The sequence below is a fragment of the Natrix helvetica genome (assembly GCF_964273705.1).
Source record: "Natrix helvetica genome assembly, chromosome: 13".
In the NCBI taxonomy this organism is placed as follows: Eukaryota; Metazoa; Chordata; class Lepidosauria; order Squamata; family Natricidae; genus Natrix; species Natrix helvetica.
In genome coordinates this window covers 18,120,133-18,382,942 of record NC_138557.1, presented here as the reverse complement: position 1 = coordinate 18,382,942, position 262,810 = coordinate 18,120,133, and the positions used below count along the sequence as shown (strand labels likewise).

Genomic DNA, 262,810 nt, shown 5'->3' with positions numbered 1-262,810 from the left:
GGAGGTGTTTCCTCATCACCATTTCTCTTCCTCCTGCTTAAATTTCTTGCAGTTATTAAATGTTTAGACCAACATTCTCCCATTTAGTTTCCAGGAATGTGAGTGTAACTGGCATGGCCACTGTTGCGAATTCTGGGAGCTGAAATTTCCCAGGGAGAGAATCACTAATGTAGACAATGTACATTCAGAACCGGAAGAAAAATTTAAATGGACAATGTAATTTGCTTCAGTAGGAAATTGTTTCTTCAGAGCTTTGAGGAGCTCCCAAAGCAAAGAAAACACTGCTGATTGCAATGTCACAGGTGAACCAGATTATATTCTAGTTGTGAAAGCAGATAATTTTGAATCAGACATCAAATTTAAATGAGATAGGCCTAGCCTATCGTTTCCTTCCAGGACTTTCACTAGCAGTGATGACTGGAAGGCTGTTTTTGTTTTTCCTGGGTAACAGTAATGTCTTGTGCATGTGCATAAGTGTAGACTTCCGGGCTGTTCCTCTGTCATGTGTATCTCTGTCTTGAGAAGCACACTGCAGGCAGCATACATGTCCTAGTTGGTATCTTCCTTTTACCTCATGGGCTAAAATCTTTCTGATCTGTTTTTGGAGAACTGTCCTGCTGGCAGAAAGATGGACAAGTCACATGTATTTTTTTCAATATTCCTTTGAGTGTAGAAAGAGTAAAAAGGTTCCAGGCCACTTGCAGCCACCAAAACAAGGTCTGTCACATTCACCTGTTTGAATAATTTGGTCCGAGTTGTGATGTAATTTGTGTATCATCCACTTCACCTTCATCACCTTTGACTTCAGTACACAAATCGGTGCCTCCTGAAGTGGCTGAAGCTGTGGGATGTGCTGGTGTTTGGGAAGGAGAAACCCTGCAGGAAGGGCCCACTGCACTCCGGGACCCACCCTCCTTTCAAGCCTTCCAGGGACCAGGGAACCAGGTGGAAGACCAAAGCACAGGTGACAGAGGAGGTCTTGGAGTCTGAACTGGATCAGCACAATCGACCAAAATGCAAGGTGAGGAAGCTAGTCACTGGCAAAGACGCAGCTGAAAGCATCACCTTTGCACTTCAGGTTAGTCAGATCGTTTTAAGCTTATCTGTTCTTGACAAGAATTCCTGTCTTGCAAGCTGAAAGTTGCCAAGAAGCGGTAAACTCACAGCAAAAGTTAGATCTGAATTCCAGATCCAGTGGGGGTTTTTCAGATACACAACAAACGGAAGCTTGCACATCTAGTTTTGTCTTATTGGCACATTTTACTGCTGCTCCTCCACTTTCATTTTGCATCTGTCTTAGCCTCCAAGCCAGGCAGAAAATCTTTGGGAACGGCTTCATCCCCTTCCTGGATAAGAAAAGAAGGGACTGCAGGGCCCTTAATATTTGGGTGCCAATGAGATTTGGTACTGCTGGTGGATGCTGCTTTCTTTTTTTCTACCTTGACATAAGATTAAAGATTCTTCTCCATTGTCATCTCATCACTTTTTGCTTTTTTTGCCTTCTGCCAACCCATTTGTTCTTTAGGAAATTTTAAATTGTCCCACAAACTTTTCCCCCTAAAAATTAATAGCTGATAGTTTAGGGTACATGGTATCAACATTCACACCTGTTGCAGATGTATTTCTGCGTCTTGCGCCTTCTGCCTATATGAATAATGCCCCTGGGCATCGAGGGCTATAAAGGCTTCTTTATTCAATCCTTTCCCCTCCGTACTATTGATTTTTTTTACACCACGCTAAGCAGCATTGAGTTTCTGAGACCCTTTGAAATGGCTAAATCACTTTTGTTCTGCTTGTAGATTGCTCTCCTTTGTGGACCACCTGGCCTGGGGAAGACTACTCTGGCTCACATCATTGCAAAGCATGCTGGATATAACGTGGTGGAAATGAATGCCAGGTAAGTCGTTCCTTTTTTTCAGCCTTAATGAAGTCAGACAGAACCGCTGGGCAGTGGTGAGTGCTGGAACACGCTTAATATATAAAGCAACCTAAACACCTGAGCTCCAGTCAAACTCAGGCTTCTGTTTCTTTCTGTGATGTATTGATCTCTGATTTAACTGTGCACAGGCATTGCCAGGTGTCCATGCGAGCACCTGCTCTCCTCTTTTGAGGTTGATAAATAGACCCTGTCAGGTCTGCCTCCATTCAAATCCTAAGAAAGAAAAACCCCGACTTCATGGATTAAGAGAAGAGGTACTTTTACTAACAATGAACTGAGAGCAGCAAAAGCAAGGCAAGATCTGGGGAAAATTGGCTTGAAAGTTACACATTGAAAGTCACCCCAAACCCCTCCCCCCCAGGGTCCAGCCGAGAAAGACCAATCAGCATCCAATATGATCTTATGGGAAAACCTCTTCAGCAGATGCTGTGTGCCTCCAGAGGCCCAGGATGGCTAGCCTTGGAAAAGCCCAAACAACTCCACTCAGTTGATGGGTGCAAACCTCCCTATTTCTATGACAGCTGAGGGCAAGCAAGCTGTAAACCAGACTCTGGAGATTCGGCTGACATAGACCCGAAGAGTAGGGAACACAGCATTGCTTCCCTTAGGAGGATTTTCACATAACGGGGAAAACTACCCCACCCAAGCACTGTGGTCGAAGCCACAGCTGCGCTGCCCCAGGACCAGGCGCAAAACTGCAGCCATCCCATCTGCAGCTGTGCTTGCTGCCCTGAACTCCTTGCACCCTGTGCTCAAATGTTTTCTTACTCCTGCTGCTTACAAGGCGCCTCCGGTCCGGCTCTTTGTGAAGCAACCGCTATACGAAGCCCTTCCTGAGGTTGCGGCAGCTTCCTTCACTATCTTTAACCCAGAATGTTTATTTCAGTGATGACCGTAGCCCAGATATCTTCCAAACGCAAATTGAGGCTGCCACTCAGATGAAATCGGTGCTGGGGGCCAATGAGAAGCCCAACTGCTTGGTCATTGATGAGATAGACGGTGCTCCAATGGTAAGGGAATCTTGGCTGATTTATCATACAGTTCTTCTGTATTCTGCAATTAATAGCACTTATATACCGCTTCACAGAGCTTTACAGCCCTCTCTAGGAGGTTCACAGAGTCAGCCTCTTTCTTGCCTGCAACAGTTGGGCCCTCATTTTACCGACCTTGGAAGGACGGAAGGCTGAGTCAACCCTAATGATGTGAGAGAGCTTGACCTTCTCTGTGAGTCCCTTTGAATAATTTTGGTCCTTCCACGTTCTCCTCTCAAGGATGAACACATCTAGCTCTTCTCAGTCGCTTCCTCCATCTTAGGATTTCTGTGAATCTTTTTTAAAAGAATCCTTTTTAAAGGAGGGGCTTTATTCTCCATATGGATGCATTTGTTCTCCTGCTTAGGATGTGGCCCACCTGGGGTTTTCCATTTTCCTTCCCTTGTTTGCTAGGATGAAATGGTTTTGAGTATTCTACACACGGAACAAGAGACATTGTGTTCCAGTGTTCAAACGGCGTATACTCTGTCCTTGTTTGGCAACTGCAATTGGTTCCAATGGTCGCTAAGCAAACCCCACGACTGAGAGACACTGAAGATTGCTGGTTGCTGCTGTCTCGTTTACATAAAGTTCTTATGTAGCAATGCTCCCACCCAGGCATGTGTTGTTGTTCGGCACAGAAATGTGGCCATAAGTATATCAGAAATCCTTTTTACTACCGAGTTTCCCCGAAAGTAAAAGCCAACTGGAAAATAAGCTCTAGTATGATTTTTCGGGATGCTCGTAATATAAGCCCTATCCCAAAAATAAGACCTACCCAGAAAATAAACAAGGGTATGTTTATTACTGTCATGCTTGCAAATAGTTGCAAACAGAAGTAGTCACTAAATGAGGACTGGCTATAGAGCATTTGCAGGGTTAAGCAAACCTATTCATTTGAATTGGCATTTTCTGCTGGAACAGGCCAAAAACATGGTGAATTTTGGTGACAATGGAATGCGGAGACCAACCTGCTGTCATGGGACTGAGTGGAAGACACAGCCATTGATGGTTGCCTTCTGGAGTTGTGGGTGCTCCATCACTGGAGGTCTTAAAGAAAAGACCCCCAAGGTCCTTTTGTCCTATGATTTTATGGGTAGAAACTATGGCAGATGAAACAGTCTCCCTGTCCAGGGGCGTAGGATATCCTCTCGGGAGCTTTAGCTCTACCTTCTTCTTGCTTGTGCTATGATTGGTTAGTGATGTAGAGTTCAACTAGATTGATTCAGGATGACTCTTCCCAGAGTTTTCTGGCCCCCTGTGCTATCCCTGCAATTATTTTGGCCCTTTTTCTCTTTTCAGGCATCTATCAATGTGCTGTTAAGCATAATCAACCAGAAAGCTGGGATGGCAGAATCTGAAGACCGATCAAGTGGGGCAAAGAGCAAAAGACAACGGGGGCTTCTTCTACGGCCAATCATCTGCATTTGCAATGACCAGTAAGAGAGATTGTGTTTGGGAGAGTCTATGTGAGAGCACGCACACCTTTACAACAGATAAATTTATCATCTGTTCTTCCTCTTTAACATTACATCATAATTTCCTTCTTCCCATATTTTATCCTTTCTAATCATCAAATCTTAAATAACCAGTTCATTTTTTCAGTTTTCAGCAGAAAGGCCATAAGGGGTTTTCTAGTCCCAAATGTCCTTTCCTTAATCAAAAAGTCATTTTTACCATTTGTCAAATACTGTTATTGTCACCAGCCATTCCTCCGTTCTGGATGTTTTCATATCTTTCCATCTTTGTGCATATTTTTTCCTTCTGTTTTTCAGATACGTTCCTGCTTTGCGGCTTCTGAAGCAGCAAGCTTTTCTTCTCCACTTTCCTTCCACTCTGCAGTCTAGGCTGGTCCAGAGGCTGCATGAGGCAAGCACACCCAACCCCCCCATGGTTTTTTATTTCCTTTTTTGTGATGGTTTTCTCTGCAGTAAGAATATTGTATGAGTTAGCATCAAAAGATAGACCTGCTTGGTCTTTGCCCCAGACAGAACCGGTAGTCTTTGACCACCATTGAGCTCAACATTTCTGTTGCTATATGAGATTGTTCTTAAGTCAGTTTTGCTCCATTTTTTTAACCTTTCTTGCCACAGTTAAGTGAATTATTGCAAATGTTAGATTAGTAACATCGTTTAGTGAATCTGGCTTCCCCACTGACCTTGTTTGTCATGTCATAAAAAGCCATCACATGACTCTGGGACGCTGCAGCCATCATAAACATGAACCAGTTGTCAAGCATCTGTGACCATGGGGATGCTGCAACAGCCATAAGTGCGAAAAATGGCCATAAGTCACTTTTTCAGTGCGATTGTAACTTTGAAGAATCACTGAATGAATGGCTGTAAGTCTGGGACTACCAGTACAGAAAAGTGTGGAAATAATGGATTCAATTATTTTCCCTTTTAGCCTGCAAGCCGCCTAGTCTCTGCAAGTTGCAGAATATACCTGGTTCCTACTTGCTTGTTTAATCCTGTGGAAGGAAGTTCCTCTGATCCTTCTGTGGCCAGTAATATCAGAAGGGTCATCTCATTGATGGCTCTCCCATTTTAGAAGATTGACTTATCTGTTACTCTTAACGTTCAAAAGCTAGATAGAAACAATACTGGCCTAAAAGTTTTTTGCTCCAAGCAATAGTCAGGATTTTGCTAATTACTTATTCGTATGCTAATTATGGTAATAAAAAAATGTTGCTAATGCATTTTGTGTATGCAAGGCCATCTGTGCAGCAGCCTAATGCTGCCCATCCTTATGCCTTTCAGATTGCCATCCTACAGGGCATGAAAGCTGATATTGGGGCACTCACAACATTGTGTGAGAAGACCGACAATGACATTCGCTCTTGTATTAACACTTTGCAGGTTAGTTACATTATTGGCAGATTCCGTTTTTCCCCATCTTGTAAGTTGAAAGCAGAGATTTAATGCCATACAAATGCTCTATTATTATTTCATCACCATGCTCATATCTTCTTATTTAAAAGGTTATGCATAAACACTTCACTGCCGTGATACTGTTGGGCCACTATAAAAATGTGCTGCTTGAGAACCAGATATGCAGCTCTAAAAGACGGGTGCCGAACTCAAACATTGCTGCATCTCCATAAGGAGTAGAAGTTTGCCTGTTTGGTGAAAGATTCTCAGACAGATGAACCTGGTGTCTTTTGCTCGCTCAGATTCTTTCTGAGCTAAGCTGGTCATGATCAGAATCTTGACACTTCCCTTCCCTTCTCCATTTCACCCCATGTGACCCAGTCTCCTCTTATTCAAGTTCCTGTATAGCCGAGGGAAGAAAGAGCTGAATGTGAGGACAGTTCAGGCTGCAACAGTTGGCTTAAAGGACCGGAACAAAGGGCTGTTTTCCATCTGGCAGGAGATCTTCCAGCTGCCCAAAGTGCGGAGGTGAGAAAGAATTGCTCTTGTGTCTCACTCAACTGAGACAGGAGGAGACCAATTGCAACCATTGTGTGCTACTTAAGAAGTTTGACCTGGAGACCAAAAAGACCCTCTTCACCCCTACAACCTCAATGAAGTGGCCCTGAGCCAGTTGTGCTCTTGCAGCTCAACCTATCTTGCCAGGATGGTAATTGGAGTAAGTGTAGGAAGATGCATAATATAAATCATCCTTTACTGCTGGGGAACAAATAAGAACCTCCATTATTCATATGGATCAAAGCAAACCCAGTCATGCGTCCAGTTTTTAGTAAGCTGTATTGCAAAACTGGCTTTTTTAATCTTGATTCTCTGAAAAATCCTTTAATTTTTAATACTTGGAAATTCTTTCTTAATCATTGTTTCTGAGGTCCGTGGAACAGGTTTTGCTGAAATTTTTCAACTTTGTATCCAGAGCTGTCCAAGACAGATCTCAAGATGTTTTAAAACAAAAGTGGCTAAATCAGCATGGCACAGGGTAACTGCTTGTGTGAAGTTTCCAAAAGCTGACCTGATTAATTTATGAGCCTTGAGACAACGTTCAAAAGAAATCCATTCATTTATTAGGATCAACATTTTGGCATGTTCTTCTGCGGAGCCAAAACTGATTTTTGCTTTATGGCATCTGAACTTTACCCCTCCCTTCTGTCTGTGTCATAAATTACATCCACCAACAAGGTGCTGCAGTAGGCTATGAACGTGCCCATTTCACACGCTAGCTGTAGAAATATGAGACCTGGCTCTGGCCAAAGGTATGCATGGCATTCTCCTCCCTTTTCTCTCTTTTTTATGTCAACTTGATAATAGTCATGGAAAGGCTTTACAAGTTGACAGCTTGCCTGCTGCAATAAATTAAATTGCACAGGAATTCATCTGGTATCCTCATTTGTGCAGAGGGACTTTAGGCCCTTGAAACACTTTGTTTTGGCAGGGAAAATAGCAAAATATACATCATGACATTGAATGCACTTTATTGCGGTATTTGAAGAAAACTAGATACAACTTGGCTTTAAATGAGACATAAATGATTAAGGAGGTTGTTTGTTCTGTCACTGGATAATTGGATCTGCGTCCTTCAAGCCAAGACTCTTGCCCTGCTCTTTCTTCTGTGTGCAGTGAGAGCATTTTTCTATTGAGGTGCCAGACATTAACATGCCACAGCTACCAGGCTTGGGGAGCAGATAATTCTGTATTTAAACATTTATTACCCAGAGGACAGACTTTGGGGTTTCTCCTCCAGCTTCTCCACTTTACTAAGATTCGTTATTTAAGATATTGACTGCCCTTTATCTGTTCCTTAACTTAAATAACCTAGAAATGTCATTTACTGTCTTTTCTTTGCTCCTCCCACAGAAACCAATCTTTGTTCTTATTGCTTTCTCTTTCTTGCCAAGGAAGAACTTAGGAACAGACCCTTCCCTTCCAGCCAGCCTTCTTCTTAGTGGAGCTGATGATGACTTTGGCAGAGGCGCAGGTCAGACGGCCATCAGTTCCTCCACGCAGCAGTTCCATCGCATTTTGCACCTTAGTGTTTCTTCAGGGGAATATGAAAAGCTTAGCCAGGTACCTACCAGTATTTAGTTTAAGTTCATTTCCTCAGTTCAAACCTGTCTCCCCATCTCACCAATTGTGTTTGGTTGCTGAAAGAGTTCTGTTGACTCGGAGGGAGGGAGGGAGGGAGAGAGAGAAAAAAGATTTTTACAAAAATAAAAAAGCATGAAATAACACGACCCGTTCTCTTTACACCACCCCAAAATTATACTTTTCAGTGGCTGGTATCCTAGAGCGAGATTTCCAACCCTACTAAATGTGGTGATCTTGGAAAAGTTGGGCCCTTTTATTTTTCAGGGCTCTGTGGCTAAAGGCAAAGTCAACCAATAAATGCAGTTCTTCTGTGGTTTCCCCAGATCTTGAAAGGTCTGTTGAATTCAGTCCATGCAAAACCCTTCTCCTGTTAGTTGACCAGCTGCTCTTCCAGTTCAGCCAGGGGTGAGGGTGTCTCCTGCTCCATTTTCTATCAGAGGTGATACTCCCTTGAATTGGCAACAGATGCTTCATGGGTGAAGCTCAAGTAAGTTGCTTTTATGAGAAGACGCAAAAAAAGCTCTTACAGTACCAAATTCAACTCTTGCAGATACTGGAATCCGTTAGAAACATCATCCTAATAAGATCAAAGAAAACGTATTGACTAGGAGAATAATGGCACGACAGGTTAGGATTAGGTGCTTATTACAAGAAAACATATTTCTTTTAAAGAGGGTTTTTGGGATTGCAACATATTTATTTTCACTGCAATTACAGAGAATGTGCTTGGCTGGGGAAGCTGTTGGGTTGAGAGTCCCTTTTCCGAGCGGGGCCCTTCACGTTTATCATGTCTCTTCCTTGAGAGCAAACCGAGGATGCACCGTGACTTGTCCTGTGCTATGGCCTGGCCGGGGACAAGGATCCCTAGGCAAATCACCCAGGAGGTGGTTGCGTTGGAGTGCCGGCAGGCCATTGGCGGGAAAGGGGCTCTGGCAGGGGGCAGCCGAGAATAAATGCGATGGGTTGGCTGTGGGGGGACCCTGCGGTGGAGTGGGTGCAGCCATGTTCCCCTGTTTAATTGTCCTAGATCCCATCTACACAACGGTCTGGTCTAGTCTCGGACTTTGTGTTGTGGCTGGCTTCACCCTGGCCCCATTTCTTGCAGGGCTTGTACGACAATTTCCTCAATATGAAGGTGAAGGATTCCAGCTTGGACTCGGTCTGCTTGGCCTTGGAGTGGCTTGGCTTCTCTGATCTGCTGGGCAAGGCAATCCTGTGCAGCCAGAGCTTTCAGCTGATGAGATACTTGCCCTTCCTCCCAGTTTCTTTCCACGTGCTCTTTGCTGCTTCCAGTATTCCCAGACTGACATATCCACACAGCCAACATGAGGTATGAATGGAGAGAAAACCGTCAGGGACTGGCTAGGAAAAAACAAAAAAGTGAGTTTTGCATCATGATTCACAAAATCCCCCGATGATCATGAAGTGGAGAACTGCCCTTCCCTCTCTTTGGCTTCTGAAGTACGTGTTTCAAAGTTCATATGCCTCTTATGGAGATGAAGAATCATAGTTTAGGGATAAAAATCGCACTTTTGCATGCAAATTCAGACAGTCTCAAGTTCAGTTTAGGTCTGAGAGAAAAAACTGCAGAAAACTCCTAAATGCAAGATCTACTGTCAACTGTCTTCGAGATAGAATGGGAAAGAAACAAATATCACAAGAGAGATTAGAACCTCATTTTATTATAATAATCGTGAAAGCCTTCCAACAGTTTTCCTTCTTTCTCTTTTATACCAAAGACAGTCAGGGTGGGGTAATCTTGACTTTCTTTCTCACACCTATCTGTTTTTCTGAACTAAGTTCACATTTTCCAAACAGATGTTGCATTTTTCCTCAAGGCTATCTGTAGAAGGCAGCTCCTTAGGGAGGCTTTGACAGCCAACCAACCCTTCGCGGCCTTTTGGGAGAAATGGCACTGTTTGCCAATATTCTGCATGATGGTGATGAAATCTCTTTGGAACTTTGCCTGCCTGCCAATGTTTCCTGTTCTTTTTCTCATTCAGGCTCTATCAAAACTGACCCAGATGCATCACCTGGTAGATTCCATGATTTCTGGAATTGCGCCCAACTCACGCAGTCGTGTCAGACCTCAATCTTTCACCATCGAAGCCCTTTGTCTCCTCTTGGAGATTATTTCACCAAAACTGAGACCGGTAAGAAAAACTTTTTCCTGGGGATGGGAAGGTTTTCATAGGACAGGACTGGCTGAACAAGCCACACAGTGGCTAGAGAGAGACAATAAGATCCAAATCCTTAGGTCAAAAGACATAGTCCCTGCTTTGATCTCTTTTGTAAGGCATGAACAAGAGCCAGTTTGTGGAGGTGTAATCCTGCCCTAGGCACAGAGCCAGCTGGGAGATCCTGGGCCAGCTTCTCTCAGCAGACAATGGCAAAACACTTCTGAGATCTTGCCAGGATAACTGCAGGGGCCTGTCCAGGCAGTTACCAGGAGTCAATGACTCAAAGGCGCAAGCGCACGCACACACACACGAATGCATTCACAATGCATTCTGGCAAGTGATGATAAACGATGCCAGCTGAAGCAAGAATGAAGAGCGGCTCACCAAGAAAGGCAGTTTTGTGCCAGCCTGCCTTGCCAATTATTCTCTAGCTTAAGACCTGTCCAAAGATCGACATTGCTATAGCCCCCAAATATGTTAGCAACATCTTCTTTTCTAGCCATGCTAATCTCAAGAAAAATTGGTAATGTATTCCCTGAAGTCTTCCAACTGTTGAACAGTTACATATATCTATCAGTGCTGGAAGATGCTGTGATTCTGAGTGAGCTCTGCCTGGCAACCTGGCGTGGTGTGGCCTATTTTTGGCAAGCTTCAGAGGCTGGTCTAAGCCACGAGTTAACTGTTTTTGAAGTCTGCATGTAAGAAACCAAAACCAAACAATTTCTTTCCCCCATTTGGTGGTGTTTGAAAATATAAGCCAGTCACTGACTTTTGATCCAGCGTTCTTTGTTGAGGTGGATTATTTTGGAGAAACAAGAATTGATGACACCATGCTGTCCTACTTACACACAAATGTAATGGTGGTTTAGTGGGTTTCTTAGTCTTGGTATTGCTCAGCAATTCCCTTCACAAAAACCCAATGAAGTCCAGCCAAAAGCAGACCAATGCTAGTCCACAGAGCAAAAGTTTCCCAAGCAAGGCAAATCCACCAGGCAAAATTAAATCCACAACACAAGAGGATTCACAGGCAAGAAAAGTCCAGAGTTCACAAGGCACAATCCAAAATCAAATTGATACCAAAACGGAATGAATTCATAGCAAGGCAGGAATCATGACAACCAGGAAACACAACTAGGAAATGAACACATTGTTCCAAGTCTTGTCTCCATCTGTCTGCTGTGCTAAATAGCCAGCTTCTGGTGCAGCCCATCAAGAGGGACAAGGCTGCCTCCTCATGAGCAATCTGGCTAACCTCCTCTGCTATTGCCTTTGCCCTATGGCACAGGTGGCACGCAGAGCCCTCTCTCAGCTTCACCACGCATGCATGTGTGTCCCCCTCTGACCAGCTGGTTTCCAGGTCTCTGCCGTGAATACACGGGGGGAGGGTGCATGCGGGAAGGACGCACGCATGCGTGGGGATCACACACACACACACGCAGGGGGTGAGGCGCGCATATTGGATTATGGGTGCCCACACGCTTTCGGCACGTGACGACAAAAAGGTTAGCCATCACTATCGTATGTGTTCTCGGATCAGATACAGAAGGCAGTTCATCATTAACCAGATGCTTTCTGTTCATCATTAACCTGTATGCTTTCCCAAGTGAAGCCTCAGGGCTGTCCTGCAGAAGCTGTGCTTCAGCCAGATCACTCTCAGCCGCTGCTGCTGGGAGCCATTGACTCCCTCCTTCCAATCATACACTGGAAGCTTTGCCAGAAAGTTGGGGTTGAATGCAGCAAAAATTACTGGGAACACCAAGTTGACAAAGTTCTTGAAAATGAACAGGTCAAGATCCTGTGGAACTTTCAGATCCAAACAGACAGACATCTGGCCCACAGCAAATCTGACATCATTATTATGGAAATGAAGTGTGTTTCATTGATATTGCAATACCAGGTGATGCACGAATTGAAGAAAAAAAGCTTGAAAAAATAATGAAATGGCATGATTTGCAAATTGAAGTTGAGTGATTGTGGAGGAAGATTGTTCACGCCTTTTTGAGTTATTGGCAGGCGCCATTTTAGACGATCTCTTACAGCATCTGCTATTTTGAAAGTCAGGAGGAGCGCCCACCATTTTGAATGCTGGAAGGAGCAACGGCAGTTAATTTCGGTGCCAGGAAGTGGCTGTGCTGTTGTTCACATTGTGCTGATCGACTGAACAGTGGGGTAATTTTTTTCCAGAGCTCTTCACAGTAGTTTCCAACTAATATCTGTGATAACAATTTGGGCTGGAATTTGTGAAGAGATTGGAGTGGGCCCTGCAGTATACTCCGTGTTTCCAGAACAGCACCGTTGACTCAGAGCCAGGCTCCCTGTTGCTCAGGGTTCCTCCCGCTCGCTTCCACGCCATCTCAATTGGGCCTGGTCCTAGATTCTTGGTAGTAGCTAGTATTCCCTAGGATGGCTGATCATTCTATCTCGGGCAGCAGCACTCGGGCGGAGGCTTCCCTTAGACCTCGGCCCACATCGGGGGATACCAATGCCAGGTTAGGTAGGCCTTACCACCAGGGGCACTACTACCAGATCCCGAACAAGCGGATCGGTGGCTTGGGCAGCTGCTACTATTGGCTATAGAGAGGCCAAGGGATGGCAGAAGGCCTCTAGGAGGGCACAGGCCAGTCGCTCCCCTCCGGTTTTAGTTTTAAAGACTCTATCCTCTCATTCTCGGCCCAGTTCACCCCCAGCTCTGGACATACAGGGATGGTCACCTGATATCGTCATTCTCCAAGGGCTGTTAGTGGAGGAGGTTGGGTTGGGGCCTGCTTCCCCACCCCACCTCTCAGAGGTGGTTCCGGCCTCCAAGACTGTTACCAGGCGTATGACACCGGAGACCACCTTCACCCCCACTGCGGCAGGACTCTGCCTTGAAGGGGGTCAACTCCTTAGGAGATTCATGACCTCATCTCAGCAGCAATTTCCCAGGGGGTTGATAGTGCATTACAGCACAGGGGACAAGCCTCCAGGTCGCTTATCTCAACCAGGGCCTTGTCAGCACCGCTGGATCCTCCTTCACCCGCTCATTTTCCTGTGCACTGCTTGGAGTGTCCAAGCATGGGTTAAATTCTGTCACACTGCCCAAGGACTGGATTAAAATTCTTGGCCAAGCCTCTTGGCTTCCTGTATCCTCAGTTTTTCAGTCCAGCCCATCAGGACAATTTTACTATAGCTATTTAATTTGGGAGGTTTTTTTCCCTCTTTTCCTATAGTGTTACTATCTTAAAGTGTTTTAATTTTATTCCTTTTGTACCTAGTGTTTTAGTTGATTGGTAGGTTGTTTTTATGTCTGTGGTTCGAGCTGCTAGTTTTCAGCCCCCAAAGGCCTTATGCCTTGTCTGGAGCTGGGCCTCACGCCTGGGCTGTTTCTCTTCACCGGCGGACTCGTCCGAGGCTTCGGCGACCCATCCGGCTTCAGCGCGACCTGTGGCAAGGTTCCAGACTGCACAGTGAGTTTTCTGCCGGGCGCTGGGAAGCCCTGCGGCCATAACGCATGTCTCCCTGGGCATTTTGGAGGTCCTTGGCAGTGCCGCGTGTTCTACTGGGCACTGCCATTTTGCCACACTTCCAGCAGCCATTTTGTTTGACTAATTCCCGGGCCTTTTAGCAGCCGAACATCTCTGAGAGTGGCGTCTGATTGCCTCGATCCGGATCGCCGGCAGAGGCCTCGGATCAAGAGCGGCTTTCGGAGACCTTGGCTGCTGCCACCCTCCATGTGCTATGTGCCTGCCTGTGACACACCAGACTTGTTCCAGCCCTCTTCAGGCAGCGTTGTGACCGAATGGCACAACTGTCCTTTGATGTGGTGGTGAGTGCGGCTGCCATCTCCCTCCTTCCCCCCAACATCTTGGGCCACCTTTCACCTTTGAGGGTTTCGGCTGCCACTTTGGGCAGCAATGGAAGAGGAGGCCATCATGGAAGCTCCAGAACCTGCAGGCCCCACTTCAGTGCAGGATAGGCCCTGCACCAGGAAGGAAGGCTGTGCTGCGAGGGAAGCTCTTAAGACAGCATCCTTATACCAGGCAGGTGGCTGCAGGCCTGGATAGGAAGACCTCCAGGCACCAGAGGGCCCCAAATCATCAACCTAGCAGGGCCCAAAGGCAGACTATGGCTGTAGCTCAGGTTCATCGAGCTGATCCACCTGAGTCCCCAGGGAGCCAGGGACCTGATCCATCTGAACCCCCTTTGTCTTCCTGCAGGGGAGATCTTCAAGGCTTGTCTCCCTGGGTATTTCGGATAGATCCTTTGGGGACCATTCTCCTTACCTTGCGGAGGGGGCTGACCTTTTTGGCTGAGATGTCAGAGAGGATAGGGATTCTCTTTCCCCTTCTCCTCCAGTGCTCCATAGGACCCTATCTTCTTCCACTGCCACCAGGGCGGGGACCTGCCCAGCGGAAGACCAGGGCCCATTCTTATCAGCAGAGATGCGGGAGGTAATTGCCACAGCGATCTCCCAGGGCATCGCCCAGGAGATGCAGGAACGTGACAACAGATCTTCCAAGGGACACAAAAGCAAGTCCAGAGCATGTGGACATGCTTTGTCTCCTTCCTCAGTGGCTAGCGCTAGCTCTGTCTGGGAGGAGGAGGATCTGATGGAACCTGACCTGTCGGAAGACGAAGGGCTGGTTCCAGACAAACCTGCCTTTGCGGGGTTGTTTAAACCCTCATTGTTCAAATCTATTTTGCATAAGGCTAAGGTGATCAGGTGAGAATCCAACCCCACCATTGTGGCTCTTCGGTGCAGGGTCTGGGGCTACTTACCTTCACTTCAATGTTCCAGGACTTACCTTATTTCCATCTCTCAGATCAGCTGCATCTTCGTAAAAAACTGCACTCTTCCGGCCAGAGGAGTTTTTTTAAAGATATCATACAATGGTTCTGAAATGACATCTGCCAGCTCCTTCAGAACTCTGGGGTGTAACCCATCAGGTTCCGGTGATTCTCCAGTGCGCTGCTTAGAGAATCCAAAGAAATGGGTTAATTTTGGTCTGCTTGCCTAGAGACTGAATTGAAGAAGCTTGGCCACGCCTTTTTCACTCGGCTGGTCAGTTTTTCAATTCAGTCTGCCTAACGAGACGCAATCGCATTCATTCCTGCTATTTACTCTATTCCTTTGGATTTTCTATTGCAGGTATTCTCTTGTTTGTTTGTTAGTTCGTTTGTTTCCTTCCACAGGTTTTTTATTTCAGGAAGCGTGCTGGTTTCCCCAGAACGCCAGTTAGAACCGCTGCTGTCTTTTCCCCCTGAGGAGGTGAACTTATGGTGGGCACAGCGGTCCGTTTTGGGCCAGCCCTTACTATGTGTACTGGTGGTACGGCAGTGAGATCAGTGCTCCGTTCTTGTGTTCCGCGGTGGCATGCTCGGAGGCGTGGTCCGCCATCCTCTTGCTGCTTGTTTGAATTCCGTGGGCGCAGACTTTTCAGAGAACCGTCTAGTGCCGCCATTGGCAGATTTACGTTCTGGCCGTTGTATGCTGGCACCAAGAGTCTGTTCTTCTGCGCATGTCCTTGGCTATTTACTTTGGCGCCAAACGAGCTGCTCTATTGCGTTGGCCATTTTGGTTGCCTTTTACTCATTGCGAGCGAGTCGGAGAGCTGATCAGAAGCGCGATTGCGATTTTGCTCAGTGCTAGCGGCTCCGATCTTCTGTGAAGTCACTTGTGGTATTCCACGTCTGCCTCTTGAGTGCTAGATTTGCTGGGGACTCAGTCAGGTTTGCCTGTTCCATTCTCCCCAGCCGTGCCACTTGGGATTATTATTATGACAGAACAATCCACCGGCCCAACCTCCCGGGATGGCATCTCCCCCGGGAGTCCCCCATTAGAGGCTTCCACATTGCCCAGGACAGGGAGGGCTTGCACCAGAGCTGCGACTAGTAAATCCCGGGCTAAATCAAGATTGGCGGCTGCCGATAAGATCAAGCTCCGGACGCCCAGTAAACAGGTCACCCAGACGCAAAAACCTCGGGGGGCATCTTCTCCCCTGCTGCCATCATTGTTGTTGGAGGGATTACCCCGCTTGCCCCTCCAAGGGTCTTCCTCCTGCACGGCCAGGGATTGGTCTCCAGACTGTATCCATGTGCAGGGTCTTTCGGCCTACATCCGAGATCCTCTCAAGCACCTCTGATCTGAGTGTGGCCCCAAATCCCCAAGCTAGGCAATCCTCCCCAGAGGCAAGGCGTGCCCCTCCTGAGGCAACCTTTACCCTCACTGCTGCAGGTCTCCGCGGGGAGGATGGGCAAATCAAGAGCCTTCCCAGGGAATTCAGAGACCTCATTTCTGCAGCCATTCCCAAGGGGTGGATTCTGAGCTCCGCAGACGATCTAAGGGCACTAGACCTCCCTCTAGGTCTACCTCTGGGCCCGTTAGGGATCCCCCTTCTTCTCCTTTACCATCCACCCATAGCGAGGATTCACTTTTGGGCAATGAAGAACAGGGGGATCAAGAGTTATCTGATGATGAAGGTGGCCCCCAGGACACTCCTCTTCCCAGCGGCTTATTCAGGCCTGCTCTATTTAAGTCTTACTTTTTAAGGCCAGAGTCACAGCTAATATGGGCAACAGGGGAACCCCAGTAGAACCCTCCTTGGGCCTTGATTCCACGGAATGCCTGTTCACGGAACCGGTGCAAGAATAAGAGGTCATACCCTCACCTAAATTGTTTTTAGATGTCATCCAGAGGCCAGCGGCGATTCCCCCACCTAGTAACAATGACAAAGGTCTATTTCGTCCGGGACCGGACCTGGAGGGGCTCCTCCAGTTACCATCTTGGATCCGCCCGTAGCAGCCTTGACTTCCCCCGCCATTGTCCCCTCAGACACTTCTGAGGGCCTGAAATCTGAGGACCGCAAGGCGGAACAGACGTTCCGCAAAACACAAAAGGTGGTCTCATGGGCAATTAGGACAGCCACAGCTGCGTCCTTTTTCAATAGGACATTGCTAGTATGGCTCAGACAATTGCAGGCTAGATTGGCCCCTGAGGAAGTCCGCCTCCACCAGGATGTAAACAAACTGGTGGCGGCCTTAGAATTCTCAGCTGATGCCACATTGGCCGCAGCCAAGTTTGCCTCCAGGGCTATGGCCACTACTGTCACTTCCCTCCGGTTGCTTTGGCTTTGCCATTAGCAAGCTGATCTGCATTCAAAATGGCATTTAGCTTCTTCTCCCTTTATAGGGGGGAAGCTCTTTGGTAAGGCCCTGGATCCCATTCTCATTGAGAACCAGGGTAAGAAAAAGGTTCTTCCTTCAGTCCAATGTTGAGCAGATCGTAGGGCTCAACCTTACTTCCATAGGCAGCCCTTTCAGGGGGACTCGGGGTCAGCTGGACCCCAGATCCTACTATAAGGGCCCTGATAGAACCCAAGACAGATCTGGGTTTAGAGACAGATCTAGATAACAACAACAGCCCCAGCAGCAACAGCCCCAATCCTGTCAGGGAAACCAAGGAACTGGTTATCGTCCTTTCTGCCAGTACTGCTGACTCCCTGGTTGGTATTCCCATTAGTGGACGCCTCAAACACTTCATTCACCAATGGGAACAGTCAACCTCGGACGCTTAGGTTCTTCAAACCGTGCGGATCAGTCTCACTCTAGAGTTTCTTTCCACTCTCCCAAGAAGATTCGTCAGGTGCACAATTGCAAGGTGCAGGCTCATGAGGGCTCTCATGGATGCCGAGATTCAGCACCTGTTGGACATTTCCGCCATCAAACCGGTCCCAGCCAGCCAGGAACAGAGGGGGTTCTACTCCATCCTGTTTTTAGAGCCCAACAACTCGGGGAGGGTGGAGGGTGATACTAGATCTCAAGAGGCTGAACGTGTACCTGGCGTACAAACGTTTCAAAATGCAGTCGTTGCAAACCATCTTGGGCTGCATTCACCAGGGAGACTACCTAACATCAGTAGACATCAAGGGGGCATACCTTCACATGCCCATTCGTCATTCACACCAGAAGTTCCTTTGATTCTCATACGCAGGGCGCCATTTCCAATATCGCGCCCTGCCATTTGGGCTTTCGTCGGCCCCAAAGACATTTACCAAGCTGTTGGCTGCGGTGATGGCCCACCTCAAATCCCGCCCCATCAGACTTCAAGCTTATCTCGACAATCTCCTGATACAGTCCGCATCTCCAGAGCAGGCACATTGGGATCTTTGAGCGACAATTCAGTCACTGCAGCTCCACGGCTTCATGGTAAATATGGACAAAAGTCAATTATTCCAGCCACGTCCTTGATACATCTCAGGGCGCTAATAGACACTGTTCAATGTCAGGTGTTCCTGTCACCCGACTGTTGCTCCAGCATTCAAACCTGGTGGCCCGGGTACGGAGGTCAGTATATCTATCATTGCTATACACCTTCCTCGGGAAGTTGATCTTGTGCATAGGGATCGTTCCATGGGCCCGACTCCATGCACGCCATCTCCAATGGTTTCTCCTCCCACATCAGAGGAGGCAGGGGGCGTCCCAGACATCACAGTGAGTCTGTCCTCCAAGGTGGTCCGGTCGCTCTATTGGTGGAACTCCTCTGCCTTGCTGAAGGATTGTCTGTTCAGAGAGCCGGATTGGATCACAATCACGACCGATGCCAGCTTATACGGTTGAGGTACTCACACTCAAGCGCGGGTAGCCCAGGGACGTTGGAGCCACATCAACATCACGAACAACATCAACTGGCTGGAGCTTCAGGCCATTCACCTGACCCTCCAAGAGTTCAGAGACATAGTGGCGGGGCGGCACTTGTTAATCCTTATGGACACCGTGGCCGCCAAAGCACACATCAACTGCCAGGGGGGCACGCATTCCAAGAGCCTGCTTGTGCCTCTGGGCGGAGTCGCATTTGTTATCCATCATGGTGGATCACATTTCTGGCTCAGCAAACATACAGGTGGATTGGCTGAGTCACGAGACTGTGGATCAGGCGGAATGGAGGCTTCACCCGGATTTGTTCCAGGAAATGGCTCACAGGTTCGGCATGCCGATACTGGACCTCTTTGCGTCCTCTACCAACACCCACCTGTCTCGTTTCTTCAGCCGATTCCGTTCTCCTGTGGCAGAAGGAATCGACGCCCTCTGGTGCCCATGACCACAGGACCTGCTATATGCGTTTCCGCCCCTGCCGCTCATCCCGAGGGTAATTTGCAAGATCTTGACGGAACAGGCGGAGATGGTGGTGGTGGCACCACCTGGCCCCACAAAACCTGGTTCGCCGATCTGACCAGTCTGTCCATCGCCCTGGAGGATCCCGGACAACAGGATAGTTCTCACCCAAAGAGGCCCTCCTACACCCGGACCCTCAGTGGCTCCAATTGGCCGTTTGACCATTGAGAGGACATACTGAGATGAGACAACTTTTCTGAGTGTACCATCCAGGCAGCCAGACGACCATCCACTACGCGGGTGTACAACGCGACGTGGTCAGCCTTCTGTAGGTGGTGCCGTCTCTTAGGGATTGCCCCGAGATTGGCTTCACTCCCTCCCTAGAATACCTCCAGGACGGCCTGAACAAGGGGCTGGCCCCTAATACCCTATGAAGACAGACGACTGTGCTTGCCACAGTGTTCCACGTAGGCGCGGGTCATTCACTAACACACCATCCCAGAATTCAGACTTTCTGAGAGGAGCTGCCAACCTCAGATCTCCAACGGTTCATCGCTACCTGTCGTGGGAGCTTTCAGTTGTACTTGAAGCCCTAACATCTGCACCATTTGAACCAATCTGTTCCATTAGTCTACGCCTGCTGTCTCTGAAAGTAGCCTTTCTTGTGGCGATAACCTCAGCTCGGAGGATCTCAGAGCTGGCAGCCCTGTCAGTACGCAGCAACCTCTGTATTTTCCACCCAAACAGGGTGATCCTGCGTCTTGATCCTTCCTTCCTCATAAAAATCAACTCCTGGTTCCATCGGGCCCAGGAGTTGGTATTACCTGACTTTTGCCCCCGTCTGTCACATCCCCGTGAGCGGAAATGGCATCACCTCGACGTGCGACGAGCTCTTCAATGCTACATCAAGCGGCTTTCCAGCTATCAGAGGTGCTCTTTGTAGCCTTCCTTCCAGGCTCCATGGGCCAGAAAGTGTCATCCACCACGATTGGAAGATGGCTGAAGGCCTGCATCGCCAAGGTCTATGAGGTACAGGGCCGCCCACCGTCCCAATACATCATTGCCCACTCAACGCACAGCGCAGCCACGACTACGGCCTGGGCCACTCAAGCCTCTGTCGAGGAAATTTGTAGGGCGGCGACGTGGTCATCTCCATCACCCTTCATCAGGCACTAATAATAATAATATAATAATAATAATTTTATTTGTTAGCCGCAACCCTCTCCCGAAGGACTCGCACTACAAGTTAGACAGCTATGCTTCAAACGAAGCGGCCTTCAGATGCCGGGTTTTGCAGTCGGTTCACTCGGACACCGGATCCCTGGACCAGTCTTCTACCCATCCTTATCTCAGCATGCTTAGGCATATCCCATTCCTTTGGATTCTCTAAGCAGCGTACTGGAGAATGACCGTTGTACTTACCTGAACGGTCGTTCTCGATGCGCTGTGTAAGAATCCAACCCCACCCATACACAAGTCAGCCCAGGGTCAAGGGCAGCTAGCGGGTTTCAAGTTGGGAGGGCATTCCATGTGCTTTCATATCTCAAAACGGCCATGCCTTCCATTGAAAAACTGACCAGCCGAGTGAAAAAGGAGGCGTGGCCAAACTTCTTCAATTCAGTCTCTAGGCAAACAGACCGAAATTAACCATTCCTTTGGATTCTCACGCAGCGCACCGAGAACAACCGTTCAAGTAAGTACAACGGTCATTTATATCCATCAAGGCCAGACAGGTGTTCCCTTACCATTTTCTTTCTTATTTTAATTTTTATTTCTAGTCCGTCTTTTACAGTTATGTTTTTGGTAGGTTGGGCTATGGTTTCTTTTTGTGTGAAGACCGATGCAAATAACAAGTTACGTAGCTCTGCTTTCTATCTGCTGCCTGTTACTTCCTTGCCATCTTCTCTCTTTAGTGGACTGACTGTTTCCTTGACTTTTTTCTTGTTATTTATAAATAATTAGTAATTGCTATCTGTTGAATTCCAGAACACTCCTATTTTTTAAAATCAAATTTTAATATGGTATGAAAAATAATTATAAATCAGTAACCTAATAATCATAACCTCATGATTATTCGTTCTGTATAAGTTGTAGTATTGACCATTAATTTGATGCCTTTAGTGAAGGAAAGATCTGGTAAAACCTGTTGGTACTGAAGACTCCGTGATATCTCCACATCCCTCCAAATGCCCGTTTTGGAGAATAGCCATGGATGAGGCCTGGCCTCCTCTGTCTCCTGCTTGCAAGCATCCCAGCAGCATGGTTTCCTTGCTGTGAAAATCAAAACACTGGGCTAATTTGAGCTTTGGCCTGATCGAGCAAATCCCTTTTGATGTCCTTAAGACATGGTAATTAACTAGAGCGGCTTTCAAACAGGATTGGATGAAGGCATGTAGGAACCTCTACATTATCTCCAGATCGAGGACAACTCTCCCCAAATGTTACTCGAGAGAGATGGAGGAAAAGGGATGTAGTTCTCTGTCTCCTGTTTGCAAGTCCCTCGGAAGCTGGATGGTGGGAGAAGAAAAATGCCAAATAAAGACGGAGTTTGGAATGATTCATTCTTCTAACCTCCTTAGGTGAACACACAGCTGTACAGTCAGAAGGAAAAGGAGCAGCTGTCACAGCTGATCAATATTATGCTGACATACAATCTTACCTACCATCAAGAGCGGACTCCAGAAGGCCAGTACATCTATAAGCTTGACCCGTAAGTACTACCTTTTCAGGTAAGCAGGTAATTTTTGCATGGTTTCACAATTGTTCTCGCTGGAAATGCAACATCTGATGCAAGAGTAGCCTGCAGTGCTGGGTCCCTTATAAAAATCAGACATGCCAGCGGTGTTGCTGCTGGGCAGAAGAACCGGCTGATCAAAGGCTTCATGTTCAGAGATACCAATGGTATTTCAAGCTAGCGAATGGGACGGTTGAGTCCTACTTCCCTAGGCTTCCTGAGGATGTTTCAGGGTGAATGGAAAACCAACCCTGCGGAGAAATCCCTCTAGTTTTCTAAAGTTTTATAAAGGCTCTGTTCAAACGTGACATAGTTGGAGGGTCTGTTCTATCAGTTCAGCTGCACGGTTGCCCCACCCTGGAATATTTCACATACATGGGGATTAACCCAAAGATTCCTGGATATGGGCAGGAAGGGCTCTGATGACCTTATTGTGTAGGTTTGGGTGTATTTCCAGCTCTTGCAATTCCTATTTCAGTAGGGTTTACAAAACCTTGTTGTGACCCAAATGCCAAATTGTATTCAAGTAAAAGTGTGGGTGTGAAAGGGGTGGTTTGCTTGTTAATACTTTGGGTCTTGTTTCCTTTTACAATAATACTGCTGCCTCGGTTGCAAACCCCAGGAATGTGGAAGAGGTTTGTAGGTTTCCTGATCTCCCGTTTCGGAAACCGTTGACTTACCAGGCCAAGCAGCTCATTGCGCGAGAGATCCAAGTGGAGAAGATGAGGCAGATGGAGGCCCCTCGCCAGGTATTGCCTCCGCTTGGGAAGCCCCCGGGCACCGCTGGCTGGCTGGCTTGGTGGCCTGTTCTGAGGAGTTAGCAGGTCGCCATGCTCGCCTTACAAACGCACCTTTAGACCGGATCTCAAAGTGTGAGATGCCTGTGCTAGGTGGCCAGCCTTTGGTGGCAATTCAGAAGAGCCAAGCTCTCGTTTTATTGCCTCATTTGCAAACAGCGAGTCCAAAGCAGTTGGCTGCCCCTGCCCGTCACCACCCCACTTTCCCCACCATGGAATTATTATTCATTATGATACAAATATCCTGAGGGCTTCTGAGAAGAAACATCCCCGTGTTTCTTGGGGATGGGGGGGGGGGGGGGAAGCACGGGGATCTTTTTTTTTGCCCATCCCATTTCTTAAACCTGCCACTAACTCCCAAGTGTAGCTCCAAAGTGATCTGTGATGCATTAAAAGAGACAAATACTTTTAATCTGCTCTTTTTAAAAAATAAACAATTTGGAGAAAATACACAATGGGGGCATTTTGGAATTGATCATAAACATTTAAATTTTAAGCAAATTTTAAGTCTAACAGTTCAAGAATGCATACAGCTCTGGTAAAACCGATGTAATTTCCCCCTTGTTTCATTCTTCTCCCTCCTAAACACCCCAATGTTTCTCTGCTCTCCCTCAGGCATTAGAGGCCAGGTCACCCCCCACAGAAACCAACCGTGAAACGGGGACAGGTGGAGAGTGGCGTAAATCTAGGATCAGGAACCACGAGCAAAGTCTTGACCAAATTGTGAAGAGAGCGACAGTTGAGGAAAAGGTGATAACCATGTATAAGAGCTAGAGGGGCAGGATGGTGCAGTATTGCAGAGTTTGGGGGAAAGCATGTATGGCCTCGTGAGGCAAATTGTGCCTAAAAGAAAGCCAACGCTGAGAATCCATATGAGCTGCAGGGTTAAAGATTCTGGAATACAATTGCTAGGCAGCTGGAGTTGCTGAGCTGTCAGAACATCCACGAAGTAAGGAAACTGGTTCATGAAAAATTACAAATTGCAAATGAGAAACATGACTTCAGCCCCCCTAAAAACTAGTATAGTTTTTTTTTTATTGGTGATTTTTCATCCACTCAGACTAGCAAAGTTGCTGATATAGATTGTTCTCAGAACTGACATAGTTCTCAGAAAACCTGGCCATGCCAAGGATGTATCCACAGGCTTAGGACAAGTTCGGAAGTGTTGACATGGTAGCCCTGAGGAGAATGGAGAGATCCAAGTTTGCAAAGGTGTTACTTGTAGAGATCAGTGGCCATTTTGCCAGTTGGTCAACCAGTTCTGACAAAATGAAGGCCATAAAGTAAGGAACCAGTCATAACCCCTGATTCACCCAAGAAGGAGGAAGGGTTTGTTCCAGCCCTTGAGGGGCCCCTGAGGGGCTTTTGGGTTTCTGGGCAGCATGGCACATTTCCCAACAAGGCATCAGCTTAAAGCCACCCATTTTGCCTAGAAACAACAGTGGGGCCTAGACGGAGTCTCGGGGGTATTTGGGAATGGAGATCATGAAGCTAAAGTTGAATTTAGCCTTGTACCCTGTTAATTTCCCATTTCGTTTTATTGTTGAAAAATATAGAGAGAAATTCAGTAAAGAAGGTGCCAAATCAGGCTCCTTTATGCCCCGGGGGGGGGGGGGGGGCTGGTGGGCTGGTGGACATCCAGGTTCTGGCAGAGATTGTGAAATAGCTGCAGCCTGTTGTTGTTGTGCTGCTCTTTGAGAAGAGTAAACCTTTTGAGGGGGAGGGAAGAGTAGTTGCTGACGATCTCTGTTTCCCTCTCCTTCCAGCCAGAAAGAGACTTCTTTGGCCAGGTCATCCTCAAGAAAAAGGCAGCCCCTTCACCAGGTAAGATTGGGGCCTAAGGGAAACATCCTGTCTGGGGAAAGGGTGGGCTAAAGTAGTTCAGCTCCCCCGTCAGACTGGATTTAAATGTCTCTTCAAGGAGATAGCCCTCATGGGGAAGAGGAGTTGTTGTCCTCTGCAGGGAAAACAGGGTGTGATACTCTCTCGCTCTCTGTTATGAAAGCCTACGGAGAATGATGGGAGAGAGCCAGTCCTCCCTAGCTTCCTTGGTTGGCCATAGTAGCATTCACTCAGCACAGCAATTGTGGTTGTTTTGAGCTTTGGCCTCAAGTGAAAGGATTGCTCAGCCCCAGGAAAACAGAAAGCCCACCTGGTCCCCGAGGTCTCCAAAAGGGGGGACAGCAAATGTTGTGGATGAGATTTCAGCAGTCAATAATATCCCCTGCAACCATAAAGTAGCATTTCCTGAATCCCCTCCATGATGTTTTCTTTAATCTTTTAAAATTCTTAATAAAGTGCTGACCAAAACAATGAAAAGCTGGCAAGCCCCTTCAGCTCATTAAGTTAGGGGTTCTTAAACTTACAGTGACTATAAATATATTGTGGTTATATGGGCTTGAATGTTTTTCTGCAGTTTTTACTTGTGATTTTTTTATTGTGACGAATGCACCCCAGTGAGGGACATGATATAAAAATATCTTTGATTTTCTGCCTTGATCAGGTCTGCCTTGAACTGCGAACCAGAGAATGGCTCAGGCTGGTTAAAGAAGGCAGCTCTAACTACGATTGGTGATCAAGGCTTGCAGCTTGATGATTCCTTGTCCTTGGGTTCTTCAACTTGTCTTATCAAACTAGTAAATTAGGGCTATTTTTGCTATTGTTCCCCTCCAGAGCTGAAAAAATGACCTTAATCTCCTCTTCAGGTAGAACAAGTTGAAGAATCCAAGGACAAGGAAATCATCAGGCTGCAAACCTTGATCCCTGATCATGGTTAGAGCTGCCTTCTTTAACCAGCCTGGGCCATTCTCTGGTTCTCAATTTAAGGCAGGCCTAATCAACCACCTCTTGTTTATAAGAAAGTCATGTAAAGAAGGGAGAAAAATTTAGTTGTGTGGTTCTAGTATCCATTTTGACTTTATGATCACCAAAGCCCTTACAATACAATTTTTTTTCTTTTCTTTTTTCTTCCTAGAAGCTGATCAAGTACCTGAGAAAAATACAGTAGAAAAGCAAATTGGAAAAGCTGTTGGGCAAAGTGATGTTTGGTTCCGGTTTAATGAAGGTGTTTCCAATGCAGTTCGGAGAAGCATTTATATTAAAGATTTGCTCTAGCAATTAAAAAAATTAAAAATAAAATAAGGGCATGAAAAATCAGGCAAAAGGAGGACTTTTTAATGTATTTTTTGGTATAAAATCCTATTTTGGAGTAAATAAAGGCATGCTTAGTATTGCTTTATTTCATTTATAAACTTATTACACTCATGCAGTTTTTTACTGCAAAACTATTTCCTGAAATACAAAAAAAAATGAAAATGCTTATAAAATGTATGTTTATATCTAAAAAAGAAAGAAAGAAGACAGCAAACAAAATTAGAGTTACAAGAAAGAGCAATTGGTGGGGTTTCTAAGAAGGACTTTGATTCTGCTTCACTCTTTCTGGTTACAATTAATTTCCATTCTTTTAGTTAAGTGATTCAAAATAGGAAGTCTCCTCCATACAAATTTATCCCTTCCAGTGGTTTCCAAATCATGAACTGACAGGTTTAAAATAAACATACTGCAATGTGGCATTGGAGGCTCCCATCATTCTGTGCCAATAAGGATAAGCCATGTTCATCCTGGTTCTCTCCCACCACACAACAGATGGCCAGGCCACGCTTTCCCCGTGAGGATAATCCGGCTTTCTGCAGGACAACCCCTTGGAAGCAAACCCACAGCCAGGATCTGGGAGACATTGCAAACTCAGTGCCGTCAGACTTTCAGAGGGAACTGCTGCGGGAAAGCCCACCTCCAGAGCCCCTTGTGCACAAAGCTGGGTCTCCACTTAAGCCACACCCACCCCAAGACTGCCCCAGAGACCCATAAGTGGGAAGCCTTTAGCACAGTCCTTACATAAGGCCCCAGCACTAACAAAGGACTAGGAATGAGAATTTAGCAAGAGTGGCAAGCAAATAATTTTGGAGCCTTCTGTTTATGCAATTTTGGAGCATGTCCAAAGGAAAGCATTTGTCAATCAGGGATGGTGCTGGGCTAAAAATATGGACTAGAGGATTGTACATTTTCCTCTCTCCACCCAGGGGTTGTTTTTCATGCGTTCTGGGTTCAGAAATGGATCTTCTGGGATCCCATCCTCAATCCATTTAAGGAATCTACAAAGGAACAGAAAGAAAGATCTCTCACTGCTAACATCCAGTGTTATACTTTGAACTCTTGTTATACAGATTGATGAAGTTATTGTCTCCAGGAGTAAAATTCTCATCTTTAAAAAGTGTTGTTAAATTACTTCTAAATACAATTGCAAGCAGGAATTTACAGGAAAGTCATGAGAAGTTATGAGGAAGAGCGACAGAATTTTGTTTCAGAGCCTTAATTTTTTGCACAACCACATCACTCATACAAATCTCTAGATGGCTGCATTTGGTATAATGGTATTTGAAAATCTCCAAAACTCAGGAAATCTCTTGGGATACTTTTCTGTAATAATCTCTTCTGCCATCACAATAAGGTTTTTTTTTTAAAGGTAATAATCTGCATGTAATTATTTTAAAACAGTTACTGAATAAAAGCATGTATCATGATATCATAAAAGGCAGGAGATTTCTGGATGTAGAATGTGAACAATGAACTCTCCGTGCTGCCTTCCATCTCTTCTTCCCCTGAGCCTTTGAGGCCAACCTGGTTCATACAGGTGGATACAGGTCCAAGCAGTTTGCCTTCTGACACACTAACAAACCCAGCTGGCTTTGTGTATAAAGGGATACTGGAAGAGAATGACCAGTTTTCTCTCTGCTAGTCTAGTGTGTGTGTGAGCACTACATTAAATCATCTTTACTTTTGTATCAAAGGAGGAAGGAGATTATACTCTGAAATGCACAGCAGAGGTGATTTCTTTCCAGAGATGCAAAATAATGCCAGCAGTGGAATTCCCAGCCTGATTTCTCTGCACGGAGGCTTATCAATAGGTTATTATTCTGATCAAAAGTCATCATCCGACTTGGTTTGGTTTACTTCAACAACCAGAATATTGGAGAAACTCAAAATATGGCCTGGGTTTGACTACAGTTTGCCAGATTTCAGGCTGGATCTTTCCAGTTCGAACTGGAAATTAAATCTGGAAATGTAAATGTGCAGATCCAGCCTCCGTGTTAACTTGTCTCTACTCATTTCCCAAGTTTGCATGGAATCGCACTCACCAAGTGGGTGGAGTTCACAAAGTATAATAATTGCAAATCACCAAAAACCCCAACTGCGTTTGGATGCAACTGTTCATTATTTAAGTGGTCAAGTTGTACTGAACCCAAACAAAAAGACTGACACAAAATTACTGGAACAAAAACTGAATAATCACAATTCCTGCTAGCCCCCCCCCCCCCCCTCTCTCTCGTTGCACATTCCCCACTCATTTTCAAGCCTTTTCTTTGCAACTTTAGGGGCTGGAAACTCAAGGGTTGTAACATTCTAGTTCTCTATTTACACAAAATAGTATCTGGAGAACTCACTCAGGAATTGTTTTTGATGACACCTCCCGCTTGTAAGCCAACTGATACTTAAGGCTTTCAATTTCCTTTTTCCACTGGGGGGAATCCCACTCATCCATGGAGCCTGGTCTCTGTCGGTTTTTTGATCAAGGAAGGAGGAGAGACGCCTCTCTAAGGAGAAAAACAAAGGGAAAAAGGCTTCAGTCAACTGGAGGGATTCCTGTTGCAAAGAGCTTCGGATGAAAAGTTCTGCCACCCTCATCAGGCTTTTTGCCCGCAATACAGGAAGCCAGCACACAATTGACTGCAAAATTTATGTTTGCTAAGTGAAACATTTCTTAAATAAACTTTGCCCCCTTTTACGACCATTCTTGCCATGGTTGTTAAGTGAATCACCGCAGTTATTAAGTGAGCCACACAGTTAAGTGAATCTGGCTTCCCCGATTACTATCAGGATGTCACAAAAGATTATCACGTGACCCAGGGAGACACTGCAAGCGCCACTTTGATGCATTTTTGACTTGTTTTTATGACGGTTGTCGTTGCCAAGGTTGCCAAGCATCCAAATTTTGATCACATGACTAGGGATGCTGCAATGGTTGCAAGTGTGAAAACTATCATAAATCCCTTTTTTCAGTGCTGTTGCAACTTTGAATAGTCATTAAATGAACTGTTGTAAGTCGAGGACTGCCTGTGTAGGCTAGAGATGAAGTTAAGATTTAACGCCAAAGGGCACCTTGGATTCACTATTAATTTCCATCATGGGTGGATTTAACAGTACAGATAAATCCTTGACGTATGACCACAATTGAGCCCAAAATTTCTGTTGCTAAGTGAGAGTTGTTAAGTTGTTACATCAATTTTGCCCCAATTTACATTCCTTTTTGCCACAATTGTTAAGTGAATCACTGCAGTTATTAAGTTAAGGACCTGGTTGTTAAGTGAATCTGACTTCCCCATTGCCTTTGATTGTCAGAAGGTCGCAAAAAGGGATCACATGTCCCCTGGACACTGTAACCATCATAAATATGAGTCAGTTGCCAAGTGTCTGAATTTTGATCATATGACATGGGGATGCTGTAAGGTTGTAAGTGTGAAAACGGTTAAAAATCATTTTTCCAGTGCTGTTGTAACTCTGAACGGTCACTAAATGAATTGTTGTGAGTCAAGTACTATCTGTAGTTATAATCAATTGGATAACTCAAAAATGTAATAGGGAAATCAACCATGTCAAAACCAAAAGTAATCACAAAACCCCCCAAAATAATTGCAAATAAAACCCAAGACTGGCATTTGCCATCAAGCTAGACCAAAAGGTATGTTGAAAGAAAACTCTTTCCATCACTCCACCAAAGTAGAGGCTGCCTCAAGTGTCCCATAAGATGAGTATTAGGCTTCTATGTGCAATAGGTATTTCAGTATTGAAGGGATGAGAATGACAGAGGAGTGGCATTAAGTCAGAGTCACCTGGAAAGAAGAACAAGTGAGCTCAAGTTGCTAAGAATTGTTGGTGAACATGCTGGACTGGCCCCAAGGAACCCCAACTAAGGCAATTCATGAAATATTATTGAATTGTTTATCAGTCCTGCTGTCACTCATGCTGCCTATCAAATGCACTTGCTTGCTTGGTGTTATGTGTTATGTCTGTGAAGTTCTTCCAAGCCTGGTGATTAAATGTGTTTTTTCTCCCCCTTTTTCAAGGGCTGGCCGAGAGTTGGCCCTCTGAAGCCGCTCCTGCCTTCTGGGCAGCAAGCATTCAACCCTAACGCAAAAGTGGCAGCAAAAGGCGAATCAGGCTGAACGGTTGGTGACTATCGCCAGCAGGGCAGGGGTTTCACCACCACAATGGGCAGAGAAGAAGCAGGCCAATGGCAAAAGTTTGCTGCGGCTCAGAAGCAAAGTGGTTCCAGAGACCCTCCATTTGGCATCTAAAGGGGCAGTTTCTTTTCAAGCCTGTCCTGTGAAGCCACAGCCTCAGTGGACACCAAGATCGTTCATGCAAAGATCTCCTTGACTTTCCCTCTCCTGTAGAGAAGGTTCCCAGTTGCAGGGTGCAGCCCTCAGTGAGGTCGGATGACCAATGCCTTGCCTGAGAACTGAGGTGGCTGGGGACTATGGGCATTAGGATGAAAAAGCAGAATTGTGCAAGTGGTAAAGTGGTAAAGAGTTCAAGTTTTGAACTCCTTTGCCAATGAATGCCGAAGGAAACCTTGGCTACCAAGTCTTGTTTTTCTCACAGGATTTGTGCCTCTGGAGACATATAATCCACCTGTCCCCTAACTCCACTTCCCTTCTCTGGGGTTTCCAGGCTTCCCAGAGTTCTGCTGGAGATTGAAGGTCACCCTCCTTCCATAAGGTCTGCATGTTGGACCCCTAAACACCATCATTCAGAGAAGAGATGCGTGTCAGGAACGCTGACAATGCGGGGGAGATCCTGTGCGAAGATATGCCAGCCACTAATGAAGCTTTCCAACTTAGAGATGATCTGTGTGAAATATCAGATCTTCCAAATAAACAAGCAGTTTTTCTGCAAAACTGGTGTTGTTTTTTTAAAACTTTAAGCTTACATCTATTGCAAGTAAATAATTTTTCTTTCACAAATTGGATAAATTATGAAATAAATTTGGAGTCAGAATCCCTAGTGCCGTGATGGCAAACCTATGGCACACGTGGCATGCGGAACCATTTGTTAAGGCACACAAGGTGTTGCCCAGTCAGCTCCAGCACTCATACGTTCACTGATCAGTTGACTTTGGCCTTTCGTTTTTCCTTGAAGCCTCCGGAGGGCGAAAAACAACCCAACACACAAACCGGAAGTTCAGGAATGGACTTCCGGTTTGCCCATAGGGCTGTTTTTTCGCTTCTAGAAAGCCTCTGGAGCCTGGGGAGGGCAAAACGTGGGTCCATCGCGTGCCAAAAGCGGGGGGGGAGGGTGGGGGTCACGCACGCATGCATAGAATTATGGGTGTGGGCACACCCACACACGACCCCCCTGCGCTCCTCCTGCTTTTGGCATGCGATGGCAAAAAGGTTAGCCATCACTGCCCTAAAGTGACTCAACGTTCATTTCTTCCATTTAAAGGTTATTGAGGTTGCAAAGTGACTCCGGCACACACACATCCAATATTTCAAAGACTTGTCCCCAAGATTCCCTGGGCTAACTGGGAAATAAAGCTCTCCCACCTCACGATTTGCATCATTTCTCTGGTGGTATTAGCATTTAACTAACAAATCCTTCTAAATGCTGGGGGGAGGGGCAAGCAGCTGCTGTTAGCTAGATGAAAATGCAAAATTTAATCGGATGCAAAGAGCTGCTTTGGTGAGTAACAAAAGGGCAGGGGGCCGTCTGCTTCCAGAGCAATCGTTCTGTCTCTTGGCCTCAGGGTCCTCCCTAGCAGAGCTGGCCCTCTATCACTTAACAAAGGGGACACAATCGTTTCAGATTCTTGGGCAGTCAAGTATGATTTTGCACGTGGGTATTTTCCACTGGAGATTATAGAACAGAATAAAAACTTTGTTGTCACTTTAAAAGTACACTGATCAGCTTACATTAAAATGAAATTTCGTTGCATTCAGCTCACAAAGATAACCATTATGCACATAACTCACATACACAATCATCTATGAAACATCGAAACATCACAGTCTAGTCTAATTTTGGTTGAGGGGGAAAGTGCAAATGCCAGCTCAATCTCATGTCATCCAAAGACATTTGTGGTAGCAAAAATGAGGATTTTATACTTTCAGAAATATCTGGAAGACACCGGTTGTCTACAGAAACCTCCATCTGTGCACTCAGCAGGGTCCAGAATACAAGGAGTTACCATTATTCTAGTCTTCCACCTTCCAAAGGTCTTCTTAGGCAGCCATCTGTGAGCCGTGACGCTAGAGACGCCACTGGTGGTTTTGAAGAATCTCTGGCCTCCATTTATGATGTTGCAACTCTCTGATCCAAAGAATTGATTTTTTGAACAGCTCTCCATATCATTGCACTGTTTACAATGTCCAATACAAAGCTCCAAAGGTCTTCCTTCCCTGCTTCTTAAAATGCCAATAATGTTGTCACTTTCCCCCAAGGCATCTCTCCTTGGAGCATCAACCATTTCCTCTCTCTTAGTCAGAATTAGGTTCAGAATTGCTGGCTCCTTTGTTTCTTCTTCCAACTTCTGAAAAATGAAACTTTCGTGATCTGTTGTTGGGAGTTTGTCTTACAGTAAGCCCTGGAAATCTCCCATTAGCCTGTCCTTTGGAGAACTTGGCAAGTTGACTTAGAAAGGTATTGTTCCCATTATCTGCTTTAGAAAGATGGCATATATGAAACTTTACAGTTGTATCCATTTATTTCTTGCTCCTTCCAATCTTAACCAGATGCTTTTAACAAGCTCTTGCATTCAAGGACATGAATTTGGGCAGAGGCTTATAGGCTTCTTTACAAATATCCTTCAGGCACTACATTCACAAGTTACATCCTGCCTTCCCATATCGTATTTCTAATTCTTCCTGTTTGATACCCATTTAGGTATTGTTTGTACAAACAGTGGGTTTAGATTGGAGGAGTCATCACATATGGGTCTCCGTGCATTAAGAATCTGGAAGTAGTCTTTCCTGCTTTACGGGCAACCATGTTTTATGTAAAGCAGTTCTCTGACTGAATCTGTGATTTCTTCAGAGGAAACATTTGGCTTTGATGATCCTTGCAGAGTTGAAAATCTTTTCTATTATTCTGGAGAGGCCAGGATGATAATAATACCTCAGAGGGATTGAAGCTCACTTCCATTGTGAGCTTCCAGTTGGTTGAGCAGCCTCAGTTCCATGGACTCCTCCTGTTCATCCACTGTTAGGGTTCTAAATACCATGCAGAAATAAATCATTGTCCAAGGCAAAACATCCTTAAAGGTGCAATTTATTCCGCAGGCATGTTAGCACGGCTATGGAAATTCCAACTCTGGAAGTACATCCTCTAAATCCACCCAGTTGAAAGTTCATGATCTCTCCCCACACCCACAAATCCATCACATGTTCCAATCATCATCTTCCACGCTGGCATGTACACCCATCTTCTTCCGGCCAGGTGTCGAGATGCGAAGACAAAAGATGACCTTGGCTTCTACAAAAGAATGTCAACAATCCATTCTACAATCCTACTCCTTTCTATTCCCCCCTCCCAACTACTACACTATTGAAACAGCATAGAAAATTATAAGAAAGTGTGGCAGGCCAAAGATCCTAAAAAGAATATAATTACAGGCCTGACCAGCGGCCTCTCCTCAAAAGAAAAACGTTTCCTGCAAAGAGAATAACATAAAAGTTAATATAACAAAATTAACCACCTCTTCTCCACCCAGGGGAACCCCTTGACTTCTCGGGAAACTTCCCATTGAATTGCTTTACTAACTTCTCCACTTTTAGGTTCCCACTGTTCACCCAATTAGCTTCAGACCAAGGGTAACCCTTCCAATGCACTAAGTACTGTAAGCAACCCCTATTCAGCCTGAAATCTACAATTTTTTCCACCTCAGATTGTGTTTCCCCTTCTATCACTACAGGAGGAGATTGAGCTTGGGTGGATTCTCTTCTGTTAGACCCAATTACTGGTTTCAACAAGCTACAATGAAATTCTGGGTCAATTTCCCCTAGACTTCTGGGTAGACTGAGTTGAACTGTGACTGGGTTAACTATCTTCACTATTGGGAATGGACCAAGAAATTTTAGACCCAATTCCTTGCTAAGCATTTCTAATCTTATGTATTTGGTAGATACAAAAACATTGTCCCCCACACGGTAGGGGTTTTGGAGCGAGCGACGTTGATCATCTTGCTTCTGATAGGCTTCTGCCGCAACTGCTAGAGCCTTCTTCGTATTCTCCCATCCTTTCTTTAGCATGTCCATCCATTCACTCAAAGACATGAAAGAAGGAGGTTCTCTAGGCAACTCAGGCATGGCAACAACTTCCATGCCACTGGTAATCTGGAAACCCGCTAATCCTCTGCTGCTGTGGACCGCATCGTTGTACGCCACTTCGGCGAAGGGTAGCAAGTCCGACCAGTTGTCATGCTGATAGTCCACAAAACACCTGATGTATTGTTCCACCACCGCCTTGGCTCCCTCTGCTGCGCCGTTCATGCTGGGATGAACCTCTGAGCTCAGTTCTTGTGTGGACCCAATGGATCTCAGGACCTCTCTCCAGAACTTGGCTGTGAACTGGACTCCGCGGTCTGAAATGATCCTCTTGGGTACTCCGTGCAGGCGATAAATGTGTTTCACAAACATTTCCGCTAATTCGTTTGCGGATGGCAATCCTGAGCAAGCAATGAAGTGTGCCTGCTTAGAAAACAAATCAATCACAGTCCAAATTACTTTATGCCCACTGCTGTCTGGGAGTTCCAGGATGAAGTCCATTGCGACCTCTTCCCATGGCCATTTAGGGCTCTCTGCTGCAGGTGCTGTAGGTTCTGGGCTCTTGGATTCAATCATCCACGGCTGGCCTTGTTCCTCCTCCGAGGCCTCCCCCTTGGTAGGACTCTTTGTCACCTGAAGTTGAGGGTCCTCTTCCAGAGGTCGGTTGGGCATTTCCCCCTCCGAGGCCTCCCCCTTAGTTGGACTCTTTGTCACCTTCAGTTGGGGATCCTCCTCCGGAGATTGTTTGCCCTTTTCCTCTTCCAAGGCCTCCCCTTGGTAGGACACTTTGTCACTTTAAGTTGGAGATCCTCTTCCAGAGGCTGTTGGCCCAGATGACTTTTCTGTGCGGGCATCTGGGGCCCTCTCTTAACCACCGTGGCAATTGGTACACACGTTTGTTCTTCGGCAATTCCCTCCTCCGAGGCCTCCCCCTTGGTAGGACTCTTTGTCACCTTAAGCTGGGGATCCTCTTCCAGAGGTCGTTTGCCCAGATGACTTTTCTGTGCTGGCATCTGGGGCCCTCTCTTTACCACCATGGCGACTGGTACACACATTTATTCTTCGGCAATTCCCTCCTCCGAGGCCTCCCCCTTGGTGGGACTCTTCATCACCATAAGTTGGGGATCCTCTTCCAGAGGTCGTTTAGGCTTTTCCCCCTCCGAGGCCTCCCCCTTAGTTGGACTCTTTGTCACCTTAAGTTGGGGATCCTCCTCCGGAGAATGTCTGCCCTTTTCCTCTTCCGAGGCCTCCCCCTTGGTAGGACACTTCCTCACCTTAAGTTGGGGATCCTCTTCCAGAGGTTGTTGGCCCAGATGACTCTTCTGTGGTGGCATCTGGGACCCTCTCTTTACCGCCGTGGTGGTTGGTGCGCACGTTTGTGGCATTGGGGCTGGAGCCAAGCACTCTGACGCTCTGTGGCCAAGTTGACAACAATGGTGGCATTTAATTGGGCCCCACGAGGAATGGAACCTAGTTACATCTCTAAACTCAGGAACCGTTTCATCACACTGCCTTGCTCTCCAACTTGCAGCTTCCCCCTTGGTAAACCCTTCTTCCATGGTGGAGATTGCTTCTCTGTAGGAAGGTGGAGTAAGAACCTTTTGGGGCATTGCAGATGCACCTTGTCCCGCTTCCCATCTTGCAGGCCTGGCTTTGGTAATCCCTTCTTCCATGTTGGTGATTGCTACTCTGTAGGAAGGTGGGGTAAGAACCACTTGGGGCTTTGCAGGCGCACATTTTCCCGCCATCCACAATGCAGGCCTCTGTTTGGTAATCCCTTCTTCCATGGAGATTTCTTCTCTGTAGGAAGGTCTGGTAAGAACCTTTTTGGGCCTTGCAGGGGAGACTGGAACCGGTGGGGAGGTCAATCCCTCGGTTGGCCACTGCCCAGCTTTCTGCCATGGTGCCATCTGCTGAGGGAGGGCAGGTGCCCACTGGCATCCGTCCCATCCATGACCTGGGGTTAAGACCCATCCCGGGGTTGCCTGCTTCACAGGTTGCAGCTCAACCAATGATGGCTGGCTAGGGGGTTTTACGTGCCAAGGACCCTCCTGCTGGCTTGGAGGAGTTATGGGCCAAGTAGGTGCCCTTTGCTGGCTTGGATGAGTTATGGGCCAAGTAGGTGCCCTCTGCTGGCTTGGAGCATTTCCCCATGCTGATGGCAAAGGAGGTGGTAAGTAGCATCTCTTCCATCCAAGTCCTGGGAGGAAAGCCCAATTTACTGCCCAATTTGCTTCATTTACTGGTTGCAGCCCCATTTGTGGTGGCTTGCAAGTGACAGTTGCTGGAAAAATCCCTTCTTCCTGCCTCCTTTGAAATTCCCATTTTGAAAGGGAATCTTTCTCCCAGCTAGTTGCAGGGTGATAAGCCATTTCATTTATTGCCGTCTGGAAGGAGCCCAAACCTCTGTTCTAGGGGTTTTTTTTTCCAAGCCTTGCTTCCAAGCTGGGGGGAAGGAGGGGAAGCGTGCACTCACATTTGAGGTAGAAGAAGTACGTCTGAGATTTTTCTTCGTCTTGTCGCGTCTCCTCCTGCATTCCTCCTGATACAATTAAACTGGAAACAGCATTCCATTGCCTTTGAAGTTCCGCACTCAGCTTCTTATCACCAAAAGCTTCTCATTCATTCTTCGCTGATATTTACGCTGTCCCGGTCAGCATTGGGAATGCCGAGACCCCATCACCAGATCTTCCATCACCAGCCCTTCCCCCTTGAGAGGGGGAGGGTGCTAGTGAATTATTTTGAAGTAGAGAGTTGGAATAATGTTAGGGTTCTAAATACCATGCAGAAATAAATCATTGTCCAAGGCAAAACATCCTTAAAGATGCAATTTATTCCGCAGGCATGTTAGCACGGCTATGGAAAATTCCAACTCTGAATTACATCCTGTAAGTTCACCCAGTTGAAAGTTCATGATCTCTCCCCACACCCACAAATCCATCACATGTTCCAATCATCATCTTCCACGCTGGCATGTACACCCATCTTCTTCCGGCCAGGTGTCGAGATGCGAAGACAAAAGATGACCTTGGCTTCTACAAAAGAATGTCAACAATCCATTCTACAATCCTACTCCTTTCTATTCACCCCTCCCAACTACTACACTAATGAAACAGCATAGAGAATTATAAGAAAGTGTGGCAGGCCAAAGATCCTAAAAAGAATATAATTACAGGCCTGACATCCACTATTTCTTGCCACTCGCTTTCAAACACTAACTTGCTGCTTCCAATGGATTACATCTTTCTCCTTGGGGGTCTTCTTGTGATCATAATTTCTTGTACTCTTTTCCTCTTCCGCTAACTTCCCTGGAGAGCTGTTCCAGAATTCTCAGGAAGAAGTGCTGCAGAAGTACAATGGAGGTACGTATATGCCCCCTATACCTGCTGTAACTCCCATGCATCAAGAGACAGAAAGATGATCAAAGGCATCAAAATGTCCCTGCCATTCATCCATAAATGAAAACTAAAGTAGCCATTTACAAATTCCATGATTCAGTAATCACCTAAATCCCTCTTTAATTACAGTAAAGTGCAATAAGAGTCTGTGAGAATCTAGCTTTCTGGTAGGAAGTGGCTGCTGGAGGCTTTTCACCTTCTCTGAGAGGATTGCCTCTGGTCCTCTGACCTTGCGGTCAGCCCCACATGACAAGTCAGGCCAAGACCCCAACTCCACAGGGCCCCCAAAACTACCTTTGCTGAGATTGCCTATCATGACATCACCTTACAAGTCTAATTGCGTTGTACGTTTTGTACTTTGGTGAATCAGGGAGGCAACTGCCGGGGCCAATTCCAAATGTTACCTTATTGTTCTGGAATTAAAAGGAGCTTCAGCCCCTTTTTCCTAGGCCTCTCCATATCTCTGTCAAGGCCGTCTTCCGTATGTATTTGCTATATTTGCATCAGTACTAAGTGCAGCTTACCTAAGCCTCTCACTAGGGCAGACAAGCACATGCTTTGCAGGTCACCCTGCTCAGTTTCACTTCAGCAGGCTCGATCGGCTTGTTTCTCTCCTCTCCTCCTCCATCAAACCCCCATGCAACATTTCCTTTGCTTCCCACTCTTTGGTCCCAGATTCCCAGCTGCCTGACTTCTTTGTGGAGAGAGCAGGCTGAGGAAGAGTGTCCCAAATCAGGGGTAGGTTTCCTTTCTCTAGGGAGTGCAGAACTGGACAAAAAGCGTAACAATTTCTAAAAGAAACTTCACCTCATTTAAAAACCTGCACGCCTCCAAAGGAAGAAAAAAATATTCTGTTTTTTAGCACTACCTCTTCAGAGTACCATGTTGGCACTGGGTAAACTATTGTAATTCCTCAACCAGCCCAGAGAACTGGATTAACTAACTAAACCAGGTGTATTTTGTATAAACACACAACCTAAGAGTGTAGACCAAATGTTTACTCGCTTGTGCTACACAAGACTTTTACTGCTGTGGTTGCCATGGTCCAGCCGCCTTCTCTCTTCCTTTAGCTTGGCCTCCATCACACGCCTAGAATCAGCCACAGCAGACATAAAACACTTACCTTCCACAGGGAAAGGCAGCCTGAAGCAACCTCTGCATCCTGGAAACAGAATGATTGGTCTCTCTGCGTAGGTGGGAAGGTGAATAGGCTATTGGAATCTGATTTTAGAATGGGATCAGAAGGCTGGAATAAGAGAGATTCTACACCATGTTTGGCCAAGAGAAAATTGGCCTCTTGCAAAGAGCTTGCTCACTTCTGTTCTCCTGGCCTCCGTCTTCCCAGCTCAAGCGGCCTCAAGTCGTCTGCAATTCTGCTTTGTATAATGCTCCTGGTTTAACATCTCTCTAATTGGCTTTTACAGTTGGAGAAAGTAGAAACATAGACAATAGTAGATGTCATTTACTGTTTTGGAAGATTTTGTTTCAAAAAATTAAATGCCAGGAAGAATTTTGCCTTGTAAGGTCAGTTCTGCTTAGGGAAGAAATCTTTGTCCACGTCAAGCTCTATGATTGGTCTAAATCCCAACAAGCTTTCTTTAAACAGGTAAAAGAAGAGTATATTATCTTCTGGTTTCTGCTGAACTGGGGATCGTGGCATATTTCATCCTCAGTCACTGGGGCTTGGCCTGTTTCAGATTTCACAAGTTGTGTGAATTTTTTTCCAAGCCAGAATTTCCGACTCCCAGCTCACGAATATTCAGTTAGTTGTGGCTTATTCAATAAAGCAATATTATTCAATAAAACAAGGCATGGATTAGGACATGTAATCCAGGTCAGTGTTCTACAGCCACCGACCCTGTTTAAACCAGTGTGAGTGGACTGTGGAATGGTCCAATTGGACTAGTTGGATTCCTGGGCTCTCATGTGGCATGAAGCCAACATTTGTTTGAACTATATTTTATATAGTGGCCTATGATTTAAAGTCACAAACTTTAGAGTATATGGAAACAAAACTAACTATATTACAGCTTAGACCAGCTAAATGCAGGCAGGATGAAGAGACGCATCTCCTTGAGTGAACTCCGGCATCTTTGTGGATGGTCCAGGTCATTTTCTAGACAAAATACGGAGAGATGTTCCCTTGGCATCTGGAATGTTTTGACTGCCCATTCTAGATCCAGCCACGGATTTTTTGGTGGTCTCCATCAAAAAAATGGCCTTTATCTCTCATTAAGGAGCCCCTGAGAAACATTCAAGAAATATCCCCCAAAGGAGGTTTTTTTAAAATCTACAGGCTTAACAAAACTGTTTTAACACACTCGGAGAGATTTTTTTCTTACTTAAAATTTATGGAAATATTTATTTATAAACTAGGAAAATTCATTTTGCATGGCAAATTCTAGTGAACAGAAAAACGTGGGTCCAATCTAGGTTGGTTACCAGGACCAGAGGTTTAGTCTTCCGAACTTCAGGACTTGTGCTTGAGCCCATCATCAGGGGCCTTCTCTCTAGAGAGTATGTGATTTGGGCTAATCTGGTATAATTGGTGTTTATATGATACCTGGTTGTGGGTGGCTTTTTAATGGTTGATTGGGGTGTCGCCAAGCAGCATCAACAGGAGTGCTGATTTACCACTAGCTTATCAAGTACTCAGGAGGCAAGGGCTTGGCAACACAAAGAAACAACAGCCAGTGACTTAATAATTGGCCATCAACAGCCCAATCAACAATTAAAAAGCCACCCACAACCAGGCACCATATAAACCCACACACAGAATAGCCCAAAGTACACATTCTGGTGTGAGAGAGGAGTTCCCTGAGGATGGGCTCCAGCATGAGTCTGAAAGCTCGGAAGACTAAGCCTCTGGTCCCAGTGACCGACCCATATTGGATCCTGCAACATTATCACTTTCATTCACGTGAAAAACTACATACAATATTTGAAATTTGCTGACTATAAATAAAAATCTCCAATGGATGTTTTCCAGGCCTACATATGTTCACATTTTAAATCTCTCTCTTTTTTTTCTTTTTTCTTTTTGAGGATAAGGAAACCATAAAGAGTAAAACCAGCATTGGTCACATCTTGCGATCCCCATGACTCCTTCCTCTGATTTTAATCTCACCATCATCCATGTGTCTTGCAGCTATCAGTCCAGTCTGTTTTATGACCTGCCTTGGCTACATTTGTATAATCTTTCTGGACTAGTTTGAAAGCCAGCAGAAAAGCTAATTAAAAAACCCCTGACGATCTCTTCTACACTCTTGTCCATTGGTCCATAGTCCCACATGAAACCAAACCTGCTACACAGTCCCCTGACAGAAAGCAGATGAATTCAAGTGAAATCCCAGGAACCCTTTTACCGTTGCTGGTCTTCAGGACAAGAAAATGGGGCACTTCTGGCCAGATTCTGTTTCCAGAACTGCAGATGAGGAGGACTGAATCGAAGGTTCTTTTCTCCAGAGGAACAGGATCAGGGCATCCTAAGAGCTGGAGGAGGCATTTTGGCCATCAAGGGCAACCCGCCACTTAATGTAAGGAAAACCAAATTATTCCAGTGAAGGGAAGCCTATCAGTTTTTAGATGTTCTGAGCTAGTATCTCATCTCACATCTCATTTAGGCTGTTCTGGAGCCTGAAGCAGGCAAGAGTTTTCACATGCTGCCATCTCAAAATGTCATGGGGTTGTGGTTTTTTTTTTTGAAAGAATACCAAAATTCAGGTGATATGTTTAGCCTTGAACACAGCAAGAGACTTTAGGCATGATGAGATTTTCCTCCCAAGCACCTGCACAGATGGAATTAAAACTAATTTCCAAGGCATTAAGGGATGAACAAACACCATGCAATCAATTTTTCACACAGCCTTTAAAAGAATCAAAAAGCTGAGCACTACAAATAGAGAGAGGCAAAAGTAAATTCAATAACTCCTAATAACTGGTTCCCTTGTCCAGAGTGATGTCAGTTGCACTGTCTCTCGGATGTCTTAAGAAACCAAGAAAAGTCAGCACTCTTTTCAAAATAAATCTTCCAATAAGTAAATTGTCAAGAAATTGGAACCAAATCTCAACCAATTCTTTTAGATATATAGAAAGCAAACATACTTGGTCACCAATGGGAATCAAAGAAAATGCTCAACCAGTCTAACATCTGCACCCAGAGGGAAATGTATCAAGGTTTACCTTGTATTTGTCATCAGCATTTTGACACTCAAAACAAAACTCTTTCTGATCATGGAGATTCCATTCAGTTACATGGAAAATTGATTCCTGCAAGAGGTAAAAGCTTTGAAATCATTACAGTCTAATAAAAGCAAACAAATTGATACTCTACCTTGAAGAAAGAGCAGCTCCTTAAGGCCAAATAGAAGTTGTGATGGTTTCCTCACTGATGTGTATGGCAACAGCACCACACGAAATCCAAGCAGAATCCCTGTGAAGTCCTCCTCCTATTCTAGCTGTTAACGATCTCAAATCTTGAAACTAATCTATTAATGTACAGGCTGCCCAGCTGCCTCCAAAAAGAAAAAAGAGGGGGGCGATAATGAGAAATCTCTCCTCCCCCAGGGCTGTGTGCTCCGATTAACAGTTGGCAATCAAGATAAGCTGGGAGGAAGAGAGAGCGAAAGACAGCAAGGATGCTTTTTGACTACTTCTGGGAACAATGTCTCCAAATGTCTCGAGAAACAAAGCCAAGGAATTTGCAAAGCTACATCAGATGCCTCATTAGGAAACTGTAGATGCAACCCAAGGTGGACTCATGATGGCCTCTGAAGTTCAGGTACCATAGATACCTTTCCTGAGGATGGCAACTTAATTGAATCCCAGCGGGTGAGGTACACAGGGAGCCGCAAAAGAAAACATTGCCAGATCAGCTCCTCCCAGAACTAGCAAATGGATTGAAGCCCATCAACTCTCACTTTGGCTGGAGCGGGGGAGGATCCACCAATAGACCTACGTTAATTCTGCCAGATCACCCCTCCCCCCACTGGTGCATATTAATAGGCAGTTGAGTTCCTGCAGATTTTTATGTTATATAAACAAATCAGTGTTTTCTGTACTGTTACCTAGATCCATAATATCCAAAATAAGCAGTCCAAATCTGATTCAAATCCCCCCTCAGTACAGGAAATCCCTGGGGGACTCTGTAGCAGTCCCTCTCTCTATTCGCCTTAGCAAACTATTTCTGAAAAAAATGCCACAAAAATTAAATGGAAACCCATGTAGTGATCTGGAGTCTGACTTGAAAAAACCTCCAATTCTAGATTTCTGGGATTAGTGACGAATATCTGTAGCTCGGCTATAGAATGAGGGTGGAGGTTGTGGGTAAAGCCCCACATGTCTGGAGAACAAACCTCCACTCTCGTTTCTGGGATTCATGTGAGGGTATTTAGATTCAATTTTCTATCTGTATAGCTCTTATGTACCCTCTATATAACTGGGTCATTTGTGGATCAGTGTACTGTGGGAACCTCAGAACAGGATTAATTGACCCAATTACCACTAGGACATTAGGTTTAGCCCCGAATAGACCCATCATGCATTAAACTAATTGCTACTGCTGGGCCATCCGTATAACCAACGCTTCCCATTTCTGAGACTGAGATGAAGCTCTCCTCTTCAAAGGGGACTCTCAAGATGTTCTTGCCTATGATTTTTGGTCTTTCACTCCCTTCCCACAACGCAAGCAGAAAAGAGTAGAAGTTGATTAAAAAAATAAAGACCCCTTCAAGCTGAGCTCAAGGATATAACTAAGTAGCTTTCTTGAAGCAGTACAGAAGTGGCCGGCTAGCCCCTTCTCCTTGGATGTTTTTCCAACTTTTCCACATCCTTGGGCTTTCCCAGAGGTCCTCAGTCTAAATACTAACTGAGTTTGATCCTTTTTAGCGTTTTCAAAATTAGCAAGGGGACACCAAAGTGTTGCTGCATAGATGGTTAAGGCCCTTCCCTTAAATCTCTTCACAATGTCTTGGTCCCTAATAGTTCTATCATGAAGGATGATTTGAAAAAAGGGGAGGAGTAGAAAGTGACAACCTTTCAGTGTCCTTCCTGATGATTAGAAGGGCTGCAGCAGAGACTCGGTTGCCCTGAAGCTGCCAGCCCAGTGTTGAGATGCCTAACGAGAAGAAAGAAGCTGGGATCCTTCTGACCCTTCCACAAATGACCCGTCCAGGAGAAGATTAGGGCGAGACTCCAAGGCTCCAAGGATGCCTTGCCTGCCATCAAGTCCTGCCATGAAGGAAACCTTGTGAAAAACGCAGCCTTGAAATGAAACTGTCTCTCGGGCATCTGTGCAGCAGGAAAAATGTCCTCAGCCTCCAGATGAAGCCCCTGGCATGAAGACCCCTGCAGCAGAGGAGAGCAACACCTTCTGGCACCCTGCCCTCATGCAGGGAAGCCTCCATGCTGGCATAATTTGGAAAGATCAGGTCCCCCTCCATTTTTAAAGGGATGAAAAGGGAAGGGGAATGGGAGCAAAGTGTTCTCCTATCCTTAAGGCTCCCACCCCCCATCCCCCACCTCCAGTGGCCTCACATTTGGAAGGGTGTCTAGGAGGGATCTGCCCTCACCTCACCTGCCATCCCCATCTTTAAAATGTCAAGTTAAATCAGCTAAGATTGCTTTGGCGGTTAATGGTGGAAAAGAGAGCAGAAAGTTTCTAAAGGTCACACAGATTTGATCATTTGGCCAGGCAATTTAGAAACACAAACAATGGTTGCTGGTTTTTCAACTCGGCCCCAAAGGGAAAAGTCTGAAGCCTGAAGCCAGATAGGTGACTGTAACAGAGTCAGAGAGGCGTCTTCCCATCCAGCCTTGTTCGCACAGCAGCTGGCAAATGCCTTTTCTCTTGAGAACACCATATGACCATGGAATAAGTCAGAGATAATGGATTCGAAATACAAGATTATCAGGCTGTTTGACATCAATTGCACCTTTTCCAAACAATTATCAGGGGGATTGGAGGGTTTTAATGGCAAAGTGACGTCAGAGGACGGTTGTTGGATTTTTCAGAGATCCAGTTGACGAGCGAATGAAGGACTACAGAAAGCACCATATTTTTCGGAGTATTAAATGCACCAGAATATAAGACGCACCTTAATTGGGGGGAGGGGGGGTTCTGCCTACCAGCATCAGGATCAGCGCCGTCCTCACTTCCACTTGGATTTTGATAACAAGCAGCACAGATCTTTTTATCTCTTTAAAACAAACCCTATCATCCTACACACATTAACTGAAGTGAGTGAGGTGGGGGATGATTTTCATGGGGGCAGAAGAGGGACGTAGCACCGAAGGCTCCACTCCCAGACGCCTCCGTCTTCCTACCTATAGCCGTAGGCATTGAAAGCTTGGCTTTCTCACAGCAAGGCTCGATAGGGACGCAGCACTTCAGCCCTCCTGGACGCTGCCATCTCGTAAACACGGTGCCAGGCTTCCCGGCAAGCCCCTGTGCCTTTGCTGCCTCGGTCGGAGCTTTCTTGGCCTCCACACAAATTGGGGTGAAAGCGTTTTCCCCTCCCCAAATCAAAAAACAGGGCATGCTGCCACCTGAAAATGTTTTCCTCCTCGGTTCCCTGTTGCACATTGCAGAGCAGAGTGCCTCCTTCTCCACAGACTCACCTCTTTCTTCCTGGGCCAGGAGCAGAAGCCAACCACCCTCCACCTGGGTCATCTGGGGAAAGGGCAGGCAGAGCTGCTAGCCGCCTTGCCTTACACATCCTGCATAGCGCCTGATTCGCCAACCGAGTCCCGACCTCCATGTTTCCCAGGGCCACTTGTGGGGGGGGGGAACAGCGGGTGGGTGGGCCTACCTTCAGAGTATAAGATATACTCAGATTTTCACCCTCTTTTTTGGGGGTGAAAAGGTTTGTCTTATACTCCAAAAAATATGGTAACTCTAATGGGAGAGGATTTGGACAGCTGCCATCCAGGCAACAAAAGAAAACGGGCTGCATCCAATTGAGAGCCACTAAGTTATTATCCCCCCCCCCTTAATCTGGCCGTTTTTACATGGAAAATATGGTTGTAATAGAAACAGCAGCTTTGAAATGGCAGCCAGGGTTCTCTTGGTGCTGATCCTTCTCCAGTTGCAAAACTCAGGACAAACTCTGCTATCCAACTTCAATTTATTTCAAATTTAATAGATCAGTTAGGACAGAATTTCTCAACCTTGACAACTTGAGGATTTGTGACCTTCAACTCCCAAAATTCCCCAGCCAGTATGGAGGTGAGGTCCACACATCTTCAAGCTGCCAAGGATGAGAGATACTGAATAAGCCCTCCCCTGAAAATAAGCCCTCCCCAAAAATATTGCAACACAGCAGCAGCCATGAGATGACCTCACTGGCTGTCTCCTGCCCTTCAAAAATAATAAGACCTCCCCGAAAATAAGGCCAAGCACTTATTTCAGGGGAAACATGGTAGCGCAAAAATATTCTGAGTGAACCATGCACCCTCTCATTAAAAAAAAAAGTTATCTCCCAAATTAGCTAACCACAATTTAACCTGGTTTGTTGGACAAGCACCAGTCCCCTGTTGCCCTCTCATGCCCTGAACTGAGCATTCCCAGCTCTGACCCCTCAGTTGGAATGTAACAGTCTCTTCCTTGCTGCTTCCTCGTGTCCTGAATCCCAGTTATTAAGGCTGCAAAAGGAAACACGACATTTTTCATCTTCTTTGGAAGGGAATGGGGCCTCATTGGGGTTAATTGCAGTTCCTTCCTTTGGGAATGAACCCTCCATTAGTCATTTTAATCATCAAGAAGCATTAATCCTAGTACTTTTGACAAGACAGCAAATTGTCAGGCCTGTAATTATATTCTTTTTAGGATCTTTGGCCTGCCACACTTTTTAATAATTTTCTATGCTGTTTCAATAGTGTAGTAGTTGGGAGGGGGGAATAGAAAGGAGTAGAATTGTAGAATGGATTGTTGACATTCTTTTGTAGAAGCCAAGGTCATCTTTTGTCTCCGCACATCGACACCTGGCCGGAAGAAGATGGGTGTACATGCCAGCGTGGAAGATGATGATTGGAACATGTGATGGATTTGTGGGTGTGGGGAGAGATCATGAACTTTAAACTGGGTGAACTTACAGGATGTAATTCAGAGTTGAAATTTCCATAGCTGTACTAACATGCCTGTGGAATAAATTGCACCATTAAGGATGTTTTGCCTTGGACAATGATTTATTTCTGCATGGTATTTAGAACCCTAACATTATTTCAACTCTCTACTTTAAAAATATTTCACTAGCTCCCTCCCCCTATCAAGGGGGAAGGGCTGGTGATGGAAGATCTGGTGATGGGGTCCCGGCATTCCCAATGCTGACCGGGACAGCGTAAATATCAGCGAAGAATTAATGAGAAGCTTTTGGTGATAAGAAGCTGAGTGCAGAACTTCAAAGGCAATGGAATGCTGTTTCCAGTTTAATTGCATCTGGAGGAATGCAGGAGGAGACACGACAAGACGAAGGAAATCTCAGAAAACTTCTTCAGCAAACTGTGAGTGCATGCTCCCCCTCCTTCCCCCCAGCTTGGAAACAAGGCTTGGGGAAAAAAAACCCTAGAACAGAGGTTTGGCCACCTTCCAGACGGCAATAAATGAAATGGCTTGTCACCCTGCAATTAGTTGGGAGAAAGATTCCCTTTCAAAATGGGAATTTCAAAGGAGGCAGGAAGAAGGAATTTTTCCAGCATCTATCACTTGCAAGCCACCACAAATGGGGCTGCAACCAGTAAATGAAGCAAATTGGGCAGTAAATTGGGCTTTCCTCCCAGGACTTGGATGGAAGAGATGCTACTTACAAACTCCTTTGCCATCAGCATGGGGAAATGCTCCAAGCCAGCAGAGGGCACCTACTTGGCCCATAACTCATCCAAGCCAGCAAAGGGCACCTACTTGGCCCATAACTCCTCCAAGCCAGCAGGAGGGTCCTTGGCACGTAAAACCCCTTAGCCAGCCATCAATGGTTGAGCTGCAACCTGTGAAGCAGGCAACCCCGGGATGGGTCTTAACCCCAGGTCATGGATGGGACGGATGCCAGTGGGCACCTGCCCTCCCTCAGCAGATGGCACCATGGCAGAAAGCTGGGCAGTGGCCAACCGAGGGATTGACCTCCCCACCGGTTCCAGTCTCCCCTGCAAGGCCCAAAAAGGTTCTTACCAGACCTTGTTACAGAGACGAAATCTCCCTGGAAGAAGGGATTACCAAACAGAGGCCTGCATTGTTGATGGCGGGAAAATGTGCGCCTGCAAGGCCCCAAGTGTTTCTTACCCCACCTTCCTACAGAGTAGCAATCACCAACATGGAAGAAGGGATTACCAAAGCCAGGCCTGCAAGATGGGAAGCGGAACAAGGTGCATCTGCAATGCCCCAAAAGGTTCTTAGTCCCCCTTCCTACAGAGAAGCAATCTCCACCATGGAAGAAGGGTTTACCAAGGGGGCAGCTGCAGGTTGGAGAGCAAGGCAGTGTGATGAAACAGTTCCTGAGTTTAGAGATGTAACTAGGTTCCATTCCTCGTGGGGCCCAATTAAATGCCACCATTGTTGTCAACTTGGCCACAGAGCGTCAGAGTGCTTGGCTCCAGCCCCAATGCCACAAACGTGCGCACCAACCACCACGGCGGTAAAGAGAGGGCCCCAGATGCCAGCACAGAAAAGTCATATGGGCAAACGACCTCTGGAAGAGGATCCCCAGCTTAAGGTGACAAAGAGTCCTACCAAGGGGGAGGCCTCGGAGGAGGGAATTGCCGAAGAACAAACGTGTGTACCAATTGCCACGGTGGTTAAGAGAGGGCCCCAGATGCCTGCACAGAAAAGTCATCTGGGCCAACAGCCTCTGGAAGAGGATCCCCAACTTAAAGTGACGAAGTGTCCTACCAAGGGGGAGGTCTCAGAAGAGGAAAAGGGCAAACAATCTCCGGAGGAGGATCCCCAACTTAAGGTGACAAAGAGTCCAACTAAGGGGGAGGCCTCGGAGGGGGAAATGCCCAATCGACCTTGGGAAGAGGATCCTCAACTTCAGGTGACGAAGAGTCCTACCAAGGGGGAGGCCTCGGAGGAGGAACAAGGCCAACCGTGGATGATTGGATCCAAGAGCCCAGAACCTACAGCACCTGCAGCAGAGAGCCCGAAACGGCCATGGGAAGAGGTCGCAATGGACTTCATCATGGAACTCCCAGACAGCAGTGGGCATAAAGTAATTTGGACTGTTATTGATTTGTTTTCTAAGCAGGCACACTTCATTGCTTGCTCAGGATTGCCATCCGCAAACGAATTAGCGAAAATGTTTGTGAAACACATTTATCGCCTGCATGGAGTACCCAAGAGGATCATTTCAGACCGCGGAGTCCAGTTCACAGCCATGTTCTGGAGAGAGGTCCTGAGATCTATTGGGTCCACACAAGAACTGAGCTCAGAGGTTCATCCCAGCATGAACGGCGCAGCAGAGGGAGCCAATGCGGTGGTGGAACAATACATCAGGTGTTTTGTGGACTATCAGCACGACAACTGGTCGGACTTGCTACCCTTCGCCGAAGTGGCGTACAACGATGCGGTTCACAGCAGCAGAGGATTAGCGGGTTTCCAGATTACCAGTGGCATGGAAGTTGTTGCCATGCCTGAGTTGCCTAGAGAACCTCCTTCTTTCATGTCTTTGAGTGAATGGATGGACATGCTAAAGAAAGGATGGGAGAATACGAAGAAGGCTCTAGCAGTTGTGGCAGAAGCCTACCAGAAGCAAGATGATCAACGTCGCTCACTCCTAAACCCCTACCATGTGGGGGACAATGTTTTTGTATCTACCAAATACATAAGATTAGAAATGCTTAGCAAGGAATTGGGTCCAAAATTTCTAGGTCCATTCCCAATAGTGAAGATAGTTAACTCAGTTACAGTTCAACTCAGTCTACCCAGAAGTCTAGGGGAAATTGACCCAGAATTTCATTGTAGCTTGTTGAAACCAGTAATTGGGTCTAACAGAAGAGCATTCACCCAAGCTCAATCTCCTCCTTTAGTGATGGAAGGGGAAACACAATCTGAGGTGGAAAAAATTGTAGATTTCAGGCTGAATAGGGGTTGCTTACAGTACTTAGTGCATTGGAAGGGTTACCCTTGGTCTGAAGCTAATTGGGTGAACAGTGGGAACCTAAAAGTGGAGAAGTTAGTAAAGCAATTCAATGGGAAGTTTTCCGAGAAGTCAAGGGGTTCCCCTGGGTGGAGAAGAGGTGGTTAATTTTGTTATGTTAACTTTTATGTTATTCTCTTTGCAGGAAACGTTTTTCTTTTGAGGAGAGGCCGCCTGTCAGGCCTGTAATTATATTCTTTTTAGGATCTTTGGCCTGCCACACTTTTTAATAATTTTCTATGCTGTTTCAATAGTGTAGTAGTTGGGAGGGGGGAATAGAAAGGAGTAGAATTGTAGAATGGATTGTTGACATTCTTTTGTAGAAGCCAAGGTCATCTTTTGTCTCCGCACATCGACACCTGGCCGGAAGAAGATGGGTGTACATGCCAGCGTGGAAGATGATGATTGGAACATGTGATGGATTTGTGGGTGTGGGGAGAGATCATGAACTTTAAACTGGGTGAACTTACAGGATGTAATTCAGAGTTGAAATTTCCATAGCTGTACTAACATGCCTGTGGAATAAATTGCACCATTAAGGATGTTTTGCCTTGGACAATGATTTATTTCTGCATGGTATTTAGAACCCTAACACAAAGTTGTCTCAGGCCAGAAAGTTTGTAGAAATCATTTACCGTATTTTTCGCCCTATAAGACGCTCCGGAATATAAGACACATTTTTAAAGGAGGAAAATCTAGAAAAAAAAAGATTCTTACTGTAGTAAAATATTTTATATCAGCTGTATAAAGTTAACAGCAGTTTAAGAACAATTTTATGTCCCCCATTTTTAGATGACCCAGGCAATGTTCCCTCTAATTTTTTTTCAGTGTGAGCAGAAAAGTATAGTATTTGAGCGGCACATTTTTATGTCTGAGCAGCACCTGAATTTTTTTCACAGGTGTCACCTAAGACAACAACAAAATCAGTACTATTTGAAACTCAAAGTTATGTTTATTCAAGGTACCCGCTTAATTAAAAGTGTTATATAGTATCACTTAACAACGCTCCTGCTTAGTAACCAAAATGTTGGGTCAGGAACTCTGGCATTGAAGCATGCAAGTCTTAAAGCTGTCAAGTTACAAGATCCTTGCATACCTAACCCTTTAGGAAAAAAAACCCCAAGGGGTCTTCAAACCTGATAGCTTTAAGACTTGTGGACTTCAACTCCTAGAGTTCCTCCTCCAGTCATGTTGGCTCAGGAACTCTGGCATTGAAACATGCAAGTCTTAAAGCTGTCAAGTTGCAAGACCCTTGCACCCTTAACCCTTAAAAAAAACCAGGGTCTTCAAACCTGACAGCTTGAAGACTTGTGGACTTCAACTCCCAGAATTCCTCCTCCAGTCATGTTGCGGCGACGTCATCTGCGTGGATCTGCTCCATCTTCGGTTTTTTTCACGGGGGGCAGGGCTGCTGCTGAAGATGCCGACGATGAGCCCCTGCCAGAATAACAGCTGCCTCCTCCTCCTCCTCCACCACCACATTTGGAGTGAAGCCGCCAAAGCTCCCGCTGGCACCCCCGCCCATGGCAGCGGTGGCGGCGCGTCCCCCTCCACTCGGAGCATCTGAGCTGGGCACCGCGTTACCCTGCTGCCCCCTCCTCCTCCGCCGTGCTTTTGAGAAGCCATGAGGCTTTTTTTTCCCCTGCTGCCCTCCGCCGCCTTCCTACTGGCTCCCGCGGCTCATGGCACCTCAAAAGCACAGCAGAGGAGGAGGGGGCAGGGGTAACGGGGCTCAGCTCAGATGCTCTGAACAGAGGGGGAGGTGCTGCTGCCGCTGCCACGGGCGGGAAGGCAGTGGAGGGCAGCAGGGGGAAAAAAGCCTCATGGCTCCTCAAAAGCACAGCAGAGGAGGAGGGGGCAGGGGTAACGGGGCTCAGCTCAGATGCTCCGAACAGAGGGGGAGGCGCTGCTGCCGCTGCCACAGGCAGGAAGGCGTTGGAGGGCAGCAGGGGGAAAAAAGCCTTATGGCTCCTCAAAAGCACAGCAGAGGAGGAGGGGGCAGGGGTAACGGGGCTCAGCTCAGATGCTCCGAGTGGAGGGGGACGCACCGCCGCCGCTGCCATGGGCGGGGGCACCAGCGGGAGCTTTGGCGGCTTCACTCCAAATGTGGTGGTGGAGGAGGAGGTGGAGGCAGCTGTTATTCTGGCAGGGGCTCGTCGTCGTCGGGAGCTTTGGCGGGAGCTTTGGCGGCTTCACTTCTCACTGTCAGGAAATCTGCCGCAACGTCGGGCAGCAAATGTGGTGCTGTTAGAGGAGGAGGAGGCGGCAGCAGATATTCCAGTAGCGGCAGGGGCTTTGAGGGTTTATTTTAGCCACAGTGCCGGGCGCAAGCAGCTAGGATTGGCCGCCCACAAAGGACCTCCCCGGGCTTGCTTTGCTGAACTAGAGTCAGTCATCCTGTGCTCACCAAAACAAGTCCGGGGAGGTCCTTTGCGGGCGGCCAGTTCTAGCCGTCTGCAAAGGACCTCCCCAGCCTGTGACAGTACAAAACACCGCGCGGCAGTTGGAAACTGCTGCGCGGTGTTTTGTTGCCGCGAACCTTAGAGGGAACAGTGGACCCAGGTGGCTACATTCGGCTTATAAGACGCACTCAGATTTTCACCCTCTTTTTTGGAGTAAAAAAGTGCTTCTTATAGGGCGAAAAATACGGTATTTCCCTCTTGCAAATTTCTACTAAGAGGTAAAAGCAACAAAATCAATGCAACAAAACAGACAGCATTTCAGTGGCAAGGCTATGCTCCAATCAAAGTGATTTAATTGTAAATTCAAAGCCACCTTTTTCTGTATGATTATTGTTACAAATTTCAGTTTGGCATCCATCCCCCACCCCTTAACCACCTATTTCATTTTGTTACTGACTTGTTTCTGCTTGGCAGGGATGTGTGATCTGAAGAGAAGAAACCAGAGCATTCACATCAATCCGAGCACCCTCTATTGCACCCAAGGGCTGCAGTTGCTACAAGAATGAACCCAGTTTCCAGAAAGGAGCTGACGTCGCGATGATATGACATGCGATGTTGGGGCTCCGAGATCGCAGTTGATACTTTTGCCACTGGACGGTCCATCTGGACCTAAACCATCCTAAAGAGATGGTGACAGGGAAGAGTACGTCTTGCTGATCTCAGGGACATCGCAAAGTCCCTGATTGATCCAAGAGAATCTCTTCTAGGCAGAGACAAAAAGCACAGCCTCAAGCTGCTGAAGTTGGGACAGCTCCACAACAGAAGGAAAAGCGGAAAGAGAAAGTGTGTCCATCTAGTGAGAAAATTTTATTTTTATAAAAGACTGCCCAAAAAAGATTGAAGTTAAATTAAATTGGTAAAGAAAAGGAAATAAGTGGCGAAATTAAGCATTATTGGACAGTGTGTTATCTTTTTTTTTTCTACTGATGGAAGTTTTGTGAATATTTTTTACTTTTTAAAGTGAAAGTTTCGGATTTTCTTCTTCTATTTCTTTTTTTATCTATGGATTAAATTTTTTCCTCTATTTCTACAATATTGGTTGGGATGGATTTTTTTCTTTTTATTTGGTTTCATTTAAGAACTTTATTTCTTCTAAGTCTGAAACATAAAGAAAATTTAAAAGGTATATAGAGAGAGTAGTAACCTTAGAGGGAAAAGAAGTTACACTGCCACTTGGAGGTTGGAGGTTGAGATCTGGAAACATTGCTTTTTCTTTGTTCCCTTTGATCATTTTGACCTTGCACTTCAAAGGCTTCAGCTTGTTTATAAAGAAGGGCATGGATTGTTTACGCAGGTGCTCTCTGGATGCTTGTTGCTAGCTGGAAAGAAGTGAAAATGAAGATTTGTTTTTAAACTAGAGTGGCAGTGTTTATTAATTGGAAGGATGACATGATTACAAAAAGAAACCATAACATTACAACAGATTATGTCTGGAATTCAAAAATTATTAGAAACAACAGAGAGAATTGAGAAGAGATTGGAAAATATTGAAAATATAAATTTAATGTGGCAAAACCTGTTGGAAAAATGGAAGATACTCAGCAAATAGAAGATATTCAGCAAATGGAAAAAATGGAGGCTAGAGTCCTAAAAACCCAGGGGAAAAATGAACAAAGAGGCAAGATAACCGTGGATATTGACAGTATGGTTGGAGATGGAAAGAGTGGAACAAGGAAAGGGAATATTGGTGGAAAGGTGCTTACTACAGATTTCATAGTATAGAAGAAGGAAAAAGAGAAGAATGGATGGACTTAAGGAAAGAAATTTTGACCAAAACACTACTGATAACCAAAGATAAACTGATTAAGGAAGCTGTTGGAGGGTTTCGAGCTTTTACAAGATATGTAATAAGCAACAAGTTGCGAAGAGAAGTCCAAACAAATTTGATTAAGGAAATAACCAGAAAACCAATTCCACAAATGACAAAAGAAATAGGACTACACTATTACTGGAAAGACACAGGTTGGGATATGAAAATTAATGATAAAACACTAGTTAAATTTAGTTAAAATTAGAGTATTATGTTAAAAATGTAGTGATAATGATAAAGTTAGGTAAATAATTGATAATGATAACAATGTATACATATGTATTGGTTTGATAAGAGGAAATTTGGTATAAATTTTTAAATGGTGAAAAAAGGGGGGAAAGTAAGTTAAATTTACTCAAACTATCTGTAAAGTTTCCAAGAGCTGACTTAATTTACAAGCCTCAAGACAAAGTTCAAAAAAAACCCATTCATTTATTAGGACTAATATCTAGACACAGACTTCTGTGGAACCGAAATTAAATCCCACTTAATGGCGTGTGAACTTTAGCCCTGTGTCCCCTCCCATCTGCCTGAAATCATCAATCACATTCTCCAACAGGACGTTACGGCAGGGTTCTGGACATGCACATTCACATCCCAGTTACAGAAATATGAGACTTTTTACTCTGGCCAAATATGCATGGCATTTTCCCCCCTTCTCAAGTTGATAGTAGTCATGGAAATGCTTTAGACGTTGACATCCGGCTCCCCACACTTCCTGAAAGCAACCTGTGTAAAACAAAGCAATTTGAGTACAGGTGTATAACTTAGGGATGTGTCCCTCCCCCAGGCTTGCTTCGATTTTCTGCATGGAATTTTGCTATAAGGCGATTTCACCCAAGATGCCTCTGATAAGGGGTAGCTCTTCCACTTGATTAAGTATTGGAGTTGTCTCCTGTGCCACCTTGAATCAAGGATACGCTGAACTTCATAATGGGTTTGGCCCCCTATGACCATAGGGCCCGGGGGCTTCAGGGTAGTGGTCTCAGAGTGGATCCAATCATGGGTTTTAAGAGGCTGCTATGGAATGCTGGGTGTATCTTCCCCAACAATCGAGGCAGTTTCAATTGCGCTGTGACTGGGTTGATGATCTTTACTATGGGGAATGGTCCTATAAACTTCGGCCCCAGTTTCTTGCTAGGCAGCTTTAATTTCAAATATTTTGTGGAGAGGTAAACCTTCTCTCTTACCCAGAATGGCTGTTGCGGAGCCCGGTGTTTATCTGCCTGTTTCTTATAGGTTTGTGCCGCCTTAGCCAGTGCCTTTTTGACATTTTCCCAGGTTGATTTCAGCATCAACATCCAATCAGTCAAGCTGACTGAGGAGGGGGGATCCCTTGGATACTCAGGCATTGGGACGAAGTCCATACCGCTCACTATTTTGAATGGTGTGAGTCCTATGCTACTGTGAACAGCATTATTGTACACTACCTTAGCAAAAGATAAAAGATCTGCCCAATTGGACTGCTGATAGTTCACGTAGCACCTCAGGTACTGCTCCACCATGGCATTCAGTCTCTCTGCTGCCCCATTAGTGCTCAGATGAAAAGCTGAACTAATATCCTGAGATGATCCAATCGACCACAGGAACTCTCTCCAGAACGTAGCCATGAACTGGACCCCTCTGTCTGAGATAATTCTTCGAGGTACTCCATGCAGTCGGTAGATATGCTTCATGAACAGTTTAGCCAACTTGTGAGCTGAGGGTAATCCGCTACAGGGTAGGAAGTGTGCCTGTTTGGAGAACTGGTCTGTTACAGTCCAAATCACCGTGTTTTCCCCACTTTTTGGCAACTCTACTATAAAGTCCATTGCGATCTCCTCCCATGGCCTTGTTGGCTCTGCTACTGTTTGCAGTAGTCCGGGTTTTTTTTCTTGGTCGTCTCTTCATTGTGGTGCAGATGGTACAACTTTTCAGGTAACTATCTACATCTTTTTTCATGCCAGGCCACCAGAATTGCCTCCAGGCTAAGTGTAAAGTCTTTAGAAACCCAAAAGTGGCCTGCTGGTTTGGCATCATGACTCCTCTGGAGAACTAGGGTGCGTAGGGATTCTGGGATGTAGAGTTTTGTCCCCTTCCATGCAAGGTCATCTCTCTTTGTCAAGATGTGTTGGTTGGTTTTGGAACCAGGGGTCTACTGGTTTTGAGCCTCGTGGTTAGGTCACTTGCAAGTTGGTCTTGCCAGTCACGGCATTGCCGTCTGGTGGTCACTTGGGCAGCGGTTTGGGTAGAGGGAATGATGGCGTCCACTACGTGCTCCCGTTCGCATTTGTAATGAGGCATGAGGGAGAGGGCGTCAGCTAGAAAGTTCCTCCCGCCTGGAATGTGCTTTAAGACAAAATCAAAATGGTTGAAGTATTGAGCCCATCAGACTTGTTTGGGTGATAGTTTCCGTGGGGTCCTAAGCGCCTCCAGATTTTTGTGGTTGGTCCAGACTTCAAACGGTTTCTGGCCCCTTTCCAACAGGTGTCTCCAGGTTAGTAGTGCCCATCTCACTGCGCAAGCCTCCTTTTCCCATGCAGCCCATTGTCTCTCTTGTCTGTGAGCTTGCGGGAGGTGTAGGTTTCCTTGGTTGTTTCCTTCGAGTAGCACCACTCCCACTGCCATGTCCCTGGCATCTGCCTGGATCACAAAAGGTTGCTCGGGGTCAGGATGATTCAGCACCGGCTCCTTTGCAAACATTTCTTTTAGTGTTTTGAACGCTTCTTGGCAGGTTAGGTCCCACTGTAGGGGTTGTCCCGGATGGCGTTTCGTTCCTGGGCTCCCTGTCTTCAGGAGGTCTGTTAGGGGTTTGGCAATTTTTGCAAAGGAGGGGATGAATTGCCTGTAGAAGTTCGCGAAACCTAGGAAACTTTATAGTTATCTGCGGGTACGAGGGGGTTGCCAGCCTAACATGGCTTGCACTTTCACTGGGTCCATCTCTATTACCTCATTTGACACTCGGTAACCCAGGTAGTCTAACCGTGCACAGTGGAATTCACATTTTGATACCTTGAGGTACAGGTTGGCTGCCAGAAGTTTTTCCAGTACTTGGCAGACCAGGGGTACATGGTCATCCATGGTCTCAGTGTGGATAAGGATGTCATCTAGGTAGACAAGGACCCCCTTGTAGAGATGCTCATGCAACACCTCGTTTATTAACTGCAAGAATACCACTGTGGGGCCCTGCAGTCTGAAAGGCATCATTTTGAATTGAAAGCTCCCTAGGGAGCAGTTGAACGCTGTTTTCCACTCATCTCCCTCTCTGATACGTACTCGGTAGTATGCTTCTCTGAGGTCTAGTTTGGTGAAGACTTTTCCCTTGGCCAGATGAGATAGCATGTCCTTCATGAGGAGAAGAGGGTACAGGTTGTGTACACACACCCCATTTATCCCTCGAAAGTTCACACACAACCTCATAGTTCCATCTTTTTCTTCTTTGTAGAGGACTGGCGCTGCGACCCGTGGCTTGGCTGGCTCAATGAACCCCCTTGCTAGGTTTTTGCCTATGTATTTGCGCATCTCTTGCACTTCCCGGGGTGTCATGGCATAGTTTGAGCTTGGGTAGTTTTGCCCCGGGGATGATTTCGATGGCACAGTCTGTCTCCCGGTGGGGAGGCAGAACATTGCACTCAGCCTCGCTGAATACTTCTGCGAGGTCCTGATATTCCATTGGAATCAGTTCAGCCTCTGGGGTTTTGTCAGATGTGGTTGCCAGTTGTTCTTGTGGGCTCTTTGGGGGGATTTCCAGTGTGGGTGGTGTTTCTGATTGCTGGTGTGGGAGGGGGGCCCTTGATATCCTAAGTCTGCAGGTACCCCCTTGCCACCACATGGTCGGTCCCCACTTGTCTAGCCAGGAAAGTCCCAGTATGCCTGCATCTGACATTTTGGGGGCTATTATGAATTGAATTACTTCCCAATGATTCACTAGCTCTATCCTTACTGGTTCAGACAGATGGGTGGCATAGGCTCCTCCCATTAGGGACCCATCGACCTGCTCGAACTGGATCAGGTGGGCCAGTCTATTAGGGCTTGAAAAAACCCCTGGTTTCCTGTTTTTGGGTCTGTGAGGCGTATTGGAAAAAGGAAAGGTTGAATTGGTTCTCTCACCATTGGGTCATTTTCTCCCTCATCCTCGCTGTCATATGATTCAGGTGACTCATTGTCATTGTCTGGGGTTCCATCACTTTTGCCTGAGGGGGAAGGGGCCTTTGCAGCCTTGAGGGTTTTCCTGGACATGTTGGTAGTCCATTTGGGGCGTCGTTCTGGTCGTGCCCTGGGCGGTGGGTCTGGCCTTGGTTTGGGGGCTGGGGTTGGGAATGCAGCTGCCATGTGGCCCAACCCTCTGCATCTATAGCATTTCAGCAGACTGACAGGGCCTGCTGTGGTGTTGTGGTTCCCGGCGGTTGGGTGGTTTCAGATCAGTTGACCTCTCTCTTTTGTGTCCGGTTCTGTAAGTTCACCCAGTTGAAAGTTCATGATCTCTCCCCACACCCACAAATCCATCACATGTTCCAATCATCATCTTCCACGCTGGCATGTACACCCATCTTCTTCCGGCCAGGTGTCGAGATGCGAAGACAAAAGATGACCTTGGCTTCTACAAAAGAATGTCAACAATCCATTCTACAATCCTACTCCTTTCTATTCCCCCCTCCCAACTACTACACTAATGAAACAGCATAGAGAATTATAAGAAAGTGTGGCAGGCCAAAGATCCTAAAAAGAATATAATTACAGGCCTGACAGGTGGCCTCTCCTCAAAAGAAAAACGTTTTCTGCAAAGAGAATAACATAAAAGTTAACATAACAAAATTAACCACCTCTTCTCCACCCAGGGGAACCCCTTGACTTCTCGGGAAACTTCCCATTGAATTGCTTCACTAACTTCTCCACTTTTAGGTTCCCACTGTTCACCCAATTAGCTTCAGATCAAGGGTAACCCTTCCAATGCACTAAGTACTGTAAGCAACCCCTATTCAGCCTGAAATCTACAATTTTTTCCACCTCAGATTGTGTTTCCCCTTCCATCACTAAAGGAGGAGATTGAGCTTGGGTGGATGCTCTTCTGTTAGACCCGATTACTGGTTTCAACAAGCTACAATGAAATTCTGGGTCAATTTCCCCTAGACTTCTGGGTAGACTGAGTTGAACTGTAACTGAGTTAACTATCTTCACTATTGGGAATGGACCTAGAAATTTTGGACCCAATTCCTTGCTAAGCATTTCTAATCTTATGTATTTGGTAGATACAAAAACATTGTCCCCCACATGGTAGGGGTTTAGGAGTGAGCGACGTTGATCATCTTGCTTCTGGTAGGCTTCTGCCACAACTGCTAGAGCCTTCTTCGTATTCTCCCATCCTTTCTTTAGCATGTCCATCCATTCACTCAAAGACATGAAAGAAGGAGGTTCTCTAGGCAACTCAGGCATGGCAACAACTTCCATGCCACTGGTAATCTGGAAACCTGCTAATCCTGTGCTGCTGTGGACCGCATCGTTGTACGCCACTTCGGCGAAGGGTAGCAAGTCCGACCAGTTCTCTCGCTGATAGTCCACAAAACACCGGATGTATTGTTCCACCACCGCATTGGCTCCCTCTGCTGCGCCGTTCATGCTGGGATGAACCTCTGAGCTCAATTCTTGTGTGGACCCAATGGATCTCAGGACCTCTCTCCAGAACTTAGTTGTGAACTGGACTCCGCGGTCTGAAATGATCCTCTTGGGTACTCCATGCAGGCGATAAATGTGTTTCACAAACATTTTCGCTAATTCGTTTGCGGATGGTAATCCTGAGCAAGCAATGAAGTGTGCCTGCTTAGAAAACAAATCAATAACAGTCCAAATTACCGTATTTTTCACCCTATAAGACGCACCCAATTCCGGAATATAAGACGCACCCAATTTTAAAGGAGGAAAATCTAGAAAAAAAAGATTCTGAACCAAATACTGTAGTAAAATATTTTATATCAACTGTATAAAGTTAACAGCAGTTTAAGAACAATTTTATGGGGGTGAGGCATATTATATAACACTTTTACTTAAGGGGGTACCTTGAATAAACATAACTTTGAGTTTCAAATAACACTGATTTCGTTGTTGTCTTAGGTGACATCTGTGAAAAAAAATCAGGTGCTCAGGCATGAAAATGTGCTGCTCAAACACTATACTTTTCTGCTCAAACCGAAAAAAAATTAGAGGGAACATTGGTCCACACAGGGACTCAGCTCAGCATTTCATCCCAGCACAAATGGAGCAGAAGAGAAGGCCAATGCGATGGTGGAACAATACATCCGGTGTTATGTAGACTATCAGCAGGACAATTGGTCGGACTTGCTACCCTTCGCTGAAGTGGCATATAATAATGCGGTCCACAGCAGTACCGGATTAACTCCTTTCCAGATTACCAGTGGCATGGAATTTGTTCCCATGCCTGAGCTGCCTAAAGAACCTCCCTCCTCCATGTCTCTGAATGAATGGATGGACACACTAAAGAAGGGTTGGGAAAATACGAAGAAGGCCCTAGCAGATGCGGCAGAAGCCTACAAGAAACAAGCTGATAAACATCGCTCCTTTCAACCCCCCTTTCGGGTGGGGGACAAAGTTTTTGTGTCTACTAAATACATAAGATTAAGGATGCCTAGTAAGAAATTAGGTCCAAAATTTCTAGGTCCTTTCCCAATAGAAAAGATAATTAACCCAGTTACAGTTTGACTCAGCCTACCCAGACTCCTAGGGAAAATTTACCTGGTATTCCATTGTAGGTTGTTGAAACCAGTAATGGGATCTAGCATAAGACCATCCACCCAAGCTCCCCCTCCTCCTGTAGTAGTAGAAGGGGAAACACATTATAAGGTGAAAAAAATCTTAGATTCCAGGCTGTATAGAGGTCGCTTACAATATTTAGTGCATTGGAAGGGGTACCCTTTGTCTGAAGCTACGTGGATGAAAAGTTGGGATCTAAAAGCAGATAACTTAGTGAAACAATTCCATGAGAAGTTCCCCGTCAAGCCAAAGGGTCCCCCTGGGGGAGGCAGAGGTGGTTAATTGTGTATGGTAACTTCTAATTTAAATTCTCTTTTCCAGAAACAGGTTTTTTTTTGAAGAGAGGCCGCCTGTCAGGCCTGCAGCGGTTCCTTTAAGAATCTTTGACCTGACACACTTTCTTTCATTTCACTATACTGTTTCATTATTGTAGTAATTGGGAGGGGAGGAATAGAAAGGAATAGAATTGTGGAATGTGTTGTTGTTATTCCTTTATAGAAGCCAAGGTCATCTTTTGTCTCCGCACCTCGACACCTGACCGGAACCAGCGGGGTGGAGTTGTCAGGGTCGAAGAAGAAGATTGGACCATGTGATGGATTTATGGGAGTGGGCATAAGATTATGAACTTTCAACTGAGTGGAATTCCAGGAAGTGACTTCAGAGTTGGAATTTCACAGATGTGCCAACATGTCTGTTTTATTAAATTGGAACTTTTAAGGATAACTCTGCCTTGGACTCTGATTTATTTCTGCATGATATTTGGAACGCTGACAGACTGATGATGATAATAATATAATAATTTGTATTGACAGGATTAAATGGAAATGTCAGCCTTTGCTTTGCTATTTGTTTTTGGCTGCCATTGAAACGGGGAGGGGGAGCTGGTATTTGAGAGGGGAAGATTTAGTACAGGAGAGATTGTTAAAAGGGAGGTTTGTTCTCACCATCTACTGCGCATGCTGAAGACTGGTGTTTGGTGTTGGTCAAGGCCAACCGTCCTGCATACCAACCTGATGATGCTCCTTAAAGATGAAACCCACATGACACCTGAGGGATTTGCAGATTGGACAGTGGGATGAGGGTTACCGGGGGGAGGGGGTTGGACAAATATTGATATGTATGATTTCGCACGCTTTTGCCTCAGATCTTGCTTTGCTTAGCTGCTATCTTTTCATAACCAGTAAAAGTACTCTTAATTCTGCAAAATGGAGTTAAGTGGTTTCTTTCTTGGTTGCTGAGGGAGGCCGGCTTGACAGGAAATTGGATATAAATTGTAAACAATGATTAAGAAAAGAGGTCTAAAAATTTTGTTATTAAACATAATTAATTTTTATTTTGAATGTGTTTTAAAGGTATAATGTGGTTGGATGATATTGAAAATAGATAAGGGAATGCCACTGTGGTTTTGTTTTAAATTTTGGAATATTTGTTATAAAGGGACATTAAAACAACTATAGTCATATGAAGGATGAGGTATGATGATAACAATATATATAAATATATGTGATGTAAAATAGATAACTTGATATGAATCAGAGGTGATGACTGTGGAAGGGATGCACGAAAGCTCTTTGTAACCAATTGACACATTTTGTACAATTTGTAATGGAGGATGATTTTGCTTGTTTTTATTCAAAAAATAAAACATTTTGGGGAAAAAAAGAATGAACCCAGTTTTTAATTTGCGTGCCTAACCTATCAATTACAGTTATTTTGGATAAGTTGAGTATTGTTTTCTTTCTGAGTGAAGACAGATGCCAATTATGAATTAAGCAGTTATGTTTTCTCTATACTGCCTGTTACTTCTTTGCCATCTCCTCCCATTAGTGGACCGATGGTCTTTGATTTTTTTTCTTGTTTTTTATATGTTGAAAGAAACTTTGACATTTGCTGCAAATCTTACTTCGTTCAAAGCTTTGGTTTCCTAACTTCAGCTTTGCAACTTTGGTCTATTTGTTGTGTCCCTCTTTCCATTTTTTGTAGTTATCCTTTTTTCTTTTTCAGTTGGTCTTTATGCAACCATGCTGGGATTTTTTTTCTTGGTTTTCTTTTTTAGTGATATTGAACTTGACTGAGCTTTTATAATTGCATTTTTCAGTGTTTCCCAAATCCATTCTTGTCTATTTCAGCTAAAGTTTCACAACTTCTTTTTCGATTCCATCCAGTGATGAGGAGATGTAAGTTGTGGGAGGACAGACAGTCAGAGTTTCGTTCCTCCCGGAGCCCATTCGGCGAAAAGGCGGACAGCCCGAAGCTGTCCCAAACCCCCCCTCCGCTCCCCGGCTCCTAGACGAGGCTGAAAACACCCCCGCTGACTGCTGCCACTTCAGGGGGGTTTCAGCGAGCCCCCCTTCAGCAGGAGACCCCTTCAAGGCCCCCTGTGCTCCTTACGGAGCCAACCGAGGAGACGAGCAGCGGACAGCACATCCGTCACCAGCAGGAACTGGAAGTGATCTCCAGAGACTGAGATTTAATCGAAGCCATACCTCTCTGCTCTCTCTGCTTGGCTCCAGTTTCAACAAGGTCATAGCTCCATTGAGATACCTAGAAGGTAAGGGTAGAAGAAACCTCCCCCTCCCCATTGACTGACTGACCTAGGCCAATAATGACCTACACTGCCTGGCTCAGGTCAACAAGTACTAGAGTTAACCATAACTTACATGTTAGGGTGGAGCCTGGACCTTTCCACAAGACTCCGAGAAAGACAGCTCAGGGAAGACCAACTGTTCTTCTCTGGAGTAGCTTGTGGGAGGGTCCAGGAGCGGGACTTACCAAAGCTGGTGTCCTAGGGTGGGAATCTACTGGTCCTGAGCCCCGGGGGTATCTAACACCCATTGCAACACCCTTCTGCTGAAGGATGCCTCAGCTGACATGTAAGCATCCAGCTGAATGCTTTATGAAGGGCAATGGGGATGCCTATGTAGCCGCCCTACAGATGACCTCAATCAGGGCCTGAGTTGACCAGCTCACCGAGGTGGCAGCACTCCTTGTGGAAAGTGCTGTTATGCCAGCCAGCACTTGGAATTTCTGAGCTTCACAAGGCCTGGCTATGGCTGTCCTTATCCACCTACCAATAGTACAGGGAGTAACCCTTGCCCCCAATGTAGATGGCTGGAGGGAAATGAAGATTGCTTCCATTTTCCCGATAAGCGAGGTGCACTTCAAATAGATGCGCAGAGCCCTCAGAACATCCAGGCATGCCATGAACGCTCTCTCTCCCTAGAGGGAGCCGGGCAAAAATCAGGGACTACCACCTCCTGTGCCCTATGAAAGGGGGAATTAACTTTTGGCAGGAAAGAGGGATTAAGCCTGAGGACTACTCTATTGGCATGGAAATTGCATAGGTCAGCCCTGAAGGATAATGCACTGATCTTCAAAATGCATCTGACGGAAGTAACCGCTATCAGAAAAACTACTTTGAGTGTTAGAAATTGGAGACTCACCGATCTTAACAACTCAAATGGTAAGAGCCTGAAGGACTGTGGGAAGATCCCAAGTGGGGAACCTATGAACTACTGGGGGTCTAATGTTGGCAGCACCCTTAAGGAAGCTTTTGATGACCAGATGTTGAGCTAGGTAACAAGTTCCTTCCCCTCTGAGCACGGTAGCTAGGGCGGCCACCTGCCTGCAGATGGTACTATGTGAAAGACTGTTTTCCAGACCATCCTGGAGAAACTCTAGTACCTAGGGGGGGAGGGGGAAGCTGATGTAGGATCCAGCTGCACTGACTGGCACCAGGTGACAAAGGTAGATCACGTGCCACGTGTCATTATATAGCCGCATGGTGGATTGCCGCCTAGAGGCCTCTATGGTCCGAATCACATGAGCTGATAAGTTAGCAGCCCTCAATTGTTCCTGTTCAAGTGCCAGGCGGTTAACTGGAGCCACTGAGGCTCTGGATGGACCAGGCACAGGGATATTTCTTCCCGGGGAATCCTCCAATGGGGGACACGGACAGTCCTACTAGATCTGCGAACCAATATGGTGCTATCTATTGATGCCAGTTGATTTCCCTCCCTGATCCCCTCTAGAATGGACTTCAAAGATGCCATTTTGGGAGACGACTTCCGGTTCCTAATGGCGACGGACGTGTTGTCTGCCGCTTGTCTCCCTGGTTGGCTCCGTAAGAAGCACAGGGGGCCCTGGAGGGGTCGTCTGCCGAAGGGCGGCTTGCTGAAGCCCCCCGGAATTGGCAGCAGCTGGTGGGGGTGCTTTTCAGCTTCGCCTAGGAGCTGGGGAGCGGAGGGGCTGTCCACCCTTTTGCCGAATGGATTCGGAGGAGAGAGTGTACCTGGAAAAGCGCGGCTGGATCCTGGTGGTGGGGGACCCATCCTGAACTCTTTGATCATTTAAAAGAAAAGCAGCAGACTTCTGTAAGTTCTGTGTTCAACCTATTTGAATGGAGATTAGAGGGGGGTGTTTTTCTTTTCTACCCCCCTTCGGATTAAGCGGCATTTGAACAATCTCTCTTGAAGAGAGAGAACAAAGGCTGACCCGTCACTTGAGCTAGCTAACTGAGAAAGATCGTGATCACAACTGCTAGAAATGACTGCTGAGCCATTTCTCCTTTAAAAGTTTTGACAGAGATTTCTGATTTCTTTCTTCCTGTGGAAAGAGGAGCCAAGATGGCGCCCGCCCTTCTTTGTTTCTCTACTTATAAATGAAGTCTGCCCTTTGAAATTACCTTCAAAAAAAATCCCTTTTGGATCTGCCTTATTACTCTCTCTGAGGGAAACCGAGACCCCTCCCTGCTATGTGGCTCTTCTGAACTTTGAATATTTGACCCCCTCCTTTTGGTTTGCCTCTCCCTTGGAACTGTGAATTGTCGCTTTCGGCTTTGTTTGCCTTTTGGGATCAGCACAGCTGCGAAATCCTCGGACGCCATCTTCCTGGGAAAAGACGCACATCTCTGAATTTTCAACAAATGAGGCCTAAGAAACCACCGATGGGCAAGTCACTTTCGGCCCCCTCATCTGCCTCCTCCAGTCCTAGTATGCAACAAACGAAAATTACCTCACTGTTACAGCAAGAGGGGACTGGAGAGGGACCAAAAGAACTATCTGTTTCTCAAATGTTTCAAGAACTTATGATGGGTCAAAATGAATTGAAAAAAGAAATGACAGAGCTTAAAGAGGAACTCAGAGATGTTAAACATCATATTGCAGAAAATAAACAGAGAATTGTGGTGTTGGAGGTGGGAGCGGCTGGGCTGGTGAAGAAATTAAAACAATCCGGAAGGGAAATGTAGACTTGGAAAACTTTTTGGCAAAAATAGAATTTGAAATAATGTCCTTTTTTCTTAGATTCCAGAACCTACCAGAGACAGAAAATGAAGACCTTAAGGATATCATGAGTACAATTTTAGCAGATTATATTAAGAGAGATAAAAAACAGCTGTGGTGGGATATGGACCTAGTTTATAGGATAAATTCAGCATATGCTAGAAGTCATAATGTTCCAAGGGAGGTACATGTTAAATTTCTCAGGAGAACCACAAGGGATGAGGTGCTTGGGACCCAAAGGGAGAGGCCATTGAAATATAAAGATGAAGAAATCACCATCCTTAAGCAGATTCCAAAAAAGATAAGAGAGAGAAGGAGGAAGTATTCCTCCTTATCAAAGAAACTATACAATAAAGGAATTTGGTTTAGATGGTTGTTGCCAGAGGGAATGTTGATCTTCTGGGAGGGAAACAGGATTAGAATTAATACAGTGCAGGAGGCGGAAGCCTTCATAAAAAAACATTTTTCCCTCCCAGAGGACGAACACAGCGAAGGTAGTGGAAGGGACAGTAAGGTGCAAGACAAGAAGGAGGGGAGGGGGGCTGAGGCTTCCTCTGGGGATAGGGAGAAAGAAGCAATATCGAAAAGGCTCAGATCACAAAAATAAAAGTATTTGAAATAACAGCAATTGGTGATACTCTAGAAAGTGACAAAGGAAAATGAATGAACACATGGTTGACAATATAGAATAAGACCTGGTTTTCTGCTTATCTTTTATATTTTGTTTTTAAGATTGTAAAAATTGTGAGTTTTGGATGGATTTCTATCACTAGTGTGGGAGCTGCCAAAATGTTTTGTATATCCCCTTACTTTTCCCCATATATGTATAAAAACCAATAATTTTTTTAAAAAAGATGCCATTTTGAACCTTCTGTAAACTAGGTGAGATCTAAAAGTTTTAGATCGAGAATAGCCCTCCAGCCCCTGAACTCTTAGGCACCATGAACAGATTAGAGTAGAAACAGGATCCTTTCTGCTCCTCTGGAAAAAGCCCAATCGGCTGGATATCCAGTAGATGCTGGATAGCTTTCCTCATAAACTGTTGCTTGATCTTGTTCTGGGATGGAGAGAATGTCCTGAATCAGTTCAGGGGCTGGGAGAGGAACTCCGATCTTAAGCCAAATCTAACTGTGTGGAGAACCCATGCGTCTGAAGTGATGGAATCCCAACTATCTGCAAATAAGGAGAGGTGGCTGCCTCCAGGGTGATTCAATCCTGAATCACTTACCCCTGCAGAAGGAGCTGCCTCCTGCCCCTAAAAGGGCCCCTTGCTCTGTGTCTGATACCTGGATCTCTCCCTGGATACTGCCTACCCACCTGCCTAACAGATCAGGAGGAAGTTGTACCTGTGCTGCTGAAAATTCTGCTCAGGAGTGCAGAAGGAAGGCCTCCGGAAATAAGGCGCAGGGCATTGGTCTGAACATCTGATTGCTGTGGGAAGAACCTTGCACTTGTTCTCTACCAAGATAGGATCCAGGGAAGCATCAAACAAGGACCCACCTGAGAATGTCGAGGATGCCAGTCGCCACTTGGACTTGGCATCGGCTTGCCAACCACGCACCCACAGGAGTCGTCTGGAGGTGATCAAAGAAGAGAGTACCCTGGAAGCGTATTTAACAGCATTAAGTGTGGCATCTGCAGAGAATTGGGTTGCAGCTATTACTTTATTGACATCCTGTTGCAATCTGACGTCAGCTGCAGGAATGCGCTCCTGCATTTGGCGTAACCAGAGCAGGGTAGTGCGATTGAAAAAGGAGACTGAGGTGGACGCATTAATGGCCCAGGCCGCTGGTTGTAGGGTATTGCACAGCGTCAGCTCAGCCTTCTTGTCCTCCGCCTTCAGATTATCTGTGATGTCCCCCGTGACAACGGAGGTGGATGAAGCCAGAGCTGTCACTCGAGCATCGACAGTAGGCATTTGTAAAGCCTGTGAAAACCCCGATTTGAGATTGTAAAATCTGCGGTCATTACCCCTGGGGGTCGCAAAGGCTCCAGGTCGTGCCCACTGATTCTTGACTACATCGAGAAACAATTTAGGCACTGGGATTTCCTCCTTCTCCACTTGCAGCTAGGAGAAGAGACCTCCACCCACCACTTACTGAGCGCTGGCTCCTTCCATAGGAGTAGGGGTATCCCCGAGGTTGGTGGTGGCTCTGGCTTTGCAGAGAAGAGACTTGAATAAAGATGGAGGAAAAAGACTTGTGAACGCAGGAGGATCAGGCGCTAGAGTATCCTCATCAACCTCCCTCTGCCCCTCTTCCTCTAAGAGGGAACCTTCAATAGCAATTGATGGAGAAGCAGGCCATTCCTGAACAACCAAAGTTTTGGGTTGGTCTGGATGACCTTGTGGGGTACCACAAGATGAATGTTCCTGTGTGGGTGGATTTTTCTGCTGCAGCCAATACCTCGAGATATGGCCTGTGCAATCAATTGCCTGAAACTCTCTGGAAGGTTAGGGATGGATGGTGAGAGGCCTAGAACAAGCTGTCTGAGGAGCCAATCTTGGCCTATGTTGGGCTGGCACTGAGCCTGATGTTAAGCAGTCAAATGGATCCCCCCGATAGGCAACTAGATCCCCAGGTGACAGGGTGGGGGGAGATAGGAAGATGTTGTCCCGAAGGGAACCCCTGTGAGAACCAAGTGATCAATGGGAGGGCCCTGCCACAGGGGAGAGCCCGCATGGCCACCTGGACCTGGATGGGATGGGGCTAATTCTGTTATCCCTGTCCAACCTCTCTTTCCCAGCCCTGGTTTCTCTTTTTTCTGAAGCCTTGTGTCTAGAGGCCACCCTTCTTCGAGGCCTTGGAAGAGCTCTTACTGGCTGAAACTTTGGCTCTTCTTGCCGAGATAGCCGGCCAGGAAAGTCCCTCTCCTGAACTGAGAGTCCAGGGGATGCTGGAGAGCTCATCTTTCTCTCCAACATGGCATCCGCCATCTTGGCCACCCCCTCCAGCCACACATACTCACAAGTTGATGAAATTGCTGATTGCTTCTATCACCTCCAATTCTGTAGGTGCAGGAACAAGCAGCAAGCCAAAGGATCAGGCTGGCTCCCACAATTTTCTCCACATGGCGGTTCGCCCCCACATGGCTCCCAAAATGGCGGCTGCCAACTCAGTGGCCTGAACCGCCAAGGGAACAAGAAAGAGGCCATCCCCAGTACAGCAAATTGTGCCTCCAATTGTGCCCTCACCGGCATTCTCAGTGGGATATGGTCGCCTGCGGAGAGCATGGAGCCTTACTGATCCCTGCAACTCGCCTACGTGCATGTCCTCCAAAGCCGCCACACGCGGAGTCCAAAATGGCAGCTACCAACTCCATGGCCCGAAAAGAAGCAACACTGAGACAGTACAGCAGGCGATCTGCCCCAGTCCGGCCAAGTGCCCTGCAACCCCTGGATGGAATGGGGTTGTTAGTGGCACCTGTTGTTCACTGCGGAGCACCCCTCAGGGAGCCCGAGTGGTCGCCCCAGCAACCCCTCGGTTGCTCCCTCCTCCTGGTGGCAAGGTTCAGCTTCCACCAAGAAAACAATGAAATCCAGAGGAGAGGGGGTAGAAAGGTGCAGGAACGGGAATGAAGAAGCAGCTGATTTAAGCAAAAAATCAGGAGCCAAGAAAAAATGGTGTCTCTAGGGCCGAGACTGAGTTAAAACTGAAGCCAAGCGGAAAGAGCAGAGAGGCGTGGCTTCAATTAAAACTCAGTCTCTGGGCAGATTAGGGCAAGATGATACCCATTCCTGGACCCTCCCACAAGCTAATCTGGAGAATTTGGGAATTATGGAACATCTGGAGGACCATATCCCTCTCCCACTTATGTTCTCATCTTTGCTGAAGACATGCAAGAAGTTAGATGGTCAGCTGTCTGGAAGCTTACAGCTGCACTTTGTTTTGCAAATGTTGAGAAGTTCCCTGCACGTTATACATGGAGATACAGAACAAATAGTGTGGCAGTCTCCTTGCCTATTAACAAAGCCTCAGCCCCACAGAACCTGATGTGTGGTTGCTATAAAAAAATAATGTATCCCATGCTTGGATTCATTAGGAGGGATGCCAAAAATAAAACCAATAGTTACAGACTCATATAATTCTATGGTCATGTCTATTATTCTGCAGTTGATTCCTGAAATCAGTCATGATAGCTGTGTATTTCCTATGGAAGTTTAGCTTGTTAAAGCAGAGAGAACATTTGCCTATGTGAGTTACCTGGATACAACTAATAAACCATTGAATAGAACTGGGGACTAAATTTATTTTTATCCCGATTTTATTATATTTATAAACAACTCAAGGTAGCAAACATTCCTAAGTTTTCCTATTTTCCCCACATCCCGTGAGGTGAGTTGGACTGAGAGTGACTGGCCCTAAATTACCCAGCCGGTTTTCCTGCCAAAGGCAGGACTAGAACTGTCTGCTGGTTCCTAGTCTGATGTCTTAAACATTAAACCAAATTGGCTTTCGATATTTATTGGGATTGCAGAATTATACAATAGCATGTGAATATGAGCCACCATTTTATCCAGCACTGCATATGTCTCTAAACAAGTTTTGTATTTTATGGGTTAAATGAACATAAAGTGTTATCAACCATATGACAGAATAGGACTTTTTACAGTTCAACACTCTGAAGATTATCAGAGACAATCTTCAAACTTCAACCCATGTACTTTTAAAATTCACAGCATCTTTTTTAGTTTTGTTTAGTCAGTTGGAAATAAGAGATTTTCTTCTTATTATAATCTCTTTCTTTGGGGATAAGAGCTACTGAATTAAATGGGATTTACCATCTAGCATACCATAGTACCATGACTGAAATGACACTGAAACAAGATTTTTGTGTTTATTTATTAGCAACAGTCAAATTGAGGACTAATAATGTTCTGAAGAATTTGAAATATTACTGTTTTGCAGGATTTGGGATGGTAAAACAAAAGTACTGCCATGAGATTTTTGGAATCTTAATTCCAACATCCACAATACTTTTTTAGATTGCTGAGGAAATTATAAATGGGGAGCAGATTTTAATCTTGAATATTTCAAGCCTATCAGAACGACAGAATTGGACATCTTTGTCCAAATCATGTATTTGCATCAATACCTGCACCATGTATCGTAGCTAAAATGACAGGTATGTGTGTGTCTGAACAGAAAAGGAAAAGGTAACAAAGAACTGATTTGAATGACATTCAAAGTCACTGCATAGTTAGATCAGTCGTAATGTGTGAACCATAGGTTTACAGAGGAATGCTCAAAGGAGTTTGTTTATATGGCTTATTTATCTCAGCTGGGTCCCAGCATCATTTGAATGCAGACTTGGGTGTGGGGGGCATGGCAGGATATTAAGCTACAGAAAATAAACACAGGAAGAAGCAAGAGCAAATTTGCATTTCAACCACTCTCCGGTGTTTTCACACACACAACAATATCGAAGACTAAATGGGAACAAAGGGATGCCTCTTTGAGCCAACATGGGTTTTGATTTTAAAAATTTTCAGAATTTAAAAAGTAATGTCATTTGACAAGCTGCTTCCGAGATGCTACAAATTCAAGGGCTATTGACAAACTCAGACAACATGTAATTTATTAAGTGGCCTATGTATTGAGTGGGTCCTTTAACCATAGCTATCACTAAGCTAGGTTTAACCCGTCGTGGGAACATGCTCTAAAATGTCCAGTGATTGCAATTATAAGTATGGAAAAGGTTAATATCAGTCACTAATTCAGCCAGGAAACACTAAATAATATATAGTTCATAATTCATTCATATGTAACAAATGGATGCTTTAGATTTATAAAAACTAAATAGAATGCAAGATATGCAAGACAATCACAAAGCTTTGGAAACAGCTGTTCAGTTGGAAAACAAAATACCTTTGAGGTGCAATGCATTGCTTGCACTAACAATCTTTTTCTATGTATTTTACAAAGTCTTACAAAAAGTCCAGGATGCTTTTGAAAATATAAAATGTGAAGGCAGACTCCCAGTGGTAATTGGCAGCAACATCATGGCAAAAGGAAGCAACAACCCAAACCTCCAACAGACAGGAGTCAGTCCAAAGAGTCCTCCGCATTCTCTTCATAGCCAAGCAGGCGCCCTCCTCTTTGTCCAAGAGACAGTCCCACTAAAGGCCAAAAGAAACTGCACTCCCAGTTCTCCATGATCAGTCAGAATCATAGGGTGGGAAGGGACTTTGGAGGTCTTCTAGTCCAACACCCTGTCCAAGGCAGGAGACCCTATAACAGTGGGTCTCAACCTTCCTAATGCCATGACCCTTTAATACAGTTCCTCATGTTGTGGTGATCCCCAACCATAAAATTCTATTTGGTTTTCCGTATTTTTTTGAAAATATGTGTTTTCCGATGGTCTTAGGCGGCCCGTGTAAAAGGGTCGTTCGACCCCCAAAGGGGTCCCGACCCACAGTTTGAGAACCACTGTCCTATACCATTCTGGACAAATTGTTGTCCAAAAGTTTCTTGAAAACCTCTGTTCTGTCAGTAAATTTCTTAGTTCCAGGTGGATCTCTCTTTAATGAGCTTCCACCCATTGCTTCTTGTCCTGCCCACAGGTGCTTTGACCCCATCTTCTCTGTGACTGCTCCTCATCTCCCCCCAATCTTTCTCTTTGATAGGCCAAACTAGCTCTGCTTGGCTGGAGAATTCTGGGAGTTGAAGTCCACAAGTCTTAAAGTGGGCAGGTTTGGGGACCCCTGGTCTAGACATACCTCCCTCCCTCAACCATTCATCAGATGATTTATCCTAATCCTCTTCGTTGCTTTTTTCAGCACTCTTTTCTAGGGTCTCACAATTTTTTTGTATCCTGGTATCCAGAACTGTTTTCAGTATTCCAAGCATGGCCTCACCAGTGCAGTATAAAGTGGTTTCTATCACACTTTTTATATTGTGGTGACCAGAACTGGCTGCCGTATTTCAAGTGTGATCTTACCAAGGCATTATAAAGTTGCATTAACATTTCATGATTCTATCCATTAATGCAAGCTGGTATTGTATTAGCTTTTGGGGCTGCTACAGCACACTGCTGGACCTCACGGTTACTGCCCTTGGGCCAATTTCACCTAATCTGTACCTGTACATTTTGGGGTTTGCCTAAATTCAGGATGTTACTTTTCTGGCGACTAAACTGCACCTTACTGGATAGGGCTGAAGTCTGTCAAGATCCTTCTGAATCCCGACTCTGCCTTCTAAAGGTTAGCAATCCCTCCCAGCCGATCTGATGGGTCCCCCTCCTGTCCTCTCGCCCAGATCGATCGTGACGGCGTCGAAGGGCAGAGCCTTTCAGCCCTGCTGGCTTCCCTCCACTTAGACTGAGCCCCGGTGCCACCCCAGCCTCGTATCCGGAGCCCTCCGCGAGACTTCGGCACGGGAGCAAAGCGGCCCAGACCCCACCCGGCCCCGAGCTCGCCCTTCTGGAATCTCGACGGCACCACTAGAGGCGACCTTGCGGTCTCCAGAAACGGAGCAGGGCCGGCAGCAAGCCCCCAGCTCGCCCGGGAGCCTCCTCGGCCGCCGCCTCTGGCAGTCCGGAAGCACAGCCGAAGGGCCTTCGCGCTTAGAAGAACGTCACTTCCGGTACAGGCAGCCGTCCCCGTCGAGCTGTCACCGACTTTCTTCTCTATGATCTGCCGCCCCAAAGACTAGAGACAAGAAAAATGGAGAGAAGCGCCTCCGTGCTCGCGGGAGCTTCCGTGTTTTTTTTTTTCCATATCAAAATATTTTATTTTTTTGTTACACATACATATTTATGAACCAAGTATATTGCCCTGTGTTTTTTCGTTTTACACCTTCCCATGTACATAATCCTTTAAGTCTTTGAGAATATGTTTTTAAGAAGATGTAAAGAAGATGTCTTTAAGAAGATGTTGGATAGCCATCTGTCTGAAACGGTGTAAGGTTTCCTGCCTAGGCAGGGGGTTGGACTAGAAGACCTCCACGGTCCCTTCCAACTCTGCTGTTGTATTGTATTTCATTGTATTGTATTATAATCCATTTTACATCATAATTCTGTTCCAATTTCAGCTCTATTATTTTCTTTCCATATTTTCCATTTTACACTTACTTCCTTTTTAAAACTTCTACAATATCATTAATTGCCCCTTCAAAGTTAGTCCAAATTATCATTCCCTATTTCATCTATTAGTCTATTTTACTCCAGTAAAGTTCTGTCTGTTTTCCATTTTCAGTTCCTTTTTCCTCCATATTCTTGTTCTTCCATTGAACCCTCCATTACTATCTTCTCTCCTATTCCCTGGTCTGAGTTCTCCATCGAGTTTTTTTATTTTTTCTAGACACTTAAATGTTTTACACACATTTTTTAGCGTAATTCATTTTATATCCAAGATCTCGTGAGCTTCCGGGTTTCTGTGGCTCCACGTCTGGCTGGGGGGCACGTTCTTCAGCTCAGCTGGAGGAAAGCAAGCGCGTTGGAGCGGCTCCGAGTCCCGGTTAAGCCTTGGTTTGTTCAGACAAGGTTTCCTAGGTGGAGCAACGCAGGGAGAGAAAGGGACACCAGCTACCGCAACGCAGGGCAGGAGGAGGCAAAAGGCCGACCGGCGGGGCAATTGGGCCGTCTTTCTGGCTGCTGCCGAGCCGAGCCCCGCCACCTAAGCCCGGCTTCCGCAGGGGTTGCCATAGCCCGTGAGCCCAGCCGTGGTTCCTGGTTTAATAGCATTGCCACTCCGCTGCGTGGCCTCTCCATGAAGCTGCTGCTCTCGCCAAAGTCAGTGTGTTGCGCGTCTCAGAGACTGCGGCATCGGAGGTCTCAGGCAACTCCGGAGTTAGCGAGGGTGTTGCAGGCGGCCCTTTCCGACCGGCCCTCGCAGTTGGTGGCCTGAGGTGAGTGGCTCGCAGCTACAATGATCCACAGCGTCCTGATCCTCCTCGGCCATTTATCTGCTGGCTTCCCCCAGGCCAATGGGCCAGCTGGATGGCGGCCAGCCGCCACTCCCGCCGGTCCTCCCGAGGAGCCTCCCTGAGCACCCCTGGGGCTCCAGGGCCTTTACCACCCCATGCCGCCTTCTTGGGCCCAAAGCCGCAGTCTCTTGGCCTCCAGCATGAGGGACAGATCCGGAAAAAGCTCGGGAGGCTGGAGAGGAATTCGATGGAAAGGCCTGACCTAAGGGTGGACTGAACCCACGCATCGGAAGAAGATAAGTCCCAACGATCGGCGAAATATGCCAGGTGTCCCCTGATGGGGGGAGAGCTGGGCCTATGTCTAGTTTCTGCGGTCAGAGCACCCACTGCCACTTCCTCCGCCCCTCGAAAGGGACGCTTTTGCTGCCTGCCCCTCTGTTGTAGATCTGGCTGGTATTTTTCTCCTGAAACCTGAATACCCGAAATCAGACCCCCCCTAAAGGAAGACCCATAGTCCTGACCCCAGAAGGTAGAACGTCGGGGGAAGGCGCAGGCCCTTTCTTGGAGCAGTGGGAAGCACCTTCCGCTTGTCCTTATTTTCGATCAAGAAGGGGTCAAGAGCAGAACCAAAAAGTGATCCCCCCAAAAAGGCACTGACGCCAGACACCACTTATGGCATACATTGGTTGCCACTGCCGTAGCCAGAGCAACCTGTGAGATGCAACAGTGAGATTACTCACAAATGTGATAAAGAATAAATTTCAAATATTACTGAAGAGAAGCACGATGACACATCCGTCCACATTGAGGGATTGAGTTGGAAGCCCGAGGAAGCGCGAGCGAGCCGGGAGTCCTGACATGCAAGAGAGAGAGCCAACGAAGGGAGCCTGCTTAGCAGTCCCAGTTTCAAGAGAGTAGACCTCAACGAGCTAAGAGAAAAAGCAGGGAGGATGGAAATCCTGAGGAGAAAAACTTATCAGGAAACCTCTCAGAAATAATGGCGGGCCAAACACAAGCTAAATCCTCCCTTATAGGCACCACAGCAACTCAAGGTCACGTAATTCAGGCCCTTGGGAACAGGAAGTTATTCCTGATGGTTGCACCCTCATACCATTTGCAACCTTCTCAGCTGGATTACGACAGTCAATGGGGGAAGCCAGATTTGCTTATTGAACATTTTATTCACTCAACTGCAGTGTTTTGCTTAACAATTGTGGCAAAAAGGTCATAAAATCAAATGCAGTGGAAATTCTCATTCCAATTGTAGTCATACGTCAAGGACCACCTGTATGGTTTTAAATTTTATGCTATATTACCTAGTGAAATAATGCAATTTAATTTTTATATTTTCCTATTGCTCTGATTGTTGATCAAATAAATCTTTGTCTCTGTAAAGGCCAGCACTGGAGAAATAATGGAAAGAATACCAGATCAGGTACCTTTGTTATCAGTGACATATTTTCCAAGCATATTTTCCCTCGTAACTAATTATCAGAAGACAACGTTACAGATTGGAGATGCGATGAATGAAGGCTGCCTTACAACCAGGCACCAAAACAAAACAACAAAACCATCCAACCTATTTTCAGCTGTCTTCAGAACAAAGGAGCAGTGCGAATTTGCCTACTCTCCATATTGGAGTGTCTTTGGATTGTAGGAAAATTAATATAGCAAGACAACCCTTTGACCTACTTATCACTTGCCCAACTGATCTTTTATGTAACAACAGTCCAAAAGGTCAGCTTGTCACAAGGCAGGACTGAAAATAGCTGGTTGGTTGCCTCTGCTTTTCAAAGCAGAAGTTCTCTCAGGGCTAAATAAGGTGATTACCCCAGGCCCTATTCAAGGTGAATCACTATATCAGGTCATCAACTAGCTATGTACCTGAATCTAAAGTTCTTGCAAGAGTGTCCACGCAACACTAAGAAAAAATGGTTGACATCATGCAAGTAGAGGCCCTGTCCTTTTTATATGTTTTATGTGATGTATTTACAAAAGGACAAGGCTTCAATTGCATAGTCACAGCTGCTACCTTGAAGCCAAACTGGAATCATCCACTCTTCCTTGTAGCCATGCAGTTGACACCTGAATTCTTATTAAATTTAAAATAAGAAAGCAAAAAAAGCACATATTAATCCTTGGATAAAATGTCACCAGCACTGGTAGAAGCAAAAGAACTTTCACAAAAATCAATCTTGAAAAGAGGCAATGTCCTTTTATTAAATTGCAATGAGTCTTGAGAACTGAAGATAGCGGGAGATTTTGATGCTCATTATGGTCTCCTTATAATTCAGTTTCTATACTGTTCATGTTTGAGAGTACTTTAAAAGTTTGCAAACTCTGTTGGACTTGCATGTTGCTCTCTGAAAGCTCACACTTTCTATCAAAGTGAAGCTCACGTAATAGCCAGAGGTGGATCTTCACAAGCGGATGATGAAAGCCTAGGCTTCACCAAACTCCTTCAGAAAGCAAGGCAAAGTGAAAGCTGTTGATCCTTGTAATAGTGTGAAATATGAGTAGAGGCCACACTGGCTTCTTGTGTTAGTATGGTATTTAAAGCTCGCACATGTGATGGGATGCAATTTTTGGCTCCAGAGAATGGCCACCAGCCAAATTGTATTTTCTTTGGTGCAGGGCTATTGAAAGGCAGCTAAATTCTAATTCAGATCCAATTTTGTCACCCAGAGTATGCTCTAGGAACTGTAAGTGACCTCAACAGGTTCCAACCTAGACAAGACCAACAACCTCTCATGTATTTCTCATTCATTGGCAGCTCTCAGAAGTGAGGCTCTCATTCGCCTTCCTGTGACCTGTTTTTAATGGAGACGTAAAGGAATCATGACGGCAGATGAAGTGGGGTCAAAAGGATACCAAATTGAGTGTTTCTCAATCAACAGTTTAACTTAGTTCATTTCTGCTGTATGCAAACATTAAATGCCAACTAGGTTGTTCATTTTCTTTTCCTGAGAGTTCTGTAGGTCTAAAGGGGCCGTCTAGGTGATACTTGCTCCATATCATGTGCAAAAGGAATATCCCAGGGGGATTTTCTGGGAGGCTCATATAGACGTTCCTCACCCCTGCTTTCCAGAATGGGTTTACATGGGGCAATTCATACCATGATGCTATACCAGAAAATGCACCCCAGGATACATAGACATGGGGACACCTATGGGGAAAGTTAAGTGACACCATAAGCATCATAGCAACATTATGGAAACAATGTGAATTACATAATATGCGACAGAAGCCACAGTGACACTTGTGCAGCAAGACATCATCGCAATCTATATGGAGATATTACATAATTCACATCTACTGTGTGATGTTATCGTAATACTTGTGGCCTCCACCGGATGCTAATGTTATGCCAGAGAATAGGAAGGGTGCCACTTGTTCATCTTGACAGAAGGATAGTTTCAAATGCCAGAATGTTTTGCTCACATTGAGAGAGGAGTTCAGTCTGTAGGAAAAGACAAGTACATTTCTGAGGACATGTGGAGGGGCCCGAGGAAAGATGCTGGAGGGTTCCACAGTGTCATGGACAAGGGACTCAGGAATGCAGACTGTCTGCTGAAGGGAAGAAGGGGCCTTCTGGAGAACGTAAATACAGCCCATCTATAAATCTTACAACAGCAATGGCAGCTTCTCCTGGTCAGGAACAGACCATTAAAATTATTGCCTTGCTTAACCTCCAAGAACTGCTGGAGCAGAGTCCTGATAGAAGAATGTGCTTAGAAGGAGATGGATGGTGGGATCTGATGCAACACGGGGTCTTAGGCTCCACCAGAAACCCCAACACACATTTTAAACATTTCCAAAAAATTCCTCCAGAGGCACCATTGCTTCCTGCCACATTTTTTGTAATAACCTATAAGGGCACACCCGATCTCTTTGATTCCATATGGACACGAAAGCTAGGAGGCCGTTCACTCAGGCCCCAGTGAAGAAAGAGGGTCAAATATTGGGTTGCATTTGATAGTAACTCTCCTCTCTCTGGCATGACATAAGCAGTGGGAACAAACAGTGGGAAGCCAGAAACGCCACTGAAAAAGCTGCTGAAAAATGCCACTGCCAGATTCCATTAAGATAGGGGTCCCTGGCCCACTAGCTTAAGCAGAATAACCTGAGCAAGTCCAGTTCACATCTGAATCGGGGCAAAATGTTCTGGCATAGGGAACTCCTGGGGGAATTCTGGGGTGCAGCTTTCCAGCACTTGGCGCACACACTGCCAAGCATCTCATGACCAAACCAGGTGCTGGTTACTTGGATCTGAATGGAGGAAGAAGAGGTCCAGCAAGATCACGTTGCAATGGAAGCTTCCCATCCAACACCAAAGGCTCACAAGTGGAGTTAGCCAAAATGGTGTCAGCCTGTTTATTTTTCCATGTTCTTCCCAGATTGAGCTGGAAAATAAAAGAGATAGTAAGTTCAATAGTTCTCATTCCAAGCCGACTTTGGAGCTGCTTTGCTAAAGAAAAAATGTGAAGCATTCTTTGGCAGCAAGTCAAAATAGATTCATTAAACTGTTGAGTGTCAAAATGTGTATTGCCCTTGACTTTAACAGTTGGATTTTCCACTGTGAAAAATTGGGCAATTAACTAACATTCCACCATATTTGAGCAGAGTTCCAAGGTCAGTTGTCCAGATAATTTGCTGGTGAAAATCATATAACAGGGATACACAATTTTTATATGTGAAGGATGATCTTTTTCCCCCCCAGAAAAGGAAATTCACCTGAGAAAGCTGTGGAAGATGGATCTTGACAGACTTGAACATTGGGCCTAACTAACAAAATGAAATTCAATGTAGAGAAAAGTAAAGTCTTACACTTAGGCAAGAAAAACCAAAAGTACACATATAGACTGGGTGAAACCAGACTTAATAACAGTAACTGTGAGGTAGTTTTAGTGGACAACCAATTAAATATGAGCCAACAATGTGCAGCAGCAACCAAAAAAACCAATGCAATCCTAAATTGCATTAACAGAGGGATACAATCAAGATCAAGTGAGGTATTAATACCATTCTATAAAGCCTTAGACCACACCTAGAATACTGCATCCAGTTTTGGTCACCTCACAATATTAAAAAAAAAAGATGTTGAGACTCTAGAAAAAGTGCAGAGAAGAGCAATCAAGATGATTAGGGGACTGGAGATTAAAACATACAAAGAATGCTTGCAGGAACTGGCTAGTGTAGTGAAGAGAAGGACCAGGGGAGACATGATAGCAGTGTTCCAATATTTGAAGGACTGTCGCAGAGAGGAGAGGGTCAAGCTATTTTCCAAAGCACCTGAAGGCCACACAAGGAATAATGGATGGAAACTGACCAGGGAGAGATTTAACCTAGCAATAAGGAGAAATTTTCTGACAATGAGAACTATCAACCAATAGAACAGATTGCCTTTGGAAGTTGTGGAAGCTTCATCACTGGAGGCTTTCAAGAAGAGATTGGACTGCCATTTCTCAGAAATGGTGTAGAGTCTTCTGCTTGGGTGAGGGGTTGGACTAGAAGATCTACAAGGTTCCTTCCAAATCTGTTAAGATGGCCAGGAAGAGTAGACTGGTCCCCGTGTTTCAATTATTTTGAGGGAATGGATGGGGATCATGGGGCTTAAGGATTTTGTGTCTTTTTCTTCCCCAACCTGGGAAAACTCAACCCAATGGCAGATAGATCTGGATAGTTTATGGATTGAATGGAACCTTTAAACACCAGACCTTAAACCCAGCAATGAGCTTACCCCCAATGAATGGATAGAAGAATGGATAGCCTCCAGCAATGAGCTTACCCCCAATGAATGGATAGAAGAATGGATAGCCTCTCATACAGTTCTGGAAAGGGCTTGATGTGTTACTGAAAACTACTGGTACATTTTCTGATCATTTAGAATTCTGAATTTCACTATCTTCACAATGAGGCTGCATGGGGTCCACAGAACATTGCGGCCAAAACTACTATTTTTCCAAATATTACATTATAAGATAGTACTAAGAATAATTTTGCAATCTGGGCAAGGAAGAGCAGGTAGTAGGTTTACAATACCTTTATGAACAAACGTGAGAGAACTGCTGAATATTCAAAAGCGAGACTGGCCCTTTTGGGGCCCATCGTCGAGGAATTCATGGCCCAGGCCGTTCCCACACTTGCCACATGAGACCTGCAAGGAAATTAGAGGGAATTAAAAATAAAAACTCTGCTGCTTCTACACCCTTTTCCTACAATCAGCTGAAAAGCAGAATTATAGCCCGTAACAGAGTAATCCAGGTCCAATCACATCGTTTTTGTACAATGTTTGTTCAGAAGAAAATGCTATTTCCTTTGCAGCCATCTCTTATGACTTTCTTCTTCGAATTGTTTCCTTACTATTAATTCTCTTAAGTTATTTTGCCCCCTTCCTGGAAGGCACTTTGATTATTTATAATATTTAAGTAGTGATCAATACATTCAAGAAGCTTCCAATTGAAAATATGGTATCTACAAAATACCTCAAAAGTACTATAATGTTTTTGAAACATAGTTACAAAATGTTATAAGGCTTTAAAAACCTGTCTATGTGTCTGAGCCTGACCCCCGGATGTGTTAAGGGTCCCATTTCTTGGCTTTACAGACATTTAGTCTGATATTGCAATTTTCTCAGCTGCTGTATATATTATTTATTTTGTACAGTTTTTGTTTTAGAATTAAAACAATTTGAATCACTTGGCTGAGATGGGCATCTATAGAAAATAAGCAAATTCAGATTTTGAGGAAAACCTGTAGACCTGATCTGAAAAAAAGAAAGACAATCAAGAAATGTTTAAACTGTAATCATCTAACATCAATACTGGCTATAACAAGTAAGTAAAAACAGAAGAATAATTCTATTTCATGCCATATTGAAGGAAGATACTCCATCAAAGAAGTTGCTTGCATTCTGAATAAACAGATTCTCTTCAAAGCCAAACCTTGGAACAATCCCTGCAATTTCAAATGCAACTCTGGGCACCGCCAGATTTACAGTGAGCTTCCGCTGCTTTTGGGATACAAACTCTGCCCTTGTCAAGCTTTGAGTCCATTGCAGCACAACCAAAGTCCTCACCTTGAAAGCTCCTGGGCGCTCCAAGTACTTGGAGATGCTGTCACTGTGAACGGGATGGGTAAAGGCTGGCCAAGGGGATGAATGGAGGAATTTGGACTGGCTGGAGAATAATTCATAGCCACATTTGGAACAAACGTATATACCTGTGAGCAAAGATGGAGATGGGGAGAAAGAAGAATATATATGACATGGAGGAATAAAATAGGCATGCATTCACAGGAAGCCTGGATTGCAGAGGGAAGTAGGTCTCATTTTACTCAGCTCAAATATCAGCCAGAAATTACTTGATAACCCTCACGTTTTCTAGAAAGTTGCCATTATTTTTCCTTCTGTACACATTTCTATAGGCTTTAGTTATTGACTTACGACTGGTCACTTAGCAACTGCTTGAAGTTATCCCGGATCCCCGCATTATGTAAGACCTAGTTCTAAATTCCAATGCCCCCTCCACACAGTCACATGAATGCATTTTGGGTGATTGGCAACTGGCCCATATGTCCCTTTGCAGCATCCCACAGTCATGTGACTGCCATTTATGATGATTTACCTGGAAATATAGATATATTAGTTTGATAATATGAAATTTTATATAAACAACACATGGAGAATATGAGTTTAAAAGCTTTATCTAGAATATATTATAAAGATGTATTGTGGTTGGATGATTTTAGGATGATTTCATAGAATGTTATTATATAATCCTATTCTAGATTTTGAATATTATATATAAAGGATGGAAAAACAATTATAGTCAAATTAAGGTTGAGATATAATAATCGTGATATACATGAATATATGTGAATTTAAAATATGTGATTTGATATGAAAAGCAGGTGGTGACTATAGAAGAGATGCATGGAAATACTGTAACCATCTGACACACTTTCTACAATTTGTAACGGAAGATGGTTTTTTTTTAATTTTTATGTTTGTCTTTGTTCAAAAACAAATAAAAATTGTTTTTTTTTTTAAAAAAAGAAGAGTGTTTCATGAATGTTTCACGAGGAACCTGGATTCTCATGTTGGCAAAGACCAATCAAGTGATGATGCAGCTTCATTGTAGTAAGGAGCCCTGTGGTGCAGTGGTTAGACTGCAGGCTAGGAATTCGATCCTGACCGGCTCAAGGTTGACTCAGCCTTCCATCCATCCAGTTGGTAAAATGAGGACCCAGATTGTTGGGGGCAACAGGCTGACTTTACAGCTAAGCCACTTAGAGGGAGAAGTAAAGCTCTATGGAGCGGTATATAAGTCTAAGTGCTGTTGCTATTAAAGATTAACATTAAGCATAACATATCCTGTGTCTGAAAAGACTTAGCTCTTTTGGAAGTGGGAAAACATTTACTCAAAAATATTAATAATAATTAGCTGAGCAGCACCAAGCCAATTGCAATTTGGACACATAATCAGATACCTGAGAGCCGAAACTTGCCAGACTCTGTAATGAGTTAGGCCTGCAGAGCCAGAAGCCTAAAATTAAGTTGGTACTGGATAGTTCTGTTTTTTCTTTTGCCAGGGAAGAAGAGAAAAACCGACAAACGTAGGGAAACCAACAACTGACACAGTTTGACTTTCTTTGTTACAGGGAAGCTCTGAGCAACGGTGGAAGAAACGATTTCATTCTTGAACATGAAGTGGTGGCATAAATCAGGGTCTGTGAATATGCAATCAAGGAAAGAGCTGCTGCCTGTCAGGGCATGAAGGAGCCATCAGAAACAGAAAGTGGGACTGCAGAGAGGTGGGTTGCTACTGGGTCGCACCGGTTCAGGCGAACCGGTAGTGAAAATTGGGACTGGGTCGCCGAACCGGTAGGGACGGCAGGCTGGCCCAGCCCCCAGACCAGTTCCCCAGTCACCCATGCCATTGCCAGCATGATTTTTAGTCATTTTATAATGTTCTGCGCATGCACTGAACAATTTACAGGCAACTGCGCATGTGCAAGCAATGTGCGGTTCGCGGGCAAAGCAAACAGTCAGTAACGCTGACAGCAACCCATCTCTGGACTGCAGGCTGGAGATGGCAACTCTACTGCGACAGTGGAGAACGCAGAGATCAGGGTTGGAGGGTTGGGAGGTCTCTTAGCTTGGAGATCTGAGTCCTCAACAAAGTGTGTGAGAATGAAAGAGGCCCCAAGAGGAAGGCCTGAATCATTAACTGCTGTCGGAAATGAAACTATGATATGAAATGTATTTGGCATACACTTAAGATAAATGATATCTATCTCCAAAGGATGTTTTTGGAATATTCTCATGAATGAAAACAATGCCATTACTGTTTCTGTCGCTATGAAGATTCCACAAGCATCAGACAGAGGGGTTTCCTTGCACAAGAGGATGACAGGGGCTGCCTCTTCCACCCTCCAGTATATTTTCAGGAGAAACCACGTCAACAGTTTTTCCAGATACACTTTGGGACAGCAACAGCCCTGGTGGGCCAGAGGAATGTTACTGCAATGTTACAGCAACAAAGGCAGGCAAGGAAACAGCGCTGCATCCCATAATATCTGAACTGCTGATTTTGCAGGGCACAACTGCATCCAAATTTGGAAATGCCCGGGAAGTGGGAGGAATAGATTTTAACAACTGCATCCAAATTTGGAAATGCCCGGGAAGTGGGAGGAATAGATTTTAACAACTGCATCCAAATTTGGAAATGCCCGGGAAGTGGGAGGAATAGATTTTAACAACTGCATCCAAATTTGGAAATGCCCGGGAAGTATTTATTTATTTATTTATTTCGATTTATCAGTCGCCCCCTCTCCGCAAAGGGACTCGGGGCGACGTACAATTAAATCAAAATACAAGTGTGGCATGGAGGAGGTGACATCAATATTTAACAGTCAAATACAAATGGAAGCCACTAGGTTCAAATAAATAACAATAAATTAAAACAATTAAAACAGTTAAAAACCCCAAAATTTACGTATAAAATATTAAAATATTAAAATTGCCAGGGAGGTTAGAAGGTTCTAGTTAAGCCAGGCCGGCTAGTTGGAACAGGTGGGTCTTGAGTTTCGTGCGGAAGGAGCGGAGATCGGTCGTTATCCTGATATCTGGGGGGAGGTCATTCCAGAGGGCTGGGCCCATCACAGAGAAGGCCCTATTCCTGGGCGCCGCCCTCTGACACTGCCTGGTGGACGGCACCCGGAGGAGTCCCTCTCTGTGAGAGCGAATTGGTCGCAGGGATGTATGGGGCAGAATGCGATCCCGGGAAGTGGGAGGAATAGATTTTAACAACTGCCTCCAAATTTGGAAATGCCCGGGAAGTGGGAGGAATAGATTTTAATGGAAAAACTTACTTGATACCCAAGGAAGCTTCTTAAAAACAATACTGATCATTTTAGATTTTGCTTTCATCTCCTGACTGTCTGCAAACATCAGACTGCATAAGTTGAAGCTGAAGCTTCCCCATTTGCTTCATGCTCCAAGACAGCAGTTTAGGAGAATGGGGCGTTGGTTCTTACCTGATATGCCCCTTCTCGAGGCAGGTGGACACAGCAGTCATGCATGGGTTAACTCAGTCAGTAACCAATAGAACTGAGTCTACCAAAGTGATGTCATCGAATCAGAGGAGTGTCCTCCCGCTTTTGTGACGAAGGAGATAAGTAGACTGCTGTGCGTTAGTCGACTGCTTTCAATCCTCCGAAACCCTAGCCTAGCTCCAGAACTCCCTCCGCGAACTAGGTCAGGAACCAAAAGGTGCGGATGACAGCTGTCTCCACCTGCCTCGAGAAGGGGCATATCAGGTAGGAACCAACGCCCCATTCTCCAACTTGGTGGAGAAAGCAGTCATGCATGGGACGTACCAAAGCCGGGTGGGAATGAGACTGGGCTAGGAGCTTGAAGAGGGAAGAACTTGCTGAAGCACTCTCCGTCCGAATGCTGCATCCGCCGACGCGTATTTGACCATCTTATAATGATGGATAAAGGAATTGGGGGTCGCCCAGGGGGCCGCCTTGCAGATATCTTCCACCGAGGCCTGCCTTGTCGACGCTGCTGACGTAGCCATGCTGCGTGTGGAATGCGCCGTGATGTTGGATGGAGGTGTGAGGTGACTCACCAGGTAAGCTCTAGTTATGGTAGACCGGATCCAGCACTCAACCATAGATGGAGAAGCCTTCAGACCCTTGTTTGTGGGATGGAAAGAAACAAAGAGCGCCTTGGTGCGCCTGAAGATGGCCGTCTTGGCAATATAGATCTTAAGAGCCCTTCTGACGTCTAACCTGTGCCATTTGCGCTCGAGACTGTGAGAGGGATTAGGGCAAAAGTTCGGTAGGGTGAGATCCAGAGACCGATGAATGGCCAAATTGACCTTTGGGACAAAGGTGGGATCAAGTCGAAGGACCACACGGTCTGAGTAAAAAGTACACAAGTCGGAACAGATGGAAAAGGCCGCCAATTCTGAGACGCATCGTGCAGACATGATAGCCCCCAGAAAGGTTGTTTTCAATGTGAGGTGATGCAGGGAGGCCGACCTGAGAGGTTCGAAGGGTGGTCCAGTGAGAGAGTCAAGGACTTCAGTTAGAACCCACGAGGGGAAGCGGTGAATGACAGGAGGGCAGAGATTAGACGCGCCCTTAATGAAGCAGCGTACATGAGGGTGCAAGGAGAGAGGCTCATTTCGGTGAAGAGAGAGAACTGAAGAGAGAGCCGACACCTGCCTCCATAAGGTGTTAGGCACAAGTCCATTATCTAGTTCCTGTTGCAGGAACTCCAAAACCTGGGGAACCGAAGCCTCCAGGGGCGAAATCTCTCTAGAAAGGCACCATGTTCTGAAAGTCTGCCACATTGATTCGTAGATTCTATTAGTGGCCGAGCGTCGAAAAGTCTGAATAGTTAGGATTACAGTCTCAGAAAGGTTTGCCGCCCTCAAGACCTCCCACTCAGCCTCCATGCGGTTAGGCGGAGCCAAGATAGGTCGCGATGGTGGATGGATCCCTGGTGAAGAAGGGACGGTATCAGGGGAAGACGCCACTCTGGGCCCACTGAGAGGTTGACTAGGTCCACAAACCATGGGCGGCGCAGCCAATGGGGGGCGAGCAGGATGAGCTCGGCCTCTTCCTCTATCATTTTCTGAATGACCCTCTGTATCAGGGAGAAGGGAGGGAAGGCGTACAGGAGCCCGGGGGGGGCACTTGCACCTCAAGGCATCTGTCCTTTCCGTGCCTGGTGTTGTGTAGCGAGACAGGTACCTGGGCAGCTGATTGTTGGATGCCATTGCGAAGAGATCTAGGACCGGGCTCCCGTACCTGGTCGACAGCTGTTTGAAGATGTGATGGTTGAGGGTCCACTCCGCAGGGTCGATTGTTGTGCGGCTCAACCAGTCTGCTCTGGTGTTGTTGGAGCGCGAGATGTGTTCGGCATGGACAGAGAGAAGGTTGGCTTCCGCCCAGATCCCTAGGTGAAAGGCAGACTCGATGAGGGAAACTGCTTTCGTCCCCCCCTGGTGGTTGACATGCGCCTTGGCTGTGTTGTCTGTCTAAATTAGCACATGTGTGTTGCAAACTGAAGATTGGAACTGAAGAAGAGGTAGTTGGATGGCCCTCAACTCTAGCCAATTCATACTGTGGGAAAGGATGGAGTTGGACCAGAGACCCTGAGCTATCTGATCCTCCAGGTGAGCGCCCCAACCTATCAAACTCGCGCCCGTTGTAACTACGAGGCGAGGAGATTCCCTGAAGATGGACCCCTGAGAGATGGCCAGGGGGATCCACCAGTCCAGAGAGTGAAGGACCTCTGGAGTTAACCTGACTGTTGCTAGGGAACAGCTGCTGTTGGTCTTCTGGAATGGCAGAAGAAACCACTGGAGGCAGCGGCTGTGAAGCCGAGCCCAAGGGACGATGGAGAAACAAGAGACCATCTTCCCCAGCAGTGGAGACAGCTGGAGAAGAGGTGCCTGCTGTCTCCTCCATACTTCAAAGGCTAAGTCCCTGAGGCTGATCTGTCGTTCCCGAGACAGGAAGACCTTCCCCTGAGCGGAGTTGATAAGGGCCCCCAAGTGCACTAGACGAGAGGTGGGAACAAGGTGGCTCTTCTCCTGATTGATGGAGAATACCACCTCCTGAAGTATCTGCAAGGTGTCTTGAAGATCCCGCAGGGCCTGGGTGCGTGACCTGGACAACAGGAGGATGTCATCCAGGTAGCAAAAGATCCGAATGGGTCTGGCACATAAGTGAGCTGCTACGACTGACAGGAGCTTGGTGAAGACCCTTGGGGCTGATGATAGCCGAAAGGGAAGGGCCTGATACTGAAAGTGACGGCCTGCATAGACAAATCGGAGGAACCGTCTGTGTTGTTTGTGAATGGGTACGTGGAGGTAAGCATCCGTGAGGTCCACTGATGTTAGGAGATCGTGTTTGCGCACACTCTCTAGAATTGACAGGAGAGAGTGCATTTTGAACCTCCTGTACCTGACGAATCGATTTAAGAATTTGAGATCGAGGATCGCTCTCCAGCCCCCCGAAGACTTCGGCATGATAAAGAGACGAGAGTAGAACCCCCGACCCACTTGGCCTGGAGGCACAGGTTGAATGGCCCGAATGAGGAGCAGATGATGGATGGCCTGCTCCACTAGGAGTCTCTTTGAGGATCCCTGGATATAGGACATGGGACAAAGTGGTTTGGAGAGCTGGAGCGCAAATTCAAGAGAAGGCCGAATCTGATTGTGGACCTGACCTGCGCGTCGTTGGTGATGTCGTCCCAACAATCTGCGAAGGTCGACAGACATCGCCCTATGGGGAGATCCTCCAGGCAGTCACTTCTGCCTCTTGTAGGATCAGTTGGTATTGTCCCTGAATGACTTTCTGGGCTGAAATCTCTGGCTGTTTATGCCTGACCTGCTGGAAAAAGAAGGGCCCTGCCTGGAGGGGAGCCTTACGTTGCGGACGGGAGCTGGAGGAACCCCCGTCCTGACCCTAAAAGGGCTGCCTGCGATTCTTAGTGGCCGGCTGCAAGACCTTCCGCTTATCCTTGGACTCTACCAATAGAGGATCCAATGGGGCCCCAAAGAGAAGAGTTGAAGAATAGGGAGAGGAGGCAAGCCTTCACTTGGCACGGGCTTCCGCCTGCCACTGCTTTAGCCAAAGCAGGTGACGGGTGGAGATGGAGGATGCTATGGCTTTGGATGCAAAATGGGCCGCATCCAAGGAAGCATCTGCAGTGTATTCTAGGGCCGCCCTTATCTTGTTAATATCCCTGCGAGCCCTAGAATCCCTGGCCGGAAGCCTCGCCTGGAGTTGCCTGAGCCATAAGAGAACAGAACGACTAAAGAACGAAGCGGAGGTACCTGCCCTAACGGCCCAAGCTGAGGCCTGGTGACTCTTGACCATAGTTTGTTCTATTCTCTTGTCTTCGGGGCAAAGAGCCTCCTCAGGAGCTGCTGAGGCTGCATTAGGAAAAGAAAGGCCAATTATAGGTACATAGATAGAAGGTACCACTAAAGCCTTGGCGAGTTCTGGGCCCACGTTACGCATGGACCAGGGAGCGGAAGGCTCCAGCTTGATGGAGCAGCCACAGCCAAATGACCAGACAGACAGCAGGATGAGCCCAAGCAGAGGGAGCCACAGCTGCAGCAGGTCAGTCTGAAGACTTCTGGCAAAGAACAGGAGCAGCTGCTTGCGGTCAGCGAGGATGAGGAGGTGGTATCCACACCTCCCCCCATCCAAGAACGTGCAGGACAGAGAGGCAATAGGCGCTACGCAGGTCGGCCAGGTTACTTCCAAGGATGCAGTCCTTCCCATTGTGAGGGGCCGTACCGCTGCTGCCTATTTAATCTCACCCAAAGGGGATTAAACATGTGGATTCCTTGCTCCGTGATTCCTGCTTTTCATGTTTTGCCTTCAAACTCATGTTGAACTTTGGACCTCTGGTTTGGGCCTTGACCTGGGGCCTTGCCTCATTTAAACCTCTGGAGCTCTTGCCTTATCAAACAGCTTTGTTCTGGCTTCTGCTTGGCTTTGGAAATTTAGCCTCTCTTGCTGGTTCCTCAGAACTCCCGGTGGAACTTAGAGGGGGGGGGGGTGTTGTGTCCAGGCTCCGAAGACGTGACGCCGCAAGCTGTGGTGATTGGCTGGAGGCGTGTCAGCCGGAGCGGGAAAATAAAGACAGTTCATTGGCTGCCCGTTTGACAGCTGGGGTATAAAAGAGCTGCCAAACGGGAGGCACGTTCGTTGCGGGTTCAGAACTGTTGTTGCTTGTTACTTGTTCTGTTAATAAACAAGTTGCATTAGATCCGTGTTACCTCAGTCCTGTTTCCCTCCGTCACCCTTCAGAACAGGGTGCGTGGGGCTTCTGTTATTCAAGAGCTGCTGGAAATTGTATACTTGGCTCGGGCAGCTCAGTGAAGACCTTCTGCTGTGTGTGCGATATGTGTGAGCGGAGCAGCACACTTTCTCCTCTCAAGCCTGGCAAGCTTCTGAGAGCTTTCTTTTCCTCAAGCCCCATCAGCAAGTGCCAATCAGAGACAGACACCACAAGAGGTGAGGCAGGCAGGCTCCTTCAGGCCCATTGGGCTGGGCATAAGAGGGAGGGGAGGAGAAGGGGCTGGCAAGATTCTGTCCCTTTAGCCAGTCTCCATAAGTACCCCTCGTCTTCCTGGGGACTCAGTTTCCTCCTCTGGTCTACCCTGTAGGGCTGACACACACCCTGAACACCAGGGACGGGGAAGTTACCAGAATCTTTCCCTGTCTACTTCATAGGGGTGCGGTCTGCTTTAAATAGATGGGTGCTATATCTTTAGTTTCTGGTCCCTCTCTGGATCTGGGCTTGGTCCGGGACACAGGGACGCCGTACATTCCGCACCTCCCACCTCTCCAGTAAGGTCTCCTGCCTGGGGGGGGGGGGGGGGGGAGGTTGCACTAGAGACCGCCAAGGTCCCTCCCGGGCCTGGATTCCAATGGCTGGGATCTCCCGGGAGCCCCAAGCGCAAAGCTTTCCCGAACTCCGCCTCCTTTGCTTTCAATCCCCCTCCTCAATCCCAGGAGGAAGGGAAGCGCCCGCACGCCCGCTTGCCTCGGGGAGGGCGCGGCTGCGTCAGCCTGGGACTGGGCAGCCCCCCCTACAGACAAGGGGGGGTGGGTGGGGGGATCGAGCAACTTCCTCTAGCCGGCAGGTGCCCCGCCCCCTCCCGCCCCCCCAAACCGAGGGACTCTTTCTGCCAGCGGGAGCCCTCCGGCGCTGCCGAATTTCGATGCCTGCTTAGGGCCGAAGAGGGCGGCTCAAAGAGCAGCCGCCACCCGCCCGGGACGCCCTCCGCAATCTCAGTCGCCAGAAGATCCGAGCGGCGCCGCGCTCTCGCCTTACCGGACTGGAAGTGGCTCTGGTAGATCTCCCCGCCGGAGAACCTGCAGAAGGCCATGGCTGTCCCGCTCGCCGTCTCCGCCGCTCCCCTTTTAAGAGCGGCCGCCGCTCCTCCTCCTCCTGCGGCCGCCCGCCCCGGGCAGAGAGGAGGGCGGCAGGGGGCGCGGCTGCACAGGGGGCGGCTCAGGGCTGGAGGAGGCGGCTGCCTTGGTACGGCAGCCAAACGGGGAGCTGCCCAAGGGGCCCATTTGAACCGGGGCGCGTTTCCCTAACGGCCGCTTGCAGCCCTCGGGGAAGCCCCGCAAGGCCCTGCAGCGCCGCCCTCCCCGGCCGCTTTCGACAGGCCGTCGCCTCCTTGGAGAAGGCCCGGCGACCACGCGAAGGCGGCCGGACTGGGTTGTGGGCAGCGCCGCTTGGCCCGGCCGTTGCGCTGCTGCCGGACCGAGGCAAACTCTCCCCCGGGTCTCCCCATGGCTGGAGCCGTTCGGGGTCACCTTTAAAGGAGGTCGCGGGCAACAGGGGAGAGGAGGACATCCTGGAACAAAAATTGCAGCCCCAAACTGCACGTGCCCTTCGGCCTCCTCCTTCTTCCTGCATTACAAAAAGAGGTTCTCCAATCACAACGTTTTTTCAACAGAGCTTTATTTTCAAGAACTTTCAAGGGTTGCTGGTAATATGCAATCTTCCTTTGCTCATTTCCCTTCAATCTCCAAGGCTCTCCGACATGTTTGTAGTGAAGGGGGCTGAAAAGAGCTTGCCTCCTTTCATGTTCTTCTTCTATTGTTACCTTTTCTCTGATTTCTACAGCAGGTTTCAATGCCATCCACAAAATGTTAGCAGGGGAAAGTGTGACCTATTATCATTTTGTAATCTTTCAAAATTGTGAAAGATCTCTGTTTTCACAGATTTTGAAATGCAATTTATCTGCACTGCATAAAATAGAAATATTGACGTCTTGCTCAATAATTTGGTGGGAGTTTGTGATTTTAAAAAGCACGCTTGAATGCAGTTCCCAGCTTCGCATTTGGATTTGACAGGTAAAGATGGAGCTGACACATTCAGCTTCCTTTATGATCTAACACCAACCAAGTTCAGGAAATGTACATTGTACAAATAGCTAGGCAATAATTACATGGAAGCTAAATGGATTGAATAACAGATTTTCTTAGAGATATTGACAGATTGATCACTATGTAGTATGGACGCTTCTGATTCACAAATGAGTGAATGATCAAATGAGTTTTATTTATTCCATTTGTTGTTGAGTGTAAAGTAGAAGTAGTCACAAATATAAAACAGATTATAGTAGATAAACATTTCTGGGATGGAAAGGTTAACCTGCAAGATCCTGTTTTTGTTTCCTCAAGGAAGTCTAAGACGAGTCCCTAAAACAGATCAGGGCAGACTAGGGAATCCTGGGAGTCATCTTAAAGTTGCACTGCCCTAAGGAGGTGAGCATATTTCTATTAGCGCATTAAGATTTTGAAGTATGCCATTCTTATTAAGGATTCAGGAATTTTATTTGAATAAGCCTCTATTCAAAAAGCCTCTATATAAACATAGCTGGGCACAATGTAATAACTGGCCCAAAACGTTGGCCTTGTCAAGATTCATTGCTACTGGGACATAGTTGTGCGCATTAGAACTTGCATACTTTAATGATGGCAAGGGATGTTCTTTTTGACTTTGCAGTAAGCCCCCACGTTTGACTGAAGGAATAAACCCTGCTCAAACCATTAATATGCCACCTGGGAGGAATCTTCAAGCATTTTCTTGAAGACACTAGAAACTTCGCTGAACACAAAGTTAAATGTTGCAGATCAAGATATTTCTTCTGTTTCTGAGATGTTATTGAAACATGACAAAATCACTTAAAGAATGGAATGGGTTGGTTTTTTTTTTACAAATTGTGAATGCAAGGCAAAGATCTCAAGACACAGTTTTTTCCCCTTGTGCCATCAGTCTACTGAAGACCTAATTCTCAAGAATGCTGTCTAATGTCTCTGTATTTACCCACGTGGTGGTTGGTGGTAGCATTTCTCCTTCTCTTCTTTACTCCCCCCCTCCTGTTGGTATTATGACAAATAAATCCTTTTTTTTTACATATTGCTTAACCCCTTTTTAGTCATAGTTTTTGAAACGTTATTTATTGGCTGAATTTAGAAAACAAGAAAAGCAAAACAGGCAGTGTGAGGTGTGATCCTGGTCTCTCTGGCTGAAACAGAGGGTGAGAATCTTTACTCCCCTCACCTCCAACGTGTAATCTCTACCCTTAGTTATCAGAAAAAAATATGCTTGCAAAATATGCTTCTACTGTAAAAATGAAGGGTCTTGGTAATCATCGCACTAAATTGGCAAAGATTCTGGGTATAGTATAGTATAGTCTTTATTGTCATTGCACAAAATAAATACAATGAAATTGGTTTTAGCCTCACTGGTGCAAAATTATAGTGGAAACGAAAAAAGAAAGAAAAAGAAAAAACTAGTCATACGTTTCCGCGTGTGCATGGAGTGATTGTGGTTGTATTTAACAGTCTGACAGTCCAAAGATAGAAACTATTTTTAAATCTATTTGTTCGGCTGGCTGTTCTTTGATGTCTTCTTGACCTAATAAAAAAGCCAGAACAATAACAAGGAACAGATAATGTATTTCCTGTCAGTTTTGGAAGCCATTTTTTCCTTTTGCAGCTTCCTGACTGCCACATATGTTAGCCTGGGAATTTGGGAGGAGGTTTGCTTGGAGCAGTAGAATTTTAGCCATAACAACATTCTTTCTTCTGGAACTCAAGGACACTTGCCTGCACCTGGATGGGAGTGGTTAAAGGTTGTCTTCAGTTGTGTTGCAATATTGGATTGGACCATGTGATGAACTTGTGGGTGTGGGGCAAGGGTTCTGAACTTTCAATTGGGTGGGGAAAACCTGGAAGCTTTCAGATTTGGGTTTTCCCAGATGTGCCAACATGACATCTCTAATAAATTGGCACTTTGAGGAACTTCAGGCCTTGGAGTTTTATTTCGTTGGGGGTGTTTTTTGGAACCCTGACATTATCCTGAATCTCTTTTAAAACTATAAACAGCTCCCTGTATTTCAGGGTGCTGTCCAGGGTCCTGAGCCCCAGTGCCTACCTGCGACTTGGGTGGTGCGAAGACTGAGGGAAGATGAAGGAGAAACATACGATCGAAGAAGGAGCGGCCGCAGGTGACCAGGCAATCCATGTAGGGGATGGCTACTGCACTTCAGAAGATCTGGGAGCAGCAAAAGCCACCAAAGCAGAACTCTTGCTAAGAGCCCAGCGCAAAAAGCCAGAGACTCGGCAAGCCGCTCACCTGGATGCTCCCGGGGGGAGCAATTGCAGCCACCTGTCCACACCTGGGGAGGGAACCGCAGTACCGGAGGGGACTGGCCCAGACCCCAGAATGGAGAGAAGTCAGGCTGCTGTGATCCGACTCTTCCCAAGAGTGGATCCTGCCTTCCACTTCTTCGCAAAGCCAGTCGCTGATGGGGCTCCCGGATCATTTTGAGAAGCTCAGAGTAGGCAGCTACGTCCCGCCGCCCCAAACCAGCCAGCAGAGGTGGACCCTGACGCATCCCATATTCACCTTTCTGGATTTGGGGTCAGCGAGTGCCCACCAAGGTGCCACTACGATGTCCTTCCACTCAGCAAGGGAGGAGAGGAGCCCGTACCTCACACAGTTTGCTCAACCCATAGGTGGGCCAGCCATAGCAAGAGTAGGGTTGCAGAAACCAACTTGATCCCCGGGGCCCACAGAGGGCAATCACCCCCTCCTCCTTGTCTGCCGATCTGTATACTACCTCCAGCCGACTGCATTCCCCCCCATCAGCTGGGTGTTCTACCCAGGGCAAGGCTGGGTGCAATGCCAATGGATGCCAGTGCAATATTTGGCCCCAGTGCAGCTCCAGCAACCAGCGCCAACTCTGCCGGCACCTCCCACAACACTACGGCCAGTCATCCTGGGGCCTTGTCCTGTCGCACCGCCACCTGTTCCAGCCACTGCCAGCCCCAGCAGTTCCAGCCGTAGTGTAGCCACCAGCTGCAGCACCGCCAGTCCCAGCTCCAGCAGTCCCCCAGGTTCTGGGTGACCTTTGATAGGACTCTGGGGAGCTTCCTCAACAGGATTTGGATGCACATTGACCCCTATGGGGACAGATATAGAAGGGACCACCAACAGATCTCAGCCCTAGGGGAAGGGATGAATGAGGGAGAAGCAGCGGACTGGATTGCCCAGCTACATGAAGAGGGTGCCATGGAGCTACACGGTGCCAATGACTCCGTCCAATTGCTCCAGGCAGGTTTGAAGACACTGACCAGAAAAATGAGGATGAAGGGAAAATAAAGGAAATGAAGCAAGAGTTACTCTGGGAGTTTCGGAGGGTGGCAGGGAGCCTGAGACACTGGCCAGTCCATTCTCCTACACTATTTTAAGGAAGCCCTGGACCCAGAACTCCGCAAGGGGTGAGGCATTTGAGGAATGCCTGAATGGCTTCAGGACTGGTATACCATGTCTGTGGCAATGGACAAAGAAATAAACCCCCATTGTTAGTCCAAGCCAGATAAACCAGCCCGCAGGACCCTGGGTCGCAGGGCCCCTAAGGCGCCTGCCAAGCTGCTTCCTGCCTTGAAGACCTGCCCTGAAGATTGCCTTCAGTTGGAGTATTGGATTGGACCGTGAGATGAACTTGTGGGTGTGGAGCAAGAGTTCTGAATTTTCAACTGGGTGGGGAGAACCTGGAAGTTTTCGGATTTGGGTTTTCCCAGATGTGCCAACATGGCCTCTCTAATAAATTGGAACTTTGAGGAACTTCAGGCCCTGAAGTCTTCTTTTGTTGGGGGTGTTTCTTGGAACCTTCACACTTCCAGGAAGACCAGACGGAGCAGAATAAAACCATTCCACCTAAAATCTTACCAGGGTTCTCCACACCCTACCCAAGCTCTGGGAGAGAGGCCAGGTTTTCAGTGTCTTGCACAACTTTATGACAACTTGATGGGTCACTGGGAGGGTCCTACTCAGAAGGAAGGTGCTAAGAAGCTAAGCAGCAGGATTCAAAGAGAAGTTGTGAAAGAGTCACAATGGCAGTGAAAATTGCAACTAGGCAGAGGTTCAATTGCACAGTTGCACATCCCCCAAGCCGAGTAAAGATTTAGCTGAGGCGTTTGCACAACAGGCTTTTTTTTACATAACACGCTAAGCTGCTAGGCAGGGCAGGGCTTTTGGGAGCTTAGTGCATTAGTATATTAGGTTACGTACACACACCAGAAAAGGATACAAATCTGTAACAGAAGAGTGTTGTGCAAATGCAAGCAAGATATTCTCTCCTCCAGCCTTGAACAGTTGTCTAAACTCTGGGGATTAACCCCTCTCCCCATTTGGGGATTTTGGCTCTGAAGCAAAGCTGCTCTACTGGCAGGCCAAGCCTTCTCGGGGGGGGGGGGGGGGCTTGCAAACAATGGCTCCCATCAGCCACAAGGCGCCTTAAGACCAGGAGCCCAGAAGGCTCTTTAGCCCAGCTCCTCCTTAAGCTGCTAATGGAAAGGGAGGGAGTTGCATTTATCTGGGGAGAACAGGAGTTGCAGGCAGGGAAGCCATTTCTGAGAACATGAACCCCAACAACAAAAACCTTACAAGGGATCTGGATCACGGCGTGGCCTCTGTCCATGTTGGTTTCCCTTCATTGGCTGAACGGGGAAGAGCTGCCCTGCCAAGACAGGGCAAATGGGGGAGGGGGAGACGACCCTTCTGTCAGGATTGGCTGGCTCAGTTTATGTCTGTACTGATAGGCTGTGGAAGGGGGGTGGGAGGACTGGAGTGCACCATGGGGGGGGGCACTTGGAGTAAGGTCAGGGGTCTAGAAAGATGGCTGTTTTTAGCACCCATCACGGTAGGACACGAAGTGGGGATGGGCAGGTGGGAGCCAGGACAGCCCTGGTGTTAATTTTGATCCCTTTCACCTGTGCGTGAAAGTGCTTTCTGCTGTGTTTCTCCTTCCTCTCCTAGAGGCTGCAAGCAGCATGACTGTGAATTACCTGGACATCAGGGGGACTTGCCAGACTCACCCCAGATTAGTGGGACATGACACTTCTCAGAAGCAGCCCTCTCCTCCTGCGGATGGACCCAGGCAGCAGCAGCAGCAGCAGCAGACTGCACTGAGGCATCCGAAACGCTCCCTGGGGGGGGGGGGAGCTTGAGTGCAGGGCTGCAGCCCTGGAGGGAATGGGTACGGCAGCAGCAGTGGCATATGGATCCCAGAAGCTCCACTTTGATGTGGTCAAGACACAAGCAAACAGCAGCAGGGCAAGCCACAGCGCTCCCGTTCAATCGGGGAGATAATCGGGTGGCCAGCAGCTGCCAAGCCACGTGAAGAAGATCCCCGCAGTGGGGTGTCCCCAAGGAGCGTCGATCCTGTGCCTGGAGGGTCAGAAGAGATTGGTGAGTTTGGCGAAGATGGGGGGCAGGTATATGCAAGCTTTATTTGATTCCATTTCATTCTCATTGCAGGCTGTATGCTTCAAAGATGCCCTTTGCGGAATTCAGAGGCCAAAATTTCTAACTTCTTATTGGATAAACTGCTGCAAAGGAAAAAAGTAGAGAAGGGTTTATAAGCAGGGAGGGAGGGATTGTGTATGAGAGTGTGATAGAGAGAGAGAATACTATAAGTATCCTACACAAGGACAAATGTCTTTGAATGTCATTTACTTTTCATGCTAAACAAAGGAAAGGGAATGTATGAGGCTCACTCTGTGAAACGGCCAGCTGAGAATAATGAAAAAGGCAAAAGGATGCTTTAAACTCCCCTTTTAGAAGCATGAATGGTTTTGCACCAGAGGTGATGCACTCTTCTTGGGGTGGGGGGTGTTTCAAACTTGCTCCGTCCCTTCTTCTCCTCCTCCTCCTTGGGAGAGAATGGCTTTCACTGATTTCCGTCCATCTGCAGATTCCCTGTTGCACCTGGAAGTGCTGATTCCATTCAGAGGCAGGAGCAGAGCCTCCTTTGCACGCACACCCCTGGGGGAGGAAAGTCCTCTGTAGGTGAAAGAGGCACCTGCCCACCCTTTCTTGGTGTAGCCTGGCCAGGGGAGTCTATGGGAAGTATGGAATGTATGGGACCCTTGATCCTGTCTTCCCCGTAATTAGTGTGGGACAGGACATGGAGATTAGAGGAACTCTCCTGCCTTCATTAACCACTTAAACCATGGCTGCCCAACTTTTTCCAGTCCAAGGAGGAACATTTGCCAGCAAGGGGAGGATCATCTAACCAGGATGGCAGGCATGATTGTGAATCAAAGCTCAGACGGCCCTCCTGACTCTTACGACCTCCCTCCATCCCCCAGACCCTTCTGGGTGTGGAGGCCACCCACAGCCTTTGAATGGTGATCTGGAAGCTTCACAAAGCAACACAAAAAGGGTCTTGGATTTACATATAAAGTCTTGTTTTTGTTTATTACAATATTCAAATTTGTTACAAGCTTTCAACTCCTTGTCTTCTTCAAGGCAAAATGACTTCTAATTTTTATTGATTCCAAGCCATGTAGTTTTCTGTGTAATAGGGATTATTAATATTGCTATGGTCATTTAGATTTATGAGGCTTCCAAGCCAGAAATATTCCAGGTATGGCTGGGGGTTTCATTGCTTTCATCTGGTCTTTTTTTTTTTAACTTAGCACTTTTGAAGCCGGGATTCCCTGGTGGTCTCCCATCCTAATATCAATGAGGCCAAACTGACATCAGAGCTCAGAGTAGGTTGGTTAGCTTTGCCATTTTACATATAATTAAAATAAAACACAATTAATATGAATATAGGGACTTGTTGGCTCAGTGGCTAAGGTGCTCAACTTGTCAATCAGAAAGGTCGGCAGTTTGGCAGTTCGAATCCCTAGTGCAGCCTAGCGGAGTGAGCTCCTGTTACTTGTCCCAACTTCTGCCAACCTAGCAGTTTGAAAGCACGTAAAATGCAAGTAGAAAAATAAGGACCACCTTTGGTGGGAAGGGAGCAGCGTTCCGTGCGCCTTCGGCATTGAGTCAAGGCGGCCACATGACTATGAAAACGTCTTCAGACAGCGCTGGCTCTTGGGCTTTGAAATGGAGATCAGCACCGTCCCCTAGAGTCGGGAACGACTAGCACATAATGTGCAAGGGGAACCTTTACCTTTAATATGAATATCTTCAGTCTTTTTTTTAGTAATTCCCCATCCGATGTACAGTTTGATTATACCTTTTGGAGGTTTTTTGAGATCAAAACCCAGAGCTTTAAGGCTACGCCCCGAGTCCCTTTTTGGGAGAGGGGGTGGTTTAGAAATGTGAATAAATAATAAATAATAATAAATAATACATGCAGCTCTGAGTGCTCAGGTGTTGCATCTGATTTAAAGAAAGAGTTGGGAGTCTTCCTTTTGTTCAGCTGGCAATGTATTTAGTGTTGTCAGGCATAATATTGCTGAATTCAGCATGGAAGAGCTGTCCATCTCATTCTTGGCCCTCACCTGTCTATCATTTGCCACTAAAATGCTGCAGTGGGCTGTTGCATCCAAGCGGCAAAGAAGCCAGCAGGATTAAGTGCAAAAACTGGCTCACATTTGCTCAGTAAACCTGCAAAATCTACGTCTTTGCTTGGTAGTGTTTATACAGGCACATCACTGCATCTCCCCCTTTGCCATAGGAAGAAAAAGAGGGGGGGGCAGGAGGGAGAGAGCAATCCCTGCCCCAAAGATCAGACAGTCAGTATTTTGCACATGAGGAAACAATGGAGGAAGAAAGGAGGGGCGGGGAGAGGATGGTGGTCCCCACAGCCACTTAGTGCAGATCATTAAGAGAATTATAGTATATAATAGTGGCTTTATTACATTACTGTCTGGATTGATTGAATTGTGGTTTGAATTTAACCGTGTACCAGCGGGTGTATGCAAATATAAAAACACAGTACAGGTAGTCCTTGACTTATAACTATAATTGAGTCTGGAACAATAGTCACAGGAGTCATTGCGAGGGTCAACCCGTTCTTATTATCTTTTCTGTGGTGGTTACACGGTCATTAAATGAATTCATTATATCCAATGGGCATTTTTTTTTGCCAGAAATACAAGTAAACACCGGAAACCATCAAAATCCACCAAAATCCCACTCGCCTGGCTGCAGGACCCTGCAAACGACTGGAAATGTGAGCTGGTTGCCAGGCACCCAAAATGCCATGGGATGGGCGGGGCGGGGGGGGGGGGTATACAACCATCATAACTTTGGAAACAGGTCATAAATTGCTCTTCAAATAGTTGCTAGGTTACCAGTCATTAAGCAAGGAGTTCCTGCAAGCATAATGAATTAAGAGTGGGGATCTGTCATTGCATTTCCTTTTGAGATATGTTGTTTTGAGTGGATCCTCCTTCTATTCTTCTGTTGGGCCAAGGGGAACTAGTGTGAAGCCTCAGTGCAGAATATTTGCTCTTTACCTTCTTCATCCTCTTTTTTTAAAGCAAAAGCTTCTGCTGTGTCTTTCATTTTAAAAACTGCACCCAAAGGTAGCATCAAATCTAGTGCTTAAGGCACCAATGTAGAAAGTGGGAGACCATGAATTCTAGTTCCACCTTCGCATGGAAGCCAGCTGGGTGACCTTGGCTCTTACTTGCTCTCAGCCCAACCTACCTCACAGGTTTTTTTGTTTTGGGGAAGGTGTATGGGATATATTCGCTGCCTTGAGTTATTTATAAAAATAATAAAGGTAGTAAATAAATAATTAAAGTAAATAGGTAAGTGCCAGATCTTTTGCAAGATCCAAAGATCTTCAATTGCACAGGATTAATTTCCCATTTCACTTTGATTTAATTTGAGAATGACATAATTTTTTCAATCCTTTTAGCTTTGCTGTTTATACTCAGAGGGCTGCAACGTGGTAGAAAAGCTTATGCTACACCTTATATTTTTAGATTTGGTGCACAGGAAACATTTCATCTTCCTAAGCTGTGTCTGGAAATATGCTAACTCTGGCTGTGGTGTCCAAAACTCTTGAGAGACCCTTATGATATACAGCTGTAAGATGACCTTTTAAATGTACATGTCAGTTAAATTCATATTCTGGTAAAAGATTTTCGGAATGAATATTCCTTGGTCTTCTTGCTGCCAATCTCAGAGAGGCCAAGTATTAGTATAATTATCAGGAACATTCAATTTAAAAACTGATCATTCTTAGATTCTAGTTCCTTTCCTTAAGAAATCACCGTGCTTATTGAGATAATGTTTTAAAACAATGCCATGTAACTTACACTTCCATTAGAATCGAATCAAATACATCTTCTGGGCTGCCAGAAGTAAACTGGCTGTAAGTGGAATCTTCTACTTATTCTCAAGCCACAAAACTGGTGCAAATGTATAGAATATTTTGAGGTGGAAAAAATGCATGTTGATGCTGAAATGCATGCAAAGAAATCAGGAAATTTCACCCCTTAGAATTATACTACAACTTTGTTGCAAATGGTCCATTTTTGGCTGTTTGTTTCCCTGTTATTCATGAAAGAAAATCTGGAGTGGCTGTAAGCACAGAAACAAAAAATCTTATTCGCATTCAAACTCTGCAAAACACTCAATCTGCAAAAATTCTTTTCTTCCACTATCACTTTTACAGTTATTCCCTGGGTTTGTGGGTTGGGAAGTGGGGATGGGGAGTGTGGGCGAAGGAGGGGATAGAGAGAGAAAGAGAAAAAGAAAGAAAGAGACATATAGAGAAAGAGAGAGAAGGAAGAAAAAGAAAGAGAGAGGGAAAGACAGAAAGAGAGACAGAGGAAAAGAGACAAAGAGAGAGACAGAGAGAAAGAGAGGGGGAAGAGAGAGAGAGAAAGAGTGAGAGAAAGTGATTCACAGAGAGACAGAGAGAGAAAAGGGGAAAGGGGAGGGGAAGAGAGAGAGATAGGGGGAAGGGAAAGAGAAATAGAGGGCGGAAGAGAGGGAGGGAGGGAAAGAAAGTGAGACAGAAAGGGGAAAGAGAGGGAGGAAAATAGAGAGACAGAAAGAGGGAGGAAAGAGAGGGAGGGAAGGAAAAAACGGAAAGAGAGAGAGAGACAAGAGACAGAGAGAGACAGTCATGTGACTGGGTGGGAATGAGTGACTTCGAGTTGGCCATGCCCACCCAGGTTTTTTGGCTCCTGATGTTTTATTTTTTGTGGGAAACTGGTCCAAATAGCTCTGAGTGTTTAAGGTTGCAGGCGCTGACCTCGTTGCTTCTTCACTCTCAGCTTGACAACAATCGGCAGGGGTGTGGATGGTATGTTGGGGAGGGAATGGAATGCAAGTGAGACCTTGCTGCCAACCCCAAGCGCTGGTGTTTGAAAGATCCAGACTGTTCCCATAACAAAAGAAGCGGATTTAATTGGGCAACGCAATGAACTGAGGGGGATGGCCAAGGGGGAAAATCAAGTCCAACTGTGTAGACTTTCACGTGGGAAACTCAGAGCTGGTTTTGCTTCTTCTGTGCCATGCAGTGTATTCAATAAAGTTTTCCTTTTGTCCAAGGAATTCTCTTTTTGGATTCTCTAACTAGACAGCTGACAGGGTGTTGGTGTTTGAGCAATCTTATTTGTTTTCAAATAACCAAGATTACAAGAGATCATGTAGTATTCTGATGGTTTTTTAGAAAGGCACCTATTTTTCAATTACCTGAATCTAGGCATAGGAAGACAATAGAGCAAAGCACAGACAGGCAACCTTTGGGAAGGAGAGTGTGAGAGAAAGCTACTGTGGGATGTCAGGATTTCCTCCAGCGAAGTCCAGCCCAGCCCTTCCAACTGCAAGCTGGCCCTTTATCCAATGGCTTCCAATAGTCATATTCAAAGGACGCCAAAAATAAATATGAACACAGAGTTTGGAATGATTTCCGTTATCTCCCTTCATACCAGTTGGTGACTCTCTTCATAGAGAGGAAATCATCCCTGCAGAGCCCTGCATCTATTTGAAATGTGCAATTGTGGATATTGCCAGAGACACAAAGTGCCTGAGATAATGTTTGTTTTGAAGGACAGACTTAATAAAACAAATTTAACTGATTTCTAGGCGAGGAAGAAGAAACTCTTAACCCACAAAGGATTTCCTACATCCTATTTATTTTTTAGACATGTGAAAAAGTTGCACAGAACCCTGTAATTTATTATTTGTAATTTATTGATTTAAGAGCCAACAATAAAGAGAAGCATCTTTTTTCCAGATGACACTTGCATTGCAGATTAAATTTTGGCTGAGTTTGTCTGGCAGTCATACTGAAAGTTGAAGTATTGCAATTATCCACTGTCATAAATTGCTTCCACACTGTACAGGTGCTTCTTGACATACAACAGTTGATTTAGTGACAGTTCGAAGTTACAACAGCATTGAAAAAAGTGACTTTTTGCAGCATCGCTATGGTCACATGCTTTATATGCCACTGGAGAAGCCAGATTCACTTAACAACCGTGTTAAGCACAGTTAGGGAAGCTAGAGCTGACAAGATTAGCTCAGACAAACAGCATTTCCTCTTTTGTGTGTAAAGTGCCCCCCCCATAGGAATCTGGCAACAGCCATTAAAATATTACAGGACACATTCTGTCAGGCATGCCTCCCTCAATAACCAAGAAAGAAAACTCCTAACTCCATTGTTCTTGGAATTAAAATACTTTTACTGGTTATAATATTAATAATAATAATAATAATAATAATAATAATAATAATAATAATAATAATAATATTTAATGCTTCTAGACCGCCCCCTCTCCCGCAAGGGACTCGGGGCGGTGTACAGTTCATACAAAATATAACAGAATACAATAAAATTAAATTAAATATGTACAGTTGACAATTGACATGGAGGAGGTTAAAATGTAGTTAAAAGAACTGTACAAAGCAGATATAAAATAAATTCAAACCCCTAAAAACAAATACAGTAAATTAAAAAGCCCCTAAAATAACCAGATATAATACATTTGCCAGGAGGGACAGTTGAATTATGCCAGGCCTGCTAATCGGAACAGGTGGGTCTTCAGTTTTTGCCGGAAGGAGCGGAGGTCAGAAGTGGTTCTAATGTCGGGGGGGAGGTCATTCCAGAGGGTTGGGCCCATCACAGAGAAGGCCCTACTCCTCGGTGTCGCCCGCTGGCATTGCCTAGTGGACGGCACCAGGAGAAGTCCCTCCCTGTGTGAGCGTATTGGCCGCAGGGATGTATGTGGGAGGATGCGATCAAATGATAACCCAGCCCCTCCCTCCAATGACCCCACCCCAGTGTCCAATCTGCAACTCCCTTAGGTGTCATGTGGGGTGCATCTCCAAAAGGCATCATCAGGTTGGTATGCAGGACAGTTGGCCTTGACCAGGTCCAAACACCGGCCACCAGCATGCGCAGAAGATGGTGAGAAGAAAACTCCCTTTTTCATATCACTCCTATACCGTTTATTCCCATCCCAAATACCACGCCCCCGCCCTCCCCGTTTCTGTGGCAGCCGATAGTAAGTAAGTGAAGCAGAGGCTGGCACATTCTTACACAGAGCAGGCATCTCAATCCCAAAGCCCCAAAGAATGTATAAAAACCCACCTATCTCAACCCCATTTTGTCAGCCACCCCAGAAAGCTGCTGCTGTCACTAAAGTTCCTTGCATCCAAATGAACAGAGACCTTCTTTCCTTCAGCCAGCCTCCATTTTATTTCCAGCATCTTTTTCCCAGCTTGAAGCCAGGCTGGATTTTTCTTCCAACAATTTGCATACCTGAGGCTAACCTGACCAACGGACCAGGCTTGGGTAAGCCTCCATGTTGCTATGTCTGGGGATGGATTTCCCAAACCTTTCCCATTTGAACAAAGGTAGTAAAAGGTGTTTTGAGTCTTGAGCTCAACACCTGCTTGGAAAGGAGGTGAGAATCTGTATATTTTAACTTTTGAAGCCCAGGAGAGCGAGGGAAGTGCCTGTGTGTGAGCAAGAGGACCCTTCTCTCAATCATAGCTGGATCCTGCTCCCTCCATGCCTTTTCTAACCACCCCCAGACTGTTTGCTAGTCCCAAAGGACCATTACGTACAGCCTCTGAAAAGCAAAGGGGTTTAGCTGGAGCACAGGATCTTCTGTTAGAGAAAAGAGAGAGAGAGAGAGAGAGAGACTGTGAAAAGGGAAATATGGGGGAGTGAGAAGATCACCCATGGACAGCCAGCAGGCAGAGTCCTAATCAGAAAAGGAGGGGCTCATACTTTGATTAATGTAAGTGGACAGAGTCCTCCCAGGCCATTTGCCTGAAAACCCAGGGTGGCAGACGGCAAGCTGAAAGGTGCCTTCACCCCGTGGTGTAGAGTAAATCTGTGGGTTGCAAGAGACCCAGGAAAGAAACCTTGGAGTCTCGTTGGGGACAGTGGGAAGAGCAGCCCACATATGGGGAGCTCAGTCAAGGTTCCCATTGAGATCTCCACTTGGGAGACGGAAACTTGGAATCGGGAAAAATTGCCCATCCAGAGAGAGATGAAGAAAAGGCGCGGGTGCAGGTTGTGTGGGGAACGGACACTGCTCACTGACGAAACTGGGGGAAAAAACAGTTTGGCTAAATAAAGGTACTTAAAAGAAAAGAAAAAATGTATTGACATTGATCTTTCTACCCTTCTAGATTTTTGCCTTTCCTAATTTAGGTTAACTGAGATTTATGGTGATTGTGACCGGGGTGTGTAAACCGGAGAGTCCCGTTTTCCCTTTCTATATCAAAGGCTTTGTGTGCCCTCAAGGTAAATGTAACTGTTAAATGTCTCTAATCCCTAGAAAACACATTACTAATTTAACAGCTGCAGTAATTCACATAACAAATATGGCAAGAAAAATCATAAAATGGGGCAAAACTCACTTAACAAAGCTTAGCAATATAAATTCTGGGCTTAATTGTGGTTGTAAGTCAAGGGCTACCTGTATCGTAGATTAGCCTACTTTAACCATACTGTGTCAGACCAGAATTATTGGTTAAGCAGCCATTAGTCCTCCAAAAGTGTGGGTGCAGGATTGGTTGTTACCGCATTTTTCGGAGCACAAGATGCACCTTTTCCTCGAAAAAAGAGGGTGAAAATCTGGGTGTGTCTTATACACTGAATACAGCATTTTTGGCCACCAAAACCTCACCCCCTTTGCAAAAATGGACAAGCAGAGGGTTTGGGAGGCTTGCAAAGTGCTCCTGGGGGCTGGGGAGGGCAGAAACAAGCAAGAATCAGGACTTTTTTGCTCATTTTTGCCCCCTGCAGCCCCCAGGAGCACTCTACAAGCCTCCCAAAGCTCTGCATGCCCCTCCCTTTTTTTCCCAAAAAACGAGGCATGCAGAGAGTTTGGGAGGCTTGTAGAGTGCAAAAACTTTTTTTAATTTACCTCTTCAAAATCATGGTGTGTCTTATACTCCGGGGCGTCTTATAGTCTGAAAAATACGGTAAATCATTTTCTCAGATCTAATTTTGAAAGCAAGTAAGACTGACTTATGTGATAAGGAGCCATAAAGTTCTTTTTTTTTTACTCAATGGAGTTGGGGATATGCCTGTGGATGGCTAAACATTATGAATATATCAGGCTATTGCAGTTCAACAAATTGTGGTTAGAAATTCTGGCTTAAAATTATAAGGATGAAGTCAGCTGTTCTTTCTCCCTCTTCATGGAACCTTGGAATCTCTAGATTAAAGCATATCTGTGGGCCGAATGGCATCACAAGTATTACTTTGGGATGTGAGGGGTCAACATGAACAAGATGAATGAATGACTAAATGGCTGCTTTGAAGGAATTTAGGTTGGAATTTAAGGTTTCTCAGAATCAGTATTCTTTCCTACTCCACAGGCTCAGTCCCAGGAGGATGTGAAAGATGACTGACCATCCTCAGATGCCTTCAGATCCTTCTACAGCAAATATTTCTTCCCCTCCCTGGGAAGAGACATGCCATCCTTCCCCAAGGTTAACCCATTGCTCAGCTGCTGAGTCTGGAAAGGACATTGTGTGGGAAGATACATGTGGAAATGAGCTGATCTTTGCCTTAGATGATGAGGAAGCTCCAGCTCCAAACTCAGCCAACAGTTTTTTCTCTGAGGAAGATGACTGCAAAGAGCCTACCTTCTATGGATCATCCTCTCCTCTGTTTCCTCTTGAATCAGATTTCTCACCTGCACTCGCCATTTCTCACTTCCTGTCTCCAACTCACTCAGCATCTCAGAGATCAACTGGCTTGGAAAACTCACCCAGCCCCAAACCCTTAATCAACTTGGTGAAATCCTTCTCAACTGAAATTGAGCCCCAGGAAGGCCCATCTCTCAAACACCAGCCTTTGTTGAGCTTGGTCAAATCCATTTCCACTGAAATTTCTCGCTTGGAGCCCGAGGTGACACTGTCCAAATCAGACTCTAAGCTCAATGTTCATCTCTGGCGACAAATCACCCAGCCCAGGAACAAAAATGGTGATTCCAGGACTGCTCCATCATCTCCCAACCATTCTCCTTCAGAGAACAAGGGCAGCTTCTTCAAGGCTCAGGAAGCCAAGTTTGAGGACACCAAAAGGAGGTTTTCGGAAGCCATGCAGGAGCCACTCAACAGGCTCAGCAAAATCATTGGGGATGAGAATAACGTGTCCCCCAAACTCCTCTTACACCTCTCTGGGCACCAGCAAGGTTCTGATTTCCTTTCTCATCATTTCAAGGGGTCTCCCATCTTGGAGAGCAATTTGGAACACCCCCTCCATGAGACAGATTGGACTGAGACCATCTCATCGGGGAAAGGGGAAGTGGAAGATCGGGACTCCTCTCCACATTGCCCCTATGGGGAGGTCTTCCTTGAGACGGCTGAGAAAAACAGCAAGGCCACAGGCGAAATGCAGACTCTCTCACCGCTTGGGGCAGTCCAGCCCCCCAAGTGCTGCAGCCCAGTGCCATGCAAAGTTCTCACCTGGATTGCCATCTTGGCCTACAATTACCTGGTCCTCCCATTGCCTCCCTATATCTCTGGCCTCTGCCTTGGCTTGGCCTGTGGGTTCCTTCTTGGTCTCCTGGTTATTTTGCTGCTGGTGCCAAAGCGTGCCCTGTCCCCACAGAAAAGGCCCCCTCCTCAGGGCATGCTGTCCTTGCAAGTGATACCTCAGCAGCCATGGGACCTCCGTGTGCTCAAGGTAGGGTGGGCTCACTGGTGGGATCAGTGGGAGGAAGCCCAGAGCTGGCTGGCTTCTAAACCTGCTTCTTTTCTTTAGAAAAAAAGACTATTTAATTATATGGGAATACGATGATGGAAGGCTGAGCTTCTTCAAGAAAGCAAATTCAGGCAGATCATGTTTAACAAATGCTCTGTTTAGTGAACTGCCAAAGTTACAATGGTGCTGAAAATATCATCAGTCCTCACATTTATCACTATTGCACTGTCACATAGTCACATGATCAGTCACCATTTGTGTGCTTTATAGCTGGCTTCCAACAAGCAGAGTCAACGGAGAAATCAGCAATAAAATTGTGAATTGGGGTCATTTGATGTCTCCTTAGCAATTGTGTCCTTTAACGACAGTTGCCAATCCCAACTGTGGTCACAAAGTGAAGGCTGCTTGTATAGTCCATTTGACACTCATTATTGACCCTTTCCCATTGTCCCCTGAAGTCCAGCATGACAATACTTGAGCCATAGCATTCCTCAACACTTGGAAGGCCTTGAAATGAACCATGGAGATAAATTATTTGTAGCTTTAAGTTGGAAAAGGAAAAAGAAAAGAAAAAAGAAAGGTGTTGCTATTTTTAAATTTTAGAACATTTGATTCTAATAATGCTAGAGATTGAAGCAAGACTGGATGCGGGTTCCCTTGGAAAATTCTGACAATAAACCATAATTTTGAATTGATGCATAGAATCCCAATAAATAGCAAATAACACTTTGATAACTCTCTGTAGGACTTTCTTCCTTCAGGAGGCTGAAGCAGGCCCCAGGTTCTCCCCTCCCCTCTGACCCGCACAAACGTTGCTCTGCAGCAACACAAACGTTCATTGCACGCATCCGGCCCAGGGGGCGTAGTTTGAGGACCCCTGATTTAGTGCAATATAAAAAATGCAAATAAAATTTTTGCGGACCGCTGCTCTAAAACACTGGTGTGACTTTGTTCAATCACCTGTGCCTGCATTATGGCAAATTCTAGTATGACATGGTCACTCCTGCAAACTTCCACTCCCTCAATCATTTCATCCCTATTAGTAAGGTTTAAATCCAGTATAGCTCACTGTCTAGTTCTCACCTCCATCTTTTGGGTGACAAAGTTGCCAGCCAGGCACATAAGAAACCTGTTCTGTTTCCCACTCACTGTAACATTTGTTTCCCAGTTGATGTCGGGGTAGTTAAAGCCCCCCCCCCCCCATTATTACAATGGTGTGTTTCCTGCACACATTAGTTAACTGACTATCAAACAGTTCATCTATTTCCTTCTCTTGGCTAGGTGGCCTGTGGTAAACGCCTAGAGCAATGTCGTTTCTCTTTCTTCTAATATTCACTCAAATAGTTTCAAGAAGGCTTTCTTCTCTAGTATTGTGTATTTCTGTAGAGGTATAGTACCGTATTTTTTGCACTATAAGACGCACCCCCACACAAAAAATGTGGGTGGAAATGTCTTTTCATCTTATAAAGCAAATATTGTGGGGGGAGGTAGGTGCGGTGACGGTGTTTGCCGCCACCACCTGTCACTGCTTCCGCTGTTTGCCGCCACCAGGGAATGCTGGAGCCTTTGCTGCCGAGCAGCTGATCGGCAGTTGGATAGGCCTCCCGGAATACCGCCAATCACTGTTCTAGGTGACAGGGATTGCTGACACTGCCGTTCGCCGATGCCAAATGGCAGCGGTGAACAGCAGCAGCAGCAGCAAATGGCAGCGGCAAACAGCTGCGATAGGCGGTGATAAGTTGTGGCAGCAAACGGCAGCAGCAGCAAATGGTGGTGGCAAACAGCAGCAATAGGCAACGAATGGTGATGGCAGCAAGTGGCGGCAACAAACTGGCAATCGGCGGCAGCAATTCCCACCACCTAGAACAGCTGATCGGCAGTATTCCAGGAGGCTGATCCAACCGCCAATCAGCTGCTTTGCAGCGAAGGCTCCAGTGTTTCCTGGCAGTGGCAGCAACTCAGGCTAGTTGACCGGTGGTGAGTGCAACGGAGCGGAGCCCTGACGAGTCACGTGCTGGGTCTACGCTAACATGCTGAAGTTGACCAGGCTATTTGCTGTTTGCTGCAAGGACGCTGGCCAGATGAATACCACGTGGATGCTGGGAGGCAGAGGCAGACTGGTGATGAGAAATTACCCAAGGGATTGCAATAATTTGAGGGTGCCTTCATTAAATCCCAAAGAAGACATCAGATTGGGAGGTGTGAGTAGCTAAAATAGATGCAAGGAGATGGAGAAACAATGTTGGAATGCAAGTCAAGACATTCAGACTGAAACATAGGAAGCATATTCTCTTTCATAATATAATATAGTTAGGAAAAAATGCAGGTAAATTTCTCTAGGACTTTTTTTCACGCAATGCTTCCTTTAATGTGGAGGTGGGTAACCATGTGGTAAGTTCTGTATGTACAGACATACACAATGATGTGTTCCTTTATCAATATGGCAGGAACATCCATACCTGGCTTCTGCAATTGTCAGAAAGAGGACAGGGAATGGAGAAAAGAGCTTTGAGGTGTTTTTCCAGGATCTGGAATTTCAGGTTGCCCGCCCTGGTATTTTTGAAGAAATAAAGTGGACATGAGCGTTACTTCTTTTATTCCAGAAAATGCAGGTCAATAAATAATATCTAGCAGAATAGTGACATATATGTTTGTACTCTTCTTTTGAACATTCCCTGATTAAAATGAATTCTTCTTTTCCAGGGTTGGATGAACGAAATGCATTTTTATGACCCTGAGATTTATCATCCTTCTCTGACTCATTCCGTATTTGTGACCTTAGAAAACTCCAACTTGACGTTATCTTATCCCCAAAGCAGCATCCCTCGGCGAGCCATCTTTGGGGAAGAGAACTTTGAGGTGGCTTTTGTGACCCACCGACGTTATGATATGAGTGGAGCCAAGGTAAGAGTCATCCATAATGTATCTGATGGGGTGGTGGGTACGTGTAGTAAGTACAGATTTGAAATTTGGTGGAGAGGCTAGGAGAGCTTTCATCCTTTCATTCCTCCATCTGCAGATAGGGTTCAGTCTACGAAGTGCCCCTTAGATAAATTGGGGGCATTTGAGACCTCACAGGAAGATTTCCCATTCCTTCTGCAAATGAAGCCTTTCTTCTAGTGTCATCCAGAAGGGATTCAAGACCTCCTCTTCCTACTTTACTGATTCAAACTGGACCCTTGTGTTTTCAGGGTATTCGGTCAAAAGGAAGATCATTTAATTTAAAGTGCTCCACATCAGCATTTCTTTTGCCCTTGCCTTTGGTTTCTTAGCTATCATACTATCTTTTCAAACATGTTTTAGTTTATTACTTATAAAATAGGATGATCAGGCAGCTACTACCCCACAAAACTGTCTCAGAAGGAAGTTAAATTGAAATGGCTCAGAACTCATTGCATGATCGATTCATGTGAGATTTGGGAAAGTTATGGGAGAGGTCTTAGGGTAATCATTCTTACTATGAGGTCACAGGATTTGGGCATTCTAAGGCAAGGTTTCATGGGATTCAAAAACCTAAGTTCATAAGATTGAACACATAGGACTCCTTGAGAGGATTGTCAGGTCACGCAATGGCATTTGGGTTGTTAAAATATTGCTATTGTAATTCAAACTGCTTTTTTATGGAGAAGGTGACTTGATTCTTTTGTGACTTTAAATTGTCTGTTATTTTTCAGGTCTTCCTCTTCCCACCTGGGCTGGCTCGCAAAAGGATGTGGAACAAAAAATATCCCATATGCATTCTTTTCCCAGAAGAAATGGGTCCGAAGAGCAAAGCTCTAGCAACAAAAGACCAGGATGTGGACTCTCCAGGAGAGGAGAACCCAAAGAAGAAAGAAAGATCAGGGCCCTGCCCAGCTGAGGCCCAAGAAAGGACACTTTCTCTCTTTGGCAGAACGGGTAGAGATAAGGAAGAGTGGTATCAACATTTCATAAGGGCCTGCCAAGCTGAACACCATGAGTTACACCACACCAGCCAAGGTGGACTCCTCTCGGGTAAAGCAGGCTGGGAACCATGGGTCCAACTTCCAGGGTTCCTTGAATTGATTGCTTCTTAATTTTCAGAAACAGAATGAGGAAATCCTGGGTTGAAATCATGTTTCCTTTAATTCAATTGACCGGCATCTGTAATCCAATCCAATTCCTTGTGGCCACATCCATCCTGGGCACGGGGGTGGGGTGGGGTGCCATTCTAAGGCCGAGGGTAAGGCTGGCAAAGCTAGAGCATCCACCTGGGTAGGGGTGGGAATAAAAAAAAGTCATCCATAGAAAAGATGTGGGCTTTTGACTGTTTTGACTCCCTCTGCAGATGCTGTCGTCTTCCGCACCCTTAGATAAAGAAACGTTTCATGCACTCTCACTTGAGCCAAGCAGCTGTTTCTTCAGTTAACAAGTGTAAGATTGATTTTTTTAGATAGTAAATAACATTGAGGATCAAGTTGTATTAGAACCTACTGAGGACTTTCTCACTTAAACCCAGTTGGAGTTATTTTCATTGGAAGCAAAACCCTGATCACTAAAAGCTCCTGTTAAAGGACAGCAAATTCTAGGTATCAGCAACTGCCCCTGTTATTTCCGCAAGCAGCCCCTAATTTCATATACATTGATATTGCTGCACTCCCAATCCTGACCAGCCTCGTCATTCTCTGTTATAGCAACCTTTCCTTCTCTTGCTCAGGTATAATCCAGCCCATTCCTGAAGGAAAGGAGACCCACAATCACAGCAGCAGCAGCAGCAGCCCGGAAGATCTGCTCCCTGCTCCTAAGCCCAAGGAACTGAGCATCAGTGACCAAGAAAAACTCTTATTGGATTACAATGTGTACATGTCCCAAATCATTCCAGCAGTTACTGTCTCCGACCCAAAGTCCTGCTCCAATGGAGCAGACAGCCCTGCTTCCAAAAAGGTGAGAAAATCTGGCTGAAATCACAGGAAAAGCAGTTACTTAGTGAAACTGCAACTGAGTGTTTGATCTTACAAAGGATTGGTTGCAAAGTTACTTTTTCATCACTATTGTAATTGTGAATAGTCACTGAACGAGGCAGTTGTTAAAGAAGGACTACCTTTATATGTATTTAAAATTGAACAAGTCAAACATTGTATTTAATACTTAGGAATTGTTTTTCAAAGCTCCCTTTTTTAAAAAATTGAACAAAAAATAGTCTATTGTGATGAGTTTTGATTATTCAAAATTTATCTTGGACATTTTGTAAGATACCTATTATTCTTTGCTATTTAGAAATTGTTTATTCTCTGCTTCAACCAAAATTGCTCCTCCAAAACTCCCCATTTTATGTCCTCAGATCTTCAGTCTTACAAAATAAATTTAAAAATCTCTATTTTTTGATAAGACATGCCGCACTGAGTTTATGGATGCTGATAAGGTGTGTGACATTCCATTTGCTGAAAAATTAAAGCTGATAGTACCATCCCCAAGTATTTAGAGTTTGCTAAAATATTTTGAATGCCAACTTTCAGACCCATAAGGTAAACATACCATCTTACCAACAAAATAAAATACCGCATAAGCTCAAGGCAATCCAAGAGGGGGTCATAGATATTAAGATGATGGTGATAGCTACACAACAGAAACTCCATTCTTGTTTTTATGTACGTTGTGCTTCCCAGCCCTTAAACATCCTCACTTATTTTTGCTAGTTCCTCTGATTTACATTGTGAGAACTTTAAAGGGCGGCATGTGGCCATTATAATGAGTGATTTCTTTCCCTTTTGTTCTTTTCAGTTCCCTGGGGATGAAAATCTGACCTCCAACCCCCCTACAGTTTGGGTCAATGCAATGCTTGGGCGAATGTTTTGGGACTTCCTAAGGGAAAAATATTGGGCAGATCAAGTTTCAGATAAAATTCAGAAAAAACTGGGCAGAATCAAGGTGAGAAAAGCTGTTTTTCCTTGTCTTCTTGAGCAAACTTCCAGGGGGCAAAGAAACCCTGCCCAGTCCTACCCTGCTGCCCAGGAAGAAGGCTGAGATACCCAAAAGGCATTGCTTCCTGACTCCAAAGGCAAATTTGGAAGCAAATGTGCTCATCCACATGTTGTAGGCATGTACCTCACCCTACATTCCCACAGCACACTCACAAATTCACCAATCATGTTTCAGCCTAGAATGTCATGCAATTCAGCACACATGATTAGATTATGGTTTTGTAAATCATGCAAACCTCCCCACCCAAAATCAGTTGAGTAAACCATAGGGTGCAAACCCAATATTTTCTTCTAGACATTTAATTGTTGAGTGCTGCAGGACGTCTCACCACATTTAGACCAAGCAACCAGAGAGGCTGATGTTGCTGGATACAAATGGATTGGCTGATATGGTATCATTCTCAGCTGAAGTTCCTGCCCCCCCCTCCCCCTGAGTTCCTAGTGGACCACAACAAAGACACTAGAGACACAGTGCACTTCTCTGATGCTGGTTCCATCAGAGAATTAGTTGGCTCTTGGAATGGGACTGGACATTTGTGAATACAGGAGAATACAATGAAAATTCCTTTTGTATCTTCTAAATAGTTGGTAACTTTCCCACGTCAAGTCAAGAGCCAGTTAGAAAGAGGATCAAAGGCTTGAAGGGCATCTTAATGTTCTCTCTGATAAGTGAAGGTAAAATATACAAATCTGGTTTCCAAGATTGTGTTACCCAATCCCTTTTTCTTTGCAAGAAATCTAACCCAGGGACACTCTGTGAATCATGTTTTGTATGTGGCCATTAGGGGCCTGATATTGACTAGTAAAGAATGCCAGCCTGACAGCAACTTTCTTCCTCTCTTTGACTTTCCTGATGGTTGGTTTGTTTCCTTCTTCCTTTGCTCTGATGCAGTTGCCCTATTTCATGAATGAGCTCACTCTGATTGATTTGGAGATGGGGACCTCCATCCCACACATACTTGGCACTTCTAGCCCCACAGTGGATAACCGAGGTATGTTTTGGTGACCCGCAGCCTTCCCATTTCTGTCATTTTGTGGCCCATATGAACCTGGAATTGTTAGATAGGCTGAATGGATGAGACAGGACTCAGGCTTCAGTGACAATAACAGCTCTTTATTCAGCAAACTATGTACAAAACCAGCGCTGGCCTGTCTGACAGCTTGCCTTTTTATAGGGAGCTATCAGACAGCTCAGCCAATCAGCTTCAAGCATTTTCCCACCGGAATGGAGGACCTTGGTGGAGCCTATTGTTCCAGTCTCAATATCTAACACCCCTGCCTTCTAAATCTGTTTAGTACGATTCTCAAGCGTTTGAGGAGTTGCTCATTATTTGCGGCGGATACCAGGACATCATCGAAATAAGGAACTACTCCTGGTATCCCCTGCAAAAGTCATTCCATGACACTTTGGAACAGTCTGGGTTCTATGCTGACTCCAAATTCCAATCTATTGCATTTGAATGCACCCTTGTGTGTCACCATGGTTTGGGCCTCCATAGTAGCGCCATCTATTGGCAATTTCTGGTAAACCTGTGCCAGATCTAATTTTGCAAATATTTTTCTCAGCCCAAGGGAATGAAGCAAATACTGAACAATTGGTACCCGGTAAGCACTTTGCTGGAGGGTTTTATTCAGGGTGCACTTATAATCCATGTAGATGCGGATTGACCCATCGGGTTTAACTGGGGTCACCATTGGGGTTTCCCTCCGGGCATGGTCAACAGGCTCCAGGATTCCCTGGACAATCAATTTATCCAATTCTTGGTCAATTTTGGGTTGGAGGGCAAAAGGAACCCTCTGGATCTTCATCCCAATTGGAGCAATATTGGAATCTAGGCTAAATGATATAGGAGTCCCCACATACTTGCCCAGGTCTTTGCTGAAGACGTCCTCAAACTTGCAGATCAATTTGTCAGTGCTGTCATCAATGATGGCACTGATGCCGTTTACCCCCATGCCCAGGGACTCGAACCAATCAAAGCCATGCAGGCTTGGGAGGGAGCCGCTGACCACTGTCAGGCCCATCAAAAGATTTAAACTGCACACGGAATGTGCCACAGCCAAGGGCAGGGGTGCTATTTCCCTGATAATGGCTGAGCCATAGTTGCTGGCGTTTCAGCTGGTTTCTCTGGATGCTAGGGATGGCCTTCTTCAGGTAGCCCAGGATGCGATGGTCAGGGATGACCCATTGTCACTTTCCATACTGCATGGAATCCCTTCGATCCTGATGGTTACACACAGCTTCTTATTTCTTGGCATGCTGGCCTGTCAAATCTTGCTCTGGAAGGACTCTGTTGATTCTGCCCTTTCTTGCTTCTCCTGGAGTTTCCAGGTCTCACGTCTAGGTGGCCTTGGTTGTCCCAGCTGGCTTGTTTCTAGTCTGGGTTGTTGCGTGGCTGGTAGGTTTGAATGGCAGACTTCGGCCAGATGTCCCTTCCGGTCGCACCTCTGGCAGATAGCGTCCCTAAACCGGCAGATTGCCCTTGGATGGTTTCCTCCTCAGCCTGAGCATGAAGGGAGATGTTCTTCAGTCTCGCACAATGTTTTTTTTCCTTTCTGAATAAAGGCGGCTGTCAATGCAGCCTCCATCAGTAACCAAGAAAGAAACCACTCAAGTCCATTTTTCAGAATTAGCAGTACTTTTACTGGTTATGAGTAGATAGCAGCTAGCAAAGCAAGATCTGAGGCAAAAGCATGCGCAATCATAGATATCAATATGTGACCCAGCTCCCTCCCCCTAGTGATCCCAACCCCCAGTCCAATCCCCACACCCCACAGGTGTCATGTGGGTGCACTTTCAAAACCCATCATCAGGATGGTATGCCGGACGGTTGGCCTTGGCGGCAATTCCACTATCTGCAGCATGCGCAGTAGATGGTGAGAAAACGACTCCCTTCTTCATTCACTCCTGTACTCAAGCTTCCCCTCCCAAATACCATTTATCTCCCCCCCCCTCCCCGTTTCAATGGCAGCCGAAAGCGAGCAGCAAAGCAGAGGCTGACAGCGGCAAACTTTGTCCTTGCTGTCAGACAAGAAATTGTGTTTGGTGTTCTTGCGATGCACCGTGATATCTCGGTGCGTGTTTTTCGGGCTGCCATGCTTTTGCAGAGTTTCTATCAACTTGGTTGACAATTCTGTTGCTCTGGCCTCATCCAATGTGATCTGTAGTGTGAGGTTCATTTTTGCCAACAGCTTCCGCTGCAGGTTAATGTCTCTCAGCCCGCAGATTATTCGATCAAGCAGCAACTCGTCCAAGTGTCTGAACTCGCAGTATGCTGTGACTTTGTGAAGCATGGCAACGTACTGGTTGACAATGTTCCCTCTAAGGTGCACGGCTGCGCGGGCGCGCACGTGGAAAGAAAACACCGCGCAGCAGTTTTCTTTTCTTTTTTTTTTTTAATAAAATTTTTTTTATTGGTTTTTCAACATTTATAGGGAAAAGGGTAAATGGACAGGTATACAAATTTTGGCAGTTGCAAAATGTGGCAGGCGTCCCTCCCTCCATACTCATAGTATACATTTATATATAATGCATTGGTATATAATTGATTACAATCAGCATATTAGTTCTATTACTAAATTCAATCAGATTAGACATTACAGTATAAAATCCAGATATAATTCCATTATCACTTTCGGTCAGTTTATAATAATATGATTTTCTTGTTTATTTTTGTGATCTGAGTCTTCTTGCTATTGCCCCATCTCCCTCCACTGGCAGAGCTCTGGCCCCTCCCGTGTCCTGCGTGTCCGCTGTAGTGTCTCGTGTTTTTTCTAGGAGTGTTCTGTTTTTTTCCATAAAGGCCTGTGCCTCTATGGGTGAATTGATTCTAATTCTTGTCTCCTCCCAGAATATCAGCATACCTTCAGGCATCAACCATCTAAACCACACCCCTTTCTGGTATAATTTATTCGCTAATTGCGAATAATTCTTCCTTTTTTCTCTAATCTTCTTAGGGATCTGCTTCAGAATGGTTATCTCCATATCATGGTATGTCAATGCTTGCCCCCTTTGTACACCCAGAATTTCATCTCTTGTGCTTTTTCTAAGAAATTTAATGTGAACCTCCCTAGGTACATTGTGTGTTCTAGCATAAGCTGAGTTCACTCTATAAACCAGGTCTATATCCCACCCCATCTGTTGTTTTTCTTTGTGTGTGTAGTCAGCCAGGATGTTTGTCATGATGTCCTTTATGTTTTCCCCATCTTCTTCTATAACATTTTGAAATCTAAGGTAATAGGACATTCTCTCAAATTCTATTTTCATCTGTTGGATGTCAAGATCTTTGTTCCCTTTCTGCACAGCTTCTACCCCCCCCTCACCTCCTCCACCCCCCCTTCCACAAGATTCAGTCTTTGTGAGTTCTTATATATTTGGGCTTGATTTTCTTTAATTTCATCTTTCATTTCCCTTAGCTGTTTCTTGATTTCCTCTTGGCCCTGTAGAATTTGTTGAAGCATTTGTTGAAAGTCCATCTCTGTAGTCTTAGGTTGCATCAGTTCTGATATCTTTGACTGTGTGGCTGGACTGGATGTTGCGGATGTTGGAGCAGAAGTGGCAAAGCCAGGTTTTCCAGGAGGTGGTCTTTTAGATGCCATCCTTTATAATGTTAGAAGTTCAGTCCATATATAAGATAGACAGTTAGAAAAGAAGGGTAGCCAGGTGAGTCTCGGGAGCAGAAGAGCCAGGCAGAAGAGAGTCTCTCTAATAAGTCTGGCAGTAGATAGAAAGTTTCCCCTAGGAAGTTTAAAAAATACCAATCCACAAGAGATTCCTCTGGGAGACACGGAGACAAAGACCGGAAGCCTGAATTTTAAAGGTGGAGTCAAGTTTCACAGTTCATAAAGACAACGGAAGTGTGCCATCTTGCCCTGCCAGTTTTGGGCACAGAGGCATAACAAAGTTTTAAAAAGTTCCAAAAGTCCTCAAATCACAGTAATATGTAGCGATAAGTTGAAGAGAAAATCATCTCAGCCTGGGTGAGGCTTCATTCGTTGGCTCTCCCCCCTCCTCCTTCCCCGGGGGCTGAGAGCAGAATTGTTCCTCGCCGCTTGTCCAAGGGGGGGGGGGAAACCCCCCTCCCTCCAGCCGCGCCTCCAAAATGCTCCAAAAGTAAAAATCTTTTTAAAAAGCTGAATAGTTCTTCATTTCAACTGCTGTGCAGTGATTTCTATTGCCACAGGCTCCGGAAGCTGGGAAGGTCCTTTGTAGGCAGCTAGAACGGGCTGCCCGCAAAGGACTTCCCCGGACTTGCTTTGATGAGCACAGGGCGACTGAGGGTAGTTGTGAAGCCCCAAAGCCCCCACCGCCACCGGAATATCTGCTGCCAGCCACCACCTCCTCCTCCTCTAACAGCACTGCCGGATTTGGCGCCCGGCGCTGTGGCTGACTTGAAGCCAGCAAAGCTCCAGCCGGCATCCCCGTGCATGGCAGCACCGCCTCCCCTCCACTCGGAGCACCTGAGCTCAGCGCCATGTTACCCCTGCCCCCACCTCCTCCCCCGTGCTTTTGAGGAGCCATGAGGCTGCGGGAGCCAGTAGGAAGGTGGGGGTGGGTGGGAGCAGGGGGGAAAAAAGCCTCATGGCTCCTCAAAAGCACGGAGGAGGAGGAGGGGGCAGGAATAATGCGGTGCTGAGCTCAGGTGCAAATTGGTGGTGCTGTTGGAGGAGGAGGAGGTAGCAGCTCGTCGGCATCTTCAGCAGCAGCCCTGCCCACGATGAAGAAACCAAAGATGAAGCAGATCCACGCAGATGACGTCGCTGCAACATGACTGGTGGAGGAATTCTGGAGTTGAAGTCCACAAGTCTTAAAGCTGTCAGGTTTGAAGACCTCTGCGTTTTTTTTCTAGGGGTGGAAGGGTCTTGTAACTTGACAGCTTTAAGACTTGCATGCTTCAAATGCCAGAGTTCCTGAGCCAACAGGACTGGAGGAGGAATTCTGGGAATTGAAGTCCACACGTCTTAAAAGCTGTCAGGTTTGAAGACCCCTGGGTTTTGTTCCCCTAAAGGATTAGGGGTGCAAGGATCTTGTAACTTGACAGCATTAAGACTTGCATGCTTCAATGCCAGAGTCCCTTCGGGGAGAGGGGGCGGTCTATAAATCAAATAAAGCTCAAACTCAAACATGACTGGAGGAGGAATTCTGGGAGTTGAAGTCCACAAGTCTTAAAGCTGTCAAGTTTGAACAGCCCTGGGTTTTTTTTCCCTAAAGGATTAGGGGTACAAGGGTCTTGTAACTTGACAGCTTTAAGACTTGTGTGCTTCAAATGCCAGAGTTTCTGAGCCAACAGGACTGGAGGAGGAATTCTGGTTTTGGTTGCTAAGCAGGAGCGTTGTTAAGTGATACTGATATTATATAACACTTTGAATTAAGCGGGTACCTTGAAGAAACATAACTTTGAGTTTCAAATAATACTGATTTCGTTGTTCTCTTAGGTGACATCTGTGAAAAAAATTCAGGTGCTCAGGCATGAAAATGTGCCGCTCAAACACTATACTTTTCTGCTCACATTGAAAAAAAATTAGAGGGAACATTGCTGGTTGATGGTCTCCCATTCTTTTTGGTTGCATAAATTGAATTTGTCCCACCACATAAACTTGGACGCCTAGTGCATCTTGAGCATATTCTTTCTTTCGTGGATCAGGTGACCGCCTGGACCAGAGTTGGTTCGGACAGTGCTCGGGTCCTCAGCAGCTCAGGAAGAGAGCCCTCTTCCTGTTGTCTGATAGACTGAGAAGGTCGTTGGCCTCCATGAAACACTCGAACCTGGTCATGTTGGAGTCCCAGTGCTCCGTGGCTGGATTGTGCTCCAGTCTCAATGTCTAACAGGAATGTCTGGAAGCGGAGCAGCCTGGCCTGGGTGCTTCCTACAGACACCTCTGGAAGGGAGCTTTGTTTTTGCAAGTTGTCTGTTCCATATTTGCATGGCTGGAAATAGTGGGACATGGTGTGGATGGGAAACATCGATAACTGAAAGAAGAAATCCAATTGACAAAACAAAGGACCAGCCCGGATATGCCATATTCCTTCAGGAAAAGCAGCCTCTTCAGGATCTGGAGCAACTGGTCCTGTGGGAGGATGGCTTGCCTCCAAACAAATGATGCTTGCCTCTATGCACACAGGCGTCAAAGCCAGAATGATACCATCCGTATAGCATGATGTCAGTCTGAATAATTTCTCCAAGAATATCGTGATGCTCATGATGTCACATGCTCCATGTGAATGCCTCTGTCCATATATTAAGGACTATACCAAAACAAAATATGAAACATGAACCAGGGCAATGTTTCACTTAGCCTACCATTAGGTGGGTTTACACATTATTGTAAGCCGTGGTTTATTTAGCCATAATTTAAGGAATAAAGCTATAGTATACTGAGTCATGGTTACGAATAGCAATGGCAGAGTTAAAGTAGTAGAGCAAGCATAGGGTCTAAAGTGCTATGTGAAATCAGCCACCTGCTTTGGAGGCAGGAAAGGTGTCAGCCCTTCCTGACCTTAGGTGTTCAACCAGTGAAGGGAGGACGGAACTGCAGTAGGGATTGTCTGTGTTCAGAATAGAGCCATAATCCCTGATCTATTCTTGAAGTCGTTCATCAGACAGGAATGGTTCTCCTTCTTCCACCAGCCATTTTTCTAGAACAGTGTTTCTTAAAGTGTGGGCCTCTCAGGTGCCCATAAAGCCAAAACTATTTGTCAGCCCATGTTGAAAAATAATACAATATTAAAATGTCATCAAACAATTGTGAAAAGTGGTAGCAGCAAAGAATGTGCCAATTTTAATTTTTAAGATAGTAAATATTGATAAATATAACCCACACAAACAAAAGGTCTTTTGGGGTTCTCCATAATTTTTAAATGTGGGAAGGGGTCCTGAGAAAGAAAAGGTTTAAGAAACGCTGTTTTATAATAAACCATATGCATTTTGGATATAATCCAGCCCAGCTGGCACCAGATCAAATCCCAGAAGCCAAACCATAACCTGTAACTGGCCTTCTTTTCGGCTCTGCAGGCCTTTGGGTGGATATGGAAGTGACTTATCAAGGAAGCCTGAAGGTGACCCTGGAGACCAAGATGAACTTGTATAAACTAGGCAAAGAAGACCTGGAGGAGGAAAACAGGAAAGCAGATATGGACAGAAAAGGGTGAGATGTCTTGGGCCCTTTTTAAAGCTGCCAGCTGATCTCCCAGAACAGATCCCATCCTCCTTTAAGAAACTCCCTAGAATACAGAAAGAGTTATACTGTCAATTGCCCTGGGACCTTTATGGTACTACCTGTCTTCGCATTCTTTCCTGGAACAACCAGCTATAAGAGAAAATTTGTTTCATTTTTTTTATTTTTAAATATAATTTTTATTGAAGAATTTTTAACAAAATAAAAACAATGCAAATATTAGAAAAAATAAAATAAAATAAGGTGATAATAGTGAATAAGAAAAAATGGAAAAAGAAAAAAGAAGAAAAAATATTAGATTACATTAGAGCAACTTATAAAAAGGCAGCTTTGATCTTTTTGACAGTGGTTATAAATGCACTTATATGTTATCTTCTCTATCTGAAGTTGCAGCATAATTTCCTTCTTTCCATAAGCTCCCCTTTCTAATCTACCCCTGGATCACAAGTCCATTTTTCTCTTTTTTTAGCAAAAAGTCCACAAGGCATTTCCAGTCACAGTAATTGTTGATCTTTTGCCTATCAAATAAGTAAATTTTTCTATCTCTACTATTTCTTTTATCTTCACTGAACTCCGTTGTGGGTATTTTGGAATCTTTCCATTTTTGTACATATTGTCTTGCAGAAGAAATCATATGTAAAAATATTCCTCCGTGACTCTTTTCTAATTGATTGCCTATTAATTCCAGCAAGAACAATTCTGATTTCAGTTGAATTTTGATCTTTAAAATTCTTTGCATCATCATATGTATTTGAACCCAGACATTTCTGGCTTTTTTATAAGTACACCATGTAAAATGACCATTCATGATGCTTTCCACATTTCCAGCATAAATTGAAGTATCTTTGTATGTTCTAAACAATTTTCTGGTCATATACCAATAGTACATCATTTTACAAAGATTCTCTTTTAAGTTAAAATATAATGTAATTTTCAAACTTTGTAATAACATTTATTATTTGTATTTATTTGTTTATTAGAATTTGTAAAACAAAAACGAGAACAAGAATAAAAGAATAAAAATAGTGACAGGGACAATAGGCACGTTAGTGCACTTATGCATATCCCCTCTACTAACCACTTAAGTATGATGTAAGGTCCACGGAAGTCAATTTGTGACTTAAACTGAAAATTTGTAGCTGAAACAAATGAATCAGGTAGACCAGCGATGGCGAACCTTTTTTGGCTCGCGTGCCATAAGTGGGGGGAGCGCAGGGGGGTCGTGTGCAGGCGTACCACACCCATAATGCAATGCATGACACTCCCAGTGTGCATGCGCCAGGGGTGGGTTCCTGCCAGTTCTAACCTCTTCTATAGAAGAGGTTCCACAAATCTACAGTGCCATTTAGAACCGGTTCCAACTCCCTCCCCCCGCCTGTCCGCACATCATCAAGATGAAGAGCGAGAGGAGGAATTCTGGGAGTTGAATCCACAAGTCTTAAAGCTGTCAAGTTTGAACACCCCTGGGGTTTTTATTTCCCAAAGGGTTAGGGGTGCAAGGGTCTTGTAACTTGACAGTTTTAAGACTTGCGTGTTTCAAATGCCAGAGTTTCTGAGCCAACATTTTGGTTGCTAAGCAAGAGCATTGTTAAGTGAGTTTCACCACATTCTACGCCCACCCAGTCACATGGCTGGCAAGCCACTCCCACCCAGTCACATGGCTGGCAAGCCACTCCCACCCAGTCACATGGCTGGCAAGCCACTCCTACAAAGCAGGCCACACCTACAGAAGAGGTTCTAAAAAATTTTGAAACCCATCACTGGCATGCACGCACTACAGGCGTGACCCCCACATTTTTGCATGCTTTTTTCGCCCTCCCCAGGCTCCAGAGGCTTTATAGGAGCATGGTGAGGGCAAAAACAGCCTCCCCTGCCCCCCCGGGAAGCCCTCCGGAGGCTTCAAGGACCTTCAGGAGGCTTCCCTGAAGCCTTCGGAGCGCTCAAAACGACCCTCCGAGCAAACCGGAAGTGCGCCCTCGAACTTCCGGTTTGCCCGTAGGGCCAGTTTTTTGCGCTCCGGAGGCTTCAAGGAAGCTCATAAAGCCTCTGGAGGGCCTCCGGGGAGGGTGGTGGGGGCTCTTTTCGCCCTCCCCAGGCTCCTATAAAGCCTCTGGAGCCTGGGGAGGGTGAAAAATGGCTTTAAAAAAGGGTGAACTAAGGGCAGTGCCTCGCGTGCCCTGACAAATGGTTGGGTTCGCCATCACTGAGGTAGAGCATTCCATATTTTCCCTTTGTTCCATCAGTATGCCAGTACTTAGCCGATTTTATCATATAGTCTTCTACTTCTACGTTATCCCAGGACACTATAACCATCATAAATATGAGTCAGTTGCCAAGCATCTGGATTTTGATCATGTGACCACGTGAAAAATGGTCATGTCACTTTTTTCAGTGCCAATGTAACTTTGAAGAGTCACTAAATGAATTGTTGTAAGTCAAGGACTACCTGTACAATGATTCTTAAAATCTATATTCACCTTAACGTATTGAGCCTGGAATTTCTGTCACTTAAGTGATGTGAGATATCATGTGATCACATCGCTTAGCAATGGCTTCCCGTTGACATTGTTAACCGATAATTGCAGGTCTCCACCCCAATCCAAGCCATTTTGAGCTTGGTCCCTCCCAGCTCCGAATCTGGAGTATCTATAAGGAAAGGGACTGTCTGTTCTTCAATCCCCCCACCATGCCTATCTCCTCCCCGCTTTGGCAGCCCTACACCCTTCCTTCCAGGGCAACAAGCACTCTCAGAACTGGGCGGCTCTGAGGCTGCTTGCCACTCTCAGGGGCTTCTTGGCACAGTGGAGCCCCTGAGCAGCATGCAATTTGGTGCAAAGCCAGCACCCCACCTGCCACAGAAGCCTCAGCACAAAGCTACCACGCAACACTGCAGCGCACATGTGCCCAGCAGTATGGCATGAAGCTGCCATCCAACTGCATGTGCAAAACAGCTGTCACATTGCAAAACCCCAGCTGCCCTGTGCTCCACTGGCTCTCCCATGCCAAGGCCCTTTGCCATTTTCCTCCTCCTGCTGACAAGGCGCCTGGACTCGCCCTTTGTGAACCTTCATCCAGAGGCTGCTGAGGCGTACACCAAATAATTCCTGTTGTTCTCCAAACAGCCTTCTGAAGCATCCCAAGAACAGTGCAAGCGGCCTCGGAAGAAGGCCTGGCACCAGCACCAGTTGCCTCGCGCAGGGCCAGGCCAGCCGCATCTTGTCAGCACTGGGAGGAAAGTGGTGCATGGCACACAGTTTTTTTTCCATTCTCTTTTCAAATACAACTGACTGGCTTTTAACACATTTTACCAAGTCAAGTACCTGCTTTCTCAAACAATCCTTGCAATTTTTCTAGAGTAATTTCATTTTCTGGCAATTGCTCTAATGAATCTCTTCTTCCTTTATTTCTGGAATCACCATTTTTTACTTACAACCCAAAAGTAAAAGTAAATAAGTTAGAAAGCTGATGATAAATGTCAGAATTGTCTTTTTTCCTCTTCATTCTTTCTCTTTATACCCTTAAGGCTTTAGTCCATTCTGTCTTTTTCTAGTTTTGATGAGACCATCTTCTGCTATTTGTTTCATTTACCTCATTGTTTTGAAAATTCCTCCATTATTTTTTCCTCTAAGGTAAGACAACATCAAGAAAAGGAGGAAGTTTCTGACTTAGTGTATTGAGAATAAGTTGATTCTAAATTGGAAGTTATTCAGTTACTTGGAGCACTCTTTCCTCTCAGTAGAGCTTGCAAAAGAAGTTGCAGTGAGACTCTATGTTGGAAGGATTACCATCAGTTGAAGAGAATCACCCTTCTTTGGTGGGAAGGAAACAGCTCTCTGGCGCCTTAAGCATTGAGTCATCCCGGCCACATGACCACAGAGACGTCTTTGGACAGCACTGGCTCTTCGGCTTTGAAACGGAGATGGACACCGACCCCTGGAGTCGGGAACGACTAGCACATATGTGCGAAGGGAACCTTTACGTTACCTTTACTTTATCTATTCTCCAGCCATTTCCTCCCCCTGTTAACAAATCCTTTTTATTCTCATCTATATGTAGGTTACTGTCCTTGGGATTCACTTCTTAATCTCAGGAAAGGGGATTAAAACCGTAGTGCAGACCGTAAGCCTGACCCCCATGGCACTGCCAAGGACAAATCTTGCAAAGGTTGCCAGCTTCTCACCCTGGTCTCCTTCTCCTTGCAGCATGAAACCCCGTGTCGACCTGTTGGCTGAGAGTGATGCGGAGTCCTCCAGTGCCGGTTCTTCTGAGGAGGAAGACATGCCCATTGTGGAGCTCTCGGGGATCCCCGGAGAAAGGAAAATCCCTCCTGGAGTTGAAGGGTAACCCCCTGGGTGATCATGGCTCTGTCCCCACTTTCACATTTAGCTTTCCCCAGTCATGAGCTGGTCCCAAAAGGTGGACATTGTTTCCAGCTGAGGAGGGGAAGAACGAAAGCCCTCCTTCGTTGTACTGAGGTTAGAATAGCATTTTCCTTCTCAAGCCAGTCCTTTCCCACTTAAGCATTGTCTTAGAGACAAATCAATTGGGCTGCTTTGGGTGTGAGCAGAGGGATGTTTGGGGAATATTGAGAGGCATTGAGTAAGTAAATGCTCTGCTATAACCACAGATCATGGAGCCAGTTTGCTGTAGTGTCTAAGACACCAGAGTAGAAACTAGGAGACTGTGAGTTCTAGTCCCATTTTAGGCATGAAAGCGTGCTGGGTGACCATGGGCCAGTCAATCTCTCAACCCAACCTACTTCACAGGATTGTTGTGGGGAAAGAAGGAAGAGGAAGGATTATTAGAAATGGTTGCCACCTTGAGTTATTTATAAAAACAATAAAGGCAGGATGAACAAACAAGCAAATATATAGCATAGTGCCAGAAAATGTAATCAAATAACAATAAAATTATAAACAAAGTGAGAAAAAGAGTATTAGATGCAAAGGGTTGCAATAAAAGAAAACCATGGCTACAACTAAGAATTTAAGTATTTCTTTCTAAATTTCAATGACAACAGAACAAAAATAGCAACTTGGTTGATGACAGTTGGGAATGCATTTGTAAGAAGAGAGTTCAGTTTATTGAGGCCCTTAAGTTCACTTACCATTAATAATTTGGTCCTGAACTCATTGTAAATGGAGTAGTGGGGGACATAATAGATAATGTTCCCCTCTTGACCAACCACCGAGAAATTGTTAGAGCTTACAAAGTCTCCCTTTGAGATATGCGGAGGACCTGCAGGCGAAGGGATGGTGAAATCCTTCTTGGTGAAACACTGGTTTTGCTCATGAAGTGTAGATATATTTTATAGTGATGCTACCAAGATGAAAATTTGGATGAAACCTAATATTTATAAGCCAAAAGGATCACAACAAAGGGTAGTTGATCACTCTCAATTCTGCTGTGGAGTCCACAGAAAGGAATACAGGAGAAATCAGGATGTAGCCGATGACACTGGCTCTGAATGAGCTTAGAAACATATCCTGCCTATTAGAATGGGCAAAGTTAGAACCATGGAGATGAGGCAGCCTAGATTTAACAGCCTGTACTTAAAGGCAGACTCAATAAAGACACACCTCATGTGTTGAGTACTGCATCCATTGAGGACCAAAACCCCATTCATCCTCCTGACAACATTCCGTCTTCCTAAAATAGAATTTTAGAATAGAATTTAGAATATAATAGAGCTGGAAGGGACTTTGGAGGTCTTCTAGTCCAGCCCCCTGCTCAAGCAGGAGAATCTATACCATTTCAGATAAGTGACTGTTTAGTCTCTTCTTTAAAACTTTAAAACTTCCAGTGATGAAGCGCCCACAATTTCTGATTGCACTGGTTAATTGTCCTCACTGTTAGGAAGTTTCTCCTTAATTCCAGGTTGCTTCTCTCTTTGGTTAGTTTCCAACCATTGTTTCTTGTCCTGCCTTCAGGTGCTTTGTAGAATAATTTGACCTCCTCGTCTTTGTGGCAGCCACTCAAATACTGGAAGACTGCTATCAAGTCGCCCCTAATTCTTCTTTTCTTTAGACTAGCCAACCCAAATCCTGCAGCCATTCGTCGTATAGTTCAGTCTCCAGACCTTTGATCATCTTAGTTGCTCTTTTCTTAACTTTTTCCAAGGTCTCAACATCTTTTTTGTAGTATGGTGATCAAAATTGGTTGCAGTATTCCAGGTGTGGTCTTACTAGGGTTTTATAAACTCATACTAATATTTCCCTAGATCTTGATTTTATGCCAGGATTGTATTAACTTTTTTGGCCACTACTGCACACTGCTGGCTCATATTCAAGTGATCATCCAATAGGACTTCAAGTTACTGTTTTTGAGCCAGGTCTCACCTAATCTGTACTTATAACTTTGATTTTTCCTGCCTTAAATGCAAAACTTTGATTTTCTCCACATTGAAATTTATTTTGGTGGATAAGACCCATTGTTCAACTTTGCCAATATCTTTTTGGATCCTGAGCTTGTCTTCTGGAGTGTTGGCTATTCCTGCCAGTTCAGTGCCTGCAAATTTGATGAGTTCCCATTCTATTTCCTCATCTAAGTCATTTATGAAGATATTGAAGAGTACTGGGCCTAAGACAGAGCCTTGTGATACCCCACTACTACTTCTCTCTATGTGGATGTAGCACCATTAAGGACTACTCTTTGAGTGTGGTTTGTCAGCCAGCTACAAATCCATCTGGTGGTGATGTTGTCTATTCCACAATATCTTCATATAGATAAGGTGACCAACCGTCCTCCTTTAGGGAGGACAGTCCTTCTTTTGTAAGTTCTGTCCTCCCTCGAAAAGTGTCCTCCTATATGTCCTCCTTTTCGATATTTGAAGACTAATCTGTTGCGCGTTATGTGACGTATTTTATTAAACAGTTTTTAATGGTGTTTTTTTTTATTTCATCGCAAGTATATTGAACAGATATTGAATCTTGTGTTGAATTTTTATCTAAAGAAATTCTAGACATTAAAATAGACGACAATAGTCTCTTTGAAGAAATTAGAAGACTGAATGTATATTTAAAATCTGAAAAATTAATACAATGGGAAAATCAACATGTTGAAATTGATAAAAGATGGGTGGATATTTTCAGCCATTTCAAAAATGAACATATTCCATGTGAACATTTATTTATACTTGTTCAATTTACGTTGTGCTGCCCTGGAACTAATGCAGCAGTTGAAAGAGTTTTTTTCAATTGCCAATGATTTTTCGACAAGTGAGAAATCGAGATTGAATGTTGATATTCTAGCTGCAGCACTTGCCGTAAAATTCAATATGAAAGATATTTCTTGTTCAGATATTTCCAATATATTGTTAGAAGATGATACATTGACAAAAATATTAATTCAATGGAAAAGTACTCATTTAAATTAAACTTTTCATTGTAAAAAAGTTGGTCACCTTATCAAAAGTCACCAATTTATCAAGAAAATCCTAGGCATAGAGTGAAAGTTAAACCCCAATGGCTTCCAATTCGCTTTCTAACATCCTTAAGCGGTTCTCAAGATCTATCACTTCCTTCCTTCTATCTAATGGCTCCATCCGTTTGCTGCTGACCCGAGGGAGGGAGAGCTTTGTAACGTCCGCTCCCCCGCTTTCTTCTGCCACTTTCTCTTTTAAAAGCTTTAACCAGTTTAAAAGTTAGTTTACAGGAATGTTGCACTTTCAAGCACTCTTATTATCTCACCCATGCACTGTCCACATTGATTCCTGTGCTTTGTCTAGCCTTCTAGCTGTGATAGCTCATGCCACCTTTCTCGCTTTGGGTCCAAGGGCAAAAGCAAGCATTTTAGGGGAAGATATTTCACTTAGAGGAGCATGCAGGGTATAGTGCCGTGATGGTGAACCTATGGCACGTGTGCTGGAAGTGGCATGCAGAGCCAACTCTTCAGGCATGCCAGCTGTTGCCTGTTGCTCTTCTGGGTCCCGGCATGCACATGCATGCTGGCCAGCTGATCTTGCACATGCAAGAGCGCCAGAAACTGGAAGAGCAGCTCCCTGGTACACATGTGCTTCCAGTTTTTGGTGTGTGCATGTGCACTGTCCAGCTGGTCTTTATGCACGTATGCATGCCAGAAAATGGAGGACCAGGTGACCAGCACACATAAGCACATGGAAACCTGAAGCTCAGCTTCCTGGCATGCGTATGCACACTGGGGAACTGCTCTTCTGGTGTCAGTACTCCCACGCGTGCACATCAAGGAGCTGCTCTTCTGGATTTCAGCGTTCCCCCGCATGCACTCCCATTTAGGCACTCAGTGCCAAAAAGGTTCGCCGACACTGGTATAGTGGAATGATTAAAAGACAGGATCCAATCTGGGTGAGTCTCTGGGACCAGAGGTTTTGTCTTCCGAGCATTGGGACTCATGCTGGAGCTAGAGAGAAGCTCCATGAAGATGGGCTCCAGCACAAGTCTGAACGCTCGGAAGACAAAAACTCTGGTCCCACAGGAGCTGACGTCGCAACAACACGACGTGCGATCTCGGAGCTCGGAGATCACAGTCGATACTTTATATAAATTACCAAGTTTTGCCTGTTCCAAAAATTTTCTGTGTTGCTTTCTAATTTGTACTTCCTGTAAGCATATAATGTCCAATTTCAATTTCTCTAATTTATTGAAAGTTCTTCCTTTTGTTTCCAAATTTAATCCATTTATATTAATGGAGATTATTTTTATTTCTTCCTCCATGTCATTGGTTTATAGATTTAGTTGTTCTAATCGTTCTTAACTCCCTCTGAACGCTCGGAAGACAAAAACTCTGGTCCCACAGGAGCTGACATTGCAACGACACAACATGCGATCTCAGAGCTCCGAGATCGCAGCCGATACTTTTGCTGCTGGACGGTCCTTTTGGACCTGAACCGTCCTGAAGAGACGGTGACAGGGAAGAGTATGTCTTGCTGATCTCAGGGACACCGCAAATCCCTGATTGATCCAAGAGAATCTCTTCTTCCTGGCGACAGAAGCGCAGCCAAAAGCTGCTGAAGTTGGGGCAGCTCCGGAACGGGAGGAAAGCGGAAAGAGAAAGTGTGTCCATCTGGTGAGGAAATCTTATTGTTATAAAAGAGACTGCCAAAAAAAAAATTTAAAGTTAAATTAAATTTGAAAACAGAAGAAAATAAGCAGCGAAATTAAGATACATTGTACAGTGTGTTATCTTTTTTAAAATTTTCTTTTATGGAATTTTTGCAAATATTTCCTATTTTTTAAAGTGAACAGATTAGTTTTTCTTCTTCTACTTCTTTTTTTACCTATGGATTAAAATCTTTTTCTTTTTTTTTTATAATACTAGTTTGGATGGGTTTTTTTTTTTCTATTTTGCTTCGCTTAAGAATTTTGTTTCTTTTAAGCCTGGAATATAAAGAAGATATAAAAGGAATACAAAGAGGATTGTAATATCAGAGGGAAAGGAAGTAACACTGCCACTTGGAGGGTGGAGGCTTGAGTCCTGGAAACATTGCCCTTTCTTTTTTCACTTTGATCATTTGATAAGGAGAAGAGAATGGGTTGTTTATACAGGTGCTCTTTGGGAGCTTCATTGGCAGCTGGAGAGAAGTGAAAACAAAGCCTTGTTTTGAAAGATTATAAATGTGTCAAATCTAATAAAAAGTTTTGAATGCTAGAGTAGCAGTGTTTACCAGTGGAAGAATGGCACAACATCAAAAAGAAATCTTAACATTGCAAAAGATTATGTTTGAAATTCAAAAATTATTAGAAGTAACAGATAAAAGTGAGAAGAGATTGGAAAACATAGATTGTAAAACAGTAAAATGTGATGGAAAAATTGAAGATGTTCATCAAATGGAAAAAGTGGATGTTAAAGTCCTAAAAACTGAAGGGAAAAATGAACAAAAATGAACAAAGAGACAAGATAATTGTTGATACCAACATTAACTGAGCGTGGTTGGAAATAGAAAGAGTGGAATATGGAAAGGGGAGATAGATGGACAAGAGCTCTGCCCCAGATTTCAAGGTATAGAAGAAGAAGAAAAGAGAAGAATTGATGGATCTAAGGAGAGAAATTTTGTCAGAAGCATTATTGATAACCAAAGATAAGCTGATTAAAGAAGCAGATGGAGGGTTTCGAGATTATATAAGATATGAAACAAGCAACAAGTTGCGAAGATAAGTCAATACAAATTATATTAAGGAAACAACCAGAAGACTAATCCCACAAATGGCAAAAGACAAAAGACTATTACTGGAAAGACACAGGTTGATATATGAAAGCTTATAATAAAAAAATAGTCAAATTTAGTTAAATTTAGAGCATTATGTAAAAAATGAAATGATAATAGATATGGTTAGATAAATAATTGATCATGATAACAATGTAGACATATGTATTGGTTTGATAAGAGGAAATTTGATATAAATTGCAAATGGTGACTATGAAAGGAAGTTTAGAAATTCTGTTATGTATGAAAGCTTATAATAAAAAATTAAGTCAAATTTAGTTAAAAATAATGTATATATATATGTACTGGTTTGATAAAAGGAAATTGGATATAAATTGTAAACAGTGATTAAGAAAGGAGGTCTAGAAACTTTGTTATTAAATATAATCAATTTTTTATTTCGAACATGTCATAAAGATGTAATGTTACCAGATGATAATGGAAATAGTTAACCGAATGCCATTATGTGGTTTTTCTTTAAATTTTGGAATATTTTATTTAAAAGGACGTAGAAGCAATTATAGTCAAATGAAGATTGAGGTATGATGATAGTAATATATATATAAATATATTTGATTTAAAATATATAACTTCATATGAATTGTAGGTGATGACTGTGGAAGGGATGCACGAAAGTTTTTTGTAACCAATTGACACATTTTCTACAATTTGTAATGGAAGATGGTTTTGTGGTATTTTTTGTGTTTTGTTTGTCTGTGTTTATTCAAAAATTAAAAATTCTTTTATATATATATAAAAATCTGTGGTCCCAGAGACTGACCCAGATTGGTTGTTTTCCGGTTGCGATTCACGGTACTAATTATGACCTTTAAAGCACTCCATGGCTTAGGCCCAGGGTACCTGCGAGACCACCTACTGCCACCAGTAGCCTCTCACCGTCCAGTACGATCCCACAGAGTTGGCCTCCTCAGGGTGCCGTTGGCCAGACAGTGTCGGCTGGTGACCCCCAGGAGGAGAGCCTTCTCTGTGGGAGCGCCTTCCCTCTGGAATGAGCTGCCCCCGGAGCTTCGCATAATCCCCGACCTCCGGTCCTTCCGACGCGCCCTAAAAAGTTGGCTTTTCCAGCAAGCCGGCCTGGCCTGTTAATTTTATCCAATTTTTAAAATGTTATAGTAATTCCGTTTGTTTCTTGGATTGTTTCTAATTTTCTTTTAAGTTTTGTAATATGTGTTTTTTAATGCTGTACGCCGCCCTGAGTCCTTTGGGAGAAGGGAGGCATATAAATCCAATAAGACAAACAAACAATAAAACAAACCTCATCCACCAGTCACAATAATTTATTCTCCACAGGGAACAGTAGTTCTACCTGCAACAGGTTAAAGATCTTGTAATTGGAAATTCTCAGGCATTCGTTCTTGGCAGAATTTTTGCAAGGAAGCCATGAAATGGTTGTGAGTATAGCAGGTGGATCTCCAATGATCTGCCTCAGTTGCCAGATCCTCAATGTGATTGACTCAAGATCCATAGTTCTTTTTTTTGTCAAAATGCCACTTTGTGGGTGCCAAAGCTAATGTGCCTGTTTCTACATGTCCTCCAGCCATACGGTACCAACCTGCATTGGTACTTGCTTTTGGGAACATTCTGATTTGTCTTTACCACCAGTCCAGTTGCCTTTGGCTTAAATTCAGGGAATGTAGTTGCAGCACATTCTTAAACTCAGCAGGGTTTATGCAATTTTATGTCCCTAAACTAGACTGGGACTCAACTCACCTTTGTCATGTCACACAGTGAAGCCTGGAGAGTGGTTCATCATAGAGATTGAACGAAGGAACATATCTCCATTTGGTTGTATTAATTTCTAATCCCTGATCTTTGAGTAGCCAAAGGTGATCTGATTCCACTTTTCTCTTAGCTACATCAGTGGTGGTAGCACCAGTCGGAAGATTTTGCGTTTTGTGGACAAAATTGCCAAGTCCAAATATTTCCAGAAGGCCACTGAAAATGAATACATTAAGAAGAAGATGGAAGAGGTTTCCAACACTCCACTGCTTTTGACTGTGGAGGTCCAAGATCTGACAGGCACATTGGCTGTGAACATCCCTCCACCTCCAACAGATCGAATCTGGTAGGTGCCCAGGGAGCAGAAGGAGGGGAACAGACCTTCTAGTTGGGTCTAACAAAGATGAGGCTGCATGAGATTTGAACATTATCCTAGAGAGGCATCATGGACTTGGAAGCAGAATGGGAGACTTTTTAGTAAACTGCCCCATCACCATATCCCTGGCAGTAGCCAGGACAGCAGCAGGCAGAAGGAAAGTTCATAAATGGTTGAGATGGTCCTGGCAGCCCTTCTTGTAAATTCTCCCGAGTTCTGGAATTCTAGAGCATGACCCTGGTATCTACATATGGATTAAGCAAAGGCGAAGCAACAGTTGCTGTCAACATTCAACTATATTTTTTCCCCATCTACATTTTCTTTTACAAAATAGAATTTGATTCCAGGAGCCTCCAGCCTATGTGAAATGATGGGGCCCTTCATTGTGCTCAGTCTGAACCTCAAGTTATTTTCATTTTTGAGAATTTCAGAGACTAGTTAACTACGTCAAGATTGAAGATTTAGAGATCCTCTGGGTTTACTCAAATATAACCCATTTTATATATTTATATACAGGAAAGGAAAAATATAATCATCTTTAATTCAGTGTTTTCTATAAATATGGTACAACCCCTAGAAACTTAATCAGCAAGGCCAGTGTTGAGAGATGTAGAGAGTTGTAATTCAACTACATGTGGACCATAAGCAAGACAGAAATGTAACAAGAGGCAGAGTGCTAGTTGTAAACAAATAACTTTGGCCTTTTGAACTCCCATTAAGAACTAGAGAACCTTTAATCCAAGTTTGTTGGGATAAGATCCCCAGAAGCAGTCTCATTTTAGGCGAGCAAAGAAGGGTGAATGAAGTTCTTCCTGCCTACTGGAAAACATCCAACTTCCAGCAGAAAAGACAGAGGGAGGGGGGAGAATGCTTCAGAGGGAGAAGTAAAATCACTTTTGCTTCCCTGCCCCAGGTACAGCTTCCGGGTCCCTCCGCAGTTGGATATGAAGGTACGGCCACAGCTAGGAGAACGGGAGGTGACCTTCCCCCACATCACTGAGTGGATTGAGAAGAAGCTCCAGCATGAATTCCAGGTACTTGGTTGATGTAGTCCACAATGAAGGATTGGGAGGGGTCTTAAGATGAACTCAGTTCAGGTCCCTTAGCAAGAAACCTGGGCAGTTCTTGCAGCCTTAAGAGGTCTTGAGAGCCCCCTGCATTTGACAAGGAATCAAGCTGAAAGCAACTGAATGTGTGATGGCCAAACCTTGTTCCCCAGGAAGCTTTTAAAGTGCAAGACTCATCTCCCTCTTCCTGTTCATCTTGGCAAAAGAGGTTTAGATGACACAGAAAGCTCCCTGGGGGGCTTATCCATCTTTTTTTAATTGCTGCAGAAAGGAAAAAGCAAACAAGGGGCGGTTTTGGGTAGTGCATGACTGAATCCCAGTGACTGTATATATGTATATGTGACATACAACATATATAATTGTGGCTCTGAATTAACCCATTTTCTTGAGTCCACCCAATTTGTTAAACTGCACAATGGGTTGATTTGCAACATATTAAACCTGCCCAAAACCAAAAAAACAAGTGAAGATAATTCTAACCAAACGTAGGTGTTGTGGATGTACAGTATCTACATCGTTAATGGAAGTGGCTAAAAAGTTGATAGATGTGACCCCTGGGAACAGTTATTCCTGGGAAAAGCAGAGAGTCATTTCCCTCCTTTTCTTTAATGCATGACCTGATTCTTCAGTTCAGACTTAGTTCATGTTTTGCTCCTCTCTTTTCCCTGATCTTCCTACTTGTAACTTCACTTGCTTTCCAGTCTCAAGTTTCCTTACCACACACACTTCCATTAGCTCTTTAATTAGTATTAGTTAATTATTAACATTGAAAAGCATTAATTGAAGGCATTAATTAACATTGAAAGTTGCAGTGTTTACTTCTGAATTGAGCTAGGGATGCATTCTGCCTGCAAAGTATGCAACCTTTGCTTAATCTGGATCCTTTTAATTATTGTTTGCAGTAGTTAAAGTGAACTCTCTTGTGCACACACAAGAATAGAAAGATGGGAATTAAATAATTTAAATGAATAAACCAAACAGCTGCCACCAATCATTCTACCGTTGAGTGGCCTGGAACCTGCTGCAATAGCAAGGAGCTGTCTGTTAACTGTAGTTGTGCATTCTCTAAAAGGTTCAGTTCCACCACATTGACCATTGGCTTCCCTTCCACCGCCATACCCTTAGTCTCACTGTAAGAGTGTAGGAGGCTACAATGCTTCATCAAGCCTTTGATTTGCAAACCTCCAGGCAGATTTAATTTTAATTTTTCATTTCTTCTTCCCATCAGAAAGTTTTAGTGATGCCAAATATGGATGATATCATCTTACCTCTGATGCATTCTGGTTTGGAATCCCAGCCTCTCATAGAAGGACCAGAGGAAGCACTTCTAGCTGAGGGTGTCAAAAACATGTGAGGTTCTGTCCTCTGGTGGTTGACCTGCTCTAGTCTCTTGAGGGAGCTAACCAGATACCTGGTCATAGGGGAAGCTGTGCTTGAAAATAAAGGTTCTCCTCCACGTCTCCCTGCTGGCCTCTCTTCTCTCTGGAACTGTGTTCAGATGAAGGAGATTTGTCTGGATATGGCTTGTTGAAGAAGAAGATACTCCAGGTAGGTGACAAGCACAAAATGTGTGGCCGAGAAAGAAAAGGCGGCAGAGATGCCAAGACCCCTGGCTGCTTGGAATTCTCTCCACGTTGCATCTCTGCAAGTAACTTTAGTTTTAAGTATCCGTTAAATGGCAGAACCATAAATAACATTGAACAGGGTCTTTGTGAAGGAAGAAATAAGAGTGAAAGACCCCTTTAGCTAGTGCAAAAGAGATAATGACGGTGGGGGGTGAGGGAGATAGAAGCCAATTGGAGTTGGGGACTCCAAGACTCAAAACGGCTCAGCAATTTCCATTTCAGACTTGAAGAAGGAAAGATGCTTGACTGACAGTTTTGGAAAAAAAGGAACAAATAATGTTTCCTACCACACAATCTGGACTATTCACAGCCTCTCCGTTTCTTGGCTATTGACAACCTGAAAGCTGGGTACTGAAGCTTTGGTTCTGAACTTACTCTGACCCCACTATAGGCTGAAGACTAAGAATACGGGGAAGGGGAGCCACCAACATTCCTCAGTCTTGATCCAAAGGTCTCAAAAGAAACACGACCTAGTCTGAGTTTTAAAATGTGCTTCAGTTCAGAAACTCTTGGGACCAGGAAGAAGGTGAACGCTGTCAGGGAACCTCTTATCTGAGCATTAACTCAAAGAACTGACTGCTGCTGCCAGGTGACCAGAAAGCTTTTCTACCTGAGTGCATGGAGAATCCTCTACCTGTCTTTATGCCCATCCTCCCGGGGGCCTTCCAGGATTGTCTTCCTATCTACAGGTGAAACTTGAAAAATTAGAATATCGTGCAAAAGTTCATTTATTTCAGTAATGCAACTTAAAAGGTGAGGTCCTTTTCAGAGGTCCGATATTGTTCTATGTATAATCCTTGTTTTATTGATTGCATGTAATATTCTAATTTTCTGAGATGGTGGATTTGGGGTTTTCATGAGCTGTACACCATAATCATCACAATTATGACAAATCACGGCTTGAACTATCTTGCTTTGCATGTAATGAGTCTTATCTCATATATTAGTTTCACCTTTTAAGTTGCATTACTGAAATAAATGAACTTTTGCACGATATTCTAATTTTTCGAGTTTCACCTGTACACCCACAGCAAACTGCAGGAGACTTGAAGCTGATCAGGAGAGGCACAGGGCCACGGAGCCATGAGATCCTCTTATCCTCTTCACAATGCAATGTTTCAAGAAAGCAATAGAAATGCACAAGCTGACATTAGTGAATGGGACACGTCTATAAGGGTTTTGCCAACCTGGGATAATACGTACCTCTGATGGCTGCAAGAACAGGAGGGAAGGTGAAAGAAAATAAAGGCTCGAAACAATCCTTGAAGTGGGTTTTTTCCCCTTTCCTGCTGCACTTGTTCCTAACTGCCCAGAATCACTGGGAGTTTGGCAGTGTATACATTCAATAAATTATCGTTACTCATGTGACAGAGAAATTAAACATTAAAGCATTCCGGCATGTATGGATTTGAATTTAGTCAACAAATAATGATTAAATAAGCCATAGCTAATTCACCCTAACGGTCATGCTGTTTCCAAAATTTAAAAAAATCCTCATGTTTTATGGGTAAAGACTATTTACTTGAGATCTAGAGATTGGCATACAAATAAAATTTCAAAACATCTTTTGTTGTTCAAAGGCTTTAACTAGTTGACATTAGCAGTGACATAAAGCAGTTGCAGCAGAAAGAGCTATCCTGTTTTTGAGTTCCACACAAGTATGTATCCTGTGACAACTGATCCATTTGGGATGGAAATTTAGGGTTTCTTTTTTAAGCTTTAAGCTTTAAACTCAAGCTAACTTAAGAGACAGTATTTTTAGAGGCAGATTTCAGAAATTGACAGAAAAAAAATCAACCTTACATAATATGACAATCATTTTATTAGCGCCAGCCAAAAGCGCAAAAATATAAGCAAATATCTGGGTTGTCCAGAAATTGTCCATGGGTGGAATGGTCAAGAGAACCAAGATGGCAACCACTTCAACCACTTCAATCACAAGCGCCATTTTGATTTTTTTATCCTCCCTGTATAACCCTTATTATAAATATTGGGTTTTCTCTTTTTTCTTAAGACTGGCACAAACTATTCCTTTTCAAAAACATGACCATGTTTGCACTCATATTTGATATAGCCCCAGACATGAACAATTTAGTATCTCCTTCAGAGAAACACATTTATAATTCCTCTGGAGTTTCTGGCTTCCCTTTCAGCAGGTGTTTCTTCTGAGGGCCCTGAAATCGAAGCAGAAAAAAAGGGGTGGTTAATGTCTCAGACTGCTACAATTAAATGGGCAAACTGTATGTCAAGGGCTCCTGATGGATTTCTGTGGAAAGGCCTGCCTTATCGTGTTTCCCTGAAAATAAGGCAGGGTCTTATTTTCTTTTGACCCCTGAAATAAGCGCTTGGGCTTATTTTCAGGGAGGGCTTATTATTTTTGAGGTGCAGGAGGTGGCGAGCGGGGTCACCTCATGGCTGCTGCTGTGTTGCAATATTTTGGGGGGAGGACTTATTTTAGCGCATGTGCGCAAAAGTCCATTTGGGCTTATTATCCAGGGAGGTCTTATTTTCGGAGCAACAGGGTACTTCTATATATTCCTTCACATGTTTTAGACTTGTCCTCTGGTGAGCTACAAGATTTGAGCTGCAACTTCCCCTCTAAATGGCAGCAAATATGTCATGTTATCCAGAATAATAATAATAATAATAATAATAATAATAATAATAATAATAATAATAATAATAATAATATTTAATGCTTCTAGACCGCCCCCTCTCCCGCAAGGGACTCGGGGCGGTGTACAGTTCATACAAAATATAACAGGATACAATAAGATTAAATTAAATATGTACAGTTGACAATTGACATGGAGGAGGTTAAAATGTAGTTAAAAGAACTGTACAAAGCAGATATAAAATAAATTCAAACCCCTAAAAACAAATACAGTAAATTAAAAAACCCCTAAAATAACCAGATATAATACATTTGCCAGGAGGGACAGTTGAATTATGCCAGGCCTGCCAGTCGGAACAGGTGGGTCTTCAGTTTTTGCCGGAAGGAGCGGAGGTCAGAAGTGGTTCTAATGTCGGGGGGGAGGTCATTCCAGAGGGTTGGGCCCATCACAGAGAAGGCCCTACTCCTCGGTGTCGCCCGCTGGCATTGCCTAGTGGACGGCACCAGGAGAAGTCCCTCCCTGTGTGAGCGTATTGGCCGCAGGGATGTATGTGGGAGGATGCGATCCCGCAAGTAACTAGGTCCCGTGCCATGGAGCGCTTTAAAGATGGTAATCAGCACCTTGAAACGCACCCGGAAAACCACAGGCAGCCAGTGCAGCTCGCGCAGGAGAGGTGTTACGTGGGAGTACCTCGTACTCCCCATCACAGCCCGCGCGGCTGCGTTCTGAACTAACTGCAGTCTCCGGGCGCGTCCCAAGGGCAGCCCCATGTAGAGAGCGTTGCAGTAATCCAGGCGGGACGTCACCAGCGCATGAGTGACCGTGCGTAGGGCATCCCGGTCCAGTAGGGGGCGCAATTGGCGCACCAGGCGAACCTGGTGGAACGCCCCCCTTGCCACGGCTGCCACATGGTCATCCATTGACAGCCGGGCATCAAGGAGGACGCCCAAATTGCGTGCCCGTTCCACAGGGGGCAATTGTTCGCCCCCTATGGCCAGCGATGGGATCAGCTGGCTGAACCGAGGTGCCGGTAGCCACAGCCACTCAGTCTTGGAGGGGTTGAGTTTAAGTCTGTTGTCCCGCATCCAGACCCCGACGGCCTCCAAACACCGGGACATCACTTCGACAGCCTCGTTGGGGTGGTTTGGAGTTGAAATATACAGCTGAGTATCATCAGTGTAGAGGTGATACTCAACCCCAAAACCACGGATGATCTCACCCAGCGGCTTCACATATGTGTTGAACAGGAGAGGCGAGAGGACCAACCCCTGTGGCACTCCACAAGTGAGTGGCCTCGGGGTCGACCTCTGTCCCCCTGTCAACACACATTGCCTCCGGTCGGAGAGGTAGGAGCCAAACCACCGCAAAACGGTACCTCCGACTCCTATCCCCTCCAACCGGCGCAATAGGATACCATGGTCGATGGTATCAAAAGCCGCCGAGAGGTCTAATAGGACCAGGATAGAGGAACAACCTCTATCTCTGGCCCTCCAGAAATCATCAACCAACGCGACCAAGGCTGTCTCTGTGCTGTGCCCGGGTCGGAAGCCGGACTGGCGTGAGTCTAGATACTCGGATTCGTCAAGGTGTCGTGGAAACTGCTGCGCCACCACATTCTCTACAACCTTCGCTAGAAACGGAAGGTTGGAGACTGGACGATAACTAGCTAGCTCCATTGGGTCGAGTGAAGGCCTCTTAAGCAAGGGCCTCACCACCGCCTCTTTCAAGGCGGTTGGTAAGGATCCCTCACCCAATGAGGCATTCACCAGGCCCAGAAGCCAGCCTCGGGTCACCTCCCAAGATGCCAGTACCAACCAGGAGGGACACAGGTCCATTAAACATGTGGTGGGTCGCAGCCGTCCACGCAACCTATCTAAATCCTCGGGGGCAACAGAATCAAACTCCTCCCAGGATGGTCTCACAAGACTCGCTGTTGGCGGCCCGTCTGGTCCACTGAGTGGGGCCCATCCGCTCCGGATCTGAGCGACTTTGTCCTGCAGATATTCCCCAAATTCCTCTGCTCTGCCCTGTAAGGGTGCCCCCTGTGTCCTCTGTGACAAGAGGGAGCGGGTCACCCTAAACAGGGCGGCAGGGCAGTTATCCGCGGACGCAATAAGGGTGGCGCAATATCTACGTTTGGCCACCCTTAATGCCACAAGGTAGGTCCGCAAGTAGGATCTTACCTGTGTTCGATCAGATTCGGAGCGTGAGGACCTCCACCTGCTCTCTAGACGTCTCCTGTGGCGCTTCATCACCCTCAGCTCCTCGGTATACCAAGGAGCCCGGGTGGGTCGCTGCCGCAGGAGAGGTCGCAAAGGCGCAACCCGGTCCAAGGCCCCAGCCGCCGCCCTATTCCAGGCGGCCGCTAGGTCCTCCGACCGAGCGCGGGTCAGGGCTACAGGTAATGGCCCAAGCTCCGTCTGGAACCTATCCGGCTCCATCAGGTGCTTGGGGCGGTACCAGCGTGGACCGTCTGGTCCCGCCTCCTCATGGTGGGGGGTAGCGCCAGGGAAGTCAAGCGGAGACATGAGTGATCTGACCATGACAGGGGTGTAACAGTAAAATCCCCTCTACCCAGATCACTCGTCCACTGCTCAGATACAAAAACAAGGTCCAATGTGTGGCCTCCTTCGTGTGTGGGGCCCTGAATTAACTGGGTCAGGCCCATGGCTGTCATGGAAGCCATGAACTCCCGAGCTACCTCAGATGCTGCTCCCGTCGACGGCAGGTTGAAATCCCTGATTCCCTTGGGGTTGGTCTAACTTTTTGCAGTCCAGATGTTGCAGTTCTATTTCTTGGCCATCTTCATAGCCAGGTTGCAGTGAGGCCCCACTTAAATACTGCAAAACTGCCTTTGAAAGTCTAATTGTCAGGAGAAGTTTTAACTGGAGCAATGTCCTAACACTTAGAACAATGAATGAGTGGAACGACTTGCCTCCAGATGTTGTGGGGGCTCCAGCTCTGAAAGTTTTAAAGAAAGGATTGGACAACCATTTGTCTGATATGGTATCGTTTGAGCAGGGGGTCAGAGTAGAAGACCTCCGTGGTCCCTTCCAACTCTGTTGTTCTGAATATCAGTTAATGTGATGGCTCTGACTGAGCAATGGAGGCATTTTAGTCTTCCAGATAGATATGAGAAGAAAGGTTCAACAATATAGTAATAGCTGATTCATTTTTCTATGATGTCATTCCGCATTTCCAAGAAGAAACAGTAGTTGGGCACATTTTTCTCCATTTTAAAAAAAGGAGATTACATTTCAGTTGGTTTTGTGATCTTTAAAGAACTTCGGCAGTAGCCTGAATCTTCCCCTGCTCAGTTTTTCTTGGGGACCCCAAGCATTAGCCACACATGAAAGGGAAAACATTTCTCCTTGTTTCATATCCCACCAGTTTATAAGGACTGTCTTATATCATCATTTAAGGCTAAACTGCAGGATCTGTAAATGAAAATTAGAATTCTCATCAGAATTCAGAAGCCCTACCCCCTTTTCAGAAAAATTCTGCATGTTGGCCTACATTGGATTGTGACCAAAATGTCCAAGATGGTTGAAGAGGGGGGCCTCCTCCAGAGGGGAAGAAAGCAAAGGCCACGCCTGAAGCCAGAGGGGGACTAGGCTGCCTCCCCATTTCCCCCTCCAATTGCCGGGAGGGAAGAATCCTAGTTTGCAAAATTTAATGTATTTTTATATGCAATTCTCTTCTGTCTTCCATATGGCAAAAAGGAAACCCTCTGGCTCTCTCTCCTCTCCGGCACACCTGCTGCAAGGGGAAAAACTAAGCCACGGAGGTCCTCTTGGGCCTTTGCAGGCTCCCCAAGCCCACAAAGAAAAAGGCAGCCTTGGCTTGGCTGGAGATGTTCTCCCAAGGCTGATCCCCACAGCAGCTAGAAGGGGCCTGGCTCTCCCGGACAGCCAATTGCAGCTCTGCCTATTGCCCCCCGGCTCCTCCTCCCTGGAAACTGGGGCTCGCATGGGGCTATTTTGGTTAGACTTCCTAACCAGAAACCTTTCTTGGCGGGTCACTTTGTTTCAATTCTGCTGGGGTGGGGATGGGGGGGGGGGCTCTCTTTTGACAGCAAAGGGAGGGTATCTCAGACAAGGAGGGTGGAGATGAGGCCTAAGAAAGAGCTTCCAGAGTCCCTTCGGGGAGAGGGGGCGGTTTATAAATTAAATAAATAATAATAATAAATAATTGGAAAAAAGCTGATGAGAACGTTACTTAAACCTTTAGAATCTTGATTAAAAACATAATGTTCTGTTCTCATTGGGAACAGAAAGGAGATTAAGCTGCACTAGAACAATTTGTGAATGGAAATAGGTTTCCCAGGTGTCCTTGGAATAAAAACTGTGAATAATTCAAGCTTTACTACCACATAGAATGATAATAAACAGAGAAATTGCATTGGGTTCCAGAATAATCTCGCTCCGAACCTCACCGCTTCCTTTCTTAACTAAAAGGCGGGTTTCCAGCTGCTAATGGAAATAACCAGTTTGGATCGAGTCCTGAAGTTAATTTGTGAATGCCCGAGCAGAATAGTTCCCACTGAACTCCCCCAATCTTGGATGACCGAAACAACTCATGGCTTCATACAGAGAGCTCCCCTCCCATCGGTTCCTTTGTCCAGCTTGGGAGGGGGATTTCCCAGAACAAACTCACCATGAAGGCCCGCTTCTCTTGGGCTGTCTGGAAGCAGCCGTGGCCAAACTTGGAGGTGGTGTCGATGAATTTCAGCTCCACGGCCTCCAGGGCTTTTCGGCTTGTGTGGACCAGAAGGGACTGGGGAGGCAGGAGGAAAGGGTTACAGCAGGAGCCCAGAGGAGAAGCAGCCCTGAGCCCCAGGCAACAGATCCAAACCCTGGCTGGATTCTTTCCAGGAAACCAGCACAGGGCAGAGGTCAAGATGTTGGTCTTGGACCGGGGAGGCAGCTCCCTCCTCAGCCCTGGAAGCTCAGCAGGCCAGGCAGGTCTCTGGGGCAGGCACATTTTCTCAGCTCAGGGGTGTGTGGTGGCAATGAAATGAAGAGGGACCCCCATTTCTGCTGCCTTGATCAAGAGTCAGGATATAAGTGTAACAAATGCACCTGATCTGAGAGTTCATAGTGGAGGGCAGCTACAAATCTATGGGGCAGATTCCCATGCCCCTCCCTGAAGTTTAGTGCCCAGAATGTATTTTAACTAATGCACAATCATTGCCCATCGCGGAAAAGAGCCAAACAAATTTAATCAATAAAGATTGCAAAAGCTTTCATTGGTGGAATTGAGGCCAAAACTAGGTACAGTCTAGAGGGCCTAGATACTTGACTTAGCTAATGATGAATAAAAATATTTCTTTTTGTTCTAACATCTATTCCCTCCTGTGTGTCTTCTGAGAAATTCAGGCCATTTCTGTAGGGGTTTCAATGTATTTCCCATCCCATTTTGTGGTGATCCCTGCACAAGACTCTAGCGTGCAAGCAATGGAGTTGCTGAGCCTCTCACTGATGGTTTTGCTGCCCTCCTCCCAAAGCAGCTGAAACACTCACTTGCTCAGGCTGAATCCTCCCAGCCTCACCCACCCTCCGGAGAGCAGCAGAAACCCTTGGCATACCACCTTGGATCGGTCAACCCTCCCGCTGAAGAACCACATTGTCCTTCATCCCTGGACTTCACAACGCTTCAGTGAGGCCCTCACCTTCCTCAGGGTCAGCACCCGCTTCCTGGTACCCAACACACAGCCCTTCACCATCACAAAGTCATTGTTGACTTCACCATACTGAGGGAATCCACCCTGGAAGACAGAAAGGCAGAATGGACATCGGGGTGAGGGTGGTATTTATTCATTGATGACCCCATAGATAGCGGTCCTCACCAGAAAATACGTCTGACACTTGGCAAGGCATGTAACGGCATTCAAAAGAAATGGCTGCGAGTGTGACAAAAAAAATTTCACCATACACAAAATGGCTGCCTTTGCAAGGATGGCCAATTGTAAACATGTCAATGCCATGAATACTTTTGCTTATCATTCCCCCTGTCAACTTATTCCCATTTTCTAGTTGCAGTCATTTTATAAACACATTGATGGGCAGAAATGGAATCCTAAAGCATTATGGTACTTAATGTGCAGAAAATTCCAAAAGCAGCAGGCTGCTTCCTAGCAATAGCAATAGCCCTTAGACTTATATACTGCTCCACAGAGCTTTGCAGTCTCAGATTGTTGCCCCCAACAATCTGGGTCCTCATTTTACCAACCTTGGAAGGATGAAAGGCTTGAGCCAGTCAGGATCAAACTCCTGGCTGTGGGCAGATTCAGCCTGCAATACTGCATTTTAACCTCTGCGCCAGCAGGGCTCCTACAGTTATAGCACTCCATGTGGGTTTTTAAACTTAAAATGAAACTTTTTAAAAGTAGAAGATGACAGCAAATGTCTACAGGCATGATGCTCAGATGCCTGGTTGATAACCACAGGCCCGGTGGGGTGTCTGCAGAGTAGATGGTACATGAAGAGGATTCATGAGGAGACATCCAAAAGATTACTCTCCTTCTGACCTCCTTACCAGTGGGGTGATGGCTTTCTCTGTTGGGTCATAATTGGTGGATGCATTGTTTCTGATCACTTTGCCATCTTCTACATGGATCCCACGGCCGATGCGGTAAACCTAAAGGAAAAGAGATTTGGCCAAAATGATTTTTCAAGTTATCCAACAAACAGGAGAATGAAAGCTGGCCAAGTCTACATTGCCCAATGATGCCTAAGCCCTGCCTCCTTTTGAACACTTGATTCCTGGCCCTCAGCCCTGCCCTTACGGGCCACATCAGCACAAAGGAGGCACCAGATGCTGCATTGTCCCAGTGCCCCCTGCCCTGCCAAAATCAGATTTTCTCTGAGCTGCTAAAAGCTGCTGCTGTTTATGGACTCTAGGAGCAAAGGGCTCCTCTGAGTTGATGCCTGGAGACTTCAGGGATCTGACCCTGCAGCTTTCTAGGCAACAGAGCACAAAATCAATCTGCTCTTTTCAAGAAAGTTTCCCTCGTCTCTTAAATCCACCAATAAACTCTGCAAGTGCACTTTCAAAATATGGCACAATATAAAGGCTAGCACTCATTGCATCCGCAGAGAACCGCCCTGCCGCCCTGTTTCGGGTGTCCCGCTCCCTTCTGTTTCAGAGGCCGCGGGAGGCCCCTCTACAGGGTAGGGCAGAGGAGTTTGGGAAATATCTGCAGGATAAAGTCGCTCAAATCCGGAAGGATTGGGTCCCCTTCAGTGGCCCAGTCGAGACGCCAGTGGCAAGTGGCGAGTCTTGAGAAACCTTTTTGGGAGGAGTTTGACTTGGTTGTCATCAAGGATTTGGACAGATTGCGTGGACGACTGCGACCTACCACATGTTTACTGGACCCGTGTCCCTCCTGGCTTGTACTGGCATCCTGGGAGGTTACACGCGACTGGCTCCTGGGCCTAGTGAACGCTTCGTTGGGTGAGGGGTCTCTCCCGGCCGCCTTGAAAGAGGCGGTGGTGAGACCCTTGCTCAAGAGGCCTTCCCTGGACCCTACGGAGCTGGCCAATTATCGTCCTGTCTCCAACCTTCCCTTTTTGGCGAAGGTTGTAGAGAGTGTGGTGGCCTACCAGTTTCCACAACATCTGGAGGAGAATGATTATCTAGACCCGCGCCAGTCCGGCTTTCGCCCTGGGCACAGCACAGAGACGGCCTTGGTCGCGTTGGTAGATGATCTCTGGAGGGCCAGAGATAGGGGCTGTTCCTCTATCCTGGTCCTATTAGACCTCTCGGCGGCTTTTGATACCATCGACCATGGCAGTGACGTGCGGTCAGTAGAGGCAGGGGAGGCAGGGCCTCACCTCTCTTCATGGAATAATAGTATATAATATTATATACTATATATAATATTATATACATCCGTCCGGCCGCGCCCGGGAGACGCGGAGGGAGCAATGTTGTCGGCGCCTCCGGATGACGAACCAGTCGCTTGCTTTCGTCATCGGGAGGCTGACAACATTTCTGCCTCCACGTCTCCCGGGCGCCGAAGCAGTCCGGCGAGCGAGTGAGCGAGGCAGCGAGATCTTTGGTCACTCGTCCACCGGACTGCTTCCACATCTCCCGGGCGCGGATGGACGAAGGTAGCCAGAATGGCGCCGAAGCAGTCCGGCGAGCGAGCGAGCGAGGCAGCGAGATCTTCGGTCACTCGTCCACCGGACTGTCTTGGCGCCATTCTGGCTACCTTCGTCCATCCGCGCCCGGGAGATGCGGAAGCAGTCCGGTGGACGAGTGACCGAAGATCTCGCTGCCTCGCTCGCTCGCTCGCCGGACTGCTTCGGCACCATTCTGGCTACCTTCGTCCATCCGCGCCCGGGAGATGCGGAAGCAGTCCGGTGGACGAGTGACCGAAGATCTCGCTGCCTCACTCGCTCGCTCGCCGGACTGCTTCGGCGCCATTCTGGCTACCTTCGTCCATCTGCGCCCGGGAGATGCGGAAGCAGTCCAGTGGACGAGTGACCGAAGATCTCGCTGCCTCGCTCGCTCGCTCGCCGGACTGCTTCGGCGCCATTCTGGCTACCTTCGTCCATCCGCGCCCGGGAGACATGGAGGCAGAAATGTTATCGGCCTCCCGATGACGAAAGCAAGCGACTGGTTCGTCATCTGGAGGCGCAGACAACATTTCTCCCTCCGCGTCTCCCGGGCGCGGATGGACGAAGGGAGCCAGAATGGCGCCGAAGCAGTCCGGCGAGCGAGCGAGCGAGGCAGCGAGCGAGGCAGCGAGATCTTCGGTCACTCGTCCACCGGACTGCTTCCACATCTCCCGGGTGCGGATGGACGAAGGTAGCCAGAATGGCGCCGAAGCAGTCCGGCGAGCGAGCGAGCGACGCAGCCTGATCTTCGGTTGCTTCCAGAGCCGGAGCGGGATGGAGCAGCCATCGCCTTGGAAGTGAGTCGCGCGGACGGAGCTTTGGGGCTGAGGAGAGAGGCAGGGACGGAGGGAGTGGGGGGAGAGGAGCCGCCCCCCTCACCCCCCAGGCAATGGGGAAAGCTTTCCCGAAATGGGGGGGGGTGTCGCGGGAAATAAAAAGGGCGCGCGCTGGGGGGGGACGAAGGAGGCTTTGGCGTGCCTTAGAGGCGGGCGGGCAAGCAACGAAAGGAGCAGCGAGGGCGGGCGGTGGCTGCAGGCGGCAAGGCTTGAGCGGGGTGAAAGGGACTGGTGCCGGTGGAGGAAGTAATGCTACGCCGCGGTCCCCTTAATGTTCACTCAGGAAGGCGGAGAACGAGACCACGTGGTCTGCACACGTGGTCTGCACACGTGGTCCCATTCCCCGCCTTCCTGATGACGTCACCAGCCTCCCCAGCCATAACCCTCACCGCACGTCACTGGACCATGGTATCCTGTTGCACCGACTGGAGGAGTTGGGGGTCCGGGGCACCGTTTTGCGGTGGTTCGGCTCCTACCTCTCTGGCCGGATGCAACCTGTGTTGGCAGGGGAGCAGAGGTCGACCCTATGCCCCCTTACTTGTGGGGTGCCACAGGGGTCGGTCCTCTTGCCACTCCTGTTCAACACATACATGAAGCCGCTGGGTGAGATCATCCGTGGTTTCGGGGTGGGATATCATCTGTACGCTGATGATACTCAGCTGTACATCTCCACCCCGAACCACCCCAACGAGGCCGTCGAAGTGATGTCCCGGTGTGTGGAAGCCGTACGGATCTGGATGGATGACAACCGACTCAGGCTCAACCCTTCCAAGACGGAGTGGCTGTGGGTTCCGGCTCCCCGGTTCAACCAGATAATTCCATCTCTGGCCATTGGGGGCATTCAACTCGCCCCCGTGGAGCGGGCGCGCAATTTGGGCGTCCTCCTAGATGCCAGGCTGTCCATGGATGAACATGTGACAGCCGTGGCCAGGGGAGCGTTCCACCAGGTTCGCCTGGTGCGCCAATTGCGCCCCCTATTGGACCGGGACGCCCTACGCACAGTCACCCATGCGCTGGTGACGTCTCGCCTGGACTACTGTAACGCTCTCTACATGGGGCTTCCCTTGAAATGCACTCGGAGACTGCAGTTGGTCCAGAATGCGGCCGCGCGGGTGATTATGGGGAGTACCAAGTACTCCCATGTGACACCTCTCCTGCGCGAGCTGCACTGGCTTCCTGTGGTCTATCGAGTGCATTTCAAGGTCTTGATTACGATCTTTAAAGCGCTCCATGGCTCAGGACCTAGTTACCTGCGGGATCGTATTCTGCCCCATACATCCCTACGACCCATCCGCTCGCACAGAGAGGGACTTCTCCAGGTGCCGTCCACCAGACAGTGCCATGGGGCGGCGCCTAGGAGCAGAGCCTTCTCTGTGGCGGGCCCAGCCCTGTGGAATGACCTCCCCCCGGATATTAGGACCACTACTGACCTCCGCTCCTTCCGTGTCAAGCTCAAGACCCACCTTTTCCAAATAGCTGGCCTGGCTCAACCATAACTTCGTATCGCTCCTGATGGGTTTTTTAATTTAGTAATTTTATTTAAGGGGATTTTAAATTGTGTTTTTAATTGTCTTTCACTTATAAGTCAACTCTCCTCCATGCACATATGTATATGTCTCTGTTCTTTTTGTATATATGTTTGTCTTATGTGTATTTTTATTTGTTTTGATTGTACGCCGCCCCGAGTCCTTCGGGAGAGGGTTGCGGCTAATCAAATAAAAATTATTATTATTATTATTATTATTATTATTATTATTATTATTATTATTATTATTATTATTATTATTATTATTATTAATGTTGTGGGAATAATCTATAGGAAGGAAAGCAAGAAGAAAAAAAGGTAGATTATATGGGCCAGATACCTTTGGGTTGCAAATACAATATAGTTTTTATATAATAAATTATGTAATGGATTATATTAAAAAGGGAGGTTCAGTTGTTAACACTTCAAAGGTTACATATCATTGTAATATTAAGTGTTCACCTACAGAAAGCCAAGCAAAAATGACATAAAGAAGCTCTTCTAAAATCTTGGACCTTGTTTGTTTCTTGCTACCAATTTCTTGGTAAAAACAACAAACCCACCCCCCACACAGACACACACTCCCATTTTGCAGAAAATGGGTCTAATCCTGAGTTCTCAGTTCCCAGGTGAGCCTTGCCATGCACTTGCTAAGCCCGATAGCGTCACAACCTACCAGCCATATATATCGAACAGCTGGTGGGTGAGGAGAAAAGATGGATGAGTGGCTTGCGGTTTCTGTTCCTGATTCCACCAGAGGTGGGTGCAATTGCAGGCTGTTTGGGTGTTTGGGCTTCAAATGAGTTGGTTGGAGGGGAATCATACCTTCTTGTTGAGTTCTGTGCGGTGGTGGTAGCCCTTCTGGCCAGCCCGGGCAATCGAGTAGCCCACCCGGGCAGGGTGCCAGGCTCCAATGCAGGCAACCTTCCGCAGGCCTTTGTGAGTCTTCCTTGGGAGCTTCTTGGTATGCCAGCGACTGGTCACCCCTGCAGAAGGGCAGCCCTGAGGTTAGAGACCCAGATGAACCTTTAAGTGTCTGAGGCAGGGATGGGGAAATGGGGGTCCTGCCCTCCTTCACCATTAGCCACACAGTTGGGGCCGCTGGAGTTTTAGTTATAGCTACCATGCCATATTGTAATTGGGATGGGAACTTCCAACACTGTGTGGTTGTTAAGTGAGTTTCCACAATTCTATGAGCTTTTTTTGCTGCTGGCCATTAAGCAAATCACCATAGTTGTTAAGTGAATTACATGATTGTTAAGTGAATCTGGCTCCCCCCCATGGGCTTCCTCCATAGACTCCATCGTTTGTTGGAAGCTACCTGGGAAAGTCGCAACTAACAATCACAGCCTGTCGAGATTCAACCATGTTGCTTCTTTCAAACCTTATCACTATTCAACTTGCCAATGAACTGGGGGGAGGGGAGGGTGGGATGGAGTGCTGAGAATTTGTGCATGGACCACGAGAGCCTGGAAACCATTAAGGTCAAGACTGCTTGAGAAGGAGGTGGACTGTTTCAATAACAAAAAGACATCTCATAACTGGACAATGTGATCACCCGGGGGAGGGGAGAAAAGGAAGCCGTTGTTTAACTAGGCGAGCATTTGCACTGGAAAGCCAGTTCTGATTCTCCAGCACCAAAATGGAATATCCAATAAAATTTCATTTTTATAATAATAATAATAATTTGAATTTATTAGCCGCTCCCTTTCCAGACAGGACTCGGGGTGGCGTACAATGGAGCATATAGAACATAAAACATGAGTACAAACACATAAACATACATATATACAAAGACACACATGCACGGAGGAGGTAACAAATTACAACATTTAGACAGTTAAAAATCACCATTAAAATACCCCAATTGTAAGAAACCCAATGTACAATTAAAATTTAAAATTTAAAAAGACAGTCAGGAGGAGTAAGAAAAATTACGGTTGAGCCAGGCCAGATAATTGAAAGAGGTGGGTCTTCAGCTGTACACGGAAGGAGCGGAGCTCTGCTCCTGGGTGTCGCCCCCCGACACTGTTTGGCGGACGGCACCCGGAGAAGTCCCTCTCTGTGTGAGCGAATTGGTCGTAGGGATGTGTGGGGCAGGATGCGATCCTGCATGTAACTAGGTCCTGTGCCATGAAGCGCTTTAAAGATCATAATCAAAACCTTGAAACGCACTCGGGAATTTTGAATTTTTGAATTTTGGGAATTCAAAGCTCCCGAGAGTGTTTACTTGTTTTGGGTGCACTAGTTGGACAGTTGGCACAGTCATCATCATGCCAGTTGCCAAGTATCTGGATTTTGATCACGTAACAGTGAGGATTCTGCAAGTAGGTGTTAAGTCACTTTCTGCAATGCCATTGTAACTTTCCATCACTAAATGTATGTTTGTAAGCCAACGACTACCTGCAATATCTAGAAGGACAAAGCAATCTAGCATTCGAATGGAGAGGAAATGAATGAAGCATTCAAAGAAGACATCTGAGAAATGAAAATCAGGGGGAATTCAAAATCCTTCCTTTGGTAAAAGGCTTCCAAGATTCCATGATTGCATTCTACCCTACAATAATAAAGAGCATCTCTGTAATATCAGCCATTCCTTTTTCCTGACCTGGCCTTCCTTGATTGAGCACAGTGACGTGCGGTGAGGGTTATGGCTGGGGAGGCTGGTGACGTCATCAGGAAGGCAGGGAATGGGACCACGTGTGCAGCACACGTGGTCCCATTCTCCGCCTTCCTGAGTGAACATTAAGGGGACCGCGGAGTGCACTGATCCGCGTAGCATTGCTTCCTCCACCTGCGCCAGTCCCTTCCCCCCCCAACTCCTTCAAGGTCTCCCACCAACCCAAAGCCCGATCCCCAGCTCCCTCGGGCAAAGCTTGAGCGGGGTGAATGGGAAAGCAATGAAAGGGGCTGCGCTTTCACCCCGCTCAAGCCTTGCCGCCTGCAGGCACCGCCCGCCCTCGCTGCCCCTTTCGTTGCTTTCCCACCCGCCTCTAAGGCGCGCCAAAGCCTCCTTCGTCCCCCCCAGCGCGCGCCCTTTTTATTTCCCGTGACACCCCCCCCCCCCATTTCAGGAAAGCTTTCTCCATTGCCTGCGGGGTGAGGGGGCGGCTCCTCTCCCCCCACTCCCTCCGTCCCTGCCTCTCTCCTCAGCCCCAAAGCTCCGTCCACGTGACTCACTTCCAAGGCGGTGGCTGGAGAGGCGCGCAAGAACGGCGAGCGGTTTCCCACCAAAGGGACGCAAACACACATCTACCCATCTATCTTTTCCAGCTACCTAGCGCTCTTTTCCACCGATCACGCATGTTGTGCATGCAAGAAGGAAAAGTCTGCGGCGAAGCCCTTGTCGCCCCGAGCTCTTGTTTGCACTTCCCCCCCTTTTTCTTCGCTCCATCCCGCTCCGGCTCTGGAAGGGCCAGCGAGGTTGGCTCCATCCGAGATCGAGAGGGAGGAGAGGAGGGGGTAGCTGCGGGCTACCTTCCGGCCAAATGCGTACGAAAAGCGTGCGCGATCGGTGGAAAAGAGCGCTAGGTAGATGCATGTTTGCGTCCCTCTCTCCTCAGCCCCAAAGCTCCGTCCGCGCGACTCACTTCCATGGCGGTGGCTGGAGAGGAGCGCAAGAACGGCGAGCGGTTTCCCACCAAAGCGGCGTTGTGCACGCAAGAAGGCGCTGCCGGAGGACAAAGGCATGCAAACACGCATCTACCCAGCTGTCTTTTCCAGCTACCTAGCGCTCTTTTCCACCGATCACGCATGTTGTGCGCGCAAGAAGGAAAAGTTCGTGGCGAAGTCCTTGTCGCCCCGAGCTCTTGTTTGCACTTCCCCCCCCTTTTTCTTCGCTCCATCCCGCTCTGGCTCTGGAAGGGCCGGCGAGGTTGGCTCCAGCCGAGATCGAGAGGGAGGAGAGGAGGGGGTAGCTGCGGGCTACCTTCCGGCCAAATGCGCACGAAAAGCGTGCGCGATCGGTGGAAAAGAGCGCTAGGTAGCTGGAAAAGACAGCTGGGTAGATGCGTGTTTGCATGCCTTTGTCCTCCGGCAGCGCCTTCTTGTGCGCAGAACGCCGCTTTGGTGGGAAACCGCTCGCCGTTCTTGCGCTCCTCTCCAGCCACCGCCATGGAAGTGAGTTGCGCGGACAGAGCTTTGGGGCTGAGGAGAGAGGCACGCAAACATGCATCTACCCAGCTGTCTTTTCCAGCTACCTAGCGCTCTTTTCCACCGATCGCGCACGCTTTTCGTGCGCATTTGGCCAGAAGGTAGCCCGCAGCTACCCCCTCCTCTCCTCCCTCTCGATCTCGGCTGGAGCCAACCTCGCTGGCCCTTCCAGAGCCGGAGCGGGATGGAGCGAAGAAAAAGGGGCGGAAGTGCAAACAAGAGCTCGGGGCGACAAGGGCTTCGCCACGGACTTTTCCTTCTTGCGCGCGCAACGTGCGCGATCGGTGGAAAAGAGCGCTAGGAGGCTGGTGTAGATGCGTGTTTGCATGCCTTCGTCATCTGGAAGCGCTGACAACATTTCTGCCTCCGCAGCTCCCGGGCGGACAAATGTATATAATATTATAATATTATATATATATATAGTAAATAATATTATATACTATTATTTCATGAAGAGAGGTGAGGCCCTGCCTCCCCTGCCTCCCCTGACTGCACGTCACTGATTGAGCATCAGCCTCCCTTTATTAGAGAACAAAAGAACAAATCATACCCGGAATTGTGGAAGCTTATTGTAGGCACTCTCACAAAATGGCTGCCCTGTTTTTTATTTCCTGTTGATTTTATACCCCAGCCTTCTGTCTATGCCCACAGTCCTGCCAGGTTTCCCCCAAAATGCACTCTACGAACTGGCTTTTAATGGCAAGCTGACCCCAACACAACATTGGGTTCAACCACTCATTAAAGGGGCCATTGCCTCCTTTGGGGCTTAGTAGTTTCCTCTTCTAAAATATTATCCCAGCAGAAAGCATGGGATGCTTCAAGCCAAACTTTAAATCAATGTTTCTCAACTTTGGCAGGTTGAAGATGTGTGATTTCAACTCCCAGAATTCTCCATTGAGTCATTTTAAAAATCTTTAAGGAATTTGAAATGGGGTTGAGGGGGGACCCTATCAGGCCCCAGGGAAAGTGTGGACATTTGTGGTCAGAAATAAAGAAAAAGCTACTTTTCTCCATTATCTTGAATGGCTTCTGAAATCTTTCATCTGGAATGCAATCTGTAGTCATACCACTTCCTATCAGCCTTTGATCCAAGAGGTTTCCGGATTTCATGTCTGCTCCCTCCTACCTTTCATCCCATGCCCTTTGGTGACTCCAATGACATCGATCATCTCATTCTGGCTGAAGACACTGTGCACAGACACCTGCTTCTCCAGCTTCTCCCGAGCCCAGTCAACTTTCTCTGCCACAGAGCCCCCATTGAGCTGGATCTCCATAATATGTGCTTTCTTCTGCCGCATTGGCAGGAGCTTCATCTGCAACCAAAAAGGTCAAAAATTGCACCATGCAGCAGAGATGGCATGGGTTCGTGTTCAACACTTATCTGGCCACAAAGGTAAGGTGCAGGAGTTCTAGCCTCTCTGAACCTTCCACCTGCTTGCAGAATTTGGCTACTGCAAAGGTTGGGATTTTGTGGCTATCGTCTCAGGACACACTTGAGAAGTTTAGTATGTAGGAATAGGTGAACCTAATTGTGTTTGGGATCAGGGAGCAGCACTTCATTTTGGGTTCATGCGCTCTCTCATCTGGCCAACTGCATTGTGGGAGTACCAGTGAAAAGGGGGACCTACTCGGTCTTCTGAGCAGGAGAGTTGAGGCTATAGAAATTGGTTTGTAATGGAAAGTTCCAATACAGAATTCATGTTCCTCCATTGGCTGCAGGGAGCAATTGGGCCACCATTCTGACTTGGCTGCTGGCAGACCCACCACTACAAGCACCTCAAACCAAACCATAAGAGAGAGAGACCCTTCAGCAGATGCTCTCCAGCCTTAAAGAGGGCTGGCATCCTCCCAAATGTCAACAGGCAATGTTCCAAGCACCACCTCTTCAAAGAAAGTCTTGCAGGCCCTACATGGTGGAGAGGGGGCTTCTCAACTTTGCTGCTCTCTGGGGTCTCCCAGCCCGGGCCTTTCCTGGAGTGGGGGCTCTGAGGATCAGATTCATGATCCTCCTTTACCTCCCTCTCCTTTGATGAACTATTCCAGAGAGTGGCTCTTGTCTCCCCTCCCCTCGGTATCAGCCCATCAAGGCTCCCACCCTTCATTGTTGGCTTGGGGATTTCCTCAATGCCCCCAGTGGGCCATTGTGTGACCCAAATGCTGGACTAGTGAGGCTGCCATTATTTGAGTGACTCTTGAAAGCAGCAGCAGTTTTTTTTTTCAAACCAAGGCAGAAGCCCTCCCAACCCCCAACTGAGAGGCTGCCTTAGTGACCTGCAAAGCGGGGCTGTGTTTGTGGGTGGTTTGAAGCGCTTCAACCAGGACCAAGACTTCACAGTGCTGAACCACAAATTCCTGAATTCTCTGTTCTGGCTTCATTTAAACATGTTGTTTTTGTGCTTCTTAATCAAAACCAGAAGTGAGAGATAGACCTTCTGTGCATGCTCAGAGGGACTAGCAACCTCAGCTATCCTTCAGGGAAAAGTATTCACATTCTGAAGATGAAACCCAGGTTGCACAGCAGACAACATCTGGCAAGGAAGACTTTGTCCAATCAGGCAGAAACAACCAGTAACAAATCATGAGTGAGTTGAGCAGCCAGTGGTCCAGACAACCCTCCCAGATGTGTTTGCCTGCATGATTCCAGAGACATGTGGAAAATGTTTACCTGGGTGTGCACAATGACACGGATGATCTTGCAGTACTTCTTCATGGACACGAAGTCCTTCTCCAGCTGCTTCTTCCCAGCCTCATCTTGCCATTTCTTGCAGTACTTAGTGAACGCCTTCTTTTTGCTCTTGTGCCTGGAAAGGGAAAACCAGGGGAAAATCAGATCCAAGGACAAGAGGAATTATTTCCAACCAGGCTCTGGCAAGGGCCTGTCCTGATATCCACCGCCAGCCTCCATGGCTTGAGAGCAGGATAGCAAGAAGCTCCTTGCTCCAGGGGGGTTTACAGTGGGGCTGAGCTTCAGGTTCTTCAGGTAACGGTCGGATCCTCACTTCCCAGAAGGGCCTCTTGGTGAGGGCCTCTTTCCTATCAAAGCCTCCAGGTGTTACATTCAGGTAACAGCCATAATTCTGAGACTGGTTTATGAAAACATTGGACTGATATTCTGATTTAACATGGAGGTTTCCAATTCAGGACTGTCTTCCCAAAGCAGCTAAACAACAAACCATTTTAGTGAAGAATTCTCTTTACGTTGTATGAGAATTCAGCTTTATTTTAATCATGCTGAATAGACTTAAGAAAGTTACTGTTCCTTCCTCCATCACAGTACAAATTGCAATTGGTGGCCACTCTTGGGATGACAAAAAAGGTCACACCAAAGGCTGGAGGAAAATACCTACAATCCTGCAGAACCACCGATTTTACTCTTCCAAAACATTGGGTGTGTATTCATAATTCCACTTTTAGCCCACAAAGCATTTCCAAAGCACAGCTGTGAGTCAAAGTTTTCCTGTTTAAGTAGGGCTGTGCCCTTGCTCACTCATGCCGACCCCCTCCTCACCAGTTCTTGTAGAAGCGTCTTCGGCATTCATCACTCATATGTTCTGCAAAGATGGTTTTGAAATTTCTCAGCCCCCTTGGCGTCTCGATATAGCCCACTAGCCCAACAACCACCAATGGTGGAGTTTCGATGATAGTGACAGCTTCCACTTCCTCTCGCTTAGAGATTTCTGGAGATTAAAGGAGGAAAAAGACTGAGGATGTGATCCAGGAAGGCTTCGTGATGGGGCTCCCGAAACCAACTAAGCCATACGGTGGTTTCTTTCTCACACCATGATTTATAGTTGTTTAGAAGGGGACATATGAAGCCTACCACTGTAAAATATAAAACAAGGGTTATGGCTAAATTGTTGCAAAAACCCAGGAAGTTAAGGTTTGTTCAATTAACAAACCTTTGTTTGGTCTTGAGAAGAGACCTGTGGTGGAAGGCAGTCTGGAGGGGGGGGGGGCTGTATTCCAAAGAGGCAGTGGAACATGGAAAGTCTGATCAGGAGAAAGAGGGTTAAAATGACTTCCCACCCCTCCAATGATTTCCAAAGTATATCCGTAGTGATGCAAATAATTGCTTTATTCTAGCAAGATTCTGTGAAGAGCAATATAAGAAACTGCTCACAAGTAACTCCAGATGTTGTTCCTGGTTCTTGAAATCACACAAGGCGGCTGAAAGTAAGGATGGAACATGATAACACTTTTCAAGTCCCTGGGGATTTCCAGTAAGCCAAGATCCCGCCAGCATGTGGGACATGGAATAACCTAGCCAAAGACAGAGCTGTGAGTCCTGTATTCAACTAGGAAAGCATCAGGAAACATGGGTGGTAACTAGACAAAAAGACTAAAGAGAACAAGAAGCAAACCACTTCCCTAAGAACATGGACGTAACCAGGAGTGGACTTGAGGAGGAGGAGGAACATGATATTAAATTTGAAAACAAACTCTTACAAGAAAGAGTAGTTTGACAAAGAAACCAGTAACTAAGGAAACAGTGGTCTGCCCTTTTCTGGATCAGTTCAAAGAGAAGCCTGATAGTGGGCCACTTGTCAGGCATGCTCTAATTTGCATGGACGGTGGCCACTGTCGCCCCTCCCAGTGGCTGAGGTGCATGAAACTTTCTAAGTGAGGAATAGGATTACAAAAATTGGCACATACTTAGTCCTGATCTATGAAGTTCCCGCAGGATGTGAGTCATGCCAGCTTTATAGCCCAGGAAGGCTGTCAGGTGGACTGGTCTGCTGGGATCATCCTTGGGCCAACTCTTCACTTTTCCTCGGTGTCGGCAGCTCCTCTTATGAGGAAGGAAGCCCAGGTGGCCATGCCTTGGAGCTGAAAACTTTCGATGAGACTGGAAAAGGGGGGGGGGAGTTGGGGGAGAAGAGTTACTATTGTGACCTTGCAAAGATCATGAAAACCTTGAAAATCTCTAACCTTGCTAGAGAAGGCAGGAAATAAAAGTCCCAAAGCATCTGGAGCAGAATGACATAAAAAAACTTGGATTCTCCCTAACTCAGCTCAGCAGACAGGCACGAAATGTAGGCTTGAGGCAACAGTTTAAGAGTGATGATATTCAACTAGAAAAGGCGTCTCTTTCTAAGAATAGATTACCAGTCAATTCCTTTGCCCTCTTTAGAACCGCCAAATATTTAAGCTAAACTATAATCTCCAAATACAAGAAGGCATTCTGTCTGGCTCTATACCACTGATAGCTAACCTTTTTGTTGTTGGGTGCCAAAAATGTGAGCGGCAGACGCAATAGCACACCTGCATGCCGGCACTCATAATGCAAACCATGCCCACACATGCGCATGCATGCACAATCCCCCCCACCTGCGCTGCACTGCTCACCCCCAAGCTAAGCTTGGTATTTCCTCCGGGGGCTGGGGGAGGAAAGCCTCTGGAGCCTGGGGAGGGCAACAAATGGGTCCAATGGGCACGCTGGAGCTGACAGATCACCTGCCGGTAGATATGGCTCCATGTGCCACCTGTGGCAGGAGTGCCATAGGTTCGCCATCATGGATCTCTACAGTAGAGGTCTCAGATTTTTACTTCTGGATTCATGTGATTCTGTTACTTTCAATATAGTAAAGTTATATATGTAAAATGAATAGCAATATGCCCAATTTATTTTATGATATCTTCTTTCATATATGGTATCGTTTTATTATATATTTGTTACTGATTGCAGTAAAGATTCTATTCTATTCCCGGTTGAGGAAAGTCTGCTCCAGATGTGAAATCCTCTATTTTTAGCTTCAGGGGTGGGATTCTACCCGTTCAGCTCGGTTCGCTCCAACTTACAGGTGGTCCCACCCGCCTGCCTGCCCCTGAGCTATACTCACCTAGATGTCCTTGTCTTTTAGCCCAGCTGATGGGCGTGGCAGAGCCGATTGCCACACCTCAGCTGTTTTTGCCTGCCTCCGCTGCAGTAGAAGGTTACGTTTTTTAGCTTTGTTTTAACCCTCTGCACATGTGCAAAGTGTGCTCTCAACAAACCAGTTGTTAGAGCGGGTAAATCACACCATTGGCTTTAGTAGTTCTCAAAACAAAGAAAAGGGTTTCTCCGCCCTATTCGTACAATATGCTAAGTAAGTAAATGTGAGTAAACAAGCAAGCAAGCAAATAAGTTAACAAACAAATAAGCCATATCACCACTGAGTTCATGTAATAAACCTTGGCTTCCCACATGCCCTAAATCCGTCAACAAGGAAATCACACTTTGGCCTTTGGGCTTGGTAAACAGAGTACTATTTCCTAAAAAGACACTAATTCACATGTGCCTTTGACACTTTTTGCAGAGAATATTGTTACTTCAGAATCCAGTGAATTAAAGGCTCACTGAGGGAATAACTACACTCACATTTGCAACTCTTAAGTTGATATATTTTCTGTTAGATCAGGTAATGAGAAGTCAGACACAGGCTTAACGTAACAACAGCTCTTTATTGTAGTGGAACAAGTCTGTACGATCCAGCAACTTCTTGGTCTGACAGCAGCCCTTTTATAGGGAGCTGTCAGACCTCTTAGCCAATAGGATTCAATCTCTGTTCCCACCTGAACAGAGGACCTTGTTGGAAACTATAGCAGTCAGAGTTAATATCTAACATTTTCCTAATATTTCTTAATGAACAATCATTTTCTTCCCAACTCAGATACAATATGAAAAAGTGAAGTTCAACAAAACCTACTGAATTCCCTCCCCAACCTGGCTTAAGTTACAAATGTCTAACTCTGGCATCAATATTACTTTTTAGTTACTACTCTAAGAACTGGGATAGCCCAGAGCTTAAGAGTTTGTGCACTCAATTCTGCCTGTGATTTGCTTGGTCTGAGCATTCGCACCAGGAGCCCTGTTCCTCTCTCCCAATTAGATTGCCACTTGGAGATTATGAACTACTTTAAGCAAAGATGGCCTGACGGCTCCAGAGCATTTCAATGATTTGGTACACAATTTCCAAGATGCTGTGTTCCTCCCCCCTACCCTCCCACTTACAGTGTGATGAGCAGAGTCCTGCAGCAGAATAACAGAGCTGGAAAGGGCCTTGAGGTTATCTAGTCCAATCCCTTGCTCAAGGAGGTTTATGCCACCCTGGATAAATGGTTGTCTAATCTCTGCTTACAAACCTCCAGTAAAGGGAGCACCCATAATTTCTGGAGGGAGGCTAATGTTTAAATTGAATTTAAATGCAAATAATATTGTCCTCTACATATAGTTTGCAATCCATGGATGTATTTCTTAAAATGGCATATGAATAAAAGATGAAAAGAATAAAATCTCAGCTGAAAAGAAAAAAAATGTATTTCAGCTGAGAGTAAAAAATGAAGTATCAGCTTGGATCAGGTGTAAAAGATTATAGAAAAGTAATAGTTTTCAATAATTCTGAAGAGATTCTTTCCTTTAAAAATGTTGTAGTCTTGATAGAAGGTAACCTGATAATTGCAAACGAATAGAATCTGCCCTGTCTTATTGCAGTTTGGGGCAGTTTTATTATCCTTATAAATCAGTTTACAATCCTCATAAATTTGCAATCTTTCTTGTGGTTAATGTAAATAAGCCTTACCTTGAAACAGCCACAGAATCTCCAATCTAAGTAGAGCCTTGCAGTGTAAACTAAGATTTGAATAATCTCAGGATTATTCAATATATATAAAAATGTATATTCAGTTCACTCAGAATCATTGAGTTCATATAAAATATAAAGGTCGGTTCACAGGTTATAATATACCGTATTTTTCGCCCTATAAGACGCTCCGGAATATAGGACTCACCCAATTTTAAAGGAGGAAAATCTAGAAAAAAAAGATTCTGAACCAAATACTGTAGTAAAATATTTTATATCAACTGTATAAAGTTAACAGCAGTTTAAGAACAATTTTATGTCAACCATGTAACATATTAAGAACTATCTTTACTCTCATTAACAGTTAGTAAAGTCAGTAAACAGTGAATCTAGTGGTCTCATACCCCCTCATATCTCATCTGGTGCTCTCTAACCCAATATTTCATCTGGTGGTCTCTAACCCCCTCATATGCATCTGGTTTGAGTGAATGCTGCTGGAAAGGAGATTGTAAAAAGGAGATCGTTCCTCTTCCCTTGCCTTCCTCCCCCACCCACCCCCCACCCCCAATCTCTCCGGATTCTCAGGAAGCAAAGCCTTTGAATCAAGCTTGATCGTGTCCCTTTCTAGGTTTTTAACTTCCCAATCTAGCGTTCTGAGAAAAGCTTTTGTAAAAAGGAGATCGTTCCTCTTCCCTTGCCTTCCTCCACCCCCCCACCCCCAATCTCTCCGGATTCTCAGGAAGCAAAGCCTTTGAATCAAGCTTGATCGTGTCCCTTTCTAGGTTTTTAACTTCCCAATCTAGCGTTCTGAGAAAAGCTTTTGTAAAAAGGAGATCGTTCCTCTTCCCTTGCCTTCCTCCACCCCCCCACCCCCAATCTCTCCGGATTCTCAGGAGCCTTAAAGCAGCGCCTCCTTAAACCAAAGCCTCTGAGTAACTGGGAAAGAAAGGCGTGCTTTTCGGGCGGCAGTTTTCGGCAGGTTCCAAGCGCGGCTTTCTTTCCCAGTTACTCAGAGGCTTTGGTATACTCGGAGCTCACCCTCCTCCTCCTGCAAGCGAAAGGTGCCTCAGAGATTCGGGGGGGGGCAGCTCAGGGGAGACAATGGCCATAACAACTTCACTCCCCAGCAATGTGAGGAGCCGCTGCCCCCGCCCCCGCCTAAGCCCTCCCGGGAGCCCAGCCGAAACCTCTCTCCTTTCCAGCCATCACGATCTCTGCAACGCCCGCTTTGCCTGCCCCATTTTTAGATGACCCAGGTGGCTACATTCGGCGAATAAGACGCACCCAGATTTTCACCCTCTTTTTTGGAGTAAAAAAGTGCGTCTTATAGGGCGAAAAATACGGTAATATGTAATGCTTATGATTGAAAGGAAAAAAAAACACCTTTCCAGACAGATTTGCCCCTAATTCATTTTTCAATTATATCTTTGAAAATGCAATTATATCTTTGAAAATATGTACAGTTAATAATTTAAAAACTATGCAGTTAATATTGAAAAAATTAAAGATGTTGTTGTTAGTCGCAAAGTCGTGTCTGACCCATTGCAACCCACATTCAACATTCCTCCAGGCCATCCTGCCCTCTACCATCCCCCCAGAGTCCACTTAAGCTCAAGCTGACTGCTGCAGTGACTCCCTCCAGCCACCTCTGCCGTCCCCTTCTTCTTCTTCTGCCCTCCATCGTTCCCAGCATGAGGCTCTTCTCCAGGGAGTCCTTCCTTCTCCTTAGGTGGCCAAAGTATTTAAGTTTCATCTTCGGGATCTGGCCTTCTAAAGAGCAGCCAGGGTTGAATCTCCTCTAGGACTGACCAGTTTGATCACCTTGCAGTCCAAGGGACTCAATGCAGGAGTCTTCTTCTCCAGCCATCAGAGTTCCAAGGCCTCCATTTTTTGGCTCAGCCTTCCTCATGGTCCAACTTTCAGTGTTTATATAAAAGATAATAAATGCTGAAAGGCTGTGATTTGTCTTCTCCCTTTCTACTACTCAGTTGAACTCACCACAGTAAAACTTTGCATCCAAATAAAACTTTGTTTTTCACAAACTTCTTGCATCCAAATCCAGGTTTTTTTTTTCTTTCACTCATTTTCCTGTGGGTGCAATTCTATGCCTGTTTTTGATGCTTTTGAAGAAACAATTCCTGCTCATCAGTGAAGAAAGTAGTAGTTACACCTTTGCTTCTCCTGCTTCATTCTATTCCATTTGTTTTCCAAGAGAATCACTTTTTAAAAAATGATAGATTTTGTTTCAAAGAGGTGGCGATGCTCCAAGGCAGGGAAAAGGATCCTGGGAAGAGACCCTTGTTTGAGGGAGCTGTCTTTGCACCCTTCAAAATACTCTCTTGTCCCTTTGAATACTTGGGGGAATGCAGGCCGGTTTGAGAACTGCTGATCTAAAAGACGTAATTGACAAAAGGCTACAAACTCAGAGATGTCCCTCTCAGTCTGCACCCTGGACCAAATCTAGGTGTCATTTTGGATGCCCTGTTTAGGATTGAAACAGGGATTGAATTGGGGCTCCGTAAATTTGGCCCAGCCATGTTCCTTTGGTGTTGTTGAGCGACATTCCATTGAAACCTTTTGATCAAGAACTCCTAGTCAATCTTCATGATTCTGTGGCTGCTGTGCTGGAGGGAGAAGCGATGGACTCAGTTTCTGTACTAATGCAGCCTGTAAATGTGTGATTTATGTGGCTGCCTTCATTACCAGCTGCACTTCTTACTTCCAGGGCTTCTTATTCTACTCTAGCATTTTGTATGGGCATAAAATATACAAAAACCCCTCCAAACCTCCTCAACAAAATAGAATTCCCCCCCCCCCAAAAAAACCCCACAGGTACACGAAACCCTCTAGTGCAGATGTCAAGATTTGGTCTATACCAATTGCAGATATGAAAACCTCTGAGGAACGGAGCTCCAGCAGCTCACCTGCAGGTCCAGAGGTGCACAGGTGGTGGCCTGATGGCTTTGAAGAAAATCTCCTCCAAAGAGCCTTTCTTCCCAGAGGGATCAGCGCCAAGAGGCAGGGGGAAAACTCATCTCAGTTCTTTCTGCAGCACATGTATCCATCATTTGCTATCTGGTGTTAATTCTGGCCAGTCTACATCTATTTTTAACTTGAGCCCTGTCATCATCAGCAGTGGGTGCAAGGCTGCCTATTGAAGGGGGAAAGGGAGTAGCACAAATAGGAAGCACCAAATTGGGGAGGGGAGACAATCTGATGTGGGAGGACACAGAAATCAGAACAGGAGGGAGAAAGCCCTGTCAATGCCTGCTGCCGAGAGGCAGAAGTGGGGAATCCTCACTGGCCTTTCCTTGAAAGCCTCCTGCAAGCTGTTGCTTTCAGACACCGACTGCCCCCCCCCACTTCTCCCCACAGCCCCACAAAGGCCAGGCCCATCGCTTGCCAGTACCATGATCCGACGTCTTCAGCTGAGGCTGCCCCGAGAGAAAGAGGCTACCAGCAAGCGCCTGGCTTGCCTAATGCCAAAGATGTTTCTCTCTCCCCAAGACATAAATTTAGCAACTGGCTTCATTCTGGTGCACTATCCATTTCAGGGGGGGGGGGAGCTGACAGGGGTCCAGCATGTTGGGAGGGAGAGGAAAGGTCACGCTCAACAAATAGATCACCCACCACCAGCTACGGCCTCCCCAGATGCAACTCCACTTCTCGGTGCAGCCAAGCTCCCCTGGGGGGAGGCATGTGGCCCCCAATGGCTTGGTCTAAAAAAGCGTCCTGCACAAAGGCCCCTTCCCCCCCCCCCCCGTTGAAGAAAGAACCTGAGTGGGCCTGGGGCAATTTCTCCCTTTGCCAAGTCTTCCTTCCAACCTGAAAAGCAGGTGGGCTTCTGCCAGGCTGTCAAGAGACAAGGGCCCCGGGGGTTCCCTCCCCTACCTTCAGATTTCTTCACATTAAAAAGATTTGTAGCATCAACAAGGTTTTTCTCTCTTTCTAAAAGTGTCAATGTTTCAATCTTTGCCAAGAATCTGCAGGGAGGCATTTCCTGGGGTTTTATTAGCTCCGGAATAAATGAAAACATTTATTCAACGTTCTTCATCCAAAAACATGTTCAGCAGATACACTCCCGGCCCATCAATCTGTGGCTTCTGGGGCTACACAAGAAAGCCGCCGCCGTCAGAGGGCCTGTGCCCGGCTGGCCTGGAAGCCCAGTTATGACTTAGGCAAAGGGCGGGGGAGTGAAGGGCATGGAAGCCCATCGAGGCGGCTCTTCGGCCTTTCGCCGCTTCGGGCTTCATCAATCGCGGCGCTTCGTTCCTGCAGCAGAATCAGGCTCTCCCCCCCCCGCCCCGTTCCGTTCCCCTTCCTCCGCCTCCAAAGGGGCCCCTGGTGGGGGGAGGCGCTCCTGGCTTCCTCGGAGCCCCCCGAGTTGGGCTGCGGCCAAAGGGCGGCCCCGGCTGGCAGCCCCCAACCGAGCCTCGGACGGCTGCTCTGGCACCCGCAGGGGGGGCTGGGGGGGGCGATGGGGGTCTCCCCGAGGAAACCCCGCCTTCCGCGTCCTCAGCCGTTTCTCACGGGGCTCCGATGGGCTCCTTTCCGAAGCGCCGGTGCAGGAGAGAGAGGGGGGCAGAGGCTCTCGGTAAAGCCTGCCCCTTCCTTCCCCAGCCCCAACACCCACCAGCTGAGGAAGGAAGGCGGGGGAAAAGCTCCGTCGGGCGGGCGGCGCAGCGGAGCTCAGCGGGAGAAAGGCGGCGGGGAGCTCTCTGGCGCCCCCTACTGGGCTCGTCGCGTCGGCCTCAAAATTAAAGGGCGGACCGGAACGCCCACTCGGCAAACGCAGAACCCCCTCACTCGGCCCGCACGCGCAGAAACGCCTCCCCAGCGATTGGCCGGCGGAAAACGAAAGCATTCTCGCTATTACACGCACGCGCGTTTGTCTCCCACCGCCATTTTGTCCGGTCAGGCGTCCCGGAGGCTGAAGAGATGTCGAAGGACTCGGAGCGGGCCGCGTACAACTTGCCCCCAATCGACGTTCCGGAGCCTGAACCCTTGGTGCCCTCTTCCGGCCCGACTCTCTTCTTCGAGAAGCTCTTTTACTACACGGTAGACAGACCGGTCACCGTGTACAGAGGTGAGGAGGAGGGGCAGGATCTCCTGGAAGGTGCTTTCGCGACTACAACTCCCGTCAGCCTCAGCCGTAGCGGTTGGAAGGCGGGGCTTCTTTCAGGCGCCTGCACTTCGGCTCCCACAATTCCGCAGCCTGTATGACTATCGGTGAGGATTCTGGGAGCCGAAGTCCACGTACCCTGCAATTGCCAAGGTTGGGGAAGCGCTGGCCTGACCGGCTGAGGCTCCGCCAGCTGCAGCGCCTTCCCCGCTTGGGGGAGGGAGGGAGGCCGGGCCCGGCCCAGTTCGGAGCCGGCGGGCCCCATCGCGCGTCTTCTGCAGAGACCAGCGGCTGACTCGGATTGCTTGCCTGCTCTTGAGGCTCCGTCGGGCAGAAACGAGACGCAGCGGGTGAAGAGCAACGGTGAGCCGATGTCCTTAAGCCGGGCGGGCCGCTTGTGTCCACTTGGGAGTTTAGATCTGGAGCGGCACTCAGGCCCACCGAGTTGCTTTCTAGCTTGCCTATGAATCGAAGTGCTGCCACTTCTTTCATTCCTATCCCTCTTCCATTTTCTTTTCTTCCACCTCTTTCTCTCTGATTCATTTCTCATTTCTTCCTCACTAAACATTGGCTTCTTAGTTTTAATATAAATTGTGTACAAAAGGCAAGCTGTCTTAAGGTCCCAGTGATCATCTTTAACCTCGCTGATTCAAAGAGCTCTCTAGCTCCTGTGTGGAATGGGCTTATTTTTTCTTTTCACAGAATGGATTGAACGCCAGCGTTCAAACAATAAGTTTTATTACTATCACCGGGAGTTCCGCCGTGTGCCGGACATTACAGAATGCTTGGAGGATGACTACCTGTGCATCTACGAAGCTGAGATGCAGTGGAAAAGAGATTTGTATGTCTGTATCTTTCCCGAGTTCAGCTCGAATAATCTGTTATTCAGGACACCGTTATCTGCAGCCTTAAGTGCTTAACTGACTTGAAGTATTTTGTAGCCTGCTAGGTAACTAGCAGCACAGACAGCAATTAGAAGATGGCAAGCTTGGAAACATAGGTAGAGCCACAGGTACCCCAGGAGAAGGGTCTAAAATGGCTTCGGGTCCGGCTTTTTCCTGGGCTTAAATTACAGTGGTGGAACAAACAAGGAAGGAAAAGAGCAGAAAGCTCATCTTCCAAAGGGGTCCTTTGCAGTCACAAAGGTGTGTACAGGACAGTGAAAAGTGATTCCTTTGGTAAACTATGAAAACATAGTTCTATTCTGTTGGCCCAATCTTCAGTATTTTATCTAATGCAAACATTTTCTTTGAAGGTGGAATTATAGGAAGGCTGGGCCTGCTTTGGTAAAGATTCGTTAGTGGTTCAAACTTCACATGAGCACAGCACTTGTGTGCTGTTCATTAAAAGAGCCACCTGTTCAGTGGGGACATGAGCCTATAAAGATGCTGGGCTAACTGGAAAAACAAATAGGTGTGTTACAGCATCCTCCAAATTGTTTTTCTGCTTTCATAGGCATGTTGACCAGGAAATTGTGAAAATCATACGGGAGAGGTTAGGTGCTTGCAAAGTCCGGGAAGGCGTGAATGCCGCTGAAAATTGTGCAAAGGATCTACAGCTATTTAAAGATGTGACCAAAGCCTACAGGGATCGATGTAAGTCAACTCCTGTGACATTTTTTACATTAAACTTACATAAAACCAGATCCCATATTCTAGGCCAGTGGTTCTCAAAACCTTTGGGTGCGAGGATCCTATTTACATATGTCAATGTTAATTATCTTTGGTTTATGTGGGTTATTTTACTTAGTAAGAGTTACTGTTCCTGACTTCTTTATAGAGAAGACTTAGAACTTTGACTTTTATTTTCCCATGCATGAATGTTTTTAAATTTTAGTTTTTACTTGGATTCAACTTGCTGTGAAAATCAATTAAATGTACTTTATGAAAGATTGTTTTTAATGAAGAAAAATAATCAAAAATGTCTCTGAACATCCTCTTCAGCAGTGAACTTGCTTTCTTTCCAAGTTGCTTTACATTTTGAGAATTAAAAAGCAGCTTCCCAGTGAGTTAGGAGGACTCGGGGAGAACTCTAGCTTTCCTTGCTTGGCAGGGTCTCTGCGCAGTAATCTTTTTGGCAGATTATAGTGTAACCTGTTTCCTTTTTTTATGTTTATCTTAGATGATGACCTGGGTGCTTTTGGGTCTGCTCGCAGGTGTTTAATGAAGCAGAAACATCGGATGATTGCCGAGAGGAAAGCCCAAGCAGAGGCAAAGGCATAGGCGGAAAAGAAATGAGTGGGAAACGGTAGATGAGGCTGAAGTGCAACTCAGCTGGAAAATGAATACTATCTTTATCGAGTCCTTAATGTTCTTTGTATAAAATAAAGACGTTTCATTGTAGCAGAATTCTGTCTTGTTCGTTAATGGCTCACAGAGCCAAATGCATAGAAAACATGGTGGCTCTGGAACTGGGCTAGAAAATTCCCTGGAACTTGAGCCATTCCTGTTTTCAGCCAAGACAGAATCTGGATGCCAAGAGAAAGCCAGTGTCAACTGGCTGAATTTCTGTTCTCCCTTGTTGGAGTCCCCCTTTTTCCTTTCCCCACAGACTGTTGTTTCTTTGTCTTTCACCTGGATCCTTTAATGTATTAACATTGGATCTTGCAGGGGATTGTGCAGGGCAAAAGCCCTCCTGATGGCCTGAGCCTCACACAACCTGGCTCTCCCCGCCTCCAAAACCCCCCTCATTTGGGGTGCTTTCCAAGAGACCTGCTGCCTTTACCCTCAGGATAAGGTGTGTCTATATATAGTTGGCCATTAAAGGGCGTTTCTCTCTCGTAGTGTATCTCATTTCTCTCCTTATGTCCATAGCTGAGTAGTAAGGGATTTATCTACCATGTGTATGTCTGTATGAAGCACTATTAATTGTCTAAAGGCTGTGTGTGCCTTGTACTGTGTTTTGCTCCTGGGTTTATCTCATAATAATAGTCACACTGCCAAAACTGACAATCTCTTGGGACTGGCCTCCATATGACTGTCTTTAAGGCAGGCACCAGGCTCAGCCTCGATTTACCAGTTCCTCCTCTGGGTGGAGGGAAACACTGACTCCTGTCCCAAATCAGGATTTTCACATTTGCCCTCCAGTCCTGCTGCAAAGTCTTCCCTAGCTTCCAGCTCTGCTTGCTGTTCACCGGAGCTAGCCGTGGCTCTAACGGTTGCAAAATTCCCCAGGGTAGGTTAATCCTCCAAGTGAATTAAAAAATGCAGTTCTGGCTGACTGTCAGTCTGCCACAAGCCTCTAGATAAAAAGGATTATTGGCGCCATTTGTTGAGAAAGGTAGTTTGTAAGAGATCAAATGAAAGAGAAGCTGTATTTCAAATGATGGGAGAAACAAATGTTAACCTTCTAACTGAGCATCCACTAAAATGTGGCCAGTAAAGTTCAATCATTTATAATTCCTGTCCCTATGGTAACCCAGAACATTCTGAGACAAGGACGAAGAATGTTCAGAGAAGAATCCGAAGATGGAAAGTGATGACACTGCAAAAGGCAAGGAGTACATCAGTGATGGCTATCAAGAACCAAGCGTGGGAGGACAGAGAGCATCCAAGTCCTTTTCTTCTTGCCCTCTCACCTTGCTGCCAAACCACTGAAACAATACAAGCAACACAATCACAACTCCTGAAGGTCCCCCAAACCTTCCTTACCATATAATCTTTGAATTCAAGAGTATTGCTTACATTCAAGATGCATTTTTTGGGGAACATTGGTTTTTTTCCCAATGAAGGAACCTGCACAAGGAAAAAATACAGCACGTACTCGGTTGGTTTAAAACTTGAGGATTACTTTATTGGCAATGTACAGGATCTTTTAGGTGGTTGCCACAGCAGCTGCCTGAGTTCTCTGCACAGATACTCTGGTGGTGTGGGTCTTTGCCAGATGATCAGTGAACTCCTGTAGAAAAGGGGAAAAGATTCATCATTTTTTCTCCCATAAAAGACAGACCAAGAAGGGGGCAGGTGGGAATTCTGTTCAGTGATTTGACTCCATCTCACAGGGTTAGTAGGATAAAATGAGGAGAACCTCCAAGTCTGCCTCGTTGAGCTCCACCAAGGAAAGTCATAATTTGTGAGGGGGAGGAATATTACCTGATAAGGAGATTTGGTGAAGACAGTTTCTTTCCAGAGATCAGGGGTCAGATAACTGTAGGTCTTGGAGATAGCATCAAAGGTGGCTTTAGCTGAAACAAAAGATGGAAGTCACCTCAGTACTCACAATATTCTTTTATAATGCACACTCAATATATTCAAACCTAGATTCAAACCTGTTGAGTTTGATAAGGAACAGAGAGACCACTGCAGCTGGGCTCACTGCCGTGCAAAATCCAACTCATTTGCTTTCCCTCTCGAAAACGACAGCTACACCACTGGAGGCAGGCGCAACTGAGCAGAGCTGAGAGAGTTCTCGAATTGAGCATTTCCAAAGAACCAAAACACTAGCGCAAAATGATGCTTGGGATTTGGCCAATTTATTTAACAAGTCCACGGAACAGCCTTTTATACTCCGTGGTTCAAGTAACAGGAGCCAGCACTGAATGTCACCTTAGCCACCTATATGTTAGATCCTGGCTTTCCTGGTTTGTCAAGGCAGCCTGACAGATGACCAGGGGTGGATCTGGGCAATGGTACTGTCTCTGTGTGAGGGGGAGCTCCCCTTCTGTAAAATAAACTAACCTATAACATTCAAAATCTACTGACGCCTCCCTCCCTCCTTTAGAGAAGGGCCAGGGCCATGAAGCCTGCAAACATGCAAGAGATGGTCTTTATCACTCTCTGCATTCAGACTGCCTTCCACTCCAGGTTCACCTCATCTCCTCTTGCAGTTTCAAATCAAGGGTCATTATTTTACAGGCTGCAGGTTCCACTTTGCTTCCCAGGGACATGCTACAGGTGGTATTCCAAAAGCCAGAATAAATACTAGATACTTGACTTGTTCGTATACACTTAACATAATTCCTGAATTTAAGAGCTTCTCTACGCATAATGCAAACAATTACTATTTGGAAGCTAACTTCAAGATGTTTTTTTTTGGGGGGGGGGGTTGTGGGTGTTTCCAGAGCAGGGTCTTTCAAACCATGTTCCAGGGAATTTATAGTTCAGAGAGACTAGAAAAATGTAACTTGAGCACAGCCCTCCCCCCCCCCCCCCCGACTTCTTTGTTTCGTGATCAGGGAATTTTACATTTGCTTTGCTTGGTTGTATACAACCAGAGCCACAATTTATTGAGATTGGCAGCTCTATAAATTAAATAAGCTACTGGCAAACTAAGAATTCTGTGGCACAAGGTTTGCCATTTCCCAAATTACAGCCATTTACTTCAGATACTCAAAGACTTACCAAAATTGCCCAAGGTAGCAGTGCAGCCCCTGGCCGAGGTGTAGCAGTCATCGATTCCCGCCATCATCAGTAGCTTCTTGGGAACGGGGGCAGACACAATCCCTGTGCCACGCGGGGCAGGAATGAGGCGAACCAGGACGGACCCACACCGGCCGGTCACCTACAAACGCAAGGCAGAGAGATCCACATGGCCAAGTAGTTCATGAGGACCCAGATGGGGGGGGGGGGGGGGAGAGCAATAGGGCTACACAACACTGTGAAGCGGTATAGAGGTCTAAGTGCTCTTGCTATTCTCACCCAATGCAAAAGCCTCACAAAGCCACAGGCGTTACCTTGCAGGGCACAGTGTGAGGCTTGCCAATCTTGTTTCCCCAATAGCCTCGCCTCACTGGCACGATGGAGAGTTTCGCCAGGATGATGGCCCCACGAATGGCGGTGGCAACTTCTTTAGAGCACTTGACCCCGAGACCAACATGGCCGCTGTAATCCCCAATGGCGACAAAGGCCTAAAAGGAGAGAGCCCATAATTCCACAGCAGAAATGCAAACACCCATTGCCATAAATACACACATAGGCACCAACCACCCTGACAACCAGCCCAACCTGAACTCTGCAAACACCTGGCCAAAACACCCGATACTGAGCGCGGCTTATCACAGACAGTCCTCGAGTTATGACCATTCATTCAGTAACCATTTGAAATTACAGCAGCATGAAAGTGAGGCTTACCCTGGCCCCAGGTTATGCCCACTCAGTGCCCTTGTGGTCAGAATTCAGGTACTTGACAACCCACCCACGTTTACAGCCAAAGGGGTGTTTCAGCTGCCGCCCATCTCCTTCCTCCTCTCTGCTCTTTTGGCTACTCTGCGCACGGCCTCCTCCAGCAGTGGTGCTGGGGCTGACACAGAGGCCGGGCCTTTCAGCCGTCTCAGCTCTCCACTGTTGCTTCCAGGGCCACCCCAATTCTACAGCACAAGGCCACCACCATCCTGCAGGCCCCGCCGTTTCGTTGATAGTTTTGACTGAAAGGGAATTCCGTCTTAATTCTAGGTTGGATCTCTTACTCCTTGTTCTGCCCTCGGTTGCTTTGGAGAACAGGCCAACCCCCCTTCCCCTCTTCTCTGTGCCAGCCCCTCAATGCTGGAGGACTACCATGTTACCTTAGTCCTTCTGTTTGTTGGGACTAGAAATACCCAGTTCCCACAACTATTCATTGTAAGCTTTATCCTCCAGTCCTTTAATCCTCTTTGTCGCTCTTCCCTGCACTCCTTCTAGAGACTCAACATCTTTTTGTACTGTGACTGAATGCAGTATTCCAAGTGTGGTCTTAACCAGTGCAGTATAACACTTCACATGATCTTGATTCTATCCCTCTGTTGACACTATCTAGGATTGCATTGGCTTTTCTGGCAGCTGCAGCCCACTGCTGGCCTATATTTGTTTGGCCACTAAGACTCCTAGTTCTCCCTCTGCAGTTGACCCAGGTGCTATCCATTCTATACTGTACATTTGGTTTTCCTTGCTTAAGTGAACTGCATTTTGTTGGCTAGGACCCACTGTTCAAGTCTGTCACGATCCTTCTGAATCTAAAGGGTTCCCTGCAGGTTGGTGTTATCTGCATTTTTGACACGTTCCCCTTCTATCCTCTCATCTAGATCGTTTATGAAGATGTTGGGCCTAAGAGCCTTGGGATACCCCACTGCATGCTTCTTTCCAGGTCAATACACTTCCATTGAGGACCACATGCTGAATGCGGGTGGTCATAGAGTTATAAATCCCTCTGATGGTAAAGCTGTCTCACATCCTTCTATCTTACCAAGAAGTAGACTGTGATCTACTCTGTCAAATACTTGTTGAAGTATACTATATTCACAGCAAGAATGCAATAAAGTTTGTCTGGCATGATGGCTTCAGAATCCTGGAGCACTTTTTATTTGCTAATTCCAGTCCTCTGGCAGTTCCCCAGTGCTTCAGGATTTTTAAAAAAGATACGATTCAGTGGTTCCAAGATCATGTCTGCTCCTTCAGAATACCCTTCAGGTATCAGGAAAAGTTCATTCTTTACATCAAACAAACTTACTTCCCCAACGTGATGCTCATTATATTAACCAAATGAATCCCAATTGGGAAGTCTGCTTTAACAACAAAGTAAACATACCAAGAAAAAAGGACAACCGTTTAGCTCACATCAGGGATTTCTATTGCCATAGAAGCTACACCTCCCAAGCACAGGAAGAAAAATGCAGCTGAGGTTACCTTGAACCTGGTGCGCTGGCCTGCCCTCGTTTGCTTCTGCACTGGCATGATTTTCAGAACTTCATCCTTCAGCGAAGAACCCAGGAAGAAGTCAATGATTTCAGACTCCTGAAAAATCAACACACGATAAACCACCTCTCTGGACTGCAAGAAATTTCACAATAGCATCATCTCTCTTCATTGCTGACTCGACTGACAAGTCAATCATGGTTTCTGCAGACCCCCAGAACAAGTCGGCACAATTTCCTTTACAATGTTTTTGTAAGTGGACCGACAATAGGTTCTTCCTAGGGCTGAAAATAACTGGCCAAGTCATTCAGATGATTTTCAAAATTAAGGTAGCTTTTAATTGGATACCAAAGGAGCTCTCACTAAAATGGATTTTCTCTAGCTCCTTTTAAAACCCAAAACTAATAATAAATCATAACTTAAACAGAACAATTTCTTTCCAATTTTGTCTGGATTGTCTCACCAATTTCACTGGGTACCTAATGCATGGGGTGCACAAATGTGCTTTTCCTGTCCCCTGCAGCTATCTGTGTTATCCTCTGAGAAATTACTTTCTCCAGGTTTTTAAGAGTAATACCTTGATTGGAAGAGAGAAAAGGTAGATCTCTTCCAGAGATTTGATCTTCATGTCCTTTACCAGTCGGCCTAGTTTGGTCACAGGCATCCACTGCAAAAATAGAAATGAGTCTATTAAAGAACCCAAACTTTCTGCAGCAATAACATTATTGCTTATAAGGCAACCAGTTGGAGCTTAGTTAAAATTTTAACAACATAGCACATGGTACATGACAGTATGTATTTTAACAATCCATCCCCTTGCAAACTATTTGCAAGTTTTCTTTGTTACGCAGGTGACACCCAATTATATGTTGCACTTGACCCCAGAGAGCCAAGTCCAGTTCTGCTCTACAGGAACCGATCAGAACCTTTAATTTCTGTAATTGTGATAATTTGAGAAAAATGTATTAACATAACCAAAGGTTATCTGACTATAGTGGCCTCTGCTGAATTCTGCCTGGCTTGAAACGGACCAGCGCATACATCCAGAGGGCTTGCTTGCTTTATTCAGTTAAGTATTCTGACTTCGATTTATTCAATCCTAATAAAAATGAAAACATAATCAGCATCCCTGAAGTCCTTCATTTCATACCTGGAACTACATCTAGAAAAGCCATTTCCATTTGTTTCAATGAAACCACAGGACACTTTCTCAAACAGGGTCACTACTCACTTCTTTGTCCTCAGCTTTGCCTCGAGCCCCGCGACCACGGCCGCGACCACGGCCACGACCTCTTCCCCGGCCCCGGCCTCCACTGCCGAAGCCTCCTCGGAAGCCTCCCCTGGCGGCGGCGGCGGCGGCAGCTCCTCCTGCTCCGGCCGCTCCCGCGGCACCGGCGTCATCCGCCATTTGCTGGGGGGAGGGGGAAGAGTTACATTTGCAAGCATACGAATCATTTCAGCCCCCCCCCCCCGAGGACGCTGCGGGAGGCAGAGGCGGCCCAGGAGCAAAAGGCGGGCTGAAGCCCAAGCGGCCTCCAGTCCCTCCCCAGAGCCCCTTCACGCTCCCATCTCCCTCCTGCAGCGACCCTAAGGCAAGCGGAGAGCGAAGCCATTCCTCTGCCGCCAGCCAAGCCCGGGACAGACCGGCGGGAAGCGCAGCGGGGGCCAGGCCGCCCCTCCGCCAAGCGCTGCCGAGGCGGCCTGGGGCCCGTCCCGCCCATTCCCTGCCACGCGGGCGGTTTCTGGCCTGGGCGAAAGGGGCTCCCGGGGCCTTTGGGGCCAGAAGCGCTCCGAGAAGGGGGGGGCAGCCGACCCCAAGCAGCGTCTCCCCCGCCCGAGGCCGCCACCCTCGGCCCAAGCGTCTCCCGCCCGCCGATTCACGCGCCCGGCTAATGAAGCCACGTGCGCGGCCGGAGCTCCCGAGCAGCGGAGCCGCGCTACTGCCGCCCGTCCCCATGGAAAGCGGGAGCCCCTAAGGCCTGCTCTTCGGAGGACGGAGAAGCTTCCCAGGCGCCCCGCAGAACCGGACCCAGCGCCTCCCCTCCCCCTCCCCCTCCCCCGAAAGCGATGGCGGCGGATATCGCCGCGGACGGCACCAGCCGCCACTTACGTGCGATAGAATAGAAGGCCGAACGCGCGCAGGGAGGGGTATTTAACGTCAGCTCCTCTCGCGAGATCCGTTATCTTTCAAAGCGCTTGCGCGAAGTCCTATTTCCCTACCCCTAAACCGATTGCGCAGGCGCACAGTCGCTCGGTCCGTGGCGCGCTCTCGGCCGGATCCATCATGGACGAGAAGACCCAGGCTATGAAATGCGGGCTCCGCGGGCGCTTTCCGGGAAGGTAAGGGGCGCCTTCCGCGCTTGGGGGGGTCGCTGGGGTCAGCCTTGACTCGGAGCGGGTGACGTTGCCTTTTCCCTTATGGCTTGTGGGAATGCGGGGTTTCGGCTGCCGTCGTCTTATCCCCGGGAGGCCCGCATAAAGCACGGCGCTCTCGGAGCACTTCGGTCCCGCTGTAAAGGAATTGCTTAAGTCTTTCTTTGCTGACTCTTGAAAGCCCGGATCCCCAGAATTCACGGCCACATTCAGACGCCGCTTGTCTCAATGAAGATTCTTTTGGTCTGTTCCACGTGGCGACTGGTTGCATCGCTGATGTTTCTGCCGAATGTCCCACTCTGCACGTTGCTTCTGTTTTCTTTTAAAAAGCAGCCCTGAAATGCTGTCCTTTTCAAAGTAACTTTTGCACTTTTGCAAATGATTTAGGTGGGAAGTGCGGTCGAAACTACCTTTAGCATTATGGACTACGTTGTCCACCTATAAAAAGAGCAAGCGGCATTTTTGGTACTCTGAAAAAGAAACCCTCCCTTTCAATTTTATGTACAGGTTCCTGAAGTAGAGTGGATGGCAAGCCTACGACATAATCAAGACAATCGGTGGTTGCTGCGGCTTCAGCTGGTGGATGTTGTTGTGTTGGGTATCACGAGGGTTGAATGAAAGGGATGCCTCCAAATTCCAGTTCTGCGTTAGACGCCCCGGTATATTCTTTAGCGTCTGTTCTTTCACCTCCATTGGCGGCAGGAAGTTGAAGTGAGAAAAGATAGTGTTGCTATTGCTTGTGAAATGGAAGCCTTCACTGAATATTCCTCAGTACGCTTTAAGCAACGTGCCGTGATTGAATTTTTGACCGCGGAAGGAGTTCCTCCAATTGAAATTCACCGCCAAATGCTTACTGTTTATGGTGATGATTGTGTGGACGTAAGTACTGTGCGTCGCTGGGCCAAAAAATGTAAAGGTGGTAAACCAGGAAGAACGGATTTATGTGATCAAGAACGCAGTGGAAGACCAGTGACTGCCACCGATCAGTTTCATGTGAAAAGGGTTGATGAACTGATCAAGGACAATCGGCAGATCACCCAAAGAGAAATTGCTGCCAAGCTTGGCATTTCACAGGAACGTGTGGGACACATTATTGATATTCTTCAGTATCGGAAGGTTTGTGCAAGATGGGTTCCTCGCATGCTGACGCCAGAGATGCATGCAGCATATACAGATGGCAAGTGCTATTAAAATTGCCTTTTGCACTTATGGACTATATTATCCTTCATCCCTAATAAAGGGGTTGTAAATTGAAAGGGAACATTCTTTTAAAATGATGTAGCAAACAGATCTCTGAAATAGAATTAAGTGGCAAGCCTACATCCTGTTCAATAGGGGTGGTTGGTACTAACCACATTCCATGCCCCAGTTCCACCTCTTTGCTGGCTATTGGCTATCAGGTGCTGGACCTTGTAGGGTGTTTTCTGCTTATGTGCAACTTGCACATAAAGTACAGTTTTCTCTAGCTTGGTTTGCTCAAGAGATAACCTTCGGCTGGGAGTTCTCTCAAGGCTGAATTTGAAATGTTGGTAGTTTGTGTTAGAAACTTTTCAGCTGCTGAAAGAAGCTGCTTTGCTATGACTTCTTGGGTTTTAGGGCACTGTCTGAAAATAATCCTTGGCTTCCTTTGTGGCCTTGGATGAGGTAACTGTGCCCATAGCAAAAAGGAGCATTAAGCTTATTGCCTTAAGCATAGTCTTTAGGCAATAAAACCCAGGCTCCTATATCTCATGAAAATACAACATGGTTGAAATAAGATTCAAAATTAAGATTCAAAATACTAACACATATTTTTTCCCAACAGATGCTGCAGAGGAAGATATACTTTGAAGACTTAGATGCTGCAAGATCTTAATTTTCTACATATCACTGGGAGAAGGTGTGTTCTCTTCCCCACAGCTATTGGCAGAGACCCAACAGTTAGAGAGCCTCGATGTCGCAGTGGTTAAGAGTGCAGTACTGCAACTTCTGCGTGCCAGCTGCCTGCAGTTTGGCAGTTCAAAATCTCACCAGGCTCAAGGTTGACTCAGCCTTCCAAGGTTGATAAAATGAGGACCCAGATTGTTGGTGGCAATGTGCTGACTGTGTAAAGCGCTTAAAGAGGGCTGGAAAGTACTGTGAAGTGGTATAGAAGTCTAAGTGCTATTGCTATTGAGATGTACCAAGCTATTGTGTATATTGATTAGTTGGCAGAGGAATATATATGATTTTATATACAGGATATATACCTGTTGTAAAATCATTTCCTCCAAAGGAATAAAAATGTATTTGTGAAGAGACTAACATTTGCAAGGTTTTTTGTATTATAAAATAAACATTTTTGTGATGTATGTTTTGTTTGAGAATTATTTATCTAGTTCCTGAGCTTATGTAATACCCCAATGTATGTATACCAAGCAGCTGCCATGTCCCACTTTTCTATGAAAGTTAAGAACTAACATCAATAGCAAAGCCTAACTGATGCAAAACTCCCATTTCCATTGATTTTCAATTATAAGAATGAGTAGGCCAGAACATTTTTGCCTTGAGGTGGGGGGGGGGGGTTGATGTGGCCTCATGGAAGATATCAGCAAAAGATATACAGTTTCCCCCCAATTAAGGTGTGTGTATTTGTGTGCCCACACTTGTGTATACTTACCACTGATTTGAAGGACACCTTGGTGGCTAGCTAGTTGTATCAGAAGCATTCATCTCTATTGGTTTAAGTTTGCAAAGTTTTATCAGGATAACCCTGGTTAGCCTTTGGGTGGGTTAGTGCTAGGGTTAGAAACCCAGTTACCCAGAAACCCTGTGATAGAGGGCCAGTCTGACAAGTCAAGCCACAGAATGTTTCTAGTTCAGAGTTGAACTGGTGGTTTTTCGCAGAGGTTTCATTTCTCAGTGAAGTAGCCTCAGTGCTAGAAGGGATTAACAACCAAGCAGTAAGCAATACCCCAATCCAAGAAACAATCGAAACTCAGACAAGCAGTTCAATGAAAGAGCCACCAAGAACCCTCCCACCAATGCTGACAAAGCCAGTAGTGTGTAAAATGAGAACAAGCTGCGCCTTTGTAGCACTGATGGTGTTACCTAGGTGAGCAATGAGACGTCTGCAAGAAAAGCTCAAGAGATTTCCAGGAACACCACAAGTCAAACCGTGGAAGAAGCAACAGCAACTCGCAAACTATGTGCAAGAAAAAAATGAACGGAAGAGTCGCGAGTGCGCCAGGAATTGGTTCTCCTCGCCCGCCACCAGCCGGCCCTGCTCCTCCCGGCGGTGTTGGGGAAGTGGCGCCTCCGCAAAGGGCGAATTGCGAGAGGGACCAGGAAGCTGCGCTTTCGAGCCTCAGTTCGCTCCTCTCCACGTTTTCATCCGTCTATGCTTGCTTGCGCCACGGCAACGCGCCGGAAGTGAACGCATTTTTCCCGGAAGCACGTGAGGTCGTCCGGGTGTCCAGGCGAGGGGAGTTGAACCGCGGAGCGAGCGAGCCGGGGCTCCAGGATGGCGGTCTCGAGCTCTTCGGCGAACTTGAAAAGCAAGTGAGGAAAGGGAGGCGCCGGGGAAGGGGGCACACGGGGGCCGCGACTGTTGTCGACGGGGGGGGGAGTGCGCCGTCGCCATAGCGACCGCGTTGCAGTGGGGCCGTTGGCTGGCCCTCGGCTTGGGGACCCGCTGTGCTTAGTTGGACCGTGTTTCTGAGCATACGCAGAGGGTTTTTCTCGCCAGAGCCGGCTTGCGAGAGAGCCAGCGAGAAGGGAGCCCAGGCCGACCGGTGGCTGCTCCGGCCCAGCTCGGAAATCCCGGCAGAGTCGGGGTTGCTTAGTGCTTGGATGGGAGGCCTCTGGGCGGTCCCAGGGCTGTAGCGCGTAACAGGAGAAAGCGAGGCCTCCCGGAGGAGCGAGGGGCAGAGCGCTCTGCAGCGGGGACTATAAGAGTCCAATCGTCCTGAGGGAGACCTCCGTTTGTAGCTCAGCCCTCTTCGAAGGCTCCCTCCTTCCTGGCCTGTTAAAGGGGGAACCGGGCTGGCTTCTTGCGACTGCAGATAATCGACCAGCGACCCTCTTTAAGGTGAACCGTCTCCTCCTGTGGAAGGAGGAGACTGAGGTCCACTTGAAGGGGCAGCTGAGGAATGTGAGGATTTTCTGGAAGACAAAATCACTCAACTTCATTTCCAGTTAGATGCCGACGTGGTTGCTGGTGCGGTGGAGGCCCCTGGGGCAGCTTCTTGCCCTGTTACCTGGGAAGGCTTTGACAAGATCCTAGGGAGTATGCGCATGAGCACCTGTGTTTTAGACCCATGTCCCTCCGGACTTGTGAAAGCTTTGGTCTTGCCCCAAACAGATCCAGTGCGTAATCTGGGGAGTCATGACTCCTGCACGAAGAGCAGGTGGCAGTCGTGGCCAAGAGGTTCTTTGTGCAACTGCGGTTTGTGCGCCAGTTACGCCCTTTCCTGGACCAACAATCCCTACTCACCGTCACTCATGCCCTAGTCACCAAGAGTCTTGACTGTGGCAATATACTGCACATGGGGCTGTCCTTGAAAGGCACCCGGAAGCTTTAGTTGGTGCAAAATGCATCGGCCTTCATGGTTTTGTGCAGACCTCGCTATGCACCTGTGTCACCTCTCCTATGGAAGCTGCATTGGTTGCTGATTTTCTTTTGGGTGCAATTCAAGGTGCTGATTGTCACCTCCATGGCTTGAGACCAGGTTATCTGAGGGACTGTCTCTTGCCAGTCACCTCCACCCGACCCACTAGAGCGGGGAGGCAAGTAATGTCATGCCTCCCGTTCCCCTAAGGAGATACATCTGGAGGGTCCTCCCTCTGGAAATCAGACTGGCCCCGCTCTGACGCTCTTTCAGAAGGCCCTGGAGACCTGGTTCTGCCATTGGGCCTGCGGGATAGAGGCCACTAAATGGCTGGTACGAATGTGTGTTGGGGGTGCAGGGGTGGGTTTTTTTATTTTTTGTTATTTTTTATTTCTTTTATATTGTGATTTTATTTCTTGTTTCTTGATGGCTGAGTTGCCATCAGCGAATAGGCAGCTCAAATAAATATATTTGAGGTTACTTCTGACAAAGAAGGCTATTTATTCAATCTCTGTGTCACTTGTGATAAACCACTAAAAGCTCCTGAATCCTAATAGTTTGCCTATTTATTGTTTGTTTTAATTAAAAGATTTGTTTAAGGGGGGGAGGGGAGAGAAATAGATGTGTTGTGCTGTGAGCACAATAGTGTCCATGGCAGTAGGTTGTCTAGCCCAAGGTCAAGTTTGGTCCCATCGGGTAGTTTAGTAAGTGGGTCTTTTTTCCTGGATAAGGATGTCACAGATTTGTTTGGTTAACTCATTTTTCCTCTTTTTCCCCCTTGTTAATTCCTTGGGAATTGCCACTTCTCTTTTTCTCTCATATATACTAGCATATATCACCAAATACCCCCATCCCGTTGCAGCAATTTATCTGTTTTTGTTACCATTGGGAGTAGTAACTTAACACATTTCAGCCATTTTGCTGGTTAAAAAAAAGAGCAGTCATAAACTCACCCTCTTGGCTTTATCACTTCTGCATAAAGCAGCTGAATGCTGGTCCAATCTCATGGTTTTTAGCCATTTTTCAGAAACAGGTGGCAAAGGCAATCCCACACATCCCACTGATGAGGTAAGGTCACACGTGGGGAAGGAAAGTGCAGGGTGGGCTGCATTGATGTGGGTAGTATGATTCTTTGCATTTGAGCTTTATCAGTCAAATTAAAAGAATAAACCTTTCACTGCTACTTGGTTTCTGCTTCAGGGTAACTCTGCTCTGATTGTTAACATGATACAGTAAAATCTCACTTTTTTCATTGTTGGTGTGTCTCTGATAATCTTTCAGTTATGCCGTGTTCAGGAAAATTGAGTCTTTCTACACAGGAGGACCCATTCAGGTAATGAATGGTCAACAGAAATTTACCTTTACTTTGCATTTAATATGTCTGACCATCATTTGCTGAAAAACCTACTCTGCTCTCTGTTTTTGACCTAGGTTACTCAAGCTGGGGATTATATGTTTTGTGCTTGTGGGAGCAAGGTCAATATAGTGGACATTGAAACAGGAGATATCATACACAGTATTGAACAGGTACTAAGACATGCCCACTCCCCCAAAAAGCACCTGTGCAGTGAAGATGTATATGACGTAGATGCTAACAATGCAGTTGAGCCTCCAAACCTTTCTTTTGTCATGAATTCAAAGGGTCGCTTTATGGGAGTATCCTTTTTTTCCAGCTTCACCATTCTGTTTACATTCTGGAAATGATAGCACAGTATTGGAAGTCATAATTGCTGAGAAAATCTTATTATTATGCAGTTAGACAATTGAACAGTCCAGTTAAACAAATGTGACACTGGAATGGGATCATCAAAAGGGGAAAAGGAAAGTGATGTTGAGGTATACTGGCTTAAGTAGATTACTCAATAACTAGAATAATTTATACTACATAGTTATCAAAAGTATTTACATTTATATATTCCGATTGAAGAAATATTCACCTACGCAGCACAAGCATAAATATAAAACAAATCAGTTAAGAATAATTTATGAATTATTAATTGTTATCTATTATCAATTAGCTTAATAGACATAATACTTGAAAACACAGTTACTGTTTAATTAGAAGGATGATGCAAATAAGTCATCTGATAGTTGTTCTTCCACTCTTTGTTTCAGGATGATGAAACCGAGATTACGGTATTCGCCCTCAGCGATGATGATGAGGTAGACGACCGCAGGGCTGCCGGGGATTCTTCTAGCACTGGGGCAGGAAGCAGGTCCCGTAATACTAATGCACGCACCGTGCAAAGCCAGCTTGCTTCCAGGGGATATTGCGACAGCCACACTGGAAGGATTTCACATGCCATACACCCCAAGGGACAACAGGCTGGGCTCTTCCTTCCTGATTTACACATGCTTCTTCCAATGTTTAAAAATATAAAATCACGCTATTATTTAAAAATATGTCTATGTTTAGACAAAAACTTCATACTGAGGAAAAAATGAAGATAAATGAAGCATCTCATCAGTTGATATTTTGTACTGTGTCATTTGAATTGCTTCAGCTGTTATCAAGAATGCGTTTTTTGTAGCATGAAGGGGTTGGTGGTTTTTTTATTATTATTAACAAAGCTGAAACTCCTTTCAAATTTCATTTGAGAAATGAAAATGTACCATATTTTTCTTTCTATTTTTCTTCTGTTCCATTAGATTTTGGTAACAGGAAGCCAAGCGCTACTGCTGAAGCAATGGGACTGGCTAGGAAATAAGTGCACACGGACATGGAAGGCTGTCCATACAGCTCCTGTGGCCAGTATGACCTTTGACCCCTCTTCCACTTTGTTAGCCACAGGTATGGCCTGTGGCTGAGCAGACAGCTGCAATCAGAGCAAGTCCCCTGCCTTTCTGGCAGGGATCATCTCTGGGGGAGGCTCAGCTCCTGAGTGCTTGCTTTCTTTGCAGCTAAATCTCGGAGGCTGCTCAGGACTGGTCTGATTTATTTGCCACTTCTCTTCCTTGCTCCCTCCAGGTGGCTGTGATAGCACCATCAAGATCTGGGACATTCCCCGGCAGTACTGCACGCACAACCTGAAAGGCTCTTCTGGGGTTGTTCAGTAAGGATTCCCTCTTTGCAGTGGGGAAGTTTAGTCTGGAGAATTTGGGAATGCTTCATAAATGGATGGGAAATTCTTTTTTCTTCTTCTCTGTGTCACCTGGCTACTTGCAGTAAATGTAATGCCACTCCCGTTCTGCTGTTTTCATTCTTTTACAAATGCATTTGCAAACGCAGATACTCCTGATGCCTTCTGCTCTCTTTCCTCTTGGGTGAGAATCATTTCAGGAGTGAATGTAAATCAATTCTGCAATGCAGGGTGATGCTGTCATTGCTCTGGGCGTTTCTTCATACAGGAAATCAGGTTTCTTCTGGGAACTTAGTGGGTGTGTTGTGAAGAAAAGGAAGCTGAGAGGAAAGCAAAGACGTACATTTTGGTTACCTCTCAAGTGGAATGAGTGAGGGGAGACAATTCAACTTAGCTTCACATCTTTCTTACTTCGGAAAACCTAGCTCCATTCACAGAGTAGCCCTCCCCCTGCTCCTCCTCCCCAGCCACTTCCATGAGGGCAGCTTAAATACAAGATAGAAGGTCGTTGTATAGCCAAATCTCTGTTTTTCCATTTATTTATTTGTTTGATATTCTGCCTTTAATTTTTACAGCTCAGGTGATGTACTTAATTCTTCTTCGTCTCTCCCTCCTATTTTGCCCACAACATGTGTGATGGGTTGGGCTGAGAAAGTTACCGGCTCAAAGGCATCCATTCCGTTCCCATCCCAAGGGAGGAATAGAACTCACCTTAACCCAGTTTCTAGTCTGGCACCTTGACCACTAAGCCAACTGGCTCTTTTCCACAGGGGAAGCCATTTTAGACCTTGTGCAGGTGACCAGGAGAAAGAGTTGAAGAGAAAGAATTTTTCTGGTTTTTCTCTTTGCCAGCCTTGTCAAGTTCCACCCAGACATCTCTCAGCCTCAGCTGTTCTCCTCCTCTATGGACAACAGCATCCGGCTTTGGGACCTGAAGTCCAGCCAATGTGTCAGCCAGCTGGACAACCACTACAGCTTAGTCACCTCGCTTTCATTCTGCCCAGACAATGAGACCCTCATCAGGTGAGATTCCTGGAAGACTGCCTTGCCCCCTTTCTTGAAAAGGGTCCGTTTGGCTGCCTTTTGGCATTTGTGCAGCCTTGCATAGGAATGTGCTTCTCATTTTTGCAATGGCTTGTAACACTGCCTGTTGGCTGGTTGTTCCCATTTCACCATCAGGGTCTGGGTCATGTGCTGTGATACAAAATCAGTTAAATGGTTTCGCACAGGAAATGCTGTCTTTGAAGGCAGGAGGAGGTGAAATGCAGCCTCTGCTAAAATTGAGCAAAAGCAAATGTACAGCAAATGGAATGAAAACAAAATAAAATTGCATGCTTTTACAGAAATGGAACACATACAGTATTTCAATTTTAAGTTATGCTTAGGCAGCAATATAAGGTGCCTGATCGATCCCTCGATCCCTCTGAGTCTCTTGTCGTGTAGTACAATATGGACATTGTGACAGTTTTACATGCTCAGTGAGACTTTCAAAATGCAGCATAGACACTATTTTGCTCTTAAATGTATTAACTGCATCCAGTTTCCTACTTGCAAATGTAGGGTAATGATCTTGTGGCTGGTTTTGCACAACTCACGGACTAGATTGATAACTTATGGTTCAGCACTTGCGAAAAGCCAGCTCTTATCTGAGAGTAGCCTGTACCAGTTTATTATGGAAACCATAATATAGTTGCTTCCTTAGACAGAAGGTGTTGTGTTCATTCAGTTGTGTCGAGTTTACAGTCTGTGTTTTGATTGCAGTTCTGGCCGTGATAAGATTTGCACCGTATGGGATCTGAAAGCCAAAAAGGTCAAAAGCACCATCCCTGTCTATGAGGTGAAGTACCTTCTAATTTTTGCCTGAGTCAATTATATTGAGCTTCCATAGAAACTGTTTGTCCATCAGTCCCAAAAGAAAGACCCTTGATCTCAATTGTATATTAATCTTAAAAGGCTCAGAATCCAAAGTGTTGTAGCTTTTTTTGTGAATCCGCTAAGCAGGTCCTTTTTTGTCTACATTTCCAACTTCCGCAAGGAGCAGCTGTCTGGAGTACCAGTGGGCATCTCATAGTCTCTCCTGAGGCCAGAATTTGCCCACTGACTGCTAACCTCTGCTGCAATGCCGCCTCAGCTTCTTCAGGGACCCAGAAGCTGATCTGCTACATTTTAAATGAAGAAATCAATACACTTGAGTTTCCTGGCTTCATCCCTTCTGGAAGTCCTCTATCCCACTTTCTGCCCGGAGGAGAGTTCTGGCACCCACTGGCAGCTCTTACTTGTGGGACCATAGATCAGTGGCTGGGCTCTGATGGATAGACTCCTTCCTTCTCCTCAGTCCCACCCAAAGGGCCTTATTCAGTATCTAAATGGATTATTTGTTCCCAGGCAAACTTTGACAATAGTAACGTGTTCAACTTTTGTGAACTTCAGTGCACTGTTAGCAATGTATGTTCTCTGATATCCTTGCTGATCACTCTTCCTCAGACTGGCTTCTCTTTCCATCTTAGACCATTGAATCTGTAGTCTTACTACCACAAGAACTGGATTTATCGAACTTGGGTGTGACTAAATCCAGCACTCACTTTCTCACTGCCGGTAGCAAAGGTGAGTCAAGCTTTTATGATGGGCTCCTCATCCAAGTAGTGGGGGATGAGCCTTCTGTCTCCGCTGCCTGTGAAGACTAAAGCTGAGCGTTTGCATGGAGGGTGGTGGTAGGTATTCCATCGAAGGATGGCTGGGTGGGGGTGGGCAGGCATTGGTCTGAAGTAGACCCCCAACGATCCATTTTCAGCATAGGAGGACGTGGGCTTTCTGGCAATATTTTGTTATTTGGAGGGGGTGCAAGAAATGAAGGGCTTTGGGAGAAGCTTTAACAGACTCAAAGCAGCCATTCCACCTCTCACAAATTTTGAAACCCAAGAAAAAGAAATGATTTTAAGGGACAAAATGGGACTCTTAAACTCAGAATTATAAGACCCTCAATGTCTCCAAATCCAGCCCTCTGCAGGTCTCCTTCACAGCCATTTTGGGTTTATTTAAATGTGCACCATTCTCCGGGAGTAGGGAGGTGTCTGGGTTTCCAATTTTGCCAACTCTAGGAGTTATTGGATGACAGGCGATTTGTGTGCTGTACTTTAGGAGTCCTCCGGGTGTGGGACGCATCCACAGCTACCTGTGTACATAGCCAGTCCCTGCCTCACCTGCCAGCAGAGCCTAAAGTGGACGTGATTGGACAACACAGCCTCATGCATTGCAGTCTAGTGCCAATCAAAAATGAATTAGTGTCTGTGAATGTTGACCGCAATATCTGCTTGTATGATGCACAGACGCTTGAGCTCAAGAAACAGGTACCCAATTTTATCACTTTCCAAGGAAGCAAAGCAGCAGACAACATGGTGGAGGGGAAAGGCATGCAACTACCTATTGGCCTTTAGCAGCATTATTTTTATGTGGGCCACTATGTTATCACCAAATGGGTCTCCGAGGTGGGGTGTGGGAGGAGTCACTGTATGGGTATTGTTACAGCCCAATTGCCTGGAGACTGAGGTAATCTGAGGACACTCCCTGTGAACATAACAATGGGGTGTGGCATCTGCAGATACTAGGATGTTCAAACCCCCATCTCCCAGATTGCACAGATAGGACCCCAAAGCTAAATAGAACCAGGGTGTCACCTTATTAAAGACATGAGTAGCAAATAGATTGAATAAATAAGTAACTAAATAAGAAATAAGAAACAAAGAATCTGTCAACTGCAAACAACCTGAATGTAGGAAGAAAAGAAACCAGAGGAGAAAGTCTTGTCCCCTTTGGAAGAGGGGACGAAAGCTCTGTTCTGGCCTAGGCAGGCTGGCCAAGCTTAGGACTGCTGAAATCAGTGGGAATCCTGTTAATCAGCTTGGTGCCACACTAAAGGTCTGCCAGTCTACAGCATTGCCAGAGTACAACAAGAATCACAGGTATGGATGGATGAAATTCTGTGAACTCAGCAGAACTTGTAAGACATGAGCATAACAGAAATGTTTAGTTAATTTGAAATCTTCAAATTTCATCATTGCTCAAAATCAAATACAATTCCTTGCAAGAATTGATGATTGCGGGAAATGTTTCCTTTTTTTAATTTTTAAAAAACACTGTTTCTTAATTTCTCCCTTAGTTTTCAGGTTATAATGGAGAAGTGTTGGATGTCCGGTTCCTGGGTCCAAAGGACTCACACATAGTTGTGGCGACCAATAGCCCCCAGCTAAAAGTATTTGAGTTGTCATCTTCAAACTGCCAGATTCTGCCAGGCCATTCAGGTGAGTGATGGGAAACACGGGCAGTTTCCATCTTTGACCTTTGCAGTGCGATGAGTGTGCATCCACTCTACTTTTTGGTGGATGGAGAAAGAAATCAGCTCTGTTCTTAACTTTCCTGGGTCCCGCAAGATGTACGTCCTTAAGAGACGGGACCTGCAACATTCCTGCTTCCCCGCTCTGGTGGGTCAGGTAGACATAAGCGGGGAGAGACGGTCCTTTAGATAATCTGGTCTCGTACCAGGTAGGCATGAGGTGACAACCAGAACCTTGAATTGCACCCAGAAACAAATTGGCAGCCAATGCAACTCCCACATTGGGAGCTACATATAATGTGTCCAAATACAATATGGACAGATTCTCAAGTGGGAACTCTGATTTGTTCTAAGATCCATTTATTCATTTCCTTGGCTATCTCTGGTATTCTCGGGAGTCTTCTCCAACACCAAAATTCATCTGTACTTGATCTGAGATTGTTTAAATGCAATCTCAGATTAACAGCAACACATGATCTATCACACTCTGTCATCATTTATTTTACCCATCCACCCCCCAAAAAAAGCCAAAATGGAGAAGCCGTGTGTAAAGAACAAAGTGCACCTTATGATTCAATAGCTTGTAGAACCACCCTTAGCAACGATCCCTTGTTTTTATCAGTCTCTCAGATCATTGTGGAGGCATTTTGGCCCCCTCTTTACTTTGCTTCGGTTCACTGAGGTTTGTAGGCCTTCGTTTATGCACCCGGCGTCTCCCAGGCTTTAGAACACTTCAGTATGCAGAGAGGTTCATGGGCAACTCAATGCCTACAAGGTGCCCCCCGCATCCTGTGGCTGCAAAACAAGCCTAAATTGTGTCTCCTCAACCACCGTGCTTGGCAGTTGGTCTGAGATGTTTGTGTTCCTTGGCTGTGTTTGGTTTTCAACACACATGATCCTGTGCATTGTGGCCAAAGGCCTCGTCTGTCGAAAGGAGAGGGTTCCAGGAGTTGTGATTTGTTCAGATGTAGCTCTGCAAACTGAGGCCATGCTGTCATGCTCTTTTTCAAGAGAGGAAGCTTTCTTTCTGGTGTCCCTTCCAAACAAACCACACTTATTCAGAGTTTTTGTAATTGTACTGTTGTGGACTTTAACATTTAATTTGCTAACAGAGGCCTGTAGAATCCAAGATGTAATTTTTGCAATTTCTCTGAGCTTTGAATGGTCTGACTTTGGGGTTGCTGGGACAGCCACTCCTGGAAGACTGGCACTGCCTTGAATGTTTTCCCCTGGTGAATAATCTTCCTCTCTGGAGAATGGTGGACTTTAAATTATCTGGAAATGGCCTTTATAACCCCTCCCAGATTGATGGTCAGCACCAATTGCTTCTCTGGAAACCTTTTCTGATGTCTTCCCTCTTTGGCATTGTGTGAACAGCAAGCGCCTAAAACTTTGGCTTTTGTAGAGGTTGTCCCAATTGCTGATGCTCAGTTGATCAAGGGCCCCAGATTAGCAGCTCCTGGCTGCTACGTAGCCTCCTCGTACCTATGGAAGAAGTCAGGGTGGACTTAAGTTTTCCACACAGGGCTTCTCCACTTTCTTTTTGTAAAATAAATGATGCCGTGTTGTTCTTCATCTGAGGCTGAATTCACCTATTTTAAAGAACTGCTGAGGACCAGATGATTTGTACCATGTCCTGAGACATAAAACCTTAGAACCGTATACATACATGCATACATACATACACCAATGCTTTATTTAAACATATTTCTGTTTGTATGTATTATGTGTTGTATATCAATGACCTCTGTAAATGCCATATGCTAAATTACACCCTCCCCTTTTTTGGATTTGTTTCCATTTCAGAAACTACTGCCAAATATCTCCAAAGTTAGTGAAGAAGTATTTGCAAGCATTCCATGACTTCTTGAAAACTTAACAAATAACTAGGACCAGGAAGTTGTTAGTCCAATTACAACAATTACCTGAACATTTGCTGGATACCAATATGAAATGATTGCTCAAAAGCTGTGTTTTCTCCTGTGTTTTCTCATGTGATTTCTTGCAGATATTGTCCTTGCCTTGGACGTCTTCCGAAAGGGGAGGTTATTTGCTAGCTGTTCAAAGGTATCAAGCATTTTAATTTTTAATTCATTTCAGAAGTAACAGGAATATTAGAGTTTGAACTAGGAACTTCATGTATGGTAGCTGTTGGGATGTAAGCAAATTTAGCAACTGGAAGACATTTCACATGTCTTGTTAAGCTGAAAGTTTTCAAACTGTTCTTCATGACCTCTTGGGAAATCATGAACAAAATTCTGAGAGTTGCATTCAAAACTCGTTGGAAAATCCATCTTGTGTGTCCTTCCCCTTTTGGAAGGAGAACAAACTCAGCAATAGGAGGGTCCCTGAGGACAGCACTTTTTGGAGGGGGGGGAGGATTGCCCTATAATTGCCATGTAGGTCAGTTCCCCCCCCCCAGCGTCCCTCCCCCCCTCCACAACTATGTCTTGGCAGCTGTTCAGAGTTGTAGCCGACCTGCACGTAGCCGTTTGCGACCTGGTTTCAAAGTTCAAATCCCCTGCCCTCCCCCCCCCCCCGCAGTCACATGATTGCAGTTTGGGCACTTTGCTTTCCTTTATGGCTGTTTACAGCATCCCAGAGTCCCATGACTGGTTTTCAGGGTGTCTGGCTGGAAATCAGCATTTATATTTCCGTTTTTAAAAAAAGCCCCTTGGGTATCCTAGGTTCTTTTTTTAATCACTTCTGCTCTGGCTGAAGAGCTGCAGGGTTTGGCTAATGACCACCACCGAAAAGGTTTCCTCATACAACGGGGGCCAAGCATTTGAGGACCGGCTTCACAACTGCCGGGATCACAATTCAGGGCCCAGTTGTGGTCATAGACTGAGGGCTACCTGCAGGCATCCTTCAGATGGGCCTTCTGCACTGATATTGAATCAATGGCACTTAATTAATTAATGTTAATATATATTGCTAGTTCATATGTGAGATGCCATGCGCTAAATAAGGAAATGGCACTTCATCTTGGCCTCTAGAGTTTAACTCAGGAGTTGTGAAATATATAATGGCATATGTAAATAAATTATTTCCTGTTTTAGATTAAGGGACACGTGCACACAGAGATAACTCTGGCAGTAAAGTTGTTTGGGAAGCATTTGAAGCGCTGCCAAACTCTGCCACCCTCCACCTGAGTAGTTGAAGGTCCTGCTGCCTGGAGAGAGTTCCTGCCCTCGACTGCAGGAAATAAATCCCTTTATGTTTTTCCGAGGGGCTCCCCATGCCTGTGGATTTGTTAGTTTACTTAGGACTTACTGATTTATGGGAAATTATAAGTACAAAAGATTCTCTTGGTGTTGAGCAGTAATATAATAATAAACGGAGATCAGAGAGCAAAGGAAAATGTTGATATGATGAAATAAATGAAAATCAAAAGGCTGATATTAATGATCTGTGAAAAGGGAAGGGAAGCCAAGCCATGTTTAAAAGCCCAACTCTGGTAGAGGCAGGCTGGAGGAGGAGAGGCATTCTGAGGCTTCCCTCTCACCAGCAAGGCCCTGCTGTTCAGGGGAGCAGTTACTACAGTGCTCAGTGCCCCAAAGGAAAAGGGGTTGGGAATTAAAGGAGCAGAGTAGCACCACTGATTTTGATGGTTTGGTGGGGAAAGGAAGAGGTTTCTTTCCAGGATACAGAGCCAAAGAGGCGGATGAGGTAGAGAAGCCAGCTAAAAAGAGCCGTGGATTGGGGCCTAAAGCTTGAGGTCACTGAGATGATGTGGTGGCAACAGTGGCATTTATCATAATAAACGATGATCACAAGAGAGTAACGATAGTGCCAACATCCCAAAAGGGACTCAGCTTAGTACTTCCATTGTAATGGCTCATGAAGGTATATAAGTTATGTGTTTTGCATTGCATTGTTATGACACTCATTTTGCTATTCCTCCCTCCCTTGCAAACGCTACTGAGGGGTTGGTGTGGGCTGTGGAGATCAGAGTACATTGGAGACTTGTTTCTGTGTCACCAAGCTGTAAGCAACTTCTTCCATAACCAGTTAGGATCTCAGTGTGATCTTTTGAAGCCTTTTCTGACACTCAGAACAAAACAAAGGACCTCTTCTGCTTTCAGGATAAGACCTTCCGGATTTGGCAGATGACAGAAGATGGCCAGGTGTCATGTGTGGCTCAAGGACAAGGCCACACCCATCAAGTGGGTGCCCTTGCCTGCTCCAAGTAAGAGAAGTCTTCCCTCCCCCTCCCCTGCTTTTGAGGACAGTCCCTTGTGCACGATGGCTGTGATACCTGGTACCCTTCCTTTCCTCAGGATGGGGTGAGGGCACAGGTCACGTGGCAGGTGGCCATACTGTCTTCATTCAAGGAAGCTGCTTCGCACTGTGATGAGGGTTGGGGTAGTTATTCATCCATGCTAATGATCCCAAACTATCAAGAGTTCAATACCCTGGAAATGCCCGAAGAGTGATGGTACCTTCTCCTTTGACACCTTCTATGTTTCCATCCCCTGATTCTTAAACAGAGTCTCCCCCTAGAATAGACGTGGCTCTTTCGTCCAGGCATTTGGGAGAAGACAAGAAGTCAGCCTGGCTGGTCTGGGGAGAAGGACCAGGGGAGACAGGATAGCAGTCTTCTAATATTTGAGGGGGGGGGGGTTCAAGCTGTTTTCCAAGGCACCTGAAGGCCAGGCAAGGAACAATGGATGGGAGCTGAACAAGGAGAGATTCAGCCTGGAAATAAGGAGAAACCTTCTGACGGTGGGAAAAACCGACCCATGGAACAGAAGTTGCATTTGGACGTTGTGGGAGCTTCATCACTGGAAGCTCTCAAGAGGAGACTGGGCTGCCATTTGTCAGGAATGGTGTAGTGCAGTGATGGCTAACCTTTTTGTCGCCACATGCAATAATGCAATGTGCGTGCAACACCCCTTATGTGCCCCCCGCGCATGCATACAGAACCCCGTGCTCCCCTGTGCATATGTGCATGGCCCCCTCACATGCACCCTGCACATGCATGTTGAACCACCTCCCCATGCCCCACACATGTGGGGCAGAGACCCAAAAACCACCTGGCCGGTGGGAGGTGTGCAGACATGCACGGTGAAGCTGAGCTTGGGTGATGGCTCACATGCCTAGAAAGAGGGCTCTGGGTGACACCTGTGCCACGCATGCCATAGGTTCGCCATACTATAGGGTCTCCTGTTTGGGCAGAGGATTGGACTCCAAGACCTACAAGGTCCCTTCCGACTCTGTTAATCTGTTAATTAAATAAATTCAGGGAGGACATAGTTTTTGTACCAGGCATTATTTCCAGGAGTGACCTAGAGGGCCTTTTAGTACCAGTTGCTTGGGGGGGGGGAGTGTTGTAGGTGATGATCCCCTCCCACTTTTGGGGAGCCCAGAAGAGCCTCTGGCCTCAGTGGGGACAAAATGCTTGGGGGGCCCTTTGCTACAAGCCCTCCTCATTGTGACTCCTTGTCAACTCCTGCGCTGCAAGTGAACTGGCTGCTTCTCTGCGCTGGCTTCAGGCCCAGGAAACCAGCTGTTGAAAGCGATGAGATTCTTGGCAGAAAGCACGGGCACCAGGTGCAGTAAGAGGGGCCTTCAGGTACTCCTCAAGGTGTGTGCTCTGCACCTGAAATCTTCTCGGGCGATACTTCAAGGCAGAAATAGATACATCAAGCTTCTTCATTTTGAGCTGATGTCAGGACAAAGAGAGTGCCTGAGGCTGGAACATTTTTGACATTCTTTGTGTGGCTTCCTTTTGAAGTCTAAAATGTCTCTGTTTACAAAAGCAGTCCCTGTTTTGACAAGTCATGGGGAGGACATTTCAATTACAATACACAGCAATGCTTCCAAAGCTATTTTTAAAAAATCTGGAAGGACAGAATTTTTTGTCAGTGACAAGAAGTTGCATTTATTTGGTGTATTTATTTGGTCAGGGCTGCAGCCAGGCACGTTAATTCATGTCAAGTCAGGAAATGAACACCAGAAGAACTACCTGTAGTGGCTGTGTGTGTGCGTGCGCTTGTTACTTGGAAAGTGCTCACCTCACTCAGAGTGACTCTGGGCAGTGTGCATTTAAACCCAAAAGCCTCCATAGGAATGATACGTCCCATCAAGGGGCCCATAAAGTCAGACCGTGGAGAGAGGGGGGAGCTGCCAGGCGCCAGTTAACCCAGCCACTGGTTGCTTCTCTGTGTGGCCCTTCCAGAAGGCCTCCCTTCTGGGGCCTGAAGCCTTCCTTCCTGGCCTCTGCTGGTCAGAATCTGTAGTAGAGTCAGAGACTCCTCAACTGTCCCTCCGGCCAACAGAGGCTCACGGCCAGGCTATCTTGAGGGGTTTTTTTCCTCATCCTCCTCTTCAGGTCTGAATGAGGGTTTATTTAATCGGTTTTGCATTTTCTCTTCACAGTCATCATCTCCAGACTCATTCATGCTCTGGGATGAGCGGAGTTTGGCCTACAGTACTTTTTCTAAAGTTTTTCACCTACAGTACAGGTAGTCCTCGACCTACAGCCACAATTGAGCCCAACATTTCTGTACTAAGCAAGGCAGTTGTTAAGTGAGCTTTGTCCCACTTTATGACATTTTCTGCCACAGTTCTTTAGTGAATCATGTGGTCATTAAGCAAATCTGGCTTCTGCCATTGACTTGGCTTGTGGGAGGCTGGCTAGGAAGGTTGCAGAAGGTAATCATGTGACCCCAAGACAGGGCAACTGCCATAAACAATGACTTGATCACATGACCATGAGGGTGCAATGGTCGTAAGTGTGGAAAACGCTGATAGATCACATTTTTCAGTGCCGTTATAACTTTGAACGGTCCCTAAATAAATGGTTGTAATTTGAGGACTGCCTGTAAAAACTTGTTTCTCCTCTTGGAAGGACCCTGTGGATGAGGGGTCGGTTTCTGGCCATATCTGGAACATGAGTGTGGTAGAGGCACACTCTCAACTTTGCTGTCACAAAACAGCTGCTAGGAGGGGGCAGGGCCAGCCACCTGCCACCCATTGACTAAAAGACAAATCCAAGCCTACATTTCTGTAAACATTAGTAACCATTTATTGTACTTGGAGCATCCCCGTCTCCTGGATAAGTTGCCATGTGTGTGTTAAAAGGGTAAACGGCCCAGTTAGAAGGGGGCAGTAATGAGCAACCTTCCAGATATGACATTTCTTTGATTATTGAAATAAACGTTTATATAAAATATAAAATAAAATAGCAGCTATTTTGTGAGAACGCTTACAATGTGCTCCCTAAATGCCACTCCGTGTGGCCCTCAACAACTTCCCTGCTCTGGCTTCTCACTTCAGGGTAGCACAGGGATCCTGTGAGCCTCTAGAGCAGCGTTTGTCAACCTTGGCAAGTTGAAGGTGTTTGGACTTCAACTCCCAGAATTATCCTCCCAGCAAATTGTCCAGAGAGCTGGCTGCAGAATTCTGAGAGTTGGGAATCCACACATTTTTAAGTTGCCAAGGTTGAGAAACGATGCTCTAGAGATTATTCCCAGCAGCTTCAACCAAATGGTTAAACGTAACTGTCTTCTTATGGAATCTACCTGCAGTCTTTTGCTGAGGGAAAGTGACAGCCGGCAGCCAAGCACTTTCGGTTGAATAAGATGATAACCTCTGGGATCTTGGAGGAATTTTGACAACCTTCAGAATGGCAAATTTTAGAAGGTGGACTTATTGCTAAGAATTCTGGCAGTTGGTCATCCTGGGAAGCTGGACCTTGTAGTTGACAAACAGTGCTCTAAATCTGGGTTTCATTTTAACATAAACTTCCCAGAGAGTTTTAAGGAAAAGTAGTATAAAAACAACAACAAACAATGAGGATCATCGTCTATATCATTCTTTTTCTACCTGGTTTGTCTTTTTTCCAGAACAAAGGAGAATTTTCTGATCACAGCCAGCCAAGATCACACAATCAAAGTGTGGCTTCTTCCTAAATTTCCTACTCTCAGTGAAAAAGAGAACCAGATTGTGCTGTTACAAGCCACAAAAACAGAAGTGGCACACGATAAGGTAATACATTCAGAAGATCTGAAAAGCTGGGATTGGATGCGGATGCTGGGGGAGGTGGTTTTTGTTTGTGTGTGTGTGTGTGTGTGTGTGTGTGTAAGTGTATGTATGCCTTCAAGTCAGACTCAACTCTAGCCACTGCCTGGACAAGGCCCTGCAGGTTTTTGGTCACATTTCTGCCGTGATTTGCTATTGCCTCCTTCCTCGGGCTGAGAGATACTGACTGGTCCAAGGTCATTCAGCTGGCTTTGTACCTAAGGCAGGACTAGAACTTACAGACTCCCGGTTTCTAGTCTGGTGCCTTAACCATTACACCAAACTGCCTTCTGAGGCAGATGCCGATTACAAAAGGAAATAGAGTGGGATGGATAGACATTTCTATGCTCCTCAGAATCAGGCAACCTGTGGATTCCCTGGATGTTTCTGGATCTGGAGAATGTCACGTTCAGGACGAGCAATGAACAGATCTCCATATATAGATCACTCTATGTTTAATTTCCTGACCATAATCAAGAGTATGCCAATATCTGTCACCTCTACCCTTTTCCACATGAATCTTCTTTCCCTTTTTCCATCATTAATTTTAAGGCAGTATTATGTGTGCATGCATTTTAACTCTGGTCTTGCTTGGTTTCAAACCAGAATTTCTGTATTTTGACATTAAATGTTCTGTATTTTTAAACAAAAGTAAATCTGTTGATGAAATAAAAACATCACTCCTATGGTTTACGAGTGGGAGATGGAATTTCAAAACTTTTTTAAAACTGGTGGGAATAACTCTTTATATCATGCTTACTGCAGTTACATTTAAAAGTTTCGGTCGTTATTTTATTGCTTTCCTGTAACAATCCCTAAAGCTTTATTGTCATATCAGACCAGAAATATGATGTTATAAGTAGTCTGAGAGAGGGGGAGAGAGGGAGAGGGAGAGAGATGCACATCTATAAAGTGACCTGATTAGATTCATAATCAAAGAAAAGCAATCTATGTCTTGGTTGTAAGTTATTAATTAATTAATTACTATTAGATATTTTATCCTACTTTTATTACATTTACCTTTTCACACAACAACAACCCTGTGAGGTGGGTTGATCTGAGGGAGAATAACTGGCCCAGAGTCACCCAATCAGCTTTCATGTCTAAGAACTTGCAGTTTCCCACTTCTAGCCTGGTGCTTTAACCATTACATCAGATAAATGAAATAGCTGCAGATTTCATAAAATAGACTTGAAGTCATGTGAAACACACCTACCTGAGAGGAGCTTGAGCTGTCCAGGTTCCAAGGATCTTCCATGCTGCCGGGCAAAATGTGCCAATGTGTGCCATAATAAATGTTCACTGTTCTGTCTTCATTTTTAGGATGTTAATAGTGTTGCAGTGTCTCCAAATGACAAGCTAGTCGCCACAGGTTCCCAGGACAAGACAGCCAAGCTGTGGAACTGTGAAAATTGTGTGCTACTCGGAGTTTTCTCCGGACACAAACGCGGCATCTGGTGTGTGCAGTTCTCCCCTGTAGACCAAGTCTTGGCCACCTCTTCAGCAGATGGGACTGTGAAAATCTGGGATCTGCAGGACTTTAGCTGTCTGAAGGTATTGTTGTGGACAAAAAACTTAGCAGCTTACATTAATGCATTTCCATCTAGTAGTGAAATAAAAATTGCACTTGACCAGGGTGGGTGGAATAATCTACAAGAAGTTGGAAACTGTTTCTCTGAGAGAAGCTGGAATTTATCTATTATAGGAGCAAGCAAGGAAAAATACTCTGCAGGAAAAAGATATTGAAAATTATGGAAGGCTAAATGGCTACCTTCATTATTGAATAAGACCAAAAGTTTCAAAAATGAACAAAGCATCACTTTTATTAAATGGTTCTGTCTTATAAACAACAGCAGAAGTAGAAAAAAAATAGCACTAGAAAACTGGTCTAACTTGGCATTGGAAGTCATGAAACCTGATATCATGTGACCGTGATTTGTGGCTTTACTGCTAAGACAGCATTGACTCTGCTTGTTAGAAGCCAGTTGTGAGCGACACAAATGGTGGGCACATGACCGCGTGAGGCTGCAACGGTTGCAAGTGCAAGGACTGTCATGCAGTGACCTTTTCACTGCCAGCATAACTTTGAAAGGTTGCTAAGCAAAGTCATATATTTTGGTTATGAAAGCTGGCAGCCTTGTTAGGAAAGAGGAATCCTTATGGCTCTTAGCTTTTCTTTGATTGGAATAACAGATTTTGTTTTGCATGGAAGTAAATTAGTATTTTTACAGTATCTTTCCTTATCATTTCTCTGACCTGTGCAGCTATTTATGTGCCTGAAGGAATTAGACTATCCTCAATATCATGCTCATCTCTCATCTTTCCTTCCCTCATCAGACTTTTGAAGGTCATGATGCCTCTGTGCTGAAGGTCATCTTTGTGAGTGAAGGAGGACAGGTGCTTAGCAGGTATGGCCTCCAGAGAAAGAGATTGTTTGCTGGGGCAGATGTGGCAGAACTTCAGCATCTCCAAGGAGGGCTAGTAAAACTCTGGCTTGGAGGGCTGATGCTGGCCCCGGGGGGGGGGGGGGGGGGCAGAAAACGGCCTTCTAGGGAAGAGCTGCCAGGGAGTGGAGGGGTGGGGGTGGGGGGGGTGCAGAGATGCAGGCCTGATCCACATCCCCAGCACAAAGGTTCCTCTCCTCTGATGCCTCCATTCAGACCTCCCAGTTAGCACATGGGATAAAACAGGCTGGGTGGCTCTTGTGTGATGAGGTTTTGCTATGTTTTCTGAGGAAAGGAAATTTGTAAACACTTTCTGCTGGTCACAAGATTAGTATGGATTTGTTTTTTTCTCTTTGGCTGACTCTGTTCCAATTTACCTTTATTGTACTGAGTTTGGATTCCCATTTAGGATTCCTCCTTTCTTTGACATACTTTTTTGGCTGAAGTGGGGAGAAATCATCCTTCATCCAAAATCAATGTCTGGCTTGTCCCCCTCTCTTCTACAAGAAAAAACATTGCTGACAAATTCTCAGCCGTGGGAGATTTCATCGCCTTGGCCTGGCTTCCTCACTAACCCTGTTAGAAGAATTCTTATTTCTGCATACATTTGTAAATAGTTTTACTTCTGTTTGTTTGTTTTCCTCTTCGGATGTTGCTGATTTCCCCCCCCCCCGCCTCCCTCCCCCCCCCCCGTTATTTTAATTCTGGCAAATAAACTATTTTGAGTGAATTTTCCCTTTCCAAAGATGGCTGGTGATGCCAACTTATAAATGCCATGAGCTTAAGGTCATTCTTAATTCTTGCTTCTCTTTCCCCAAGTGGTGCTGATGGTCTCCTGAAACTCTGGACAATAAAAAACAATGAGTGTGTGAAGACCTTAGATGCTCACGACAGCAAAGTATGGGCCTTGCATGCTAACAAGAAGGATGATACCGTGGTGACCGGCTCCACAGATTCACGGGTCTTATTGTGGAAGGTAGAACCTGCAAAGTTGGCTGATCTTAAGTTCCCAATTCTAGCCTGGCTTATATGCTTTACCTTCTTTTTTTTCTTATTTTTGATTTTTATCATTCTCCTTATTAGGCTTCCCTAGGATTAAGTATTATTCACAAAAAGCGAAAGGATCCTCTCACAGTATTGATTCGATCTGTAATAAAGGGCTGCCATTTCTCAACGACATTGGTCAATGCTACTTGTTCATTTCTTCATGGAGCCAAGCCCATCAGTTTATCAATCTGTGCCATTGATTTAAAATTTGGAAACTAAAGTCATCCTGGAATTCCTCATTTCCCCACAAACATAGAGCTACGACTGAACAGATCTCATTGTGATACCTGTTAACTTGGTTGATGTTAATGGAAAGCCAGAGAAAAATATTGGTTGATCTTAGGACCTGGGAAGATTCACATGAATATAGATGGAACCTCAAATAATCTGGTCCTATACAAAATAGAGCCAGAATCTTAAATTGAAACAAGCAATTGAAACTAGAGCGATACAAATTTGGTGTGATATAGTCAGTATTTTATTTCCAAAAACATTCTGCACAGCTGAACTTTTGAAAGTCCCTTTGAAAGAGCTTTTCAGTGTTCTTATAAGAATACAACCAAATTCAAGCCAAGTCTGCTTCTTGCAGCTATAGCAATAGTACCTAAACTTATATACCACCCAATAGTGCTTTACATCACCCTCTGGGTTGTTTTACAATGTTAGCATGTTTCCCCCAACAATCCGGCTCCTCATTTTACCGACCTCGGAAGGATGGAAGGCTGAGTCAACCTTGAGCCAGTCAGGATCAAGTTCCTGTAGGCAGAGTCAGCCTGCCATGTGCATTATTCTAACCACTCCTCCACCAGGACCCTTTCATGGCCACATTTTGCAAACCAGCATTCTCTGCTGGGTGTTACTATTGCTGCTTGCTGCTTCTTTTGTGCAAAGCGCTGGAGTCTAGCATTCGCCTCACTTACTTTCCTCTATTCTTCAGGGGAGGAATCCACCTAGGTGAGCAGGAGAGAGGAGAAAAGCACACCTGTGTCTGTTAGGATAGCTCATGAATTTCAGTATTTTACATTGACTTGTCCCCCAAATGTACTTTGTCCAGGTATTGTTTTTGCTTTTTTATAGTACATTAATACAGGTAAAGGATTGAATGTAATAACATTTGGTAAGAGAATATATATACAATGCTTTCTTAGTTGAGTCCTTTTTAATCTTAATTTTAAAAATCTACTACGAATTAATTTTGCAAGCTGTCACAAATTTGGTAAGTTTCCCATATTGTGTCTACCTAAGAGAATCTTAGATCTGTCCTTCCTCAATAGTGCTGTGTTCGCTTGGATTGCACATTAGCAGAGAGCTGCAAAGAACGAATGGCATCATCCCAGCTTCTCAATTTCATATAAACACAGTTCTTATCCAGAAGAATCTTGGCAGTTGAGATAGCAGTCAGCATTTTTATTTCATTGTTGCATCTCTTCAGACTGATAGAAGGCGTTCGGTACTTGGGATAGGCTGGTGCTATTCCAAGGGGTTTATGGATGAATTGTTGCTTTGTAGCAGTTCCATTTACAATCTGCTAAGCCCTTCCACTTAATGAAGCTGCTTCATCAACTGTAGGCTACTATTTTTGCTTTATAAGAGAAAGAGAAATTTTGTAGCCATCAGGAAGATTACTCTGTATTTGTGGTGCATCTCCCATCTTTTAGAATACTTGTAAGGATTGATCTTCTCATTCCAGGAGTGACTAATAGATTCTTTTGCACTTTTTGTGCAATAGCTTATCTGAAAGGCTCATTTTCAGATAGGTGCCAAGATAGCAACTGTAACATCAACTAAAATTCAGCTGTTAATCAATCCTCCAAGACTCTTCCAGGGAGGGATCCCTGAAGTCCAGTGGGCTGGTCTGAACTCCCCCCTATTTAGTTCCACCATTTCCTCTTGTGTGGCTTTCATACATAGGACTCCTCAACTTTAGAAAGAGTCAAGAACCACTGAGAGGATTTGATACCACATTTTCTTCCTGATTGTCTCCAACTTCAGAGGAGGAAATAGAAATAGAGATTAATCTGAGTCAGAACTTTTAACCTTGCAAAGCAAATGTTGAACTTGATTTGCGCAAATGTTTCAAATTCTGCCAGCAACTTTTATTGGTGTCATTCTATGGTTATACTGTAAATGTACTTCTGCCAGTAGAAGAATGGAAATTTGGCTCTCCGGTCTAGTAGCACAAGAAGAAGCTCTCAGAAACAGTGAGACTTACTTGTAGTAGTATTTTATGGGAAGACTCATTTTAATTACCTATATAGCCTGGGGACAACCAGGGGGTATCATGTAGACCCAGGATGGCACGTGTGCCACAGGTGGCAGGCGGAGCCATTTGTCAGGGCACGCAAGGTGTTGCCCTGTCAGCTGAGTTCAGCCTTTTTTAAAAGCCATTTTTGCTCTCCCCAGGCTCCAGAGGCTTTATAGCAGCTTGGGGAGGGCGGAAACAGCCTCCCCCCCCCCCCAGGCCCTCCGGAGGCTTCAGGAGCTTCCCTGAAGCCTCCGGAGCGCAAAAAACCAGCCCTATGGGCAAACCGGAAGTTCAGGAACGGACTTCCGGTTTGCTCATAAGGCCGGTTTAAGCCCTCCTGAGCCTTCAGGGGCTGCTCTGGAGGATGAAAAATTACCCAACGGACAAACTGGAAGTCCCGGTTTGCTCGTAGGGTCATTTTTTTGTCCTCCGGAGCCTTCAGGGAAGCCTCTGGAAGGCCCCTGAAAGCTCCAGAGGGCTTAAACCGGCCCTACAAGCAAACCAGAAGTTTGTTTCCAAACTTCCGGTTTGCCCGTAGGACTGGTTTTTTTGCGCTCTGGAGGCTTCAGGGAAGCTCCTGAACCTCCAGGGGGGCGAGGGAGGCTGTTTTCACCCTCCCCAGGCTCCTATAAAGCCTCTGGAGCCTGGGGAGGGCACAAAAAGCATGCAAAAAATGGGGGGGGGGAGTTCCTGTTATGCGTGCATGCGAGGTGTGGGCCTCGCGCATTGCATTATGGGTGCAGCACATCCATGCAAGACCCCCCTCTGCACTCCCCCCAGAGCACGCGAGCCAAAAAGGGTTTGCCATCACTGATGTAGACCAAGCTGCCTAAAGACTAATCAATATAGGAAAAATATTAAAAGACATAATTTAAGGTACATCATAACATAATTAGATAAATTTTAATAGATATGTAATGAATTGGATTATAACCTACCTGAAGATCATCTGAATGGTAGGTAGTCTGCATTTTTAAAAAATTAAATAATAAATTCATTAAACATTGAATATTTTCATATAAAACATATCCATGTCATTGAGCATGTTTCAGTCAGTCAGTATAGTCTAGGATTACTTAGTTAATTTTAAAAAGAGGGATTTTCATATTTCAACTCCAAATCTGAAGCCAGGTATTGGAGCCGAAGTGGTTGATTGAATTTTGTCTTCTGAGGCTGCTGAAAAGAAAGTGAGGATTGACAGACATTTTCTCCTCCCCTGGTTTTATAAGTGCCTCAATCCAATTCCAAATTAGTTACATGTAAAAGAGTCGATGCATCCTAATTACATCTTGTTTTAGAGCATTCCAGAGATGAATGGAGAGATTCAAGATCAAGCGGCCTTCCAAGCAAGGGAGGAAGAATCAGTGCTTCCTCCAAGGAAATACATTCACGAAATTATGAAACAAATTTAGCAATACCCAGATAGTTTTCAGTCCCCCCTAATGGGATAACTTGCACAATAACCAAATGGCTCAAATCATTATGTTAAATTTATTCTGTAAAAATTGTTGTTACTTTCTACAAGCAGCAAAAAAAACAGTGATTAAGAGGAGATGCTGTCTTTCCAGCATCTTAACCTTCTGCAGAGTAGAATCCTGAAGGGGAAAAGTGTTCAAACACCAGCCCCACCCGATTGCCTGGGGCTGCCTGAGACCCACTGTCCAAAGTTCCTGGGGAGGGATGCTTACTGATGCCATTGCAGCTGATGGAGGGGGGAGGGGTTGTCACATGCTCTCCGTCTATTGGACAGGTCTATGGTCTGTTGCTTTCCAAAGCCATCCAAAGATGTTAAAACATAAAATCACTTCCGATATGTTCTAAAAGGTTCTTAAAATAATTTTACTCTGGACTCAGAATAATTGGTATTATTGACTAATTAATATGGTTGCACCTTTTCATGACCATGTGCCCAACAGTTTGAAACAATGTTGTGCTCTATGCATGGCTGTTGCTTTGGTTCCCAAAAGCTGCCAGGATCTCATGTGGTTGGAAGGTTTGATTCTCTTCTGAAGCACCAACCATTCCATTTGGCGATTTTTCTATTTGTGTTTCATGTCTCTGTCTGTTAAAAGGATGTCACTCAAACAGAACTCGAAGAAGAGCAAGCCAAGCAAGAGGAAGAGATCCTGAAGTGAGTATCCCCAGGCAGCATTGGAGCCTGTTTTCATCTGGCTTCTTTTAGTCGTTAGGCAAGAGGGCCCATCGTCTCCGACCGGCACGGCAGCGTTTGCTTTCCATAGAGTTGTATATTTGCATATAGTTAGCATTCTGAATACTTAGAGATCTGTGCTTTGCTTTTAGGTATTATGGAAAAGGCGTAATTGTGCAAAGAGAAGTGTCTAAATTTGTTTTGGGAATCTTCCACGTATTGTTTATATTTATTTTGAATGTGGTTATTTAGATAAAAATCAGGTTTCCAAATTGCATACAATTGGTGGCATCTAATTGCTTTTTAATATATTGCTTAATTAACTGCAATAAATATAGGCTTGTAGGGTTGCAAATAAGATTATGAAAAGTATGAATTTGCATAAAATGTCTAATTCATTTGCCTGCTATGAAGAAATGCTATACTTGGACTGGGGAGCTTCCGCTAAAAAAAACTCTTGAACAATGTTCATGTATGACAGCTTCTCAGCATTTCTTCATCTACCCAGGCAAGTGGCTCCCCAAAGGGGTTATGTGGTCCCGCTCACCCAGTGTGGCTACCTCCATAATTCCCAGCACAATTGGATTGTGGAAAAGATGGACTAGATGCTTCAGGGCTGGATCCAGGTGGGAAAAAAGAGTCACTACCAGCCCAAACAAAGTAGGAAGCACATACTTAGGCATTTTAAATGAAGGGATTTGTTTTCAGAAGTGGAACCAGGCCTCAGCAGAGCAGCCCTCCTTGGGGTCTTTGCTGCTATGAACATTTTGGGAAATCCTTGCTAAATTGCCCAGTGGCTTTTAGGTTCCTTTGCTGAAGGACTTTTAGAAAGGCAGCCATCCCCTACCGGTTGGGTTGGCAGAAGGGCATCTTCTCTTGCTGCCCCCTATCTCCCTGTTGCAGGCTTTGGTCAGTCAGTGGCTGTATGAGTGTGTTTCCATGGGCCACTTTGTGTTTCAGTAAAAGCTAAATGGCCAACACAACAGAGGAATGGGGGTAGAACTGTAGAGCTGTAGAAAAAACTCCCCCTGTCAGCTGCCTTGGCTGGATTTGCTGCTTTCGGGTTAGCCCTGTGGCCCCAAGCTCTAGCGGGCAGCTTCCAGCCCCCATTTGCATCTTCATGTCTTCCAGAGAGCAGGAGCTGGCTAATCTGCTGCACCAGAAGCAGTTCCTGAAGGCCCTGGGCTTGGCGCTCTCCCTGGACCGGCCTCATACAGTGCTGACCGTCATCAAGGGTGAGACTTTGTTTCAGAGGGAAGCCCGAAAGGCTTCCAGTAGACACCCCCCCCCCAGTCCCACTCAGTGGCCGGACACTGGACATCACACCGAAGGAGGGCTTATCATGGGCTTATTTCCAAGAGAGCCCAAGCATTACTTTTTCAAAGGGTTTTTAATTTTCCCCCGCATTTCATAATAGAGTTGTTTTGTATATGAACCACCCAGAGATGTGATGGGGTATGGGAATGGGCAGCTAGAATCACACTCTTATCGTAATTGCTGGATGGGGAGGTATTCCCTTGGAAGAACACAGTTGCTCCCGGAATCTGCTACCTAGCGGCCTTCCCCCTACCCCACCCCCAAATGTGTGTTTGTGCCTCTTCAGGACATGTTGCTATTGGGAGGGGGGAAAGAGAGAGCTACCAGCACCTTAGGCTAGATCTGAAAGTTTAGCCCAAGCGCCAATCTAAATGTTGGCAGAAAATCATGATTTTTAAAGCTATGGTAAATACACAGGAAGAGTAACATTTGTTCTATTTTATTAAATCCACTTTAATTTTCTCCTAAGATGACCCACTTTGGTTGTGATCTTATTTTCTTATGAAATATCCCCTGGAGCAACATCTAAAGGGACAACCAGGATTCTGAGTCCCAAAACATTCTACATCTTGATACACAGTACAAGGACATCAAGGGTTATAATAATATTATTATATAAGTAGATATATAATTATATATTATAACTATATTGTCCTTGTAATGTGCTTTAAGGACATTAATATCAAGAGATATCGGCAGCATATTACATTTACTCAGATGAGCATGGTAAAAACTTGCAACCTGGGTATGCAATCACATCACTGATGGTCATTTACGGATTGTTCAAAGTTACAATAGACTCCTCGCAGCTATTTACCACCTGGGTTTGAAATCCCGATGGCCACCCTGCCATCATCGCATTTTGGATGCTTGGTAACCGACCTGCGTTTGCAGAGTCCTGCCGCCCGTGATCACAGTTTTCATGGTTTGGGGGCTGTTTTCAGCATTTACTTCTGGTTTAAGGCAAAAGGCACCCATTGTGTATAATGGATTCATTTAATGACCATCACAAAAATGGTCACAAATTTGGGTGTGGTCACATGGCAGTGACTGCCACGACTTATGACCATAATTCCAGGCTCAATTACAGTTGTAGATCAAGGTTTGTGGTTTGTCCAACGGAGCCCTGAAAATATGATGGAGGGAGGGTGTCTTCCTCAGTAGAGAGCAAGATCGCAGGTGGAGGGGTCGTTTTTGTCCCATTGTTTTTGCCCAGCGGGAATTTGATCACGATCTTGTCTCCCTCAGCCATCCTAAAGGAGCCCAGAGGAAAAGAAGACTTGGCAAAGAACTTGATGAAGTTGCGGAAGGACCAAAAGGGTCAGTATGCACCCCAGTTGGCCCAGCTTCTGCGTGCACATGGAGGTTTTTTTATGTATACAGGTGCATGCAGGCATCTCTGTGTTTACAAAGATACAAACTAGGCAGGTCATAGGAGGAAGGTCTCGGTCCAGACTTCTTTCTTGACCCTTTAGAGGGACACAGTGTGGTATAGTGGTTAAGACATCAGGCTGGAGAAAAGGACACTGTGAGTTCTAGTCCCACATTAGATAAAATCCAGCTAGGTGACCTTGAACTGGAGTCACTCAGCTTTAACAAAGACTGGATAGCAAACCTCTTCTGAAAAAAAAACCTTGCAAAGATAGGACTTGTCCAGGCAATCAGACTTGATTGAACAGAAGGGGGAATAATCCCTTTGGAACAAAAGACCATTGAACGGCTTGACCTTTGCCCCCTTCTTTTTTTCTAGTTAAATACTCCCACTCCTGCTCCTGGCGTTTTTTTCTCCTGACTGGAGACAAGAAGTCAGACCAGTTACCTATTTTCCTTCACAGATTGAACAGTTCTCCTGGGGACCTCCTCCTCTAGCCAAGAAACTCAAACTAAGGAGCTTTGCCTTTCACACCCAGGAAACATTAATCCAGCTGAAAGAACGCCACTCTTCTTTTTTTTTAAATAGTATTTTTATTAAAAAAAATAGAGGTGCAACAATAAAAAACTAATATAAATTAAAAATAGGAATAAAAAATAAATGGCACAGAAAAAGGAAAATAGAAAAGAAAGAAAGAAATGAGTGTAGTAAAGAAAATGATAAGAAATATATAAAGAAATGACTTCATCCACAAGTATAAAAGAATTTAATAACTTATCACCTTTTCCGAAAATGAAACAAATCTCCTTTTCCCATCTCTTATCTATAAACAAACCCTTAAGAGCTCATCATTTCAGTCCCGATCACCAAAAGTCCATTAAGGGCCCAGAGATAACCACGTATCTATTTTAAATGTGATCAAATAAACCAATTTTATATTCATTCTTTTTAACAATCTTGATCTTTAGTTCCTTTAAATTAATATTCTAGAACCTAGTTTATTTTCATTTTTTCTTTGTTCCTTTTCACATAATTATTCAAAGCTTTAACAATCCGATTATATAGGAAAATTATCCAGGTCACTTCTTGGTTTCTTGCTTGTATATCCCTTTCAATTATTAAGACATCAGCAGCATCCTTTTGTCTATCCAGAGTAGCATCTTTTTACATATTATTCTTGTTGCCTGTCCTTTATAAATCCATTTTCAGATCAGTCTCAGGCCTCAGCCTTGTCTGATAAAATGTGTTTCTCTTCTATAACATATTTTAAATACTATATTTAGAGGCAGACACTTAATATCAACTCGTGGGCCCATGGTTCAAAAATATACTTCAGTGTATTGAATGTTAAAATATTTTGCTTCATATTGTATTTGTTAGTCAAATGTAAGTATTCTTTTTCTTTAATTGTAATCTTTAGTTCCTTCTAATTTCCTCTTGTGTCCAACTTTCAAAGTCTCATTGTATTATGTTTCAAAACTTCAACTTGGTTCAAACTGCAGCAGTCCGCATGCTTCTTCAGCACAAGTTGAGATTTGTGCACGTAGCACCCTTTTTATGGGACCTGCATTGGTTGCTGATTAACAATCGAAGGGGCTAGTTTTAGGTGTACTCCTTAAAGAACTACTGCAGCCCACCGGAGCAGGAAGGCACCGTATGTTGCAGATCCCATCTATTAGGGAAGTGGGACTAAGGAAAAAGTCCTCTTCTGGGGGGGCTCCCTCCCTTTGGAATACCATTTCCCTGGAGATACACCCCCCCCCAACTTTCTATGTTTCTGGAAAGCCCTGAAGACATGGAGACCCACAGTTGATATGGAGCCAATAAGGCTGCTGGTGTGATTGTGTGGTTGCCGTCATGGGGGCTGGACGGTGGAATGGTAAATTTATGGATTATTACGTGGTAAAATGTTCATATAGTAAGCTGCCTGGAGTCATCTTGTGTGAGTTAACTGGCCATGTTTGCTTGCCTGTTTGGTACAGCAGGTAGGTAAGAAGCACCTAATCTCACCACCCTTAAGAGGGCAGGTAGGAACGCAGCAGGCCCTCATTCCTAATGTGTCTTTCTTGTGCTTTTTTCCCCAAGAGGCAGTTCTGAAGTTTTCCATCACATGGAACAGCAACACACGGAACTGCCACGAGGCCCAGGCCGTGGTGGAGAGCCTCCTCAAACAGGAGACTCCAGAGGATCTCTTGAAGTACGAAGGGATCAAAACTGCCGTGGAGTCTCTCCTGCCATACACAGGCAAGTGGCTCTTCTTCCGACTTCTTTCTCCAAGGAATCTGCTCTGAAACAGAACGGAACGGCTTTGACTTTAACAGTTGAAATGTACATTTGATATTTTGGGAAATGCGCACAAGTTCTTCGTGTGTGCTCTGGCTCAGTTTCTAGTGACAGCCTTATCACAAGCACAACTCTGATTGGTCTGGAGGTCTGGGCTCTTCATCAGGTTTCTATTTTTCAGCCCATCGTGGCTCATCTTCAAAGTGGGGCCTGACATTTGGGTACCTTATATTGTCTGAAGCAAACAATATATGTGGGACAATGACACGCACACGTCCCAGTCCCACTTTCAGCCTTTCGGGTCAAGAGAATTTTCAGTGGGCGGGTCCTGATTCCCTCTTACATCATCCAGCCGCTCACTGGGACTCGATGGAAATTGGCTTTTTTTGCCAGGCAGAAGTTAGTTTCTGCATCATCATAAACCTGATTTCAGGGTGGGTGTGCATGCAAGTGTGAGCTCCTCAGAGGCCAAAGGGGGACTTTGAGCAGGGGTGAATTGCTGCCGGTTTTACTACCGGTTTGCAACCCCCGCACGCACCTGACACAGTGTGTGCACATGCACTGCTCAATGCAAATTTTTCTTTGTGCATGCAGACAACAATTTACAATGAACTGTGCAGTCATTACAAACCAAAAACAGTGGCGGCCCAGCAGTGGTGAGGGAACCGTTTCAGGGGCGTGGCAGTTCTGCAACCGAGGCCTGAATTCCACTACCGGTTCGGCCGAACTGGGAGCCACCCACCTCTGCCTTAAAAGTATAGATGAGTGCTGATCCTTCCAGGAAGGCCTCACCAAGGTAGAAAAACCCTTCCATGTAGTCTTCTCTAGGCCCAAGCACCCCCCCCCCCTTCCTGTAGCTCCGGGCAAAAGGGACATTCCCAAACCCTTAGATGGCAGCTGGGGCCCTGAACTCTGTCCAGGAAAGCAAAGATGAGGGTGTTTCATTATTATGTGAGCAGATGTCACTTCCAATTTCCCCGGTGAGCCTGCAGCATCTTCTTATGTTGCTTTGAATATGAAGCTAAATGTTTCTCTGCTGAGGGTTTTTTGCCCCTCAGCCTTGGAAAAGATTCCCGAATAGCTGCATTTGTCTTAATCCTCAGCTGGTTCAGCAAAGGTTGGAAGATATTATGGGTCCAACACATTTGAAGGATGTCAATGAAAAAAGACATCCACATCTCTGTGTGTGTGTGTGTGTGTGTGCTAAAGAAGTTAGAATGGTGGCTTTGACCATGAACTGAAGCCAGGCATATTTTATCAATTCAGACTATTAGTTCATAGGATCTAAATTAACAAAATTATAATTATGTGACTAAATAAGAAACTGCCTAGACATAGAAATTTGATCAAGTTGATTGACAATACTTTACTTTGCTCCTTGTTGGAAAAATGGAGTCCAGATATTGACAAGAGACAGCCACGTCTTCTACAATGCAGCAGGTTGTTTTTTTTTTGCCCTCTGCTTAAAGTGTCCCTTGGCTAGAGTAGATTTCCTACAGGAAAAATATTGTGGTTGCAGAGTTGTTGTCCGGTCTGCCTCTACTCAACTCCTAGGAAAGAAATGCCCTTAAATCAATAGATTTGGAGAAAAGGTACTTTTACTGCCGTTCATCCAGGCAAGATCTGAGGCAAAACCATGTGAAACAACCCCAAGAGCCCCCCCCCCTACCTGTAACTAGGCAACCAGGGTTCAAACAATGGCCAAAAGTCTTTGATTGGGGTGAATGGTCTCTGGCTGCTGCATAGCAGAGCTTGAAGAAATGGCCTTGGACAGATAAGCAAAATGCAAGCTGGCCATTGCAAAGCCTCCTCCTGCACGCTTCCCCCCTCCCCACATGTGCTCAACGCTCCCCTCCTCCCCCTGGCAGCTGACAGCAAGCAAGCAAAGGAGGAGGCTGCCCTCCGTGCTCCCTCCCCCCTCCCATTACAGGGCTTTAACCCTATAAGAAAGAAAAACACAAAATACACAGGTAGAACAAAATAACACATCCGCACAGAAGGTCATGGACACATTCAGGGTTTTCAGGGCATTTTTGGTGAAAGTTTCAGAGGAGTTTAGGAGCTCAGAAATGTTTAGCCCCCACCCATTCGGACTGTGCAGAGGGAAAATGTTTCCCCACATGCAGCCAGGTGTTTCCTTGAATCCAGGATTTCCTTCCTTTCCAAATGCTGCTCTCTCCTTCCATTAAAATGGGCCCAGGAGGGGCGTCAGGTGCAGGGCGAAGAGGCGACACAGTTTCAGGTTTCAAAAAGCTGCAGTGAAGCCCAGGTGAATACGCTGAGATTCTTAGGCAACACCATTGCACAGTGAGTGGATTAATTACCCTAACAATGGGGAATGGCCCCACAAATTTAGGTCCCAGTTTCTTCGACTGTTGGGTGCACTGTAAATATTTCATGAGCGGTAAACTCTGCCACCCTCTTTAAAATCTTTTTGTCTGCTTGTTTCTATTACGCCTGACGTGCATCTTCCAGCCCCTTCTGGGCTACTGGCCAAGTGCTCTGGACTTGGGCTGTCCACTCCGCTAGGGGGGTAACTTGAGGTTTTTCTTGGGGCAGCTCTGGCATAGCTACAAAATTCTGACCAGAGGCCACCTTAAATGGGATGAACCCTGTGCTATTATGCACAGAATTGTTGTAGGCTACAAGTAAAAGGTCAGCCCAGTTGTCCTAAACAAAGATGATTAGGGGGCTGGAGGCTAAAACATATGAAGAACGGTTGCAAGAATTGGGCATGGCTAGTCTAGGGAAGAGAAGGACCAGGGGAGACACAGTAGCACTCTTCCAATATTTGAGGGGCTGCCACAGAGAGGAGGAAGGGGGTCAAGCTATTCTCCAAAGCACCTGAAGGCCAGAGAAGGAATAATGGATGGAAACTGATCAAGGAGAGATTCAACCTGGAAATAAGGAGAAATTTTCTGACAGTGAGAACAATCAACCTATGGAACAGAAGTTGCCTTCGGAAGTTGTGAGAGCTTCATCACTGGAGGCTTTCAAGGAGAGCCTGGACTGCCATCTGGTGAGGTAGCCAAGCCTCCTTAATGCCACCACCACTGAGCGCATTTCCTTGAGATTGCCTTTCATTGCATGTTATCAAAGGAGAGGGAAGCAATCTTCCCATGCAAGAACCTGATACATTTAGTCCCAGCCTTAAAAACCACCAACTTCCAGTGAGGCTGAGTAGGTAAGAGCTGCCCTTGCCTTCCTCCTTAGTTTTCATTCCTTTTTTCCTCTTTGCAGAACGGCACTTCCAGAGGCTGGGCCGGCTACTCCAGGCCTCCATGTTCCTCGATTTCATGTGGCAAAACATGAGGCTGGCTGAGGCTCCCAGGTGGGATGAAGAGATGGAGACATGACGGCTGAAGCTCATCTGCCAGGACTTGCCCACAGTGTGACACTCCCTCACCAACAATGTTTAAAAGAATGCTTTATATAATAAGTACATGCTTAGTTGTATAAATAAACTCTCATTTGCTGGACCATGCAAGTTCTCCACCCCAGTGTCTTAAAAAAACACACTTAATTCCTTAACAATACTGATGAACTAATCTACATAGTTTCACAATCCCCTTTTGGGAGGGTGGTGGTGGATGGCGTAGCTTAGTTCAACAAGCTTGAACTAAGCCCCGGTTGCTCTTCACCACAGTTGATATGGTTAGAACAAAATATTAAGGCTAAACCAAACCAAACCAACCATCCAGTAGAATGCATCTCTTGCAGCTGGGATGAACAAGAGCTTGCACAGTGCCTCACAGTAGGGATGCAGGAACTTTTGGCTTAACACCAGCTGAGCCCCCAAACAGGATGAAGTGAGGAAGAAACTCAAGATTCCTCACTTGGATTCTCGTTGCTATAAGAAGGGGGTGGGTAGAGAGCATCCCCCCCAGGCCTTCAGAGTTCCCTTATTAGGCCCTTTAGCAATAACGGAGAGTTCCAATAGGCCTTCCAGAGTCTGCTGATCTGGACTACCTCAGAGGGCTGTTTTATTTATCAATGTATTAGATTTATGTTCCTTCCTCTGGGTAGCTCAGAAACATTAAAACTGGACATTAAGATGACAAAAGAGCAGAGTAAGGAAGAGTACTACCCACCACACAGATAGTAAACAATCACAGCAGAGCTGCCAGATTTATCCCATCAAATTCAGTGCCCATGATTATTATCTGGATAGTATTTTTACAGTATAGAAGAACTTCAACCTTGTATGATGGCCAGAATCACTTTGTAGTGAGATGGGTGGCAAACAAATTTAAGAAATAAATAGAAAATAAGCAACCCAGCTTGTCTTAATGTGCTTTATTTGTTTATTTAAATTTAGTTGTCTAGCAGCGAGTTACACACTAATTTCCAAATTTAATACACACCCTGTTACTGTTTATGGGTGGATAGAGTTGTTCCCCATAACAGGAATTTTTATTTTGCAAATGAGAGAAGTAAGGAAAAGTTATATGAAATGCAATATACTTTTAAAAAATGGAAAGATAGAAGACTTCCCAAAGAAATTGCAAACTAAGTAATTTTATTTTTCACAGGCAGATTACTTGGAATTGGAAAGTACAGCATATTAATTCATATTTGTATATATCTAAGTATACATATATACTCAAGCCTCTAGATAGAAATCAGTTACTAAAATATTAAAATACATTAATAAGTAAGCAATACCTAAAAGTATTAAAATGCATCCATTTCAGTATATTATATTATATTATTAAATAAATATCTACTATAGACCCCAATTTGGATGCAGCAGTCAACAACTCATGGGTGTTGAAAGTTGAGTAGAAGTTGGACTACTAGAGCCTTAGTTCTACCTGCCAATCTCTTGTTCAGGCAGGATTGGGTTAAGTCCTTCACAAGAAATTCCCAGTGCTCCACACAGGTTTGTGTCTGCTCCATCCAGCATGGCCAAATGGCACCCCAACCTGTCCCCTCCTTTCCCTTCCAAGGGATTGGCTCCAAGATGAAAGCCCTCAAAGTGGTCCTTTCAGCTTGGTCTCTTTAGGAAAATGGAGGAGTGTCCCTCTGTGGAAGAACATCCATCCCTTGAACCACTTCAGTCTGACTGGAAGGATGTCCCAATTCTAACCCTAAGCATAAGGAACTGATTCCTTCCACACACAACAAGTATTTTGTATATTAATAAACCTCAGAGTCCAATGGTGTCAGATGGCACCTTCTTTGCTTTCTACAGCTGGGAACCGGCGGGGCTGCTCCAGAGATCTCTGCAGAGCCCTTCTTGTTAGGCTGCTGCATTTCTGGAGGATTTCGTGAGGGGAGGGGCGTGGGGGCACAATGGGCCCTCTAGACAAGGACCCCATACCAGAGGAAGGAAGCAAATGGACAGGGTCTCCAGAAGATTCCTCTTCATAGCCAGAGTTGTTCTGCTGCTGGCTTAAGGAGGCGCTTCCTAGGTTGCCAGATTCCTGGATCTTTGTCAGGACAATGTGGCCCTCGGGATCACAGGAACCGCAGAATCCTTGTTCACTCACGTTCCCGGAGCTGCTTGACCAACTCTCTCTCCCAGAGGCTGGACTGGAATTGCCTGAGGAGGGACTTATACTTGGAGAACGAATGCCTTTGCCCTCGAGTGAGCCAGTGTCTTCTCTTTGCATCTTCTGGGTGAGATAAACCTGGTTCCCCTTTTGCTGGGATGCGCAATTCTTGCTGCTGAGACTGGGGGCTTCAGTGAGGCTTGGCAAGGAGCTGCCTAAGGAGGGAGAGGCAAGAGCCAGGAATTTGCTCAGGGGGTTTCTGTACGGCTGGAGAAACATGGAGGGAACAATGCCTGTGGTTCCATTGTACCTGGAAAGCCCAAAGGGGGACAGGTCAAGAGGAGGGCATCACTTCAGCACTGTGACAAGGTCTGCTTGATTAGCCTAACCCAACACAGGGAATTCCTTTCTGCTGGGATCTAAGTTTGCTGCTTCTCAACAACTACAGAACTGGATCTATGGCATTGTGGGGAGATAGACATCCCCAATCTCTATCCCCAATCAGCTCTATAAAAGCTGATTTCTTGAATGCCAATGTCCTCATATTAACTCTCTTGCAAAATTTCTACTTTTGGGAAAGAATTTATGCATACGGATTTTGAAAGAAATTTTGAACTCTCCTTTAGCCCCACAGAGATTTGGATGCTCTCCCCAAAGAGGAGAAAGCAAGAATGGGGACAACAGCCACTGTCGGAGACCCCGGTTCCAGTGGATTCCCCTCATTCCTCAACACAAATCATGTCACGACTAAGAGCTGATCAACCTGTGGAGGATCTTATGTAGCCTTTCCCAGCTCCTCAGAGGCCTTTGCTAGGCCTGTCTCCCTAATTTCAAGGCTTTCCTTCTTCTGGGATGCCTCACTGATTGTCCTCAAAATCCAACTCAGCCCAACAAGCAACGCAGTCTTCACAGGACCTCCACGGAATTAATACCTAATTGCTTCTGACAAAGTGAACGGCATTCAGGAAAGCTAATCTCTTCATAGCATTTGTTAATCTGAAAAGATGCTACTAGATCCTCCTGATGCTTGCTTAAGATTTTGTCTATTAATCGTTATTTTTGGTTGTTCCGTTATTTTTTATCAGGCTTTCAACAGCCAGCAGACACCATGTCATGGTCCGTGGGCAGAAACTGAGCAGTGCCCCCTTGGTGTGCCCAAACTGAGTTCCTCCCCCACAGCCCAGCCCACCTCCTGACTTACCAAACCAGCCACCAGCCACTGTCTGTTTTCTCCAGCACCTCCACCACAATCCCAAACTCGAGGGAGAGTTCATCTGCTTGCTTGGCTCTGTAAGACTGGATGACATAATACAGCATCCCTGGCAGGAGAAGGAAAGAAGAAGTGTGAGTGCAAAGGTGCCACTACCGGCCTTATTACAAAGCAGCTGCATCGGTTCCCATCCAGCTTCAAAACAAGAGACATTAACTCAGGAAACAGCTTCTACTGAGGCAGCCAATGGACTGTTTGAGGCAATGGACGCCTTCGGTATTTTAAGAGTTTTGCTATCACAAAGAGGCTGCTGTGAGACAGTGTTCTTTTCACAAAATACTGCTAGAAATGGCCAGCTAGTCCTTGAATCTGTTTTGAGTGTAATATAAATAATCCATGACTTTGGTTACAACCGGGATTGGAATTTCCACTCTAAGTCGTTGTAGTTGTAAGTTGAGACAGACCTGATTTTATGACAAGTTGTACAGCAATCTTTAAGTGCATCCAGCTTCCTCCATGGCCATTTTTTGCCAAAAATTTGCAAAAACGGTTGCACGTTGGAATCATGTGACCACAAAATCCTGCAACCAGTCACAAATGTGAGTTGGTTGCCAAGCGGCTAAATTGTGAGCACGTACTTGCAGAGTGGCACTAGTACAGGCTGTAAGTAACTTTTTCCAAGGCCTTGTAACTTTAAACTGTCTTTAAAGGAACAGTTATAAGTCAAGGACTGCCCATATTGTAAAGATGCCAGTTGGCTCATGTAAGCTTTCTTGCCAAAATAACATTCCTTTTAAAAAAGTAAAATAATCTAAAACAGATGGAAGGGTTAGGGTTGCCATTATCTCTTTACTACAATAGTATTTCCCAATCTTAGCAACTTTAAGATATGTGGACTTTGATTCCCAGAATTCCCCAGGGAGCATGGGAGTTGAAGTCCACATATCTTAAAGTTGTAGTGTTTGGAAAACACTGCTCTCTACAGGATAGAGTTAGGGGGACAGTTAGGATTCACCTTCCTCGTCATTTTCTTCCATGATGGGCATTTCTTTGCTGTCCTCCAGGTACGGAGCTGGGAACCAGGCGATTTGCTTTCTGTTGTTTTCCACTAGCCACCATCCTGAGGAAAAAGATGGGATGTCAATAAATGAGCTGGGTGCTCCCTGGCATTCCTTGGGGGAAAAGTCAGACATGCAGGCATGGAGGGATTGCAAATTGGCATAATCTTCTGTTCCCACCTAAAGGCACTCAGCTTCCTTCAAGAGCCATAATTAGACTTTAAAAGCAGGTCAAGGGAGAAGGCATATTGACACGGCCAGCAAGGCTTGGATCTGGGCCTCAGCAAATAATTCCTCTCCCTTTGCATTGAAGTGCTTCCAAAGTCTCCCTTCAGTTGACCTGGGATATTGGCAGCTTCATGAATAGTACCCCTAAATTCTGTATTAGGCCCCGTACTTTTAAAACGATTTAGATGAGGGAACAGAAGGAGAACTCCTCAGATTTGCAGGTGACACCAAACTGGCAGGAAGAGCCAACACCTGGGAAGACAGACTCAAGATCCAGATGGATCTCAACAGATTTGAACACTGGGCCCTATCTAACAAAATGAAATTTAATGTACAAAAAAGCAAGGTCTTCAACTTAGGTAAGAAAAATCAAAAGTACAGACTAGTTGAAACCTGGCTCAACACTAGTAACTTTCCTGACAGTGAGAACAATTCATCAGTGGAACAGTTTGCCTCCAGGAGTTGTGAATGCTCCAACACTGGAAGTCTTTAAGAAGATGTTGGATAGCCATCTGTCTGAAATGGTATAGGGTTTCCTGCCTAGGCAGGGGTTGGACTAGAAGACCTCCAAGGTCCCTTCCAACTCTACTATTGTATTGTATCGCTCCGAATCTGACCGAACACAGGTAAGAGCCTATTTGCGGACTTACCTTGTGGCAATAAGAGCGGCCAAACGTAGATATTGTGCTGCTCTTATTGCGTCCGCGGATAACCGCCCTGCCGCCCTGTTTAGGGTGACTCGCTCCCTTTTATCGCAGGGGGCGCGGGAGACACCCTTACAGGGTAGAGCAGAGGAGTTTGGGGAATATCTTCAGGACAAAATCGATCAGATCCGGAGCGGGTGGACCTCCATCAGTGGACCAGACGAGCCGCCAACAGCGAGTCTTGAGAGACCATTCTGGGAGGAGTTTGACTCTGTTGCCCCCGAGGATTTGGACAGGTTGCGTGGACGGCTGCGACCCACCACTTGTTTAACGGACCCGTGCCCCTCCTGGCTGGTACTGGCAGCCTGGGAGGTGACACGAGGCTGGCTCCTGGGCCTGGTGAGTGCCTCACTGGGTGAGGGATACTTACCAGCCGCCTTGAAAGAGGCGGTGGTGAGACCCTTGCTCAAGAGGCCTTCGCTCGACCCAATGGAGCTAGCTAACTATCGTCCAGTCTCCAACCTCCCCTTCTTGGCGAAGGTTGTCGAGAATGTGGTGGCGCAGCAGTTCCCACGACACCTAGACGAATCCGACTATCTAGACCCACGCCAGTCCGGCTTCCGACCTGGGCACAGCACTGAGACAGCCTTGGTCGCGTTGGTTGATGATCTCTGGAGGGCCAGAGATAGGGGTTGCTCCTCTATCCTGGTCCTATTAGACCTCTCGGCGGCTTTTGATACCATCGACCATGGTATCCTATTGCGCCGGTTGGAGGGGATGGGAGTCGGAGGCACCGTTTTGCGGTGGTTCGGCTCCTACCTCTCCGACCGGAAGCAATGTGTGTTGACAGGGGGGCAGAGGTCGTCCCTGAGGCCACTCACTTGTGGGGTGCCACAGGGGTCGGTCCTCTCGCCTCTCCTGTTCAACGCATATGTGAAGCCGCTGGGTGAGATCATCCGTGGTTTTGGGGTTGAGTACCATCTCTACGCTGATGATACTCAGCTGTATATTTCAACCCCAAACCACCCCAACGAGGCTGTCGAAGTGATGTCCCGGTGTTTGGAAGCCGTCGGGGTCTGGATGGGGGACAACAGACTCAAACTCAACCCCTCCAAGACCGAGTGGCTGTGGTTACCGGCACCTCGGTTCAGTCAGCTGACCCCATCGCTGGCCATAGGGGGCGAACAACTGTCCCCTGTGGAGCGGGCGCGCAATTTGGGCGTCCTCCTTGATGCCCGGCTGTCAATGGAGGACCATGTGGCAGCCGTGGCAAGGGGGGTGTTTCCACCAGGTTCGCCTGGTGCGCCAATTGCGCCCCCTACTGGACCGGAGTGCCCTGCGCACGGTCACTCATGCGCTGGTGACGTCTCGCCTGGACTACTGCAATGCCCTCTACATGGGGCTTCCCTTGGGACGCATCCGGAGACTGCAGCTAGTTCAGAACGCAGCCGCGCGGGTTATTATGGGAAGTACACGTTACTCCCACGTAACACCTCTCCTGCGCGAGCTGCACTGGCTACCTGTGGCCTTTCGGGTGCGTTTCAAGGTATTGATCACCATCTTTAAAGCTCTCCATGGCAGAGGACCTAGTTATCTGCAGGATCGCATCCTTCCACATACGTCCCTGCGACCTATCCGCTCACACAGGGAGGGGCTCCTCCTGGTGCCGTCTGCTAGGCAATGCCAGCGGGCGACACCTAGGAGTAGATCCTTCTCTGTGATGGGCCCAACCCTCTGGAATGACCTCCCCCCAGACATTCGAACTACCACCGACCTCCGTTCCTTCCGGCAAAAGTTAAAGACTCACCTGTTTCAATCAGCTGGCCTGGCACTTTCTTAGTTTTACCTCCCAGGGATTTATTTTATTTTAGGGTTTGGGGTTTTAATTGTGATGTTTTTAGGATTAGAATTATTTATTTCTTAGTACAGCCTATCTCCCCCTCCAAATGTATCTTAAATGTAGCTTAAATGTATTTAATTTTATGACTGGTTTTATTGTATTGACTGTACACCGCCCCGAGTCCCTTTTTGGGAGAGGGGCGGTCTAAAAATCTAAGAAATAAATAAAATAAATAAATATTGTATTGTAACTGTGAGAGGGATCTTGGAGTCCTAGTGGACAGTCGCTTAAATATGAGCCAATAGTTTGTGACAGCAGCCAAAAAGCCAAAGCACTCCTTAATTGCATTAACAGAGGGATACAATCAAGATCAAGTGAGGTACTAGTACCGCCCTGTATAAAGCCTTAGTAAGATCACACCTAGAATACTGCCTCCAGTTTTGGTCGCACCAATACAAACAAAATGTTGAGACTTTGGAAAGAGTTCAGAGAAGAGCAACAAAAATGATTAGGGGCTTAGAAGCTAAAACATACAAAGAAAGATTGCAGGAACTAGGAGGTCCACCTAGGCTAGTGAAAAGACGGTCTGGGGTGACATGATAGCAGTCTTCCAATTCTTGAAGGGCTGTCCCAAAGGAGAGAGGGGCAGCTTATTTACCAAAGCACCTGAAGGCAGGATAAGAAACAATGGAGGGAAACTAACCAAGGAGAGAAGCAACATAGAACTAAGGATAAATTTCCTGACAATTAAAATTGCCTTCAAAAGTTATGGGTGCCCCATCACTGAAGGCTTTTAAGAGACTGGATAGCCATTTATCAGAAATAGTATAGGTCTCGTGTGAGAGCAGGGAATTGGACTAGATGACCTCCAAAGTCCCTTCCACCTTTTTACTGTTGTTTACTGTTATTTGCCTCACAAGGTTGTGGTGGGGTGGAAAGGAAGAAGAGGAAGGAGGATGAGATGCGATTGCTGCCTGGAATGATTTATAAAAACAATAAAGGCGGGATTAAAATATCTTGTAAAAAAATACTTAGATGAGGGACCATGCAAACAGCAGGGGCAAATCACTTCTCTGCTCTTGCCAGAGCCCAATTCAAAAGAGAGGAGATTCTTTCAGCATCTGGCAGCAAATGGAAGGGAGTCGTTTGCTGAAGCCCAGGGAATTCTGGAAAGGCATCTAAACCCAGTCTAGGCTACTGCTGCTCTGTCCATCCATGCCACTTGAGCAGCAAACTCTCCTGGAAAAGCTGCTCCCTGCAGGAAATGTGAGTGGCTTTGCAATCCTCCCAGCTTTTGCAAGGAAGGGAAGCCCAGGATGAAAATAAATCTGGCTAATCGAAGGAGAATACTGCAGAAGCATGCGTGGATCATGAATATCGTTCTTATTATCTCCCGTTCGGTTCTTACATCTGCACAATATGGTTGGTTTGATTTTCGTTCAGCCTGCTGTGCAAACTTTCCAAGGGTACCTTGTAAATCATGATTTGTGGCTTAGAAGTTGTTTATAAACTATGCCTGGGATACTGTTGTGCAAACCTAGCCAATGTTGTTCAAGTGTGAGGTGGTGAGTTCTACTCCAGCCTTAGGCATGAAAGCCAATTGAGTGTTCTTGGGTCAATCCCCAGGAGGAGTTCTCGTCTTGCCTTAGGCTGTCTGGGTGACTTTGGGCCAGTCAATCTCTCTCAGCCCAGCCCACCTCACAGGGTGGTTGTGGGGAAAACAGGAAGGAGGATTAGAGATGTTTACCACCTTGAGTTATTTCTACAAATAATAAAGGCAGATATAAATAAATTCATTCAATCACTGTGTATAAATAGATAACAAATGGAACAGGGTTTAGGAGTGCCCAGAGACAACAGGCAGCATGCAGTTTCTGCCGGAAGGCCCATGGTTGGTCTCCCTACCTGTCCTGTCCTTCATCAGCACTTCCAGCTTTTCTGCCTTGGTGGCTTCGAAAGGCTTGTTCTGGGTGTCTTGAGTTCGAAAAGGTGCAATGCATTGGTACATCTGGGAGACGACTGGCTGTGTGATGGTCAGGCTGGGAGCCCCGGGACCCTCTTTCTTCCTCTCTCCCATTTCGGAAGGCAAAACAATGATGCTGCAGGAGGAAAGTCATGACATTCAAATGGACGTTGCAACCGCAGTTTCTTCCAGGGAGTCCTAAAGCTTGGAACAGAACTGCACAGTCCTCAGCTTACGACCATTTGTTCAGCGAATGCCCAAAGTACTGCAGTGCTGAATGGAGGGGCTTGTGAGGCGCCTGCGGGTGCTTGGCCAGTCAGCAGGGGACGTTGGTAGGGAAGGTCCCTGCTTGCTGCCCCCTGCCAAGAGGACTCCTCTCGTCTCTGGGGACTGGCTCAAACAGCTCAGGCAGCTCCCCCCAGAGTCAAGAGGTCTCTCCTCCAGGACGGGGCTTTCTCAGGCAGACAAGAGGGCTTCCTTCAGCAAGCAGGACTGGGTTGGCTTTTCTGAATATCAGAAAACAATTCTTGTTGAATTTTTCTCCCCTGCAGACTGGGATTGAAGCCGTCTGAAGCAGGCTGGCAGAAATCTTGGAACTTTTGCCAAGGTGCTACCGAAGGAAAGCTAAGAAGCCAACCTGAAAGAATTCCAGTGACTGTTGTCTATGGAAAGCGAGTGAAATCAAAGCCCATACTTCTGAGTCTCACAGTACAAAGAGTTAGTTGGCAGGAAAGTCGCTTTCCATCTGTCTCTTATTCTTGTAGTGGCAGGTCAGAAATCAAATTGTTTTCCTCTGCTGATGTGGACACTGTTATCTCTCGTGTATTTAGCCTTTCCTTTGAGATGGCTTGCAACTGAGTTTCCCCTCATGTACAACCACCACCTGATAGCTTTGGAAGGAGCTGCCTGACTCCCGGGTACTTACTCTCGGTGGTTGGAGGTGACAGGGCAGGGGGTTTCCCCCCTTGTCTCTGGGTCTCCAGGAAAAAGCATTCTGGAGATGAAAGCAGGCTCATGGCTTGAACTACGGCTGCGGTTATTCTGCCTTGAAGCCACAACATGATTTGATGTTTGAACTGATGTGACATATTTTATGTTATAAGTTATGAATATATCACAAATATAAGTTATGAATATAGAGCCCATAATACAACATAGTTAGCCTTGTCACAAACTCCCTGGGAAACTCACATTGCTGGAAGGTGCATACCACTGATAAGGAAAGATTCTGAGTATGTGCATTTTGTTGGTTTATTGTTGGTGATACCAGGTAGAGCATTAATGAGGGTGAGAAATGCAGGGGAGTCTTGGAACGAACAGCAGAGGTGGGTTCCTGCGGGTTCGAACCGGTTTGGCAGAGGAGGTAGGAACTCGGCTGGCCACGCCCCCAAAGTGGTTCTGTCTTGTTTTTTGCTTCTGCGCATGCACAGAAGCAATTTTTTTACTACTGGGCAGGCGCATAAAGCATGTATCGAGAGCGGGCGCAAACCAGCAGTCACAGAAGCTGAAACCCCCCCCCCCTGATCCACATGGATTCTGAAGACTGAACGCAGAGCCCAAAGTCCTGAGTCTGCTTCCCAGCCCACTCTAATGCACCCTGATCACCTCGGTTGAGGGGGCAGGTGAGCACTGCCTGAATGAGTAGCCTAGTTGAGCAGCAATGCTTACAGCAACTTGAGTGGGCATAACTTATTGTAGTAAGGTAACTTTGAAATTAAAAAAGCATAAGTACAAATACAAAAGAACTAATGGAGCTGAATTGCACGCTTGCCTCGCTTTTTGTCTGAATCACACACGAATAAAAAAAGCTATTGGGAGACTTCACTTTGAATGGCTTGAACTCACTGTTGTGCCCCTGAGCCTCCTGAAATGCATCTTTCTTCCCTGCTCTTCCCTAAGAAACCTCTTTTCTTAGATGTACCTGTTTTCTGGAAAGGGGGGCTCCAGATCCTGGCTGTGGGCTTCCAGAAACTTAACCACATCTTCTCCTCGGGAGATTTTGGCTTGAGTCTTCAGCAGCTCCTGGCAATAAACCTCCAGCAGCCTCAGAGTCTCCATGCAGCGGCTGAGCTTCTGATTCTTCCTCAGCATCGCTTTGGCATCTGCAAAGGGGGAGGGGAGAATTACACCTGAAGCAGTGGTGGGAATCAAAACATTTTACTGCCAGTTCTGTGGGCGTGGCATGACTTGGTGGGTGTGGCTTGGTGGGCATGCTAGGGGAAGGATACTGTAAAATCCCCCTTCCCTCCCGATCAGCTGGGACTCAGGAGGCAGGGAATAGATGGGGGCCAGTCAGGGGGGGTATTTACCGGTTCTCCGAAATACTCAAAATTTCCACTACTGCTTCTCCAGAACTGGTCAGAACCTGCTGAATACCACCTCTGACCTGAAGGAGTTCCCCTTCTGGGCATGCTTCCATGTAGCCTGTGGGTTTTTCAGCCCTACACGTTGTGTGGAGTGCAATGCCCAGCTCTGTAAAAATCTAAGTGTGTGGAATTCTGCAGGGGTGGAAAAGCACAAGCAGGCCTTTTCATTGTGAACTTAAAGGAGCATCAATACTGTAAAATCATTCCTTCGGAGGAGGGAATGAAACTAAATTATATATTGCATTTGACAAATCTTTCTTTCCATGACTGAACAAAGAACAGAGATCCAGGATTATAAGAAGCTGTTTTTAATTTGTAATGCCCTGAGTATAAAGCAGCCCCTCTGTTGTGATCTTTGTGGCCAGACAAAGCCTGCATTTGTAGTCCTGGGAGAGAACAATTGAAGAGTTTTAAGTCTTATGAAATTAATGTATCCCTTAACTCTGCTCGAAAATTAAAATGATATTTTTTCTACAAGAGTATAGTAGGCAAACTTCTGCAAAACTTAATGTGCCCATCCCCCCCCCGTCCTCCAAGTCTCCCCTAAAGCCAACATTCTGTGCCCCCCAAAGTCCAAATAAACGCACTCCCCAGAGTTACTCCCCTCTGCACAAAGTCACCATGTGTTTCAGTTTACACAAATGCACCACTGTGCAGATGGTTTGTGATGAGGGGCTGCTGATTTAGCACTTCCATCATCGGGAGGGGAGCTGCTACTTTAGTCGGCCATGGGTGTCCAGCCTTAAATGACAAATCTCTCTAAATCTTACTGAGGGAGAGCAGCAAGGATGGTGAACAGAATGTTTCCCCAGTCTCATTCAAGCTAAAATCCAAGAAAAGCCCAGTCTTCTCTTTTACCTCGAAATCTTGGGAGGGTCCGGTCGGACTTTTTCAATAAGCCACTCTCAATGGGGAATTTTCTCTTCAGTCCTTTCTGAAAAGAAAGCCAGAAATGAGCTACTGCTGCTTGGTCAGCTGTGCAAGGAAGCTGTCAACCCCGGGTTCAACTGAAACTTACATGGAGGGTCCGAAATTCTTCAAATGTCCTGTAAATGAGGACCTGGGTTTGATCAGACCAGGAGACAGAGAGCATGCTGGTCTGGGGGAAAAAAAAACAAAATCCACTTTAATCTAAATCATGCAATGCTCACTTTCTAGTAGAAATGGAACTCAAGACAATTACCAAGAAATACCCACTTATTTTATTTAAAGAAATAAAAAGAATACAGTGGTAGTCGTAATAGGCAGGCAACTCAGTTGCAAGGGAGAGCAGATTAAGCCTTGGGGGCTGACCGAGGCATCTCCCAGGGAGCAAAAGAGGAGAAGACTAAGGCATCCAAAGTTGCCACGGTGCCAAGGCTCGGTTACCACTATGACCCAAGTTGTCATTCAGATGCTAAGGTGGAAACTGGCTAGCAAACAATTTGCCTGAAAAGCTCTGACTGCAGTTATGGCCATGCCAAGGCAGGAACAGGCAGCAGCTGGCACTGGAGCAGTGGGCCAAGAAAACGGCAGTTGCCAGCAATGGCCCCCCAGCCATGGCAATTAACACAGATCCAAACCATCATAAAAAGACTTCATTACAATGCCATCCAAATGTCAAAATATTCAAAATAAGCAGAAAAATGGAAATTAGCACCAAAAGCAACATAAAAGCCCAGGCTTTCCAAGGGCCCCCTGCAGATTACCAGGGGGCCCCACAGCTCGATTCAGGGCCAGGTTACCTTCTGCCGGCCGTGCTTCAGCAAGCCCACAGCGGTCACGTCCACGGGAAACCTGCTGCTGCCCATCCTTCCCACTTGCTTTGGAGAGGAGCTCTGGAGCCCTGCCCGGGCGGACAGGTGTCTTAGCAGCCGCAGCAGTGGCTGGCCCGCCTTGCCCGCCCCTCTGCCCCACCCCTCCATTCTTGCCAAGCACCGCAAGATGCAGAACGGTGGCAAGGATTTTCCCGGCAGGAAACACACACACACACACAATTCAAACTCCACTTGGCAAGGCTCCCTCTGGACCCGCAGGGAAACCACCCCCACCCCAGAATTCTTGCAGAGAATGGGAGGGGGGAGGGAGGGAAGGATTTTTGCATCCTTTAAGGAAAAGGTGTAGAAAAAATACACGCACGGAGTGCCTTGCCCTGCCCAAAGAGGAATCAAAAGCCCCAGGCACCATTTCCTCATTTCAGTGGGTGGGCATGCTGCCTTCTTGGGTGCCGTCTGGAAGCAGCAGCTGCTCTGCCTGCCACCCCAATCTTGATTATCAAGCACCCCCCCCCAACCTCCCTTTTAGGGGTTTGTGTGCCATAGCCACATCCCTTTGCCAGCTGTGCTTGCCTACAATTCTCATGGGAAGAGTGGGAAACGGCAAGAAGGCTGCCTGGGTGGCTTTGAGCCAGTTGCTCCCGCTCAGCTCAGGGTGGTTGTGCTGGGGAAACAGGAGGAAGGAGGAGTATTAGGTATGTTTGCCGCCTTGAGTTATTTATAAAAATAATGAAGGAGGTATAAAAATAAATGATTAAGACTGATTTGAACAGTTGGGCCATAAAACCTGTAAGCATGTTTCAGAACCTATGGAGATTCTCCGTCCTCCAGGTCACGGGTGTCCCAAAGGTGCTTTTTTCCCCCCAAGAGGCAACTGGACTTTCTGGTTTTTCTTTGAAGATGTTTCACTTCTTATCCAAGAAGCTTCTTCAGCTCTGACTGGATGGTGGGGAATGGAAGGATGTTATTCCATTATCCATTATATACAGTACAATGCAGTGAGCCATGTGTAGATCTGTACATTGGGGAAACAAAACAACCACTTAATAAACGCATGGCACAACATAGGAGAATAAATCCATCAGGACAAGATTCAGCAGTCCATCTGAATTTGAAAGACAAAGGTCACCCTTTTGAAGACAGCAAAGGCCACAATTTGGACAGAGGGGACCGCTGGTTTGAAAGAGGGGTCAAAGAGGCCATCTATGACAAAATTGAACAGCTCTTCTCAACAGAGGGGAAAGGATACGACATCATCTATCTCCAGTCTACAACACAGTCCTTTCAGCAGTTCCAAGAAGGCTCCTCGCCCATTTGCACTACTCAGGTGACCCTGAGGACACTGATAAACCTCCAAGTGCCTCAACAACTCTCTAAAAGGATGCAAATGACCAGCTGTCTGCAAGGAGTATAAATCCTTCCATTCCCCTCCATCCAGTCAGAGCTGAAGAAGCTTCTTGGAATGAAGACATTCAAAGAAAAACAAGACAGTCCAGTTGCCTCTTGAAAAAAAGCATGTTCCAGGTAGCACAAGCATGTGCTCAGGGACCCCATCGGTTCCCCATTTCTGATGTATCTGCCTTCTGACTCAGACGTGACTCTAAATGAGTTTCCAAGGAGGAAATGGCTTGATGCCCATAAAAGCAGGAAGTTTGAGAACGTTCTAGCATTTGATCTATTTTTGTCAACACATAAAAAGTGTAGATCATGAGACTCATGAAGTTAGAAGCACTGGTCAAATACTGATCAAGATAACTAAACCTCCAGTTGACCTGGGAGAAAGGACAAAGGCCATCCTTTGAAATCAAAGGTGGAAAAGGAATTGTGTCTCCCATAAACCATGCAGAAGTAAATAATAGTAGGCATGGGAGTACATGGGAGAAGGGTGATGGATCAAAAGTGAAAGAGTATATGAATCAAACTAACATTGGCTATTAGCTTTTATTATGAATTGCTTACACTACTATATAATTGTTACTGATTAAACCAATATTTGCTGTTTGCTTCTGACACAATATACTGCTAGAAATTATTTATTAGGAATTAAGCTTTGTTATTGGCTTTTGCTTATATTATTGTATACTGTCAGAAATTAGTTGCCAGGAACTAATTTTAGCTTAGTAAAATTTTTAACCTTAATACTGGTTGGCATTAGTGCAAAGTTTGTATCTTGCTTCTGTGTCTCGCTTCTATTCTTGGTTTCAAAGCTGGGCACATCCTTGAAAATATAGAAGAAACTGTTACCCAGGAATATCAGGCCTCATAAAGGAACCAGAATAGGGAGTTTTCCTGCCTCATACATTCTGAATCCTGAAAGCATTCTGCTGAATAAACAACTTGGCTGGGTGGGAGGGACTGCTGCTCCTACACAAGGCTATAGGAACGCTCCATAAACAGGGTAGAGAGAGGCAGGGGCCTGAAGAAAGAATGCTTTAAAGATCACATTGGTAATGAACCTTTGTCTCTGATTGGGTAAACCTTGTGTAAAATGTATATAATGCTCTTGCAGGTGTGGCTTATTCCTTACATGCATTTGGATATAGTTTTGTCACCCAGCTTTTGCTTTGGCCATAAATAAAAGCTGTTATTTTTTGCAACCCTCGTCTGGAGTCTCTCTCTCTTTGGCACCTCAGTGGCTCAGGGAAACCTCCGGGACCTTATAAAAGAATCAATATGGTGGTCACATTATTTTATTTATCTATCACATTTCTACACCTCCCTTCAATCTCCATGTCTTCATAGAGTCGGAGGGATTCATAACTGGCTAACCAGCACACTCAGCGCGTATAGTGGGAAGCTACATCTACCTGGAGGGAAGCATTCAGGGGGGTATGTCAAGGTTCAGTCTTGGCCCCAGTAATCTTCAACATCTTCATAAGTGATTGCCCATCCAAATGCTAACCCCTTCTAATTAGCTTCACTCTAATTAGCTTCAAAGCATCAATTGTGTTGGTTAGCTACCAAAACCTGCTGAGTACATAATGGACAATGGAGAGCCCAGCTGGAACTAAGGAAAAATCTCCTGACAGAACAACAGACTTGAAAGGGGACATGGAGGTCTTCTAGTCCAACCCCCTGCTCACGCAGGAGACCCTGTGCCAGTTCAGACAAATGGCTGCCCAATCTCTTAAAACATCCAGTGATGGAGCACCCACAACCTCTGGAGGGAAGTCATTCCATGGATTGATTGTTCTGTTAGGAAATTTCTTCTGATTTCTAGGTTGGTTCTCTTCTTAATGATCTTTCACCTGTTGCTTCTTGTTGCTTTGGAAAATAGGTTGACCCACTTCTCTGTGACAGCCTCCCAAATATTGGAAGACTGCTCTCATGTCATTCCAATCCTTCTTTTTGCTGGACTAGTCACTAGACCTTCCCAGTTCCTGCACCTATTCATCATATGGTTGAAGCTCTGTCATCTTTTTTGCTGTTCTCTACCCTCTTTCTTGCACTGTGGTGACCAAAACTGGACATAGCATTCTAAGGGTGGCCTTACCAGTACAGTATAAAGTGATACTAATAGATCACATGATCTTGATTCTCTCCCTCTGTTAATGCAGCCTAGGATTGCATTGGTTTTTCTGATAGCTGCAGCACACGGCTGGCTCCTATTTAAGTGATCTAGGACTTCTAGACCCTCTCAATTGCTGCTGTTGAGCCAGGTACCACCTATTTTATGTTTGGAGATCTTTTTGCCTAAGTTTAAAATCTTACTTTTCTCACCATTGAATTGCATTTTGTTGGATAGTGCCCAGTGTTCAGGTCTGTCAAGTTCCTGAGTCTATTTCCCCCCGTTTGGATGTCATTTGCAATTTTGATAAGTTCTCCTTCTATCCCTTCAACTAAATCGCCAGGAACTATCAATCCTGTAGGCTAAATTCAGATGGTAGCAATACATTCTGGAGAAAAGCAATGGCAATCCCTTTGGGTACTGCAACCAAGAGTCCCTTCTGGGAGAGGGGGCGGTCTAGAAGCACAAATAAATTGAAATTGAATTGAAGAAAGCAGAATGGCTATGTCCGTGTAAGGTTGAGCTTTTTATTCCTCTGCCCACAAATTCATTGGGGAATTTCCATGTGTGTCTACTTCTAGCTGCCACTGTGGAATCTATGGGCATATGACAATACATGTAAGGTAGCAGAAATCTTCCTTTATCAAAACCATCTCACCATAAGTTCTGCTTCAGAAACTTGGCCTCTGGTGGTAACTGGCAAGGCTAATGAAAAACCATTTTTGATATAGTTGAATAAAAAAAGTAGTGTCAAAAATCTATTCCAATGTCAGTAAAAGATGATCAAATATTGACAATGTATTGCAGGAGGTTTATGTGTGCCTTCTGATTTCCTCATGATTCAGTGCAAATATTTCCCTGATTCCTGCACACATCACAATTCAGTTACGATAATTTCTTATCTTACTTCCTTGGGAAAACACCTTTCTGGCTAATATGAGCTAAACCAACTTTCTACAATTTGGTGTCCCAACATGTCCTGGGATTACTATATGTGTACAATTAGGGATCAACTATTTTTAAGTTCAGATGTTTGTATCCATTTCTCAATTGCGATATTGAAGGAGTATATGAATCAATATTTGCTTCTGCTTAGAGTATATTATTATATACTGTCAGAAATTAGTTGTTTTCTAGCCTAGCAAATTGTAACCTTAATACTGGACTGCAAATGTTATTTCACTGCTGCGTCTCGCTTCTATTCTTGACTTCAAAGCTAGGCACATTCTTTTTTTATTTATTGTAACATTTTATTGGTTTTTTACAAATGTTTTGAGGAAAAGGGTAAATAGGTGTAGAAAATTTTGACAGCTACATCTCTCCACTCTCTTGGGCATCTCAGTGGCTCAGGGAAAACTGCTAGAACCTTACAATATGAAGCACTTCTTTCTGATGCAGCACCTGTGCCTTGATTGCCCCAACTGCACAATCAACAGTGTCCTGGGATTGACTGACAAGTAGATTGAAACTCTGGCATTTAGTGTTAGTGAAAGAAGGTTGGCTTGAGGGTCACCCTCCCCACCCACTGTCTTTGGGGAATTTATAGGGAGTGCTGGGAGATGTGAAAATCCCAGCCCATATAGACAAATCCGATCTGGGACAGGCTAAACCAGCTAGTGGCAGACCAGATTAATAGGAGAGAAACAGTGAGCAGAGCCCATGTGTGATAGGCCTCATGTTTGACAGTTTCCTGTTCTTCTCTGATGGACACTACAAGCTAACTGAAACTGTTTATTTAAGGGGCACCTGCCACTTATCGCTTGCTTCTCAACCTTACCAACTTTAAGATGTGTGGACTTCAACTCCCAGAATTCTCCAAGCAGCCATGCGATGAAGTCACACATCTTAAAACAACCAAGGTTGAGAACCACTGCTCTGTAACATTCCCAAAATCTTTTTGCTGAAGTTGTGTTTGTTACAAAGAAGAGGATATTTATTTATTTATGCAAGAAGATTTATATGACTGCCCAATTCACTCTCAGTAACTCTGAGTGACTTACAAAGAAAAACAACAACTAAAAGGTAACTCCTCCTCCCCCATCGACAACAATCAAATATGTCATTTGATGGGCTCCATCCCTCTCTGGGGTCCCCAAGCTAAAGCCACATCTTTAGCGCCTTCTAAAGAATGTCAAAGTGGGGCTAATCTTATCTCTGTGGGGATGATGTTCCACAGGAAGGGAGCCATGATGGAGAAGGCCCTTCTCCTTGGTCCCGTGAGATGGGCCCATCTCATGCGTAACCTTCCCTGCCTCCCTGCTCTGGTGGGTTGGGTAGATGTGACAGGGAAAAGACAAGTGGTGGGAGTCAAATAATTTAACAGCCGGTTCTCTGCCTTCATGATCTCTTCCAACAACCAGTTCACCACACGGCTCAGAAAGTGAACAACCGGTTCTCCCAAAGTGGTGCGAACTGGCAAAGACAGTCCTTCAAAGAACCTGGTCCTAAGCCATGGAGAAGCCTCCTGAATTGTACCCCATTGGAGCCAAATCGGCAGCCAATGCAGCTCCCTCAGGAGAGATGGCACACCTGCACTTGAGGCCTCCACCAAAGCATGCAGACTGCTGTATATATATATATATATATATATATATATATATATATATATATGTGTGTGTGTGTGTGTGTGTGTGTGTGTGTGTGTGTGTGTGTGTGTGTGTGTGTGTGTGTGTGTGTGTGTGTTGTATTTGTGCTGATAAATAAATAAAGGGAGACTAAAATATATATAAAATTTGAACATGCAGTACGTATGGTAGAACCTCCTTCTTGAAAGGTACATATCAGACATTGATAAAAGTACTGACTGCTGTCCTCAATTGGGTTCGATTTACCTTCCAATTGATGCATGAAGCCTATTTTTATGTTCAGAGGCAAATTATTCCTTTTAGAGTTCATGAAAGGTCTTTAAATCTCTGGCTCTATTAGCAGCAGCAAACGGAGCCTTTCCAGCAGACAAGTTGGTGGTAAACCCCCCCTGAATTAAGTAATCCTAGAAGTAACAGTGCTGTCAAATGTTACATTTTCCCTAGCATTTGATTATCATTTGATTTGATTCACCATTGAATCCTGATGAAATAAGTATTATCAAAGGGACAGAGATACAGGGCAACCCAAATTCAGTCTTCCAAACAAGTGGGCACTCTGAAGTTTGGAAGGACGCAGACACCCCCCCCCCTTCTTTCAACTTCAGTGCTGGGAATTTTCTAAACTGAAACTGATTCAAAAGAGATGACATCTGAACAGGAAGTGGCCAGCCCTGCACGGCAGGCACCGAATAGGGGCCTTCCCCACTTGCTGCACCGCACAAAGCAAACAAACCACCACAAGCCTTTTATCTGCAATGTCCTTGTGGTGTTGCCTGGAAATAAAACCACCTCAAATTGTGCTTAGATATACTGGGAGTGAAAGTGATATTTTTCTCCCTGTGGGAAGCCCCTCCCCTTAAAAGAGGTAAAATATTATATTCCTCTTAAAGGCGGAGAGGAGAAACATGTTGTTAAAGGCAGAAAGCAGCCCCCGTCTTCCTGCTATAGGAAAACAGCCTCAAGCAGAAGCCTGCAGTCTTTAGAGATGGAGATTTTGTACCATTAAGAAAGCCAGGCCAACCTATTCAAAATCAAATCAAGTTTATTACGGTCAAAGACCAGAGACCAGAACAAATAAAAACACTCAAGGAATATCCAGTTAAAAATTATAGAATAAAATACTTAATATATAAAATCTATATTAAAATCACAATTTGGCATCCAATCTGTTAGTTACATATGGGCTAACTATACTATAAGATTAACCCTTAAACTGTGAAGTCCGTAGTCATTAAATACTAAAATGCAAAAGAGTAGTAATGCAAAAAGATTGGCTGCATTAGCTGTGTAAAATGGCTATGGTGGATCAATCGTGTGCTTCCAATAAAGGCCCAGGGCTGCTGGGCAGAATTTCGCCCCCTGCACTGTAATCACCGTCTGTTCGTCCTTAAGCAGCTGCTGGAGATAATCATTGTCGGAACCGCCAGGATAACTATTGATTATTGGGAGGATAGTTTTTATTTGAATATGTCAATAAGAAAGAGCATTGAAGGAGTATGTGTCCAATGGTCTCCAGCTCTGCAGTCTTTTAGTTAATGGTATCTTTTTATACTCGCCCTACAGGACGGCCGATGGAAGCGCATGGCACCGTGTGAGCAAAAATGCTTCCCGGTGGTTCTCCATCCAACTGGCTAAGATAACTGGCAAGAGTAACAACATATCTAATAAAGTCTGGGGCCAGAAATGACGGAGCTTTCTCTAGGTCCCTTTGCCTCTCCATGTCCTCCATCCTTTGTCGCAAGGTTTGATTTGCTTGGTCGTGGTCCAACTTAAGTGTGGAGGCTGGAGAGAAGCCTAGTTTGGCAAGGTTGGGTTCAGAGGTGGGTTCCTCCTGGTACGAGCCAGTACGGGCATACCGTTAGCGGAAATCGGCTGTCTGCTTGCAGGCCGGTAGCAGCAGCAGCCTGGCCATGCCCCTGTACCGGTATGGTCCCCTGGTCTACCCCCCCCCCGCTCCCCCCATCGGCTCGGTTGTTCTCTCGCCCCGCCCATCCGCACCATGTATGTCCCATCCACCCACTTCCTTTGCCCGTCCAGCAGGCGGAAGCAGCAGCGGCAGTCATGGCTGAGAGCTTTCTTTGCCAGCCAGCTGCCGAAAAGTTCTTCCTTTTAAAAGTCTCCAGTGATGGAGCAGTAGGATCCAGCCCGCACTTTAACCAACCAACCGGGGCTTAGTTTGGAACCAGAAGAAGAAAGACCTGGTGAGTGACTGTGCCCAGGCAGGGGAGAATGTTGGGGGGGGCTGGGGGGGTAGCAGCTAGGATGTCTCTGAACGAGTGCTGGCAAACAGGTGGTGGACAACCTCACTTTCCAGTCACCGGCGTATGATGATTGAAACATACTGATGATTTTGTGTTAAACTCAAAACTGCTAATACCTATGTAAATGTTGATATTTTTCTATTTTTGTTTGTAAAAGTTGTGAGACCTGGGGGGGCTTCTCCCCCCTGCACGATGTAGCTGTCAAAATGTCCTATAACCTTATAATCCCTTTTCCCTGTAAAACTTTTAAAATAAAATTTGAACAATAAAAAAGATATGTATATGTGTATGTGTATGTGTATGTATGTATATGATTATATATATATGTATGTAGGTATGTATGTATGTATGTATGTATGTATGTATGTATGTATGTATGTATATGATTATATATATATAATCATCTGGTCCCAATTTAGCATTGAAGTCTCCCCCTAGTAGGACCCTGGCATTTGGGTATTCCCTCAGGAGTTTACTAACATAGTGTTCCAACTCCATCCATACAGCAGTGATTTCAGCATTTCTTAGTGACGGAAGGAGATAAGTATTATTAAAATCAGGACCGAGTCCAACTTGAGGAGAAGCCATATCTTTTAAAGGGGTACCAAGCAGAGGTGGGTTCCTACCGATTCAGACTGGTTCGGCTGAACGGGGAGTGGTATGCCAGCCTGGACTGCAGAACCAACAACAACCCAGGCAGGCCACGCCCCCGAACCGGCTCCATTGGTCACCACTGCCATTGCCAGCAATTTTTTTTAGACTGCCGGCAGTTAGGATGCTTGTTGGAAGATAATTATGAGGGGTGATGTTGTCACCAAAAGCTAGATATTGTTGGTTATTAGATGCATTTAACCTAGACAAACCCATTTAACATTGGTTTGTCTTATTGCATTCTTTGACAAAGTGACAAAATTAGTGGACCAGAGGAATGCCGTCAATATAGTTTACTTGGCTTCAGTAAGGCTTTTGATAAGGTAGACCATAACCTACTACTAGATAAAGTAGAAGAATGTGGGTTGGACAGCATCACCACCAGATGGATTCATAACTGGCTGACCAACCGCACTCAACATGTAGTCCTCAATGGAACTGCATCTACATGGAGGGAGGTATGCAGTGGAGTACCCCAAGGCTCTGTTTTAGGCCCAGTACTCTTCAACATCTTCATCAATGATTTGAATGAGGGAATAAATGAGGAACTCATCAAATTTGCAGATGACACCAAGCTGGCAGGAATAGCCAAAACTCCAGAAGATAGGCTTAAGATACAGAAGGATCTTGACAAACTTGAACATTGGGCACTATCTAATAAAATGAAATTCAATGGTGAAAAGAGTAAGGTTCTACATTTAGGCAAGAAAAACAAAATGCACAGGCACAGTATAGGTGGTACCTTGCTCAACAGTAGTAACTGTGAAAGGGATCTTGGAGTCCTAGTGGACAACCATTTAAATAGGAGCCAGCCGTGTGCAGCAGCTGCCAAAAAAGCCAACAGAGTCCTAGGCTGCATCAACAGAGGGATAGAATCAAGATCACGTGAAGGGTTAATACCACTTTATAAAGCCTTGGTAAGACCATACTTGCAATACTGCATTCAGTTTTGGTCGCCACGATGTAGAAAAGATGTGGAGACTCTAGAAAGAGTGCAGAGAAGAGCAACAAAGATGATGAGGGGACTGGGCATATGAAGAACAGTTGCAGGAACTGGGTATGTCTAGTTTAATGAAAAGAAGGACTAGGGGAGACATGATAGCAGTCTTCTCAGGGGCTGCCGCAAAGAAGAGGGAGTCAAACTATTCTCCAAGGCATCTGAAAGTAGGAATGGGTGGAATGCAATGGGTGGAAACTAATCAAGGAGAGAAGCAACTTAGAACTGAGAAAAGCAACTTAGAACTGAGGAGAAACTTGCTGACGGTTAGAACAACTAATCAGTGGAACTGCTTGCCTCCAGAAGTTGTGAATGCCCCAACACTGGAAGTCTTTAAGAAGATGTTGGAGAGCCATTTGTCTGAAACGGTATAAGGTTTCCTGCCTAGGCAGGGGGTTGGACTAGAAGACCTCCAAGGTCCCTTCCAACTCTGCTATTGTATTAGGAATTAGGTCTATGGGTTCATCATCAGCAACCGCAAAGATAGCCCCAGCATTTGTGTGGGGCACTGAGGCATCCCTCTGTCTCTTGGTCACCAGCTGATAGCTGGATCAGAGTCTCTACATCTTTAGTGATTGTCTCAGCAGAATCCCCACCTAGAACCCATGTAGATTTATAGCCATTGGGGGGGGGGGAATGCAGTTGGGGATTGTCTTGTGAGAAGATGTTAAGGGCACTTCTGACTGAAGTGAAGGTGGAAGATCTCACCCAAGATCCAACAGAGGACGGAAGCCATTAGTCACCATAGGAATTGCCCAACAACCTTTCAGACCCCTTCATTGCACCGCGCCCAGAGCCGTAAACCTGGGAGCCGACATAAACAACAAGCCAGAGGTTGACCAGATTAGCTCAGAGAAACACCCAGGATTTGCATTTCCTCTTTTGCCCAAATAAGGTATCAACCCCTCCCCCACTCCCAACTCCATTTTGTCAGCTGCACCAGAACCAAAAACCTTGGCGGTTCTGTTCATCATTCAGCCTCCAGGTTTCCAGTGTTTTTCTCCCAGCCTGGAACTGAACCAAATGGATATTTCAAACTCTTTGAAGCAGTCACCTTTATTTATGATAGTTCATAAAAGTTCATAGGTTGAATTTACTGTTTGAACTGTAAGCAAACATTGTATGGAAAAGAAGTCTGTTATATTCTCCCTTTTAAAATTTATTACATTCTCATCAGAGGTGGTTTGCTCCCGGTAGGCACCAGTACCGTTAGCGGAAATTGGCCTTATGTTTGCGGACTGGTAGTGGCGGTGGCCTGGCTATGCCCCTGTACCGGTACGGTCCCCTGCCTGACCCCGCTTCCTGCCCCCCCCCCCCCGCCAGGCCGGTTGCTGCTCGCTCGTTCTCTCGCCCCGTCTGTCCGCACCATACTTGCCCCGTCCACCCACTTCCTTTGCCCGCCCAACCGGCAGGAGCGGCAGTGGTGCCAGTCATGGCTGAGAGCTTTCTTTGCCAGCCAGCCGCCAAAACGTTCTCCCTTTTAAAAGTCTCCAGTGATGGAGCAGTAGGATCCAACCCGCACTTTAAGCAGCCAACCAACCAGGGCTTAGTTTGGAACCAGAAGAAGAAAGAACTGATAAGTGGCTGCGTCCAGGCGGTGGGGGGGGATGTTGGGGTGGGTGGGTGGGTAGGAGCGAGCGCTGGGCAAACAGGTGATAGACAACCTCCCTTTCCAGTGGCTGGTGAGTGGCTACATCCAGTCGGGGGATTGGAGGGGCGGCTGAGCAAGCGATGGACAAGCAGGCAGGAGGGCCTTGGGGTGGGGGGTGAGCCCAAATAGCGCCCCACTGCAGCCATTGTGTGCATGGAAAAAATCTTGCCCCGGAAAGTCTCTGCCGGCCAGGAAGGATCGCCAGGAGAAAGCCAACTGCAGCTGGCAATGGGACACGAAGGAGCAGCTGTCCAGCAGAGCCAGGAGTGTCCCCAGGTTGGTGGGGTGGCGGGGAGGTTGCGCAGAGAAATTTTCACCAACTGGAAGGGATGTGTGTGTGTGAGAGAGGGGGGGGGGAGGAGACAGAGAGAAAGGAAGAGTAAGAGAGAAAGGAAGAGAAAGGAAGGAAGGGATAAAAAACAGAGAAACAAAGATAGAAAGGGAAAGAAAGAGAAAGGAAGGAAGGAGGGAAGGAAGGGAGATAGGAAAAAGAGAGACAAAGAGAAAGAGAGAAAGAAAAAAGGAAGGAAGGAGGGGAGAGAGAGAAAAGAGAGAGAGACAAAGATAGAAAGAGAAAAGAGAAAGAAGGAAAGAGAAAGAAAGAAAAAAAGAAAGATGGAGAGAGACAAGAAAGAAAGAAAGAAGAAAGAAAGAAAGAAAGAAAGAAAGAAAGAAGAAAGGAAAGAAAGAAAGAAAGAAAGAAAGAAGAAAGGAAAGAAAGAAAGAAAGAAAGAAAGAAAGAAAGAAGAAAGGAAAGAAAGAAAGAAAGAAAGAAAGAAAGAAAGAAGGAAAGAAAGAAAGAAAGAAAGAAAGAAAGAAAGAAAGAAAGAAAGAAAGAGAATATATGCCTACAATTGAGCCCAAAATTTTGGTTGCTAAGCAAGAGCATTGTTAACGGAGTTTCACCACATTTTACAAGTTGGCCACGCCCACCAGGTCACATGACAGGCAAGCCACATCCTCAAAATAGGCCACACCCACAGAATAGGTAGTAAAAAAATTTGAAACCCACCTGATTCCCATCCTGTGCAGCCGAGCAGACCCCTTAGTTCCAAGGAAGGGAGATATTTCCTGTGAGAGAAGAAGAAAGTTCTATATGCTATTTGCTTCCAAGTTCGGTTTGTAAGCCCCATTCCAATGAGTCACATAAATTAGATCTATCTGGTAAGGAGACTGCAAATGAGTTACTTACTGGAGCAGACTGTCTGTTTGCAATAGAATCTCCCGTTTTCTGCTCTCTTCAATGGCTTGGATGAATTCTATGCTGCAGAGTGTGTATTTCTTTCTCCTTTTCCCCATTCTTAAAAATTTTGGCTTCTAGTACTGTTAAGATGTAGCTAAAACAAAATGGGAGCCTCTCCAATATGTGCACTTTTATAAAAAGTCAGCTATGGGTTAAAATGGATTAAAAGTACAAAGTAAAAAAAAAAACCTTTTTACTTTTGGGAGAGCTCTTTGCAGCCATTGCTGCCTGTCCACCATCTTAGCTCCACTAAACTCCCCGGGCAACCGATTCATAAACAAAACACTTTCAGCTTTCTCACAGAAAGCTGGAGTTGATGGAATTAAAGCATAGAAAAACAAAGACTCTTGAAATCTACATTCCCCCACCCAATTTCAAACATAATAGGATTTGCCCACCACTATTGGAATAGCAAAAGACACAAGGCTCACCACATTGCACAACACCTCTGAAGCATCTCAATCACAAAACCTCAGAACCCTATAAAAACCCATCCGCTCACCCAGCCAATGGATCAGTCACCCCAGAAGCATACTACTTTCACTAAATTTTCTGGAAAACCAAATAAACAGAGACCTTCTTTCCTTCCAGCCAGCCTCCATTTTATTTCCAGCCTCTTTCTCCCATCTTAGAACTGACCAGATTTTTATTCCAATGGAAGGATATCAAGAGATTGCAATGAGAGAGAATAGAGGCAACCAAGCAGTAGAGGGAACTGGGTGGGCATTGGCAGAGGGGAGCAGAGTAAGTAAGGGAGAGAATGGCAGGCCAGCTTTACAATCAAAGCCCCACACATTTTCTACCTGAGTGTGCAATATTGATCCGTGTACAAAAGATTTGGAACTTTAATTGCAACACTGCATCCACCATCTCATATGTTTGATACCTGCACCTTAGAGGCGACACTGGGATTCATTAATACTATATATGAATAAAACATGCTTGGTAAATTGTGAATAAAATAGAATCTTGGAGGAACCTTGGAGGTCTTCTAGTCCAGCCCCCTGAAGCAGGAGAACCTATACCCGTGATGGTGAACCTGTGGTACGCATGCACAAGTGGCATACAGAGCCATTTCTGAGGGCACGCTCACCAGCTGATTTTTGGCCCTAATTTTCGGCGTTTTTTCTCCCTCCGGAGGGCAAAAAACCAGCCAATGCGCAAACCAGAAGTTTGGACTTCTGGTTTGCACATTGGGCTGTTTTTCGCCCTCCGGAGGCTTCAGGGAAGCCTTCTAAAGCCTCCGGAGGGAGAAAAATGGCCTAATGGGCAACCCAGAAGTCTGTTCTGGTTTGTATATTGGGCCGTTTTTTGCCCTTCTCAGGCTCCTAGAAAGCCTCTGGAACCTGGGGAGGGCGAAAAATGGACCTACTCGGTCCACCGGAAGTCGTAAAACGGGCTGTTTAAAGCAGATTTTAATGATCTCAAAGCAAAAAGAAATATCTTTGAGCAAGGAAAGCAGCTCAGGATGGGTGGAAGGCAATATTAGAAAACACGATTGCAATCATAATGAATGTTAAGATGGAAGAAATCAAATGTGGCTGTGTGAAAAACTGTGAAGTTCTGAGCACTCCAAGGGGCCATAGAGCCAGATCAGAAAGGGAGAACTCTAGCACTCTACGGAGCTGGTGCCAGGAAGCTGTAAAATCGGAATGAATTGAGGTCACCAAAAGCCAGTTTATGCTGGGTTTTATTGATACATAGAACTCTATGTTGCATCAAAATGGAGTGTCCAGCATGACTTAACTACACAGTTCATGTTTGTTCTTTATTTCCTGCTTTTCTACCAATATTTTTAAAGCGATTTATTGGCAAACAAAGCTCAATGCACCACAAACCCTTGTTGCGGAAACTTACCTTTTGCCTAAGGATTCATTGCTGAATGGGGACAGTTTTCAAGCTGACCACCTGCTTTTTAGGCCTGAAAGACCCATTATGACACAACCCATTTCAGCAAGATGATACACAGGAGTCAGCAGAGGAGAGAAGACAATGGCTTTCAGTCAGTTAAGATCACATCAAGGTTTTATAGTGTTTGGAGAATTCTTTCCTCACTGGAGTTTGAGAATTCTCAGTGTTTGAGGTAACATTTGGGTGAATTTGCTGTCACCTTCAGGAGATTTCCTGCATTACTGCAGGAACAATATTCCACTTTAGACAATCTCATGACGAGTACCCAAACCTTTAGCCCCACACAGCTAAAATGGAAGAGAAAAGCAAGAAGAAAAGGCGCCATCTGATGCTGGTGTTCTATTGGGTGAAGAAGAGGGTCCCAGATAAGAAATTATGTCCCACATCTGCCAATTCATATATACCTTCCTCCACTTGCGAGGAGCCCCATGCTTCACCCTACTTCACCAGGAGCAAGGCAAAGCCCCCTCATCCCAGGAGAAGCACCAGGTATAAAGTCCCACCTCAGGAGAAAACAACCATATATTCAGTACCTTCAAAGTCTCTTCTTGTCCGGAGGAAAACCTACCGGCGTTACAAGCAAAGGAGACCAAAGAAAGCAAACACAGAGGTAAGAGTGAACAGCAGAAAATGGAAATGGGGACAAATAGGGAAATTGGGAATTTACTGGGTCATCGATTGGAGCTGGTTTACGGGCAAGAGAGAAAGGAGCGTGTTAAGCCTGTCATTTGTGGTGGTGGAGTTTGCTTGCTTGTCCCACTTTCTTCCTCAGGCTGAGACAGCCGTCACGCTAGTCTCAGCCCTCAAGCGAAGGTGCTCATCGTTTTCATGGAGCTGGGACTCCCTTCTTCAGGCTGCCGGGCTAGATGGCCTTGGGAGGGGCAGGGAGGGCACTGGGCACAACCCTCAGGCTCAGAATGCCAAGTGACTGCACCCCTCCACCCCCCCCCCAAATAAATTATGGCTCTCCTCTTTTATTTTAGGGCTTCTGTGATAATTTCACAGCTGCGGTCAGTTTGGGGCAATGACACCACTGCACTGCAGGCACTTCCCTTGCTTAGCCACTGCCTAGGCAGCAGCTACCTGTAGCTACAATGGTGGCGAAAAAGTAATTCTGTGAGCAACGGCTACAATCATGAGCTTTGCAGTTCTGTAAATCAAAGAAAATCTGAAGTAAAATCATAAAATTGAGATGTTTCACTTCACTGCTTTGCTTAATGACCAAGTTGCTGGTCTCAAATGCAGTAGTTAAACAAGGACTGCTTGTAGTCAGAGCAATTCCACAGCAAAGCCTTGCATAAAGCTACCATATCTGGGCCACAAATTCAGAGAACTAATGGAGACCTCTAACTCTTTGCCTCTTGGATGAGAAGTAAAACGTCTTCCCCAAGGAAAAAACATAATCTAGTTGCCTTTTGAAAAAGCACTTTTGAGGTATACATCACAGGTATAACATTTTACAAAGAGGGAAGTTGCAAAAAATGAAAATTTAAATGTTTTTCATGAAATAATTTATCTCCCCAATCTTGTCTTGATCTGTGACATAGAACAATCCAGAAGGCTTGGATTATGGGAAACTGTTATATAAATTCTAAAAGAATAGCCAAGTTAATCTATTGAAGCCAAAGTGATGACTCCTTAATTTCTCAGTACTGTAAGGCTTACATTGAGCAGCTGTTCCATTTGTTTCAGCGACTCTTCAGAAAGAGGATTAACACAACGGAACCTTTTATGATTGCTTTAATTAGATTACTATTAACCTGCTCTCCAAGATAAGTAGCGCAGAATAACCTATTCAAGACTCTCCATTGCTTACAGCAAAGCCAAACAGACGGTACAATGTTTAGGTCTTCTCCAAAACTGTAAACCAAAGTCAGAAAATGTTTGACTGCCGGATTTCGCTGAAGTAGAGGTCAAGCAGCTTTAACTAGCATAGTTGGTTGGGAGGGGATAATGGGAATTGGGGTATAACCACATCTTAGAACTTGCAAGTACTTTACCTCTGATGTAAATGACTCCTGGGTCCATCTTCATAAGTGGCCAGATCTTAAAATCACTGATGGATGCTCTTTTCAAGAAAGTCTCTCCATCTCTCCTCTCCATCACGTGTATGCAGCACATCTGATTATCTGTTGAATGTTGTTCAAGAATTAACATAACAACAGAGTTGGAAGGGACTTTGAAGGTCTTCTAGTCCAACCCCCTGCACAAGCAGGAGACCCTATATCATTTTGGACAAATGGCTGTCCAATCTCTTCCTAAAAACCTGCAGTGATGGAGTACCCATACTTCTGAAGTTTAAAGAGAGATGCCATTCCACTGGTTAATTCTTCTTACTGTTAGGAAGTTTCTCCTTAGTTCTAGGTTGTTTCTCTCCTTGATTAGTTTCCATCCATTGTTTCTTGTCTTGCCTTCTAGTGCTTTGGGGAAAAAATGGTCCCCTCTTCTTTGTGGCAGCCCTAGTCCTTTTTTTCAGTTGACTAGACATAGTCACTGTATCTTAAGCCTATCTTCTGGGGTATTGGCTATTCCTGTCAGTTTTGGGTCACCCACAAATTTGAAGAATTCCCCTTCTATTCCCTCATTAAAATCATTTTATGAAGATATAAAGATACAAAACCTTGGTGTACTCCATTGCTTACTTCCCTCCATGTAGAAGTAGTCCAGGATTACATATTGAGTGCAGTTTGTCAACCAGTTACGAATCCATCTGGTGGTGATGCTGTCTATCCCACATTTTTAAACTACGTAAGAAATAGGTTGTGATCTATTTTGTCAAATGCCTTATTGAAATCCAAGCACATAGTATATATGCCCATAGCATTTTGCTGGTCCACTAATTTAATCATGTTGTCAAAGAATGAAATAAGATTAGGCATGGCCTGGGGTGTGGGCAGCTTGACATCACTCGTATGGGTGGTCCCTGTGGGGACCGGGCGGGGTTGGGGAGGGGATCCAGGGGTCTCTAGTGAGTGGGGCATGGTCACAGCATTTCGCTGGTCTACTAATTTAGTCACTTTGTCAAAGAATGAAATAAGATTGGTTTGGCATGATCTGTTTTTAACAAACCCGTGCTGACCTAGTTATTACTTTACTCATTTCTAGATGTTGGCAATGTTTTTTGATTATCTTTTCCAGTGTCTTCCGAGATATTGATATTAGGCTGATTGGTCTGTAGTGGGGTCTGTTTCCCCACTTTTTTTTTTGAAGATGGGAACCACATTAGCTGTTTTCCAGTCTTCTGGTAGTTCCTTGGTGCGTCAGGATTTTTGAAAGATGTGGTACAGTGGTTCTGAGATGACATCTGCTAGCTCCTTTAGAACTCTGGAATGTAATCCACCAGGTCTCGGAGTTTTATATTCATCAAGGCCAGATAGGTATTCTCTTACCTTTTTTTTTTTTTTTGCTTATTTCTAGTCGGTCTTTTACAGTTGTGTTTTTGGTAGGTTGGACTATAGTTTGTATATGAAGTGTGTGTATGAAGACTGAGCAAAGAATGAGTTAAGCAGCTCTGCTTTCTCTCTCCTGCCTGTTACTTCCTTGATGTCTTCTCTCTTTACTAGGCTGACTGTTTCCTTGATTTTTTTTCTTATTATTTATATGTTGAAAGAAACTTTTAAAATTGCAAATCTTTATTCATTCTGAGCCTTTGCTTTCTGACTTTGTCTTTGCAGATTCTGGCTATCTGTTGATATTTTGTCTTAGTTACTGGTATATGTCCCTCTGTCCATTTTTTGTACTTTTCTTTTTTGTCCTTTAGCTTATAAGATAGATCTTTGTGCAGTCACGATGGTTTATTCTTGGATTTCTTATTTTTATTTTTTTAGTGGTATTGTGTTGGACTGTGCTTTTATAATCATATTTTTCACTTTCCCAAGATTCTTGACTTGTCTTCCACTTTAAGATTTTCATTCATGGAATCCTTTCCAAGATGTCTCTAAGTTTGTTTAATTGGCATACTTTTAAACTGTATATTTGTGAAAAACTTCAAAAAGTTCTTCCTTGTAGGCAATTTTCTCTGCAAAAACTATGTTCCATGAAGTTGGTGTGATCTCTTAGCAGCCACATACATAGAATCAGCTCCAAGACACACTGATCCAAACTTAGGAACAGCTTACCTCCCAGAGTTGTGGGTGCTCCTCCATCACAGGTGGTCTTCAAGAAAAGATTGCATAGCCCTTTGTCCAGGGTGCAAGGTCTCCTGCCCTGGGCAGCCAGTTGCATTAGAAGACCTCCAAGACTCCCCCTCCCACCTCTAGGTAATTTATTGTCCAACTGGCCTGTTAGGAATTCAAGTCGACTATGCCTTCCTGTACCTCATATCCTGGATCCTACGTTCTGGCATGAAAGAAATCCGGTCCTGACCTCCTCCTGGGTGTCCTTTTAAGTGCTCAAGGAGTGCTAACAGATTCCTCACTCGGCTTGCCTGCAACAGCCTTCTCAAGGCTACTCACACTCATCTTCCTGAATCTTCTTTTTGGTGCTGCTGGCTAAGCTCCAATCTGGGGTTTGTTTACCCAGCACAAGAGCCAACCAATAATGCAGGGCTGAGGAAAGTGGAAATTGATCATTTAATTTCTGATCAGAAGCAAAGGGACTTTCTGTAGGAAAGGAGATGGGAGGAACACTGAGCAGGACTGGTATTCTGCTTTTATACTGCAAGATACAGGCAATTCAAAACAGCCATACAATGGTTACCAATGTCTTAGCATGACCTGTACCACCCCTGCTGGCCCCTCAACCTAAGCTGCAACAAGCTGCTAGAGATGCACATCCGGTGCACCCTGCGCTATGGTTTCTCTGCAGGGTCTGCTTTCAGCATTCCTAACCAAGCAGGCAGATTTGGTTCTGATCTAGCTAAGCTGCTGGCAGAGAGTGGAAAAGAATATGTTCCTTTTTAAATGAAGTCCTTTCAAGGTTGGAGTCTCAGGCCCTCCTCAATCCTTTGCTGGTGCCTGCTGCCCTCTGAATCCATGGGAATCCACAGAAACGGCTTTCCTGGTCTTGTGATACCAACTCTGCTACCTTGCACTGAAGTACAACCTCAGGATGCAAGTACAAAAGGGCAGAGCTCGCAATGAAGGTTTCTCCACTTCCACATCAATGTCTTAGGAGCCAACACACCCTCTGAATTTTAAGGCTGAACCTTTCCACGCATGGAACCAACCACTGGAGGAGTTTTGAATTCAAAGCCAGCACTAAAGCCAGGGCCACAGAAAGGGCTGACTAGGGTTTTCTCTACCTTCCTATTTTCTCTGAAAGCTTAAGCCGCTGGAGAGCAGCCGGGCTTTCTGCCGCCCCATTAAGAGGAGCTCTTGGCTCCGTCCGGTCAGGGATGTTCAATCCCTGCATCCGACCTTCCGCTCCCCCGTCGCCATGGTAACGGCGGCGGTCCATGCCTGAGCAGGCCGCCACCGGCCCAGCGTGCCTTGCGCGCGGGCAAAATGGCGGCGCCCAGTCCCAACCCGGGGCGCGCTTTCCCTTTCCCGGGCTCTCCGAACGAGCATCCCGCGAACGAGGAGCCGCCGTCGGAGGAGAAGAGGCGGAAGAAGCCGCCCTGCCGGGCTTGTACGGACTTCAGGAGCTGGATGCGGGAGCAGAAGAAGCAGGCGGGCCCGGTGAGGGAGTGGGTGGCCGAGCTGCTGAGGCCGAGGAGGGCTGGGCTGAAGGGGAGGCTCCCTTTCCCACCGCTGCGTTGGAGGCGGAAGGGGCGGGGGGGGGGTTGTTAATACACCTTTGGCACTGAAGGCTGGGCGAGAAGTACCGCTGATGGCCGCCAGAGGGCGCCCCCGGGGCCGCTCCAGGGGGATCCAGGCCCGCTGATTGCCAAGATGGGGGGAGGGGAGGAATACCGGAAATCTCATAAGAAAACAGCTAAGCTTCCAAGGGGCCCTTTTATCCCGCAGACACAAAAGGTCCCTCGTAGGTCTCATCGTTTCAGGTTCTCCCCCTTTGCCAGGTCCATGTCCCAACTGCCCAGGAAGGGAGAAAGAGTTTACATGCTTTCACTTCCCTGTAACTGCTTGGGAGCTTGACGTTCACGCCATTTCCATCATCGACTCTTCCGCACCAGGCCGAGGTCAAAAGACCTTTGCGGCTAACAACTGAGGCGGGGGATGAAAGGGAAAATTAGCTTTACTCTGCCTGATGTTTCTGCAGAGACTGTCTCTCGTAAAAGTCCCTTTGGGAATCTGACCAGTTTCAAGACTTTCGCTTTCTTGGGAGAGGAGTTGAGGTGGACCCTTACACCCCTTCGCTGAATGATATAGGGGCAAAGAAGTGGCTGTGGTTTCCGTCATCCCGATTTGCACATCTTGTTCCATCTTTGATGATTGGGGGAGAAATTTTAGCCCCCTCATAGAAGGCCCGCAATCTGGGAGTCCTGGATACGCGGCTTAGTTTATTTATTTATTTATTTATTTATTTATTTATTTATTTGAACTTGTTAGTCGCCCCCTCTCCCCACAGGGACTCGGGGCGACGTACAAAAGCAACAATCAAAACAGTATCATATAGAGGAGGTAAAAATAAATAAATAAATTACAGTGCTTAGAAAAAGTTAAAACCCCAATAACATTAAAAATTTAAAAACTAAAATTGATGGTTAAAAAATGACCAAGGGGTGGAGAAGCTGTAGAGTTATGCCAGGCCGGCTAGTCGAAACAGGTAGGTCTTCAGTTTCATACGGAAGGAGCGGAGGTCGGTTGTTGTCCTAATGTCTGGGGGGAGGTCATTCCAAAGGGTAGGGCCCACCACAGAGAAGGCCCTACTCCTGGGCACCGCCCTCTGACACTCTCTGGAGGATGGCACCCGGAGGAGTCCCTCTCTGTGTGAATGAATGGGTCGCAGGGATGTATGGGGCAGAACACGATCCCGCAGATAACTAGGCCCTGTGCCATGGAGCGCTTTGAAGATGGTGACTAACACCTTGAAGCGCACCCGGTAGGCCACAGGAAGCCAGTGCAGCTCGCGCAGGAGAGGTGTTATATGGGAGAACCTCGATCTCCCCATAATTACCCGCGCGGCTGCATTCTGGACCAACTGCAGTCTCCGGGTGCACCTCAAGGGGAGCCCCATGTAGAGAGCATTACAGTAGTCCAGGCGAGATGTCACCAGCGCGTGAGTGACTGTGCGCAAGGCCTCCCGGTCCAAAAGGGGTCGCAATTGGCGCACCAGGCGAACCTGGTGGAACGCCCCCCTCGCCACGGCTGCCACATGATCTTCCATAGCCAGCCGGGCATCAAGGAGGACGCCCAAATTGCGCGCCTGTTCCACCGGTTTAGAAGAACACCTGACAGCCGTGACCAGGGGGGGCTTTTACCAGGTTCACCTGGTATGTCAGTTGGGCCCCTTCCTGGATCGGGATGCTCTGTGCACAGTCACTCATGCCCTCGTCCTTTCTCGCCTGGACTACTGCAATGCTCTCTACATGGGGCTGCCCTGGAAGAGCACCCGGAGGCTTCAGCTGGTCCAGAATGCGGCCGCGCGGGTTGTCATGGGGGTACCTAGGTGCTCCCATGTTACACCCCTTTTAGGCGGCCTGCACTGGTTGCCAGTTGTTTTCCGGGTGCTATTCAAGGTACTAATTATGACCTTTAAAGCGCTCCATGGCTTAGGCCCAGGGTACCTGCGAGACCACCTACTGCCACCAGTAGCCTCCCACCGTCCAGTACGATCCCGCAGAGTTGGCCTCCTCAGAATGCCGTCGGCCAGGCAGTGTCGGCTGGTGACCCCCAGGGGGGAGAGCCTTCTCTGTGGGAGCGCCTTCCCTCTGGAATGAGCTGCCCCCAGAGCTTCGCATAATCCCTGACCTCCGGTCCTTCCAACACGCCCTAAAAAGTTGGCTTTTCCAGCAAGCCGGCCTGGCCTGTTAATTTTATCTCATTTTTTAAATTTATTGTCCTATAAATTGGGTTTGTTTTTTGGATATGTATTTAGTTTCTTTTTAACTTTCGGGATGTGTGTTTTTTAATGTTGTACGCCTCCCTGAGTCCTTTGGGAGAAGGGCGGCATATAAATGCAATAAAACAAACAAACAAACAAAACAATGAAGCAAAAAGGGAAAGGTTTCCTTGTCCACTGGTGTCCAGGGCTCACCCGCCTTACTTAGCCGAGGGAGCCAGCGTCGTCCATGGTCATGTGGCTAGCATGGTGGTACCTATTAATCTACTCACATTTGCTAGATGGGCGGGGGAGGATGGGAACGCATCCTGTTGCACGGCACTTGGGGTGCCCCCACTAACATGAACTGGGGGTGACTTCATGTCACTGGAATCACAAAAATAAGCATTTCAAATGCTGCCAATTTCAGCATTTGCAGATAACATTGCTATGGGAATAAGCTTTTGTTTGTGGCTTTTGTTCAGGAGGATTCTTAAAAGATGATGTAGGGACATCCTGGAACAGGTCTGTGAGAAGAGCTTCCTGAATCAGAGGAAAAGAAAGAGGAAGTAAACTTGCCTGTCTAACTTCATCCACTGAGAACCTCCACCAAGAATCTCCTATATTGAGAAATTTGCTTTAAGATGTTGCATGTATTGTTTGCATAACGTGTAGACAATTTGTTTGCCTTCTCTCACTTGTACTGTGTTCTTCTAACTAGGAAACAAATGTCCAGGAATCAACATCTAATTGCCCCCTAGACAGAGAAGAACTAGGGAGATGTTCATGGTCATTTCTACACACGATGGCAGCATTTTATCCTGACCGGCCCAATAAAATTCAGCAGCAAGAAATGATACAGTTTATCCAATTATTTTCCAAAGTTTTTCCTTGTGATGAATGTGGAGAAGATTTCAGGAATAGGTGAGAGTTGGGGTTGTTGTTTTTTTTAATGCCTGAAATTTATGTATCCTTTACCTTAAAGGAATTAACTTTCTGCTATGAGATGATTTAATTTTAACATAGTAGAAACTCTACTTCTGCGACTTGTTTATTCTGTGAAAACTAAGCAGACTTGTGACTGCTTAATTAAGCAGACATTTTAACAATGAACTATCAAAAAAGTAAAGGTGAATTTGCCTCTATTATCTATTTGTAGCTAATAAGCTGCTCGTATGCTTAATGTTTCTTTCATGGAAACATTTACATTAAGTCCGAATTGATGTCATTAAGCCCCAATCTTGAGTCTAGTTGTGCAAGATCCAGATATTTTTTTCTTCTTTTTATGACCCTGTAATCCTCAGATTTGGGGTGGGGATAGGGCGACTGAATGGAGCTGTTTACTGAGTTGTGCATGATCCAAGTAGTAAATTGCGGCAATACATTAAAGTATATTCTTGAGTGATGGGGGATAATCACATTTCACAACTTGCAGCTGTCTGTTTCCAACCAGGACCTTGTTGTTTTGAGGTGAACTTCAGAATAAAATGGCAACTAATTGTATTTGGTTTCCTTTGACACAGAATAAGAAAAAACCAACCAGATGCCAGCAACAGACGTAATTTGACACAGTGGTTTTGCCAGATTCATAATGAAGTAAATAAGAAGCTGGGGAAGCCTGAATTTGACTGCTCTCTCGTAGACCAACGATGGCGAGATGGATGGAAGGATGGATCCTGTGATTAGATCTGCTGGATATTTTTCCAACTTGATTAAAAAAAATCAACAAAACACCCCAAAAGCAAAATCCATGAGGGACCTTTCCTAGAGACAAAATTGTATGTTTGTTATTAATGGAGGGGATGGAAACAGGCAAAGGGCTTTAATATGTATTTTCCATTTCTGGTTTTGAAAAATTAATATTGAATAGATCTCTCATGATTTTCATACAGAGCCTCTACCTGTTGATTGTGCTCTTTTCCTGACCACTTGAATTATTTCAAATACCAGCAAGTGCTGCCTTCAGAAGCCTAGACTATGCTTGAAGAAACCATTCTGAACCTGAGGACGTTGTGCTTTCTCAGCTCAGTGCTGATTTAATCCCTGGAAATCTGAGATGGCCTTTCTGCAACTATTTGCAGCCTTCCTCTGAGCCCAGGATCATTTGCCTTCATTGTGTTGCTTGCATTTTTGTGTTCATCAGATTTTCCCCTTTCAAACTCTATAATACTTTTAATCCTTTTTTTAAAGTACTACAATATAAATTGCTAGAAAACTATGTCTGCTTACATTTCTGCAGCATATATACTGTCAGACATTTAAGGTGTGAGCAAAGGGTATCCTCTTTATTTCAAGTAAGTGTTCTTTTTACCTATCTGAACTTTGTGTGTCTCATGCCTGGAAGCGGAAAACAAATATGCTGTGATATGCCACTTTGAAGATGAATCATGTTTTATGGTAGAGCAGGCTAGCTACAATGAACCACCAACAGTTGCCTTGTGAGGAAAAGGAGAAGGTTGGAGTGAAGAAATATGAAGAAAGTTTTTGCTTTCAACTTCTACTTTGTATCATCTTATATATAAGATCGCCAATGAAATTCAAACTGATTGAAGAGATAAATGTGGGAGGCATTGATTGTTTAGAGGTAACCATATTTATATATCAGTTTTTTATAAGCTACTTCTGGGAAGAAATTTATGGTTTGCAATAATTTACTTTCTTGGTTTATCTGAACGTGGGAAACTTTGGCTTGAATTTACAACATTTAACAGAAAAGATAACTATCAAATCCTGTTAATTATAATTATAGTTTGATGAATTTATTTCTCAGTGTTGGTTCTACTTTTCCTGACCTATTAAATTTGGGGATCCTACTAGGAAAAGATACGTTAACCTGAATATTTTCATTTTACAGAGGTTGCTTAAGGTCTGGGTTTATTGCCCAAGCAAAGCAGGTCCCATTAATTAATGCAAAGTGAATACACATGCAGATATGCAAAGCACAGTGAAGAACAACTCTTCTGGTCTTCGTTCTCTGTTGACTCTGGTTCAGTATCTGGAAACCTGCAGCAGAGAAATAAGGCTGGTGATGAAATGGCATCTGGTCTTTGTCAAAGGGTATCTTTCCTAGAAGCATTAAAAGGACAGCCATGCCCTATGGCCAAGGATTTCGCAAGCACTACACAGCTCTTATTTCTAAAGCCAAATGGATGTTTGATGAAGGAAAGGTCTAACATTTTGCATCAAAGATAATAAAAATCCAATATCTGTTGGCAGATGTGTGGTATGCTTTTCATTGGTAAAAAAATAAATTATTTAAATGCATTTGATGAGGGAAATTTTAAATGTGTCTCACAATTAATTTATGTTTGTGCTTGCTAATCAAATAAAAGTAAATATTCATTTGTTTTCCTCTCCATTTTTAAAAAGTAAACATTTCCCCAATGTTATAGTTCCTACTAGTGTTGGAGTCACGATATTACTGTCCAGATAATATTTATCATTCAAGGATGATTGATGTGTACCAAGTTGAAAGCAAGCTTGCAAGGAATACAAAGTGATAGGATGGGCTGGGTTGGAAAGAAAACATCCTAGAAGATGACGGGGGCAAATTGCTTCTGTACTCTTGCCAAGAAAACGGAGTGCCTCCCTCACATCCCCAGGAGCTGTGCCTGACCTGCAGGAGAGAGACTTACAAGAAACCGTTTTTCCAAATTCTCCATGTACAGGGCCTTCAGCAAGCATTCAGACCCCCTTCACTGTTGTCAGTTTTGTTACGCTGCAGCCTGATTCTACAGTTGAAGTTCATTTTTTTCTCATTAATCTACACTCAGTAGTACATCACAATGACAAAGCGAAAACAGATTTTTAGAAACGTCTAAATTTATTAAAAAGAAAAAATGGAAATGTCACATTGGCCTAAGTAGTCAGACTTTGCAACACCACTTGAAATTTAGCACAGGGGCCTCCCGTACTGTGAGCATTAGCGCATAGGCACCTGGGTCTTTTATAGCTGACCCTGCATTTGCTTCCTTCCTATGGCCCCTGTTTCATATCTGAAGGGGATTCTTTCACAGTACAGTAGGCAGTCCTTGACGTATGACCATAATTGAGCCCCAAAATTCTGTTGCCAAGTGAGATGGTTGTTAAGTGAATTTTGCCCCCTTTTACAAACTTTTTGGCCACAGTTGTTAAGTGAATCACTGGAGTTGCTACGTTAGTAACACGGTTGTTAAGTGAATCTGGCATCCCCATTGACTAATTGTCAAAAGGTTGCAAAAGCGGATTACATGACCCCAAAACACTGAACTGTCATAAATATCTGCCAGTTGATAACATCCAAATTTTGGTCACATGACTATAGGGATGCTGCAACGGTCGTAAGTGTGAAAAACAGTCATAAGTCACTTCAGTGCCATTGTAACTTTGAATGGTCACTAAATGAATTGTTATAAATTGAGGACTACTTTCATTTGATTGGTTGTTTTGAGGATTAGGTCCTAAAGATTAGCCTCCCTCCCCTTCCAGATTTAGTTTAAAGTCCTTTGGACAAGCAGAGCCAGTGGTTCTCTAGTAACGCCCCTCCTGGGTCCTGTGAGGTGCAGCCCCTCCCCTCCCAAGGAGGTTCTCGCATACCACTAAAGGTACTTATATACGGGAGCTGTGCCGTGATTGGTTGCTGTCCGTGTGGAGGGCCTTTTTCTTCTTTTTCTTCTGTGCTGGGATGGACTCCCAGGAATTTAAAGGAGGAGATTCTCTTCACACAGCCACCCTCGATGTAAAGTGGGGCAGGTTCCTCTCTCTTCCTCCGGACGTCCAACACCATCTCCTTGGTCTTGCTGATGTTCAGGTGCAGGTTGTTTTTTAAGCACCGTGTGGATAGTTTTTGAACCTCCCCCCTGTACACTGTTTCATTTCCACCTGTAATAAGATCTAATACAGTGGTGTCATGTGTGAACTTAATGACCACAGAGGGTGGGTCAGATGATACACAATCATGCGTGTACAATGTGTACAGAACACGCAGCCTTGTGGGGAGCCAGGCTAAGCTGCAGGGAGGTGGATAGGACAGACCCGAGCCTCAATGTTTGTGGCCAATCCCTCAGAAAGTCTTTGATCCAGTCGCAGATGGAAGAGGGGAAATCCAAGTCACTTAGCTTTTCAATAAGGATCCTCGGCAGAATGGTTTTGAAGGCAAAGCTACAGTCTATGAAAAGCATCCTGACATAGTTCCTGGGTTTCTCCAGATGGATCGTTACAGAATGTATAGCAGTAGCTATGGCGTTGTCTGTCAACCTATTCCCCCTGTAGGCAAATAATTGATCATTGGCAAAGTCTGGTGGGAGGCCCCGTCCTAAGGTGTTGGAGAGCCAATCTCTCGAAGCATTTCATCACTACAGACGTTAATGCGTTAGGTCTGTAGTCATTTAGGCTGTTTTCTTTGGGACTGGGACAATAGTGGCTGCTTTCAAGCATGATGGGACATAGGCCGTTCGCAGGGAGATGTTGAAGATCTTTGTCAGGACCTCTGATAATTGATCGACACAATTCTTTACCACTATCCCCAGCACCCCATCTGGGCCTGAAGCTTTGCTAGGATTCACAGCCTTTAATACAGCTCTCACTTAGTGTTCGTAGTGCGAGAGTGGCTGGGAATCAGAAGGCCGGTGGGCAGCAACTATGGGATCTGGTCTTTTCACCTCATAGTGGGCAAAGACGGTGTTCAACTCCTCCACCAATGAGGCATCAATGTTGACCGTGTTCCTCGTGTTGCCCTTATAGTTAGTTAGGTGCTGCAGTCCCTGCCAGATGTGCTTCGGGTTGTTATCTGCCAGATGGTTCTCTACTTTCTGTTTGTATTGTTTAGCCACCTTAATGCCTCTTCTAAGGTTTGCCCTGGCCTCCCTGTATATATCACTGTCCCCTGCCTTAAAGGGGGGGATTTATAAATTATGAATCCCAAAATATTTAATAAAATTAGTAAAAAAAACACAAATCCTGTCTGTCTACACCACTCAAATAAGATATCCAAGCCTAAAGGAAGTAAATTACATTTATCCCAATTAATATTATATCCAGTCTGGTCCCTGCAGGTTTTTTGGCAAGGTTTTTCAGAAGTAGTTTGCCATTGCTTCTTTCTTAGGGTTGAGAGAAAGTGACTAGCCCAAGGCCACCAAGCATTCTTTCATGTCTAAGGAGGGACTAGAACTCAGCCTGATGCCACCACTACCACACCAAACTGGCTCTCTTTGAACTCTAGCAATAAGATAAAAAGATGTATTGATATCCACTTAAGAGAGAATGTAGAAAATCTATATATAATCATGACCTTTCTCAAAAATTGATATGAAGTGTTTCAAAGAGCTTTTCAGCATCTAATGACATTAGAATGCAGAATAACAGAGTTGGAAGGAGCCTTGGAGGTCTTCTAATCCAGCCCTCTACTCAAGGCAGGAGACTTTATACCATCCTGGTGAAATGGTTGTCCAGTCTATTTTTGAAAACCTCCAGTGATGGAGCACCCACCACTTTGGGAGGCAAGTTACTCCATTGAGTAATTGTTCTCACTGACAGGAAATTTATCTTCAGTTCTAGGTTGGATCTGTCTTGAATGACCTTCCACCCATTACTTCTTGTCCTGCCCTCAGGTGTTTTGAAGAATAGGTCAAACTCCCTCTTCTCGATAGGCAGCCCCTTAGATATTGCTATCTTTGACATGATAGCAATATCCATCCCAGTCCTTCTCTTTGTTAGACTAAACGTTCTAGAATGTCTAGTCTAATGAAGTTTAATCTAACACATGTCTAACCAAGTCTAGTGTAGTTAACGGAATTGGAAGGCATGCATGCATGAATGAATCTACCCTACACCTGAGTAATTAAGAGCTCTAGAAAAAATGCTATGACTATGAAACCAAACCAACCACCAAAGCAGCATTTTGATGCTGCTGAAAATCTTTAGCAAGAGGGGGTAGAAATTTTTCAGGGACAAACATTCTAGAGGAAGTGCAAGTGGACCGTTGCCTGCTCTGAATGTATAAAACATACATAAAACAAATTCGATTCCATTAAATTTACTGTAAGAGATAGAAATTTAAAACTTGAAAAAAAATCTGAGAAAAGGAGCAGAGCATATATTTTCCACCAATAATGAGTAGAAAGCAGCAACTGAATAGCAGATGCAACAATGGGTAAGCAGGGTAGGACAGAAATCAAACTAAATGCTAGAAAAAATAATGAAATCTGACTTAAATTCCAAATAAATGGATGAGGCAAAAATGTGTTTCCAAGTATGCAGTCAAAGTAGCACCTGTCAGGACTTCTCAACTGTTTATGATTTCGCCTCCAGACTCTTTATTATCTTTGTTGCTCTTCTCTGCACACATTCTAGGGTATCAGCTTTTTTTTTTGTATCATGACCAGAATTGGATACAGTATTCCATGTGTGGCCTCACTAGTGCAGAATAAAGTGTTGTTATGACTTCACATGATCTTGATGCTATCCTTCTGTTGATGCAACCTAGGACTTCACTGGCTCTCATCCTTAAGAAAGATTCACTAGGATCTCTCTCACAATTACTACTGCTGAGTCAGCTACCACCCATTCTATACCTGTGCGTTTGGTTTTTCCTACCTATGTGCAGGACATTATTTTTCTAACCATTGAACTGCATCTTGTTGGATGCGACCCAAAGTTCAACTCTGTCACGATCCTTTTGAATCTTGAATTTATTTTCTAAAGTGCTATCAATTCCCCCAGCTTGGTGTTATCTGAAAATTTCCCCTTCTAGTCCCTCATCTAGATCATGTATAATGATGTTGAAGATTACTGGGCTCAAGGCAGCACCTTGTTCATTTCTAGGTGCTCACAAATGTTCTGCTTGATTATTTTTTTCAGAATTTTGACAGTTATTAACGTCAGTCTGATTGACCTATAATTTCCTGTATCCATTTTCCCCCTTTTTTAAGATTTGTTCCACTTCAACTCTTTCCCAGTTCTCTGGTAGTTCCCCTGGGCTACAAGCAGAGCTCTGAAAGATTATACTCAATGGCTCCAAGAATACGTCTATGAGCTCCTTCAGAGCCCTGGGGTGCAAACCACCCAGTCCAAGTGATTTGCATTCATCCATGGTGGATAGGTATTCTCTTACCATGGCCTTGCCTATTTTGACTTTTGCACCTGTTCTGTCTCCCTTGGTGCTGCTTTTGATAGATTGGGTTATTTCTTCCTTTTGCATAAAAACAGACACAAAGAAGAAATTAAGCAGTTCTGCTTTCTCTCTGCTGCCAGTCACCTTCATGCCCTCTGCTGTCATTAGTGGACTTATTGTCTCCTTGACTTTCTTCTTGTTCCTTACATATTGGCATAAACTTTTTTGTTGTTATATAGAATTATAACTGGGATCTTTGCCTTCTAACGTCAGAAATATCTCCTGTAAGTTTTGTAAAATAGGTGTGTACTATTTTTATATTCCTCCTCCTCCTTGGAATAAGTTGTCTCTGTCAATGCTCTCAGCCACTGATTCTTCATCACACCAGCCTTCCTACAGTATAAGGAAGCACATCATCCAGAGATTATTTTATAAAAAATGGAAAAGGAGGGGTAAGGCACCTGAGTATCTGCACTGCCGCTTCTTCCTATAAAGGTAAAGGTTCCCCTTGCACATATGTGCTAGTCATTCCCGACTCTAGGTGGCGGTGCTCATCTCCATTTCAAAGCCGAAGAGCCAGCGCTGTCTGAAGATGTCTCTGTGGTCATGTGACAGGCATGACTAAATGCCGAAGGCGCACGGAACCCTGTTACCTTCCCACCAAAGGTGATCCCTATTTTTCTACTTGCATTTTTATGTGCTTTCTAACTGCAAAAGCTGGAACAAGCAACGAGCTCATTCCGTTACACGGTGCTACGGATTCGAAGTGCCAAACCGCCAACCTTCTGATCGACAAGTTCAGCGTCTTAGCCACTGAGCCCTTATGCTTCTTCCTATACATTTTGGTAAGGAGAGTTTTCTGGTAGTGGGAATGCTGGTCTCAGCTGTTGCCCTCTGCGGCAATCAATCCTTCTCTGACCTGCAGGAGGGTTGCAGGGGGTTGGAGTTGGCATTGACACCATGAAATTGACGTAATTATCACAGCCAACCGTTGGCTTGGGTTATGTAACAAAAGTGCTATACTGTGGCTTCTTCACTTATCTTGGTGAAACCAGCCATTGGGGCTTGCTGTAAAACATGGTTTATGGCTCAGTATTTATACAAAGTTATCCCACTGTCACTTCTCCTGTAAGCCAAGATCAAACTAAGAAGTTAATGTGGGGCTGTTCACTTCGCTGCAAACAGGCTTATAAAGAATGATCAGTTGTGCTTCACATGCAGTAGCAGCAAGCCATTGTTTCCTTTTACATTGTGTTATCCGGTTACTAGACTGAGACTGGTGACCACATACATTTCTCAGATAAATAAACCAGGTTCTCCTACTGCATTTATCAAACAGAAACAGTCTTTTATTCAGCTACAACCAGTCATTGTAACCCTGCAACGTATGAATCAACAGCCCTTTGTATAATATTTTCCTTTGCCAGTTTTTCCAGCCTTTTCTCTTCCATAAAGGCTCTCTCTTCAAAACAGCCACAATTTTCGCCTTAACTGTTTACAGATCCTTCTCACAACTGTTCACATTTAATGGGTCTCATTTAAGGTAGAAAGAAACTTATTTGGTTTCCCTTCTTTTCAGAAGAGCAGTCTCAGGCCGCATGGAAGGTGGCTGAATAGGAGAAGCCCCGTGTATTTTACCCATTCAGTAATATTTGATTCATGTTTGCAATAATGGCAAATATCTGTAGCTCGGGTGTAGGATGAGGGTGTCAGTTCATTCTCCAAGCTTAGGGAATGTCAGTGTTGGCATTCACCATTCCTTAAATTCCACTGAATATGTTACCTAGCCTGGTAACAAAATGTTCAGAAACCAATCCACAAGCTCAGAGATTGATTCTTGTTGTCTAAAGCCAGTTGAACTCCAGATGAATAGCTCTCCTTTGGGGAAGAGGAGAGAAGGGGGTCCTATACTACTCCAAAGGGTCTCCTTTTGCTGGGGGTGGGGGTGGGCCCAGTGGGAGGAGGGGAGAGGACTTTTCTTTACATGCAATTGCTGAAATGCCATTAGCATGTGGTCCTTATGGGACCTCTACAATAGGCTTAATTTAAAAAAAAAAAACAGAACTCCTCCAAACATTAGCAGACCCCTTCGAAAATGTTAAGGACAAGCCCCCTGATTTCACCCAGAGACTCCAGCCCCTCTTCTTGTCAAGTGAGGGCCCTTCAATCTCTTTCAACTTCTAAAATGTTATATTGCTGAGTAACCTTTAAAAAGTGGGCGGACGTGAGTAAAATGCAAGTCATCTGTAACTGAAAAGAAGGAAGAAACCATCACCATGAATTGTGAAGGTGTTGTGAAGGTGTTGCTTTTCAAACTTTCTTCACCCCCCTATAAAAGTAGGCTGACTCCCAAGGGGCTACCGGAAGGGGGGGGCGGGATCCCCCTTTTCCTTTCTCCACAAGGGCAGGCAGGCTCTAATCTGGAGTCAAGAGGCCTGATGCTTTTCTTGGAAGAGGAGAAACTGAGGCACAGGAAAAATCCCGATGGCTGGAGATGGTGGGGGGACGGGACGGGACCTGACTGGATTCTGCTGGATTCCTTCTTCTAGCAGGAGGAGGGATAAGCGAGTGTTTTCCTGAGCTGAGGAGTGACGTCATAGTTGTCATGGCATCAGTATCTATGGAATGAAAATCATTGTTGTGACATTAGATGAGTTGGGTGGGGAGAACACGGCTGCACCTGTGATGTAAAAATCCTCCTGGTATATTGTGTGACATCCACACTAACTACTTCCTCCATTTGCTCACTCAGGTTGCTAGTGTGCACCACAGCCTGACTGCAAGCTGGGGTTATTAAAATATTTTTATTGGTTATTAAACATCAGGGAAAGGGATGGTGATAATAATTTTTTATCGCTATTCCAAAAAAAGTTACATGCATCCTGCCAGAGTAATTAACAACCACCCTGCTAGGTAGGCCATCTTACATTCAAGAAAGAACTAGTCTACTACAGATCTTTATGTGCTGAGTTAACGGGAATGGGTTTAATATTTGCAGGGTTTATGATGGATTAGCATACAGCTAGCCAGATATTGAGACTGGATTTGGCATTTTTATTCCCAAGGACCTGGGATAGGCAGTTGTTGGTATTTTATGGTATTAAGAGGTATCATTGCAGGATGGAATCTATTCCAAGTCAAGCTGCCTTTTGCAATTGACTGATTGCCTCTCTCTCTCTCTGTCTCTCTCTCTCTTTCTGTGCCTCTCTGTCTGTTTCTGTTTCTTTCTCTCTCTCTCTCTCTTTCTGTGTGTGTCTGTCTCCCTTTCTGTCTGTCTGTCTCTCTCTCTCTCTCTCTCTGTTTCACTCCTACCTTGCAGAGCAGTCTTGTGGAAATAAGAGAACGGGAAATGTTTGCCTACTTGAGCTGTTGCATACTAGAAATAAAGGCAACAAGAGTATTTGGGAAGACAGCACTGAGAAAACAAAGCAATATGGCAATATGCTGCTTGCTTTGAAGGGTCTCCCTCTTCTGGGTAAATAGGCAACCTGGTTAAAATGGGGCTAGGGGAGACACAAAGCCTGTAAATTATGCCTCTCTTGCCACTAGTGGATTTATCCCCTGGCCTCTGCTTTTCAATATTTCCTTCCTCTTCAGGCTGCCCCACTGACGATTTTGCACCTGCAAATCCTGGTACCACTTTGAAGTTTTTCCAGTGGACTGATCCATGTTGTCTTTAATAACTGCTTTTAATAGGATTAAAAATAAAGAGGTTGCTTTATCTGAGATGTGTCATCCTTTCACTGTGTTTGCAGTTTGATGCTTGAAAACTGTTTTATCAGCTGCTTCCAGTGCTGGGTGAACCGCAGATTGTAGCTCATAAATATTAAATATTGATTCAGATCATTATCGGTGATGCTTCCTATAAAGAGGTGGAGAGCATCTCAACAACCCTGCAGAGCAGATTATTACCAGTCATTTGAGAGACCTATGTAGGAAAACTGAGGCTGTGGCCTCTCTCTTCCATGGCAGCTGGAAGTCAAATCAGAGCCCTTATGGATCAGATTCATAACCTCCTTTGCATTTATCCGAAAAGCTTTTAATTTAAGCTAATGAGCCAACATCTGTTCCCTGGAGGCAAACTTTCCACCTCGCCCTTTTCTCCCTTTCCTACTGCTCACGCATAACCCTGAACTCTGCTCTTCCTTCCCCTTTCATATTGCTCTACACATACAGACTACAAACCCACTTGGAAAAATGGCAGCAGGATTATTTCTGGATTTGTGCAGCAGCAGCAGCCGCCTGCAGGTGATACAAATTAATTAGGCAGCGGAATAAACAAAGGGCAAATTCTAGACCCTACGTTGCTCCCAACTTTATTGTCCTGCCAAGATGCATGTTTGTTTTTCCACCTTTGCAGATGTTTGTAGATTTTCTTTCTACACATTTTCATCCAGCTTTTTTAAAAATAGAAACACACAACCCTCCTTAGGGCCATAATATGCAGCAACAGCCACTCTTTCACTGGGAAGAGACAGAATGGCAGGTTTATGGGATGGAATTTTCTTTATCTTCTCTCCTTATACAGTACCACTAAATATTGCGGTGAATAAAGCTAAGGATTTTCTGCTGGAATACTGTGATTGCCTATTTTTTCTCTGTGCTTCCTTTTCCTTCTCTCCTCTTCCTCCAAGATTCCTTCCATTCCTCAGGTAACGTCTATTATTCTGAAAGATCTTGGAGAAGCTTCAGAAATTAGAAAATAAAACAAAAAATAATAGTCATCTTAACCTTTTTGACTGCCCACTCCCCTTCCTGCAGATGCCCCCAGTGAAATGCAAACTGGAAACCAATGGCTGGGGCCCAGTCAGAAGAAAGCTAATGGTCAGCTAAAAGGCTTTAGAAAAACAGGGAAGTGCTTGAAGAGCAGGAAAGGTGAGACCACCTGAGAATTGCAAAGAGAAGACTTGGGCCAAAGAACCAGACAAGCAGTTACAGGAAGATCAGTATGGATTTAATGTCAGGACAGCAATGCAGAAGCAAGAGCAGTTTGCTGTGGGGGCCAATGATCCAGAGAGGTGAGGGGCATTAAAGCAGGGATCAGAAAGGTCGGCAGTTCGAATCCCTAGTATATCCCTCTCCTGTGTGAACGTGGGGTTGGACCAGATGACCTCTAAGGTCCCTTTCAACTCTGTTACTGTTAAAACGCTGGTTAGTTTGCTAGCTTAACCGTGGCTTACAGAAATCTTCATCGGCACTACTAGAATTTGCAAGCCAAGCACGAACAAGCAAACCCACAGGGTGTGCAGTAC

At 45.6% G+C, this 262,810-nt stretch overlaps 10 protein-coding genes and 1 long non-coding RNA gene across 15 annotated transcripts in view; 6 read left to right on the top strand and 5 right to left on the bottom strand.

Annotated features, from left to right (window-relative positions):
• Nucleotides 1–26,021, top strand: part of CHTF18 (chromosome transmission fidelity factor 18) — a 42,581-nt gene extending 16,560 nt beyond the window's left edge. Inside the window, exons 8-22 of one of the 2 annotated variants that reach the window (XM_081965794.1) lie at nucleotides 809–1,021; nucleotides 1,800–1,897; nucleotides 2,826–2,949; nucleotides 4,273–4,409; nucleotides 4,746–4,839; nucleotides 5,730–5,828; nucleotides 6,238–6,368; nucleotides 7,793–7,961; nucleotides 9,088–9,312; nucleotides 9,986–10,135; nucleotides 21,832–21,962; nucleotides 22,609–22,735; nucleotides 23,399–23,533; nucleotides 24,550–24,607; nucleotides 25,758–26,021. In XM_081965794.1, the coding sequence (XP_081821920.1) occupies nucleotides 809–1,021; nucleotides 1,800–1,897; nucleotides 2,826–2,949; nucleotides 4,273–4,409; nucleotides 4,746–4,839; nucleotides 5,730–5,828; nucleotides 6,238–6,368; nucleotides 7,793–7,961; nucleotides 9,088–9,312; nucleotides 9,986–10,135; nucleotides 21,832–21,962; nucleotides 22,609–22,735; nucleotides 23,399–23,533; nucleotides 24,550–24,607; nucleotides 25,758–25,897 (2,031 nt within the window). In that variant the 3' untranslated portion in view covers nucleotides 25,898–26,021. The remainder of the gene's footprint in view (nucleotides 1–808; nucleotides 1,022–1,799; nucleotides 1,898–2,825; nucleotides 2,950–4,272; nucleotides 4,410–4,745; nucleotides 4,840–5,729; nucleotides 5,829–6,237; nucleotides 6,369–7,792; nucleotides 7,962–9,087; nucleotides 9,313–9,985; nucleotides 10,136–21,831; nucleotides 21,963–22,608; nucleotides 22,736–23,398; nucleotides 23,534–24,549; nucleotides 24,608–25,757) is intronic. The other variant, XM_081965795.1, reaches the window with a different exon arrangement.
• Nucleotides 26,022–26,155: 134 nt separating this feature from the next.
• Nucleotides 26,156–42,032, bottom strand: GNG13 (G protein subunit gamma 13). Its single transcript, XM_081965805.1, has 3 exons — nucleotides 41,893–42,032; nucleotides 28,285–28,434; nucleotides 26,156–26,934 (listed from the first exon to the last, which is right to left on the bottom strand). The coding sequence occupies exons 2-3, from the start codon at nucleotides 28,380–28,382 to the stop codon at nucleotides 26,829–26,831; spliced, it is 204 nt and encodes a 67-aa protein (XP_081821931.1). The 5' UTR covers nucleotides 28,383–28,434; nucleotides 41,893–42,032; the 3' UTR covers nucleotides 26,156–26,828.
• Nucleotides 42,033–76,004: 33,972 nt separating this feature from the next.
• MSRB1 (methionine sulfoxide reductase B1) lies at nucleotides 76,005–91,372 on the bottom strand. Its single transcript, XM_081966165.1, has 4 exons — nucleotides 91,219–91,372; nucleotides 81,922–82,064; nucleotides 80,886–81,000; nucleotides 76,005–79,246 (listed from the first exon to the last, which is right to left on the bottom strand). The coding sequence occupies exons 1-4, from the start codon at nucleotides 91,271–91,273 to the stop codon at nucleotides 79,218–79,220; spliced, it is 342 nt and encodes a 113-aa protein (XP_081822291.1). The 5' UTR covers nucleotides 91,274–91,372; the 3' UTR covers nucleotides 76,005–79,217.
• Nucleotides 91,373–91,997: 625 nt separating this feature from the next.
• LOC309398683 (testis-expressed protein 2-like) lies at nucleotides 91,998–138,867 on the top strand. Its single transcript, XM_081965796.1, has 15 exons — nucleotides 91,998–92,252; nucleotides 92,583–92,666; nucleotides 97,231–97,662; nucleotides 105,823–105,937; nucleotides 107,020–108,334; nucleotides 111,056–111,256; nucleotides 112,027–112,345; nucleotides 113,028–113,254; nucleotides 114,092–114,238; nucleotides 115,184–115,283; nucleotides 122,304–122,436; nucleotides 126,669–126,806; nucleotides 134,520–134,732; nucleotides 135,676–135,796; nucleotides 137,058–138,867. The coding sequence occupies exons 5-15, from the start codon at nucleotides 107,045–107,047 to the stop codon at nucleotides 137,181–137,183; spliced, it is 3,015 nt and encodes a 1,004-aa protein (XP_081821922.1). The 5' UTR covers nucleotides 91,998–92,252; nucleotides 92,583–92,666; nucleotides 97,231–97,662; nucleotides 105,823–105,937; nucleotides 107,020–107,044; the 3' UTR covers nucleotides 137,184–138,867.
• Nucleotides 138,868–139,258: 391 nt separating this feature from the next.
• On the bottom strand, nucleotides 139,259–165,912 carry RPL3L (ribosomal protein L3 like). Of its 3 annotated transcripts, none has more exons than XM_081965799.1 (10): nucleotides 165,895–165,912; nucleotides 159,359–159,551; nucleotides 158,214–158,382; nucleotides 157,371–157,506; nucleotides 155,832–156,018; nucleotides 151,379–151,539; nucleotides 146,607–146,708; nucleotides 145,741–145,836; nucleotides 144,726–144,845; nucleotides 139,259–139,628 (listed from the first exon to the last, which is right to left on the bottom strand). In XM_081965799.1, exons 2-10 carry the CDS (start codon nucleotides 159,396–159,398, stop codon nucleotides 139,572–139,574), a joined length of 1,068 nt encoding a protein of 355 aa, XP_081821925.1. In that variant the 5' UTR covers nucleotides 159,399–159,551; nucleotides 165,895–165,912; the 3' UTR covers nucleotides 139,259–139,571. The 3 variants fall into 3 exon arrangements, with proteins under 3 accessions (XP_081821925.1, XP_081821923.1, XP_081821924.1); XM_081965797.1 differs by lacking the exon at nucleotides 165,895–165,912 and adding an exon at nucleotides 165,674–165,761; XM_081965798.1 differs by lacking the exon at nucleotides 165,895–165,912 and adding an exon at nucleotides 165,189–165,331.
• A 1,226-nt stretch (nucleotides 165,913–167,138) lies between these two features.
• Nucleotides 167,139–169,734, top strand: NDUFB10 (NADH:ubiquinone oxidoreductase subunit B10). Its single transcript, XM_081965806.1, has 4 exons — nucleotides 167,139–167,350; nucleotides 168,089–168,227; nucleotides 168,842–168,981; nucleotides 169,508–169,734. The coding sequence occupies exons 1-4, from the start codon at nucleotides 167,203–167,205 to the stop codon at nucleotides 169,606–169,608; spliced, it is 528 nt and encodes a 175-aa protein (XP_081821932.1). The 5' UTR covers nucleotides 167,139–167,202; the 3' UTR covers nucleotides 169,609–169,734.
• A 1,422-nt stretch (nucleotides 169,735–171,156) lies between these two features.
• Nucleotides 171,157–176,423, bottom strand: RPS2 (ribosomal protein S2). Its single transcript, XM_081965804.1, has 7 exons — nucleotides 176,222–176,423; nucleotides 175,568–175,657; nucleotides 174,982–175,089; nucleotides 173,058–173,231; nucleotides 172,726–172,885; nucleotides 171,478–171,569; nucleotides 171,157–171,283 (listed from the first exon to the last, which is right to left on the bottom strand). Exons 1-7 carry the CDS (start codon nucleotides 176,396–176,398, stop codon nucleotides 171,200–171,202), a joined length of 885 nt encoding a protein of 294 aa, XP_081821930.1. The 5' UTR covers nucleotides 176,399–176,423; the 3' UTR covers nucleotides 171,157–171,199.
• A 753-nt stretch (nucleotides 176,424–177,176) lies between these two features.
• LOC309398868 lies at nucleotides 177,177–179,693 on the top strand. 2 transcript variants are annotated; one of them, XR_014176456.1, is made up of 3 exons: nucleotides 177,177–177,330; nucleotides 177,871–178,242; nucleotides 179,168–179,693. It is a non-coding gene; the product is annotated as an uncharacterized lncRNA (long non-coding RNA). The 2 variants fall into 2 exon arrangements; XR_014176457.1 differs by having other exon boundaries at nucleotides 177,871–178,540.
• Nucleotides 179,694–180,720: 1,027 nt separating this feature from the next.
• TBL3 (transducin beta like 3) lies at nucleotides 180,721–214,502 on the top strand. The gene is made up of 22 exons (XM_081965480.1): nucleotides 180,721–180,882; nucleotides 183,213–183,264; nucleotides 183,363–183,458; nucleotides 184,047–184,094; nucleotides 184,581–184,722; nucleotides 184,900–184,984; nucleotides 185,864–186,034; nucleotides 186,773–186,848; nucleotides 187,519–187,615; nucleotides 188,150–188,358; nucleotides 189,168–189,309; nucleotides 191,350–191,408; nucleotides 193,427–193,530; nucleotides 197,192–197,333; nucleotides 198,690–198,920; nucleotides 199,704–199,774; nucleotides 200,630–200,786; nucleotides 205,175–205,233; nucleotides 206,383–206,486; nucleotides 207,817–207,888; nucleotides 210,026–210,184; nucleotides 213,464–214,502. The coding sequence occupies exons 1-22, from the start codon at nucleotides 180,845–180,847 to the stop codon at nucleotides 213,577–213,579; spliced, it is 2,430 nt and encodes an 809-aa protein (XP_081821606.1). The 5' UTR covers nucleotides 180,721–180,844; the 3' UTR covers nucleotides 213,580–214,502.
• Nucleotides 214,503–215,030: 528 nt separating this feature from the next.
• NOXO1 (NADPH oxidase organizer 1) lies at nucleotides 215,031–226,865 on the bottom strand. Its single transcript, XM_081966038.1, has 8 exons — nucleotides 226,752–226,865; nucleotides 226,046–226,126; nucleotides 225,886–225,961; nucleotides 224,583–224,763; nucleotides 222,604–222,797; nucleotides 217,944–218,048; nucleotides 216,920–217,037; nucleotides 215,031–216,028 (listed from the first exon to the last, which is right to left on the bottom strand). The coding sequence occupies exons 1-8, from the start codon at nucleotides 226,815–226,817 to the stop codon at nucleotides 215,389–215,391; spliced, it is 1,461 nt and encodes a 486-aa protein (XP_081822164.1). The 5' UTR covers nucleotides 226,818–226,865; the 3' UTR covers nucleotides 215,031–215,388.
• A 20,119-nt stretch (nucleotides 226,866–246,984) lies between these two features.
• Nucleotides 246,985–252,794, top strand: GFER (growth factor, augmenter of liver regeneration). Its single transcript, XM_081965439.1, has 3 exons — nucleotides 246,985–247,206; nucleotides 250,191–250,393; nucleotides 250,993–252,794. The coding sequence occupies exons 1-3, from the start codon at nucleotides 247,033–247,035 to the stop codon at nucleotides 251,153–251,155; spliced, it is 540 nt and encodes a 179-aa protein (XP_081821565.1). The 5' UTR covers nucleotides 246,985–247,032; the 3' UTR covers nucleotides 251,156–252,794.
• The last annotated feature ends 10,016 nt before the right edge of the window (nucleotides 252,795–262,810 follow it).

Bases quoted from the DNA above. Each gene is read 5' to 3' on its own strand.
- GNG13 (XM_081965805.1), bottom strand. From the start codon at position 28,382: ATGGATGAGTGGGATTCCCCCCAGTGGAAAAAGGAAATTGAAAGCCTT. The intron at 26,935-28,284 runs GTGAGTTCTCCA...GTTCCTTTGTAG, and splicing joins TCATCAAAAACAATTCCTGA to ATTCCTTAAATGGATTGAGG.
- LOC309398683 (XM_081965796.1), top strand. From the start codon at position 107,045: ATGACTGACCATCCTCAGATGCCTTCAGATCCTTCTACAGCAAATATT. The intron at 112,346-113,027 runs GTAAAGCAGGCT...TCTCTTGCTCAG, and splicing joins CCAAGGTGGACTCCTCTCGG to GTATAATCCAGCCCATTCCT. The intron at 122,437-126,668 runs GTGAGATGTCTT...TTCTCCTTGCAG, and splicing joins GCAGATATGGACAGAAAAGG to CATGAAACCCCGTGTCGACC.
- RPL3L (XM_081965797.1), bottom strand. The intron at 151,540-155,831 runs GTAGGAGGGAGC...GCCCTTCTGCAG, and splicing joins CAAAGGGCATGGGATGAAAG to GGGTGACCAGTCGCTGGCAT. The intron at 145,837-146,606 runs GTAAGGAGGTCA...TCTGTCTTCCAG, and splicing joins AGAAAGCCATCACCCCACTG to GGTGGATTCCCTCAGTATGG.
- NDUFB10 (XM_081965806.1), top strand. From the start codon at position 167,203: ATGTCGAAGGACTCGGAGCGGGCCGCGTACAACTTGCCCCCAATCGAC. The intron at 167,351-168,088 runs GTGAGGAGGAGG...TTCTTTTCACAG, and splicing joins ACCGGTCACCGTGTACAGAG to AATGGATTGAACGCCAGCGT. The intron at 168,982-169,507 runs GTAAGTCAACTC...TGTTTATCTTAG, and splicing joins CAAAGCCTACAGGGATCGAT to ATGATGACCTGGGTGCTTTT.
- RPS2 (XM_081965804.1), bottom strand. From the start codon at position 176,398: ATGGCGGATGACGCCGGTGCCGCGGGAGCGGCCGGAGCAGGAGGAGCT. The intron at 175,658-176,221 runs GTGAGTAGTGAC...CTATTTTTGCAG, and splicing joins GCAAAGCTGAGGACAAAGAA to TGGATGCCTGTGACCAAACT. The intron at 171,570-172,725 runs GTAAGTCTTTGA...CTTTTGTTTCAG, and splicing joins TGCTACCTTGGGCAATTTTG to CTAAAGCCACCTTTGATGCT.
- TBL3 (XM_081965480.1), top strand. From the start codon at position 180,845: ATGGCGGTCTCGAGCTCTTCGGCGAACTTGAAAAGCAA. The intron at 206,487-207,816 runs GTGAGACTTTGT...TGTCTCCCTCAG, and splicing joins AGTGCTGACCGTCATCAAGG to CCATCCTAAAGGAGCCCAGA. The intron at 210,185-213,463 runs GCAAGTGGCTCT...TCCTCTTTGCAG, and splicing joins GTCTCTCCTGCCATACACAG to AACGGCACTTCCAGAGGCTG.
- NOXO1 (XM_081966038.1), bottom strand. From the start codon at position 226,817: ATGGGCAGCAGCAGGTTTCCCGTGGACGTGACCGCTGTGGGCTTGCTG. The intron at 226,127-226,751 runs GTAACCTGGCCC...TTTTTCCCCCAG, and splicing joins TGAAGCACGGCCGGCAGAAG to ACCAGCATGCTCTCTGTCTC. The intron at 216,029-216,919 runs GTAAGTCAGGAG...TGGGCTTTCCAG, and splicing joins AGTGGCTGGTGGCTGGTTTG to GTACAATGGAACCACAGGCA.
- GFER (XM_081965439.1), top strand. From the start codon at position 247,033: ATGGCGGCGCCCAGTCCCAACCCGGGGCGCGCTTTCCCTTTCCCGGGC. The intron at 247,207-250,190 runs GTGAGGGAGTGG...TCTTCTAACTAG, and splicing joins AGAAGAAGCAGGCGGGCCCG to GAAACAAATGTCCAGGAATC. The intron at 250,394-250,992 runs GTGAGAGTTGGG...CCTTTGACACAG, and splicing joins GGAGAAGATTTCAGGAATAG to AATAAGAAAAAACCAACCAG.